The sequence below is a fragment of the Hypanus sabinus genome, chromosome 30 (assembly GCF_030144855.1).
Source record: "Hypanus sabinus isolate sHypSab1 chromosome 30, sHypSab1.hap1, whole genome shotgun sequence".
Classification (NCBI taxonomy): Eukaryota; Metazoa; Chordata; class Chondrichthyes; order Myliobatiformes; family Dasyatidae; genus Hypanus; species Hypanus sabinus.
This window is the reverse complement of record NC_082735.1, coordinates 38,656,156-38,944,513: the sequence shown is the minus strand read 5'-3', so window position 1 is coordinate 38,944,513 and position 288,358 is coordinate 38,656,156. Positions and strand designations below refer to the sequence as shown.

Genomic DNA, 288,358 nt, shown 5'->3' with positions numbered 1-288,358 from the left:
TTTTTTTATTTGCAAACCTGCCTAATTGATCAAGATTTGAATTATCCATTGTAATAGTTTTTTTAACAAAACAGAAAACACTCCGAAGGTCAATTATAATTGTGCATCTGTGGAAAGCAAAGTAGTCAATTTTCAAGATGAAAAAAACGCTCATTGTTTTAATATGTTAACTCTGTTTCTCTTTCCATATATACTGTCTGACTAACAGTTCCGGTTTTTGTTTCAAACACCCAACACTGCAGTTTGTTGAATTACAATGTGATTCAGAATCAATTTTTTTCTGGGGCTGTACTTTGGGATGTTTTGCAGTATTTGAAGGTTCTGTACAATTGTGCTTAGCACAGGAAGTCAGCAGCTTGTAGAATCTAAAATGCTGGAGGAACAATGCCAGTGATGGAAGCAAGGCAGGACATTATTGTTAACACAAGAGATTCTGCAGATGCTGGAAATCCAGAGCAACACACACACAAAATGCTGGAGGAACTCAGCAAGTCAGGCAGCTTCGATGGAAAAGCGTAAACAGTCGACGTTTCGGGCTGAGACCCGTCATCAGGACTGGAAAAGGAGTAAGGTGCCAGAATAAAAAGGTGAGGGGAGGAGAAGGAGGTACCTAGATCTCTGCTGCCCTCCAACTCTTCGACCATGTTCTCACCCAGACTTGCTACTGCAGTCATGATTACCTTTCCCACCCACCTGGCTTCACCTGTCACCTTCCAGCTATCCCCTTCCCCTGCCTCAACCTTTTTATTCTGGGGCCTTCCCCCCTCCTTTCCAGTCCTGAAGAAGTGTGTCAGCCGGAAACCTTATTTATTGTTTATTCATTTCCATAGATGCTGACTGACCTGCTGAGTTCCTCCAGCATTGTGTGTGAGATCCTCTGGACACATTTATCACACGGTGTCCATCATAAACTGACTCTGCAGTTCACAGTACATCATTTACTGAAGAATTTTAGTAACAGCTTTGACAAGCAAATCGCAGCAAAGCAATGTCTAAAGCCTCTGCCTATGCAGTCTTGGCAGCATCTCATAAACCCACTCTATGACAGGGTAAGGACAACTAGGGCATAGGAATGCCCTCACCTTGAGATTCACTTCTGGGCCACCCATCGTTCCGACTAGGACACACAGTGCAATTTCACCACCATTGCCATCAAAATCCTGGAAGATCAGCTTCTTCACAGGCAGTGCTTAGCCACCGTCTTGAATTGCTGCTCCCTGCAGAGAAAGTGATTCGTCAGAGACCTTCCAGGATTTTGACAGCAGCAGTAATGAAATTCCACCGTAGGTCCTAGTCAGAATGACCATAAGGGATTAGCGCTCAATGTCACCTCGTATGCTGGGAGTTAATTTTTTTTAAATATATTTTGTGCCTCTACTTCTCAAATAATTAATCGAATTACAGTACTGTGCAAAAATCTTAGGTACATATATACAGCCAGGGTGCCTAAGACTTTTGTACAGTGCTATGGTAATTTTATATATTGCACTCTACAGCTACCTTGGTGACCCACTTCCTAGCGCACTCGAACCGGCTCACAAATAGCCAGCGCGCCGGCTCAAAGGCCAGTCCCAAAAGGGCGCCAGGTCTGCTTCACCAACAAAGGGAAAAGCCTGCGGGGGATTGTGAGTACGTGCCCCCTACAGCATCCGCACTCGGGGAGGGCGGGATCAGGGAGGCTTTAAAGCGAGGCTGTGAAGTTCGAATAAAATCTTCTTTAACTGCAGTTTACCGATTCCGTGTCGTTATTTTAGCGTTGTGTGTAGCACACCGCTACACTACCATAAAAAAATTCATGACATATGGACGTATGTGAGCGATGATAAACCTGATTCTGATATCGGTCTGTATTATGGAATGAGAGTGGGAAGAGGGTAGATTTATAAACTTGCTCTCCACTCCACGCTGACAAACACAGTACTGTGCAAAAGTCTTAGGCACCCCCTAGCTGTACATACATGTCTAGGACTTTTGCATAGTATTGTCAATACACAGGAGGATATTTGTCTGTTTGCATCTGTACTGGAAGAGGAAACCAGTACTCCTTCTTTTCCTCTTCCTTGAACTCCCACAGTTGTTTCTTTCTCAAGTATTTATCTAATTCTCTATTAAATCAGCTCTACAGAGATTCTTCAAAAATACCAACTACATCCCTGATCTCCACGAGTTTACAGGGTGCACTCAAGGGCATTAGGGTTAAATCAAGAACCAACACCTAAAGCTCCTCCTTACACACCCCCGCCCACCACCATTACTCTGTGTTAATTCTCTGTCCTTGAATTAGCAAATCTCGTGCCAGCAGACACTGCTTCCCCATCCAATTAGCCAAAACTCATCTGGAGGAATGTTTGTATGGATTAATTAGTTTTTGTCACCTTCACTGAAATGCTCTAGATTATCAGTCAAGCAGAGCCACAGGAGGCTCATTTGTTTCATGCCTGTCTGAGCTAAATCCAGCTTTGTGCTGATGCTACAATGTAGTTAGAACTCTGGGCTGACTCTGGAATGGGAATTCATCGGGAACATCATATGGAATTGCATTACAATGGTCCCTCACTCCGGGTGCCTCTCCATTTGCTCTAGCTCAGGGGTTCCTGACCTGGGGTCCATGGACCCCTCGATTAATGGTAGGGGTCCATGGCATAAAAAAGGCAGGGAGGCCCTGCTGGCTGAAATAATGCCTACTGATGATACACAGTAATTATTCAGCCTCACATGATACTGAGGTGCAAACTGAGATGTATTTGTAGAAAACGGATCAAATATCGAAGAGTACAGCACAGCAACACACACAAAATGCTCCAGGAACTCAGCAAGTCAGGCAGCATCTGTGGAAAAGAGTAAGCAGTCAACATTTCAGGCTGTTGCAGGAAACCGGACAGAGTACCCAGTGAAAATGTTTGCATTCCACGGGGAGGATGTATAGACTCTACCACAGCACCATTCTGCCTATAGATGACCCATATCCCTCTAGTCCAAGAGTTCCCAACCTTTTTTATGCTATAGAGCATTACCATTAACTGAGCTGTCCCTGGACCCCAGGTTGGGAAGCCCTGCTCTGGTCCCTATGTATTCATGGTCTATCTAACAGCCTCTTAAAGACCACTGTTGTAACTGCTTCCACCAATCCCCTTGGCATTGTGTTCGGGCAACTACCAAAAAACTTCACCTACGCGTCTCCTTTGTACTTCCATCCTCTCACATTAAATGCATATTCTCTAATATTTGACATTCCTGCTGTTGGAAACAGATTCTCTATGACCTCCCTATCCATGCCTCTCATAACCTTTGAAACTTCGATGAGGCCGTAATTAATCTCTGCTGCCACGGGGCAAGGAAACACCAGTCATAGCTCTTAAACTTTAAAACACCCCCAACCCCTTTCAACATCCTTGTCTGTGATGATGCCCCTGGTCCCCAGGACAGGAATCTGTTCAGCTGCCCTCCAGAAAGAGCCAGTACTATCAACGATGAGGGACCCAGCAGATCAGGCAGCATCTATGGAGAGGCACAAACAGTTGATGTCTCAGGCCAATACCCTTCATCAGGACATCCTCTGGATTTCCAACATAGAGTCACATACAGCACAGAAACAGGCCTTTTGGCCCATCTAGTCTGTGCTGAGCCATTTGAACTGCCTGCTCCCATCGACCTGCATCAACATACCCCTACCAACCATATATCTATCCAAACTTCTCTTAAACATTGCAGTTGAGCACATGTGCACCACTTGCACTGGCAGCTTGTTCCATACTCTCACCACCCTCTAAGAGAAGAAGTTTGCCCTCATGTTCCCCTTAAACTTTTCTCCTTTTACCCTTAAACTGTGCCTCTGGTTGCAGTCCCACCCAACCTCGGTGGAAAGTGCCTGTTTGCATTTACCCTATCTACAGCCCTCATATTTTTGTATGCCTCTACTTCTGCGGAATTACTCTTGTCTAACGTCAATGAGAGGAAGAATTGAAAAGAAAAACAGAGTGGCAAATTTGCTGAGGACCTGTAAATGTCAGCATACTGCTTGTGGTCTGATACATTCATTATCCTGGAGAAAGAGTGGGTTGCTATCAGTACATTGGTACTAAGAGTCATTTGCTCTGTGCTTTCTCTTATCTATAAGGTAGAAAATGTTGTCCTGCCTTCTCCATTCCAGGCTATGGATTCTGAAGAAATACAGATGAGAAGACAGACATCACAGTCAGACAACAGCTCCCAGGCTTCTTCCCAGTGCAGGAGACGTCCCAATACTTGCTGTTTCTGCTGGTGCTGCTGCTGCTCCTGGTAGGTATATGAACGTGCATTGACGATATGTTATGTAAAGGTTCAGCAGATGTTCTCACAGATTCGACGTCCTAAAGGCATCCAAGAGCGCCAGAGATGCTGTCCATCTGTTAAGTGGTTTACCAGAACACTGGTGAATTGTTAAATCAGTTTGTTATTGTCACATGCACCAAAAAACCTTGTTTTGCATGCCATCTGTACAGATCATCTAATCACATCAGAATATCGAGGTAGGTCAAGGGGAAAGTGTTACAGAATGCACCCTCTGTCCTCCCAGGCAGATATGTATCTCAAGGCCACCATTTTGAAGAAGAACATGAGAGTTCTCCAAGACTTTGGCTACTATGTATCCCCTTAACCAACATCTATAGTCGTTTCCCAGACTATTTCTTTCAATCACACACGTACCTCACCGCCCATTCTCCTTTGCTCCAATGAATCAAGTCCCATTCTGTTCAAACAGGGGTTCCCAACCTTGTTTACGCCTTACCATTGCCCAAAGGGTCCGTGGGAATCCCTCCTCTAAGCTCAGTCGCTTGAATCCTGGCAATATCCATGTTAATATTTTCTGTACTCTTCCCAGCTGTAGTAGGCTGACAACAAACAAATATTCCAAATGAAGCCTCATCAACATCTTGTACAACTGCAATGTAACATCCCACTTTATGCTCAAAGCTCTAAATGACGAAGGCCAGCAGGCCAAAGGCGTTCTTCAGCACCCTGCCTACCTGATTTTAGGGGTCTGGAGGGAAATGGTCCTGTGTTGGTTGATGGGAGTAGGTAGTTTAAATGGTTCAGTTTGGACTAGATGGGCTGAAGAGCCTGTTTCTGTGCTGTATTTTTCTATGATTTCTATGTCTAGGAGCTAGTGCAACAGCTAACCAATTCAAACAATGAGTCGGACTGATATAAATACAAACATTCGGCAGAAACAGCACTCAACGTGCATTGACAATATCACCTCGACAGGTGACGAAACGTTTGTGACCTAACCCCCAGGCTCGCCGAACAACCCTACAAAGAAACAGCCAATCTGAACAACCAATCCCTTCTTTCATTTCAGACTATGATCTATTCCAGAGATACTTACTGTGCGTATAATTTAACTATCAGTTTATGGCTTTTTACTCGGTACTTCGTAATTGCAAATTGTTGTTTAATAAGGAAGGAACAAAACAATGAAGAAAGAAATACTGATCTATTAAGCTCTCTATAAGCTGAAAGAAATAACTCTCCATCTCTTTCCAGTTTAACAGTCAGGAACAAGGATATAGATGACCACAGTCAAAAATTTTCTATCATTTCCAAACAGGATAGTCTTCAGAAACAAGAAGAAAGGTGAATATCTCACTACTGAGACTTAAAATTCTTCTCCTTTTAAGTGCTACTTTTAAAAATGATTGCATAATTTATTGATTATAAGTTTGTCTGAGTTGGTGTTACTCATTGCTTCTAGATCAGTATCACATCATAATTCAGAGCTCCGGCACACATCCAGATGTTATTGTTGATGTTGCTAGGACAAGTAGATGCCCATGGGAAAAATGGGACATAAAACTCTACAAGTAGATGCTGCACATGATCTCAGTTTAAATAGTTAAGAGAAGTTTGAATTGAATTGAATTGACTTTATTACTTACATCCTTCATATACGTGAGGAGTAAAAATCTCTACGTCACTTCTCCATTCAAATGTGCAATTATAGTAATTTGTCATTGAAAAAGAAAAAAACAGAAGAAGAGAAAAAGAAAAGAATATACAACAGGATAGTCGATATAACAGTTGCATCAGCATGAATTAAGCAGCCTGATGGCCTGGTGGAAGAAGCCTGTTGGTCCTGGCTTTTATGCTGCGGTACTGTTTTCCAGATGGTAGCAGCTGGAACAGTCTGTGGTCGGGGTGACTCGGGTCCCCAATGACCCTTCGAGACTTTTTACATTCCTTTCTTTGTAAATGTCCTCAATAGTGGGAATTTCACATCTACAGATGTGCTGGGCTGTCCACACCACTCTCTGCAGAGTCCTGCGATTGATGGAAGTACAGTTCCCATATCAGGCAGTGATGCAGCCAGTCAGGATGCTCTCAATTGTGCCCCTGCAGAAAGTTCTTAGGATTTGAGGGCCCACACCAAACGTACTCAACAATATGAGGAGAAGGAGGTGCTTTTGTGCCTTTTTCCACCACAGAGCTGGTGTGTACAGACCACGTGAGATCCTCGGTGATGTTTATGCTGAGGAACTTAAGCTGTTTACCCTCTCAACCCCAGACCCATTGATATCAATAGGGGTGAGCCTGTCTCCATTCCCCCTGTAATCCACAACCAGCTCCTTTGTTTTCACAACATTGAGGGAGAGGTTGTTTTCTTGACATCACTGTGTCAGGGTGGTGACTTCTTGTCAGTAAACTGCCTCATTATTATTTGAGATTAGGCCAATCAGTGTGGTGTCGTCAGCAAATTGAATTAGCAGATTGGAGCTGTGGGTGGCAACACAGTCATGGGTATACAGAGAGTAAAGGAGGGGCTTAGCACTCAGCCCTAAGGGGCACCTGTGTTGAGGGTCAGAGGAACAGAGGAGAGGGAGCCCACTCTTACCACCTGCCGGCAATCTGACAGGAAGTCCAGGATCCAGCTACACAAGGCAGGGTGACGGCCGAGGTCAGTTATGGTGTTGAATACTGAACTGTAGTCCAAGAACAGCATCCCTGTTCCATTCTCATTCATTCTCACATAAGCATCCTTCTTCTCCAGGTGTGTGTTGAGCTGTGGCTATTGTGTCGTTGGTCGATCGGTCATGTTGGTAGCTGAATTGTACGAGGTCCAGTGTGGGTGGCAGCATGCTGCAGGTGTAGTCCTTGACCAGCCTCTCAAAGCAAGTTTGGATAGGTACAGGGGTAGTAGGGCTATGGTCCTGGTGCAGGTCAATGGGAAGAGGCAGTTTAAATGGTTCTGCATAGACTGGATGGACTGAAGTGTCTGTTTCTGTACTGTACGTTTCTACAACTGTATGACTCTAGATGGGGAAGATCCCATTGTGATACACATGGAAGAGTGAGAAAGTAATTATCATAGCATGTTAGGAACAATTCCATGCTCAATTATATTGAATAAAGGTATTGGCTGTTGGCAGACTCATATTGCTTAAGAAATTATTCTAATATTCATTTATATCTTCAATGATCATCAGGCAAACTTTGTAAAATGCAAGCCAACATATCTTTATAAATGACAGGACTTCGAAACACAACCCATTATCTAAGATATTTTTCCACTGGGCACAAAGCGGAGAAGACGGAAGCTGTAGAGGTTTATATTTTTCATATTTTTTGTTAAATTTGTTACAAGAGGCTCTAAATTCAGCATTAATACCAAAAAAAAGAGGAAATACTAAGATAGTGTAGAATAGAAATAGGCCTTTCAACAGGGTTTTTTTTTTCATAAGAGTATCCCTTCAGCAGAGTTTGAACCAACAAATCAACTCATCTTTCCGGGAAGAGAAACTCGATATCTCCAACTTCTGGCAATTGCTCTGTCCCCTCCCCACCTTCACCATTCCCATTTCCCTTGCAAACCTTATCTCCTGCCCATCACCTCTCTCTGGTGCTCCCCCCTTTCCCTTTCTTCCATGGTCTTCTCCCCTCTCCTATCAGATTCCCCCTTCTCCAGCCCTTTCTTTCTTTCTTTCACTAATCAACTTTCTGGCTCTTTACTTCACCCCCGCCCTTCTCCCGGTTTCACCTATCACCCACCACCTGTACTTCTTCCTCCCCTCCACCCTCACCACAACCTTCTTGGTCTAACTTCTCATCCTTTTTCCTAGACCTGATGAAGGGTCTCGGCCCGAAACATTAACTGTTTACTCTTCTATAGATGCTGCTGATTTCTTCCAGCATTTTGTGTGCATTGCCAGCACATTTTTCCATTGTGTGTCAGTCTGAGTTCCCCTAAGTACAACTGTCTTATTCACTTTAACATTTCTCTGTAGTTGTGAGTTTCTCATTATCTGGGCGAAGCATTTATTTCCTGAACATTAGTGTCTATCTTGTACTTCTGGCTTGCTACTGTCTACAAAATACTGCTTAATCAGAAAAATTGTTCTGGAGCTCATATATTGATAACATCAAGGAAGTAACTTTTAGAAACTGGAGCTAGATTTCGAAACACATACCCCATGACGCAATGAAAAACATTTGTCTAGAAAAAGATAATTCGATTAAAAAAGGGAAGGTATTTTTTTTTAATTTGTCCACAGCCAGTCAATCTTTCTCATGTCACAGTTGGTTGTGGCAGTGACTGAGGCCCTTTAGTGTGCTTTCAAGGCCCCTCCCTATTTACACCATTGTGTCTGTTCAACCTTTGTGAGTTACTCCCATCTTACAACCCTTTCCCCAGATCTTTTGTTTTAAATTTTTATTTTCAAATTGTTATCCATTTCCCTTTTAGAAGCTGCTATGAAATCTATATACACAGCCATTTATGGTGGTGCATGACTCAACAACTCTCTGTGTAAGAAATGTATTCTTCTCACCTGCCTATCATCTCCCCTTGGTGCCTCTCCTCCTTCCCTTTCTCCTACAATCCACTCTCCTCTCCTATCAGATTCCTTCTTCTTCATCCCTTTACCTTCCTCATCCACCCAGTTCAGCCATCACCTTCGAGCTACCCTCCATCCCCTCCCCACTATCTTTTTATTCTGGTGTCTTTCCCACACCTGCCCCCCACTTCTCTTCCAGTCCTGAAGGAAGCTCAGCCCAAGACATCGACTGCTTATTCATTTCCTAAGATGCTGCCTAACCTGCTGAGTTCCTCCAGCATTTTGTGTGTTGCTCTGGATTTCTGGCATGTGAAGACTTTCTCACATTTTTGATTTTCTAACTCATCTGTCCATTCTTCCACTTATAATCTAGATGTTTCCCCCAAAGAGACTTTACCAATTGATTTTTATTAAAATCCTTTTACTAAATTTGATGACTATTGATTCACTCAAAATCCTTTCCCAGGGTTGCAATGTCTAATACCAAAGGGTTTGCACTTAAACTGAGAGGGATTAGGTGTAAATGAAAAGGATTTGTACCACAAGGCACAAGGTTTTTTTTGCACAAAGTGTGGTAGTTACCTGGAATGCAAGTACAGTAGAGATTTTCAAGAAGATCTTCGAGGTGTGGTCTTTCATTGATTCTGTTAAATGGTTATTATTCTATAGCTTTATTGAGTATGCCAACAAGAAAATGAATCCCAGGGTTGTATATTGTGACATATATGTACGTTGAACTTTGATAAGTACATGAATATGCAGGAAATGGTTGGATATGGGCATTGTATAGGCAGAAGGGATTAGTTTCATTGGGCATTTAATTACTAATTTAATTATTTTTGGCATAATGTTGTAGTTTGAAAGGTCTGTTCCTGTGATGGACCATTCTTTGTTCTATAGAGCTCATCTAATTGACCCTCTGACCTGTCCTGGTGTCTGTCACAGAGGCTTCCCATATTACTTACGATCAACACCCTTCCAGCTCATGGGAGAGAAAGGTCGGCATTTTATGTTTCCCTTCTTACAGGGATTGCAAGCTCAACCCAGCAGATCAAAGGATATCTGCAGGCAGAGGGAGATAAGGTTGGCCTTTCACAAGGTTCTGATAAAAAGTTATCAACTGTAAATTAACTTGAACATTATTGCTTCTCAGATGCTGCCTGACCTGCTTAGTATCTCCACCATTTTCTATTGTTGCTACTGGACATACTATATTGTTCTGCCCAGAATTTGCCTCATGTTCCAGAATATTTGAACTCTTTTCCATCAAGTCCATGATTCACAGATAAACTTAACCACTGTTCTCTTACAAATTCAAAATTGTTTATTCTGATAGAAAACAAACTGAATGCATAAAGACAAAAGATTCTAGATTCTAGAAATCTAGAATAACACACACTCAAAATGCTAGAGGAACCCAGTAGGTCAGGCAGCATCTATGGAGAGGAATAAAGTGTCAACATTTCAGACAAGGACCTATCCTCAGTCCTGCGAAGGAAGGGGGGAAATCTTTAAGCTTCCAATGATTTCTTTCTCCATCTATACTCAACAGACTGAGTGTGAATCTGGATGAAGTCATATCTTGGTCCAAGTCCTTTGAACACCTCCTAAAGGATCCAAATGGGAGGAAATTCTTATCAAAGTTCTTACAAAGTGAGCACAGCGATGAAAACATTCTTTTCTGGCTTGCCTGTGAAGAATTCAAGCAGGAAGATCAGAAAACCTCAATCATGGAAAAGGCAACATCAATATATTTTGATTATATTTCAGTTCTGTCTCCAAAGGAGGTGAGTCATGGACACAAAATAAGGAAGAAAGAATTTGTATTCACACAGAGTCTTTAACAACTCAATACTTCGTAAATTTTCCTGCTGTTTTGAAGTATCAATGTGATACTTCCTCAGTGTTGGTCTATATTTTGTGATCAAAGTTTTTACAAGGAATTTGAGCACATACACAGCTCTATGACTCACTGGCCTGCAGCTGACATGCTTTTTCTTCCACTGTCATTCTTAATTGTTTTGTAAGTTTACTTCCCTTCTGAGTTCAAGAGTCTAGATTGCTTATTGTAACTCTTCAGTACACGAATGTAAAGGAGAACAAAATGGATCTGATGCAGCACAAAAGATACATGAAGCATAAAGAACACAATTATAAAAAGTACAATAAACCCCACAACACATAACAGATTTAAGCTTCCTATAGTTATGAAGAGACCACTTAGAGGCATGTTTTGTAGAGAGCCAATCATACTGTAAAGATCTCCCAGTGCAACCTTAGCATTAACGCTCGAGAGGTGAAAGGGGAATGTAGACAGCAGTGATGAACACATTGACAGACAGACAGACATACTTTATTGATCCCGAGGGAAATTGGGTTTCGTTACAGTCGCACCAACCAAGAATAGTGTAGAAATATAGCAATATAAAACCATAAATAATTAAGTAATAATAAGTAAATTATTCCAAGTGGACATAAGTCCAGGACCAGCCTATTGGCTCAGGGTGTCTGACACTCCGAGAGCGGAGTTGTAAGGTTTGACGGCCACAGGCAGGAATGACTTCCTATGACGCTCAGTGTTGCATCTTGATGGAATGAGTCTCTGGCTGAATGTACTCCTGTGCCGAACCAGTACATTATGGAGTGGATGGGAGTCATTGTCCAAGATGGCATGCAACCTGGACAGCATCCTCTTTTCAGACACCACCGTCAGAGAGTCCAGTTCCAACCCCACAACATCACTGGCCTTACGAATGAGTTCGTTGATTCTGTTGGTGTCTGCTACCCTCAGCCTGCTGCCCCAGCACACAACAGCAAACATGATAGCACTGGCCACCACAGACTTGTAGAACATCCTCAGCATCGTCCGGCAGATGTTAAAGGACCTCAGTCTCCTCAGGAAGTAGAGACGGCTCTGCCCCTTCTTGTAGACAGCCTCAGTGTTCTTTGACCTTGATAGCTTCTTTAGTGTTCTTTGATAGCTTGAACACCTTTAGTTCTTTTCAACATTCTTCGTGCTTGAGCCAAGACAGTAAGCACCAAGTGGCAAGAGATGCAACATCTGTCTTTTTACCTTCCCATCATCCAGATTTTCCAAATGCTATTGCCTCCTACCACTTGTGACCCGGTTTCAGTCCTGTCTTCCTCTCTGAATGGAGTTCATGTGTTCTCCCTGTGTCCCCATGAATATCCCCTGCCATTCTTGTGTCCTCTCACAACATGCCACTGGGTTGGTCACTGGCCACTGTATATTGCTCCTAATATACAGAACTGTGAAGAAATCTTAGGCACATATATATAGCTAGGGTGCCTAAGATTTTTGCACAAAAAAGTACTGTATTTGTCAACATGGAGCAGGGAGCAAGATTGTAAATCTGGTGGGAGCAAAGGATGTTGGGAATGGTGAGGGCAGAGTGCCACAGGAGGGGTGTGGGGCAGGTGGCAGAGAAGGAGCTCCAAGGGCAGACTCACCCAGCCTTATGACAACAGGCAAGGTCATTTGATTCCAAACAATTAGCTTATCAATCATTACAGATTGTCTCTCTGGTGTTTCCCACTCCCTTCTCCTTTTCCCAACTATGACTCTCCTCTCCCTGCCCCCTTCCCACTCCCAGACCACTATAGAGACCGATATCAGAATCAGGTTTATCATCACACACACGTTATGAAATCTGGTTTTTTTTTGCATCGGCAGTACAGTACAATACATAAAATTACTACAGTAACACACACAAAATGCCGGAGGAACTCAGCAGGCTAGGTAGCATCTATGGAAAAGGGTAAACAGTAGACATTTTGGGCTGAGACCCTTCATCAGGACTGGAAAGAAAGGGGAGAAGTCAGAATAAGAAGGAGGGGTTGGTGGAGGAAGAAGTACAGGTGGTGGGTGATGGGTGAAACCAGGAGAGGGGGAGGGGTGAAGTAAAGAGCTGGGAAGTTGATTAGAGAAAGAGATAAAGGGCTGGAGAAGGGGGAAGCTGAGAGGAGAGGGCAGAATTCCATTGAAGAAGGGGAAGGGGAGGAAGGTGATGGACAGGTAGGGAGATGAGAGAGGGTGATGGGAGAAGGTGATGAGAGAGGGAAGCAGGAATGGGGAATAGTAAAGGGGGGAGGCCAATTACTGGAAGTTTCAGAAATGAATGTTCATAACATCAGGGAGGAGGCTACCCAGTTGGAATATAAAGTGTTGCTCCTCCAATCTGAGCGTGGCCTCACCGTGTGAGCAGAGCAGGCTGTGGACTGAAATGTCAGAATGCGAAAGGGAAGTAGAATTGAAATGGGGGGCCACTTGGAAATCCTGAAGTATGAATAAAGGCTGAAAGGATAGATATGGGGAAGATTAGCTCAGATGATGCAGACTGTAAGATGAGTGGCTGAGAAAGAAATGCTCTTGGTATGGGAAAAAGGATCAGCAGTGTGAATCGGAAATTACTGCTACAGATGGTGCACTATGAAGAGGGCATAGTGCCTCGGGCATAGAGGGCACCCACATGGCCTCAGCTATCACCTTCTGTCTCAGGGGTGCCCAATCTTTTTTATTCCATGGACCTTGCCCATTAACCAAGGGGTCCTTGGACCCCAGGAAGGGAACCCTGTTCTAGCTAGACCTCTTTCTCCTCCTCCTCCCACCTTTTAATTCTGACATCTTCCCTCTTCCTTTCCAGTACCACAAAAAGGTCTTGGCCCAAAACATCAACAGTTTGTTCATTTGCATAGATGCTGCCTAACCTGCTGAGTTCCTCCAGCATTTCTTTGCTCATTGATGGATTTCTTTTCCAGATCAGCATTGATGCCAGCGTGCGAGAAGCAATCAACAAAAACATGGCAACACCAACAACAAACATCTTTGACGAGGCACAGATGCACGTGTATGCACTGATGCACAGGGACTCTTACCCCAGGTTCCTGAATTCACCACTGTACAAGTCACTTCTGAAAGAGCTATCTCCCTCAGACAATGGAATGGACTCCGATCTGTAATAATCACTTTAATAATGTGTCCAACACCAAGCAACTGAGCTAATTTCTGACCTGACCAAGGACTCTGGGGAAATCAAACCCTCAGGTCTCCTGCTGGGATCTGTCTCACTACTCCAGATGCAGAAACAGACCAGCACATTCATACCAAACTGCCAGCCATTCATCATCATCATGTGCCGTGTCGTATAATGCAGGTGATCATGGTCTTTGTTGGCAAGTTATTCTACAGGAGTTATTTGCCATTGTTTTCTTCTAGGCAGTGCCTTTACAAGACAGGTGACCCCAACCATTATCAATACTCTTCAGAGATTGACAGCCTGGTATCAGGGCATAACCAGGACTTGAACCAGATGTTCATCCGACCATCCATCACCTGCTGCCATGGTTTCACGTGACCCTATCAGGGGGTTACGCAGGTGTTACACCTTGCTGAAGGGTGACCCACAGGCTAGTGGAGGGAAGGAGCGCCTTAAACCTCCTTTGGTAGGGACGTATCGCCACTTTGTCACCCTTCACCCAGTATCTCACTGAATTATAACAGAGATTGCATATTTCATCTTTAATCAATAACAACTGAAAACCCATTCCAGAAAACCTGCTCATAGAATTTGTTTGTTTATCTTTACACTGAATACTGGATTGCCAACATAATTTATCAATCAACCCTGTATTTTGCTTCAAGAATATGGCTTTCAAAATGCAGATATTGTGTGCAGACTGCTGATTGGTTCCTTTTGTTTGCGGACACATAAAGGACATGAAATGGTACCACCCACAGGAGAGGAGAAAAGGCAGTTTCCTAAAAACCCTGGAACAATGAATGACTTTGAATGCTGAAGTATTATCTGTTATCAATAGCAACTGGAATGGGTAGTGTTTATTGATATAATAACATAGAACATTACAGCACAGTACAGGCCTGCAATGTGTCACCATGGTTCACCAACACAATCTTAGAATTTCCCCTTCAGTCCACGATGTTGTGCCAACATTTGAATCTATGCTTAGATCAATCTAACCCGTCCCTCCTACAAAACCTGCCACTTTTCTATCCAAGACTTTCTTAAATGTCCCTAATGCAACTGTCTCTACCACCATCCCTGGTGAGCACTCCATACAGTCTCTGTGTAAAGAAATTAACTCTAATATCCCCCCTATATTTTCCTCTGATCATCTTAATGTTTCTACCCTGGGAAAAAAGTCTCTGGCTATCCACTCTACCTATGCTTTCGACCACCTTGTGCTCCTTAAGTTCCCATATTCACAGATCCACAGCGGGGGAGGAGAGAGTGCTTGCATCTCTGGCTCTCCTCCAGCCAGAGATCTGAGCAGGTCCTCAGCCCAGCATCAAAGACAGGAGACGGGAACAGAAGAGATGAGATTAGGAGTTATCTTTATTCATCACACATAAATTGAAACATACACAATGAAATGTGTCACTTGCATCAGATCAAATCAGCGAGGGTTGTGCTGGGCAGCGATGGGAAACAAGCGCTGATCGGTGCTTACTGGCACTGTATAACATTACGCTAACCAATATGCTACCGTGCCACCCCAGAAGATGCATTCTCTGAGCCTGTAGCCTGGGCCTAGTGTTAGCTCTTTGAACACAACCTCATTTTTCCAGGCCTTCCTTCCCCTCTCCAGTCTCTGCTTCAATCTTCAGTAAAGAATGACGATTCTCACTGAAGCTACGACGGTGACTCCTTTACTGCAACATACAAGAAGACAACATGAATCATCCATAGACAATGATCCAGTGTCAACCTGCCTCACTCACACATACTTATCAATCCCCAATAAGAGTCTGGGAAAAATGAATCACTTTCAGTATCGTCGTGTATTTAATATTTCAGTTATATTTGAGTAATCTTGCATATGTATATTGGTTGATCAAGCAGTCTTTTTTGTTTGAATAATTGATTACAAGTTATATGTAAAAATACATTAAATGCATACGACATCATGTTACCACATGAAATGTGCGCACTTCGCTTAAACACGAGATTACACTTGCGTTTCGAACTCCTGATCTTCTTTTGAATTAATTTAATGTTTTGAATTTACAAAGCATAACATTGGTGATGAGGTATTTTTAAAACTAACCCAACACAACCACCAAGCAGTGAGACATTCAAAACAAAATACAGCACAGCGAGAAACAGCCAAGTTACAAGAAGGAGGTAGTTACACCGAAAAGACAGGAGGTAGACAAATGGGTGACAGTCAAGAGGGGCAGGGGGAGCAGACAGAGAGAGCAGAGCACCCCTGTGGCCGTTCCCATCAACAATAAGTATACCGTTTTAGATACTGTTGGTGGGGATGACCTACCAGGAACAAGCTGCAGTGGTCCTGTCTCTGGCACTGAGGTTGGACCCTCGACTAGGAAGGGAGGAGGGAAGAGAAGAGAGTGGTAGTGATAGGGGATTCTATAGTCAGGGGGGCGGATAGGAGATTTTGTGGGGAAGATCGTGAGTCTCGGATGGTATGTTGCCTCCCTGGTGCTGGAGTCCAGGACATCTCAGATCGGGTGCAGATTATTCTCGAGAGGGAGGGCAACAACCCAGATGTTGTGGTCCATGTGGGGACCAACGACGTGGGTAGAATGAGTGAGGGGGTCCTGCGTAGTGAGTTCAAGGAGTTAGGTACAAAGCTGAAGGGCAGGACCTCCAGGGTAACAATCTCAGGATTGCTACCTGTGCCATGTGCGAGTGAGGCAAGAAACAGAAGGATTATACAGATTAATACGCGGCTGAGAGGATGGTGCAGGAGGGAGGGCTTCAGGTTTTTAGATAATTGGGCTTTGTTCCAAGGAAGGTGGGATCTGTTCAGATGGGACGGTTTACACCTGAACTGGAGCAGTGCTAACATTCTTGCAGGAAAGTTTGCGAGTGCTGCTCGGGGGGGTTTAAACTAAACTTGCAGGGGGCAGGGATCCAGAATGTGAGAGAGGATAGTGAGATGAAGAATAAAGGACAGGTGGGGACTACATGGTTCCTGAATATTAAGTGTGTAGTAGAGAAAGGTGAGGTGGAACAAGTGATAAGGAGGACACATGTACAGAGGGATGGTCTGACAGAAAATGGAGTTAAATGTGCAGAAAGAATAAGTAAATTTAGGAAGGACAACAAAATTGTCGGGGCGTATAGCCCAATGGGAGTTCGGGGAGCTGGGTTAAGCACAATAGGCAGCGATTTAAACAGAGAGTGGAGAAATGGGCTAAAAATTCTATATCTGAATGCACAAAGTGTCAGAAATAAGGCGGATGAGCTTGAAGCCCAGGTGCGAATGGGTAACTATGATGTTGTTGGGATAACAGAGACATGGCTGGAGGGAGGTCAGACCTGGGAAATGAATGTACAAGGGTATATGTGCTATCGTAGGGACAGAAATGTGGGTAGAGGGGGTGGGGTGGCCCTGTGGTGAGGAATGAGATTCAGTCCTTTGCAAGGGGGGACATAGGATCAGGAGAAGTAGAGTCTGTGTGGATAAAACTGAGGAACAGTAAGGGCAAAAGGACCCAAATGGGTGTTGTCTACAGACTCCCAAACAGTAGCATGAATATTGGGTGCAAGTTGAATAGGGAGTTAACATTGGCATGTGGCAAAGGTAATGTTGCAGTAGTTATGGGGGATTTCAACATGCAGGTGAACTGGGAGAATCAGGTTGGTGCTGGACCACAGGATAGAGTGCAGAGTTCCTACGGGATGCATTCTTGGAACAGCTTGTACGAGAGCCGACCAGGGATAAGGCTATTCTGGATTTAGTCTTGTGTAATGAACAAGATTTGATAAGTGATCTTGAAGTAAAGGAGCCATTGGGAGGTAGTACCATAATATGATAAGTTTTTATCTGTAATTTGAGAAGGATAAGGGCAGTTCGGAGGTGTCAGTGTTGCAGTTGAACAGGAGAAACTATGGAGCCATGAGGGAGGAGCTGGCCAAAGTTAACTGGAACGATATCCTAGCAGAAAAGACAGTGGAACAGCAATGGCAGCTATTCATGGGAATAATGCACAAGGTGCAAAATCAGTTCATCCCCCGGAGAAGGAAGGATTCAAAGGGGGGAAAGGGGCCACAGTGGTTGACAAAGGAAGTCAGAGATTGCATAGCATTAAAAAAAAGGAAGTATGACAGAGCTAAGGTGAGTGGGATTGGGAAATTTTTAAGGAACAACAAAATTTAACTAAAAAAGCAATATGGGGAGAAAAAATGAGGTACGAACGCAAGCTAGCCAGGAATATAAAGAAGGATAGCAAAAGCCTTTTTAGGTATGTGAAGAGAAAGAAGATAGTTCAGAACAATGTCGGGCCCTTGAAGAATGAATTGGGTGAAATTGTTATGGGAAACAGAGAAATGGTAGAAGAATTTAATAAGTAATTTAGATCTGTCTTCACTAAGGAAGACATAAGCGATCTCCCAGATGTATGGATGGGCCAAGGACATAGGGTAACAGAGGAAATGAAACAGATTGACATTAGGAAGGAAACGGTGATGAGTAGACTGATGGGACTGAAGGCTGACAAATCCCTAGGTCCAGATGGTCTGCATCCTAGGGTACTAAAGGAGGTGGCCCTGGAAATTGCGGATGCATTGGTAATAATTTTCCAATGTTCCTTAGATTCAGGATCTGTTCCTGAGGATTGGAGAATGGCTAATGTTATCCCACTTTTTAAGAAAGGAGGGAGGGAGAAAACAGAGAACTATCGACCTGTCAGCCTAACATCAGTAGTGGGGAAGATGCTAGAGTCCATTATTAAAGATGAAATAGTGGCATATCTAGATAGCAGTGATAGGATTGGGCTGAGCCAGCATGGATTTACCAAGGGTAAATCATGCTTGACTAATCTATTGTAGTTTTTTGAGGATGTAACCAGTAAGTTAGACAAGGGAGATCCAGTGGATGTAGTGTACCTCAATTTTCAGAAGGCATTTGATAAGGTCCCAGATAGGAGATTGGTGGGTAAAATCAGAGCTCATGGCATTGGGGGGAAGATATTGACATGGATAGAAAACTGGTTGGCAGATAGAAAGCAAAGGGTAGCGGTGAATGGGTGTTTCTCGGAATGGCAGGTGGTGACTAGTGGGGTGCCACAGGGCTCGGTATTGGGACCACAGCTGTTTACGATTTACATCTACGATTTAGATGAAGGCATTGAGAATAACATCAGCAAGTTTGCTGATGATACTAATCTGGGTGGCAGTGTGACATGTGATGAGGATGTTAGGAGAATTCAGGGTGACTTGGATAGGCTGACTGAGTGGGCAGATACTTGGCAGATGACGTTTAATGTGAATAAGTGTGAGGTTATCCACTTTGGGAGTAAGAACAGGAAGGCAGATTATTATCTGAATGGTGTAGAGTTAGGTAAGGGAGAAATACAAAGAGATCTAGGAGTCCTTGTTCATCAGTCACTGAAGGTGAATGAGCAAGTGCAGCTGGCAGTGAAGAAGGCTAATGGAATGTTGGCCTTTATTACAATGGGAAGTGAGTACAAGAGCAAGGAAATCCTTTTGCATTTGTACAGGGCCCTGGTGAGACCACACCTGGAGTACTGTGTACAGTTTTGGTCTCCAGGGTTAAGGAAGGACAGCCTGGCTATAGAGGAAGTGCAGCATAGATTCACGAGGTTAATCCCTGGGATGTCCGGACTGTCTTACACAGAGAGGTTAGAGAGACTGGGCTTGTACACGCTGGAATTAAGGAGATTGAGAGGGGATCTGATTGCAACATATAAGATTATTAAGGGATTGGACAAGATAGAGGCAGGAAATATGTTCCAGATGCAGGGAGAGTCCAGTACCAGAGGGCATGGTTTGAGAATAAGGGGTAGGTCATTTAGGACAGAGTTAAGGAAAAACCTCTCCCAGAGAGTTGTGGGGGTCTGGAATGCACTGCCTCAGAAGGCAAAGGAGGCCAATTCTCTGGATGCTATCAAGAAGGAGCTAGATAGGTATCTTATGGATAGGGGAATCAAGGGATATGGGGACAAGGCAGGAACCGGGTATTGATAGTAGATGATCAGCCATGATCTCAGAATGGTGGTGCAGGCTCGAAGGGCCGAATGGTCTACTTCTGCACCTATTGTCTATTGTCTATAAAAAGCATACATTCTTCAGAGGGGAATATATGATTGAGTTTATAAAAAGTTAGAAAAAGGAAGAACTCAGGGTTCATAAAGAGTGAGTACTGGGTGATAACAATCTTTAAAAAAGCAGAAATAGCTAGCTGCATCGGAAAGATTGACGAGTTTTATTACACAATGGGTAATTGGCTCATGTATACTGAGCTATAGGAACGGTATTTTGAAGCAAGCTGTTACGTACCCTGTAACTGGGTCACTTACCAGCAAAGATAGAGAGGTCCGTTGAAGTCTGATGGTACTATTTCTAACAGTATTTATTGATAAAAATACATAAAAATAATATCAATGCAAACATATAGATAATATACGTCATCAATACTAAATCTAAAAGCGCTGGTATAATAATAAGCGATAAGGAATAGCTCTGTCGTTGTCTAGGGTATAATGTATTGTCCGATGGAAATATAAAAGTCACTTTAGTTCATTCAAGCTGTAGCTTTTTGGTTGGAGAGAAAGACGGGTTAAAACTAGCCCATTCCTTTTATGATGTCAATCCTTCGAGAGTCGTTGGGAGTTGATTTCCCCGTTGTTAGCTAAAAACCGTTCTTCTGTGGTCAAGGCACACCGATTCCGGGGCAAATGGAAACGGACTCACGTGGCCTTCCCACCAGCTTTCGCTATTACAGGATCGCTAGCGTTTCTTCTGGTGCGTCTGAGGGGCTGTTCCCACAGACCCTCTTTTATCCTGACTCACAGGGTCTCAGATGTCAATCAGGTTGGGGTGATGCAATCCCTCCACCAACCCCTGCCCTCGGTTCATCGCCTGGGGGCTTTGATGCATCGTACAGTATTCAAAACACAATCCGGTCTCCAAGAGACAATAGCCGTTATCAATGGTTCCACCTTTCGGAGGCCAGGACACATTCCAAACTCTTTGTGGATTCTGCATGTCTTTCTCTCATTTCCTGGGACTCCTGACTCAAATCAATAGTGATCCTGCGATTCTCAAAAAGGAGGGGGCCATGAGCATAACACAAGCAAAATAAGCAATGAGAAGAAGTGCCAATTTTGCTGAGTTCATTGCGTTTAAAGTCAAACAGTTCGCTTCGAAGTTTGATGCTCCATCAGAAATTAGCCTTGTAAAAGTAATGCAGGAACATTTGGAACCAAAGCCATTGTAGATTGCAGACTGCTTTAGATTTCATAAGTGGAATCAAAAGGAAGAGGGGTCCTTTTCAGTTTATGTGACTGAATTAAAAAGATTGTCTGAGCATTGTCAGTTCAGTCATGGTCTTAATGATACACTAAGAGATTGTTTTCTTTTAAGATTCCACAAACTCAACATTCAAAAATGGATCCCAACTGAAGCACAACTGACATTTAAAAGAGCAATTGGAATCCCTGTATCAATGGAAACAGCAGGCAGAGACAATTGAGTTGCTGTCAGGAATGAAAATGAGCATGAATAAAATTGCTGCATCTAAACAGAAACTGGCCTGGCAAAACAAATTGTGTTACCATTGTGGCAGGGGCCCACATACATGCAACTAATGCAGGTTTAAAAGTGAACCTTGCAGAAAATGCAACAAAGCAGGACACATACCAAAAGCATGTTGGGCAGACAAAAAGAAATGGACTGTACAGGGCAGAGAAAAAGCTAAAAAGTTTCTAAAAGAGCACCAAGGTTATACAAGATTATTAGGGGTACAGATAGTGTAAATGCAATCAGGTTTTTTCCACCGAGGTTGGGTGGGAGGACAACCAGAGGCCATGGGTTAAGGGTGAAAAATGAAATATTGAAGCATCTGCAGAGTTTCTCGTATGCCTTTAGATCAGGAGACAGGAATTGGAGCATGTGCAGAGGGAGCTTAAAGGAAAAGATCTAAGTTGCTAAAGAGGAATACAGGAGAAAGCTTGGGAAGAGTAGCACGAGAGGTGTGGATGCAGTGAAGAACATCACTGGCTGTAGAGCCTCGGAATGCAGCCGTGAATGGACTAGTAAGTTAAACCAATTCCTCAACAGGTTTGACAATTGCCCTCCTGTTCACAACTTCTCAGCACACCAGTCCAGATGCCAAGGCACCCAATGCTCCCTCAACACCAACACCTCCCTTCCTTCCCTCTCCCCTTTCCAGTTGAATATTTGGATGAACAACACAGGCTACCACTCCTTGCCCAGCACCTTCCACCCACAGCTCCACATATCAACTGCTATCATCCTGATCTTAACCTCCCCACCAGCCCCCACCACCTACCAACTCCCCAGTCATCATAGACCCACCTTCACTACCGAGCAGGTGAGAAGGGCTCTGGGACAAAGAATTGGGAATCCCAAGCTCCTGAAGGAGTGGTCTGTGCAGGTGAGGAGGGCTCTGGGACAAAGGATTGGGAACCCCAAGCTCCTGAAGGCGTGGGCTGTGCAGGTGAGAAGGGCTCTGGGACAAAGGATTGGGTTTGGCTGGTATGAACCCTGAGCAGCTGTGTGGAGTTCTCCAGCGCATTTTCAATCTGAGTCTCAGCATAGAAAGGGTCCTGACTGTGTGTAAAATAGCACGTGTGGTCCCAGTACCCAAGAAGGGCCAACTGAAAGTCTTGAATGACTACTGTCCGGTGGCCCGAACACACATCATGCAGAACCTTTAGAGGCTGGTCCTAAGTCACCTTTGACCCCTGGTCAGATCAGCCCTTGATCCCCTGCAGTTTTCCTACCAGGAGCACATTGCAGTTGATGATGTTGTCAACTATCGGCTGAACAGAGCCTGCTTCCATTTGGATAAGCAGGGCAGCACGGTGAGGATCAGATTTTCTGATTTTTCTAATGCCTTCAATACAGGAGGTGCTCGACAAAGAGGTCTCCCAATTTATGTAGATTCTCACCAGTGTAGAGGAGGCCACATCATGAGCAGCGGACACAATAGGCAATCCCAGCAGATTTGTCCATGAAGTGTTTTCTCAGCTGGAAGGACTGTTTGGAGCCCTGAATGGAGGTGAGAGAGGAGGTGAAAGGACAAGTGTGCTACTTCTCTCACTTACAGGGACACACACCAGGAGGATGATTAGTGGCGAGGGACGAACGGACAAGGGAATCATGAAGTGATCCCTGCAGAAAACAGAGTGTGGCCAGTGGTGGTAGCTGCTTTCAAATTCTTACTTGTCTCATTTATCATCATGACAGGTTTACGCAATACGTGATATAACCATATAACCATATAACAATCACAGCACGGAAACAGGCCATCTTGGCCCTCCTAGTCCGTGCCGAACCCTTAATCTCATCTAGTCCCACCTACCCGCACTCAGCCCATAACCTTCCACTCCTTTCCTGTCCATATACCTATCCAATTTTACCTTAAATGACACAACTGAACTGGCCTCTACTACTTCTACAGGAAGCTCATTCCACACAGCTATCACTCTGAGTAAAGAAATGCCCCCTCGTGTTTCCCTTAAACTTCTGCCCCCTAACTCTCAAATCATGTCCTCTAGTTTGAATCTCCCCTATTCTCAATGGAAACAGCCTGTTCACGTCAACTCTATCTATCCCTCTCAAAATTTTAAATACCTCAATCAAATCCCCCCTCAACCTTCTACACTCCAATGAATAGAGACCTAACTTGTTCAACCTTTCTCTGTAACTTAATTGCTGAAACCCAGGTAACATCCTAGTAAATCGTCTCTGCACTCTCTCTAATTTACTGATATCTTTCCTATAATTCGGTGACCAGAACTGCACACAATATTCCAAATTTGGCCTTACCAATGCCTTGTACAACTTTAGCATTACATCCCAACTTCTGTACTCAATGCTTTGATTTATAAAGGCCAGCGTTCCAAAAGCCCTCTTCACCACCCTATCTACATGAGACTCCACTTTCAGGGAACTATGCACAGTTATTCCTAGATCTCTCTGTTCCTCTGCATTCCTCAATGCCCTACCATTTACTCTGTATGTTCTATTTGGATTATTCCTGCCAAAATGTAGAACCTCACACTTCTCAGCATTAAACTCCATCTGCCAACGTTCAGCCCATTCTTCTAAACGGCATAAATCTCCCTGCAAGCTTTGAAAATCCACCTCATTATCCACAACACCTCCTACCTTAGTATCATCGGCATACTTACTAATCCAATTTACCACCCCATCATCCAGATCATTTATGTATATTACAAACAACATTGGGCCCAAAACAGTTCCCTGAGGCACCCCGCTAGTCACCGGCCTCCATCCCGATAAACAATTATCCACCACTACTCTCTGGCATCTCCCATCTAGCCACTGTTGAATCCATTTTATTACTCCAGCATTAATACCTAACGACTGAACCTTCTTAACTAACCTTCCATGTGGAACTTTGTCAAAGGCTTTGCTGAAGTCCATATAGACTACATCCACTGCCTTACCCTCGTCAACATTCCTCGTAACTTCTTCAAAAAATTCAATAAGGTTTGTCAAATATGACCTTCCACACACAAATCCATGCTGGCTACTTCTAATCAGATCCCGTCTATCCAGATAATTATAAATACTATCTCTAAGAATACTTTCCATTAATTTACCCACCACTGATGTCAAACTGACAGGTCTATAATTGTTAGGCTTCCTTCTAGAACCCTTTTTAAACAATGGAACCACATGAGCAATACGCCAATCCTCCGGCACAATCCCCGTTTCTAATGACATATTAAAGATCTCCGTCAGAGCTCCTGCTATTTCTACACAAACTTCCCTCAAGGTCCTGGGGAATATCCTGTCAGGACCCTGAGATTTATCCACTTTTAAATTTCTTAAAAGTGCCAGTACTTCCACCTCTTTAATTGTCATAGGTTCCATAACTTCCTTACTTGTTTCCCACACCTTAGACAATTCAATATCCTTCTCCTTAGTGAATACCGAAGAGAAGAAATCATTCAAAATCTCTCCCAATATATACGCAATATATACGCAAAATATACGCAATACAATTCCTCAAACCCTGTATTCTTTCAATCCTGGAGTCTTGCACATTTAAATGCCTCCAGGTTGTTAGCTGGCTGGACCCCAATCTAAAACATTTTCTTCTTAAATGTCTCTGTTCTTTATTTCCACATCCTTTATGAAGATTTTTTAAACCATAACAGTTTAGACATGGGCCCACAGAAGAAAGCACAGTACTCATTTCTGTTATAGGCTTTAACAAAGGTCTGAATGGATTGATGTTTGGGACAAGAATGATGACTATATTCCTTGAGTTGATTAGCTCATGGAATGTAGATTGCATGAATTTATCTTTCCAGTCAGCACATGGTGATATTTATATTCCATTATGCACAAAAGAACTGTGTGGAATTCTAATGAGGCTTGTTGATACCCTGAGGATGAAACGTCTGGAACCACGAGCACAAAATCAACACTTGACCATTCAGGAATGAATTTAAATGCTTCAATTTAATATCAGAGAATATATACAGTATGCAATCTGAAATTCTTACTCTTCGCAGACATCCACAAAATAGGAAAAAAAGAGAATGAGTAACAGAAATGTTAGAACCTCAAAGCTCCCTCCTCCTCTCATGCATAAGCAGCAGTGAAAATACCAACTCTTCCCCCCCCCACTTGCTCCAGCAAAGCACTGAACCCCCTCTACCCTCTATGCAAGCAATCACAAAGCCCCCAAAGAGATCATGATCTAGAGTCAAAACACTACTGTACATCCCAACACTCAAGACACCTCCAACAGGCTCTCTCCCTCTCACTAGCAAGGGAGTGAGAGTTATGAGAAGAAACCGGCAGCTTGCTATTTCAATGTTACAATCTGCCACGCTGCTTGTCCAAGTCTCCTGACTTGAGAATAAGGCAGTGAACTCTTACAAAGTGTTCACTCTCACATTATGGATGAGGGGTAATTCTGTTGACAAACCTTTTAAATGTGTTAAAATGGGAAATTAGGTAAGGGAGAAGAGAATGGAGGTTTATTCTGAAAGGTAAAATTAAGCAGAATTGTAAGAAACTCATGGAACATAAACACCAACATACATAAGACAGATCAAATGGCCACCCTTTGCTACTTATCAATACTTGACTATGGTGAGAACGTGTCAGAGTCACAGAACACAGAAACAGGCCCTTCAGCCCATCTTGTCCATGCAAATCACCAAACACCTACTCACACTAATCCCAGATTCTGCCATCTACTGGGGATAATTGACTGGCACCAACAACCGCTGCCAAACTGCCTGCCTTTACAATAAGGGAAACTGGAACATCTGAAAGAAACCGCAACCTGGAGGAAGCCACAGTTGTCACCAACTTCATCATGACCTGCTGGGTGAGTGTGTGCCTTCGAGAACATACGGGACTTACCCAGACCAAAAGCTGTGGATGAACCAGGAGCTACATCGTCTGCTGAGGGCCGAATCTGTGGCATTCAGGACCACTGATCCAGAACTATACTACGTCCAGCTAAGGACTATGGCAGTGATTTAAGGATGAAAATGCAATTCTGATTGAGGTTAAAGACTGAATCAGATGCGTATCAGCTTTGGCAGGGTTTGCAGGCCATTACATCTTATACAGTGAAACCTAACATGATGAAAGGCAGTGATGCTTCACTCCCAGATAAGCTCTTTGCCTTTTATGCTTGTTTTGAAAGGGAGGGTAAAACTACATTTATGCAAATTCCTGTAGCATCTTGTAATCAGGAGGGTGAACCCTCATAAGGTGTCAGGGCCTGATGAATAACCTGGTAGGGCTCTGAAAACATGTGCCAACCAACTAGCAGGAGAGTTCAAGAACATCTCTTACTGCTGCATTTGGAGGTTCCCACCTGCTTCAAAAGGGCAACAAATCGTACCAATGTCCAAAAAGATCAAGATGAGCTGCCTTAATGGCTATCGCCCAATTGCACTCACATCTATGGTCATGAAGTGCTTTGAGAGGTTGGTCATGTGTGGAATAAACTTATAGCTAAGCAAGGACCTAGACACAATGCAATTTGCCAATCACCACAATTGATCTAAAGTGAATGCAATCTCACTAACCCTCCATTCAGTCTTGGATCACCTGGACAACAGCTATACCAACATCAGGCTGCTGTTTGATTACGGCTCAGCGTTCAACACCACCACACCCTCAGTTCTGAACAACAATCTTCAAAATCTGGGACTCCGTACCTCCCTCTGCAAATGGATCTTTGACTTCCTCACAGTTTGTGCAAACTGGAAATATCACCTCCTCCTCACTGTCAGTTAACACTGGTGCACCTCAAATGTGCAATGCTTAAGCTCACTGCTCTACCCACTGCTCAAAGTCAATTCAATTCAATTCTACACCCACAATTGTTTGACTAGGCACAGCTCAAACACCATCTATAAATTTGCCAGTGACACAACTATTGTTGGCAGAGTTTCAGATGGTGACGAAGAGACACGCAGGAGCAAGGTAGATCAGCTGGTTGAGTAGAGTTGCAGTAACGACTTTGCACTCAACATCAGTAAGACCAAGGGATCACTGTGTACTAGCCTCCCCAGTATCGAAGATACCTTTAAAAAGCAATGCCTCAAAAAGGTGGCATCCATTATTAAGGATCCCCATTACCCAGGACATGCTCTATTCTCATTGTTACCATAATGGAAGAGGTACAAGAGACTGAAGACACACACTCAATGTTTCAGGAACTGTTTCCTCCCCTCCGCTGTCATATTTCTGAAGGGATAATGAACTCATGAACACTAACTCAGTATCTCAGTTTTCCTCTCTTTTTGGCTCGACTTAATTTTCTTTGTTTTATATATTCTTTTTGTAACTTATAGTTTCTTATTATGTATTGAAATGTACTGCTGCAAACAATTAATTTCATGAAATATTCCAGTAATATTAAACCTGATTGTTTAATCAGGAAAACGTGCCAACTCCACATAGACAGTAGCCAAGTCACAAGACCACGAGTAACTGTGCCACTGTACTATCCAGCCATTTAGTCAAACATCCTTAGAAACATGCACCAAATGTTAAAAAATCCATAACACCACCTTAAAAGAAAATGAATAGGATTTAAACTGGTTTATTTAATTTGTTGACACTCACATTTCTAAAACATGTACAATCACTTTAATTTTCTGAATACAAACATCTGAAGCTGGCCTGAAGAGGGAAAAATATACAATTAAAAACAAATCAAAGATTCAATCTTTTGCCAACTCAGCAACATTGCCTGCAAGTAGTTTTCAGACAACAAAATATAAACTTCATATCAAATATCTAAAGTATTTCAATGTCTTTTTACACAGTTAATTGCCTAATCTCAAGGATTGTCCAGAAGTCAAATGCAACTAAAAGGATAAACACCAGAGAATCTGCAGATGCTGGAAATCCATAACATACATAAAACATTGGAGGAACTCAGCAGGTCAGGTAGCACCTATGGAATGGAATTAGGACAGTTGAAAGGTGTCAAGCTCAAAGTATTGATTCTTTATTCCTTTCCGTAGGTGCTGCCTGCCCTGTAGAGTTCCTCCAGCATTTGGTATGTGTTACAACTATAATGAAGTGTCTTTGAGCAATGTTTGGGAGAGAGGGAAAAAAAAGTCAGAGAAGTACAAAATTGAGGGTGCATTTGTAACTTTCTTTGAAGAGTTTTGTTAGCAATGAAACTACAGGGAATTTCATGGGACTGGAGAGAATGGTGGTTAAACAACGAAAGCATTCAGCTAAACAATAAAGAACTCTTCAGTGTTGGAGTACCTAAAGGAAAAATAATTGCCACAGGGTATCTGATCTGTCTGACAAGCACTGGCTAAAGTGAAAATACAATGAAACCTTCAGGAATCCATCCAACCTAGATTTATAACTTCCTTCCCACCAACTTTAATTATATGACTGTCGAACAAGAACTAGTCTCATGAGTGATACCTTTATGACTTTATTGGAATTCACCTCTGAACACATTTTGCTCCTGTAAGATGATGGAGACCTGACACACTCTGTAAAGATAATGGAGATAGGAGATAATAAGGTCTAAGGTCTCAACGTCAGCAAGACCAAAGAACTGATTGTGGACTTCAGAAAGGGTAAGATGAGGGAACACACACCAGTTCTCATTGAGGGTTCAGAAGTGGAGAGAGTGAGCAAGTTCAAGTTCCTGGATGTCAATATATCTGAGGATCTAACCTGGATAGAACATATCGATGCAGCTACAAAGAAGCCACAACAGTGACTATATTGCATTAGGAGTTCGAGGAGATATATAATGTCATCAAAGACACTAGCAAATTTCTACAGATGTACTGAGGAGAATGTTTTAACTCGTTGCATCACCGTCTGGTATGGTCGGGGGAGTGAGTGGCTATGGCACAGGATTGAATTAAGCTGCAAAGTTGCAAACTTAAGTCAGATCCATCATGGGCACTAACCTCCATAATATCCAGGACATCTGATGGAGCAATGCCTCAGAAAGGCAGCATCCATCAGTAAGGACCCCCATTACACAGTACATACCCTCTTCTCATTGCTACCATCAGAAAGCAGGTACAGAAGCCTGAAGACACACACTCACCGATTCTAGAACAGATTTTTCCCCGTCATCTGATTTCTGAATGCATATCGAACCATGAAGACTACCTCACTACTTCTATAATTTCTATTTTTGTCCTACTTATTTAACTATTTGATATACATGTATCTAATGTAATTCACAGATCTGTTATATTATTATGTTTTGCATTGTACTGCTGTCGCTAAGACAGCAAATTTCATTTCATATTCCGATGATATTAAACCTGATTCAGATTCTGATAATGGAGATAACTGTAAGATAATGTAGATCTGTTACCCTCTTTTCACCTCTGAAGACCAATTGCTCCAAGAAGATAATGGAGGCTGTCCATAGTTCATGGAACAACTGGCCAACTGAAACTAACAGTTTAGAGGTGGAGAAGTTTGAGAGTGAGAGTATATTTGGAAGGTAAGGTAGCGACTTCTTTAAAAATGAACACAAATGAACAGTAATATACAAAAATAGTCCTTTCAGATTTGGTTTATAATGCATGTAGTACTCCCCTGGGAGGATGTAATTGATGCTTTATTATTAGTTATTCTAAAGAGACTTGGATTTTTTGAAACAAATGCAATTCAATTGAATCTCATATTTTTCATTCTGCAAACATAAAATACCTATGAAAAATAAGATGTTTCTCATTTAAAATTTTGGGATCCTTTAATAAAATTAATCTTCAAAGACCAGCTTAATATTCGTGCAATATAATCAAAACCATACAATGGGTTTAATGTTGAAAATGCCACAAAATTTGTCTCTGTACAATTTTGCAAATAATTTGATGTTCAGACGGTTGTGAAATCCAAATTGATAATAAAATCTGCATTTGCTGGAGATTTGAAACAAAGGCAAAAATGCTCAAACTGAAAAGAAAACAGTTCAGTCAGCACTGTAGTGAATATTTCAGGCCTGAATTACAATGCTAATGTTTCCTGTCTGAAGAGACAATTGCTTCTCTTTCCACAAATTCTGCCTGATCTATTGAGTATTCCCTCTAATTTCTTTTCCTCAAATCTACGCCTCATTACACAACAGAAAGCATGCAGTATGCTGAAGCTGCAGACTTTGTTCAGCTCTCAGTACATTTTTGATTAAGAGCCAAATTTACTCCTGTATCACTTGAAAACAAATTGAGATAAGCACCATAAGAATTTCTGACTTGGCTTGAATGCATTTTCTTCTCCTCCAAAAAAGATGAAGTTTAAATTGTAGTGAAGAATGTTTCAATAACGTCCAGTCAATCAGCAGAACTGAAATTACAAGTAGAAATACTTCAGGAATCTAACACTTTCTGAAACTTTATTATAGAGCTGGAGTTCCAAACATTTCTTATGCCATGGATCTGTAATATTAACCAAACATTCCATGGAGCCCAGGTTGGGAACCTCTCAGTTACAGAGCAATAATTCATGAGCAGAAGACCCATTTCATTGAAATCTACCGAGTATGATAAGGCCTAGACAGAGTGAACTTGGAGAGGATGCTTCCTGTAGTGTGGACGTCTGGGACCAGAGGGCAGACCCTCAGTACAGAAAGACATCTCTTTAGAACAGAGAAGAGAAGGAATTGCATGAGCTAAAGGGTAGGGAATCTATGGAATTCGTTGCCACAGAGGGTGGTGCAAGCCAAGTCATTGGGTATATTTAAAGAGGTGGTGGATAAATCCTTAATTAGTAAGGTAATCAAAGGTTATAGGGAGCAAGCAGGAGAATGGGTTGAGAGATAATATAAATCGACCATGATGGAATGATGGAGCAGATTCGAGATACCTATTTCTGCACCTGTCTTATGGTCTTATATGCAGAAAAAAAAACTACAGCAAGAGAGAGAATGGGATTGGTGGAGCAGTTGAAAGCCACCCTTGAGCAGATGGCTGAATGAACTCCTTCCATGCCGTGAGGAAACATTTCAAAAGAGAAAATAAAGCAGTAGTCTTTTGAGACAAAGAGAAATCCAGGGGTAATGGCAAGAGGTGAATTGCCAGTCACATTCACAATCTGGTGTTTATCTAGAGACACAGGGTAGAACACGGACCTGTACTTGCATGAGGTCTCAAAACCCACTCTCGATACAATCACCATCCACGAAGGATAAGCTCAGAGAGAACATGAGGAGGATTGGGTCAGAAATTTAAAAAATGAAATAAAGAAAATGTGTAAATGGAAAAATTAAATGAATGTGTGAATAGATAAAATAAACAAGGAGTGAATGGAAACAAATTATTCTACAACAAACCTTCCAGCGGTTTCCACATTCATTGCACAGAACAAATGTTGTCATCGGTTCATCGGCACTTCGGGTTTGAACCTATAGAGAATTGAAATGAAAATTTTCATTAAATCAGCCCATGCATAACTGCATTGCAATCTTAAATTGCACCGGACAACACATTTTTTTGTAGGTGTTGCTTCCTCAGAATTTTTTTGTGGTTATGATAGATCACTTGAAGCTGAACACAAATACAATTTCAGACTACTTGCCATCATGTAGGAATTTGGAGAAACAAGAAATTAATTTTTATTGAGTATAATGCCTTTAGTTGCATAACCCTTCGCAATAGTTCAACTAAGCTAAAAATGTTGTGTTTATGATGTTCATTTCTACTCAGTGTCTGAGGTTTCTCGTTGAAGTGTTCAACAATTATCAGCCAGCATTGATGGATTCCAGTTGTGCTGATACTGTTTCTCCATAACCGTAATGTCCTGGTGAAACCTTTAACCTTGACAGGGCCAAGATTTGCAGGGAAGAAGTCTAAATGGAAATGCAGAAAATTAATCTTTAGTGACACATTGCACTTCATGGTTTCAGCTTACATTATGGGCAACAACCGACTTCAGTTATGAATCAAAATTATTGAGGCAATTCTTTTTTTAAATAGTGTGTGATAGACAAATTCCAAGGTGATTTTCATGATCAGCAGACCAAAATCCATAAGATACACCCAAAAGTATTTTGTAAGTATTCAGTGTACTTCATCAGAAATTCAAGGGGAGCATGAACAAGAGAAGTGCTATCTGTTTATTAATAATTAATAATAATTTATGGGATAACTGGGAAGGGAAATAATTAAAGGCCATCTACATCTGACTTCAAGGCCAAGCACTTTTGGAATGCAGATCCTAAACTTATCAGCCTGTATCTGACTGTCCCGGTACATAGGTAGGACTTGCTCCACGATCACACATTGGATATTTGATGGTCTTTGTGTGTGAGGTTTTTCATGGACTCCAGGTCATGGTCTCTTTGGGGGCTTTGCAATTGCTTGTGTGGTGGAGTTGCTGATGCTTTCTGCTGGAACAGATGACAGGGAGGGTTTATGCTTTGCATGGGAGGAGGTAGGCTTTGGGGTTCTAATGTTTCTATGTCACTCATTCTCTAGGTTTTTTTCATCTGTTTCATGGATGCCAGCGAAGAGTAAGAATTTCAGGTTGTATACTGTATACACTCTCTGATATTAAATTGAACCACTGAAGTTGAACATCGTAAGTTGAACATGACATAGGTAGGAAAGGGGAAGAGGTCCTGAAACGAGAGTATAGGGATTTAGGAAGGCAGTTAAGAAGAAGGACCACAAAGGTAGTAATCTCGGGATTACTGCCTGTGCCACGCGACAGTGAGAATAGGAATAGAATTAGGTGGAGGATGAATGTGTGGCTGTGGGATTGGAGCAGGGGGCAGGGATTCAAGTTTCTGGATCATTGGGACCTCTTCTGGGGCAGGCGTGACCTGTTCAAGAAGGACGGGTTACACTTGAATCCTGGGGGGACCAATATCCTAGCGGGGAGGTTTGCTAGGGCTACAGGGCAGACTTTAAACTAGTAAGATGGGGGGGGGCGGGAATCAATTTGAGGAAACTATGGGAGAGGAGGTTAGTTCACCAGTAGAGCAAGTAAGTAGACAGTGTGTGAGGGAGGAAAGGCAGGTAATGGAGAAGGGATGCGCTCAACCCGAAGATGTAGGGGAGAAGAAAGAAAAGGATAATAAATTTGAATGCATTGTTAGGGATGAAAAGAGAGCAGGAGGTGGAGAGTATCTTAAATGTATCTATTTTAATGCTAGGATCATTGTAAGAAAGGTGGATGAGCTTAAAGCGTGGATTGATACCTGGAATTATGATGTTGGAGCTATTAGTGAAACATGGTTGCAGGAAGGGTGTGATTGGCAACTAAATATTCCTGGATTTAGTTGCTTCAGGTGTGATAGAGTAGGAGGGGCCAGAGGAGGAGGTGTTGCATTGCTTGTCTGAGAAAATCTTATGGTGGTGCTTTGGAAGGATAGATTAGAGAGCTCCTCTAGGGAGACTATTTGGGTGGAATTGAGGAATGGGAAAGGTGTAGTAACATTGATAGGTGTGTATTATAGGCCACCTAATGGGGAGTGTGAGTTGGAAGAGCAAATGTGTAAGGAGATAGCAGATATTTGTAGTAAACACAAGGTGGTGATTGTGGGAGATTTTTATTTTCCACACGTAGATTGGGAAGCTCATTCTGTAAAAGGGCTGGATGGTTTTGAGTTTGTGAAATGTGTGCAGGATAGTTTTTTGCAACAATACATAGAAGTACCGACTATAGATGGGGCAGTGTTGGATCTCCTGTTAGGGAATGTGATAGGTCAGCTGACAGATATATGTGTTGGGGAGCACTTCGGGTCCGGTGATCACAATAGCATTAGCTTCAATATAATTATGGAGAAGGACAGGACTGGACCTAGAGTTGAGATTTTTGATTGGAGAAAGGCTAACTTTGAGGAGATGCGAAGGGATTTAGAGAGAGTGGATTGGGTCAAGTTGTTTTATGGGAAGGATGTAATAGAGAAATGGAGATCATTTAAGGGTGAAATTATGAGGGTACAGAATCTTTATGTTCCTGTTAGGTTGAAAGGAAAGGTTAAAGATTTGAAAGCACCATGGTTTTCAAGGGATATTAGAAACTTGGTTCAGAAAAAGAGGGATGTCTACAATAGATATAGGCAGCATGGAGTAAAGGAATTGCTCGAGGAATATAAAGAATGTAAAAGGAATCTTAAGAAAGAGATTAGAAAAGCTAAAAGAAGATACAAGGTTGGTTTGGCAAATAAGGTGAAAGTAAATCCGAAAGGTTTCTACAGTTATATTAAAAGCAAGAGGATAGTGAGGGATAAAATTGGTCCCTTAGAGAATTAGGGTGGTCAGCTATGTGTGGAGCCGAGGGAGATGGGAGAGATTTTGAACGATTTCTTCTCTTCGGTATTCACTAAGGAGAAGGATATTGAATTGTGTAAGGTGTGGGAAACAAGTAAGGAAGTTATGGAACCTATGACAATTAAAGAGGTGGAAGTACTGGCGCTTTTAAGAAATTTAAAAGTGGATAAATCTCAGGGTCCTGACAGGATATTCCCTAGGACCTTGAGGGAAGTTTGTGTAGAGATAGCAGGAGCTCTGACGGAGGTCTTTCAGATGTTATTAGAAACGGGGATTGTGCCGGAGGATTGGCGTATTGCTCATGTGGTTCCATTGTTTAAAAAGGGTTCCAGAAGGAAGCCTAGCAATTATAGACCTGTCAGTTTGACATCAGTGGTGGGTAAATTAATGGAAAGTATTCTTAGAGATAGTATTTATAATTATCTGGATAGACAGGATCTGATTAGGAGTAGCCAGCATGGATTTGTGTGTGGAAGGTCATGTTTGACAAACCTTATTGAATTTTTTGAAGAAGATACGAGGAATGTTGACGAGGGTAAGGCAGTGGATTTAGTCTATATGGACTTCAGCAAGGCCTTTGACAAAGTTCCACATGGAAGGTTAGTTAAGAAGGTTCAGTCGTTAGGTATTAATGCTGGAGTAATAAAATGGATTCAACAGTGGCTAGATGGGAGATGCCAGAGAGTAGTGGTGGATAATTGTTTATCGGGATGGAGGCCGGTGACTAGCGGGGTGCCTCAGGGATCTGTTTTGGGCCCAATGTTGTTTGTAATATACATAAATGATCTGGATGATGGGGTGGTAAATTGGATTAGTAAGTATGCCGATGATACTAAGGTAGGAGGTGTTGTGGATAATGAGGTGGGTTTTCAAAGCTTGCAGGAAGAATGGGCTGAACGTTGGCAGATGGAGTTTAATGCTGAGAAGTGTGAGGTTCTACATTTTGGCAGGAATAATCCAAATAGAACATACAGAGTAAATGGTAGGGCATTGAGGAATGCAATGGAACAGAGAGATCTAGGAATAACAGTGCATAGTTCCCTGAAGGTGAATCTCATGTAGATAGGGTGGTGAAGAAGGCTTTTGGAACGCTGGCATTTATAAATCAGAGCATTGAGTACAGAAGTTGGGATGTAATGTTAAAATTGTACAAGGCATTGTATAAGGCCAAATATGGAATATTGTGTACAGTTCTGGTCACCGAATTATAGGAAAGATATCAATAAATTAGAGAGAGTGCAGAGACGATTTACTAGGATGTTACCTGGGTTTCAGCACTTAAGTTACAGAGAAAGGTTGAACAAGTTAGGTCTCTATTCATTGGAACATAGAAGGTTGAGGGGGGATTTGATCGAGGTATTTAAAATTTTGAGAGGGGTAGATAGAGTTGACGTGAATAGGCTGTTTCCATTGAGAGTAGGGGAGATTCAAACAAGAGGACATGATTTGAGAGTTAGGGGGCAGAAGTTTAAGGGAAACACTAGGGGGTATTTCTTTACTCAGAGAGTGATAGCTGTGTGGAATGAGATTCCTGTAGAAGTAGTAGAGGCCAGTTCAGTTGTGTCATTTAAGGTAAAATTGGATAGGTATATGGACAGGAAAGGAGTGGAGGGTTATGGGCTGAGTGCGGGTAGGTGGGACTAGGTGAGATTAAGAGTTCGGCATGGACTAGGAGGGCTGAGATGGCCTGTTTCCGTGCTGTGATTGTTATATGGTTATATCAGCAAGTAGCTTTATTACCTCATGTGTTATTTGAAAGCATTCTCAATTATACCTTCCTTCACTGTGCTGCCAATCGAGAGTAGACCAATGGGGAGAATTGCTTTATTTGTAGAATGAGTCTATCTGAACAGTTTGCCTTTCATTTGTTAGATGTTGATGTAATAGCTGCTCTGGAACCTCAGTTCATTTGAGAAGTGGGCACAAGTCTTTGACATTCTAGCTGATATTCTTCTATTGTATTTTTCTATTTTCCTGTAAATACCTGCAAGAAATTGTCCTCGAGGTAGTATGTGGTGTGTGTACATACTTTGATAATGTTTACTTTGATTTTCAATCTAATACGTTGCTAAAGCCAATTATCTTCTCCAGATCCAGAGCACTTGACTGCTTCTTGTGCCATGTGCCACGAATCAAAATGGCTGAATGGCAACTTCTGTGATTGTGCGGGACCCAAGCAGGAGGTTCAGATGGATTACCCATTTGAGCTTCTGGGTGAATGTAGTTGAAAATACTTCCAATTTAACTCAATCTTTTCCTTATACATAGTACAATGAGGCTCTGCAAAAATGGCTGCATACCTGATTGTAGGTACAGTTTTTCTTCTTGCATCTACCACATTGGAAAAGAGTAGAATCAGTACCACCTGTTTTGGCCATCTGATGCTCCCTAATGGCTTCCTTAGTTATCACATTCCGTAGCTCCTTCAACTCATCGCTGGCCATCTCCTGCAGAGATATGTGTTAATAGGAGTGGCAGTCTACCAATTAGAACATTACAGCTCAACAAGTTTCCAATATTGGGGAAAGTTACACTGGTTGAGGGCTTCACCTCAGTTTTGTTCTGAACAAAATCAGCACATTTATTTGAAAACATGGGCTCAGTCAAAGTCAACAACAAAATTAGAAATTTGAACTCAACTCCAACAGTTCGCAAGTAAAGTTCTGTGACAAAGCAAAATTATCCACTTGCAATGAAAAAGCACATCATAATGCCATTTGTTCTGAAATTTAGCACATGCCCATAAACCTGTGAAACAAGTCATTAGATTTGCTGTGTTCTAGAGAAACAAACAAAATGTTAGTGGAACGCAATGGATCGAGAAGCATCCATAGGTGAAAGAAGTGTCAATGTTTCAGAACTAAACTCTGCATCTTTGACCAATTAGTTTCATTGTCTACTCTCTGCAGTGTGCATTAGATCTTCAAAAAGAAAAGGTCCACATGGGGAATTGGCCATAATCTGCTTTATGCTATCCTTGGTACACTTTGCCCAAGGGTGAAGGTTGTTACTCTTAACCCAGCCCAACTGTTCCATTTACAGAGGACCCATAACAAAATACCCCTTGGACTGTTCACCAGGTAATAATAAGACTCTGCTGAGCTACATGAAATGCTGGGTTGGCTGACCAAGCCAGCAGTGAAAGAGGCAGTTTTCTTGTGCATCTAAAGAGAGGAAACACAACACAGAAGCACAGACCTACAGTATGGAAGGAAAAGCAGATTTGAAGGTATAGATGTCAATGGTGGGATTAGGAAAGTGCACATACATGAGTTGCTTTAATTGAAAGACTACAAAACAATGTACAGGTAGGATTGATTACAGATGCAGCCAGAGTCTGAAAGCAAGAAAAGATTAAGATCTAAAGTGTTTAAGTACCAAAAGCCAATGAGTTCACTGCATACATCTGCACATTTCATAGCCTGCCTCATTTTACTTTCCAGTGGCATAAATAGAACATAAAGATGTGATGTATAAATCTGTATCCTTGCTGTTTGTAAAACTGCATACGGATTACTGTGACTGATGGCTGACGTCAGCTTGGTGTTTCTAATCCGTGTGATTCTACAAAAAAATCTGGTCACAGACACCTCTGATTATCTATGAGATGCTCCATTGAAATCAATGGTTTTTGTTAAACACCACTGACCGAAGACATTCTTTTCTACTATTCTCTACCAAATGAGACCAACCACATTATCCAACATCAGCAAGTCTAACAAGTAACTGAAGTTTGTTTTATATGTGGGAATAAAAGCAACAGAGGTGGCTGCTGGGTTGGTTAGGATTAGAGTTATCAGGGGACTGTGTAACATTGGGAAATGACAGATTGGGGGCGGAGATGGCTTGGAGGCTGGGGATTGACAGGTGAGTAATTGACTTATCTGCTAGTGTTCTTGCCTGCCTTAATGCTGGCAACCTAAGATTAGCTCAGGAGTGCCCTATTATAAAGATTAGCTTTATTTGTCACATGTACATCAAAACATCGAAACAGACAGTGACATGCATTGTTTGTGTCAAATCCAATCAGTGAAGATTGTTCTGGGGGCAGCCTGCAAGTGTTATCATGCTTCCAGCACCAACAAAGCATGGCCACAACTTACCAACCTAAACCATCCATAGAAATCTGCATAGCAACCGGAGTACCCAGAGGAAACCCACATGGTCACAGGAAGAACGTATGACCTCCTTGTTGACAGCGGCTGGAATTGAACTCTGACTAATGACTGCCGGCATTGTTAAGTTGTTGCTCTGAGCACTATGCTACTGTGACACCCCAGAGAACTGTAACTTGCCCCACCTAGAATAGAGATTTCTCCTATGACAGCTTGGCTTAAGCTCTTCTAAAATGCTCCAAAAATAATCATGTTAGACATAGAATTAGTTCTTCTGCATACCCCAGTTCTGGAATTTACATCTTCTCTTGATAAAACAGGACACAACAGCTCTAATTCTTCTGTCTTCAGAATCAGAATCAGAATCAGGTTTAATATCATTGGCATATGTCATGCAATTTGTTGTCTTTGCCGCAGCAGTACATTGCAATACACAATAGAAAAAAGTGATTTACAGTAAGTATATATATTAAATATTTAACAAGTAAGTAGTGCAAAAATAGAAATTAAAAAATAGTGAGGTAGTGTTCATGGGTTCCCAGTCCATTCAGAGATCAAATGGCAGAGGGGAAGAAGCTGTTCCTCAATCATTGAGTGTGTGGCCTCAGGCTCCTGTCCCTCCTTCCTGATGGTAGCAATGAGTTCAAGGCATGCTCTGGGTGGTAGGGGTCCTTAATAATGGACACCACCTTTTTCAGACAGCGCTCCTTGAAGAAGATGCCCATAAAGTAGCACAAATCTTCACGCACTCATTCCTCCAAATGATCGTCTCCCATGTAGTTCACCATAACAGACCATCACTGGGATTATGATATTGATGTCCACATGGGCAACACTTCAGATAAATGAACTGACAGGGCTAAATGGTGATAAGCTAGTAAAGATGTTGCTGGCGTGGAAACCCAAAGAGCTGGACTAATAATTCAGACACAAGGGTTGAAATCCTATCACGGCAGCTGGGAAGTTTAAAGACCTGTTATCAACAATATTGTTATATATGAGTCAGGTTCTTGAAGAAATCTTCTGGTTTGCTGATGTCACTCCTTTCCATGCCTGGTCTTTATGTGAATACAACCCCAGAACAATGGGGGTAATGTATAACTGTCCTATAAGATGGTATATGTCTCCAATTTCTACAGATGTACCATGGAAAACATTCTAACTAGTTGCACCACCATCTGGTATGGAGCTGGGGCAGGGTGGGGCTACTGCACAGGATTGGAATAAGCTGCAGAAAGTTGAAAACTCAGCCAGCTCCATCATGGCCAAGAGCCTCTCCTTCCTCCAGGACACCTTCAAGAGGCAATGCCTCAAAGATGCAGTACCCATCATTAAGGAGCCCCATCACCCAGGACATGCTGTCTTGCCACCATCAGAGAGGAGGTACAGGAGGAGGTACAGGAGACACAATCACAGCTTCTTCCCCTCTACCATCAGATTTCTGAATGGACAATGAACCCATGAACACTACCCCAGTACTCTTCCCTCTGTTCTGCACTAATTATTCAATTTAAATTTATATACACTACATGTATATATACCTATTTTAATTTATGGCTTTTGTTATTATGTATGACAAGGTACTGCTGCTACAGAACAACAAATGTCATGATATATGCCAGTGATACTAAACCTGATTCTGATTCTAATTATAAGATGGCCACGCAACCCAGTCTGCTGTATCTATGACTATGAATTGCTATGGAAAAGCTTTATTATGAATAGTTGTGGGTAGGGTATCAACGTGGTGTGGCTCGTTGGGTTAGGAGGACATGATTTGTGCTGAATCTCTAAATAAATATAATTTAAGAAGAGCACAGTATGTCACTAAAAGATAAAGAGGCTAAAAGTGCCACCTTATCACAAAGCATACAAACATATTCTCTACAACATTCTTGCAAAATTAAATGCAACTTACAAGATAGACTACTGTGGTCCACAAAGAGAGCTGACCACTATCTTCCACTCTCTTTTCTAGGTCAATCATCCTTTAGTAATAATCAATATTATGCAATTAAATAGAAGCAAATCAGTCACGAAACTTTGATGTACTTTTGATTAATAAAAGCCTATATGTTGCATCTGAAATGTTAACATGACTCTTGATGCAATCTCACCTCTGCAGTCATCCTTGCCAGGTGCAGGAGGTCTATCGCGCCAGACAGTACGTTCTTTCTCAAGTTAGGATTCTTTGGGTCCTTCAGGTTACTTATTCTGCTTCGGACCCGGTTTTTGTACTTCAGGTCAGTTTTCTGAAACTCCTGGTAGATATGTGAAATGGTTAAGCAGCATAAAGTGGAATTAGAGGCAGATGGAAAGTGAAAAATAACTTTATAAAGAGGTATCTGATGATCTGCACCTCTGGCTATTTGCTGGATCTATTCCAGCTCAAAGGTGATTTAAATCATTTGAAAGGCCTCCAGTGCCTTGGGACTTTTTATTTGCAGCAGTCATTAATCACTATGGGGAGTTTATTTTAACAAGCCACACATCAATCTCTTGAATGGTAACCAAGAAGCTCATCTTTAATGTTATCACATCCTTATCCAAACCGTTTTTTGTGGATGAAAGCGTTTACAAGGAGGAATTGAAGGAAGTTGAATTGTGTTCACTAGACATTGACTAGTGTAATAAAGCTTCAGCATTCTGATGAAGAATTAGGGGAAGATGGTGGGGTGGTGGGGGAGCATTGTGGTTAGGGAATGATATACAAGGAACATCCCTTCAAATTACAGGCACAAGCATTAATATCCATGGCAGCTTGAGATGTACCATCATCTGTGCAAGATCAGCAAGGAAGTCACATCCCGTGTGGAAGGATCTCCAGTAATGATCTCTCTCTCTCTCTCTCTCTCTCTCACACACACATACACACACGCACATGCACACACGTCACTACTTTCTTGAAATCATCGCCTAAATGTATAACTTTAATTATATCATATCCTTTTTATGGTTCATAAAAACGAAAAGCATTGCTGAGTTTGATGGATGATGCATTGTGGATATTCATACCTCAGGCCAGGGATCTTCTGGGTTCACTGTGAGTGCATTGTTACACTGACCAATACGGAAGATAATGGAATGCGTTGGGGTATCTGGTCATTACTGCTTGTAGGAGCATTGTTGTACACGAACACATCTATAGATAATCACCTGGATATTTGTGGCACCATGGTAGTGTAATAGTTAGTGCGACACCATTACAGCTCAGAGCGTTAGGAGTTCAGAGTTCAATCCCGGAATCCTCTGTAAGGAATCTCAGGAATCTCTTCACGTCCTCTTTGTGACATACATGGGTTTTCTCCAGGCCCTCCGGTTTCCTCCCACAGTCCACAGGCATACTGGGTAGCTGAACTGGTCTTTGTAAACTGTCCCGTGAATAGGTTAGGGTTAAATGCATGGGTTATTGGGGGCAGCTGGGTGGTGTGGGTTGGACGTGCAGGAGGGCCTGATTCACACTCTTTCAGTAACAGGGAGTGTGACAGGGTAGACGTCAAGATATTTCCTCCAGAGCAGGGCTTCCCAAACAGGGGGTTTACAGACCCCTCACTTAATTATAGGGGTCCATGGCACAAAAAGGGTTGGGAACCCCCTGATTCAATGAAAGGATTATAAATCAGGGGACAGAGTTACAAAATGAGAATGTGGTCACTGGTCATACCGGCAGGAGTTGGAATATTCCACAGAGGTAGTGAATTATGGAATTCTCTGCCCCAGAATGTTGTTGGGATTTGATCACTGGGGATACTTAAAGCCTTCTCCTTTCAATGGTCTTATGGCTACAGTAGTAACTACATTTTCACTGACTGTGAGGCACGTCAAGGCATCCATATGGTGTGAAAAGCATAATGCAACAAAACGTTTTGATTTCTTTCAGAAATAGTATAATTGCTGATTAATACCAAAGGATATAATCTTCAATTTCTGCACCCATCTTGTCACAGTTGGCATCATAGTCCTTGTAATCATCTATGGAAACAGAATGCAATAAATTCAAGTCATTGATTGTCATTTAATTATATACACGTAAACCGTCAAATGAGACAACATTACTCCGGACCATTGTGAGAGTAAGCGTTCGGCACGGACTAGAAGGGCCGAGGTGGCCTGTTTCCATGCTGTAATTGTTACAAAGCACAGTGGTACACGTAACACACATATAACACCCAATAACTTTGGAAAGTAAAGATTGTTCCTCAGTTAGAAACTGAAATATCCATGTGACTGTACAACCCTGTAAGCACGGTACTGGGAATGCTGAGTTGCTCGATCACACCTACAATTCAGTTGGCAAGTCCAGAAATGATCATACCCATTATTGACAAAGGAACTCCGGAATATTTTACAACTGACCAGAATTCAGACTTAAATTTGTTTATGCATCACATCTACATCAAAATGCACAGTAAAATGCCTCATTTGCATTAACAGACAACACAACCTAAGGAGGTGCTGGGGAAAGTCTGCAGGTGTTGCCACATATTCTGGTACCAACAGAACATGCCCACAATATTCACAAAAAAAACTAACAACAAAAGGAAAACACGCCTCTTTTCTCCTTCCCACCCATACGGACAGTCCTCTAACCCCAGGATAGGCTGCCTCTGGGCCTCCAGCATGCTCATGGACTCCCAGACCTTGGTCACTATTGTATCACCATCTGGTATCTGGGGTATGCCACTGCACAGGATCGAAATAAGTCGCAGGAAGCTGTAAACTCGGCCAGTTCCATTGTGGGCACAAGCCTCCCAAGCATCTAGGACATCTTCAAGGAGTGATGCTTCAAAAAAACATCATTAAGGACCCCCTCCCCCCCATCACCCAGGGAATGCGCTCTTCTCACTGTTACCATCAGGAAGGAGTTACAGGAGCCTGAAGGCACACACGCAGCAATTCAGGATCAGCTTCTTCCCGTCTGCCATCCGAATTCTGAATGGACATTGAACCCTTGGAACACCATCCTACTACTTATTTATTTCTCTTTTTGCTGCAATTATTTAATTTTCAAATATGTATATACTTCTTACTTTAAGTTACAATAATAATGTTTTTATTATTATGTATCACAGTGTTCTGCTGCTGCATAACAACAAATTTCACAACACAGGTCAATGATACTAAATCCAATTCTGATTCTGACTTCATTCCAGCTGAACCAAACAAAATCAGAGCAAAAAAAAAACTAATATCTTCAATATATTGCATCATTACAGCATGGATTAACACAATGGTTTTCTTCTGATGACACAGGTTTGTTGCCCCACTAGCACTGGAAAATATAAACTTCAATCTAGTTTAAAAAAATTCTCTGTACACCCATCCTTGTTTCTCTGATGTTAAAAGCAAGCTGCTAAGAGTAAGGCAAGTATCAGATAGAGATCTTGCTATATGGACTTACGGGGATCTCAATGGCACTTATCAAACTTTGAAAGACCTTAATAGAGTAGATGTGGAGAGGACGTTCCCTATGGTGGGGGTGTCTGGTAGCAATGAGAACAAGACATGACTTGGATGATGGGGGTCCTTAATGATGGATGCCAAGTTTTTTATGCATTACTTCTCGAAGAATGGAGATGAGCAATTTCTTTAACCGGAGGGTGGTGAGTCTATGGAATTCATTACCTCAGGTGGCTGTGGAGGCAAAATCATTGGGCGTATCTAAAGCAAAGTTGATAGGTTCTTGATTAGTCTGGGCATGAAAGGTTGTGAGCAGATGGCAGGAGAATGGGGTTGAAAGGGAAGTGGATCATCCATGGTGAAATGGCAAGCAGACTTGATGAGCCGAATGGCCTAATTCTGCTCACATGTCTAAAGGTCTTAGGCTTTGCCCATTACCTAGGACATGCCCTCTTCTCATTGCTACCATCAGGAAGGGGGTACAAGAGCATGAAGGCACATACTTCATGTTTCAGGAACAGCTTCTTCCCATCTGCCATCACATTTCTGAATAGACATTAAACCATGAACACGACCTCACCACTTTTTTTATTTAATCATTTTATACATAAACACACACACTTTCTTACTGTAATTTACAATCTTTATTATGGATTATGATGTACTGCTGCTGCATAACAACAAATTTCATGACAGACGTCAGTGGTATTAAACCTAATTCTGATTATGATTAATTTCGTACATATAGTAGCTACACTTCAAAACTATTTCATTGGCTATTAGGTGCTTTGGGACATCCCAAGGTTGTGAACAACACTTTACAAACACAAGTTCATTATTTTATTCATTAAACAAACTATCTGTTTTTGTTGAACGTATTGTTATCATACTGGAAAATGGAACAACAAACAATCTGCTGGAGTAACTCAGTGGGTTGAGTTCTGATCCAAGGCTTTCCCCAAAATGTCAACAATGAAAATTTAATAAACATCTGTAGATGTGTGGTGGAGTGTATATTGACTGGTAACATCACAGCCAGCTATGGAAAACCCAATGCCCTTTAATGGAAAAGCCTACAGCCCAGTCTGTCACGGGTAAAGACCTCCCCACCACAGAGCACATCTACACAGAGAGTTGTCACAGGAAAACAGCATCCATCATCAGGACCTCCACCATTCAGAACACACTCTCTTCTAGTTGCTACCATCAGAAAGAAGGCACAGGAGCCTCAGGACCCACACCACCAGCTTCAGCTCTTGAACTTGAGGGGATAACTTCACTCACCCCATCACTGAACTGTTCCCACAACCTATGGACTCACTTTCAAGGACTCTTCATCTCATGTTCTCGATATTTATTATTCATTTTTTTTTCTTTTTGTATTTCCACAGTTTGTTATCTTTTGCACATTGAACGTCCACCCTAATGTGTGCAATCTTTCATTAATTCTATTGTGTTTCTAGGATTTATGTAAATGCCCCCTAGAAAATGAATCTTAGGGTTGTATATGGTGACATATATGTACCTTGATAATAAAGTTACTTTGATCTTTGACATTTGAATTCCTTCCTCCACAGAAGCTGCTTGACCTGCTGAGTTCCTCCAGCAACTCATTTGTTGATTGCAAGCACAATTTTCCTGGTTCAGTTTTTAATCTTGAGTAAAATGCTCTTTTCCATTTTCGGTCCCAACTCCCAACACACGGTCACCTACAGCTGCTCCTCAATTCACAACAAACCGGATCATGATATGACATGGAAACACCGCTTACCGTCAGTCTTCAGAGCTGCTATCAGCATCTCTATGCACTTATCACGGATGGTCTCACCAGTCGACAGGAAAGGAGGGAGAATAGTTGCCGAGAAGAAGGTAGGGCTGGTGGGGGAAGAAGGTGATTCCATCTTTCCTTTACTGACACCACTGTTAAAACAGGTAGCACATTTCAGAGGAGGAAACACTGACATTTCAACCTGCAGCAGGCACAGAAATCGAAAAGAACCCCAAAAATCCTTCACCGTCAAGTGGGTATGTGAAGGGAAATATACTGAGACAGTGTGGAAGAAAGACACAGGGGATGGGCCAGAGGGTCTGCTTCTGTGCTGTGTTGCTCCACAACTCTGAGTCAAAAGGCAAACCCAGCCACATCATGAGAATGTTTTTTAAATGGCCAAAAGGTTTGCAGAGTTTTTGTTTTTAAATCCTGCAACAGTTTGGAAGACCATTAGTTAGAAAAATGTGCTAACAAATTATTCATTTAGTTCAATTATTTAGAGATACAGCACAGTAACAGGTACTTCTGGCCCAACAAACCTGCACTGCCCAATTACACCCATGTGACTAATTAGCCTACCAACCCGTACGTCTTTGGATCGTGGGAGGAAACCAGAGCACCCAGAGGAAGCCCACACAGTCACAGGGAGAACTTACAAACTCCTTAGAGGCAGCGATGGGAATTGAACCCAGGACACTGGTGCTGTAAAACAATGCACTAACCACTACGCTACCATGCCGCCAAACTTTGGGGAGGAAATAAAAAAACACACAGTATTGTCATTACTATAGGGGTCAATCAGATATCGAGCTGCAAATGTATTTTAGCAATGCTAACTAAATCATGTCATTTTTGCATTTAAAAGTACATTGTCAAATACTTTTACCAACAGCACTCTGCCACCTTCATAAACAGCATCATACCTCTCCTCTTTGTCTGTGGAGTTCTTTCTTGATGCTGGTGAGAGGGCTACTGGTGACATAGAGCTTGAGCAATCTCTCCTGCAGAAAGAAGCGTCAGATTTGAAGTCACAAATGGAGTCTGTATAGATCAATACTTAATGGTCAACATGGACAGGGTGTGGTGATGCGCTGAATCACTCTGTAACAGAACCTGTGAGTGATAGGGTGGCGTAACAGTCAGTGCAATTGCTTTACAGTGTTAGTGATCCCAGTCAGGGCTCAATTCCCACCGCTGTCTATACAGAGTCTGCAGGCTCCCCCTGTGGCTGTCTAGATGCTCCTGTTCCTTCCCACATTCCAAATATGTATGGTTAGGCACAGGATTAGGATTAGTAATTTGTGGTCATACAACAATGTTGGCACCACAAGCATGGTGTCACTTGCAGGTTGCCCAGCACCATCCACACTGACTTGATTTGATGCAAACAACATGTTTCACTTTATGTTTTGATGTACGTGTGACAAATAAAGCTCATCTTTGAAATGTGTGATCATAAACAGTTTACTACCCATCTGACGTCATGGACAAGTTGCTCACTTTTTCCTGTACTGCTCCAAGATACCGTTAAGCAGTGGGAACTGAGCCCTGTGAGCAAATCAGCAGAGGCATGATGTTAGGAACCAGTTATTAATCTTTTCTGATGTACTTGCAATAGGTAGGGCTTAGATGGTAAATGGAGGATTGTTGCAAATGATCAATTGTATAACTGGAGGGAAAAATAACACTGAGCAAATAAACGGCTTGAACACAGCACACGAACATGCCCTTTTGCCCACAAAGTTGCTCCAAAATAATTAAACTAGTAACTAAACTAATCCCACCTGTCTACCAAATATCCCTGTAATTCCATTCTCTGCACATTCATAAGCTTATCTAACAGTCTCATAAATACCTCTATCATTACCAGTAACCTGGTAACACATTCCAGGCTCCACCACTCTCTATATTAAAAAACATGCTCCACACATCTTTTGAATTTATTTTCTCTCCACTTTAAATGCATGCTTCCTTGTAAATGATATCTCAACCCTGGGAACAAGATGCATCTGTCTATTCGATGCCATTTAGAATCTTACAAACTTCTCTCAACCTCCATCGGTCCAGAGAAAACAACCCAAGTTTGTCCAGCTTCTTATAACACATCCCCTAAACCAGACGGCATCCTGAGAAACCTCTTTGGCACCCTCTCCAAACCCTCCCCATCTTTGCTATAATGGGAAGACGAGAACTGAATTCAACACTCCAGATGCAGCCTAACTAGAGTTTTATAAAGCTTCAATATATTTTCCTGACTTTTGAATTCAATACCTCATCTAATAGAGGCGAGTATACGATATAGGCTTTCTTTATCACGGGGACAACTAGTGCAGCCACTTTCAGGGAGGCAGGAACTTGGGCCCCAAGATGTCTCTGAACATCAACTCTGCTAAGGGTCTGACTACTAACTGTGTAACTCATTTTTCATTTGAACTAGTGATGGGCAGCCGAATTATCTGCAATACGAGAAATAGTAGAAAAGTTATCCCACCTGTGCAGGTCCTGCTTTCCATCAGTGGAACTCCTCCTGGATGAGGGAGTACCTTCCGTTGAAGACTTGGAACTGATTGAATCTCTCCTAGAAACCAAAACCAGAATCAAAACTATTTTTTAGTTAGAGGTACAGGTTGTTCTGACCCACCGAGCCGTGTTGCCCAGCCACCCAATTTAACTTTAGCCTGATCACAGGACAATTTACAAGGACTAATTAACATACCAACCAGGGACTGTGGGAAGAAGACAGAGCACCTGGAGGAAACCCACACGCTCACGGAAAGAATGTACAAGCTTTCTTATGGAGGACAGTGGAACTGAATTCTATACTCCAACACTGTGACTATTGTAGTGTCACACTAATCGCTATTTGGTTCATTCCAAGTGAAGTGAGATAAATCTGAAACTCATAAAATAATTCAACAGGAACTTGAAGGGCAAACTTACCTTTTACACAAATGGTGGTATCTACATGGAATGAGCTGCCAGAGGGAATCATGGAGACAGGTATAATAACAATTCTTAAAAGGTAAATAGTTTTGAAGGTCAGAGGCTAAGTGTTATCAAATGGGCCTAGTTTTGACAGGCAAGTGGCAGTGAAGGGCCAACTCAGTAAAAGGGTCTGCTTCCATGTCATATGAGTCTATGATTCTAAATACAACAGAGTTAATATTGCAAATATGAATCCTTGTCTCTTGAAAGTATGCTTTTAAACATGGTTGCAGGAGGGGTGTGATTGGCAACTAAATATTCCTGGATTTCGTTGCTTCAGGTGTGATAGAATCGGAGGGACAAGAGGGGGAGGTGTTGCGTTGCTTGTCAGAGAAAATATTACAGTGGTGCTCTGGCAGGATAGATTAGAGGGCTTGTCTAGGGAGACTATTTGGGTGGAATTGAGGAATGGGAAAGGTGTAGTAACACTTATAGGGGTGTATTATAGACTACCTAATGGGGAGCGGGAATTGGAGGGGCAAATTTGCAAGGAGAAAGCAGATATTTATAGTAAACACAGGGCTGTGATTGTGGGAGATTTTAATTTTCTACACATAGACTGGGAAGCCCATGCTGTAAAAGGGGTGGATGGTTTGGTGTTTGTAAAATGTGTGCAGGATAGTTTTTTGCAGCAATAGATAGAACCAACTAGAGAAGGAGCAGTGTTGGATCTTCTGTTAGGGAATGAAATAGGTCAGGTGATGGAGATATGTGTTGGGGAGCACTTCGGGTCCAGTGATCACAATGCCATTAGTTTCAATATAATTATGGAGAAAGATAGGACTGGACCCAGGGTTGAGATTTTTGATTGGAGAAAGGCTAACTTTGAGGAGATGTGAAAGGATTTAGAAGGAGTGTATTGCGACAATTTGTTTTATGGGAAGGATGTAATAGAGAAATAGCAGTCATTTAACGGTGAAATTTTGAGGGTACTGAATCTTTATGTTCCTGTTAGGTTGAAAGGAAAGGTTAAAAGTTTGAGACAGCCATGGTTTTCAAGGGATATTAGAAACTTGGTTAGGAAAAAGAGAGAGATCTACAATAAATATAGGCAGCATGGTGTAAATGAAGTGCTCAAAGAATATAAAGAATGTAAGAAGAATCTTAAGAAAGAACTAAGAAAAGCTAAAAGAAGATACGAGGTTGCATTGGCAAGTAAGGTGAAAATAAATCCAAAGGGTTTCTACAGTTATATTAATAGCAAAAGGATAGTGAGGGATAAAATTGCTCCCTTAAAGAATCAGAGTGGACAGCTATGTGTGGTGCCAAAAGAGATAGGGGAGCTTTTGAACAATTTCTTTTCTTTAGTATTCACTAAGGAGAAGGATATTGAATTGTGTAAGGTAAGGGAAACAAGTAGGGAAGTTATGGAAACTATGACGATTAAAGAAGAGTAAGTACTAGCACTTTTAAGGAATATAAAAGTGGATAAATCACTGAGTCCTGACAGGATATTCCCTAGGATCTTAAGGGAGGTTAATGTAGAAATAGCAGGGGCTCTGACAGAAATATTTCAAATGTCATTAGAAACGGGGATGGTGCCAGAGGATTGGCGTATTACTCATGTGGTTCCATTGTTTAAAAAGGGTTCTAAGAGTAAATCTAACAATTATAGGACTGTCAGTTTGACGTCAGTGGTGGGTAATTTAATGAAAAGTATTCTTAGAGATGGTATATATAATTATCTGGATACACAGGGTCTGATTAGGAACAGTCAATATGGATTTGGGCGTGGAATGTCATGTTTGACAAATCTTATTGAATTTTTTGAAGAGGTTACGAGCAAAATTGACGAGGGTAAAGCAGTGGATGTTGTCTATATGGACTTCAGTAAGGCCTTTGACAAGGTTCCGCACGGAAGGTTAGTTAGGAAGGTTCTACCGTTAGGTATTAATATTGAAGTAATAAAATGGATTCAACAGTGGCTAGATGGGAGATGCCAGAGAGTAGTGGTGGATAATTGTTTATCGGGATGGAGGCCGGTGACTAGCGGGGTGCCTCAGGGATCTGTTTTGGGCCCAATGTTGTTTGTCATATACATTAATGATCTGGATGATGGGGTGGTAAATTGGATTACTAAGTATGCAGATGATACTAAAGCAGGTGGCGTTGTGGATAATGAAGTAGGTTTTCAAAGTTTGCAGAGAGATTTAGGCCAGTTAGAAGGGTGGGCTGAACGATGGCAGATGGAGTTTAATGCTGATAAGTGTAAGGTTCTACATTTTGGTAGGAATAATCCAAATAGGACATACATGGTAAATGGTAGGGGATTGAAGAATGCAGTAGAACAGAGTGATCTAGGAGTAATGGTGCATAGTTCCCTGAAGGTGGAATCTCATGTGGATAGGGTGGTGAAGAAAGCTTTTGGTATGTTGGCCTTTATAAATCAAAGCATTGAATATAGGAGTTGGGATGTAATGTTAAAATTGTACAAGGCATTGGTAAGGCCGAATTTGGAGTATTGTGGACAGTTCTGGTCACCAAATTATAGGAAAGATGTCAACAAAATTGAGAGAGTACAGAGAAGATTTACTAGAATGTTACCTGGGTTTCAGCACCTAAGTTACAGGGAAAGATTGAACAAGTTAGGTCTTTATTCTTTGGAACGCAGAAGGTTGAGGGGAGACTTGATAGAGGTATTTAAAATTATGAGGCGGATAGATAGAGTTGACATGGATAGGCTTTTTCCATTGAGAGTAGGGGAGATTCAAACAAGAGGACATGAGTTGAAAGTTTAGAGTGAACACAAGGGGGAATTTCTTTACTCAGAGAGTGGTAGCTGCGTGGAACGAGCTTCCAGTAGAAGTGGTAGAGGCAGGTTCAGTATTGTCATTTGAAGTAAAATTGGATAGATATATGGACAGGAAAGGAATGGAGGGTTATGGGCTGAGTGCGCGTCAGTGGGTCTAGGTGAGAGTAAGCATTCGGCACGGACTAAAAGCGCTAAAATGACCTGTGTCCGTGCTGTAATTGTTAGATGGTTATATGGTTATAAACCACAGATGCACACTATATAGGCTTTCCAACCATGTCAATTCCCAGTTGCCAAAACTGTGCACAGATGCACAGCCAGAAGAATAACTGAACAGTGTTGGCTTACAATACTCCATTCAGATGTCAGGCTCCAACTCCACCAGAAACAACACCATCTTGCCTTTATATCACACCTTCAGAAAACTGACTCAAGATGCACAAAGGCATCATTAACCTAAGCAGATGACGAATGCATTGTTAAAGCAATTAGCTTAACAACATCTTAAAGAAGGGAGACACAAACGCGAGAAGACCTGCGGATGCTGTAAGTCCAAGACAAAACACACAAAATGCTGGAGGAACATGGCAAGACAGGAAGCAACTGTGGAAATGAATGAACAATCACTGTTTTAGGCTGAGACTCCTCATCGTTTTGAGTTCCTCCAGCAATCTGTCTGTTTCGCCTTAAAGAAGGGAAAGATGGAGAGGTTTGGAGACAATTCTGTAACTTGAGAACTAAACTAAATTTGATTTTTTCCCCAATACTACCAGTATCAAGGAATAAGGGAAAGAACACAAGATAATCTTCTGCATGGTGATAGTGGATGGTGTACTGGACATTAGAGTCTGCACAATCTAACTTATCTGTGGTGTTACAGGATGGTGTACTGGGCATCAGGGTTTGTACAACCTATCTTAGCAACGATGATATTGGATGGTGTACTTGGTTTCAGAGTCTTCGCGATCTAATGTTGCCGCTACTCCATATATTAACAAGCAGATACAAAAGTAGCAACAGATTATACTAAAGGGCCTTACAGCTTTGCCGCCCAGCAACTTACCTATTTAACCCTAGGCTAATCAGTAAATAACCAACCAGCCAGTTTGTCTTTGGACTGTGAGAGGAAACTGGAGCACCGCACGAAACCATGGAGAACATACAAACTCCACACAAGCAGTGGCAGCAATTGAACCAGGGTCGCCTGTACTGTAAAGTGTTGTGCTAACCACTACTACCAAGCTGCAACAAGTTAAAGTGCACAACTTATTCAACTGCATTTGAAGCAAGAAAATATGAACACAAGATTTTCTGCACTTGCTCAGCATCCAAAGCAACAGATATAAAATTATGGAGGAACTCAGCAAATCAGGCAGCATCCATGGATGGGAATAACAGTCAAAATTTTGTTCTTTAAATATTCTTGCCTACATCTAGGACAACCTTCACCTGCCATCACCCTGAAGACACTACAGTCAGAATATTATGGGATTGAAGGCAACCATCTGGAACATTGTGTCTGTGCTGGCTCAATGACCAAGCTGAACATGGCACCTCCAGATGAGTTCAAATGCACGTCCAACTGTCTTTTGAAGATTCACATTGAATTCAATTTCATTCTCTCAAGTTTGTATTCCAGATTATAACAAGCTTTTTGTGGAAATAAAATTCATTTCCTCTCTAGTTTGGTAACTAACTGCTTTAATTTAATGATCTCTGATTACCAGCATTGGTAGATTTCTTCATGTTTGTGTATCTCTGGTTACATATTTACCTTCTAGTGTAATTTGCATTTGATCATCGTACAACTAGGAAATATTCCCTTACCGGTCCTTGCTCTTCTCCTTTGAATGTTTCAGGGTTTCTAACACCATTGCTGATGACTTGTCCTTCTCGCCCTCTTTTCGTGAAGGTTTCTGCACCTTATGCTCAACTGAAATTTCTGTAGCTGAAAAGGGGAAATTAAAGCATTTTCAGTATGTTTTTTTGTTCCTTCTTAGCACTCAGAATAAGTAATAGGACCAGTTACATTAAATAAATTAGACTATAGGCCTTCCCTAGCATCAGTTTGATATCTCTAACTTGCAACTATATAGTGACAGCCGGCAGGAGAGAGAGGCTCTCGGTTGGTCGGGGTCGACCACGGATATCGTGTCCTATGTGGTACGCAAGCCAGGGCAGTACAATACGGAGAGCAAGCTGTTGCTCCCCTCTCCACGCAGCTGATAAATCCAAAGGAATGGCAGAGACCAGTACAGTTTAGCACCAGCAGTAACCAAAACAGTGACAACAGGAAGTTTAAAAACCTCTGCAGACGAAACGCATGAGTGAAGTGTTTAACAAAAATAAAAGCAATGAAGAATCAAAGTAAACACGTCGCACTCGCAAAGGTCATTCTCTCCCTCAAGTATGCTCTGCCATTCAAATCCACAGCTGATGTGGCACCTTAACTTTGATCACCAACTTTACTTCTTAATTCCCTTGCCTAACAAAATAGTCAATACCTCTCAGTTTTGAGGTTTTAATTGGCTCTTAATTCAACATCTTTTCGGTGATAGTTCATTCTGCTTATGTGTTTTCCCCTTGTGTCTTAATTTCCTATTTTCATAATCTAACAGATAACAGGATCATTTATATGCAGATAATGTGAAGCTGCAATCGCTTTTTCTCTTGTCCAATGTATCAGTGATGTTTCCACTCAGCAATTCCATGCAAACAAAAGGGAAAGGAATAAACTGTGAATCTGCTTGGTGATGGTTAGCGGATAACGGGGCAAGAGACTGCCTTTATAGGAATAGTGCCATCTTTCTTACTTACTGCCCATGACATCATTCGCATTTCAGGCAGCATGAAGGTCCTCCATCTCCAACAATGTTCAGGGCTTCCTTCATCATGTCAGTAGATTCCTTTTGACTTTCACTACTGTCAGTTATGCAAGGCCCAGGAGGAGAATCGGGAATATCGTCACACTCAGATGTAGGATTCTTCATTGCTGTTTCCGTAACAGTTTTGTTTGACTAGTTGGGGTTGGTAGCTGAGCTGAATCCCCAAACCTGGAGGACCACCAGTGGACAACTCTTGGTCTGGTCTCTACCCTTTGAACTGTTTGGCATGGGTGACCCTAAAAGAGCCAAAGCATGAAGCCTTGACTCCAAGCAACACAGCTTTCCAGGTCATTGTGGCACACAAGCCTCCACCATGACAAGGTTTTGGTCTTCTTGGAGGACTGCCATCTTTCATCTCCATCTAAACACACCAGATGTAAGACTGGCTTAATTTTTTGTTATTGAACAATTCAACATTTCTATATACATTTCCAATAACACTAAAACCGGATGAATTATCTGACCACTCTCACTATATGCCCATGATCTTTCTGCATACACAACGGAGTGCTGCATTAATACCTACACCACTGGCTCTGAACGCTCTGGTGCACTGCAAGTCCACCACTGGAGAGTGCAAACTGTGGCAGACAGCACATACAAAGCAAGCTCCAAACAACTGCAATGTAATCATGAGCAGAGGACCCGTTCACAGGAGTTTTGGACAGGTAATGTCATTTCATTGTTCTCAACAGGTATGCAATGTTGAACAGATACCAATACAGTTCTGGTTAAATTCCCTGTTGACAGTCAAGGAAAAATCCTCTCTGGAAGTACAGAAATGCTTCCTGCTTTAGATGGGTTCCCATATTCTTTGATTACTCATTGAAATATAATGTTGCCAAAGCAGTCACAAAATTACCCAGTGTACAACACTATTGAGTTGATTAGACTCCAAACAAAGCTCAGAACGCCAGGTAAATCTATCCACGTCTTCAAAATTGAGGCATTGAATATTTTATATCCACCTGAAAAAAAAACCTGGTTTAAATTTTCACAAAAAAAAAGCTCACTCCAGTAGTACAGCATGAAAATATCAGCTCTGTTCTGCGTTCAAATCTACAAGTTGTGACTGGAACCCTTAATCTTCTAACCCAGAAAGCAGACTTTGACAATTAGTCAGCTGGAGAATTCTTCAGGATTCAAAATTCACCTACAATGCTTTAGTTTCTGCACTGAACAGCACTCTGTCTTACCCAGAAGTTTCTTCCATTTTTTGATGAGGATTTTAGCAAGTGTGATAACTTCCTCATCTGTGCAGTGCTTACGAATCGAGTTTACAGACATGCCGATTCTTGTGGTCTGGTCAAAGAAAAGGAAAGAGATGTACCTTAATGCAGAAAACAGAAACATTTCTCCTCTGTCCTATCTCAGAATGCTGTTTATTGACTATAGCTCAGCATTTAACACCATCATTCCCACAGTCCTGATCGATAAGCTACAGAGCCTAGGCCTCAGTTCTTCCCTCTGCAACTGGATCCTCAACTTCCAAGCTGGAAGACCACAATCTGTGTGGATTGGAAATAACATCTCCACCTTACTGGCAATCAACACTGGTGCACGACAGGGGTGTGTGCTTAGCCCACTGCTCTACTCTCTCTACACCCATGACTACATGGCTAGGCATAGCTCAAATGCCATCTATAAATTTGCGAATGATACATTTTGTTAGCAAAATTTCAGATGGTGATGAAAGGGTGTACAGGAGCCAATTAGTTGAGTGGTGGTGCAGCAACAGCACTGCACTAAACGTCAGCAAGACCAAAGAGCTGATTATGGACTTCAGGAAGGGTGAGATGAGGGAACACAAACCAATCCTCATAGAGAGATCAGAAATGGAGAGAGTGAGCAATTTCAATTTCCTGGGTATCAATTATCACTGAGGATCTAACCTAGAAGCAACATATTGATGCAGCTATAAAGAAGGCAAGACAATATTTCATTAGGAGTTTGAAGAGATTTAGTTTGTCAACTAAAACACTCAATACAAATGTACTATGACTGGTTTCTGACTGGCTGGTTGGCTGGATCACCACCTCGTATGGGTGAGCTACTGCACAAGATCAAATAAGTTGCGGAAACTTGGAAGTTTGATCAATTCTATCACGGGTACCAGCTTCTGTAGTATCCATGACATCTTCAAGGAGCAGTGCCTTAGGAAGGCAGTGCCCATCATTAAAGATCCCCACCACCCAGGACATGCCTTCTTCACACTGTTACCTTTGGGAAGGAGGTACAGAAGCCTGAATATATATACACACACATACACACACTTAATAAAACTCAGCTTTGTTCCTCAATATTTATCATAAATTTCATTGTAGTGCTGCCATAAAGTTAACCAATTTCATGGCATAAGCCGGTGATATTAAACCTGATTCTGATTCTCTGGTATGTAGGTTTTTTTTTAATAAAAGGGGCTGCTGCATTGCAATGAGTCAAATAAAAAGAAAATTTTATCAAGTTAAACATGACTGGATGTGGTCTTGTTTCTAGAGCATGCAAACAACACCGCATAATGGAAGATTACCAGCTCTGGCTGTAGATGCTCCTGCAGGCTTCACCTCGGGTACAACAATTTCAGCCTGTGAAATTATTTGTCCTCCCTCCCTCCATCCCAACCCTTACTGTTGCCTCTTAATATAATTAATTAAGTAAATTGTTAAGTAAATCGACAAGAGGAAGGGGGACAAGCTAGAAAGTGATAGGTGAAGCCAGTTGTGGGAAAGGGGAAGGGCTGGAGGAGAAGGAATCTGATAGAAGAGGAGAGTGGCCCATGGGAGAAAGGGAAGGGGGAGGGGCACCAGGGGGAGGTGATAGGCAGGTTAGAAGCGGTAAGAGGCCAGAGTGAATAGAAGAAGAGGGAAGGGGAAAGGGAACAAACTTAACCAGAAGGAGAAGTCAACATTCATGCCATCAGGTTGGAGGCTATCTAGATGGGAGACAAGGTATTTACTCCTCCAACCTGAGAGTGGCTTCATCATAACAAAATGAAGGCCATGGACCAACATGCCAGAATGGGAATGGGAATAGGAATTGAAAAGGTTGGTCACCAGGAAATTCCACTTTTGGTGGATGGAGTGAAGGTACTTGAAGAAGAGGTCACCCATTTTATGATGGGTTTCAATTAGAGGACACTGGATACAGTAGATAACCCCAGCAGATTCACGGGTGAAGTGTTGCCTCACCTGGAAGGACTGTTTGGGGCCCTGAATGGAGGTGAGGGAGGAGGTGAATGGACAGGTGTCGCACTTTGGCTGCCAGGAGGGAGATTAGCGGGGAGCAACAAATGCACAGGAGAATCACAAAGGGAGCAAGGATTAGCAAGGTACATGTTCAATATAAACAGAAAATGCTGAAGGAACACAGCACACTGGCACCATCTGTAGAGAAAAGTAGAGTTAATACCTCACGTTAAAACTCAACCATCTGAAATTTGGACAGCACTGTAAAGGAAACATCCAGTGATTATCACAATGATCGCAGTGTCACAGAAAGGTCAACAAGATATTAATGTACCTGTTGGGCTTTTACAGTGAATGTCTGCCTTTACGGTTCTTTTGATGCAAGCCCAGTTGTAAAAGATTCAGCTCCTCGGTAAAGATCATTAAGAGCACCAAATTTCTTGGTGTTCACCTGGTGGAGAATCTCACCTGGTCCCTCAATACCAGCTCCATAGCAAAGAAAGCCCAGCAGCATCTCTACTTTCTGCAAAGGCTGAGGAAAGCCCATTACCCACCCCCCTATCCTCATCACATTCTACAGGGGTTGTATTGAGAGCATCCTGAGCAGCTGCATCACTGCCTGGTTCGGATATTTCACCATCTCAGATCGCAAGACCCTGCAGCGGATAGTGAGGTCAGCTGAGAAGATCATCGGGGTCTCTCTTCCTGCCATTACAGACATTTACACCACACACTGCATCCGCAAAGTAAAGAACATTATGAAGGACCCCACGCACCCCCCATACAAACTCTTCTCCCTCCTGCCATCTGGGAAAAGGCACCAAAGCATTCAGGCTCTCATGACCAGACTATATAACAGTTTCTTCCCCCAAGCTATCAGACTCCTCAATACCCAGAGACTGGACTGACACCAACTTATTGCCCTCTACTGTGCCTATTGTCCTGTTTATTATTTATTGTAATGCCTGCACTGTTTTGTGCACTTTATGCAGTCCTGGGTAGGTCTGTAGTCTAGTGTAGTTTTTGCATTGTTTCCTGCAGCACCATGGTCCTGAAAAGCATTGTCTCATTTTTACTATGCACTGTACCAGCAGTTATGGTTGAAATGACAATAAAGAGTGACTTGACTTGATTTCACTGGAATTGGAACTCAAGACCTTTGGAGTGCTAGTTCAGTGTCCATAGCAATATATTATTGCCTCCATCGTACAGAGTATTTTAATAGACTGCATTGGCTACAAAAACAAGTGCTCAAATAGAAGTTGCCTTTAACTCAGTATTTAGTATATACGTTAGCACCAATGCCATCAGAACATGTGGAGCTCCTGTTAATTGCTTCCCATTCTGTGACAGCATCTATGTAACACTAGTCATTGTAACACTAACTATAAACTATTCAATTTGCTTAATTTCCCATCAGTTTCAGACAGGTGATGTCACTTCATTACTCTGAACAGGTATGAAATATTGAACAAATACCACTACAATTCTGGTCATACTCTCTGTTGACAGTCAAAGAAAAATCCCCTCTGGAAGTGAAGAAATGCTTCCTGTTTAAGATGGATTCCTATATTCTTTGACTGGTCATCAGAATAAAAAGCTTTGCCAAAGAATGCCAAAGGATTCCTGAAGCCCACTGGAATGACCCAAACCTGCTTGGTTGAAACCGAGACTCACTAATCTGCATCCACCTTTAATCTCAGCCTTCCCTGGGACCTTTAGAGAGCCTCTTTATCCTTCAATCTTCTTTGTAAGAGTACAAAATAAAGACTTGATCAACTGATGGCTAGCCTCATCGTTTCTGTCCGATTCCAGAAGACATTAATCAAACCTTCTATATTTGACCCGGATCTTAATCAGTGACCCCAGCGAGTAGGTCAAGATTGTTCATGGCTTTACAATTAATTAACTACATGATAGTGATCATGAAGCCACAGCAGGAAAAATGAGCACTAAACAGTGCTTCTGATGTTGGTGTAACTACATCCCAACCATCAATAAACCCCTTCTAGAAATACCCAGGAGTATGAAATATATTCATCATTGTGGTAGTACCAGTGCTATCCAATGTCCTGTAGAACAGAAGAGCTAGAGTAAGTTTACAGACATTGAGCTTGTCTTGATCCAACTCTTTCCTATATTCACATTTCCCAAAAACATTTAGCTTCCTTTTGTAATAAAGATTCATCATCCACTCTACTTAACAACTCATCTACTGTATATCATTCAAGGGTAAAAGGCACCAAAGAAATTTTCCCTCATCACAACTATAAAAACAAACCATACCAATAATATATTCCAACACCTGACTGAAGACTTCTAAACTTGGAGAAATGACCTCTTCTCTTCAGCCTCATCAAATCACCTTACTTCAATGATATCTGCTCCAAATCTTCTAATATCTTGAATTGGTGATCCTCTTTGACGCAAGCTCCCCCAGAGGACATTCCTATAACAAATCCTTTAAAAACCTTCCAATAGAAGAACAAAATGGTCTCAACAATAATCCATAAATTGTACAGACTTCCTTACCATTAGCACCAACTCACTTCAAAAAGGCTTCTCGCCAATGGGAACATTTTATGATGTAAATCAGAACCCAAGTAGACTTCCCCTCTGAACAAAAGAACATCTGCATATGCTGGAAGTCAAAGTAATACACCCAAAATGCTGGAAGAACTCAGCCAGGCAGCATCAATGGAAAAAAACAGTCAATAGGTTAAACATTCCATTTAGGTAGCCTCCCACCTGATGGCACGAATATCAATTCCGTCTTCTGTTTTTTTTTCTCTCTTATTTCTTTTCCTCTTCTTCTATTCCCCACTCTGCTCTCTTATCTTTTCTCAAATCATTTGCCTATCACCTCCACTTCCCTTTCTTCCATCTGATTCCTTCTTCTCCAGCCCTTTAGCCTTCCCATCCACCTGGATTTATCAATCACCTTCCAGCTTGCCTTCCCTCCCCTCCTCTCAACTTTTTATTCAAAATCAGAATCAGGTTTATTATCACTGGCATGTGACGTGAAATTTGTTAACTTGGCAGCAACAGTTCAATGCAATATATAATTTAGCAAAGAGAGAGAAAATAAATAAAACATAATAAAAAAACAAATAAATACATATATTCAATAGATTTTTTTAAAACGTGCAAAAACAGAAATACTGTATATTAAAAAAAAAGTGAGGTAGTGTCCAAAGCTTCAATGTCCATTTAGGAATCGAATGGCAGAGGGGAAGAAGCTGTTTCTGAATCACTGAGTCTGGGATCTTCCCTCTTTCTTTCCAGTCCTGATGAAGGATCTCAGCCCAAAACCTTGAATGTTTATTCATTTCCATTCGTGCTGCCTGACCTGCTGAGTTCCTCCAGCATTTTGTCTGTGTTGCTCTGGGTTACCAGCATCTGCAGAATCTTTTGTGTTTTTGAGACCAGAGAGACAAGATTAGCTATCCTCCTCTAAGGAAGAACAGCAAAGCAAATAAGAATTTAATAACTTCATGATGACCATTACAAAGATTGTTTGTGCTTTTTTAAAATAAAATTCCTGAAGGCAAACTGAATGAAAACTGCGCAGCTGCCGTGAGGAGACAGTGAATACGTACACAGCACTGGAAGAACTCAGCAGGTCAGGCAGCATCCGTGAGAAAAGAGTAGCCAACGTTTCGGGCCGAGACCCTTCATTCCTGCTGAGTTCTTCCAGCGTTGTGTACATATTCTTTGATCCACAGCATCTGCAGTTGTATTTTTGTGTTTTGAGGGGACAGAATTTGAAATTGGGATCTAAAGCAGATTCAGTAATTTAACTACTGCATCTCCACTATGCTCTTGAAACACAGAAGTCAAGGCAAGAGAAGACCAGAATAAATCACCTCCTTCACTCCGTATCCTAAGAGATGAAATCATGATCCCTGCTCATAAGCTTGAGAAGGGATTTCAGGACCTAATCAAACATGGAAAATACACTAAGTGGCCACTTTATTAGGTACCTTCTAGGTTCGACTTATCCTATATTCAGAGATGCTCTTCGGCACGCCACTGTTGTAACACATGATTATTTGAATTACTGTCACCTTCCTATCAGCTTGAACCAGTTTGGCCATTCTCTGACCTCTCTCATTAAAAAGGTGGTTTTAACCACAGAACCGCAGCTCATTCAATGGTTTTACGGTTTTGTTTGCGCCATTCTCTGTAAACTCTAGAGACTGTCTTGCGTGAAAATCCAGAAGATCAGCAGTTTCTGAGATACTCAAACCACCTCATCTGGCACCAGCAATTATTCAACAGTCAAAGTAACTAAGTAACTTACGTCACATTTCTTTCTCATTCTGATTGTTGGTCTGAAGAACAACTGAAGTTTGTGACCATGTCTGCATACTTTTATGCACTGAGTTCCTGATACATGATTTGCAGGATAGGTATTTGCACTGAGCAGTTGTACAGGCACACCTAATAAAGTGGACAGTGAGTGTAGATGTTCTTTCTCACTCACCCCTTCACCTTCCCCTGTCAATATCAAATCCAACAGATTTAATGATCTTTTGGAAACTCTCTGAAGAAAGATATTAAACAGGTTATGCAAGTGGGCAAGTTGTTAGATAGAGTATAATGTAGGAAAACGTGATGATATTTTTCTTTGGAAGGAAAATAAGAAAGCTGCAATCCACTACAGTAGAAAGGAACTTTCTTGGGATGAAAGATTAGCAGTAGAGTAAAACAAATGCATACTTATGGATGAGGAGGAATTTCTTTAGCCAGAACGTGATGAACGTGTGGACTTCGATGACACATGCAGCTGTGGGGATCATGTCATTGGGCATACTTATGGCAGAGGTTGATAAATTCTTGATTATCAAAGCATGGAGGTTATGGGGAGAAGGTATCAGACTGGGGCTGAGATGGAAAATGGATCAGCCATGATGAAATAGTGAAGCAGACTCGATGGGCCAAATGGCCTAATTGTGCTCCTATATCTTATGGTCTTATTGGACTTCAACAGCATTTTGTTCTTCTAAAGTTCAAAGGAATTCTGAAGTTTGTTGACAGCATGGACGCTGAAAGAATGTTTCTGCTAATTGTGTATCAAAATCTTGGGGGCACAATTTCAAAATAAGGGATAGAGATGGAGGCATTCTTCACTCAGAAGGCTATGAATCTTCACTATCCCAGACGGTAGTGGAGTAGTCATTGAACATATTCAAGGTGTAAACTGACAGAGGAGTTGGCAGTAGGAAGACTGAACAGATAAGTGGTAGGGATACCAAGATCAGATCAGTTATGAATTATTGTGTGGTGGAGCAAGCAAGGGACTGACTGATGCTTCTAATGCTGTCCTTTACTTAAAATGTTCTTGCATTGAAGTTAAGGATAAAGAAGTGGAAGATCTGAGTTATAGGGAAAGGTTGAACAGATATTGATTTCCAACTTCTGCAGACTTTCTCGTGTTCAGGACTTTATTACCTAGAGCACAAGAGACTGAGGAGAGATTTGATAAAAGTATACAAAATCATGAGGGGTATAGAGAGGGTAAATGCAAGGAGACGTTTTCCACTGTGGTTGGGTGGGACTACAATTAGCAGTCATAGGTTAAGGATGAAAAGTGAAATATTTAAGGGGAACACGGGGGGTGTGGGGGGAATTTCTTCACTTAGAGGGTGGTGAGAGTGTAGAACAAGCTGCCAGCAGAAGTGGGTGGATACAGGTTTAATTTCAAATTTAAGAGAAGTTTGGATAAGCACACAGATGCATGGGGTATGGAGGGCAATGATGCATGTAGATGTCAATGGGACTAAGCAGAGTAACAGCTCTTACGGACTAGATGGACTGAAGGGCCTGTATCTGTTCTGTAGTGCTCAATGACTCGATGAACAACCATTTTGTTGCTGGATGATAACCGCAGAATGAGGAACTAGAAGAACTGTATACAAAGGCAAACTTGTTATGCGAAGGGCCAGAGCAAAATTTAAAGCCATGAAAATGTTGGCATGCCATTGCGAGAGACTTCAGAGGACCCTGTACTTTGCTCTGGCTGCATTTCAACAGTGCATATTCTCTTGCTGATGGTAAGTGTGCAGACTTTACAGGAATTCATTTCAGTCAACTATGGAATGAAATCTTAGTCATGACTCCAAGCTTTGCCACAAACTAACAATTTGATATGTACTGGACATAACAATGTTTCATTCAATTCATTTGCATCATGCCCCCAAGCTTTACATTGCAATTACTTTGCTGCAGATTAAGGCGAAGAGAAAGATGGAGATGTAACTGCAACCCAAGACAGGAAAATTCTCCCTTCCCCTCAGTTCAGATCATTTCCACAGCCTGATGACATTCTTCTTGTTTCAGTCTCATAATACTTGCCCTAAGCAGCACATATTTAATACCCACAATAGTTAATCAATCTGTCTAAAAATGTGTCCCCTCTCATTATTTTCCCTCTCTACCCAACTGCCTCTCTCCCCTCCCATTTCTCACTCTTGTTCCTTTGGCCCCTTCTCTCATTCTGGCTCCTATATCGACCATTGCTACCTTAAAATTCTAACATTCTCTTCCAGCCTCTCGTGGTTAAATCTTTAGGATATACAAGTTTTAGGTTGTGTATATATGAGGGGTGATTGATAAGTTTGTGGCCTAAAGTAGAAATCAGTTTTAGAAAACCTAGAGCATTTATTTTTCAACCTAGTCCCCTCCTACATTTACACACTTAGTCCAGCGGTCATGGAGCATACAGATCTTGGACCTCCAGAAAACGTCCACAGCAGGGATGATTGATAAGTTTGAGGGTTAGGATAGAAGGAGTTATACAGCTCTCTTTACATGCACATGCAGTTCAACTCTGAGTGATTATGCAGAAAGTTTAAAGTTAATGACTCATCAGTTAATAACATGTGGGGGGTAATTGATAAGTTTGTGGCCCAAGATAGAAGGAGATGAGTTATTAACTTCAAACTTTCTGCATAACCACTCAAGGAGTTGACCTTCATGTGCATGTTACGAGAACTGTCTAACTCATCTCCTTCTACCTTAGGCCACAAACTTATCAATCACCTATCTGGGGACACTTTCTGGAGGTCCAAGATCCACATGCTCCACGAACGTTGGACTAACTGTGTAAATGTAGGAGGGGACTATATTGAAAAATAAATGTGCTAGGTTTTCTAAAATTGAATCCTTCTACCTTAGGCCACGAACATATCAATCACCCCTCGTATTTAATTTTGAGAGCACTGCAGCCAAAATAGTAAGTATTTATTACATGGTTTCTGGCAGAAATGGAAGCTCTTCAGCATCCAAATTGGGACCACAACATATGTTAGCAATATGAAGTTGAATTAGTTCCAAGAGACCAATTTAACTGTTTCCAAACTGGTAAAGTTCATGTTTATGAGCACTGCATACCTTAACATGCTTCTTCCCTTTACAAACTCCCTGTCAATATTTGGCCAGAAGATTAATGGATCTTAGTCATCGTGCTGCGGAAGTAAGAGTTTCAAAACTTTTTTTTTACTAGCTAGATTTTTTATAATAAATAAGCTTTTGGAGAAGACACAAAGCAGTGAAAATATGGTAATTTCAGTACCGTACTGCAGTGACTAAATTCAAAACTGACATAACTTCAGCAGATCCCACAGTTTTAGGAAGTGCCACATAATAATCACAATTCAAAAATGTTGTCCTGTCTAACTTGACATCTAGTGAACCTACACTGGGGGTGAAGAAGATTTCAACAGAAGCCCAGTCAGCATTTGAAGCTTTGTCCAAGTTGGCCCGTTGCTTTCTTCCCCTTTAAGCTTCCTTCCAATATCCTATCACCTTCAAAAATGAAGGAAGAATGAGAGAAAGAGGAAATAAAAAGATGTGTTCATCGACTGCCATTGAATCAACACAATAGATTATTGTGAAGCATGAAAATCAGTGCACACCAATTGGGTTGAAAAGGCGTCTGGATTTGATGCACAGATTCGGCATGCCATCTAAAACTTCGACAAACTTCTATCGATGCACAGGGGCTGTTGCATCATGGCCTATTATGGAAATACTATTGCACAAGAATGGGAAAACCCACAAAAAGGTCAAAGTTCAGAGTAAATTTATTATCAGAATTCATATTTGACACCATATATAACCCTGAGATTCATTTTCCTGTGGGAAAACACAGTAAATCCAAGACACATACTAGATGAGACATTGCACCCAACAGGACGGACAAATACAATATACAAAGGACAAATAACACTGCAAATACAAAAGAAGAAAAAATGAAATAATAATAATAAATAAATAAGCAATAAATATTGAGAACATGAGCTGAAGAGTCTTTGAAAGTGAGTCCATAGGTTGTGAGAACAGTTCAGTGATGGGCGAGTGAAGTTGAATGAAGTTATCCCTTCTGGTTCAAGAGCCGATTGAGGGGTAAAGTTGTGGATACCACCTAGTCCATCACAGGAAAAGCCCTCCCTGCCACGGAGCACATCCACAAGGAGCGCAGCCACAAGAAAGCAGCATCCATCATCAAGGACTTGCCTCATCCAGGCCATGCTCTCTTTTTGCTGCTGCCACTGGGAAGAAGGGACAGGACCCTTAAGTCTCACACCACCAAATTCATTAGCCTTCAACCGTCAGGCTCCTCGGCCAGCATAGATAACTTCCACTCACCTCAACATCAAACTGATCACTGAACACAACCTATGAACTCTACAACTCACGTTCTCAGTATTATTTATTAACTTAATTTATAATTATTGTTATTTTTTTTGCACTAGCAAAGTTTGTATTATTTTGTACATTGATTGTGTGCCTTTTTTGTGTGTAGTTTCTCAATGATTCTATTGTATTTCTTTGTTCTATTGTGAATGCCTGCAAGAAAATGAATCTCAGTGTAGTATATGGTGAAATATATGTACTTTGAAAAGAATTTACTTTGAACTCAAAAAATTCAAAATGTTAGCAGACAAAATTTCATCCTTCATAATATTAGGAAAGTGCCTGACATCCAAGTCTTGTTATTAAGAATTACTTTAAATGGAAAGCAGAGAGCTGATAGAGTTTGGGGGGGGGGGGGTGTGGAGGAGTTCCAGAGCTTTGCCAACAGCTATAATTGAGGGGCAATGAATATTGAGAATGTATGCTGGTTGCAAATTAAGTGAGGTACAGAAATCTTAGAGATCTTTATACATGTGAGAGGTCAATGAGATAGGGGGAGAACCAGCCCGGTGAAGCTTCTGTGAACAAAGGTGAGAACTTTGAATCCAAACATTGACAGATTCAGAGTAAAACACATGAGCAATCACTAGAATGAATGCTGAATGCTGAATGGGATGGGATGGTGCAAGTTAGCATATAGATAATGGCCTTGGTGAGCACGACGGCTGTACTTAAGGAAGCCAGCCAAGGCAGCAATAGGATAAACTTGTCTGGATGTAGTCACTATTTCAGCAGTGACTAAAGTGCAGTGGGCTGAAAACAAGTGAATGCAACAGAAATATCCCATCAACACATACAAAATGCTGGTGGAACACAGCAGGTCAGGCAGCATCTATAAGGAGAAGCACTGTCGACGTTTCGGGCCGAAACCCTTTGTCAGGACTAACGAAGGGTCTCGGCCCGAAACGTCGACAGTGCTTCTCTTTATAGATGCTGCCTGACCTGCTGTGTTCCACCTGCATTTTGTGTATGTTGTTTGAATTTCCAGCATCTGCAGATTTCCTTGTGTTTGCTCTTGAGAAATATCCCATGACATAATAAACAGAATTAAGAAATCTAGCACTGTTTAACTAGACATCTAATGCAGGAGACACCTATTACCACTCCCATCCACTTGGCTTCCTCTATCACCTTCCAGATAACCTCCTTCCCACCTTCCCTTTTCAGCCCTGAAAAAAGGTCTTAGCCTGAAATCTTGACTGTCTATTCGTTTCTATAGATGCTACCTGACCTGCTGAGTTCCTCCAGCATTTTGTGTGTGTTGCTACTGGGGGATAAAGAAGGTTTCATCAGAGGCCTGATTAACCTTTGAAGCCTCGCCCATGTGTGTGTCTGTCAGCTTCTTTCCCCACTCTTCAAATATCCATTTCGGGGAGAAGGTTCGACAGGTTCAAACAAAGGACCGTTACCTGCAGCAGCTTCAGGGTCATCTTCATTCTTTCCAGTTCCTGGAGCAGGTCCAGAGCACCGTCCTGTTTAAATGGAAAATCAGAACTCTGAGCTTCATTTGTAAAAAATATTTGTTCACTGTGTAACAGTCAAATTGGATGCAAATGAAAATCACATCTGAATATGAACCGACCAGTGCCAATTCAAACTCAAACTAATGCAGAGCAGAACTACAGTCTTTATTCAAGACTGACCCAGCACTCAGCAAGGTTGCATGTGGGCAACCAACATCACAATGATCATAAGTGACTGGTCACAGTTGAAAGAATGGGTTATTGCAGGTTGAACAAGGAAACGTAACTTTAAGGTGCTTGAATGTCAGAGGTAAGGCTTTTTATATAAAGAATTATGAGTGTATGGAACATGCTGCCAGGGGTAGTGGAACAGGCAGATATATTAGGAACCTTTAAGAGACTCTTAGGTACATGGTAAAAGAAAAAATAGATGGCTATGTAGGAGGGAAGGGTTGCATTAATCCTGGAATAGGTTAAAGGGTTGGGACAACATTGTGGGCTGAAAGGTCTCTACTGTGTTGTCCTGTTTTCTGATCTAAGAATATAAAGTTAGATATGTTTCCGGAAACAATGTCATAGCAAAGGGTTATTTTTCAGACTGCAGGGAAGTGTACAGTGGAATTCCCCGGGGGTGGGGGGTAGAACTAGACCAATGGTTTCCCTGAGAGAGACACGGTCTTGAGGGTAGAGGCTCGCAATTTCCTAACTTCTAGATGGTACAAAATTTTGAGCAGTAACACGAAGTGGATTCAACGTCCATACATCAGATACATGCACACATATATAAAGGACCTTCACGATATTAACAGCTGGTGAGCAAATGATATTTAACACTGAAAATGTGAAGTGTTACATTTTGGTAGGATGAGTGACAAGGGATAATAAAATAGATGACATTCATAAAGCAGATAGAAGTTGAGAGTATCTGGGGTTGAAGGTGTACAGTTCACTGAATGTGACAGAGCAAGCTGAGAAAGAGCTTATGAAAAAAACTATTGGATATTGGGCTTCACAATGAGAAGTATAGAATACAAGAGCAAGGAAGTTAGGATGAACATTTATAAAACACATTTGTGGTGTTCAGTTCTGGGATCCATGGGGAAGATAAAAGTCATTAGAGATACGATCAAAAAGGTTTCCTACGATTCACGAATGAGCGACAACAGATCTGTGGAGAATTTGGGGTTGTTTCCTTTGAACAGAAGATTTCAAGGGGATCTCACTAAACACATTTAAAATCATTAACTGTAGGACAGAGAAAGTTCCCATTGGTGAAATCAATAATGAAGGTAACAAACAAAAAAAAACAGGACTACCGGTAACAGAAGAATTCTCAGCAATACAAACAAAATGCAGGAAGACCTCAGCAGGTTAGGCAGCATCTGTGGAAGTGAATAATCTGTCAACATGTCAGGCCAAGACATTGATGCACCATCAATAACTCTCGGAGACGTGAGGCGAGATATAGGCTTTTATTGGCTGGAAGAAAGTACAGGCAACAATTGACCACCACACTACATCCTGGAGACTGAGGCCGGGGTTCAGGCTCCAATCGGCCGTGGGAGGCGCCACAGGAGCAGTCAGTGGGGGGGGGGGCGTGTCCAGACAGGTATATGTAGTTCACCACAGACATTTCATCAGAACTGGGGGGAGGAGGGTGGATGGTAAAAGGCTGGAGAGAAGAGTGAACTACAGAAGAATGGGAAGGAAGAGAGGACCCAGGGGTAAGTAATAGGCAAGCAAATGGAGGTAAGAGACTTGGAGTGGAGAATAGAAGCAGAGGGGAGGGGGAGGGATTTTTTTTTTAACTGGAAGGAGGAATCAGTATCTATACCATCGGGTTGGAGGCTAGACTGACCAAGTAGCAGGTGCAGCTCCTCCATCCTGAGGATTGCCTCATTGTGCCACAAGAGGTAGCCATGACAGACACATTAGAACGGGAATGGGTATCAGAATAGGAATTGACCCTATCCAGCCAACAATACACACAAGCAGAGTAAGGGATGTGGTTGGAAACTGGAATATCCCAGAGTTATTGACTGAGTCAATTATGTATTTAAAAGAAAGCTGCTTCATTATTTGGGATTTTTGGAGAAGACAGGAGGTTGGGGCTGAAGACACAAGGGATGACCGAGGCTGGAATTTAGAACAATAAACAATCTGCTGGAGGAACTTGCGGGCCGAGCAGCATCTGTGGCAGGAAAGGACATCTGTTTATTTTTTGCAGAGGTTTGAGATTGGTTGAATGGTTCTTAGTATCGAGGCAGTACAGAGTCAACAGGACGAGTGTCCCTTTCGCGTGTAGCAATCTTCTTGTGATTGGGAAGAATCCTTTAAAATCCCACCGCAAGAGAGTCTACCTGTCCCATCGTGCCCGCATCAGCTCTCTGCAAACTGCAATGGACGATTGCTGGTGGACATTCGACATGAAGGGAGGCGTGCAAGTCAACAGCACACGGTCAGATACTACCCACGCTCGGTCACAGGGAGGCGGAGAGACCGCACGAAATTCTCACTTTCGTTTTCAGTTCCTTTGGCAAGAAGTTCGGGGTGATCCCATTAATTTAGCCCGAGAGACTGGGGTTGAAGCCAGGCCACCTGCTCAACACATCAACACAGCCGGAGCAGTTCTTTCGCGGACTTCCAAAGTTTATGAAGTAACTTCACGACACTCGAATTAACTTTGAGATTCGGACAAATATGTTTATCGCGGACCGCCCCCAGCTTCACTTAAATCTCACAGTTTACTTTTACAATCTCACCATGTTTCTCCTGGATACCATTTTATCCAACTTTTTTGCAATCCGAACAAGGCTTTCTTCTCTCCCCATGGCGGTCAGTTACATAAATCCGTTAAGTGCACACAAGGACTGGACGGCAGTAAAATAAAGTGAAAAGTATTTTAAACAAACCAAAACATTAAAACGAAATCCCACAGCCGAGCAGAGGGCGAAGTCTGCAGAGGGGGGCGTGTCCCATCGAACGGCGCTGTCTGCACGAAGTTGCCTGGCGTTAAAAAAAACAGTTGCTCTCAACCTTCAGGGTGCAGACAGCGCCCAGAATAACCCGTCAAGGACTAAACTGGGACGCGGATTTAAAGTGAAGCACTCGGAGTTCATCGTTGAAAAAGAATCTTGAGTTGGGTGCCACAGGGAAAATAGTATTTTATCGACGGTTGAAGTGAACTAGGAGGTGGTACAGTATATTTAATTTGCAAAGAACAGTACAACTGGGAATGTGTGTGTGTGTGTGTGTGTGGGGGGGGGGGGGGTGGAATAGGTAGGACAACACGTCTTTAAAACGCCTTGAACTAGGTGTCAATAACTTGGAGAAATTGAAACAGTTCCATAAAGCAAGAGCAGATTAAAATAGAGGTCAAAAATTAGAGGTTAAAATGGCTTTTTAATACGGGAGGAGAATACATAACAGAGTTTGTTTGTTCTCGCAGCGAAAGAAGTGAGAATTGGTATGCCCTGGTAGGGCAAAGCCAGGGGAATCTCTGGGGGAGGGTCACAGCGTCCCTGACATACAGATCGGTCATCCAGCCCGGGTAAAGGTGCCAGAAAAGGGCTGGTAATGTCATGAAGGATCCCACCCACCCTGTTCATGGACTGATTGTCCCACCCCCATCGGGCAGGATCCACGCCAGGACCATCAGTCACTTTCCTCAAGCAGGAAGGCTGATCAACACCTGCACTCACTAACCCATTATTATTTATTATTTCCCATGTCACCTCGTTAACATGTGTACAGGAAATGACATTAAACCATCTTGAATCTTGAAAGACTAACTGAATAGCTGGTTCCCTCAGGATAGCTGGTGCTTGATCTGCACGTAATATTATCTACGCAAGTTGTTAGGGTGGTTAAGAGGGCATATTTTATTTACTTATTGGGATACAGTGTGGAATCGTCCCTTCAAGCCACGCTACCCAGCAATCCCCCAATTTAATCCAAGCCTAATCACAGGACAATTTACAAAGACCACTTAACTTGCCAATCAGTGCGTCTTTGGAACTGTGGAAAGAAACCATAGGGAGAACATACAAACTCCTTACTGGTAGCGGCGGGAGTTGAACCCATGTCATCTGTACATTGTGCTCAGCACCAGTCTACTGTGCTGCCCTTTTTAGTCAAGGCAGAGAGTTTGAAAGTCAGGAAGTTATGTTGCATTTATAAAACACTAGTTAGGCTACACCTGGAGAACTGCATTCAGTTCTGGTTGCCTCATTATAGGAAGGATGTTGAGACTCTGGAGAGCTTGCAGAAGAGGTTTACTAAGATGCTGCCTGGATTAGAGGGCATGTGCTACGATGAGAGCTTGGACAAACTTGGGTTGTTTTCTCTGGAGCGATGGAGGCTGAGAGAACTTGTTCCTCAATGTCGCAGACACAAAGGAGCTGGTTGTGGATTACAGGAGGAATGGAGACGGGCTAACCCCTATTGACATCAATGGATCTGAGGTTGAGAGGGTAAACAGCTTCAAGATCCTCGGCATCCACATCACCGAGGCACTCACATGGTCTGTACACACCAGCTGTGTGGAGAAAAAGGCACAACAGTGCCTCTTTCACCCCAGGTGGTTGAGTAAGTTTGGTGTGGGCCCCCAAATCCTAAGAACTTTCTACAGAGACACAATTGAGGGCATCCTGACTGGCTGCATCACTGCCTGGTATGAGAACTGTACCTCCCTCAATCGCAGGATTCTGCAGAGAGTGGTCTGGACAGCCCACCACATCTGTGGTTATGAACCTCCCATGATTCAGGACATTTACAAGGACAGGTGTGTAAAAAGGGTCCATAGAATCATTGGGGACCCAAACCATCCCAACCACAATCTATTCCAGCTGCTAGCATCTGGGAAGCGGTACCACAGCATAAAAGCCAGGACCAACAGGCCATCAGACTGATGAACTCACACTGACTTAAGTGTACTCTATATTACGTTGACTGTTCTATTTATTATAAATTACTATGATTGCACATGGCACATTTAGATGGCGATGTTACGTAAAGGTTTTTACTCCTTGTGTATGTGAGGGATGTAAGAAATAAAGTCAATTCAATTCAATTCAATTCAATTCAATAGAGGTATAAGATTTGGAGAGGCATCTCCAAGAAGAGTATACATGGAGTATCTTTTTCCCAGGGTTCAAGTACCTAATCCCAGAGGGCATGTATTTAAGGGGTAAATTCAAAGGAGATGAGAGAATTATTATTTTTTTTATGCACAAAGTGGTGATTGCCTGGGGTGGTGGTAGAGGCAGATAGGGACATTAAGAGACATTTAGGTAGTCACATGAATGTGAGGAAAATGGAAGGATATACACATCGTGTAGGCAGAAAGTATTAGTTTTAATTGGCCATTTATTCAATAATTTAGTTGGTTTGGCACAACACTGTGGGTCAAAAGGCTTGTTCCTGTGCTGCACTGTTCTATGTTCTCTGGTAAAGCGAATGACTGGAGGCCGAGGGGCTGAAATGATCCTTGCTGCCATGTGATTAGCACCCTCCCCCACCACCTCAGCCCCAGATGTGACAACTTCCCTCTGCCCCTCAAAGATATGCTGGATGGCACATTAATTAGCCAACTGAATTGATCCTTGTGAAGATTGGTGGTAAGTGAATCATTACCATCTGAGAGAATAGGTTACTGGGAAATAAACTGGGAGGGGGGGACTGCTGTGAGAGCAGGCATTGATCAGATGGGTGAAATGGCCTCCAATGGAGGAGAGAATGGGGAAGGGAGAGAGCAAACAATTCTTGAACCCATAAAGTTGACAAATCTTACTTGCAAAGCAAATTTGAATTACAGAAGGATGCTTAACACCTGTGGCATGGCTGTTAAATACTATCACCTCTTATAAAGTGAAATCAGGTGGCATAGACGACAACAGGGCTTTGCTTCCAGATGAGCTCAATGTGTGCTTTAATTGGCAAAGCATGGAGGGACCATCATGAACTCCCACAGCCGTCAATGATCCTATGATTTCGGTCTCTGAGGCTGACATATCAGCTGCCTCCAGGAGGGTGAACCCATGGAAAGCATCCAGCCCAGATGGGGCACTGGCCAAGTATGAAAGACCTGTGCTGGCTGGAGTGTTCACTGAGATCTTAACCTCTCACTTGAGGAACCCACCTGCCTCAGTTATACTGGTGCCTAAGGAGAATATGGCAACCTGCCTCAATGACTATAGTCCAGTAGCACTTACATTCACAGTGATGAAGCGTTTTGAGAGGTTGGTGATGAAACATCAACTCCAGCCCGAGAGGCGACTTGGATCTGCTGCATTTGCCTACCGGTACAACGGGTCCACAGCAGAAGCCATTTCATTGGCTCTTCACTCAACCCTGGAACATCTGGACAGCAAAGGTGCACACATCAGGATGCTCTTTATCAACTACAGCTCAGCATTCCATACTATCATCACCTCAAAACTAATCAATAAGCTTCAAGGCCTTGGCATCAATACCTCCTTGTACAATTGGATTCCCCCCTTTCCTCACTTGCAGACCCCAGTTGGTCTGAATTGGCAACAACATCTCCTCCATAATCTCCATCAGCACAGGTGCACCACAAGGCTGTGTGTTTGGCCCCCTGCTCTACTTGCCTTGTACTTATGACTGTGTGGCTAAGCACAGCTCCAGTGCCATATTTAAGACTGCTGATGACACCACTGTCATTTGCTGTATCAAAGGTGGTGATGAATCAGCATATAAGAGAGAGATTAAAAATCTGGCTAAATAGTTCCACCACAATATCCTCTTACCCAGTGTCAGCAAGACCAAGGAGTTGATTATTGACCAGGAGGAGGAAACCAGAGGTCCATGAGCCAGTCCTCAGCAGGAGATCAGAGCTGGAGAAGGTCAGCAGCTTTAAATTGGTCAAAGTATCGTTTCGGTGAATCCTGGGCCCGCACACACGTGCAACTATAAAGAGAGCACAGCTGGGCCTTGACTTCCTCAGGAGTTTGCGAAGATTCGGCATGACATCTAAAACTTTGACAAACTACTACTGATGTATAGTGGAGAGTATATTGACTGGTTGCATCACAGCCTGTTATGGAAACACCAATGACCAATGAATAGAAAAGCCTACAAAAAGTAGTGGATATGGCCCAGACCATTATGGTAAGGCCCTCCCACCATAGAACACATCTACATGAATTGTTGTTGCAGGAATGCAGCATCCATCATCAGTGACCCCCACCACCCAGTACATGCTCTATTCTTGCTGCTGCCATCAAGAAGAAGGTACAGGAGCCTCAGGACTCTCACCACCAGGTTTAGGAACAGTTATTATCCCTCAACCATCAGGCTCTTGAACTGAAGGGAATAACATAACTTCACTTGCCCCATCACTGAAATATTCCCACAAACAATGGACATTTTCAAGAACTTTTCATCTCATGCTCTTGATATTTATTGTTTTATTTATTTATTATTATTTCTTTTGTTTATCTTACTGTATTTGCATATGCACAATTTGTTGCCTTTTGCACGATGATTGTCCACTTTGTTGGTGCAGTCCTTCATTGCTAATTGGATATGCTGAGTATGCCCGCAAGAAAATGAATCTCAGGGTTGCATATGGTGGCATATACTATATGTACTTTGGTTATAAATTTACTTTGAACTTTGAATCTCACTCACAACCACGGGACATCCCAAACTGCTTTCCAGCCATTGGGGTATTTTTGAATCATCGTCATTGCTGAAGGATTGGAAACAGTCCCGTTGTTCAGAGAGTGAACACAAACAATAAATCCCCAACACAGCATCGGGCATGAGACGTCAGAGCACAACAACACAATGCAGCTTTATATCTGTGCTGTATGATTGAAAGTACATGACCACATCCAGTACTGAACTGTGGCCTCTCATTTCAGACAGCTGAGTAGACACTTCTGCATAAGCATTGGACACATCTGACTTGCTTTCCAAGACGGACCCCACATCATTTCACAAGCAATATTTCTTTTAATATTTTCTAAGCACTGCCAGGGAAATTGGTCCAGGTTTTTCTAAAGAGCATTCACTTTGTCATCCTTCTCTGGTGGGGAATCTCGGAGAACAAGTCCAAAGCTGCAAGCACCAATCACAGCTGCAACTTACTCTTATGCACAATGTGCCAGAGCATGCGGATCCCAAATCAGCCTTTACAGCCACCCGAGGACCCGGCAGTAGACAACACTAAACGCCCTGTGTGCTCTGCTGTCCACACCTTTGTTTGTTTCTATAAGCAAGACTTAAAAGAGAGTGATGGGACTATTTGACTGTTGGAGGCTGACAGAGACAGGTTCCATCACTGTTTTGGTCAATTCATCAAAGTTATTGTATGTTGTGATCCATGGATGGGACAGAAATGCCCCTCCCTTTTCCAGGGCCACTGGAACTTGTTAATGTCCTGATTTACAGTATCCACCCTGGGTGGGTCAGGGAGAAGGTTTACATAACTCAGTCCCAGTGTCCACTCTGGGTGGGTCAGAGAGAATGTTTACATAACTCAGTCCCAGTGTGCACTCTGGGTGGGTCAGGGAGAAGGTTTACATAACTCAGTCCCAGTGTCCACTCTGGGTGGGTCAGGGAGAAGGTTTACATTACTCAGTCCCAGTGTCCACTCTGGGTCGGTCAGGGAGAAGGTTTACATAACTCAGTCCCAGTGTCCACTCTGGGTGGGTCAGGGAGAAGCTTTACATAACTCAGTCCCAGTGTCCACTCTGGGTGAATCGGGGAGAAGCTTTACGTAACTCAGTCCCAGTGTCCACTCTGGGTGGGTCAGGGAGAAGGTTTACATAACTCAGTCCCAGTGTCCACTCTGGGTGGGTCAGAGAGAATGTTTACATAACTCAGTCCCAGTGTGCACTCTGGGTGGGTCAGGGAGAAGGTTTACATAACTCAGTCCCAGTGTCCACTCTGGGTGGGTCAGGGAGAAGCTTTACGTAACTCAGTCCCAGTGTCCACTCTGGGTGAATTAGGGAGAAGCTTTACGTAACTCAGTCCCAGTGTCCACTCTGGGTGGGTCAGGGAGAAGGTTTACATAACTCAGTCCCAGTGTCCACTCTGGGTGTGTCAGAGAGAAGGTTTACATAACTCAGTCCCAGTGTCCACTCTGGGTGGGTCAGGGAGAAGGTTTACATAACTCAGTCCCAGTGTCCACTCTGGGTGGGTCAGAGAGAAGGTTTACATAACTCAGTCCCAGTGTCCACTCTGGGTGGGTCAGGGAGAAGGTTTACATAACTCAGTCCCAGTGTCCACTCTGGGTGGGTCAGGGAGAAGGTTTACATAACTCAGTCCCAGTGTCCACTCTGGGTGGATCAGGGAGAAGGTTTACATAACTCAGTCCCAGTGTCCACTCTGGGTGGGTCAGGGAGAAGGTTTACATAACTCAGTCCCAGTGTCCACTCTGGGTGGATCAGGGAGAAGGTTTACATAACTCAGTCCCAGTGTCCACTCTGGGTGGGTCAGGGAGAAGGTTTACGTAACTCAGTCCCAGTGTCCACTCTGGGTGGATCAGGGAGAAGCTTTACATAACTCAGTCCCAGTGTCCACTCTGGGTGGGTCAGGGAGAAGCTTTACGTAACTCAGTCCCAGTGTCCACTCTGGGTGGGTCAGAGAGAATGTTTACATAACTCAGTCCCATTGTCCACTCTGGGTGGGTCAGGGAGAAGGTTTACATAACTCAGTCCCAGTGTCCACTCTGGGTGGGTCAGGGAGAAGGTTTACATAACTCAGACCCAGTGTCCACTCTGGGTGGGTCAGGGAGAAGGTTTACATAACTCAGTCCCAGTGTCCACTCTGGGTGGGTCAGAGAGAATGTTTACATAACTCAGTCCCATTGTCCACTCTGGGTGGGTCAGGGAGAAGGTTTACATAACTCAGTCCCAGTGTCCACTCTGGGTGGGTCAGGGAGAAGGTTTACATAACTCAGACCCAGTGTCCACTCTGGGTGGGTCAGGGAGAAGGTTTACATAACTCAGTCCCAGTGTCCACTCTGGGTGGGTCAGAGAGAAGGTTTACATAACTCAGTCCCAGTGTCCACTCTGGGTGGGTCAGGGAGAAGGTTTACATAACTCAGTCCCAGTGTCCACTCTGGGTGGATCAGGGAGAAGGTTTACATAACTCAGTCCCAGTGTCCACTCTGGGTGGGTCAGGGAGAAGGTTTACATAACTCAGTCCCAGTGTCCACTCTGGGTGGATCAGGGAGAAGGTTTACATAACTCAGTCCCAGTGTCCACTCTGGGTGGGTCAGAGAGAAGGTTTACATAACTCAGTCCCAGTGTCCACTCTGGGTGGGTCAGAGAGAATGTTTATGTAACTCAGTCCCAGTGTCCACTCTGGGTGGATCAGGGAGAAGGTTTACATAACTCAGTCCCAGTGTCCACTCTGGGTAGGTCAGAGGGAATGTTTTCAAAAGCAATGACAGGGTACTCATTAATAAAGATGCATCTCATTCCCATATGTTGTGAGGTGTGTTAGTTATTTAGCTGTTGGACAAGTAGTGCCGAGGGCCTGTTTGAATGTTGTATAACCCTATGATTCTATGTGATAACCAGCCTTCAATTGATGTTAACTTACTTGCTTAATAAGCTCATCACCACCACTGGTGCATGGGCCACCCAGAACAGCTCGACAGGTTGCTCACTCCTGGGCCAGTCTTCCAGGTTGTCTCAGGTGTAGCCCATCTTCTTGGTGCATCCTTTATCTCCTAGGAATTAGGTCTTTGGAGCCTCTGTAGCACTGGGTTTTTACAGGATGGGGTTGCAAGCCCCATGCGCAATCCTCCTCCTTTCACGTCCGGGCTTGGGACCTCCACGTCAAAATTAATCCATGTGAACATGCTTCCTCTAATCCCATCAATCTTCTGCATCAGCATTTTAAACTTTGTAAACTACAAGTCTGTGGTGCAGTCTGAAGCTGTGTTTATTTAACAACTACTGAGACAGCATGCCAATAGGGAAGCCAGCAGTAATACCATGCTGAATTCTGACATTTTATTGCCCTCTAAGAGAGATAACCATCAAGGTTGGCAAAATATTTAATATTTCGAGTTTCTTATTGCTTGCCTTCATTAATGATTGACCTATTCTCCAGGCAGGTGGAGAACATTTATTTTCCTGATATTAAGTGTTAGCCCGAGGATATTGCACATTTCAGAGCAGTGGATCAGGGCTGTGTGTACGTCATCCCCTTTTGTGTGCAGTTACAACACAGATCAGCCTTCTGACATCTGATTCTAGCCATGCCTCTTTGCACAGAAGTGTGAGCCACTGAAAGATGGTGCTGTCACTCTACTAACGGACGCATGCCCTGTGGCAGACGGTCTTAGATTAATATCTTCATAGCTAGATTATTGACGAGGTTGGATGCCAGGACTGATTTATGCCAGTTCAGATGATTTAGAGCTCAAATGTGCAGCTGCAGCACTGGATCAAGCCATCAGTCATGAAGGGATTCTACATCGCTGGTGAATATGTTTAGAACCAAACTTTGACATGAATGCATCCATCAAAATTAACCAAAAAAAAAACAGAAGAATGTGGGTATGTTAGGCCACAAGTTTAGCAGCAGAATTAGACCATTTGGCCCATCAAGTCTGCTCTGCCATTTCACCATGGCTGATGTACTTTCCTTCTCACCCCCAGTCTCCTGCCTTCTCCCCATAAACCTTCATGCCCCAACTAATCAAGAATCTATGAACCTCTGCCTTAAATATGCCCAATGACTTGGCCTCACAGCTGCCCGCAGCAACAAATTCCACATATTCACTGTTCTCTGGTTAAAGAAATGCCTCCTATTATTGAAACACAGTAAGAAGCTATAGGGAATAACACAAGGTACATAATCAATGAATCTTACTTTAACATCAGTTTATATTAAATGCTGCCAGATGCTACCCAGGTAGGATCTTAGTGGCTCATCCCACATGAACTTCGGTGCACTTCAGGCTGGAGATGTCTTTAACGTGGTCATCACTTTCCTGAAAATCCTTGGCAAGTTCTCAAACAAAATTTAGTACTGAGTCACATGAGAGATTAGAGACACAAGGAAGTCTGCAGACAACACACACAAAATGCCAGAGGAACTCAGCAGGTCTGGCAGCATCTATGGAAATGAAGAAATCATCGACATTTCGAGTCGAGACCCTTCTTCAGGTCTGGAAGTGGGGGGGGGGGGAAGAAGATGCTAAAATTAAAAGATGGGGGGAGGAGAAAGAGGCAAGCTGGAAGGTGACTTGTGAGTCTGTTGGGGTCATCTATTGCATCCGGTGCTCCCAGTGCAGCCTCCTCTACATTGGGAGACCCGACGCAGATTGGGGGACCGCTTCGTCGAGCACCTCCGCTCCGTCTGTCACAACAAACAGGATCTCCCACTTGCCACCCACTTCAATTCTGCTTCACAGTCCCATTCGGATATGTCCATACCTGGCCTCCTCTACTGGCCAAACTCAGGATGGAAGAGCAACACCTCATCTACCGTCTGGGCAGTCTCCAGCCCCTTGGCATGAACATCGAATTCTCCAACTTCCGGTAATTCCCTCCCTCTCCCTTCCCCATCCCACTCTCACTCTGTCTCCTCTTCTAGCTGCCTATCACCTCTCTCATGATTCTGCCTTCTACTACTACCCATAGTGCTTTCCCCTTTCATTCCTTCTTCACCTCTCCGGCCTATCCCCTCCCTGCTTCCCCTCCCCCACCCCTTGATCTTTCCTCTGATTTGTTTTTCACCCTCCCCCCACCTTCTTTATGGGGCCCCTGCCCCCTCCTTCTCCAGTCCTAACGAAGGGTCTCAGCCCGAAACATTGACTGCTCATTTCAACGGATGCTGCCCGACCTGCTGAGTTCATCCAGCTTGTTTGTACCTGTTGATTTGACCACAGCATCTGCAGTGCACTTTGTGTGAAGTCAGGTGGGTAGGAAAGAATCTGTTAGGAGAGGAAAGTAGACCAAAGAGAAGGTGACCCAGGGGGAAGTTATAGGCAGATGAGAAGTAAAAGATGAAAGTAGGGAATCGAGGGAGGGAAAGGGGATATTCGTTCATCAGAAGGAGAAAGCAATGTTCATGCTATCAGGTTGGAGGCTACCCAGACGGAATGTGAGGTGTTGCTCCTCCACCTTGAGGGTGGCCTCATCTTGGCACAAGAGGAGGCCATGGACTGGCATATTGGAATGGGAATAAGACCACAAGATGTAGGAACAGAATTAGGCCATTTGGCCCATCGAGTCTGCTCTGCCATTTCACCATGGCTGATGTACTTTCCTTCTCACCCCCAGTCTCCTGCCTTCTCCCCATAAACCTTCATGCCCCAACTAATCAAGAATCTATGAACCTCTGCCTTAAATATGCCCAATGACTTGGCCTCACAGCTGCCCGCAGCAACAAATTCCACATATTCACTGTTCTCTGGTTAAAGAAATGCCTCCTATTATTGAAACACAGTAAGAAGCTATAGGGAATAACACAAGGTACATAATCAATGAATCTTACTTTAACATCAGTTTATATTAAATGCTGCCAGATGCTACCCAGGTAGGATCTTAGTGGCTCATCCCACATGAACTTCGGTGCACTTCAGGCTGGAGATGTCTTTAACGTGGTCATCACTTTCCTGAAAATCCTTGGCAAGTTCTCAAACAAAATTTAGTACTGAGTCACATGAGAGATTAGAGACACAAGGAAGTCTGCAGACAACACACACAAAATGCCAGAGGAACTCAGCAGGTCTGGCAGCATCTATGGAAATGAAGAAATCATCGACATTTCGAGTCGAGACCCTTCTTCAGGTCTGGAAGTGGGGGGGGGGGGGAAGAAGATGCTAAAATTAAAAGATGGGGGGAGGAGAAAGAGGCAAGCTGGAAGGTGACTTGTGAGTCTGTTGGGGTCATCTATTGCATCCGGTGCTCCCAGTGCAGCCTCCTCTACATTGGGAGACCCGACGCAGATTGGGGGACCGCTTCGTCGAGCACCTCCGCTCCGTCTGTCACAACAAACAGGATCTCCCACTTGCCACCCACTTCAATTCTGCTTCACAGTCCCATTCGGATATGTCCATACCTGGCCTCCTCTACTGGCCAAACTCAGGATGGAAGAGCAACACCTCATCTACCGTCTGGGCAGTCTCCAGCCCCTTGGCATGAACATCGAATTCTCCAACTTCCGGTAATTCCCTCCCTCTCCCTTCCCCATCCCACTCTCACTCTGTCTCCTCTTCTAGCTGCCTATCACCTCTCTCATGATTCTGCCTTCTACTACTACCCATAGTGCTTTCCCCTTTCATTCCTTCTTCACCTCTCCGGCCTATCCCCTCCCTGCTTCCCCTCCCCCACCCCTTGATCTTTCCTCTGATTTGTTTTTCACCCTCCCCCCACCTTCTTTATGGGGCCCCTGCCCCCTCCTTCTCCAGTCCTAACGAAGGGTCTCAGCCCGAAACATTGACTGCTCATTTCAACGGATGCTGCCCGACCTGCTGAGTTCATCCAGCTTGTTTGTACCTGTTGATTTGACCACAGCATCTGCAGTGCACTTTGTGTGAAGTCAGGTGGGTAGGAAAGAATCTGTTAGGAGAGGAAAGTAGACCAAAGAGAAGGTGACCCAGGGGGAAGTTATAGGCAGATGAGAAGTAAAAGATGAAAGTAGGGAATCGAGGGAGGGAAAGGGGATATTCGTTCATCAGAAGGAGAAAGCAATGTTCATGCTATCAGGTTGGAGGCTACCCAGACGGAATGTGAGGTGTTGCTCCTCCACCTTGAGGGTGGCCTCATCTTGGCACAAGAGGAGGCCATGGACTGGCATATTGGAATGGGAATAAGACCACAAGATGTAGGAACAGAATTAGGCCATTTGGCCCATCGAGTCTGCTCTGCCATTTCACCATGGCTGATGTACTTTCCTTCTCACCCCCAGTCTCCTGCCTTCTCCCCATAAACCTTCATGCCCCAACTAATCAAGAATCTATGAACCTCTGCCTTAAATATGCCCAATGACTTGGCCTCACAGCTGCCCGCAGCAACAAATTCCACATATTCACTGTTCTCTGGTTAAAGAAATGCCTCCTATTATTGAAACACAGTAAGAAGCTATAGGGAATAACACAAGGTACATAATCAATGAATCTTACTTTAACATCAGTTTATATTAAATGCTGCCAGATGCTACCCAGGTAGGATCTTAGTGGCTCATCCCACATGAACTTCGGTGCACTTCAGGCTGGAGATGTCTTTAACGTGGTCATCACTTTCCTGAAAATCCTTGGCAAGTTCTCAAACAAAATTTAGTACTGAGTCACATGAGAGATTAGAGACACAAGGAAGTCTGCAGACAACACACACAAAATGCCAGAGGAACTCAGCAGGTCTGGCAGCATCTATGGAAATGAAGAAATCATCGACATTTCGAGTCGAGACCCTTCTTCAGGTCTGGAAGTGGGGGGGGGGGGGAAGAAGATGCTAAAATTAAAAGATGGGGGGAGGAGAAAGAGGCAAGCTGGAAGGTGACTTGTGAGTCTGTTGGGGTCATCTATTGCATCCGGTGCTCCCAGTGCAGCCTCCTCTACATTGGGAGACCCGACGCAGATTGGGGGACCGCTTCGTCGAGCACCTCCGCTCCGTCTGTCACAACAAACAGGATCTCCCACTTGCCACCCACTTCAATTCTGCTTCACAGTCCCATTCGGATATGTCCATACCTGGCCTCCTCTACTGGCCAAACTCAGGATGGAAGAGCAACACCTCATCTACCGTCTGGGCAGTCTCCAGCCCCTTGGCATGAACATCGAATTCTCCAACTTCCGGTAATTCCCTCCCTCTCCCTTCCCCATCCCACTCTCACTCTGTCTCCTCTTCTAGCTGCCTATCACCTCTCTCATGATTCTGCCTTCTACTACTACCCATAGTGCTTTCCCCTTTCATTCCTTCTTCACCTCTCCGGCCTATCCCCTCCCTGCTTCCCCTCCCCCACCCCTTGATCTTTCCTCTGATTTGTTTTTCACCCTCCCCCCACCTTCTTTATGGGGCCCCTGCCCCCTCCTTCTCCAGTCCTAACGAAGGGTCTCAGCCCGAAACATTGACTGCTCATTTCAACGGATGCTGCCCGACCTGCTGAGTTCATCCAGCTTGTTTGTACCTGTTGATTTGACCACAGCATCTGCAGTGCACTTTGTGTGAAGTCAGGTGGGTAGGAAAGAATCTGTTAGGAGAGGAAAGTAGACCAAAGAGAAGGTGACCCAGGGGGAAGTTATAGGCAGATGAGAAGTAAAAGATGAAAGTAGGGAATCGAGGGAGGGAAAGGGGATATTCGTTCATCAGAAGGAGAAAGCAATGTTCATGCTATCAGGTTGGAGGCTACCCAGACGGAATGTGAGGTGTTGCTCCTCCACCTTGAGGGTGGCCTCATCTTGGCACAAGAGGAGGCCATGGACTGGCATATTGGAATGGGAATAAGACCACAAGATGTAGGAACAGAATTAGGCCATTTGGCCCATCGAGTCTGCTCCCCCATTTCATCATCACTGATCCAATTTTCCTCTCAGCCCCAATGGGAAAAAGAATTAACATGTTTGGCCACAGAAAGTCCCGGCTTGTGGAAGATACATTAGAAAAGATTGTTCAAATATTTCAACAAAGGAGCTAGATTTTGAGAGGCTTAAAGAATAGAAAAAGTTTGAGGAGTGAAAGTTTGGGGAGAGAATTCCAAAGCTTTTGGCAAAGACATAGCCACCAGAGGTGGGACAAAGGACATGTGTGATGTACCACAGGCCAGAATTACAGACAAAAATAGCAAGCTAGCAATAAATTACTCAAAGCAAATATCAACTGTTAATTTTAATAAATAGGGAATTATATTACAATGTGATAACAATACAAAAGGTTTTCTTCAGTCTTTATACTTGCAAGTGCCAATTCTCTCTCTTTGATACTGGATTTAATACACTCTCTGCAGTCAGACACATAAGGGCACACTTTTTCTTGTATTTCTTGGCCCCTTTCACATCCATCAAAGACATTCAATTACTCACCGTTTTCCCCACAAACTCTCTTTAGTGATAATAAAAACATCGTTCATCCTTGCAAGCAGTTTTGTGAACCTCACAGCTGGAGTTGGGTTTTGCAAGAAAATTTGTCAAAATCCAAACCACCAGTAAGGAAAGAAAATGGAGAATCAATTTGGAGTGAAGGGATGGAGAGATGTTAAACAAATATTTCCCCTGCTAAACACCTTGGGCAAAATCAAAACTACATACAAATTTCACTACAAAATGAAAAGTTCTACCGCAGACATAAGTATAATAATTTTCTTGACTTGTACACAAGGCCAACACACTCAGTCATTGCCTAAGCTAACATTTACAATAATAATAATTGTAGCTAGGTAATTCTCACTTAGATACAATAATTTTGTATATTTTTCTGAAACAACCGGGGTAGGTAAGTTGGTCCAAGGCTCACACAGCAGTACCCAGTGTTCTTATAATAGTTTATCGTACTTGTAAGTACATTTCAACCCCTAGTTATACCCTGTAACTATAGACACACACATGTGCAGTCTTCTTTAAATGCAGTTGATTTTGAATGCAATTCACCCCATTTACCACTTGGAAGAGTCTGTTTCCATGAGTACAGGTGACCAGTCCAGTCTAAAGTTCTCTAAGTTTCTTCCAAATCTTCACTGAACTGTTCCATTGTCTTCAATGGAATGCCATCTATTTTGACCACCATCAAGAAAAAGGAGATTTTTTTTGTGATAGGAAAAGTTCTGGGTTGATCAACATTTTGAACAGTTGATAGATGGATTTCCTTCAAAAGGTGATTCTAATATCAATACTTTCTAAGGATGTTGAGAATGAGTCCAGACTTGGTGGAACCGAGGCAGTTATGTATGTACTGACATATAAATCTTGATGACAAACAGATCACAGGGCTTAGTGATAAAATCAAGAGTGTGAAATTCCAGCAAATATGTCTTTCTGCCAACCAATTACTCTCTTCCTTACGTTAATGGAAAACCACATCTGTTGGTATCACTGTAAATACCATCAGCTCACAGATGGTTTAAAATTAACATTAAAAGTCAATTGGTTCCTCACATCTCTAAAGCTTGGTCAATGAGACCTTCTTTGCAGTACAACAAAGACCTCAATTTCAAGGATTCTACAACTCACTATTTATTTATTTATTTATTTATTTATTTATTTATTTATTTCCTTTTTGCATTTGCAGAATTAGTTGTCTTTTGCACATTGGTCATTTGTCTGTCTTTGTTGTGTGGAGTTTTTCATTGATTCTATTGAGTTTCTTTGTATTTATTGTCAATGTCCACAAGAAAGTGACTCTCAGGGTTGTCCGAGATGCAATACTAAAGGTCATAGGAAGTCATTCCTGCTTGTGGCCATCAAACTTTACAACTCCTCCCTCGGAGTGTCAGACACCCTGAGCTAATAGGCTGGTCCTGGACTTATTTCCACTTGGCATAATTTAATTATTATTATCTAATTATTTATGGTTTTACATTGCTATATTTCTACACTATTCTTGGTTGGTGCGACTGTAATGAAACCCAATTTCCCTCAGGATCAATAAAGCATGTCTGTCTGTCTATACATGTACTTTCATAATAAGTTTCCTTTGAACTTATTGAACCACCTGACCCATTTAATAGAGACAAAAGATGCTGAAAATCCAGATCATCACACACAAAATGCTGGAGGAACTCAGCAGGCCAAGAGTCGACGTTTCATGCTGACACCTTTCATCAGGACTGGAAAGGAAGGAGGAAAAAGCCAGAATAAGAAAGTGGGGGGGGGGAAAGGGAAGGGAAGGAGTTCAATAAATGATCCATTTAATGTTTGAGTTAAATGTGAGCTTGTTGAAGGTCTAGTTACAAATTGAAAACAGCTGAGGACTCACTCATCTCTCATCAAACCACCTACTCTATTCTACCCATTAAGAACTTCCCCCTTCCCACATTACTGTAAACTCCTTACAGTAATATGCATTGTACATGTCCTTCAAGTTCACATTTAATAAAAGCTCTGTAGATATAAAAACTGTAAAAACCCAGAGCTACAGAAACGCCAATAGAAGCTCCCAAGGCCTTATCCCTGGGAGGGGAAGGATCTTCAATAGACTACATCTTTAAAGACTGGTTGAAGACTCTAGCGAGCGGCAGTCAGCAGCCTATGCCCCATTGGGGGTGATGGGTTTAAGAAAAAAAAAATAAAGTTGGTATAGAAATCCTCTCGGAATAACATAGTCCATCCTTCAATTGATGAGGAATCATGGTGGTAAGTAAGGCTTTGCAATATACACTTGTGTGGGCATTTTCTATCACACAGCTTCTCATCCACCATGAAACCCACCCCCCAGTTACTTGTTACTAATATGTGCTTCCCAGTCAACACCAGTCAATATCAGAGTGTGGTTCAGACAGTTGAAATTCATCAGAAATTGTTAACATTTCATTTCATTTCGTCTCACGTTTATAAATTTTCTATTCCTCCTTTAATTGTACAAAATATCATGTCTAGATGGTGCACCACAACCTGTGCATCACACCGTCTAGCTCACACGTCTCAATCTAACTTGTGTCAAGTGCTATCACCTTAACAATGCCAATTCACCCATGCAATGTATCACCATGCTCATATAGTCCAACTCAAGCAGTACAAGTCCACATTAAATCGTTTAACCTTAATAAAATGTACTCCTGATCAAGAGTCCATTCATTTCATATATGCAATTCAGGTCACGCAAGGAGCATTTGGTCCATATTTTGTGGGAGGGGATCTCATTGAAACCTATTGAATATTGAAAGGCCTAGATAGACAGGATGTACAGAGGATGTTTCCTATAGTGAGGGAGCCTAGGAACAGAGGACACAGACTCAGAACAGAAGGACGTCCCTTTAGAACAGAGATGAGGAGGAATTTCTTTAGCCAGAAGATGATGAATCTGTGGAAATTATTGTTGCAGATGGAAGTCATTGGGTATATTTAAAACAGAGGTTGATAGCTTCTTGATTACTAAGGGTGTCAGAGATTACCAGCAGAAGGTAGGAGAATGAGGTTGAGAGAAATAATAAAATCAGCCATAATAGAATGGTGGAACAGACTTGATGGGCTGAATGGCTTAATTCTGCTCCTACGTCTTATATTTATCAGTTAAACCTGTTCCATTCAGGACATACACTCTGAATCCCACCACCCAGGCCATGCTCTTTTCTCACTGCTGCCAGCAGGTAGAAGGTACAATAGCCACAGGACTCACCTCACCAGGTCCAAAAACAGTTACTACCCCTCAACTATCAGGCCGTCAAGCAAAAGGGGACAACTTTACTCATTTCCCCATCCATTGAAATGTTCCCACAACTACTGATCTTACTTTATGAACTCGTTATCCCATTATCTCACGTACTTGTTATTTACTGCTATTTATTTGTATTTGCATTTGCACAGTTTGTTGTCTTCTGCACTCTGGTTGATCTTTCATTGATGCTGTTATAGTTACTATTCTATAGATTCGCTGAGTATGCCCGCAGGAAAATGAACCTCAGGATTGCATATGCTGACATATATGTACTTTGATAATACATTTACTTTGAAATTTGAATATCAATCTGTGCAGTACACCATTGTGTTTATACTCCAGCTCAATTCATGAAAGAAACTATTGTGCATATACCCCACTGCTATCCGTGCAATACTCCTCTCAGTCCCATATCCCAGTTCAGTTTGGGAATGCTTGATTCAGACAGTAAAGCCCAGTTGAAGCTGGTAGGACCTTCATACTTCTTTCACCTAGCATCCATGCTGCACATAGCCTAAGCCCACCTTGAAATGAAACAACCACTGACCCAACAAAATAGTACTTGCCTAATACAAAACAACTTCTCAGCCACACGTCAACAAAGGCCTAGAAGACTCTTCAGTGAAGCACCACGTGTTCCTTCAAGACTCTCACACTGTAACACACCTCCAAGCATTACCTGTCATAATCCTTAGAGCTCTGTCTACCTTTGTTGGCACAGATTGGTCAGATGAGGCAGTGTAATACAAATCCAAAACAGAAATAAAGATAAATATTAGAACAAAATGTTCTCTGTATATTAAGGTCCAGCCTTCACATAAAGCAGTTTCAACTTCTGATCCATGTTTGGTCGGGACAACCGTGATTCTCCAATGATTACAAAAACAATCAACAAAGAGCGTCTTGATGAAAGCTGAAACCCAAATGCCAGGTTGGCATCCCACTGAAGGGCCACCATAGAACTAAGCCTGCTGAGAGAAACCCAACCTTTCAGAAGGGCTTCTGCAAGTTCAAGAAGTCGCAAGTCTTTTTCCACGGGAGATTGCGAGGATCTGGTCATTCCGACAGGAGATGAACATAGTCCACTGGAAAGGCTCCTGACCTTGACTTGTCTCCTTCAATGTGGCCAATCTGTGCAAGGAGCAAATTCAGGCACTCAAAATTAGTTACATGTCCAGAAAGCAATTAATGAAAGCTGAAAGTGTGGTGTTGACGCATGACAGGTCAAGGGCTGGAGAGGAAATTTGATAGGAGAGAAGAGTGGACCATAGGAAAAAGGGAAGGAGGGAGATCCATAGGACTGGGTCACAGCAGCAGGAAAAAGAATCTCAGGGTTGTATGTGGTGGCGTACATGTATTCGGATCATAAATTTTACTTTGAACTTTTGAACTTTGAGGAAGGTTCAGTCCTGACCATTGGTTCTATCTGCATGGAATTTGCAAGTTCGCCCTGTGTGAAAGCTTAAATAACAACAGAAAGAAGTTCCAAGGACCAATGTGAGCAGATACTCACCCACCAAAATAAATCTTCCTCTCCGGTCACAACAATGACCTCTCCTTTGGTGAAGGTCAGCTCATCGGAATTGTCAGCCGTACAGTCCAAGATCGCCTTAACCCTCTTCTGTTTCTGCTTGACCTGTGGAGCAAACAGAGTGAAACAATCTGCCATTTCCTCAACAGTTTGTTGCAAAAGATCACAAGGTGTTTCTCTCATTATGTTTATAACTCAGCACCTGGATATTACTGACTAGGCCAGTATTTACCGTCAGTGCCTCATGAAAGTGGAGGGTCACATTCTGAATTTCTGCATATCTGATATAACCTGTGAAACAATATGAGCAAAGATATAAAGAACTTGGTGAAATTAAAGTCACTGATAAACTCAATAGCATAAAATCTGCAGGTATTCTTTCCCAAAGGATAAGTGGACCTGTGGTGCGTGGAAAGGCTGAATAGATTAGGACTTTATTCCCTGGAACCCCAGAAGACTGATGGGAGATATAAACTTATGAGGGGTAAATGCAAGCAGGCTTTTTCCACTGAGGTCAGGGAGACTAGAACCAGAGGTCATAGGTTCAGGGTGTAAACTGAAATATTTAGGGGGAATCTGGGGGCAGAGGGGGAAACTTCTTCCACAGATAGGAATATGGACAGGAAAGGAGTGGAGGGTTATGGGCTGAGTGCGGGTAGGTGGGACTAGGTGAGATTAAGAGTTCGGCACGGACTAGAAGGGCCGAGATGGCCTGTTTCCGTGCTGTGATTGTTATATGGTTATATGGTTAAAAAGGTGGTGGAATGAGCTGTCAGCAGAAGTGGTATTGGTTTATTGTTGTCACGTGTACTGGGATACAGTGAAAAGCTTGTCTTGCACACTGTTCATGCAGGCCACATAATTACACAGTGCATTGAGCTAGAATAAGGTTAAATAATGACAATACAAATGAAGTGCAAACACTACCAAAGTTCAGTGCAGGTTGACAATAAAGTGTAAGATCATAATGAGGTAGATTGTGAGGCCGAGAGTCTGTCTTATCATAAAGAGGGCAATTCAAAAGTCCGATAATAGTAAGGCAGAAGCTGTCCCTGAGCCTGGTGAATCGTGCTTTCCATCTTTTGTGGCTCCTGCCCGATGGGAGAGTGAGTAAAGAGAATGTCAGAGGCCAAGCTGTCCACAACTATGCAGCTTCTTACAGTCATACAAAGTAGTTGCCACACCAAAACATTATGCATCCAGGTAAAAGGCGTTCTATGGTGTGGGTTCAACCATAACATTTAAGAGAAGTTTGGATAAGTACACAGATGAGAAGGGTTAAGAGGTACCTGGTCCAGGTACAGGTCGGTGGGATTGGGTACATGGATGGGAGGGGTTGGGAGGTACCTGGTCCAGGTGCAGGTCAATGGGATTGGGTACATGGATGGGAGGGGTTGGGAGGTACCTGGTCCAGGTGCAGGTCAATGGGATTGGGTACATGGATGGGAGGGGTTGGGAGGTACCAGGTTTAGGTGCAGGTCAATGGGATTGGGTACATGGATGGGAGGGGTTAGGACACACCTGGTCCAGGTGCAGGTCAATGGGATTGGGTACATGGATGGGAGGGGTTGGGAGGTACCTGGTCCAGGTACAGGTCGGTGGGATTGGGTACATGGATGGGAGGGGTTGGGAGGTACCTGGTCCAGGTGCAGGTCAATGGGATTGGGTACATGGATGGGAGGGGTTGGGAGGTACCTGGTCCAGGTGCAGGTCAATGGGATTGGGTACATGGATGGGAGGGGTTGGGAGGTACCAGGTTCAGGTGCAGGTCAATGGGATTGGGTACATGGATGGGAGGGGTTGGGAGGTACCAGGTTCAGGTGCAGGTCAATGGGATTGGGTACATGGATGGGAGGGGTTGGGAGGTACCTGGTCCAGGTGCAGGTCGATGGGATTGGGTACATGGATGGGAGGGGTTGGGAGGTACCAGGTTCAGGTGCAGGTCAATGGGATTGGGTACATGGATGGGAGGGTTAGGAGGTACATTGTCTGGATGCAAGTCAATGAGACTAGTTACTTGAATGCGAAGGGTTAAGAGGTACCTGGTCCAGGTGCAGGTCAATGGGATTGGGTACATGGATGGGAGGGGTTAGGAGGTACCTGGTCCAGGTGCAGGTCGATGGGATTGGGTACATGGATGGGAGGGGTTAGGAGGTACCTGGTCCAGGTGCAGGTCAATGGGATTGGGTACATGGATGGGAGGGGTTAGGAGGTACCTGGTCCAGGTGCAGGTCGATGGGATTGGGTACATGGATGGGAGGGGTTAGGAGGTACCTGGTCCAGGTGCAGGTCGATGGGATTGGGTACATGGATGGGAGGGGTTAGGAGGTACCTGGTCCAGGTGCAGGTCGATGGGATTGGGTACATGGATGGGAGGGGTTAGGAGGTACCTGGTCCAGGTGCAGGTCGATGGGATTGGGTACATGGATGGGAGGGGTTAGGAGGTACCTGGTCCAGGTGCAGGTCGATGGGATTGGGTACATGGATGGGAGGGGTTAGGAGGTACCTGGTCCAGGTGCAGGTCGATGGGATTGGGTACATGGATGGGAGGGGTTAGGAGGTATATGGTCCAGATGCAGGTCAATGGGATAGGAAGAAGGAGGTCAGCTACTCTTTCTGTGCTGTTCTTCTCTATGACTCTACTCTATAAAGGTATATTTATGAACCCAGTTTATTTTTACTATAATCCAGCAGTTCAACTTCCATGTACATTCATCTTCTGTACAACTCAAATCTAACTCACCATCTACAAATTCCTTCTTCTCCAGTCCTTTACCTATCTCACCCATCACCTTCCAGCTAATCCTTCTTCCCCTCCCCTCATCTTGCTATTCATCTCCCTTTTTTTCCAGTCCTCAGCTACTTATTAATTTCTATAGATGCTGCCTGACCTGCTGAGTTCCTCCAGTGTTTTGTGTGCGTTACTCCGGATTTCCAGCGCCTGCAGAATCTCTTGTGTTCACAATCTACAAATGGTTGTATTTGCCTTCTCAGCCTTTCACCAAATGCATGCCTTCATAAGCTTAAACACTACGCCATCAGATAGTTACCCAACCTCACTTAGGCAGAGAGTGCCAGATCCCCAGAAGGGCGCTTTGTAGAAACCTGCTGCCAGGAAAAAGCTGAACCACGTGGAGAGATATGAGCAGGTCAGAGTGTAGAAAAAGTGGCAGATGCTGGAAATCTGAAATAAAGAGAAAATTCTGGAAACTCTCAGGTATTGGACAGCATCTGCTTCATGATCAACAGACCAAATCATTCAAGCAACACACATAAAATGCTGGTGGAACGCAGCAGGCCAGGCAGCATCTGTAGGAAGAAGTACAGTCATGTTTTGGGCCGAGACCCTTCATCAGGGCTAAATGAAAGAAAAGATAGTAGGAGATTTAAAAGTAGGACGGGGAGGGGGAAATCTGAAATGATAAGAGAAGGCCGGAGGGGGTGGGGTGAAGCTAAGAGCTGGAAAGGTGATTGGCAAAAGGGATACAGAGCTGGAGAAGGGAAAGGATCATGGGATGGGAGGCCTAGGGAGAAAGAAAGGGGGAGGGAGCACCAGAGGGAGATGGAGAACAGGCAAAGAGTGATGGGCAGAGAGAGAAAAAAAAGGGGAAGGGGGGAAATAAATAAATCAGGGATGAGGTAAGAAGGGGAGGAGGGGCTTTAATGGAAGTTAGAGAAGTCAATGTTCGTGCCATCGGGTTGGAGGCTACCCAGACGGTATATAAGATGTTGTTCCTCCAACCTGAGTGTGGCTTCATTTTGACAGTAGAGGAGGCCATGGAGAGATCTATCAGAATAGGAATGGGACATGGAATTAAGATATCAGAATGGGAATGGGTCGTGGAATTGACATATCAGAATGGGTTCCACCAGCATTTTGTGTGTGTTGCTTGAATTTCCAGCATCTGCAGATTTCCTTATGCTTGCTGACCAAATCATTCATTTTGTTTCTCTCTCCATGAATGACTTAAAATATTCACAGCCATTTTAGAATTTATTTCTGTAACTGACTATGAGGCTGATAGAAAGATAAGAACAGTTATGAGTTTGGTCTTTACAGTATTGCATGCAATGGTTTCTGATTTCCCAATGGCAGAAGAATTACTAAAGAAGCAACAATGCAGAAAGAGATTTCACCAGCTCACCCCAACGGACTTCCTTGGCAATGGAACAGGTACTGGCTTAGAGGTCACAGGAACAATATAGACGTCATCGTGATTTCTTGAATTTGGCTCTGTTGGTGAAATAACTTTGTTGAGAAACAAGATTCAAACCATTATTCACTGCCCCTTCCCTAAACTCACATGTAATAAAATGTGATCATTCTGCTCACTGTGTGTAACTACCCCTTTCAACAATCATACAATTAAACTCACTCCTTCCCCTTTGCAATTCTGTAACACTCTCTTGACACCTGGTTTTCCTGATTATTATTAGCTTTTCAGTTCCTTGAGGTTGTTACAACCAGGGGAGGTAATGGAGACAAGCTCCCAATATTAAATGCTCCCAATGACTTGCATCTCAAATAGCCTTTGACAACCACGTTCAGCTCCTGGCCTTCTCGTGTGGTTTGGCTACTAAGACTGGTGGAACTGTTTCAGGAGAAGGGGCAAACTGGCGCCTTAAAGTCTGTCGCTTGGGCAGATGGGGCTCGTCAGCTATGGTTGGCAATTCATCTAGGAGAAGGAAAACTCTGATCTCAAAGCTCTGCTGGTTGTATAACTACTCATGGGGAAAGCTTTGGAAGTAAATCCCAAGGAAAACATCTGGAGATGTGGTATCTAACACCGTCATACTTTTAATTCAATGCTAACTGGCAACTCTTGCAACACTGCTGGTGTCAAACTGCTTCGGTCTCTGCCTTTCCTTTGGATCCATCAGCTGTGTGGAGAGGGGGAGGCTGCTGCATGGCAACAGCTTGCTCTCCATATCGTCCTGCCCGGACTTGTGATTGGTGTCCAGGACACAACAGCCATGGTCGACCTGATCAATGGAGAGACTAGCGGCTTTTCACTGCATAACTCTTAGCTGATCCTGAAAGAAAAATCATTCATTATTGTCCCAAAGGAGGATGCCCAAACAAGTTCCGTAATTTTAAAGATGGGTTTAAATTTAAATTTAAAAAACAATTTAACTTGGTAACCTAGTCTGATGCACTGTATGAAATTAATTGAAGGTATCCAGTTACAATCTTTAGGGTTTAATCTAAAAGAGCCTGAAGGCAGATTGCTTTTACGTAGTTTCTTCTCGAATACATCAGCAACCATGCCCAGATGATTTATAAGGGCCAGCGTGATCTAAAGGGGAAATCATTTTAAGTTGCTTGGAGGAAAGTATGGGGAGGGGGGATGGCAGAGGGAAGATTTTTTTTAAAAAGGAATCACAGAGAGTGGTGGGTGCATGGTATGCCTTGCCGGGGTGGTGGTAGAGGCAGATACATCAGGAACGTTTAAGAAATATTCAGACAGAAATACGGATGATAGAAAAATGAAGGGCAATGTAGGAGGGAAGGCTTAGAATTGGTTAACTAGTTGGCACAACATCGTGAGCCAAGGGACCTGTACTGTGTTGTCATGTTCTATTTTCTATATTCTGTTACTTTAAGGAAAAGAATGGTTCTACTGATTTTTGTAATTGGTCCTTTATACCTTGCTTAGCCCTGAATAAATCCAAAATGCTGTTCTGTATCCTGGTTCACACCAAACCCCATTCATACATACTATACTGTCTCCTTGTCAAGCACCAGATCCCAGCTCCACACCTCCTGCTATAAAATCACCATCCATGTTTCCAAATTTTTCCATGGGTAACCGGTTCTTCATACCTCTCATCATCTTCCTGTCTTACAACCCTCATATTCTGTACGCCTCCAGATTTGCCTCCTTACAGTACCCCTGAATTTTCCACCCGGCCTATCTCCAAGTCTCAAAGACATTTGAGATTATCAACTGATACATGTATGGTTAGTCTGCGTTGATTCACAATGAATAGGGCTGTAGTCTCCGCAATGTAGAATTTTGACCATGAGACGTTGGAGCAGAATTAGGCCATTTAGCTCAATGATTCTGCTCAGCCATTCCATCATGGCTGATTTATTTTCCCTCTCAATCCCATTCTCCTACCTTCTCTCTGTAACCCTTAATGCACTGACTAATCAGGAACCTACAGTATCAATCTCCGCTCTAAATATACTCAATGACTTGGCCTCCACAGCCATCTGTGTCAATGAATTCCAAAGATTCACCACCCTCTGGCTGCCAAATCTATTTGCTGTTGAGTAAACCATAAATCAGACAATTAAATTGAATTTCCTGCTTAATAACAGTTACTGCAGCCTGAAATGCAGATTAAAGCAGTCCAAGTGAAGAGACTCAACCCAAAAAATCAACTGCCCATTTCCCTCCACAGGTGCTGCTCGACACCCCCCACGACATCCTCGAGTGACTCAAATCTCCCTCCAGATTCCAACATCCACAATCTCTTGTACCTCTGCCTCCAGAATGTAGAACTATTGATTTCAGTGAGACCAAGAGCAGATGTATGAATTCAGGAGACATTTCTCAATCATAAGCCCTACCTGGCAGCACAGTTAACACACACCACTTTGATTCCCAGGTCTGTGCCGAGACCTACCTCTAGGCTTCTTCACTGATTTGTCTCCACTGGGTTTCCTGGTGAATGTTGTATGACTCGGGCTGCAAAATATTCCATTGTTGTTTAAAATTAAATGGTGATTTTCCAGCTCAGAGTGCACATTACAAAACCCCACATCCCCTTCTCCCCTGACACCCCAGAGCTCATAGATTTACTGCCCGGCAATGTTGTCATCCTCGCAATCAAACCCCTCAGCTTTCACCTCTTTCAGGTCTGAAACCTTCCAAGCTCCTCAATGCTCCTTAAAGTTTGGCCATTTGTAAATAGCCGACTGAAATTAGTTGCCCTCAGGTGAGTCCTGACGAAGGGTCTCGGCCTGAAACAGCGCTTCTCCCTATAGATGCTGCCTGGCCTGCTGTGTTCCACCAGCATTTTGTGTATGTTGTTGACTGAAATTAGTAATCAGTTCTGTACTACAAAGAGCCAAACAGGGAATTCCCTCCCTAAAGTGCAGCTTCTGCCTTCCTGAAGATACTCTTTAGAACCAGTCACCTAGACTAGGAATTTGGACAACTGTTCTTGGACTCTTTATGTGGGTCAATGCCTTCTACACGGCAGTGTCTTTACAAGACAGGTGACCCCAGCCATTATCAATACCCTTCAGAGATTGTCTGCCTGGCATCAGTGGTCACATAACCAGGACTTGTGATGTGCACCAGCTGCTCATACAACCATCCACCTCCTGCTCCCATGGCTACACGTGTCCCTACTCCGGGGTGGGGGTAGGGGGAGGCTATGCCAGTGCTACACCTTGGCCAAGGGTGACCTGCAGACTAACGGAGAGAAGGAGCACCTTACACCTCCTTTGGTAGGTGCGTATTTCTACCCCACCACCTGAGTAGGACTGCAAGGGCCTTCAACACTTCAAGTGTTGCCCAGGTCACAACCTGGACAATCAGAAGCTCAACAAAGCCCTGCAAAGAAATCAGGTCTTCAGCTCCCAGACAATGAAATGGCATACCCCCAGGAGCAGGAGCACTCTGCCCACCTGCAGTAGGGACCACGTGCACCACGGTCACTTGATGTGGACTGTAATCCATTATTCTGCCTAATAATGTTCTCACCAGTTGCTGAATACCACATACAAAATGCTGGAGGACAAAATGCCCAGGTTATCACACAACAATCAAAAACTCAGACACCGTTACTGCCACGTTTTCCACTGAATTTCCCATGTCTGTGCACAACCCCGAATCTTCAGACACACAGTTCTGCTCAGAGTAACCTTATGATCAAGAGCCCTCAGTGAAACTGTGATGTCAAGTTACTTAGAGCATTTCTTCCTCCTCATGTCGATAGTTTATGAAGCAAAAAACAACAATAAAACTTCCACAGCTTACAAGGAAAAGCACAACACCACAAGACCAAAGAACATGGGAGCAGAATTAGGCTATTCGGGCCAGAGCTGACTCCACCATTCCATAATGTCCGAATCCAAAGTTCAAAGTACTTTTTATTATCGAAGTATGCATTTTTATGCATCCTGAGATTTGTCTCCTGACAGGCAGCCACAAAACAAAGAACGCCAACAGAATCCAGTAAAACGAAAGAGCATCGAACATGCAGAGAGATAAAACACACACCGTGCAAACAATTAAACAAGCAAACAGCATTCAGAACTGAAGTTCACAATGCCAGGCATCACTACGGCCGATTTATTTTCCCTCTCAACTCCATTCTCCAGCCTTCTCCCTGTAATCTTTGACGCCCTTACTAATCAAAAAACTATCAAAACTCTGCCAATGGCTTGGCCTCCACTGCCGTTAGTTCCACGGGCTCACCACCCTCTGGCTAAAGATTTGCCTCCTCACCTCCATTCTAAATGGGTGTCCCTCTATTCTGAGTGTGTGCCCTCTGGTCCTAGACTTCCCCACTATATCGACATCCAGGCCTTTCCATATTTGATAGGTTTCAATTGATACCCCCTTGTTCATCTAAATTCCAGACAGTACAGGCCCAAAGCCATCAAATTCTCATTATATGTTAACCCTTCCATTGCTGGAATCATTCTCGTGAACCTCCTCTGGGCTCTCTTCAATGCCAGCACATCCTTTCTTAGATACAGGGCCTAAAGCTGCTCACAGTACTCCTCGTGCAGTCTGCCCAATGCCTTATAAAGCCTCAGCATTACATCCTTGCTTTTATATTCTAGTGCACTAGGAACACAACCTCCATTATAGGAACTAAAACAAATATTTTCAACTCTATTTCCCATCAGCGTCAAATGTACAGCTATGATGTCACAGTTGACCAGCCAGGGCAGAAGTCAGGCGGCAAAGCCTCAGTGATTAGTCTGGTGAAAGGGGAGCTTCCTACCTCACTGCTACTTGCGACTCATGCAGGGATGTTGGGGGCATTGGAGGGGGCTGCTGCTCTGAGTTCTGAAGAGATGTTTCACCCGGCAACTCATGTCTCTTGCAATCTGGCAGATCCACTGATGTCTGGGAAACCCAGTGATGAGAGAATCTTTTCTGAGAACTCGACTTGGTCAGAGAGCTCAACGCCTCAGTGGACCCATCAACAGAATGTCTCCAAGGCAAGTCAGGACGACCTAATGGAAAACAAAGATAAATCAAAACTGGTGTCATTCACTGACGCAGATTTCCATGTGACAGGAATCTTAGATTTTCAGTAACATAAGACATCTAACACCTATAAAACAGGCCCTTCAGCCCCTCATCTATGTTGTCCCACTAACGTTCAATCTATTTATCTCACCTTAACTCCATTTACCTGTCTTTGTTCCATAACCCCTACCCCCAACACACTCAACCTCAAGTCTTGAAGGCTCCAATTGACAAATAGAAACTCACAGACTTCTTCTAGAGAGAAAAAAAATCATCAGATGTTTCCACCTAAGTTCCCTCTGTTGGATTTTGAGTTGATACCCTCATCTAATAAATGTCTAGTTGCTCTCAATCTTGGAAAATCTATGGGATTTACAGCAGGCCTGGGTCAATAATCCTCAATGCATTTCTCAATCCACCTTACGTGAGGGGAATACAAAAGCCGGCATTAAACCGTGGGTGACTTTATCTCCGGCCGGTCATCCAGACAGCAGCTTGAGCCCTCACACGATCAGCACAAAGAGCAGGGTCAGAGGTCACAATGTTAAACTCGCAATGCAAATTCACTTAAATAATGGGATAGTGTGGATAGAGCATCAGCACCTGTACTTTGGGCCCACTGAATAGCCAGCCTGTGGTTTAAATGTTGCTCCGTTTTAACATGTTGGTTGAGGCCAGAGACAACCAGGAAATATCAGAAAGAAAGCTGCAGATCTGGCCATCCCACTACAGGAAGGATGTGAAGGCTTTGGAATGGGTGCAGAAGAGGTTTACCAGCATGCTGCCCAGGGTGCTATATAACGAGGGGTCAGACAAACTTGTGTTGTTTTCTCTGAGACTGAAAGAAAGCTTGTTAGTTTGTAAGATATGAGCACACAGTCAATATATCCTTCTCACTGTCAGAATGTCTAATACTACAGGGCAGGTATTTAAGGTAAGAGGGCACAAGTTCAAAGGAGATGTGTGGAGCAAGTTTTTGCTTACACACAGAAGGTGGTGGATGTTAAAATGCACTGCCAGGGATAGTGGAGGTAATAATGGAGGTAAGTATAATGGAGGCATTTCTTAGATGGGTACACAAGTGTGCAAACAATGAAGGTATAAGGGCAGAGTGTAGGCAGAATGTTTAGTAAGGCATTTAATTATGGTTTAATATAGATCAGAACAATATTGTGAGTCAAAGGGTCTGTCCTGTTCAATTTCTAATTCCATTTTTTTTAAACACTATGTTCTCTTTTGTTTCATCTCAGTGTCTGAAATGTTCCACTGCTCCATATCCTGGTTAGAAACAGAAGAATATCTGGAGTGAAAGGATCGATTACCCAGAGCTTTTGCAGGTGGAGTCAGGAGATGCACAGGACTATTCCCGGGAGACGAGGAGCCACGTCTGTTCTGACCATCTGTGGATCCAGCTGAAAGAGGAACGCAATGCTTTGAATCCTCTATATCTAATCTTCAGCAGAGCAAGCTTGAAGGTTGTCTTGAACAAGCAAAGATAGTACATTCAGAGCCTCAAAAAGCAAGTGCAGCTGGGGCACAGATGGAGGCAAGGTGCTGGCTAGATTAGAGGACATGCGTTATAAGGAGTTGTTGGACAAACTTGCATTGTCTTCTCCAAGGCTGAGAAAAGACTTGATAAAACTAAGATTATGAGAAGCATAGATAGAATAGACAAGCAATATATTTAAAGATGAGAAAATCTGCAGATGCTGGAAATCCAAGCCACACACACAAAATGCTGGAGGAACTCAGCAGGCCAGGCAGCAACTAAGGAAAAGAGTAAACAGTCGACTTTTCAGCCCAAGACCCTTGAATACGTTTCTTAGTTTCAAATCATCTAATACCAGAGGGTTGCATTTAAGGTGAGGGGGCTAGTTCAGAGGAGATGCGAGCCAGATCAAGCAGGATCTAACCTACTATAGTAATCACCAATCAATCCATTAGAAAATTCAGAGGCAAGTTCCTGGAGAGTAAATGTGCTGCCACACAGAGGAGTTGGGGGGAGGGGGCATTTAGAATAGAAATTGTCAGGGGAAAGCAAACCATCATGGAAGGCAGAACAGAGCATGATGATGGGGAGAGCCCAAGGAAAGACAGGTGAGAATGGACCAAATGTTACAAATGAGACCAGGACCAGCTGAATGACCATCACCAGAGACACATTCATACTCAGATTCCCAAGATGGCGTTTACAGCCCAGGTTGTCCATTCATTCCACAATGCTGGGCACTCACCCCTGGTGAAAGTCTTGACCGGCAGTGGTGGTGGAGTGGTGTCAGACGATGGAGACTGAGCTGCCGTTTTAGGAGGAAGGACCAGTGCCCCATACGTCTCATTCACGATATTAGAGCCGGCAAAACTCCATCTTTCCTTCTTAGAGCCAGACGAGCTGGGACTGATAAACGGTGAAGAAGATACTGAAGTGCTTGAAGAGCTTGGCGAGAGTTGGTTGAGGCCACTGGATTTGAAAGATCTTTGCGAAGGACTAACCTGAGGTAAAGAGCGGGATGACAGGGGTTGTGAAAGTCGGGAGCAAAACGGCAAGTAGCATAAACTGAAACAGTTCCATGTCTCAGGCTTTCTCTATCATTTCATTTCACTTCATTTATTATTAACGAATGTATAAATGACAAAACCTTGAGAATTGCTTGCTCATGGGTAGTCACAAAGCAAGAAACCCAAAAGAACCCAATTAAAGAAAAAAAAATAAAAATGAAAGACCAACACTCGAAGCACAAGAGAAAGAAAAAAATTTAAATCATGCAAACAATTGCAGCAAACAACATTTGGAAAGATCATAGCTAATTCTCTACCTCAGTTTCAATTTTTCCCATATTGCTGTATTCAAAAACCTCAGTACCTAACAACTGAGCAGGCACAGCCCCCTAGGCCTAAAGATTCACCACAGTTGCCATGGTAGTGTAATGTGTAGCACGATGCTATTCCAGCTGGACTGTCAGAGTTCAATCCCGGTGTCCTCTATAAGGAGTCTCTGTATGTCTTCCACATGGAAGGTGTGGGTTTTCTCTGGGTCCTCCAGTTTCCTCCCACAGAAAGACATACCAAGTTAGGTAATTGGTCATTGTAAGTTGTCCCGTGATTAGATTAGGGTTAAATCGGGGTTTTCGGGGTTTGCTGGGGTACGTGGCTCGAAGGACCAGAAATTACATGTTCCACGTGGTAGCGATATTTTGCTCTCATTTTGCACAACTTGTATTTATATAGTTCTTACTGTAATTTATAGTTTTTTAATGCACTGTACTTCTGCTGCAAAACAAATTTCATGACATAGAGTATGTGTGATAACTTGATCAGATTCAACATTACAACATTACAAGGTTTATTGAGAGTTACTGTGTGAACGTTGAGTTTTGGAACATTAAGAAAATTACATTCAATAGGTTAGAAAATTGGCAAGTGCATCAGCAAGGAATATTCCTGATCTACAGTTCCACAGAGAGCACAGCGTTCCGAGTTCTTCATTCATAAACAGGTCTGCACTGGATAGCATATTACCACCAGAGGGCAGCACTTGTTCACCTACCGCAAGGAACAGAAAATCTGTGCTGGTCCTGTGGTTTTCCATTTAAGGTTAAAACAGTAACAAAAGAACAATTTGATTACGTAGAGCATCTTTACCTTGTAAAACAGTCCAGAGTGCTTTATAGAAGCATTATCAAAACCTAGCACCAGCACACAACAGGAAATACGATGCCAAAAACCTCGTTTTGGAGGTGTACAGGAGTGAGATGGATTAACTGATTGAGTAGTATCACAGCAACAGACATGCACTCAATGTCGGTAAGAACAAGGAAGTGATTGTGGACTTAAGGGAGAGGAGGTCGAGGGAACACACACCAGTCCTCATCGAGGGATCAGAAGTGGAAAGGGTGAGCAGTTTCAAGCTCCTGGGGGTCAACATCTCTGAGGATCTGTTCTGGGTTCACTGTACTGATGCAATTAAACAGAAAGCATGACAATCACTAGTTTGAGTAGAATTGGTCTGTCACCAAAGACTCTTGCAAGATGTACTGTGGATAGCATTCTAACTGGTTGTGTAACTGTCTGGTATGAAGGGACCACTGCACAGGATTGGAAAAAGCTGCAGAAGGTTGTAAACTCAGCCAGTTCCAACATGGGCACTAACCTCCCCAGCATCCAGGCACTGCTGCAACAAATCAACAAATTTCATGACCTACACCAGCAGTATTAAATCTGATCCTGATTCTCATTCAGAGGCAAAGGCTCGTAAGAAAATCTTAAAGCTGGAAGTGGAGGTTTCAGGAACGGATTCCCAGAGCTGATGCCTTCATTGTTGAAGACACAACTGGTAACAGCAGGTGCACTGGAGTAGGGCTGATATCTGTGTCATCTCCTCTGGTCTTACAACTCTCAAAAAGCAGGATGGAGTGAGGCCAGTAAACATCATACAGAAGGATTTTTAAAGATTGTGGCACTGATTAATCAGAAGCAAATTTAGGCCAGTGAGCATGGGAGTGATGGATAAATGGGAATAGAAGCAAGTTAGGAAACTGCAAAGGTGTGTAAGAGGATACAAGGACAATCTTGTACCCAAGAATCATAGCCCATCATCAATGGAATGCCTTGATTTTTTTTACTTAGAGATACAGCTCGTTAACAGTGAGCCTAGTGAGCCGGTTCTACCCAAATACACCCATGTGACCAACTGACCTACTAGCAGTACACCTTACGAATGTGGGGGTAACAGGAGGACAATCACACCATTGCGGGGGAAATCCTACAGACAGGGCCAGAATTAAACCAGGGAAGCTGGTGTCGTAATAGCGTTGCCCTAACTGCTACCCTACCGCGCTATCCTAGGATACCCCAGATTTCAGGCAGTTCACAAGATCCCACAGGGAGACATTTTGCTGGGACTCCAGGGCAAATTCTTTCACCCTGAACAAAATAATTCCCAAATTTTTTAAATTCCTCTCTAAGACATCTAAAACTTAGCACCTTCAGCAGTGCAGCTTTCTGGAACACTACATAGATTGGGCAGGGGGGCATCAACCTATTGGCCAAGTTAAAATTCTGTTTCCAGTTCTTTCTATGTCCTGCTGAAAAAAAATCAATAAGGGGTGTATTAATCATCTAAAAAAAGGATGCATTTTTTTTATTAGGGCCAGTTCATTTAAAGAGATACTGATTTAGTAGCTTTATAATAGTCTGTTTTGACAGTCTGGTCTACTGCAAATGAACTTTGAACTTTGGATAAGAGTAATTCAAACTTGGGGCCTTTCTAGGATGCCGTGTTTTGTTTTAAGACATTAAAAAAGGAAGCCTCATCCTTCCATATGATACTCATAGAATCAGGCAGCAGAGAAGGGGAGCAAATATCCTGTCATAAACAGTATATGCCAGTGTTTTTTAATAGAGCTGTTTAATTCATTCTCCCTCCACTGCAAGGACATTATCAGAAAATCTTCCTCTCCACATATCCAAGGTTGCCAATGAACCTGCTTCCACCAACCTTTCTAGAATTTTATTTATTTTATATATTTATTGAGATACCTCATGGAATAAGCCCTTCTGGCCTTCGAGCCATGCCACCCAGCACCCCCCCCCCCCCCCGATTTAACCCTAGCCTAATCATGGAAGAATTTACAATGACCAATTAACCTCCCAACTGGTACATCTTTGGATGATGGGAGGAAACCAGAGCACCCGGAGGAAACCCACAAACCCCTTACATGCAGCAGCGGGAATTGAACCCAGGTCACCTGCACTGTAAAGCATAGTGCTAACCACCATACTACTATGCTGCCCAGGAGAGTACTTGTCACATCACTCCATTTTGAGAAACCAACATCCTACAGCAACAGGCCAGTGGAAATGCAAGGAATCTATCAATTCCACTGATAACTTTCATGATTTCGATATGTTCTCCTAATATTCACCAAATGTTCTCTGAACTGTCTGTTCTCCAAGAGGAAAATCTTCACACACTTTACGCCTCACATCCCACTATAGAGAATCTCCTCCAGGAGATTCACCTTCAGAAAGCCTTCATATCCTTCACCAAGGTGGCTGTCCATTACAAATGCAGAATTGCAGCAGAGGTACGGACACTGGGTCAAAGGACAGTTGGTAAAGACAGAAACAGAACCAGGATACGTTACCCTTTCATCCATGTCCTCCTCACTGTCATAAACATAATCTTGATGCATAACCCACTCATACTCCACGTGAACAAAAGGACTGAACTTCCCTGCCAGCACTTGATCAATCTGCAAGCAAGAGGCACACAACAGTTCAACGTCTGCTTCAAGCCCGCTATGCTGTGCTTAAAAAGGATCATTACTTTTCCTCTAAAACCATACCAGTTCCTCACAACCAGTATGGTTGAACTTCTTCGCAACGTCCAAGGCAGTTTCTCCAACCAGATTACCTACAAGCAGGAAAAAAACCAAGAGGCATTAGTCAAGTCACACAATCCCAGACCATAATCCAACATTGATAGTTTCCTACATGGGGCATACACACAATAAGGGAGATAGCTATGTGTGTTCTGTTCTCAACAAGAGTTTCACAAACTCTTCTCACCCTGTCTCTTTACTGGGGTTAATTAGCTTCAACAAATCCCAGCATCCCACTGCCTCTCCCTTCCCATAACTCCCTGCTTCATAATCACTTCATGGCAATCTTAGTTTTTGCCTGAACTTCCCCTGTTGATAGGTGTTGGACAAGAGGGTAAAGGGAAACAGGAAAGAGCCAGGAAGATGGATTTGTCATCCATAATCCAAGCGAACAGTGGACAGGCTGGAAAGCTGAATGGCTGTATCTAATTCTATCTTAGATTCTTTTGGCATGATTTTCAGCTCTGGAAACAGAAATGGCCGTTTATATTGGAGACCATCTGTCACAGCTTTGATTGGTTGTGCTGTTTGTTTGCTTTAGGTACAAGTTTAACGACAGTGAACAATGGGCCTGCCAGTGTTCTAAACACAGGTCCCTCAGAGCGTTCTTCCATTCGTACACGACGCTGGAAGAACTCAGCAGGTCAGGCAGCATCCGTGAGAAAAGAGTAGCCAACGTTTCGGGCCGAGACCCCCCATTCCTGATGAAGGGTCTTGGCCCGAAACGTTGGCTACTCTTTTCTCACGGATGCTGCCTGACCTGCTGAGTTCTTCCAGCCTTGTGTACGTATTCTTTGATCCACAGCATCTGCAGTTGTATTTTTGTGTTTTTATTCTTCCATTCAATCTGTGCCACGTTGTATAACGTGGGTGATCATGGTCTTTCCAAGACCGTGAATGCTCTTGGCAACTTTTTCTACAGAAGTGGTTTACCATTGCCTTCTTCTGGGCAGTGTCTTTACAAGATGGGTGACCCCCAACCATTATCACTACTCTTCAGAGATAGTCTGCCTGGCGTCAGTAGTCACATAATAGGGTTTGTGATATGCACCAGCTGCTCACACAGCCATCCACCACCAGCTCCCGTGGTTTCACATAACCCTGATTGTGTGTGGGGGGGGGGGGTGATAAGCAAGCACTACACCTTGCCCAAAGATGACTTGTAGGCTAGCAGAGGGAAAGAGTGCTTTACACATCCTTTCATAGAGACGCATCACCACCCCACCACTCTGAACAGTAAGTACCAGAGCTAAAACGATCAATAAACAGCAAGGATGCGTTGTACAAAACCACGCTCATATGCTGACAGGTACCTTGACTGAGTTGTTTCAGATGATTAAAAGACTCAATTGGAAGAGACAGGCACACACTCACTCACAGATGGAGAAGAAGAATTTCAAGTCGTATACTTTGATAATAAGTGAACTTTTGAAAATAAACACTTCTCTAGTGACAAGAATGCAAAACAAGGAGGAATGGGAAAATTAAGGATAGACTGGTCAGAACAAGGAGGAATGGGAAAATTAAGGATAGACTGGTCAGAACAAGGAGGAATGGGAAAATTAGGGATAGTCTAGTCAGGGAACCTGAAGATTAGTAGAAATCTTCTCCCCACAAAAACAAGGTGTGCACAGAGTAATTGAAAATTTCAAAGAGTGATTTTTTTTTTAACTCGGGGAAGAAACCAAACCCAGCAAAATCTGATAAAAGGCTTATAACAAGGAAATCAGAATGAAGTGGGGACAAGAGAAGAGGTGAGCTGGAAAGCTTTACAGAAGAATATGATCTTTACTTCAGATCTCATTTTTGTGAGATACATACATACTATTAAGCTGGAAGGGGGCCCAAATTCATTTTGGTGTATAAAGGCAACTCTTTGGTCCAATTTGGTTCTGACAACAGGATGTTTATCACACTTACACAAGAAAGTGTGCAGGTGCTGGAAATCCAAAGCAACACACACACACACACACACACACACACACACACACAACGCTGGAGGAACTCGGCAGGTCAGGCAAAATCTAAGGAAATTAAGAAGTAACTCGACATTTCGGGCCAAGACCCTTCAAAGTCCTGATGAAGGGTCTCAGTCTGAAGCATCGACTGTTTACTCTTTTCCATACACGCTGCCTGGTGATCACAATGAGGATGGTCCAACTCCTTGTCCCGATTTGGCTCTGACAACAAGATGTTATTACGATGTAGCTGGACCTGAAAAAGCCACGTGAACTATCGAAAAGAAAGATGGAAGGAGGAAGTCCAGGGTCTTTGAGGCAAAGCTCCACAGCAGAAAAGAGTCTATCGTTCATACAGGAATTTTATCATTGCAGAACAGCTGAAAATACTTCACAGGAAATATAACATTGCATTTAAACACTCAAAGAGATTAGCTTATCAGAGGTGGCTTTTAAAGCCTAAAAGGAGATGAGAGAAGTGAAAAGGAATAGCCTTAGGTGAAGTCAGTGAAATTACACTTCAATCAGCCTCCTTTCGGGCCTTACCGATCTGCGTGCTAGCTTTTCCCTTCAGTAACAGCTTCAGGCTTTCGGTTTTATTGTACAGGCAGCAGTAATGGAGGGCAGTGTTACCCTCGGCCGTCTTCACATCGAGGCCACCCCTGAGGGAATGTTACAAAACTACTTCAGACAGGCAGAGCTGAGGCATCTGAGTCAAATCTCTAGGCTGCGTTTTACTAGAACCTCACACCCTCGAGGTTGGCCAAGCCAACATCCATTGCTTATTGCAATGAATGTAATCAGTATTTAGACTGAATACAATAGGGGGATGTTACGAATAAAGTACATGTTTTTGATTAGATGCAGAAAGCATGCATGAACATCATGGTTCAGCATCTGGTCCTGATGGCAACAATCAGAGCTCAGGGGAGGTCCTCTAACTTGGAACAGCTTCCAACAAAAATCTAAATAAAACAACACAATAACTCTGGTGTCTACCCCTCAAACTCACATAAAACCTTAGAAACTAAATCCACCTAATTCAAGATTGTTTATTGTCATTACAGCATACGACATCCGAGAGGACCACAACCTTGCCATAAGGCTTGGAGGCTTCTGTGCCTTGGAGGGCGATGTTGGCTGGAGTCAGGGCATTATGCTTTGGCTCTTGGTAGGGTCACCCCTGCCAAACAGGTCAAAGGGTAGAGGGCAGACTGAGTGGTCCACTGGTCTTCCAGGTTTGGGGCTCACCTCAGGGCCAACAACCCTGATTGGTAAACCAAATCTGTTGCAGAAACAGCAATGAAGCTTCCTTCAATGTGGCCAAGGACAGTCAGAGATGGAGGACCCTCATTTCTGCCCAGCGGCTTCACACTCAATTACTTAGTACCAGTACACGAGTGGAAAAGAGAATGGAATGATTGTTCCTCCAGATCTGACGCGGCATGAAAAAAAACACAATAAGCAAAAAACAATAGATAGTAATATAAAAGCAATCGTATTAAACACAATGTACAAGTAACTGTTATGACTGGTTGTATGTAGATAAAGTGAGGTGAGGTAATGTGTATAAAGTGCTGGTGGGGTGGGTTAGTAGGTGGAGGTGACGGCTTGGGGGGAATTAACTGGTTTTGAGTCTGGTAGTCCTGGTGTGGATGTAGCCTCTTCCCTGAGCAGGGTGTGTGGGATCCTTCATGATGTTACTGGCCCTTTACCTGCCACCGTTCTATATATATGCCCTTGACGGTGGGTAGGCTGGTGCCGGTGACGTGTTGGGCAGTTTTAACGACCCGTTGCGGGGCCCTCCCGTCTGCTGCAGTGCAGTTTCTGTCTGACACAGTGATGCAGCTCGTCGAGATGCTCTCAACAGCTCATCTGTACGGGATCGTGAGTATCGATCTGCATAGATCAGCTCGCTTCAGTTCAGACTCCTCAAAAAGTATAGACATCGCCGAGCTTTCCTGACTGTGAGGATGTGTTTAATTCAGACCAGAAACAGTACCCACCCGTTCTGTATCAGAAAGTCAACCAAAGCCAACGACAATCTGTCTGCCAACCGCACAGCAAGGTGCAACGGTATTTCTCCAAGGTCCTAAAGTTTAAAAACAGAAGATGAAACTGCTTTACACTCCAATACATCTTTCAGTTTAAAACCATTAAACAAGACTTACGACACACAAAATGTTCTTACTCATGATGAGAATTAGTTTTAACATCAGTGACATCCAATATGTTGTGAAATTTGTTGCTTTGCAGCAGCAGTACGGTACAATGGGAGAAGGCTGTTTAAATGGTGCAGCATGGACTAGATGGGCCAAAGGACCTCTTTCTGTGCTGTACTTTTCTATGTTTTAAAAACTATAAATTACAATAAGAAATAAATTTTAAAAATTAAATTAATTAAGTAGTACAAAAAGAACAAAATAATGAGGTAATCTTCATGGGTTGCTTCATCGTCTATTCAGTAATCTGGAGGGGAAGAAGCTGTTCTTCATTGAGTCCGTGCCTTCATGCTCTGATAGCTCCTCCCTGATGGTAGCCATGAGAAAAGGGCATGTCCTGAGTAACGGGGATCCATAATGATGGATGTTGCCTTTGTGAGACACTTGTTCTCTCAAATCAAATTATCTGTTTCTTTCATTTAGGCTTCAGAATCTGCCACGCTGAACAAACTGAGGGAGAGGTGACAACTTGTAATGGACAAAGTTCTGGGTTTCGTGGCTGCAAACATCAAGTTCAAGAGATAGATGGACGGGCAAAGATTTCTTTTAAGAAATGAATTTGAGAAATATCCTCCATCAGGAAAATCTCACTCCTTAGCTTGATTGTAGACTTCAGGAGAAGGAAATCAGATGTCCATGAGCCAATACTCATCGGAAGGTCAAAGGTGGAGAGTAACTTTAAATACCTGGGTGTCACTATCTCAGAGGACCTGTATTGGACCCACCAGATAAATATAATTGCAAAGAAAGCAAGGCAGTGCCTCCACTTCCTCAGGAGTTTGTGGAGATTTGGCATGTCATCGAAAACCTTGGCAAACTTCTATAGATGTGTTCTGACTGGCTACATAACAGCCCAGTGTGGAAATACCAAAGCCTTTGAGCATAAAATCCTACACAAGGTAGTAGATTCGGCCCAGTACACCACAGATAAAACCCTCCCAACTATTGAGCACGTCTGTATGAAACACTACAATGGAAAAGCAGTATCTATCATCAAAGTTCCTCAGCACCCAGGCCGTGCTCTTTTCTCACTGCTGCCATCAGGTAGAAGGTACAAGACCCTCAGGATTCACACCACCAGGTCCCAGAACAGTTACTACCCCTTAACCATCAGGCCCTTGAATAAAAGGAGATAACTGCACTCATCTGAGATGTTCCCACAACCATTGATCTCATTTTAAGGACTCTTTATCTTGTAATTTTATGCTCTTGTTATTTATTGCTATCTGTTTATATTTGTATTTGCACAGTTCATTGTTCATTGATCCTGTTCAGCGCTACTCTTCTATAGATCTGCTACGTATGCCCACAGGAAGAAGAATCTCAGGCTTCTATGTGGTGACGTGTGTAACAAGATTTTACTTTGCACTGTGAACTGTTCTCCAGAAAGTAAGGTCAGGAAATGGTGAGCCACTACAAGAATTACCTGTCCGTCTGGTAAAGTGAGAGGTGCAGTGAAATCCACACCTTCAGCGTACATCTGCAGCAAAGCCAGGACATCCTTGTTCCGAATTGCTTCAAATAATTTAAATCCTCCTTTGTAAACGCCTTTCTTTGTATACTTGTGTTCCACATACTTTGCAGTGATATATTCTTTCCGGGCGTTCCTATGGGAGTAGGAAACAGAGATTAGCATTGTTTAGTGCCGTTCAGAAAACTGCAAGATCCAAGGACTGATCTTCAGTGACAGGTAATTCACACAACAGGCTCACAAACCATCGACTTGATGATGATGTGATGTACTGAAGGGTACCTGCTGAGAATCTAGAAATGAGTCCATCACTTTTCTACATAGTTCCATAGAACCGCTATAATCTCCATTGAAGATCCTAATGAAGACTTTCTTTATTCATCTGCCTAAAAGCCATCTCCTTCAATAGTGCAATACTCCAAGCACTGTCTACTTACCTCTCTGGGGTAGGACTTGAACCCTGACTTCATGACACAGAGAAAGGTATTACTAATATGTCGAGGGTCACTGTGAGCAGTCTTGCTCCTCCTGGGTGATACAGATTACAAGCATTGGCTCAACCTTTACTTACCAACAAGTCACTACTTTCTTCTCACTTCTCCCTGGTGCTCCTCCTCCTTCCCTTTCTCCTCTAGACCACTCTCCTCTCCTATCAGATTCCTTTTTTTCCAGCCCTTTCCCTTTCCTACCCACTTGGATCACCCATCACCTTCTAGCTAGTCCTCCTTCCCCAACCCACCGCCCAGCTTTTTATTCTGGCACCTCCCCGCTTCCATTCCAGCCCTGAAGAAGGGTCTTGGCCTGAAATGTCGACTGTTTAGCCATTTCCATAGATGCCGCCAGCCCTGATGAGTTCTCCAGCATTTTGTCTGCATTACTGAAGACCTACAGCTTCTGCAGACTTCGTCATGCTTATCCCTACCAAGCCTGCTTTTCGAAATGCAAACAATTCCCATCTGTCGGAATCTTGTTCAATCATTTTCCTAACACTGACTTCAAATTCACTGGTCTGCAGTTGCCTGGATTGTCCCTGTTGTCCTTCTTAGACAAAAGAAAGACATCGCTTATTCTCCTGCCTTCTGGGACTTGCTAGTGGCTAACGGAGGAGGAGACAGGGCAAGAAAGATAAAGCAGCCACGATTATGCTGCAGAACGCCAGTTTCTTTGTAACTGTCTGCATTCATTAGGCAATCAAGGGTACATACTTATTATTTTATCACTTAGAGATACAGCATGAACAGGTTTTTCAAGGCACACTGCCCAGCAACCCCTAACACCCTAATTTAATCACAGGACAATTAACCTACCTGGATTGTGGGAGGAAACCGGAGCACCCAGAGGGAACCCACACATTCCAAGGGGAGAACATACAGAGACTCCTTACAGAGTGCGCCGGGAATGAACTGCGAACTCCACCGCCCCGAGATGTAATAATGTCACGCTAACCGCTACGCTACCCTGGTGCCTATACTGCACAATGGTGAAAGACTGGGCAACAATCAAAGACAGCTTTGTACATTAGGTTTAATATCGCATTACACCCTTCCTGCTCCTGAAACTCCAGTCAGCATTTAGGAACAGCCCTTTGGCTCTACATTTAAACTTTCAACTGGTTTCGACTCACCTGTCACCTATTCACAATTGGGATGAACCCATGTAGAATTCATAAGCATGAAGACTGCCAAGTTAACCATGCTGCCCAGAATGGAGAGTGGCTGATTTCCACTTCTCCCTCCCAACTCAAATTAATCCTTCCCATCGGGAGAAATAAAGAAATCCAACATTCATTCTCAACATGTGCACAAAAATCACTTAATCTCCTCTTGCGTGAAAAAATCTCAGGAATTCAACTAATACCTTTTCTAAAATTCCAGTGGTTATTTCCTCTACCCAAGTGACATCAAAACACACAGTGAGTGAAGCAGAGGCCCAGAAGCAGGCTGTGAAAACACACAACAGCTTCGGGAAAATCCATAAAAACAAACGTTTCTATACCAGCAACTGCCAAAGGACGGGTAACAGACTTGATTCCTTGTTGAGCGACCATGAATATTGTGGAAAGGGAAAGCAAAGTAGTAAAAACAAGCAGACTTTAGGTGCAATAAAGAGGAGACTCACAAGACCGCTTGCAAAGAATGGGAGATTACACATATACTCACTGTCCACTTGGTTAGTCACCTCTACCTAATAGAGTGGACACTGAGTGGACATCCATGGTCTTCTGCTGCTGTAGCCCATCAGCTTCAATCATCAACCTGTTGTGCTTTCAGAAATGCTCTTCTGCACGCCGCTGTTGTAGCGCATGGTTACTGTTGCCTTCCTATCAGCTTGAACCGGTCTGGCCATTCTCTTCTGACCTCTCTCATTAATGAAGTGTTTTCGCCCACTGAACTGCTGCTCACTGGATGCTTTTTCCTCACTATTCTCTGTAAACTCTAGAGCCTATTGTGCATGAAAATCCTAGATGAGCAGTTTCTGAGATTCTCAAACCACCCTGCCTGGCACCAACAAACATTCCACAGTCAAAGTCACTGACGTCACATTTCTTCCCCACTCTGATATTTGTTCTGAGCAACAACTGAACTTCTTGACTATGTTTGCATGCATTGAGTTGCTGCCATATGATTGGCTGATTAGTTATTTGCATTAATGAGCAGGTGTACAGATGTACCTAATAAAGTGGCTACTGAGTGTATACGGGGAGGCTGAAGCTTTCCTTCTTGGAGCACGGAAGGCCAAGAGAAATGGTAGAGGCATTCAGAGTATTGGTTTGGTACTCACATGTCACTGGTTGGACTGGGTTTAACACCACACTGAGTTGGCAAGGTTGCCTCAAAGATTTCATTCAATCTTGTGTTTCCAATATTGACAGCAAGCTGCATGAAACAAAACAACACTGGGTCAACGGCACATGGAGAGGACACTGCAAGACAGCAATTAACCTTTGAGATACATTATGTGGACCCTCCAACACAACTTACAAAGTGCCTCAACCCACCCATCTGCTTCCTTGCTGAGATAGGTACACCTAAAAGGTGGCAATTCATTTCCCAGACTAACTCACACCATGCCAACCCAAGTCCTCTCCAAAGTTGCACACACACAAAATGCTGAAGGATTTCAGCAGGTCAAGCAGCGTCTATAGAGAGGAATAAACAGTCATTTTTTTGGACCAAGACCTTTCATTTGGAGCTCTCCAAGGTGACTAACCTTGTCTAAATTCTGCTACACCCAATCTCGAATTGAGAACATCTTCACATACAAAATGCTGGAGGAACTCAGCTGGTCAGTTAACGTCTAAAAAGAGGAATAAACAGCCAAAACTTTTGTACAAGACCTTTCATCAGAGTTCATCAGGAAGGTCTCTGCTCAAATGTCCTTTGCTTATTCCCCTCCATAGATGCTTCCTGAGCCACTGAGTTCCTCTAGCAATTTGTGTGTGTTGCTCTAGATTTCCAGCATCTGCAGAATCTCTTATGCCTAGTACAGCTTGGTAGATGGATATTCTAAACCAATTCTCTGATGCTCCATTCATGCTATAATTTTTGAAAATTTGTAATTGTTTAGGAATTATGATAAAGTTTTAAATAAAACAGGCAACTAGGAACACACACAAAATGCTGGTGGAACACAGCAGGCCAGGCAGCATCTATAGGAAGAAGTACAGTCAATGTTTCGGGCCGAGACCCTTTGTCAGGACTCCACCAGCATTTTGTGTGTGTTGCTTGAATTTCCAGCATCTGCAGATTTCCTCGGGTTTGCAAGGCAACTAGGATCAAGCTTTCAGACGATGCACCCAGAGTCCAGTAATCTGCTGACATCCTGCATCAGCCAAGGTTTAGTTGGAAGCACTTTTCCATTTGAGCTCAAAAGGTGGTAGGTAATACTATTCCAGTTTCCAACACACGCTGAAGGACCCAATATATTATTGAAATAGAGTTACACCATGAGGGGTACCATTGTTTGGTTGTATCACAAAATTCGGGGACCGTCTCCCTCTCCCCCAACTCTGTTCAACACAAAAGATGTTGATAGACTGCTTTGAAGACCAGATGTGTTTTCCCTAGTGTTAAAGCCAATACCTTTCCCTCTATATTAGCACTCATTATTGCTCTGCCATTTGTGCAAACTTTGCTCTTAAAAATTGTTCTGACGTGGTCTACATTTGACAGGAGTTGCGACTCTAAAATGCTTTCAGCCACCCCTAGGCCAGGAGCAGTGTTGAAAAGCAGCAACTTTCTTGACATCTGGCCTCAGTGATGAGTGACAACTAACAGAAAACTGAAAACAGAGAGAAGACCCTGGGTGTTTTTGATGGTGGGGGAAGTGGAGAAAATATTCAACTTACCAAGAGTTCAGAAGTGCTGAGTACATCGAGATTGAGAGATTGTATCCTGGAATAGTGTACGCCCAACTCCCGATGAATCCCAGAGCATTCAATGCAGGTTAAAATACCCAGGTTGGTGGAGAGCCACGTGGGGTCTGGAACATAAACCAGCAGGATTACATACATTCATTTGCAACACTAAAGTAATAATGAAAAGATCAACATCCTTGAAGAAGTTGAATGCGTCTCATCGATCATGCCCTTGCTGCCCCGGTTTGCCATTTGCCATTGTCCTATGCAAATGATATAGAGTCATTGAAAAGTTCAGCACGGAAACCGGCCCTTCGGTCCACCTGGTCTGTGCTGAACCATTTAAGCTTCTTATGCCCATCGACCTGCACTAGGACCATTGCCCTCCATTCCCCAACCATCCATGTATTCTATCCAAACTTCTCTTAAATGTTAAAATCGAGCTCACATGCACCACTTGCACTGGCAGCTCAACCCACACTCTCACCACCCTCTGACTGATATGCTTTAATCCATCCAAGTTCAGAGGCAGTGGGATCAGGACCATCTTGTTGACGTTAAATCCATACCGCTCATCTCCTCTTCAATGCAGCTATGCCAACTGACTCCCACCACCCCTACATGATCTCCATTCGGTCCAGGTCCTTCACCTGCATCAGCTTCTGACCTCCAGGGCCTCTTTGTCCCTCCAACTCTGGATTCTTACCATCCCCAGTTTCTGTCACTCCTCCAATGGCAGACATGCCTTAGTGATGGCACCCTCTGGAATGCCTCCCAATGTTTTCATGCTCAGTAAATCTAACTTTTCACTACTTTTCCAAAGACTCCTGATATATAGCTCAGCAGTAATTGGTATTTAGTTACATTGTAGTTTCAAATATACATTGGCCATTTACAGTACCAGATTAATTCCCATTCTCCCAACATCAAGAGTCACTGCATGAAAGATCAAGTTGCTTTAGTCCTCAAACTCTCTCTCTATCATATCATCCATAAGAACAGTTATCCTTCAGTCATCTAGCTCCTGAACTAATGTGGATAACTTCACCCATCTCAACACTGAACTGATTCCACAACCTATGGACTCACTTTCAAAGACTTCACAACTCATGTTCTCAATATTTAATTATTGACTTTTGTAATTGCGCAGTTTGCCTTTTGCATATTGGTTGCTTGTCAGTCTCTGTTTTCATTGGTTCTATAGTATTTCTTTGTTCTACTGTAAATACCTGCAAAAAAATGAATGTCACAGTCGTATATAGTGACATACACGGATTTGATAATTTTACTTTGAACTGAGACCTGTAGCAATGCACGTGTGGATGAGAATCCTCTACAAGACACATTAAGGATCACGTGGTTGTTCAGCCAAGCATGGGACCCAGCTGTAGCTCTGAATCTGCAAAGATAGTGTCAAAGGCTTTAGCCTTGGCCATGTCTCACAGAAATTGATTCAGACTAATGATTTTCATGATTCATCTAAAGTGGCTGGAAAAGGCAAAGCTGTCTAAACTAACAGCTGGAATTAACAGCAAAGCAATGATCTCAAATGCAGCCAATCATCTGCCCAATATCCAAAGCCAGATCCTCCACAACAACTGGAAGACAGCCAACAAGAATAGCTTACGTTTATATAGCATCTTTAATTGTCCCAAGGCATCTGAAACAGATGTGCACAAAATAGAGAGGGAGTTCCAGAGTGTGGGATCCAGGAAGATCTGTCAAATAGGATTAAAATCAGGTACGGATAACTAGACTGCTAGAGGTTATAGAAGTATAGAAGGGGTGAGATGGGGGAGGGGACAAAATAAACAACATTTGTTCTTAAATGAGGCACAGTTGAACCAGAAGCCAAGGTGTACAATGGGATGTGGCAGCAGTGTTGATAGCCAGCCCAAAGCAGAAATGTTCAGCTTTATATGAAGAGCAATGTCACCATCTTTACAGAGCCCAAAATGCCTTTCAAACTCCCGCCAATCCATGGCGCTTATTTCTGTGAATTGTCCAGGGCCTTATCATTTAAGGAAATGGTAAGTACAGCAAAACCATGGGTACCATGGTTACGCAACACTACTTTAGCTCAGAGCCTTGGAGTTCGGAGTTCAATCCCAGCATCCTCCGTAAGACGAATCTGTACGTCCTCCCTATGGAATGTGCGGGTTTTTCCAGGCGCCCCAGTTCCCTCCCACAGTACAAAGATTTACCACTTAGATTCCAAATAGTCCCATGATTAGATTAGTGTTAAATGGGGGGGGGGGTTGTCAGGTGTTGTTGGGGTGGTGTGGCTCAAAGGACCAGAGGCCTATTCTGACCTGTATCCCTAAATAGACAAATGAATCAATCAATAATAAATAACAGCTGATATTTGCAATAACAAAAACATGTGGGGAGAATAATAAATTTTAAAAGCGGGATTAGTTCTGGATTTGAGTAGTTGGTACTGATTGCTAACACAGAGCCAGTGGGCTGAAGAGCCTGTTTAATGCAGACTCCACACAGATCAGCTCCACCTGCAAAAATTGAATCATTAACGGTTAGTCACAGACTAACTGGTGCAAACCTCCAGGCTTTGCGATGAAGTAACTTGCAACATTTGCTCATCTTCTGTGTCATGCACTAGTGTGACTGAGTATGCTTGTCAGGCTGGTTCAGTGACTAATAATTATCACCAGACCAGCACTGAACCAAGATGGAGTTCTAAGCAGTTTGAGGCAACCTGTGTCCTCACCAGTCCGAGGACAGGACCGATATCTCAGAGAGCACCGTGCCACATTCACTGATGTGTTGCATTGAGGACAGCAACTTCCAGTAGCCCCTCACCCTTTAATCCACTGCGACACATTTCAACCCATTCCACCACTTGAATTCCCTCTACAGCTTCTTTATTATTACATAACCAGCATTCACAAGAAAAACTTAAATTAAAAGTTCAAAGAAAATGTATTACCGATGTACATATATGTTACCATTTTCTTGCAAGCATTCACAGTAAATACAAGAAACACAATAGAATCAGTGAAAGACCACACCCAACAGGACAAACAATTAATATGCGAAAGATACAGTGCGTAATGGTCCCACAACGCTTTACAGTACCAGTGACTCAGGTTCACTCCCCACCTCTGCCAGTGAGGAGTTTGTATGTTCTCCCTGTGACCTCGTGGGTTTCTTCCGGGGGCTCCGGTTTCCTCCAAAGTGGTCCAATGACGTACCACTTGGTAGGTTAATTGGTCATTATAAATTGTCCCTTGACTAGGCTAGGATTAAATCGGGATTGTTGGGCGCCATGGCATGGAGGACCTATTCCACATTATTTCACATCAAAAAATAATTAAATAAAGACAACGAACAGTGCAAATACTATAAAGTAGTAATATAAAATAGATAAGTGATAAATATCAATGAGATGAAAAACCCTTGAGAGTGAGTTCATACTTTGTGGGAACAGTTCAGTGTTGGGGTGAGTGAATTATCCCCTCTGCTTCAACAGCCTGATGGTTGAGGGGTAATGACTGTTCCTGAGTAGAGTGGTGTGGGACTTGAGGCTCCTATACCTTCCTGACAGCAGCACATATTTGTTACAAGAAAGGACACAATTAGAACAGCCAATTTTAGTGCAGAATTGTCAAAGTGGCCATAACAGGCTGACAAACTGGTTCCCAATGAGAGACACTCACCCGGTGTTCCACAGTCGCAGCAGACCTCATTTCCTGCCATCCCTCGGACTTCAGCAATGACTGCTTTGGTCAGCTCTTGTACCGTGTCATTGGTGCCTTGGCTAGCATCTCCTTTAAAGGCATTGTTGAGCGCCTCCTCTTTGCTGTTCTGCAACACGGACACCCATCTGAAACATACATGCACATCATCAACACACGATTCCTGCACACCATACCCCTGTGGACACACAGACTCACTGGATGTGGTCAACGCAATCAAACCATTAAAGAATGTTACCAAGCAGCACCTCTGAGATACAAGGCAGAAAAAGAAAAAAATACCTTCAGTGTGACTACAGTGATTCCTTGATTTACACAAGAATTACATAAATATATTGCATAGGCAATGATTTCTTGTCAAGTATTAACATAATAATTAAGGGCACATGGTAACTCATTGACTATAAGTACCCATATTTCTAGGCTGAGGTAAAATGATTCAAGAATGGTTATTATAAGCCAACTGTTCCCAACCTTCTTTATGCCATGGAACCTGATCGTTAACCGAGGTGTCTGTAGACTCCAAGTTTCGAACCCCTGTTATAGGCTTTCATTCTGGGGGGTGGGGGGGGGGTACTGGTTTGCAATTGCTTAATACCTTAGAGAGCAATAAAGTAATTGTACGTCTAGATCAAGGGTTCCCTACCTGGGGTCTCCATGGACCCCTTGATTAGTGGTAGGGGTCCATTGCACAAAAAAAGGTTGTGAACCCTGATCTAGGTGATCTTCCATGCAATACGCCACAGCAAACAAATAAAAGCCAGCATTTCACTCACACTTGACACTCTTGCTCATCTTCAGCATGGAAGTGGTAGGTTCGATTATCTGCAGAAATTAAGAGGTGTCAGGAGTCAGTCAGCTTCAACTGAAATTCTAAAAATCAGAACACCAGTGAAGTGTTGCATTGCCAGAGATATCAACCTTCAGCTGAGTTGTTAAACTGAGGTCACGCTAACTCTCATGGAAAATACAAAATATCAACACATGCTGATCTTCAAATGTAATGCACACAAAAAGCTGGAGGAGCTCAGCCGGCCAGGCAGCATCTACAGAAAAGAATAAACAGTTGACTTTGCGGGTCGAGACCCTTCATCGGGACTGGAAAGGAAGGGGAAAACTCTGAACAAGAAGGTGGAGGGAGAGGAGGAAGAAATACAAGATGGTAGGTGATGGTTAAAAATGGGAGAGGGGGAGGGGATGAAGCAAAGAGCTGGGAAATTAACTGTTGGCAGAGGTAAAGAGCTGGAGAAGGAGGAATCTAATAGGAGCGGACAGAAAAAAGGGAGGTGGGAGGAGCACCAGAGGGAGGCGAGGGACGGGTAAAGAGATAAGGTGAGAGAGGGAAAGGGGAATGGGGAATTTTGGGAGGGGTAATTATCAGAAGTTCAAGAAAGCAGTTGTTCATGCCAGAAATAATAGTAATAATAATAATAATAGTTGAAAGGAATAGAAGTTCTCCATGATGAACAGGGCCCATTAATATTTCTTTTTAAAAAAAAGGCTATTTATTGATTATTTGGAAGTGAATAAACAGTTGATGTTTTGGGCCAAGTGTGGTGTGCGTATGGGGTAGGGTGGGAACTAGCACCATGTGATCTTGAGATTGGGAGTTGGCAGAATTTAGGCAAGGTTAGCCACCTTGGAGTGGTCCCGATGAAGAGTCTCAGCCCAAAATGTTGACTGTTTATTCATTTCCTACCTGACCTGCAGAGTTTTCCAGCATTTTGTGTGTGTTACTCTGGATTTTCAGCTCCAGCAGAATCTCCTGGATTATTGATTATTGATTCATTTTCACAGATCTGGGAATTGATGGGAAGGCCAGCGTTTATGGCCCAATCCAAAATGTCCCCAAGAGTTGCTGTCAGTGAGCTGATGCTTGGAACACGGCAGTCTAGAGTACAGAATTATGAAAGGAAAAGATATGGAAGCAGGCTTTTCCCCACTTTTGGGAAGAATGATGGGAGATCTTAGAGCTATAAAAATTATGGAAGGTACAGGGAGAATGGATCTTTGCAGGCTTACCCCACCCACTGATCAGAAATATGGTTGCAAAATATTTTAGGAAATGCCCATGGCTGTGCAAAGCCCAAACTAAATGAAATATCGCCGTTACAGCAACTCGACTTACGTGCTATTAGATCAAAGCACTTCCCGTCTTCAAGGTTTGGCCTCACCTGGCAGGTCAGCAGGTTGAGTTTAGCCGGAGGTCTGTTGATCTGAGAGAGATTCGCAAAACAAAATGTGAAAAACCAAACCAGGAACAAACAACAAGAGCAACAACACTGAACCAAACAAGCAAAATCATCTCCAACCGTTTCTCCCTTTAGAACAGAGATGAGGAACGTGCTTAGCCAGAGGTTGGTGAATCTGCGGAATCCATTGCCAGAGATGGCTGTGGAGCCCAAGTCATTTGGTATATTTAAAGTGGAGGTATGAGGGTGAGTTGGGGTGGGGGGTACTGCACAGGGTTGAAATATGCTGCAGAGAGTTGTTAACTTAGTCAGCTGCATCATGGGAACTAGCCCCCATAGTATCCAGGACATCTTCAATGAGTAATGCCTCAAAATGAAGGCATCCATCATCAAGGGCCCTCATTATCCAGGACGTGCCCGGTTCTCATTGCTACCATCAGGAAGGAGTTACAGAAGCCTGAAGGCACACACTCAACAGTTCAGGAACAGCTCATCCCCTCTGCCATCCAATCCCTAAATTACAGTTGGTGTAATTCATGTTTTCTTTCTATAATTATGTATTGCGTTGTACTGCTGCCACAAAGACAAATTTTGCAACATATGATGATGCTATTAAACCTGATTCTGATTGGTTCTCGATTAGTAAGGATGTCAAGGGTTATGGGGAGAAGACAAGAGAATGGGTTTGAGAGGGAACATTAATCAGCCACGATAGAATGGCAGAGAAGACTTGTTGAGCCAAATAGCTTACATCTGCTCCTATATCTTATGGTCTTTTGGAGCTGAAGCCAGTGTTTTAACCCAGGCTGAACAAACTTCTAAAAGTATAGAAACATCAATGTTTCAAACCCAATGCCTTTAGGCTGAAGGGCAATGTGACAGAAGTTGGATTATCCATTTGTTTACCTACTGCTGTTTTGGGAGAACATGTTCAATGGTTCAATTTAATATAAGAGAATGTATATAGCATATAAAACAACCTGAAATTCTTACTCATCACAGACTTCACGAAACAGAGTGTGGTGCACAAACTGGTTGCAGCATGTAGAATGTTCAAAAGTATGGGCAACGAAGTGGCAGGCGGAATACAGTGTCAGGAAGTGTATGGAATACAGTGTCGGGAAGTGTATGGAATACAGCGTTGGGAAGTGTATGGAATACAGTGTCGGGAAGTGCATGGAATACAGATTTGGGAAGTGTATGGAATACAGTGTCGGAAAGTGCATGGAATACAGTGTCGGGAAGTGCATGGAATACAGTGTCGGGAAGCGTATGGAATACAGTGTCGGGAAGCGTATGGAATACAGGGTGGGGAAGTGTATGGAATACAGCATCGGGAAGCATATGGAATACAGTGTCGGGAAGCGTATGGAATACAGCGTCGGGAAGCGTATGGAACACAGCGTCGGGAAGCGTATGGAACACAGCGTCGGGAAGCGTATGGAATACAGAGTGGGGAAGTGTATGGAATACAGTGTCGGGAAGCGTATGGAATACAGAGTGGGGAAGTGTATGGAATACAGAGTGGGGAAGTGTATGGAATACAGTGTCGGGAAGCGTATGGAATACAGTGTGGGGAAGTGTATGGAATACAGAGTCAGGAAGCCTATGGAATACAGTGTCGGGAAGCGTATGGAATACAGAGTGGGGAAGCGTATGGAATACAGTGTCGGGAAGTGTATGGAATACAGAGTGGGGAAGCGTATGGAATACAGTGTTGGGAAGCGTATGGAATACAGAGTGGGGAAGCGTATGGAATACAGTGTCGGGAAGCGTATGGAATATAGAGTGGGGAAGTGTATGGAATACAGTGTCGGGAAGCGTATGGAATACAGAGTGGGGAAGTGTATGGAATACAGAGTCGGGAAGTGTATGGAATACAGTGTCGGGAAGCGTATGGAATACAGTGCCGGGAAGTGTATGGAATACAGACTGGGGAAGCGTATGGAATACAGAGTGGGGAAGCGTATGGAATACAGAGTGGGGAAGTGTATGGAATACAGTGTCGGGAAGCGTATGGAATACAGAGTGGGGAAGTGTATGGAATACAGTGTCAGGAAGTGTATGGAATACAGAGTGGGGAAGTGTATGGAATACAGTGTCAGGAAGCGTATGGAATACAGAGTGGGGAAGCGTATGGAATACAGAGTGGGGAAGCGTATGGAATACAGAGTGGGGAAGTGTATGGAATACAGAGTCGGGAAGTGTATGGAATACAGTGTGGGGAAGCGTATGGAATACAGAGTGGGGAAGTGTATGGAATACAGAGTCGGGAAGTGTATGGAATACAGTGTCGGGAAGCGTATGGAATACAGAGTGGGGAAGCGTATGGAATACAGAGTCGGGAAGCGTATGGAATACAGAGTCGGGAAGTGTATGGAATACAGAGTCGGGAAGTGTATGGAATACAGAGTGGGGAAGTGTATGGAATACAGAGTCGGGAAGTGTATGGAATACAGTGTCGGGAAGCGTATGGAATACAGACTGGGGAAGCGTATGGAATACAGAGTGGGGAAGCGTATGGAATACAGAGTGGGGAAGTGTATGGAATACAGTGTCAGGAAGTGTATGGAATACAGAGTGGGGAAGTGTATGGAATACAGTGTCGGGAAGTGTATGGAATACAGTGTCGGGAAGCGTATGGAATACAGAGTGGGGAAGCGTATGGAATACAGAGTGGGGAAGTGTATGGAATACAGAGTCGGGAAGTGTATGGAATACAGTGTGGGGAAGCGTATGGAATACAGAGTGGGGAAGCGTATGGAATACAGAGTGGGGAAGTGTATGGAATACAGTGTCGGGAAGTGTATGGAATACAGAGTCGGGAAGTGTATGGAATACAGAGTCGGGAAGTGTATGGAATACAGTGTCGGGAAGCGTATGGAATACAGAGTCGGGAAGCGTATGGAATACAGAGTCGGGAAGTGTATGGAATACAGAGTGGGGAAGCGTATGGAATACAGAGTCGGGAAGCGTATGGAATACAGAGTCGGGAAGCGTATGGAATACAGAGTCGGGAAGTGTATGGAATACAGAGTGGGGAAGCGTATGGAATACAGAGTCGGGAAGCGTATGGAATACAGAGTGGGGAAGCGTATGGAATACAGAGTCGGGAAGCGTATGGAATACAGAGTGGGGAAGCGTATGGAATACAGAGTCGGGAAGTGTATGGAATACAGAGTGGGGAAGCGTATGGAATACAGAGTCGGGAAGCGTATGGAATACAGAGTGGGGAAGCGTATGGAATACAGAGTCGGGAAGCGTATGGAATACAGAGTCGGGAAGCGTATGGAATACAGTGTCGGGAAGTGTATGGAATACAGAGTCGGGAAGTGTATGGAATACAGTGTCGGGAAGTGTATGGAATACAGAGTCGGGAAGCGTATGGAATACAGAGTGGGGAAGCGTATGGAATACAGAGTCGGGAAGCGTATGGAATACAGAGTCGGGAAGCGTATGGAATACAGAGTCGGGAAGCGTATGGAATACAGTGTGGGGAAGCGTATGGAATACAGAGTGGGGAAGTGTATGGAATACAGTGTCGGGAAGCGTATGGAATACAGAGTCGGGAAGCGTATGGAATACAGAGTCGGGAAGCGTATGGAATACAGAGTCGGGAAGTGTATGGAATACAGAGTGGGGAAGCGTATGGAATACAGAGTCGGGAAGTGTATGGAATACAGAGTCGGGAAGCGTATGGAATACAGAGTCGGGAAGTGTATGGAATACAGAGTGGGGAAGCGTATGGAATACAGAGTCGGGAAGTGTATGGAATACAGAGTGGGGAAGCGTATGGAATACAGAGTCGGGAAGCGTATGGAATACAGAGTCGGGAAGCGTATGGAATACAGAGTGGGGAAGCGTATGGAATACAGAGTCGGGAAGCGTATGGAATACAGAGTCGGGAAGTGTATGGAATACAGAGTGGGGAAGCGTATGGAATACAGAGTCGGGAAGCGTATGGAATACAGAGTGGGGAAGCGTATGGAATACAGAGTCGGGAAGTGTATGGAATACAGAGTGGGGAAGCGTATGGAATACAGAGTGGGGAAGCGTATGGAATACAGAGTCGGGAAGCGTATGGAATACAGAGTCGGGAAGCGTATGGAATACAGAGTCGGGAAGCGTATGGAATACAGCGTCGGGAAGCGTATGGAATACAGAGTCGGGAAGCGTATGGAATACAGAGTCGGGAAGCGTATGGAATACAGCGTCGGGAAGCGTATGGAATACAGAGTCGGGAAGCGTATGGAATACAGAGTGGGGAAGCGTATGGAATACAGAGTGGGGAAGTGTATGGAATACAGAGTGGGGAAGCGTATGGAATACAGCGTCGGGAAACGTATGGAATACAGAGTCGGGAAGCGTATGGAATACAGAGTTCGGAAGCGTATGGAATACAGAGTGGGGAAGCGTATGGAATACAGAGTCGGGAAGCGTATGGAATACAGAGTCGGGAAGCGTATGGAATACAGCGTCGGGAAGCGTATGGAATACAGAGTCGGGAAGCGTATGGAATACAGAGTGGGGAAGCGTATGGAATACAGAGTCGGGAAGCGTATGGAATACAGAGTCGGGAAGCGTATGGAATACAGAGTGGGGAAGCGTATGGAATACAGAGTCGGGAAGCGTATGGAATACAGAGTGGGGAAGCGTATGGAATACAGCGTCGGGAAGCGTATGGAATACAGCGTCGGGAAGCGTATGGAATACAGAGTCGGGAAGCGTATGGAATACAGAGTCGGGAAGTGTATGGAATACAGAGTGGGGAAGTGTATGGAATACAGAGTCGGGAAGCGTATGGAATACAGAGTCGGGAAGCGTATGGAATACAGAGTCGGGAAGTGTATAGCCGTGCACTCTGGTAGAAGGAACAAGAGTGTAGACCGTTTTCTAAACAGCAGAAAATTCAAAACTCTGAGGTGCAACGGGACTTAGGAATCCTCATGCAAGATTCCCTAAAGGTTAATTTGCACATTAAATTGGTGTGAGGAAGGCAAATTCAGTGTTAGCATTCATTTCGAGAGGATTAGAATATAAAAGCAAGGATGTCATGCTAAGGCTTTATAAGGCATTGTTAACAACTCACTTGAAGTATTGTGAGCAATTTTGGGCCCCTTTTCTAAGAATTGATGTGCTTACATTGGACAGAGTTCACAGGAGGTTCACAAGAATGAACCGGTTATCATATGAGGACAGCTTGATGGCTCTGGGCTGTACTCACTGAAATTTAGACGAATGAGGGGGAGATCTTATTGAAACTTATCAAATGTTGAAAAACCTTGATAGAGTGGACATTGGAGAGAATGTTTCCAGTGGTGTGGGCTTCTAAGATGAGAGGACACAGCCTCAGAATAGTGATGTTCATTTAGAACTGAGATGAAAAAGAATTTCTTAAGCCAAATGGTGGTGAATTTGTGGAATTCGTTGTTACAGACAGCTGTGGAGGCCAAGTAATTGAGTATATTTAAAGTGGAGCTTCATAGGTTCTTGATTAGTGTGGGCATGAAAGGTCAGGGGAGAAGGCAGGAGATTGGGGTTGAGAAGGAAATGGATCAGCCAAGATGAAATGGTGGAGCAGACTCGATGGGCCAAATGGTCGAATTCTGTTCCTTTCTCTTATGGTCTTACATCACTGGCTGAATTTGTGAAAGATGCTGTAGTGGATTGCATCAAGCCTACTGGAGTTACAGTCAGTCCCCCCGATCGGTACATTCCTCACCACACCAATGGGATGTCTTAAAACCAGGACCACTCCCCATATGAGGACACTTTAAAGCCCAACTTTCTCACTACCCACTGTTTGCCAAAGTAGCCCCTTTCCACCAGTCAGATCATCAAATGATCAGATTGGGCAAAGATGCCACTTGGCAGATATTTAATTTCTGTTTTTGGGGATACCTTGTCAAGGGCAAAAGAATGTCTAGATCTTGGCCAAATGGCCCTCCTTTAGATCTGAACAGTAATTGAACTACTTAATACATTACAACCATGCACCTCCATTTCACATGGCCAGAAATGGTGAACTGCTGGATTAACATTTTGATATGGGAAGCAAAGGAACCAGAACTTTCTCCAAAACATAATGATCAACGACCAACACAGCCCAAGACTTGCTGGGGTAAGCTCACAATTGTCACGCTTTTGGTGCCAGCACAGTATGCCCACAACCCACAAACCCTAACCCTACGCCTTTGGAATGTGGGAGGAAACTAAAGCAAAAACTGGAGGAATTGAACTCCAATCTGAGATCATTGATGCTACGATACCATGTTCGGGGCATCGGAGTTTGGAGTTCAACTCCAACATCACCTGTACAGAGTCTGTACATCTTCCCGTTGGAGTGCAGGGATTTTCCCAAGTGCTCCGGTTTCCTCCCACAGCCTAAAGTCACACCAGTTGGTAGGATAACTGCCGATTGTAAATTGTCTTGTGATTAGTGTAGGGTTGAATTGGGCCTTGCTGGGCAGCAGGGCTCGAAGGGCCAGAAGGGCCTATTCTGCGCTGTATTGCGATAAATAAATAAACACAACACTCATGTAAAGAGGCATACAACACCAACTAGCAACATTGGTTTTACTCACAGTACTGTGCGATATAGTAAGGTAGCCATACTTAACGCCACACTTTCTCTTCTGCCACACTCTTCGGATCCTGACAGTTGAAAAAAGACGGAAACAAAATTCGTACCAGACACTAGAGAGGTTCAAGCCAGCTGAGAACAGACCATTTATTATTGGATGGTAGTTTTAGAGGAAGGTTGTAATTATATCAGCATCATGATTGACCATGACTGTTTTTGGCAAATTTTTCTACAGAAGTGGCTTGCCATTGCCTTCTTCTGGGCAGTGTCTTTACAAGATGTAATACCCCAGCCATTATCAATACTCTTCAGAGGTTGCCTGCCAGGCATCTGTGCTTGCATAACCAGGACTTGTGAAATCAGCTACTGCATCACCTCAGGTAACCATGTCCATGCCCGTAGAGCAAGCTAATTAATTCAGTCCACTGCCTTCTTCATTTTATATCCATTTCCAAATATTTTTCCAAATTCTTATTGAAATTTATTTTTCTATCCTCTGACACTGGATTTTCACAGTGTATTCCAGACCAGAACTAATGTCTCTTCCTTCTTGCTTCCTCTGTCACAGATGACAGAAGTTTCCTTTGGGTTACAGACCTTCCTGCTGGTGCAAAATAGTTTCACCTTACTTACTCTACCAAATCTATTGTGTATTTAATATTTCAGTAACATTGGAGCCATCTTGTAAATATGTTGCTGATTAAGCATTCTTGTTTTTTTAAATAGTTCATTCCAGGTTAAAAGTAAGAATATATAAATTGCACAGGTCATCCTCCTAGTACATGCCTCACTTAAAGCAAACACAGAGTCAGAGCCACATTTCGGACTCCCGGGTCTTGATTTGAATTAGTTTAAAGTTTTGAAGTTACAAAACGTATCAAAATCTCTTCATGAAGTTAAGTAATATTTTAATCAATTTCCCCCTTAAACTTCTCTATTCTGACAAGTAAACTGATTGAATAATGAAGAGTACAGGATGTGTTTTGTTTCCTGGAAATTAATGGAACTGTTTGAGTCTCACAAAATGGAATCTTCTTAAACTCTTCCCAATTCTCACCCATCACTCTTCTTGTACAGGAAGCCGGACTTTTCTGTTCCATACATACGGTTTCCTGGAAGAGGGTGTATGCTGTAGCCAGAATTTTTCCGATTCAAACATTCCTTAAAACAAAAATACAGAAACCACATGTTTTTCAAGGAATCTTGGAAACCAAACTGAGCATCAATCCAACTGATCACTAGCTCACTAATGGAATGATAAAGAAGCTTGTGGAACTTTAATAAGAATTAAATGGATATGCACAAATATTCTCAACTTTATATAACTGTAAAAAAGTTGGAGACGACAAAACCTCTCATAAGTAAAAGGCTCTAGATAAATGTCAAAGTCTCTTCTGATTAATCACAAGATGACTCAGGCTACTGAGCTCAGTTACACCTTCCATCCAAAAATTACAGATTTTCTATCTTTCTCTGCCACCAACATCATATCTGAACACTCCACTACAGTTACAATTTCCTCCAAAGGAACATGCTGGAGAGAGGGTACATGATACATTAGATAAATCAAATCCTATACAGGTGGGGTTGGATACTTTCTCCAATATCTAACTACCTGAAATTACAGAATCACTCCCTTCCATATCCATCAGAAAAACAATACACTTACTGTTGACTCCAGTCTCCTATCCCTCACCATCATGGGCCAGATCAGCACTACAAGAGGTTCAGTTATAAAGACTGTTTCACTCACCTCTACCTCCAACTGATAGCACCTCAACCCACAGCACCCAACTCACTCCACCATGCCAGGCTCTTCCTTAATGCTCTTTTGAACAGCACCATTTTCTACACTCCTTAGGCATCATCTATCCCATTCAGACTTTCAATTGCCAGCACCATTTGCTTGTTGGCCTTGCTTGACTACAGGTACCTTAATGTTCCATGTGTTCTTGTTATCCTGATGGCATGAGCATTAACCTTGCCTTCCAGTATCTTTTGACTTTTCCTTCCCCACCCCTCTTCCTCCTTCTTCTATTCAACACTCTGGCCTCTTCTCCTCACCTGTATATCACCTTCCTTCGGCCCTCCTCCTTCCCTTTCTCCTATGGTCCACTCTCCTCTATTAGATTCCGTTTTCTCCAGCCCTTTACCTTTCCCACCCACATGGCTTCACCTATCACCCTTCTACCTTGATGTCTTACCCCACTCCCCACCTTTTTATTCTGGCATCTTCTCCCTTTTGCAGTCCTGAAGAAGTATCTTGGCTTGAAACGTTGACTGTTTATTCATTTCCATAGATGCTGAGTTCCTCCCGTATCTTGTGTGTTGCCCTTGTTTTAAATGTTGTAATCTCTGAATACTAGTTCCTTTATGAACTCCTCCCTCCACACCCAATAAACCACCTCCAGCCAGTCAAGTATCGCATGAAGGAGTTAAACAAAAATCTGGAGATGCTCAGGTCAGGGATCTTCTGTGCTTACAGAACCGAAGTTGATATTTGAGCTCAGCAAGCTTCCCAATTCAGATGGTTTGTTCAGCCTACTCTGAATGTATCCCCCAATGCCACCTCCCACTGGCCTGAACTCTTCCAGATTTGGTTTCAGATTGCAAGCATCTGCAGCATTGAAACAGCACCCAGAGGCTTCCTTGGTGTCTTGAACATCCACTCCCCACCTTCCCCACCACCTCCTTTTGCTTCTTTGGCCAAACTGTTGGACAATGCCTCCAAATCCCCAACTATCTGTTCTTGCCTCTTCTCTACAGCCTTTGGAACTCTCTATCACTCTTCCTCTTCATCCATTAACACCCCTACCTTCCCCCCGCCCACCAATGACGTTCTCCCCTCCCATTACACATCCAGTGCTAGATTTTCCACAAGACACTTTCACATGAAGAGCAACCATGCCACCCACCTCTCTGTGATCCACCTGAAGTACTGATCTCAAGGAATCCCTGATCTGCGCCAGTTGTCTCATTTCCTCGTCCTGTGTTTGTTTCAGCTTCAACCCAGCAGGAAGAAAATATTGATTAGAGTTGGAAGGAACCCACCCATTGAGGATTTCTAATATGCAGCAGGTCCACATTAAGTATTTATTCAAGGAAAAACTAGAGATGGTGCCTTGAATAATCCATTCAAAAAGTAGACTAACTGCTACTACAGCATTATCAGGGAATGTGTACACCATAACAGGTGAAAATATTTACATTGTTCAGGGCAGAACATGGGCGCCACAGCAGCATAGCGGTTACTGTGCACTATTACACCTCAGGGCATCAGAGTTCAGAATTCTACTCTGACGTCATCAATAAGGAGTTAGTATGTCCTCCACATGAACTCATGGGTTTCCTCCAGGTGCTCCAGTTTCCTCCCACAGTCCAAATATATACTAGGTAGATTAACTGGATGTTGTAAATTGTCCTGTGAGGAGGTTACTTACTGTTCAATCAGGGTTGACAGGGGTTACCAGAGGTGCAGTTCAAAGAGCCAGAAGGCCCTACTCTTTGCTGTATCGCAAAATAACATAGGATTGGAGTCTTCAGCAACACACACAAAATGCTGGGGAAGCATCTACAGAAAAAGAGTACAGGTGCAGTTTCAGGCTGAGACCCTTCGAAGGGTCTCGTCCCGAAATGTCAACTGTACGTTTTCCATAGATGCTGCCTGGCCTGCTGAGTTCCTCCAGCTTTTTGTGTGTGTTGCTTGGATTTCCAGCATCTACAGTTTTTCTCTTGTTTGTGATAAGATTGGAGGGGTTTTTTTGCCTTTGGTATACAAGCCAGGATTGCTTTGAAATATTTCCATCATTCTACAACTCACCGAGTGTACACTCACTGCCAATTTTTCCACAAAGGGAGTCAAGCTCTCAGCTGCCTTGAGGCCATCCTGGAAAAAACTTTCAAACAAAACAGCAAAATGAACAATCTTGCATGGCCCACACACTACAGATGGAGTGGTCAAGTCAAATTAATACATAGGAAACTTCTTGTCATTCTTGTTTTCCGCACTCACACTCAATTATTTTAATAAATCCAATGAATGGAAGAATACATGCCACACCACAGAATGAAACAAAATGAATATCCCCTCTTAGAGCTTCTCCACACAGTAAGACCTTGGTTAGATGTCCCAGAACGTGCTTGCATTCAGGGCTCCAGACCCTGACTATTTAGTTCATTGGGTATCTGCTTGACATGTACTCCCCATACATAGGTCTCACCTAAATCTGTATTGAAGAAGCTGACACTACAATGATACCAGGCCTTTGCTCAATTGAGGCAGTTCTTGTGATGGCATTGACTGTAATTTGAAAGAGCTTCTTTAAAGCAATATTAATGACGTACTCCATGGTCCAGTCTCCCTCCCAGATTTTAGTCAAGTTAAAGTTATTATCAAAGTCTATATATGTCACCACATAAAACCATGAAATTCATTTTCTTTCGGCCATTTAAAGTATAGAAATACAACAGAATTTATAAAAAAGTATACATAAACAAAGATTGACAAACAACCAATGTGCAAAAGACAAACCATGCAAATAAAAACTTAGAACTTATAACTTGATTTTAACCGACATATGGCTGTTGTGTTTTACTATTTATTGTTGTGTTTACTATTTATTGTTGGACTTTCGGTAAGATGGCGATTGCTTAGCTGCTTCGAACTTTTGCTCTGTTATTTTCCCTATCTTTGCACTAAATGTCTACATTTTTAAACCTTAGTTAGGTATTTTATTAGATCTCTTTAGCTTGCCTGCGAACACATCTATCTTACAATGTCTACCAAAAGTACTAAAACTGGGAAAAAGGAAACTTCTGTGGCTTTGCCGGCTGACATTCTAGCTGCTTTGGAACAGCATCAAGAAGATATTTTAAAGGAATTTAGAACTTCTTTCAACCAGCTGGATGTCAAATTATATCAGATCAACGCTAGAGTGAACGAACATGCTGAACATTTATCTCGCATTGACTCGACTTCTGAAGATTTAAAACACCGTGTTCAATACCTTGAAACTCTCTGCCCATATGTCTAAATCTAAACTATCTCGATTCTACCCTAACATCAGTCCGCTTTGTGATAAATGCAAAAGGGGCGAGGCCTCTCTCATTCATATGTACTGGTTTTGTCCTAGCTTGGAGAAATTTTGGAAAGATGTCTTTATAACGTTATCGTATATTCTGAATCACCACCTAGAATCAAACCCTTTAATTGCTTTGTTCGGTTTCTGGGGTGAGACAGATTTACATCTGAGTTCGGCTAAGTGTCGAATATTATCATTTGCCTCTCTCCTGGCTAGACGTTTAATCCTTCTTAGATGGAGAGATGTTGCCCCACCTATGCATGCTCAATGGCTTAATGATATTATGGCCTGCTTGGACCTTGAAAAAATTCATTATTCAATTCTTAATTCGGACTTAAAGTTCCATAAAGTCTGGGGACCTTTTATTGAGTACTTTCATAACCTTCCTCCTAACTAAGGTTTTTTTTTTTCGGTCCCTTGCTCCTTTTTCTTTTGGTAGTAGGCATTAATATCTTCTGTTGCTAAGTGTATTCACAGTTTGGGGGTTTGATTGTCCTGATTTATATTCTCTATATTGTGTTGTGGGTGGTCTGGAGTTTCCTTTTTTTGTTTTGTGTTGTGGGGCTTGGGAAGGACACTAATTTTACTTGTCTTCAATTTGGGTGCTTTTTCAATTATCTTTCTCTGTATCAGATTGTTATTGTATGCTTGTTTTTGCTCTGTATCAATGTCCTTCATTTTGATCTGGGGTTTTTTTTTATCTGTAGTTATGTAGAAAATGTATAAAAAAAACTAATTTAAAAAAATACTATTTATTGTTGCGTTTGTTATGTTATGATTGCACTTGCCCCGGGAAATGCTGTCTCATTCTGCCCTCCAGAGCTGATGTACGGTTGGCGTGACAATAAAGTTTTTGAATCTTGAATCAAAATAATACAGCGAGCACAAGTTGTAGAGTTTTTGAAAGTTTATTCTTACTAGAAACAAAAAAAGTGCACTGGAAGGATTCTAGACAAATAAGGGTAGAAAGGGAAAGAAAGCCCAGTTTCCCAGTTTAGTTTGTTTAGCAGGAACAGTGTGATCAATAAAGTAGTCAGTAGTTCTGTTTACTGCGAACAATAAGCCGCTGTGTTTCATCAGCACCATCGTCAGATGTCTGTAAATGCTGGAAATCATTCAAAGCTGGTGCTTAAAGTTATTAACTTTATTTGGACTTATTCCTGGTCACTTCGTCATATGACCTGCTATCACCAACAGCCCTGTATTACTGAACTGTGTTTACTCATTGCAATTGTGTACAGTATATTCACTGGTGTAATCTTCCTTTATTTTCTGGAACTGATTCCCTTGGTAGGCTGGTTGACCACTGGAAAATCCACTGCCTCTTTATGCTCTTTCCCCACAAATATTTGGAACAAAATCTAAAACATTTCACTAAAGTATTGTGTCAAATTCCTTGCAGTCAGCAACTGTGGGGTCAATGGATTGTTCCAGAAGCTAAACAACCCTTTGAGATGGAGGTGTTAAGAAAACAAAAGCAAGCGTTGAGAGAGGGAGATGCTCAGCCCTAGAAAGCACATTAGGCCAGCTGGGTTAATATGCTGAGACACAAGAGACTCCAGATGCTCGGATCTGGAATGAAAACAAAACTGCTAAGGGGTCCAGCAGGTCAGTCAGCAACAATGGAGGGAGAGGTGTTCTGGGTTGGGACTCTGCATCAGGACTATGTGTGGAGAGAAAAGATAGCCAGTACAAAGAGGTGAGGGGGAGTGGTGATTCAAGAGCTGGTAAGTGATTTGTGGATCTACGTGAGGAGGGCTGATGGGGTAGATATTGGAGCAGTTTCCTTTGAATGATTGGAAGGGCTGGACCTCTTTTCCTTCTCTTGTTGACCTGACCTGTTGGATTTCCCCAGCATCTTTTGTTTCATGTCTCCAACAGGAGCAGTATATTTCTATCTGTTCCCTTGTTATTGAGTTGAAATTAGTTTTTCGTAGCTAGCATGAAACTGTCCTCTGGTATTGGACTCTTCCCTCAATATTTGGATTTGTTCATTCATTGGAACAAAATATTGGACGAGGAGTACACTAAGTGATTCCAGAATCGTGTGGTTTTTTCCCCTAGAAGTTGTAAAAGTGGGCTTCGATTTGTGTGGAAATTTTAGTCAGTGGAATGTGCTGAAGCTCTAGGAAGCTTTACGCTGATGTGGGCTTGAATGTAACTGAGGGAAATGGCATGATTTTCCTTGTGTTCCAACAACAAGGGACAGATCATGGATGGGTCTACAACAAGTCCCACTGTGTAACAGAAGACCCATGGAGGTTTAGTAGGCCTCCTGTACCATGGGCATCGTATGTAATTACTGTATATTAAATGTATGAAAGAAGATAAAGAAAATGTGACATTGAGTCTTCCAATTACTTCTGTAATTTGGCCATTGAACCATACAGGCAAAACTTCCCTACATCTGAAAGGAAGACACACAGTACTGTGCAAAAAATCTTAGGCACATATAAAGAACTAGAGTGCTTAACAGTATTGTAGTAATTTTATGCATTGCACTATACTGTTGCCACAAGAAAAAATTCATGATATATTTGAATAATGATAAATTTGATTCTGATATGGGTCTCTGTTGTGGACTGAGAGGGGCAAGGGGCACAGACAAGAGAATCGTGTTTGGGAAGCGGGGAAGGGAGAGGGGAGGGAGTGGGAATTGCCAGAGAGACATCCTGCAAAGATCAGTAAACCAATTGTTTGAAATAAAATGACCTTGTTTGGTGTCTCAGGGCTGGGAGCATCTGCACCCGCGCCACCCTCCTGCATCCGGCACTCTTTCTCTGTCACCTGTCCCACGGTGCTCCACCCTCACCATTCATAACATTCTTTGCTTCCACCAGATTTACAAACTCTCTCTCCGCTCCATGTTAAAAAATATAGTACTGTACAAAAGTCTTTTAGGCACCCTAGCTATATGTATGTGCCTGCCTTTTGCAAGGTACTGTATCAGCAAAATATTTCCAAAAGTTTCCAAAAACAGGCTGTTCATAATTTACTCCAGGGGCAAACATTTCCCACTCAACTAAACTCAGGAACTGGGCTCTCTTTCTCTTTCTATCCTTGTTTGTCTAGAATCCATCCAGGTCATGCTCTCTTCTCGCTGCTGCCAACAAGAAGGAGGTACAGGAGCCTGAGGTCCCACACTATGTTCAGGAACAGTTATTACCCCTCAATCATCAGCTCCTGAACTAGAGTGGAGAACTTCACTCACTTCAACACTTCAAGACTCACTTTCAAGGACTCTGCAACTCTTGTTCTCAATGTTATTTTTTATTTATCTATTATTATTTTGTTTTTCTTTTTGTATTTTCACAATCTGTTGCCTTTTGTACATTGGTCGTTTATCTTTGTGTGTAGATTTTCATTAGTTCTATTGTGTTTCTTTGCACGTATTATGAATGCCCACAAGAAAATGAATCTCAGGGTTGTATGTGGCGCCATATATGTACTTTGATAATAAATCTACTTTGAACTTTGAGTGGGCAAAGATATGGTTGATGTCATACAGTGAGGGCAATTCTGACATCATAAAGAAAAGGCAGAGTATTAATCAAGTGATGACTGATTTGGAAATTCTGATGTACTAAAGGATCTGTGCTATCCTGAACACCAGTCACCAAAAGCAATCCGCAAATGCAGCGAGTAATTAAGGGGGCAAATGGTACGTTGTCCTTCATTTCAAGAGGTTTTGAGACCAGGAGCTGGGAAGTCATGCAACAATTATAAAAACGATCTGGCGTTTTCAAGACCATTTTGGTCCCTCTACCACACCAGGCAGACCATAAAGGTTCACTAGACTGATTCCCAATCCCTACAATGGCAGGACAGTCACACAAAGAGTGTTTAGGTCAATTAAACCTGCAATCACTATCGTTTTGAAGAACATGAAGGGACCTCATTGAAATATACATAATTCTGTCAGGATAAGACACGGAAGATATTTCCCATGGCTGAGCGGGAGTGGAGGGTGGGCTGGGGACATGTTCTAGAATGAAGGGTCAGTGTCTCAGAACACAGGTAAAACATTTGGACTGAGGTGAAAAATGTCTTCAAGATGAAGTCAAATAGAAATCCACCCCATATCTATTGTTCAGACTGGGAGTTCAAATAAAGACCAAGATAGAGATCAAGTATCTTGCTAGAAAAGGACATGGATAGTGTAGAAGTAAGGAAGAAAGACAGAATTAAACTACAGGTTAGCATGATCTCCAAGAATGGAGGAAGGTACTCTGGGAACTGAATGGCCAACTCCAACTAGAAAATCAACTGAAAATGTCTTACTTCTGTTGAGCGTGGAAGTACTTGATGAGGCTTTGGATTAGGTCAGGACCTTCTCGAATCTTTATTTCGCTCACCTTGAGAAGATACTGTATAACAAAGAACGTACAGTCAGTTCACATTCTCAGGAATGGCATGCACTCTCTTTCTCTCTCGTGTCTAATTAAGGGAGCTTTTGAATTAAGACTAGACAGATAACATGAAGTTACAAATGACAGTATTTGCAATTTTGCAGGGTACAAAAGATGATTTCCGCCAATCCACTAATAGATAGATCGTAAATGCCTCAGTATTAGAGACATTGGTCTAGAAAGGGACAGTCAACATTGATTTCCTTATCATTCCATTAGATTGGAAATATTTTGCAGACATATTATTGGTACCATTTTCAGTGCCTGGAAATATCTGCCATGGATAGTCTAGTTCTCCGACACATGTAGGAGGGCAGGGATCTCTCCTACCCAACAAACTACAAGTCTGTCTTGTGCAGAGCACATCTTTTACATGCCCGGCACCAGAATCTTAAAAAATACAGTATTCTGAGTTCTCACAGAAAGAAATCAGTGGGTGGACAAAGGAAATAATTGAAAGGACATACTCTAAGCTATCTTCAAAAACATTTCAACCATCCTTACTGACTCCTAGAAATCTCTGGCCCATGACCACTCAGAGTTAAAAAGCATTTGAGAATATTGACAGAGTGCATGGCAAATGCACCAAAGCTTTGGGCAAGTGGTCCTAGAGGCACAAACTATCCATCCACCCTGCCATCAGGCACACCTCCTGCTCCATTTGTGGAAAAATCTCACTGGCAAAATCATCCACCTCAGAACCAACAAAACCAGAATGGAAGTCATGCTCAAGCCCAAGGAACGGCCCAAGAAGAAGTTGCTGAGTGGAAAGGGAAATTGACAACTCATCTGGTACCTAATAATATACAAAAAGATCTAAGAAATTCAGCAATCAATGAATTAATTTCTAGTGCACAACTTCTCTGTTCTGTAGGCAAATGATGCAGTCACTCAATGCTGTAGATTTTGAGAGGTTTTCCACAATCTCACAGTGTCTCAAAAGTACTGTGCTGCCAATTGAGTGCCTTTGAAAATGTAGTCACGACTGGATTGTAGCAAGTATCAATCAGAAGATCTCCAGATTATTTCCTTAGGTACTGCTAACTATAGGCAAACATTGGCCAAGAAAATGATCAGCTGTTCATCAGGAAAACCTCCAAAAGGCCACAAACCTATTGTAGGGTTTGGAGGCTTGCATACTTCAATGACCCAGAGGACTATGTTGGCTAATGTCAGTGCTTTATGCTTTGGCTGTTGGTAGGATCACCCTTGCCAAAAAGATTAAAGGGTAGAGGCCTGATTAAGACTGGTCCACCAGTTTCCTATGTTCAGGGGTTGAGCTCGGGGCCAACAACATAAAAAAATTGTTATAGAAACAGCAATGCAGAATCCTCCAAATCTGTCTGCATAGGTATTTGGCCAAGGTCAGAGAGAGATGGAGGATCTTCATTTCTGCCCTGAACACCATTGGCATAACGGGAAGGCTAGCACTGAAAGAGTTACCTTTTGGGGAAGATAAACCAAGGTTAGAAGAAGCACTGCAAAAAAAAAAAAATGCTGTGATAAATCTCTTGGGCCAAACAGCCCATTTCTGTCTCTATTTTATGCAATGAGAGCCAAAATAGAGAAAATATATGCGCTCTTTTCCTCAGTTATTTGTAATTTGCTAATGTTTAATAAATGCTTAAATCCGATGCAACTGAGAGAGAGTTTGAAAATGTAATGCTTTCTATTAGGGTTACCTAATAGAAAGTTAGCTATTAAGGTAATAGCATGTATGGGCATTAGTAACAACACAGTAAATATGGTGTGCAGGAGGCTTACATCTGGAGAATTAAACATACAAGAACTAACATAACATTCCCAGTGCAGTACTGTGGGAGTGCTGTTTCATTAATAATAAAGCAGTTAAGGATGTACTTTAGTGACGGAGGTGCTCATCATCTTTGGAGTTAAATATACTGTGAAGCAGGGATGTATGGATATTATAAGTATACAATGTGGAGATATTTTAATCTTGCCCCCACCCCACCCCCTTACAAGTTCAGAGACACAATTTTTAAGTGAAATATGCTGCAACTTGCCTCGCACATCTGGAGTTGGAACATCTTTCTCTCTTTCTCCAACTCCTCAGCAATTTCTGCAGGACTTATTTCTGAACGGTTTAGTCCAAACTGCTTGGCGCGGTCTTTCTTCTCCTTTTCAATCTTGTTCCTAATAGTCAAAGGCAACACAAGGAGTTCATCCAGTTGCTTGAACAGATTTTGAAGACAAGTGCACACACACAGCTGGTCTTGCCTTTACAGTCATTGCAAGACCACCAGGGTTTCTGCTGTGACCTCAATATGAACAAGACCAAAGAGGTGATCGTGGACTTTAGGAATGTGCGGGCAGACAATTCGTCACTGCACATTCGAAGCTCCTCCATGTAGAGAGATAGGAGCACTAAGTTTCTGGAAGTGCACATAATGGCCAGTCTCATCTGGTCCCTCAACGCCACCTCATTGGTCAAGAAAGCCAGCATTGTCTCCACTTCCTAAGGAGATTGAGGGCCTCTCCCCCATTTTAAACATTTTTTACAGGAGCACCATCAGAGAGTCCTGAGCATCTGCATCACCACTGGGATTGCAAGGCATCTGACCACAGGTCCCTACAACTGCTGAGAGAATCATCAGGGTCTCTCTCTTCCACCCATCAGAGGTATTTTTCAAGAGAGCTATGTACTCAGTGCCCTTAGCATTGTCAAGGTTATCTCCCATCCGTCCAACTATCTTCTTGACCCCCTACCATTAGGCAGGAGGTCCCATAGCATTAGAACAGGATGACAAAGAGCTTCTTCCCCCAGTCTACTGAACTCCCCGTTACCAAGAGCTTTGCCCACCCCCCCCCCACCCCCAGTCTACTGAACTCACTGTTACCACCAAGGTCTCATTATGCATAAAGCACCAATTGCATTATACTGGTTTCTTTTAAACTTGTGTCATAAATGCACCTGATTATTTGTGGTAATATTACTTTATGTGCTATGTGTGTGAGTTATATGTACTCTGGCGTGAACCTTGGTTCAGGGGAACGTTGTTTCATTTGGTGTTATACATGTAGATGGCTGAATGTCAATATATTGAACTTGAACTTGATGTTATGGCCCTCAACTACAAACAGCTCCTGACAAAGATCAAACTGAGCACAAATCAGCCTCCAAACTAAAGAGGAGAGATCTACACAAAAACATCTCTTCACTTTCAGATACACTTCAACTGAGTGATTTTAATAATCTGGAATGATCCAGAAATGGGAAGGCTAAAGGATGACCAGATGCTGAGAAGGAATTCAATATTGTGGACATGGGGAAGATGGTTACAGGTAAACACAACCAGGATTTGGGGCCACAAATGAGAGTCACAAATAAATCCAGTAAGGATTCAGGAATGTAGAACTCCAAACCAATGCTTTTAAGAGAATTCCCAATAAACATGAGTGAAACAAGTTCACAAGGTATTAAACCAAGATGAAGTGACGAAGGTGAGAAGATGCCTAAATTCCAGGAGAGTCCGCCCAGACTTAATTTTTTATTTATTAAGAGATGCATCGCTGTACAGGCCCTTTGAGCCACAACGTCCAGCAACTCACGGATTTAACCCCAAGCCAATCACAGGACAATTTACAATCACCAATTAACCTATTAACTGGTGTGTCTTTGGACTGTGGGAGGGAACTGGAGCCCGGAGAAAACCCATACATTTCATGGGGAGGACGTACAGACTCTTCATACTGGGGTTGAACCCTAAACTCTGACGTCCCCGAGCTGTGATAGCATCGCACTGACCACCACTCTACTGTGATGCCCACCTATTTCAATAATAAACAAAGAATCTGAGAAAACTATATCAATTTTCTGTACTTTATCAACCCCTCTCTTTGCTCTCACTCTGCCAGAGAATGAGACCGGCTCTTCAGCTCCAGTGATACTGACAGGGAAAGTACATGCAGGTAAAATGGAGGAAGGTGAACACAAAGACAAAGAATTTAAAAAGAAAATCAGAAGAATTGTTAGCAGAACTAGTTAGTGTGTTTGAAGGTCATGAGCGAATGGAGCTTTTCTTTGGCTGAGCAATAACTTAGATGATTCAATTTTATAGGAAGAGCAAGTTTTCTCCTAAAACATACCAATCAAGCTTAGAGATGATGCAAGCAAGAGCTGGCTGTCGAATTAAGAATTAGTCATCTGTTTATGTTGACATCAAAGGACAAGAATCTCCCACACTTTTAGACAAACGTATCCCATTCTTGTGAACCTTATAAGGAAAAACTCAAAAAATGAAGAGCAGGAACTAGAAAGAGTGAAATGTTTGCTTTAACCAAACATAGCACAGAAGTGAGAAATCTCAGAGAACTATGACAGAGTTGGATGCAGGAAGAATGTGGAAACTTTTAATGCTAATGACTGGATGACTTGGGGGTGGGGGAGCGCTGTGGGGTGGATAGCACAATGGCTTAGGGAGGAAAGAGGAGTGATAAAGAAATGTGTAACAGTCAGCTAAGTACTAAGATACTCTTTTTTCCTTCCTTTACTTATTTCTCAGAATTCTAATTTTCAATACACACCAATTTAAAGATTTTGCTATGCCTAAAATGTGGGTCAGAAGGTTTGGGATTAAAATCCCTCCCCATACTGTTGAGTACATGGTCCAGGATGCACTACAAGTGAGATAGAGACAGAACTGCATAATCTGTTACAGCTTGTCACTTCAACCTCCCTCCCCTTACCTCTCTCAGTTATTACCTGCCAGCTTGTACTCCTCACCCTCCCCACAATGTTTTAATCTGGCTTCTGCCCCCTTCCTCTCCACTCTCAATGAACGATCTTGGCCCAAGATGTCAACTGTTTATTACCCTCCATAGATGCTGCCTGACCCGCTGAGTTCCTCCAGTGTGTGTTGCTCTGGATTTCCAGCATCTGATGAGTCTCTTGTGTTTATAATTTATTGCTGTATAGGTGTTACTTTATTCCAGTTCAATACTGAGAATAGGAGCTCTTCGCTGCCTCCATTGGTCAGGATGTTGCATCCTAAACTGTCTAGACTCGCAGGCCTTTGCAGTACAATATGGAGAGCAAACAGTTGCTCATGTACTAAGACCCCACCCTCCATGCATCAGATAAACCCAAAGGAACAACAGAAACTGACACCAGAGAGGTTGCAGGAATTGCCACTCAGCATTGAACTCAATGTAGGACTGCCTTAGGATCAACTCAGGGATTCCCCCCCCCCTCGGGTTTACTCCCGATGCCTTCCCTATGAGTGGGTATAACTGCAAGGCAGCGGAGGTTTGAGATCAGAGTTTTCCTTCTCCTAGTTGAGCTGCCAACCACGGCTAATGAGCCCCATCTGCCCAAAGTGACTGGTTTTAAGGCGCAGTAACCTGCCTTTATCCCCTCTCCTGCCAGTAGAAACGGTTCTGCCAGGCTTAGCAGTAAAGCCATACATGAAGGCCACAGCAGCTGAACTTGGTTGTCAGAGATTATTTGAGACACATGTCATTGGGAGCATTTAATTGGTAGTGGGAGCTTGTCCCCACTACCAACCCCAGCTATAACAACCTTAAGGTGAACATAGATCCCATGCTAATTATTATTCTTGCTCTTTGTCTCACTATTTTGCTCTCTTACCTCTCCACTATGCTCGCTATATAAATCACTATTTTCCTCTCTTTTTGCACTTCTTATTTTTCTATTTCTTATTGTAATTTATAGCATTTCTTTATGTATGTGTTGCACTATACTGCTGCCACAAAATCCTGGACTTCCGGACAGATCGCCAACAGGTGGTAAGAGTGGGCTCCCTCACCTCCACCCCTCTGACTCTCAATACAGGAGCTCCTCAAGGCTGCGTACTAAGTCCTTTCCTTAACGCGCTGCATATCCATGACTGTGTCACCACCCACAGCACTAATCTGCTATATAAATTTGCCGACAACACTACATAGATTGGCCTAATCTCAAACAATAATGTGGTGGCATACAGGGAAGAAGTCTTCTCTCTGACACAGTGGTTTAGAGAAAACAACCTCTCCCTCAATGCGGCAAAAACAAAGGAGCTGGTTGTGGATTACAGGAGGAATGGAGACGAGCTAACCCTTATTGACATCAGTGGATCTGGGGTCAAGAGGGTAAACAGCTTCAAGTTCCTCGGCATCCACATCACCGAGGACCTCACGAGGTCTGTACCAGCTGTGTGGAGAAAGAGGTATAACAGTGTCTCTTTCACCTCAGACAGTTGAGGAAGTTTGGTATGGGCTCCCAAATCCTAAGAACTTTCTCCAGGGGCACTGACTGGCTGCATCACTACCTGGTATGGGCACTGTACCTCCCTTAATTGCAGGACTCTGCAGAGAGTGGTGCAGACAGCCCAGCGCATCTGTAGTTGTGAACTTCCCATGATTCAGGACATTTACAAGGACAGGTGTGTAAAAAGGGCCTGTAGGATCATTGGGGACCCAAACCATCCCAACCACAATCTATTCCAGCTGCTAACATCTGGGAAGCGGTACCACAGCATAAAAGCCAGGACCAACAGGCTCCGGGACAGCTTCTTCCACCAGCCCATCAGACTGATTAACTCACACTGATTTGAGTGTATTTCTATGCTACAATGAATGTTCTATTTATTATTAGTTATTATGAAGTATTTTGATTGCAAGTAACATAAAGATTTTTACTCCTCATGTATGTGAAGGATGTAAAAAAAATAAAGTCAATTCAATTCACAACATGGGGACAAACCAAGATAGGTCTTACACAGTGGATGACAGGGCACTGAGGAGTGTGGTAGAACAAAGGGATCTGGGAATTACAAGTCAATAATTCATTGAAAGTGGCATCATAGATAGAAAGGGTCATTGAGAAAGCTTCTGGCATATTGAAGCAACACACACAATGCTGGTGGAACACAGCAGGCCAGGCAGCATCTATAAGGAGAAGCACTGTCGACGTTTCGGGCCGAGATCCTTCGTCAGGACTAGCTGAAAGGAAAGATACTAAGAGATTTGAAAGTGGGGGGGGGGGGAGGGGGAAATGCAAAACGATAGGAGAAGACCGGAGGGGGTGGGGTGAAGCTAAGAGCTGGAGAAGGGAAAGGATCATGGGACAGGAGGCCTAGAGAGAAAGAAAGGGGGAGGGGAGCACCAGAGGGAGATAGAGAACAGGCAGAGTGATGGGCAGAGAGAGGAAAAAAAAAAGAGGAGGGGGGAGAAAAACTAAATATATCAGGGATGGGGTAAGAAGGGGAGGAGGAGTATAAACGGAAGCTAGAGAAGTTAAAGTTCATGCCATCAGGTTGGAGGCTACCCAGCCATTATATAAGGTGTTGTTCCTCCAACCTGAGTGCGGCTTCATCTTGACAGTAAAGGAGGCCATGGATAGACATATCAGAATGGGAATGGGATGAGGAATTAAAATGTGTGGACACTGGGAGATCCTACTTTTTCTGGCGGACAGAGCGTAGGTGTTCACCTTTCCAGCTCTCAGCTTCACCCCACCTCCTCCAGCCTTCTCCTATCGTTTCGCATTTCCCCTTCCCCATCCTACTTTCAAATCTCTTACTATTTTTCCTTTCAGTTAGTCCTGCCGAAGGGTCTCAGCCTGAAACGTTGACAGTGCTTCTCCCTATACATGCCACCTGGCCTGCTGTGTTCCACCAGCATTTTGTGTGTGTTGCTTGAATTTCTAGCATTGCAGATTTCCTCGTTCTGGCACATTGGCCTTCATACATCAAAGTACTGATTACAGGAGATAGGATGTTATGTTGAAGTTGTATACGACATTGGCAAGCCCTAATTTAGAGTAAGGTTGAAAGAGTTTGGAGAAAATTTATAAGGATGTTCTCCGGTCTGGAAGACCTGAGTTACAATGAAAAATTAAATAGATTAGGACTTTATTCCTTGGAACATAGAAGAGTGAAAGGAGATTTGATAAAGGTATACTAAATTATGAGGGATATAGATAAGGTAAATGCAAGCAGATTTTTTCCACTGAGGTTAGGTGGGCCTATAACTAGAGGTCAATGGTTAAGGGTGAATGGTGAAAAGTTTAAGGGGAACATGAAGAGAATCTTCTTCACTGAGAGGGTGGTGAGAGGGTGGAATGAGCTGCCAGCACAAGTGGTGCATACAAGCTCAATTTCAATGTTGAGGAGAAGTTTGGCTAGGTACATGGATGGCAGGGGTACGAAGGGCTATGTTCCTGGTACAAGTCAATGGGAAGAGGCAGTTGAAATGGTCCAGTACAGACTAGACGGACTGAAGGGCCTGTTTCTCTGCTGTACTTTTCTATGACTCTATACATCAGTGATAATAAACCTGAGTCTATTAGGAGAGGTAGGGTATTCTAGTCACTATTTATTCCTCAATTAACATCACTGAAGTAAATAGATTATCTAGTTATTGTAATCCAACTTTTCTTGTAACATTTTAGATGCTGTTATTATAGCAGTTATAGTTGACTGAAAAGCCCTCATGGTCTCTGGGAAGTTATACTGGCTTTGCCTGTTTGCCAGATTATGCTGCTCCTGTATAATAGATTGGCTTGTTTCCATGTTGGGAATTTGTACAATATCAAAATCAAGGAATTTGTACAATAAACAAAAGAAATACCAGAAAAACTGAAATATCAAACCAGCTTTCTTCTTTGCTTTTTCTGAAATAAATATGCTGAACAGACTCTTTTAAATCAGTTTGAGATATTTAATAACAGTTTTTCAATGGTTCTCAGTTCAATTAATGTGGCTCTTCATGAGGGGCAGAAAGTTAAAATGGAAAAAGAAGGTATTGAATGATCCCAGCTTAAACTGGCAGATTAATTTACGGCATGCAGTACAATAACATTTAACATAGAACATATCCTAAAGATGTGAAGTGAGGATGAGGTGCACTAACATCATCTCACAAGCCCAGAACAAAAAGGTGACTCCCCCAGAAAATACCAACAGAAACCAACAATGGAAATTATTCCCAATGGAATATCCTCAGAAAATGAAGGAAAGCTTTATGCTGAAGTATGGAAGGTAGACTTTCTTGCCAGTAACTGAGGTTATACAAATTGGACATTCCAGTGAAAGAACAGATGAAACTTTGAATCATTCAGGATGGTGTTTGCTACATGCGGCTGCTTCATGTCCCAATTTCAACCCAAGCTCCCTAAAGTTTCCCAAAAAAATTACCATGAGCATCACAGTAGTGTAGCATTTAGCACTAAGCTATTACAGCGCAGGGCATTCCAGAGTTTGGTGTTCAATTCCGGCACTGTCCTGTAAAGAGTCTCTGTACATCCTCCCTGTGAATGTGCAGGATTTCCACGGGTGCTTTGGTTTTCTCCCACAGTCCAAAGATGTACTGGGTAGGTTCATTAGTCATTGTAACTTGTCCTGTGGTTAGGTTAGGGTTAATCAGGATCCTTGGGGCAGCACAGTTGGAGAGGCTAATTCTCTACAGATAGATGGATAGATAAACAGATAGACAATTATGTGAACTTATTATTAAAGTCTCAAGTTTTCTAATTATATTTCCTTTACAAAACCAACTGATACACAAACTAGCAATTCCACCTCAGGAGAAACTAGTCCTATCACAGACAAATACCTGCTTGGCATTTTTTCAAACCACTCCAAATCACACAGTTCACACAGAAAACTCTTAAAGTAATTTAAGTGAAGTTGTCCACATGAGAGTCAGCTTGCTATTTGACATTGCTGAGAATGAATAACCAGCTGAAACTAATGTCAACAGAACTCCCAGAGAGTGCAGAGGAAGTTTATTACAATACTAAATAGGAATGATTTTTTAGTTATATGGAAAGACAACATCAGCCACAATCCCTCTCGCTAGACAAACTTTAAAAGAGATCATTACATGGAGGTTTTCAAAATCTGGAAGGGTTTTGACAAGCAAAACAGGAAGATACTTGTAGATGAAACGTCAGTGACCCAGTGGCATGGATTTAGCATGAAGCAATCAAATGTGGTTGGTCCTAGCTCATGCTTCTGTGTTTCGGGCCCAACCACATTCAGCTGATCATCAGAAATGGGATGTTCACTGTTCCATTTAATGCAATGAAGCAAGTTGTGCTAACACACAGCAAGGCATGGACAATATTCAATTTTAGGTTGGTTAATTGGCAAAAAAAAAACACATGGTAAGTAATGACCATCTCCAAAAGGAGTTATACTATTCACAATTAACCAGGGTTAATTGAAGGGCTAAAGTGTGTGTACTTCAATGCAAGAAGCATCAGGAACAAAGGTGATGAACTGAGAGCTTGGGATACATACATGGAATTACGATGTAGTGGCCATTACGGAGACTTGGCTGACACCAGGGCAGGAATGGATTCTCAGTATTCCTGAATTTCAGTGCCTTAAGAGGGATTGAGGGGGGAGGGGAGGAGGAGTGGCATTACTGGTCAGGGATACTATTACAGCTACAGAAAGGGTGGGCAATGTAGCAGGATCCTCTTTTGAGTCAGTATGGGTGGAAGTTAGGAACAGGAAGGGAGCAGTTACTCTACTGGGGGTATTCTATAGGCCTTCTGGTAGCAGCAGAGGTACCGAGGAGCAGATTGGGAGGCAGATTTTAGAAAGGTGCAAAAATAACAGGGTTGTTATCATAGGTGACTTTATCTTCCCTAATATTGATTGGCACTTGATTAGTTCCAAGGGTTTAGATGGGGCAGAGTTTGTTAAGTGTGTCCAGGACGGATTCCTGTCACAGTATGTAGACAGGCCGACTAGGGGGAATGCCATACTAGATCTAGTATTAGGTAGCAAACCGGGTCAGGTCACAGATCTGTCAGTGGGTGAGCATCTGGGGGACAGTGATCACTGCTCCCTGACCTTTAAAATTATCATGGAAAAGGATAGAATCAGAGAGTACAGGAAAATTTTTAATTGGGGAAGGCCAAATTATGAGGCTATAAGGCTAGAACTTGCAGGTGTGAATTGGGATGATGTTTTTGCAGGGAAATGTACTATGGACAAGTGGTCGATGTTTAAGGATCTCTTGCAGGATGTTAGGGATAAATTTGTCCTGGTGAGGAAGATAAAGAATGGTAGGGTGGAGGAACCATGGGTGACAAGTGAAGTGGAAAATCTAGTCAGGTGGAAGAAGGCAGCATACATGAAGTTTAGGAAGCAGGGATCAGATGGGTCTATTGAGGAATATAGGGTAGAAAGAAAGGAGCTTAAGAAGGGGCTGAGAAGAGCAAGAAGGGGGCATGAGAAGGCCTTGGCGAGTAGGGTAAAGGAAAACCCCAAGGCATTCTTCAATTATGTGAAAAAAAATGGATGACAGGAGTGAAGGTAGGACCGATTAGAGATAAAAGTAGGAAGATGTGCCTGGAGGCTGTGGAAGTGAGCGAGGTCCTCAATGAATACTTCTCTTCGGTATTCACCACTGAGAGGGAACTTGATGACGGTGAGGACAATATGAGTGAGGTTGATGTTCTGGAGCATGTTGTTATTAAGGGAGAGGAGGTGTTGGAGTTGTTAAAATACATTAGGACAGATAATTCCCCGGGGCCTGATGGAATATTCCCCAGGCTGCTCCACGAGGTGAGGGAACAGATTGCTGAACCCCTGGCTAGGATCTTTATGTCCTCGTTGTCCACGGGAATGGTACTGGAAGATTGGAGGGAGGCGAATGTTGTCCCTTGTTCAAAAAAGGTAGTAGGGATAGTCCAGGTAATTATAGACCAATGACCCTTACGTCTGTGATGGGAAAGCTGTTGGAAAGATTCTTAGAGATAGGATCTATGGGCATATAGAAAATCATGGTTTGATCAGGGACAGTCAGCATGGCTTTGTGAAGGGCAGATCGTGTCTAACAAGCCTGATAGAGTTCTTTGAGGAGGTGACCAGGCATATAGATGAGGGTAGTGCAGTGGATGTGATCTACATGGACTTTAGTAAGGCACTCGACAAGGTTCCAGAAAGTCAGAAGGCATGGGATCCAGGGAAGTTTGGCCAGATGGATTCAGAAATGGCTTGCTTGCAGAAGGCAGAGGGTTGTGGTGGAGGGAATACATTCAGATTGGAGGGTTGTGACTAGTGGTGTCCCACAAGGATCTGTTCTGGGACCTCTACTTTTTGTGATTTTTATTAACGACCTGGATGTGGGTGTAGTAGGGTGGTTTGGCAAGTTTGCAGACGACACAAAGGTTTGTGGTGTTGTAGATAGTGTAGAGGATTGTCGAAGATTGCAGAGAGACATTGATAGGATGCAGAAGTGGGCTGAGAAGTGGCAGATGGAGTTCAACCCAGAGAAGTGTGAGGTGGTACACTTTGGAAAGACAAACTCAAGGCAGAGTACAAAGTAAATGGCAGGAAACTTGGTAGTGTGGAGGAGCAGAGGGATCTGGGGGTACATGTCCACAGATCCCTGAAAGTTGCCTCACATGTAGATAGGGTAGTTAAGAAAGCTTATGGGGTGTTAGCTTTCATAAGTCAAGGGACAGAGTTTGAGAGACACGATGTAATGATGCAGCTCTATAAAACTCTAGTTAGGCCACACTTGGAGTACTGTGTCCAGTTCTGGTTGCCTCACTATAGGAAGGATGTGGAAGCATTGGAAAGGGTACAGAGGAGATTTACCAGGATGCTGCCTGGTTTAGAGAGTATGCATTATGATCAGAGATTAAGGGAGCGAGGGCTTTACCCTTTGGAGAGAAGGAGGATGAGAGGAGACATGATAGAGGTATACAAGATATTAAGAGGAATAGACAGAGTGGACAGCCAGCGCCTCTTCCCCAGGGCACCACTGCTCAGTACAAGAGGACATGGCTTTAAGGTAAGGGGAGGGAAGTTCAAGGGAGATATTAGAGGAAGGTTTTTTATTCAGAGAGTGGTTTGTGTGTGGTATGCACTGCCTGAGTCAGTGGTGGAGGCAGATACACTAGTGAAGTTTAAGGGACCACTAGACAGGTATATGGAGGAATTTAAGGTGGGGGGTTATATGGGAGACAGGGTTTGAGGGTCGGCACAACATTGTGGGCCAAAGGGCCTGTAAAGTGCTGTACTATTCTATGTTCTATGTTCTACAAACATACATCATCACCAAAGTTTCAGCTGTGGAGGGAGGTCCTGCAAGGAAAAGGAACCAGAAACTTCTCCCAATTTAAGCCTGAAATGCTTATTCCTTTCCACAGATGCTGCCTGACCTGCTGAGTTCCTCCAGCATTTTGTGTTTGTTATTCTCAACCCAAAAATTAAAATGACATAAAATGACAGGGCATGGGGACTGGGTATTTACGCCAGCCATTCACCTCCTGATTCTATTGTCAAACAATGAACAAGGTGTGTATTTGAAGGAAACTGAGTACTCTCTTCTTATCAGGATGAATTTCTCCAAAAACAAAAAAAAATCATGGTAATAAGTCCACACAGCCAAATATTCACCCTAGACTTCTGCAAAATCATGGCTACAGAGCCGACCTTCAACAAGAAGCACTTCAACAACACATTAATGTTTCTTCAACATCATTTCCCCAAACCACAATGACCACTGCTCAAAGCAGGTGTTTCCAATCTAGAGGGCATGGATCCCTTTACTAATGACTGGGGTCCATGGCATAAAAAACATTGGGAACTGGCTTAGAGAAAATGCACTGGGAAGCACAACCTTGTGAAAATTCTCCTCTGAATTATACACCAACCTAGAATGTGGGCACTGTTTCCTCTAAGCAGCACTGGTATGCGGCTGCACGGTAACTGAAATACCCCCGCATACATAGCCTTTGTTGCCACGCATCTGGAATTTTCTCTTATATGACGTTCTATTAAAGTGCCACACAGTTTACAGACTATGTAAAAAATTTCCTGCTCAGAGCAATGGTTGGTTCATACAGCTGGAACTTTGAACATTGAATGTGGTTGCTCCATTTCCAGTCACTGACTCCAATTTCAACCCATTCTAACCACTCCATTGGAATGCCTTCACATTATCGTTTTTCTTACCAATGGGAGTAAATAAAAAGGTACTTACTAAAGAAAGAGTGAAGGTAAGTAGGGCTTCGTTGTAAAGTAAAGAGTTACTATAATCTAGAATGCTTTGTCTAAGAGGACAGGAAGCTGATTCCGTAAACTGGGGTTCAGCACAGACCCCTTGCTGAATGGTATTGGTCCTGGGCATGGAAAAGGTTGGGACCCCAGTCACACTGAGAATGACAATATGTCTCATACAGAGATATTGCACAAGCAAAGTGACTTTAATGACAAACAACCGTGTTCCTTAATCCAAAAGTATGTAAATATCTTGAGCAGCAGCAGTAAATGGCCATGTTTTGCAGAATTAGTTGTAGAAGCATCCAATGACATTTGACCTTTAATCATAAGATATGACTCAGGTTCAATCTCGTCTGCAGAATGAGGATGCAAGGAAGCAATATCAAATATTTTACGAGCATTTGCTTGTCCTACAGAGGTGGCACTTACACTTTGTTCTCGTAATCCTTCCAAGCTTTCTCAATGAGCTTCTTTGGGTCCTGTAGACAGAGAACAAAGAGCAGTTGAACTTCCCTCATCCCTGAAGGTAGATATCCAATTCCTATTTCGTTAGGTCACTGGAGCAGGCTATTTGGCCCACTGAGTCAGACTGGCTCTCAGATTCTCACACTTACTTCTCAGCAAGTTATTCTCACTCACACTACCCCCAGCCCCTCATTCTCCTAGTGTACACCAGGGGTAGGTAACAATAGCCAATATTCTCACTCACATTTCCCCCAGCCCCTCATTCTCCTAGTGTACACCAGGGGTAGGTAACAACAGCCAATATTCTCACTCACACTACCCCCAGCCCCTCATTCTCCTAGTGTACACCAGGGGTAGGTAACAATAGCCAATATTCTCACTCACATTTCCCCCAGCCCCTCATTCTCCTAGTGTACACCAGGGGTAGGTAACAACAGCCAATATTCTCACTCACACTTCCCCCAGCCCCTCATTCTCCTCGTGTACATCGGGGTAAGTTACAACAGCCGATATTCTCACTCACACTAATACTCAAGGAATCATACTCACACAATTTAGACACAATGTTCACCAAGTGGCAAAAAATCCTTTAGCCACATTGCATTAATGAAAAATCTTGTTTTAGACAAACAAAAAAAAATGATGAACATCTGATGAAAATGTTTTTGCTTAAATTGGTCCGATCTGCAGTGAGTGTGTAGGGCTGGTGGCTCAGTGGGTGCAGTCTGTATCCCAATCATAGAACAGTGTGTATAACTATGGAAATGAATAAACAGACAATGTTTTGGGCCAAGACCATTCTTCAGGACAGAAGAGGAAAGGGGAAGACGCCAAAATGAAACGGTGGGGGGAGGGAGACCCGGTGCTCCCAATGCAGTCTCCTCTACATCGGTCAGACCCATCACAAATTGGGGGACCACTTTGTCGAGTACCTCGGCTCCATCCTCCAAAAGTGGAACTTCTAGGTGGCTGAACATTTTAATTCCAATTCCCATTTCGACATGTCAGTCCACCTTATATCCCATCTCGGTAGCCTCCAACCTGATGGCATGAATATCGATTTCTCCTTCTGGTAAAAAAAATATTTACCCTCCTCCCCCTGCCCTCCCACCTCTTTTTCCATTCCCCTGTCTGACCTCTAACTTCTTCTCACCTGTCTCCTACCCTTTCCTCCATGGTCCACTCTCATCTCCTATCAGTTTCCCTTTTTCATCAGCCCTTTCCTTTTCCAACACACCTAGCTTCACCTATTATCTTCTAACTATCGTCCTTCCACTCCTCCCACCTTTTTATTCTGGCATCTTCCACCTTCCTTCTCAATCCTGAAGAAGGGTCTCGGCCGAAAACGTTGACTGTTGATTTCATTTTTATCAATGCTGCCTGGCCTGCTGAGTTCCTCCAGTGTTTTGTGTGCGTTGCTCTGGATTCCCAGCATCTGCAGACTTCATGTTTGTATAGCAATTGGCTCAGGGCAGATTTTAGACATCAAAAATTTGATTCAATTACTGGCATAAAATTTCATCTCAGACAGTGACTCAAACGGATGTGACTGTCCCATTTTGTAATTTAGCCCTAGTACAAAACTTTGTGTTGCTGTAGTGGAAAGGAGGTGGTGCCCAGTTTCTCGAAAGCCCACAGTATAAATAACAGCATCAGAGCTGGAATGATTCCAGGTGAGAGACTGGGCACCACCCAATGGCTGGCAGCATTTCCACCGCACCTCTGCAATAGATCCAGCCAATAAACTGTGGCTAGGTGAATGAACAAAGAAGGAACTTGCAGTAGGTCAATGGCTGTCTCCAGTGAAAACGAACGTTAACGTAGATGGTACATGAATATGGATTGGTACTCTCGGCTGAGTGTGGACGCAGTGACAACATGGATACAACAGTTTCAATGTTGTATGACTCCACATGCCTTCCTTACAATCACCCCCGCCAAGAACCCCAAGAGCCTCAGAACTCACACCACCAGTTTCAGGAACAGTTATTACCCTTCAACCATCAGGCTCTTGAACTGAAGAGGATAACTTCACTCACCCTACCACTGAACTGTTCACACAATCCATGGACTCACTTTCAAGGACTCTTCATCCCAAGTTCTCAATGTTTATTGCTCATTTATTTATTACAATTATTTCTTTCTCCCCAACTTTATTTTTGTATTTGCATAGTTTGTTTGTCCATCCTGTTGGGTGAGGTCTTTCATTGATCCTATTGTGCTTCAGATTTACTCTGAATGCCTGCATGAAAATGAATCTCCGGGTTGTAAAGAGTGGCATATATGTACTTTGAACCCCCTTGTCTGTGGCAAGTTATACAGGAATAGAGTTGGGTTGTGTTCATAATTAAATGTGGGAACACAATGCCACAATACCCAGACAGTGCCATTCAATAAAAAAAAACCCACCAAATTAACAGGGTGAATCTCTGCATCCATCTTTCCACTAGTACCACAGTTTATTGCAGAACACTACAGGCCTTCCCTCCTTGGATCTCTCAGTTACAATCACTGAAGCCACAGTCAGGAGCTGAAATTTCCAAAGTCAAAAATGCCTGCAAGTTTCAGTTGAACCATAGCCCGGAGCAGAAATTTAACTTGGGACTCCCATTCCCTGCTCGGTTTTAGGATTTTCATATAACCATACAACAATTACAGCACGGAAACAGGCCATCTCGGCCCTTCTAGTCCATGCCAACGCTTACACTCACCTAGTCCCACCGACCTGCACTCAGCCCATAACCCTCCATTCCTTTCCTGTCCATATACCTATCCAATTTTGCTTTAAATGATAATACCGAACCTGCCTCTACCACTTCTACTGGAAGCTCATTCCACACAGCTACCACTCTCTGAGTAAAGAAATTCCCCCTCGTGCTACCCTTAAACTTTTGCCCCCTAACTCTCAAATCATGTCCTCTTGTTTGAATCTCCCCTATTCTCAATGGAAAAAGCCTAGCCACAACTCGATCTATCCTCCTCATTATTTTAAATACCTCTATCGTCCCCCCTCAACCTTCAACACTCCAAAGATCTACGCTCAAAAAAATTTCACCTGCCAATCAGATGAACCTTCTTATTCTGACTCCTTCCCTTCCTTTTCAGTCCCAATTAAGGGTCTCACCCCAAAATGTTAACTGTTTATTCCCATTCATAGTTGCTGTCTGACCTGCTGAGCTCCTCCAGCACATTGTGTGTTTTGCTCTGATCTTCCAGCATTTGCAGTACTGCTTTGTGTCTACATTTTATGTGTGACTACATTCTCTACAGCAGGAGTTCCCCACCGCACCCCCACAGACCCCTCCATTAATGATAGAAGTCCATGCCATAAAAAAGGTTGGGAACTCCTGATCTACAGAAAGATTTCTATTCTGTATGGCCTTTGGCAACTAGTAACAGGGACAATCACGGGAATGAACAATTACTTAAACAATGCTTGCGTTATTCCAGAAAATCAGGGCTCACACATTGGGAAAAGACTTGACTTTAGAATCTCTCATCCCATTGTATGAGCCCTGATCTTCTAGAATAATGCAGGCATTGTTCTCCTGCACCATAGCAACATAGATTTATACTTCTGAACTGAAAAGTATAACATTACAGTTCCTCAAAGACATAAAAAGAGAAGCAACTTCACCCCTTTTCCTTCCTTCAAATCGCCCTTTAGCAGGTTGTCCAACGGAAAGGAGAGGATATTGTTCATGTTTTGAGTCTGTAAGCAGATAATCAACACCATCAACATCAGAAAGAAACATTTTTAAACAGAGAGAAAAATGAATGCAAGTGTATTAAGACTTATACAACTCCATTTGATCCCAAGGAGTTTCAGATCACTTAGTTAACAAGTTCTTGCAATACTCAGAAACACATGACACAATGCACACTCAGACTGGTGCAGTCCCTCTTTGATCTGCCCAAGGCCTTCCAGGAGGCGACTAGTGGATGCTGACATTGAGTTTATTGAAGACTATGATTTGCATACCTCTGGCACTGGGGAATTGAGAAGTGAGATGATTGAGAAATAGAAAGAAATAGATTTGAGAAGAGAGATCAGCAACAATGTATTGAAACAGTCAATGTATATGAGCTTTTACTGATCCTCCTGCCAGCAATCTTATAAACAACAAAAAAATCTTACATTTATAGGGATAGTAAAATACACTGTATTCTACTTAATTGGAACATACTCAGACCAGTACATTTTGGCCCAAATAAGCGGCTGCCCCAATTAGCCAAAGTTTCATGGATATAATTATAAAAGGTATAAAAAGCACAAGCTTTTGTTTAATTGAGTAACAAATTATGTATTTAAATGAAATACAGGACAAATCAGAATACTACTAATACCACTAGAGTACTAAAAAACTGTATTAGTTTCTAATAATTATTGACAGAGGAATTCATCCAATGCGTGTGCTCTTTTGATTGAATCACGCAAGCACCTAGTGCACCTAAAGGACTGCCTTCATATAATGGTCATTCTAATCTTCATTTTCATTGTAACTTTCAAGATGATTGTTGATACCTTCCAATTCCTCATGATGCTTAACTTGTTGAAGTAGTGTAATTGTTTAATTTTTCACTCCTAGCCATTTCTGGCATCTCCAAGCCTGAATGCTTGAAACCACCATGAGTAAAACTGTTCTAAATTGTCTTACTGCTCTTTTTTAACAACTATCAATGACAAAAATCCCTGCTTTTTGAACACAAGTGTATCCAACTGATGCTATTTAAAATCTGTTCACTCTAAGCACAGTGTAGTTTGCAATAGCCATGGAAATGCACATGTCTGATGCTGGTTAGAAACTGCTTGGCAACAGTCTCCTGCCCCAATTAAGAGGCATGCTGTCCCAAATAAAAGAAGGGAATTCTGGCTATTCTGTCAATTAGTTTTTTTATTCTTTAAGAGCTGTCCCAAATATGCTGCTGCCCTGAATAACTAATGGCCCAATTAACTGGAACCCACTGTATAGTCATAGAGAACTACAGCACAGAAAAAAGCCCTTCAGCCCATCTAATCCATGCCAAAACCATTTAAATTGCCTACTCCCATTGACCTGCACCTGGATGATAGCCCTTCATACCCCTACCATCCACGTACCTATCCCAGCTCCTCTTAAAAGTTGAATCAAGCTCGCATGCGCCCTTTGTGCTGGCTGCTCATGACCCTGAAATCCTGAAATAATACAAAGAGAATTTGACAGCAAGCTGGGAATGGAAATGTTAGGGAAGATATCCAGATCTTGGCTTCAAGTGACAGATTTAAGAAACATCTTAAAAGAAAATAAAGATTTGGGATTAAAAAGCCAACTCCAGAAAATTGGTGGATTGCCAAGCAAAAGCATGGTCCCCTGTAGTGGGCTGTCCACAGTGTGTGGATGCTCACTATTTCATTGTTCTGCAGTCTTGGAAAGAAAAGAACTTTTAAAGCTTTGAGATAATAGGAAGAGAATGGCACATGCTAAAATGAAAGGGCTATTTTACAATAAAGATAGTTCATATTTGCTCTTTCAGTATAGTACAGCTGCTATGTAGTAGTGTCTAGACCAGGCATTCCCAACCTTTTTTATGCCATGGATCCCTACCATTAACCAACGGGTTCGTGGACCCCAGGGTCTAAATCACATTGTGCTGTGTTTTTAGTTTTCCTGTGACGCAGTGAAAAATGAACATCCATTCCTAAACAGTTCCCTCCAGCACTTACTCCGAAGTAAACTGCAGTCAATGAAATACATAAAACTGTGGATATTATTTTTTTATTGAGCGATTCAATGTGGAGTAGGCTCTTTGAGCCACCCCCATCAACTCTAATCTAATCATGAGACAATTTACAGTGACCAATTAACCTATACAGTTCATCTTTGGACTGTGGGAGGAAACTGGAATTTGTAATACGGGACACAGGTGAAATCTAGCCAGTAGTTTTATGTAAATAAGTAGGTTATTTTAGTTAATAATAAACTATTATAGAGATGAAAACTCAAATCTACAAATAGATGCTAATGCTAGCTGGCATATTCCATTTAGTAGATTTGCTCCTCCAGCTTGGGGCCCAAGTGGTTATGTAACAGTACCATCTGAAGATAGTCATTGCAGTGAAGGGATGTGGTTATGCACTAACACACAAAAACTGAAGGTAGTCAGCAGGTCAGGCAGCATCCACAGTGAGAAATAAACAGTTGACAATTTGGGCATTGTTCTGGAAAGGATGAGTAAAAGCCAGAGTAGAAAGGTGGGTAAATATTCTGTTACTTTACATATTTTAACATTTTTTAAATAATGGAAAACAGGGGCCAGCTGGCCAATTATTGTCAACTGATTGCTGTAAACAATAGCTCTTCCACAGAAGACATAGGAGCAGAGTCAAGCCTTTCGGCCCATCTAGTCCACTCCGCCATTTTGTCATGACTGATTCAACTCCACTCTCCTGCCTTGTCCTTGTAACCTTTCATGCCCTGACTAAGCAAAAACCTATCAACTTTCTCTTTAAATTATACCCAATGACTTGGCCTCCACAGCTGCCTGTGGCAATGAATTCCACAGATTCACCGCCATCTGGCTGAAGAAGTTCCTCCTTGTTTCCATTCTAAATGGAAATCCATCTGCTTGGAGGCTGTGTGCTCTGGTTCTAGGGTCCCCCATGACAGGAAACATTCTCTCATCATCCACTCTATCCATGAAATCCCCTCCTCATTCTTCTAAACTCTAGAGTACAGGCTCAGAGCTATCAAATGCTCCTAATATGTTAACCCTTTCTTTCCTGGGATCATTCTCGTAACCCTCCTCTGGACCCTCTCCAATGTCAACACATCCTTTCTCAGATAAGGGGCCCAAAATTGATGACAACGATACATGGCGGCACTGTTGTGAGAATCACTTCAGGTGAGCTTAGCGTCTATATCCTTTCTCATTGGTGAGATTAGTCATTTCTATCTCCTGAACTAGCAACTTTCTTCCCTGCTCTGTCAACTGCAGAAAGAGAACCCAGGATGATGTGTTGCCTCCAAGGTGCTGGGGTCCAGAATGTCTCAGAGCTGCTGCAGAAGCTTCTCAAGAGGGAGGGTGAGCAGCCAGACGTTGTGGTACACATTGGCACCAATGACATAGGTAGAAAGGAGGAAGAGGTCCTGTGCGGTGTGTATAGGGAGTTAGGGAAAGGTTTAAAGAACAGGACCTCCAAGGTAATAATCTCTGGATTACTTTCAGTCCCACATGCTAGTCAGGGCAAGAATAGGATGCTAGAAGAGATGAATGGGTGACTGAGAGAATGGTGCAGAGCAGCAGGGTTTCAGATTTCTGGATCATTGGGATCTCTTCTGGGGAAGGCATGATCTATACGAAAAGGACAGATTACACCTGAACCCGAGGGGGCAATCAATATCTTTGGGGGCAGGTTTGCTAAAGTTGATGGAGAGGGTATAAACTAAGTTGGCAGGGGAATGGGAACCGGAGTGGTTGGGCTGAGGAAGGGGTAGTTGGTTTACAAACAGAGGCAGTGTGTAGTGAGACTGTGAGGATGGACAGACAGGTGAAAGGGCAAAATTGCAGTCAGTGGGATGAAGTGAAGTATAGCAAGGGGACAAAACCAAAGAGGTTGATGAATACAGAACTGAGAGTATTATACTTGAATGCATGCAGTAATATGGAATAAGGTAGGTGATCTTGTAGTCCATTTGGAGATTGACAGGTATGATATGGGCATCAGAGTCCTGGCTGAGGGAAGGTCATATTTGAAAGCCTAATATCCAAGGATACACCTTGTAGTACAAGGGCAGGCAGTTAGGCAGAGGCTGTGAGAGGGATCTGTCGGTATAAATGAAATCAAATCCTTAGGAGGTGGTGACATAGGATTGGAAGATGGTGAACCTTTATGGATAGAATTAGGAAACTGCTAGGGTAAAAAGACCCTGGTGGGTGTTATAGATAGGCCTCTGAACAGTAGCCAGGATGTAGACTAAAACTGCAATGGAAGATAGAAAATGTATGTAATCAGAACAATATTACAATCCTCATGGGTAATTTCAATATGCGGGTAGGTTGGGAAAATGAGGTTGGTTCTCAATCCCAGAAGAGGAAATTTGTAGAATTCCTGAGATGGCTCCTTAAAGCAGTTTGTGGTTGAGCCCGTTAGGGGAAAGGCAATTCTGGATTGGGAGTTCTGTCATGAATGAGATTTCATTAGGCAGCTTAGGTAATGGAACCTTTGGGAGGCATTGATTATAATATGATACAATTCACCCTGTAGTTTGAGTGGGAGAAGACACAGTCAGATGTATCAGTATTACAGCGGAGTGAAGGGAATTACAGAGGCATGAGAGATGAGCTGGCCACGGCTGACTGGCGGGGGACACTGGCAAAACAGCATTGGCTGGAGTTTCTGGGGACAATCTGGAAGACGCAGGATAGATACATCCCAAAGATGAAGAAGTATTCTACAGAGAAGTTGAGGCAACTGTGGCTGACCAGGGAAGTAAAAGACAGCAGGAAAACCAAACAGAGAGCATATAATACAGCTAAATTTAGTGGGAAGTTAGACATTTGGGAAGCTTTTTAAAGAAACAGCAACAAAAGGCAACTTTTAAAAAAGCCATTAGGAGAGAAAAGATGAAATGTGAAGTCCAAGATATCAAAGAATACCAAAAGTATTTTCAGTAAAAGAGAGGCAAAAATGAATATTGGACCGCTGGAATATGATGCTAGAGAGGTTGTAATGGGGAAATGAAATGGCAGAAGAGCTTAATAAGTATTTTGCATCAGTCTTCACTGTGGAACACACCAGTAGTACAGCAGAAACTAGACAGTAACAGGGTGCAGAGTTGAGTGTAGTTGCTATTACGAAAAGATGCTTGGGAATCAGAAAGGTCTGAAGGTAGTTAAGTCAACTGGACCAGATGGACTATACTCTGTGTTCTGAAGGAGGTGGCTAAAGAGATTGTGGAGGCATTAGTAGCGATCTTACAAAAATCACTAGATTCTGAAATGGTTCCAGAGGACTGGAAAATTGGAAATGTCATTCCACTCTAAGAAGGGAGCGAGACAGAGGAAAGGAAATTATAGGCCAGTTAGCCTGACCTTGGAGGTTGGGAAGATGTTGGAATCCATTATCAAGGATGAAGTTTTGGGGTACCTGGAATCTCATGATAAAGTAGGCCAAAGTCAGCATGGTTTCCTTAAGGGGAAATCTTCATAGGTAACTCTCTTCGAATTCTTTGAGGAAATAACAGGCAGGATAGACAAAGGAGCCTCAATGGCTGTTGTGTACTTGGATTTTCAGGAGGCTTTTAACAAGGGTCGCATATGAGGTTGCTTAACAAGGTAAGAGCCCATAGCATTACAAGAAATATTTAGCATGGATACAGCATTAGCTGAATGACAGGAGGCAAAGAATCGGAATAAAGGGGGTCTTTTCCGTTTGTCTGCTGGTGACAAGTGGTGTACCGCAGGGGTCGGTATTGGGACAATTTCTTTTCACATTATATGTCAATAATTTGGATAACGGAATTGATGGTTTTGTAGTCAAGTTTGCAGACAAATACAAAGATAGGTGGAAAGACAACTAGTTTTGAAGAAATCGAGAGCCTACAGAAGGACTTAAATAGATTAGGAGAATGGATTATGGTGTAGGGAAGTGCATGGTCCTGCACTTAGGTAGAAGGATTAAAGCTGCAGCCTATTTTCTAAACTGGGAGAAAATTCAAAAATCAGAGCTGCCTAAGGACTTGAGAATTCTTATGCAGGATTTCCTTGAAGGCTAACTTGCAGGTTGAGTCAGAGGTAATGAAGGCAAATGCAATATTAGCATTCATTTTGCAAGAGCTAGAATATAGGAGCAAGGATGTGATGCTGAGTCTTCATAATGCATTGGTCAGACTGCACTTAGAGTATTGTGAGCAGCTTTGCACTCCCTATTCTACGAAAAATTGTGTTGTCATTGGAGAGTGTCCCAAGAACATTCATGAGAGTAATTCTGGGAATGAATGGGTTAATGTACGAGAAGTATTTGATACCTCTGGGCCTGTGCTCATTCGAGTTTAGAAGAATGAGGGGAGATCTCATTAAAACCTGTTGAATATTGGAAGGCCTAGACAGAGTGGATGTGGAGAGGATGGTTTCTATAATGGGTGAGTCTAGGACCAGAGGTACAGCATCAGAATAGGGGGACGCCCACTTAGAACAGAGATGAGAAGAAATTTCTTCAGCCAGAGGGTGGTGAATATGTGGAATTAATTGCCACAGATGACTCTGGAGGTGAAGTTTTGGGTATATTTAAAGCAGATGTTGATAGGTTCTTGGTTATTCAGTGTGCCAAAAGTTATGGGGAGAAGGCAGGAGAATACGGCTGAGAGGGATAATAAATTCGCCATGAAGGAATGCCAGAGCAGATTTGATGGGCTGAGTGAACGATTTGGTACGAGACACTTCAGGTAAATGGGATGGGGAGTTGCGGTTCAAGTCAGAGCAACCACAATCTTATTGAATAATGAAGTATGCCTGCGGGCTCCTTATTTATATGTTTATCCTGAATGATTTCCTATCTTCTACATTGGTAACAAGCTCATCCAAAACTTCACAACCAAGACTTGTTCACTTGCGCCTGCTGTGCTACACTAGCTCCCGATGAAGAAACAGATCTGCTTAACAATTCTCAGCGTTGATTCCAAATCCCTCCATGCCCACAATCTCCCGTCCTGACTCTTGAACTTTTGTCAATCATGGACATTTGCATCCTGGCATTATCTATTTATTGGGATACAGCACCGAGGAGGCCCTTCTGCCCCTTCGAGCCACAATGCCCAGCAATCCCACAATTTAGCCCTAGCCCAATCAGGGGACAATTTACATTGAACAACCAGTAGGTCTTTGGACTGCGGTAGGAAACTCACACTGTCACAAGAAGGATGTACAAACTTCTGACAGGCAGCGGCAGGAATTGAACCCTGGTTGCCTGTACTGCAAGGAGTTGTGCTAACCACTAAGCTACTGTGCTCCCTATATAACACCAATGAGCAGGGTGATAGTTGTCCAATCGTGCCACTCTATGCATAATGGGAAAGTGCTTTCTTTCGGTTGTGGGTCTCTTTCCCAACTCTAATTCCTATTATTTTAAACAACAGAAGGTTACAGAATATCCTGTAACTACATCCCATCACTGCAATATCAAATGGTGTGGTGAAGCAATCACTCACGTGTAGGCTGATGGAGCAAGTTCAGCAAGAGAAAATAAACAAGCTGCTAAGCTTTCAAATTCCCCTGCTTACTTACTTCCCAGCTCTCATCTCTGCTGGATATTTGCTTTCCTACTACAGCGGGCTTGCTTAGTCCAAAGCTATTAAATTTCCTCTTTGATTCAATCTGGATCTTTCCCTTGGTCTCTCTCCTCATTTTATCTTTCGCCTTGTTTTTGACCCCAGACTAATGTGCCTTTATGTTTCTAATGATTCTCCCGTGAAACAGCTGAGCTGCTTGGATTTACGTACACTGTTTATATACACAATCAGACTTCTCACTGCTGCCTGTACATTCTCTGTGTGTATCCTCCAGGTGCTCCTGTTTCCTGTCCAAAGACTGTATCCAGTCCAAAGATGTACCAATTGGTGGGTTAATTGGCCATTGTCAATTGTCCCATAATTAGGCTAGGGTTAAATTGGGGGATTGCTGGGTAGCCCGACTCAAAGGACTGGGATGGTCTATTCTGTGATGTACCTCAGTAAATAAATAGAAATAAAATTTGTAATAATTCATCCATGTGCTGTTTGCAAGCTTCCCCATTCTTCAACCCTGGCTAAATTCATTTTATCAGATTGACCTTGCCAGATTGATCAGGAAAGAGTTGAAAGGGGGTTTCCAAAGTTTGTGTTTACTGGATAGAGCTTGACGTGGTTATTCCCCTTGGAGATCGGCTGCAGAGAGTTCCTAGCAAGGTCTGCATGGAGGTTGCTATCTGAGCTGGGCCTTGATGAAATGAGCAAGAACAGAGCAGCTCGCAGGGTGGAGGAGGAAGCAGCAAGAGCCTCTTGCTGGATATGGAGCAGGCGAAAGGAGGTGAGCTGGAATTCAGGAGCAGATGGGCAGTGACTCAACCACTACTGCTGACTTGCTAGCTGGAGAGTGCAATGGTTAAGGGTTGAATCATTCCCGACGGCATCTCACTGGCCAAAGGACACAGTTACTTCATCGGGTAACTGAAGAGATCGCTTTGGTGTATGATGCAAGTGACATTTTGTTGTCCAAGTGAACACAATCTTCAAACTCCCTATAGTCCTGTCAGATGGAAGCATTTAGTTTTCAAAAGGAAAACTCAACTTAATTTACATCTGCAGTCCCAATTTTGTCTGAGGTGCCCTTCTCAGATGACTCCAGAGACTTTGTCACATTCTCTCCATTTCATACACTGGCAAACTGATTTATTGATGGTCTTGCATACCATCCACACACACCATTTCATCACATCAATAGATTGAGGTAGAATGAGGCAAAACAATAAGAGAATGCAGAATAGTGTTACAGTTACAGAAACTACAATGCAGTCACACAGTATGATGCAAGGGCTAAAATGTGAGCTCGAATCCATCTTTATTTTTTATTATGATTTATTTTATTTTAGTGATACAGTGTGGAATAGCCCATTCCAGCCCTTCGAGCCAGCAACCTCAACAAACCAAATTAACCCTAACCTAATCATGGGGCAATATACAATGAGTGATGAACCTACCCTGTACACCTTTGGAATCTGGAGCAACCCCACTGGAAGGACACACAGAGGAGGCGCTGGAATTGAACTCTGAACTCAGGAACACCCCAAGCTGTACGGCGTCATGCTAACCACTACACTGCCATGGTTCCCATACAAGGGGTCCATTTCATAGTCTTATTACAACGGGATAGAAGCTGGTGGTATGTTCTTTCAGGCTTCTGCCTGATGAGAAGTATTGGTATTTATGTAGATAAGATGGACAGCTATGCTATGGCAGAGGGCTCCCAGGGTCAGTGTTTCATTATCAAACAGCATTAATGAAACTAATTGTCTGTTCGTCATGATCCATCTCTACAGGAATCAATTTAAAAAGAAAATTCTTTTACTTCTGCTAAACAAAAACATACTAAAAGCCTAAAGTATGCATAATATTCTAAAGACTATCTCTAAAACTCTGTATGATTGCAATAAAACTATCTTTGCTGTTATTCGCCAACTCCTTTCCAGCTAAAGATTAAAGATTAGCTTTATTTGTCACGTGTACACGAAAGCATGCAGTGAAACGCTTCACTTGCATCAACGATCAACAATCACAGTCCAAGTATGTGCTGGAGGCAGTCTAAGTATTGCCATGCTTCTGATGCCAACATACTGTGGCGACCCATTTCCTGGCACATCCAAACCGGCTCACAATTAGATAGCCTACGGGGGTTTGCGAGCACAGAGCTTTGGAGCCTCTGCGCCACGGGGGGCAGGTTGAGGGAGGCTTAAAAGTGAGGCTGAGGATTTCGAATAAAGTTTTTTCTTTCGACTGCAGTTACCGACTCCGTGTCGTAATTTTAGCGCTGCATGTAGCACACCGCTACAATTGGTGACCCCGACGGTCCAAAAGATTTTTGGACCAGAAATGACCGACGCCGCCTCTGTTCATGCGGTTTCGTTGAAACTGCCGGGTTTCTGGACACAGCGACCGAACCTATAGTTCCAGCAAGCCGAAGCCCAATTCCACATTCACCAGATCACCTCAGAAGACACCCGCTACTACTACGTGGTGAGCTCCCTCGACCAGGACACAATGGCCCAGGTCGCAGAGTTCGTACAGTCGCCCCCGGCAGACGGCAAGTACACAGAATTCAAAGCCCTGCTCCTCAGGACTTTCGGACTCTCACGGCGCGAGCGGGCTGCCCGTTTACTGCACCTGGATGGCTTGGGTGACAGACCTCCTTCGGCTTTAATGAATGAGATGTTGTCTCTGGCTGACGGACACACACCCTGCCTCATGTTTGAGCAGGCATTCCTGGAGCAGCTGCCCGAGGACATACACCTGCTGCTGTCCGACGCAGATTTCAGTGACCCCCGGAAGGTGGCAGCCCGGGCGGACTTGCTGTGGAACGCCAAAAAGGTGAGCGGGGCGTCCATCGCACAGATCTCCCAGCCACGCTCCCAGCAGCAAACCAGTCCAGGCCCGGCCGCAGAGCCCGCCAACCCCCGGCCCAATGAACACTGGTGCTTCTACCACCAGCGATGGGGCGCAGAAGCCCGCCGTTGTCGCCCGCCCTGCAAGTTCCCGGGAAACGCCAGGGCCAGCCGCCGCTGATGGCTACGGCGGCTGGCCATCGGGATAGCCTCCTGTATGTGTGGGATAGAAGGTCGGGACGCCGGTTTTTGGTCGACACTGGTGCCGAGATCAGCATTTTACCTCCGACGAGTTACAACACCCGCAGCAGGGCACCGGGGCCCCCCCTGAGGGCCATGAATGGCAGCACAGTAAGGACCTATGGCACCCGTCAGGTGCAGCTACAGTTCGGCTCCAGCCAGTTCACGTGGGACTTTACACTGGCCGCCGTAGCCCAACCGCTTCTGGGTGCGGATTTTTTGCGGGCTCACAGCCTACTGGTCGACCTGCCCAGGAAGAGACTGGTACACGCCGAGACCTTTCAGACGTTCTCCCTGGGTGCAGCCCAGTTGCCAGCTCCTCACCTCGGCTCCATCACGCTGTCCGACAACGACTTCACCAGGGTCCTGGCGGATTTCCCATCGGTTCTGGCACCGCAGTTCACAGCGGCCATGCCCCGACATGGCGTACAGCACCACACCCCGACCCAGGGACCACCCCTCCACGCCCGCGCTCGGCGGCTTCCCCCGGACAAGCTTCGACTGGTGAAGGAGGAGTTCCAGAGGATGGAGGAATTGGGGATCATCCGGCGGTCCGACAGCCCATGGGCCTCCCCCCTGCACATGGTGCCCAAAGCAACGGGAGGCTGGAGACCGTGCGGCAACTACCGCAGGCTGAACGAGGCTACCACACCGGACCGCTACCCTGTGCTGCACATTCAGGACTTTGCAGCAAACCTGCACGGCGCACGGATCTTCTCCAAGGTAGACCTCGTCTGAGGGTACCATCAAATCCCGATGCATCCTGACGACGTCCCCAAAACGGCTCTCATCACCCCGTTTGGCCTTTTCGAGTTCCTCTGCATGCCGTTCAGCCTGAAGAATGCCACACAGATGTTCCAGCGGTTAATGGACGCGGTGGGACGGGACCTGGACTTCGCGTTCATCTATTTGGACGACATCCTCATAGCCAGCAGCAATTGTCAAGTGCATCTGTCCCACCTCCGTCAACTCTGCACCCGACTGAGTGAGTACGGTCTTACAATCAACCCCGCCAAATGCCAGTTCGGACTCGATACCATTGACTTCCTGGGCCACAGGATTACTAAAGACGGGGCAACCCCTCTGCCCGCTAAGGTAGATGCGGTCCGCCACTTCCCCCGACCCACCACGATCAAAGGCCTTCAGGAATTCGTAGGTATGGTCAATTTCTACCACCGCTTCCTCCCTTCAGCTGCCCGGATCATGCGCCCCCTGTTCGCCCTGATGTCTGGTCTGAGCAAGGACATTACCTGGGACGAGGAGTCCGCCGCCGCTTTCGTTCAAACGAAGGAAGCTTTGGCTGACGCCGCAATGCTAGTACATCCCAGAATGGATGCCCCTACCGCCCTCACAGTGGACGCATCTAACACGGCAGTCGGTGGGGTGCTGGAGCAACTCATCGCAGGTCGCTGGCAACCCCTGACGTTTTTCAGCAAACACCTGCGGCCACCCGAGCTCAAGTACAGTGCTTTCGACCGGGAACTGTTGGCGCTCTACCTGGCAATCCGGCATTTCAGATACTTCCTAGAAGGTCGGCCCTTCACCGCGTTCACGGACCACAAACCGCTTGCCTTTGCGTTTACGAAAGCGTCCGACCCTTGGTCGTCCCGCCAGCAATGCCACCTGTCCTACATCACTGAATACACGACGGATGTCCGGCACGTCTCGGGTAAGGACAATGTCGTGGCGGATGCGCTCTCTCGCCCTACCGTCCATGCCCTTTCCCAAGGGGTAGACTTTGAGGCACTGGCAGAGGCACAGCAGGCAGATGAGGAGATTCCGAGTTACAGAACCGCAGTCTCCGGTTTGCAGCTCCAGGACCTCCCCGTCGGCCCGGGTGAGAGGACCCTACTCTGTGACGTCACCACCAGCCAGCCCCGTCCCATCGTCCTGACAGCCTGGCGGCGCCGTGTTTTCGACTCCATTCATAACTTGGCGCATTCCTCCAGCAGGTTCATTTGGCACGGACTCCGCAAACAGGTCAGTGAATGGGCCAAAACGTGCATGCACTGCCAGACGGCCAAGGTGCAGCGGCACACCAAAGCCCCACCGCAGCAGTTCCATCCCGCCCACTGGCGCTTCGACCACATTCATGTGGATATCGTGGGCCCCCTGCCAGTGTCACGCGGAGCGCAGCACCTCCTGACTATCGTGGACCAGTTCACAAGATGGCCAGAGGCGGTCCCACTCACCGACACCACCTCTGAATCTTGCGCCCGAGCCCTGATCACCACCTGGATATCTCGCTTTGGTGTACCGGCCCACATTACCACCGACAGAGGCGCCCAGTTCACCTCCAGCCTGTGGTCAGCTACGGCCAGCCTTTTGGGGACTCAGCTGCACCACACAACTGCCTACCACCCACAGTCGAACGGGCTAGTGGAGCGTTTCCACCGTCACCTTAAGTCGGCCCTCATGGCCCACCTGCGAGGAGCCAACTGGGCGGATGAGCTTCCCTGGGTCCAACTCGGCATCCGCACAGCTCCCAAGGATGACCTGCACGCCTCGTCGGCCGAGTTGGTATACGGCACGCCCCTGGTCGTCCCCGGGGAGTTCCTACCAGCCCCACGGGGGCAAGAGGAAGATCCCGCAGCAGTCCTGGGCAGACTACGCGAGAAGCTCGGTAACCTGGCCCCCATACCCACTTCACAGCACGGGCGGCACCCGACCTGCGTACCCAAAGACCTGCAGAACTGTAAGTTTGTGTTTGTACGAAGGGGCGGGCATCAGCCACCGCTACAGCAGCCATACGAGGGGCCATTTATGGTGCTCCGGAACAACGAGGTTTTCACGGTGGACCGACTGAAACCGGCCCAGGTGGACCTGGCGCAACCGGCCAAGTTTCCAGCACCTCGGCACAGAGGCCGACCTCCCAAGCTGGTTCCGGCCCAGACTGTGGACATTGGGGGGTGTATCGCCGGTTCTGGGGGGGGAGTTATGTGGCGACCCATTTCCTGGCACATCCGAACCGGCTCACAATTAGCCAGCTTTCCGGCTAAGGGAGATAGCCTACGGGGGTTTGCGAGCACAGAGCTTTGGAGCCTCTGCGCCACGGGGGGGGCAGGTTGAGGGAGGCTTAAAAGTGAGGCTGAGGATTTTGAATAAAGTTTTTTTCTTTCGACTGCAGTTACCATCTCCGTGTCGTAATTTTAGCGCTGCATGTAGCACACCGCTACAATACCATGCCCACAACTTACTAACCCTTACCACCCTGCATGTGGGTGGAATCCTGAGCACCGAGCGGAATCTCACGCAATCATCCCCTTGACCACGTCACAGTGCCATGTTTTTGTTTTGAAGTAAGAAAAAATTCTTTGATAATTGATTCCTGGAGTGACGGGAACATGACGTGAGCAGATTATTTGTTGCACAAATGCTGTTTGAGAATGTAACACTGACTGTGGGAGCCCCCACCACAGGACAGTTGTCCATCGTACCCGAGTCTCGATCCCTGTCTCTGTAATGCATTACGCTAGCCGCTATGAGCAGGCGAGCTTTCCACTCACTTGGAAAAACCTTCACTAATGAGTCTCTCATGTAAAAATATGCTTTCGCATTCTTCCATGATGTTACCATTAAACCCCACAAAATAATCCATCCTCTCATCACCATCACATCCCTTTGAAACCTCTCAGCTCAATACATACCACCTACCGAAGAAATAAGTAAGTATGGAGATATTATCAAGCTTACCAGATTCTTGAAGAGCGCAGTCACTTCACGAGTAAAAACACCCAGGTTTAGGAAGCCCGTAGACAATTCATTCTTATTTTGAGATAGGTGGTGGTTTCCAAAGCTCTCCAGAACCTCAATGTATTGTTCTTTATTTTCCACGTGGGCTGGACAACAACATGCAAGACAAAGATGACCATATTCGATGTGTCTGATGTGATAATCGGTACAGTCAGATAGCACAACAAACAGCAGATTCACAGGGCCTCCAAATCGGGTTTAATATCACTGACACGTCGTGAAATTTGTTAACTTAGTGGCAGCAGTACAATGCAATGCATAATATAGAAAAAAATAAGTAAACAATTACAGTAAATATAGATATGCATATAAAATGGTTAAATTAACAATAATGCAAGCACAGAAATAATAAAAAATAATGAAGTCGTATTCATGGTTTCAATGCCAGTTTAGCAATCAGATGGCAGAGGGGAAGAAGCTGTTCCTGAATCACTGTTGTAACTTGAAAATGCTTTCACTACACCTCCAAAATATCCAATCTACACCATCCAGGTAGGCAACAGCAGCTGGTAAATGGAACTCCAATACCTGCATGCTCCAGCCCACGTCACACATCATCCTAGTTTGGAAATGTATTGCTGTTTTCTCATTGGCAACAGTTCCAAATTCTGAAACCCCTGCCAAAAATTACTGTGAGAAGCTTCACCGCATGAACTGAAGATTCTCAAGGGCAGCTGAAGTTGGACAATAAATCGCGCTCTTGACAATGACACCCCAGTGCTGTAACACTCAGTGGCCACTTTATTATTTACCTCCTGTACTGAATAAATTGGCCACAGAACGCATGTTTGTGGTTTTCTGCTACTGCAGCCCATCCACTTGAAGGGTGATGCGTTGTGCACACCACTGGCGTTTGGCCTGAATAGCTGAGCCTCTTGACCATGTCTGCATGCTTTTATGCATTGAGTTGCTGCCACATGATTGGCTGGTTAACCATTAGCATTAATGAGCAAATGTACCTAATAAAGTGGCCACTGAGAGTATAAGTAAATTCCCTGGTGTTGGAAGAGGAAGTCAAACCACACTCTTAGCTTCTGAGGTTCTGGAATAAACAAGGCAAACTCACTGGTACAGCACAAACAGAGTTGTAGGAAATGTTATTCGTTTAAAGAAAGGTCAAAATGAGCTGTTTCCTGCTCATGGTTGAAACAAATCCAAAAGGCCTGTCATTGGTACCAATGGATAAAGAAAAGAGCAACTTCAGAATCAGAATCAGCTTTAATATCACCGGCAATATGCTGTGAAATTTGTTGTTATTCAGGAGCAGTACATTGTAATACGTAAGAAAAACTGTAAATCGCAGTAAGTATATATATTAAAAACTTAAATAAATAGTGCAAAGAGAGAAAAAAGAAGCAGTGAGGTAGTGTTCATGAGTTCAATATCCAGTCAGAAATCTGGTGGCAGAGGGGAAGAAGCTGTTCCTGAGTCATTGAGTCTTTGTCTTCAGGCTCTAATAACTCTCCCTGACAGTACCATTGAGAAGAGAGTGTGTCCTTGGTAATGAAGGTCCTTAATGATGGATGCCGCCTTTTTGAAGCTGGATGCTGGGGCCTGGTGCCCATGATGGAGCTGACCGAGTTTACAACTTTCTGCAGCTTACTTTGATCCTGTGCAGTAGTCCACACTCCCACAGTCATACAATTGAAATTTCAACTTAATATTATTATTCAACCTCAAATACATTGCTGCCTTCTAAATTAATTCATTGTACAGCAGTACTATGAATTGTATGGCATTCCTAATCAAGGCAGTTAGTAAATGCATAACGAAAATCAAAAATGCAGATTCTGGAAGCCTAAAATAAAAGCAGAAAAAGCTGGGAACACACAGCAAGTCAGGCAGCATTTGTGGAAAGAGAAAATGAATCACGTTTCAGGTCAAAGACCCTTTTAAAGAAAGTTTTCCAACATTTCCTGTTAATAAATAAGCTTATCTAAAGTAAACTTTTTTTTAAACATTTCATTACGTCTTCAAGTCATTTTTTTATGTCATTCAACAGAGTCATTTTGCATTTCAACTACATTTACCAGTTCCACATTCATAACCAGTATTACTTAACATTATTTTTAATTCTTTATAATTGTCTATTTTGTGCATGTTGCACTAACACACCATAAAATATTCCTAAAACATGGAGATGTATATGGTAAATAAAGTTGACTCTTGATCTCTGATTCAAGAGACTCTTTGATAGGAAGGATCAGGGAGACTGTTAAATTTTCGTAACTTCTAAATGGAAATTAGTTCTTAACATCATTCGTGAACAGCCTAGCTCTACTTTTAATCACCTAGGTTTCTCTATGCATGCTTTCAAATCGTTCCTTCCCTTCAGACATCTCAGTTTGTGGATCCCACAGACCTGGGGTTTGATCTCAGACTCGGGTGAGGCCTGAGTGAAGGTTGCAAGTTCTCACTCTGATGGCGTAGAATCCCTAGCACTCTCCAGTGTGTCCCCACTACCCAAAGTTCGGCTGGCAGACTAGAGCAACTGGAGAAGCTGGCTGGTAGGAGAATCTGGGAAAGCTGATGGCCATGCAGGAAAATTGGAAAATGGAACTGATAGGAATACTCTGAGAATGGCCATGCAACAGGTAGACTAAATAGTTAATATCTATAAATAAACATGAAATATTGAGAATTCTGGTACAATTCTGGAAAATCTCTATTGAACTTTAAGGTCTTTCAGCTTCCCAACATCTTCACAGACTAACCCGATCCTCAGAAACGTACATGGCAATATAACGTAACAGTTCCATTTTCATTTTTCTCCCAACAAAAACTAACCAAATTAATTTTAGCGTTTAGATGTTCCATTAGATTGCAGAAAGTAATGGATACTGCCCATTCCATCATGGGAAAAGCCCACTCCCACCCTGCCACTGAGCACAGAGCGCTGACACAGAAACCAGCATGCCATCATTAAGAACACCCACCACCCAGATCTGGCTCTCTTCTCACTGCTGCCATCAGGAAGAAGGTACAGGAGCCTCAGGACTCACACCACCAGGTTCAGGAACAGTTAATACCCTTCAATCATCAGGCCCCTGAACAAGTGAGATAACTTCACCTGCCTCATCACTGCCCACAACCTATGGACTCACTTTCAGGGACTTTTCATCTTCTGTGCTTGTGTCATTTATGTATTTAATTCAGTGATTCTCTTTCTTTTTGGATTTGCACAGTGGTTGTTGTTTGTCTTGTTGGAGGTGGTCGTTCAATGATTCTGTTGTGTTTCTTGTATTTACTGTGATTGCCCACGAGAAAAAGAACCCCAGGGTTGTATATAGTGACATATTTTGATAATAAATTTACCTTGAACTTTGAGCAAAGATCATAACTGAATTTTGTCAGACATTGCAATGGCATTCAGAACACACAGGAAGATCTTTACTTGCTTCCTTCCCACAGTTCTGCTCCTGACAGCAATTGGTACTGATCCCCAACATTGAGCTCATGATCCCTCCTATCATTCTGATGAAAATGGAGAATTACGATGCTTGGCATCTGTAGCTATCACCAAGCAGGAGACCTATCACGGGCTGAGAAGCAGGCAGGGTGGGGGAGGGGTGGACTGAGTGAAAATTAGTTATATTTCCTTCACGTTGACTCCTTCAAGGTCAGCCAGCAGTAGGAAATGTGTCTAACCTCTTTAGGCAGCTAGAACAAATCTGACTCCCTAATTATCTGCCCTTCGGCAAGAATTATAGTTACACTGCTTTCCCAATGTAGGATGTTTTCATGTAATTTTTGCATTTTTCCAATACCACCCCACCCCTTCCCCTTTGGCGGTCCAACCTTGGCTCCTTATCAACCTCCGGAAATTTCCTTGGCCCTTTTCCTTAAAATTCTGAATAACTAGGAGGCACTTTGCTTTAATAGCACCTTAGAATTCCACATTTTTAGAATCTCCACTTTTTTCCTCCAATCCATGTATCATCTCCAAGTACAGTATATGAGGCATAAAAGGTTAGAGGCTTAGGGTGAGAGGTGAAAGATTTAAAAGAGTCTGAGGAACAACACACTGTAGCATTGTGGTTATCACAAGTTTACAGTACCAGTGACCAGGGCTCAATTCCCGCCACTGCCTGTAAGGAGCTTGTACACTCTCCCCGTGACCATGTGGGTTTCCTCCGGGTGCTCCGGTTTCTTCCCACGGTCCAAAGACGAACCAGGTAGGTTAATTAGTCAATGTAGATTGTCACATGATTAGACTAGGGTTAAATCGAGGGGTTTCTGGGTGGCACAGCTCGGAGAGCCAGAAGGGCCTACGCCACACTGCATCTCAATAAATAGAAAAGTCTCCAGAAGTTGTTGAGTGATGTGACGTGTGACGTGGGGTCAGGAGATGAACCAGACACTGAAGGTTGGTTCACATTTGTGAGGCCACAGATGATGCCATCATCAGGGATGCCTTTAGTCCCACAGAACATTCTCTCTTCTCCTCTCTCCCATCGGGCAGAAGACACAAAAGCCTGAGAGATCAAGCTCAGCTTCTAAACCAGTTTTAAAACTATATGTTATAAACACAAGCAATTCAGCAGAAATCCAGAGCAAGAGCCCTGATGGAGAGTCTCTGCCCAAAACGTCGACGGTTTATTCCTCTCCATAGGTGCTGCCTGACCTGCTGAGTTCCTCCAGCATTTTGTGTGTGTGTTGCTATTAAATAGTTCCTTAGTATGTTAAATTGGAATTTTAGCCACACAGTCTACCTCGTTATGATCTTGCACCTTATTGTCTACTTGCCCCGCACCTTCTCTGTAACTGTAACACTTTATTCTCATTCTGTTATTGTTCTGCCCTGTTCTACCTCAGCCAGCCAAGCTGTATGGGTCCTAATGCCCTTCCCTTGGATAACTTCGGTGGCGTGGAAAGGGGAGACTTGCAGCTTGGGCAACTGCCAGTCTTCCATTAAAAAAAAGCTTGCCCAGGCTTGCGCCCTGGAAACTTTCCAAGGTGCAAATCCATGGTCTATCGAGACTAACGGAGGCTTACACTACACCTCACTGCACTGTATAATGATCTGATCTGGATGAACACTACACAAGACAAGCTGTTCACTTTAACACAGTAACAAACCAATGTATTTTGTACAAGACATAAATAAAATACATCTTCCCCATATATATTACATGCCCAGGATGTAATGTTGAGGCTTTATAAGATGCTGGTGAGGTCTCACTTGGGCCATTGTGAGTAGTTTTGGGCCCCATATCTAAGAAAGGATGTGCTGATATTGCAGAGGGTTCAAAGGAATTTCACAAAAATGATTTCAGGATTAAATGACTTAGCAAATGAAGGGAGTTTGATGACTCTGGGCCTGTGCTCACTGGAATTCAGATGAATGCTTTGTGAACTCATTGAAACCTATCAACTGTTGAAAGATCTCAATTGAGTGGATGTGAAGAGGATGTTTCCTATAGTGGGGGAGTCTAAGACCAGAGGACACAGCCTCAGAACGGAGGAACATCCATTTGGAACAGAGATAAGAAGGAGTTTCTTTAGCCATAGAGTGGTGAAACTGTGTAAATTACTAGCACAGGCAGCTGTGGAGGCCAAGTCATTGGGTATATTTAAGGCAGAGATTGCTAGATTCTTGATTAGTTAGGGTATGAAGGGTTACGGTGAGAAGGCAGGTGATTGGGGCTGAGAGGGAAATAGATCAGCATGATGAAATGGCAGAACAGACTTGATGGGCCAAATGGCCTAATTCTGCTACTAAATCATATGGTCTTATGATGCTGATATAGAATGCCAACTTCCACACAAAACCATGCATTGGGCAAGTCTGGAAATGTCCAACATTACTTAAAAGAGTGCCATCAGTGGACCAATTTACCCTAATGACCTGCAGGTTGCAGCTGATGGCTCAAGGCAAGGACTACTCTCGGGGCCCAACTGCTGAGCGTGGACACAAGCTGGACCAGAGTAGCACCTCGTTGGCACTGTAGCAACTTTTGTATAAAAATTGCTGTTGCAGGCACAGGCTGCAAAATTCTCTAAATGACCATCACCGCCCTCTCCTACATACAGCAATATGATCATAACTGGATAATTTATTTTATTCATTGAAATAATATATATTGGTCAGAATCAGTGATAATTCCTCTGTTCTTCAAGGAGCATCATAAGCTCTTAAAAATTTACTGAGAAGGATAGTCAGTTTTAAATCCCATCCAAACAATGGCTCTTCCAACTATGCAGCACTCTGCACTTCTCTGGTAACACCTCACATCTGGGCTTCAAACTACAAAAACTGGCAAAAGGACTTGTAGTAAACCATGAAAACAAGCAATAATGCCCAGTAATACACACAACGTGCTGGAGGAGCTCAGCAGGTCAGGCAGCATCTACGGATGACATCGTTTTAGGCCAAGAATTCAATTGACTTTATTTCTTACATCCTTCACATACATGAGGAGTAAAATCTTTATGTTTTGTCTCCATCTAAATGTGCAATCATAGCAATTTATAATAAATATAATAGTCAATGTAATATAGAGTACACTCAAATCAGCATGAGTTCATCAGTCTGATGGCCTGGTGGAAGAAGCTGTCCTGGAGCCTGTTGGTCCTGGCTTTTATGCTGTGGTACCGCTTCCCAGATGATAGCAGCTGGAATAGATCGTGGCTGGGGGAGACTCGGTTCCCAATGATCCTTCAGGTCCTTTTCTCACATCTGTTTTGTAAGTGTCCTGAATCATGGGAAGTTCACAACTACAGATCTGCTGGGCTGTCCACACCACTCTCTACAAAGTCCTGCAATTAAGGGTGGTACAGTTCCCATACCATGCAGTGATGCAGCCAGTCATCACTGGCTGAGAAAGCAACTCAGGTTTGTCCATCACCTGCCTCTAAACCAGGGAGCATCCTGGTAAACATCAGCACCCTCCTCAAAGCCTAGTTGGGCATCCAGAAATATATGCAATGCTCCAGGTATGGTTTTGTGAAACTCCAACATAACCTACTGACTTTTGAACTCAAAGTGCTCTATAAATACAGGTGTTTTTAATTATTATTATTGTATTTTTATCTTTTTTCTCAGCTCACACTGGTAAAACCAGGAGGTACAGGCATAGCCGACACACTCATTTTTCAATTGCCGGGAACTTTCAGACTATTCTAGAGGTGTTTAGCATTCTGGAGATTTATATAAATATTGCCGTGTAGGCCTAATTGTTTTAATGCTCCCAATGGCATGCATCTCAGTTAGTCTCAGACAACCAAGTTCAGCTCCAGCTTTCACTTGTGGCTTAGCTACTAGGCCTGGCAGAACCGCTTCTATTGACAGGAGAAGGGATAAAGGTGGGTTACTGACACCTTGAAACTAGTCACTTTGGGCAAATGGGGCTCGACCGCCGTGGTTGGTAGCTCATCTAGAAGGATATCTCTGATCTCAAACCTCCACTGCCTTGTGGCTACACCCACTCGTGAGGAAGGCTTTAAACCTAGACTATAAATCCGGAGCTGGAGTCCCTAAGACAGTCTAACATTGAGTTCAGCACGACTGACAACTCCTGCAAAGCTGCTGGTGCCAGACTCTGTTGGTGTCAGCTGTTCCTTTGGAGTGCTGCATGGCCAACAGCTTGCTCTCTATATCATCCTGCCCTGGCTTGCATACTTAGACAGCTACAACATAGTATCTATTATCAACCCTGACCAATGGAGGGCCTCTCTTCATTTTGCAAGCTGGACAGGTTGACAAGAGTGAATGGTATGCAATCTGCAGACATTGTCAAACATATTCACAATTCAAAACAGCTGGCCTTACTCAATATAATAGTGAATCCAGCCAGAAGGAATGCAATTAATTTACAATCTCCTCTTCCTTTGGGATATGTTTTATTAAAATATACAAGAAGCTCTTTCACAGACAATTTTCTATTCCTCCTTTTCCAGGAAAGGGAAACTCTCCCTTTCATAAAACAGCTTTCTCAATCACTATCTCAATAAACAATGTGTGGATTGTGATTTTGTCATTATACTAACTTGGGACTTACCGAGTCCAGAGGAGTGAATGGCCTTAACCAACTTCTTCATCTTCAGTAAGATGGACTGATCTGCCTCCAGTGACTACAAAGGAAATAAGAACATTAAGAAGTGCTAAAATTTTGCAATCAAACAACAGAAATGAAAGAAATGGAATGAGCTCCAAAAGGTTGCAGGAGGGAAAACCTCAAATAAGTAGCGGAAAAAAAAGTGAATTAGCGTACATGGGTTCATTCATTGCTTCTGGTGGAGGGGAAGAAGCCTTTCCTGAAATACTGAGGAGCTGCAGAAGTCAGACACCAAAAGGAAGAAGGAGCTGACAATTAGTGCCAAGAACGTTCACCAGGACTGGAAAAATTAAATTCTAGAAACAACCAGTGGTCTGGGCAGTATCTGTGGAAAGAAAAAGTGTTAATGTTTCAGGCTGAAGCTCCATTGTCTGTCATCACACCTGAAATGTTAACTCTGCATCTGTTAAATGTATTCAGATTTTACTCCCAGCAAATTATCCTCAATTTAACCCTTCTAGTCAATCTCTATTGTTCTGACAATGCCAATATACCCTGAGGCAAGGTGGCAAAAAGTGAATGCCATTCCACACTTGAGAACTGAAACATTGAGAGTGTGTCTTCAGGCTCCTGTACCTCCTCCTTGATGGTAGCAATGAGAAAAGGGCATGTCCTGGATAGTGGGGGAAAGAGCTTCTCAAACAGCATTCATTATTATCTGAAGAGGCAGGATGTCTTGCTGGTGTTTCACTGATATGAAATTTCCTCAAAAAGTCATATCTTCCTACTTGACTATTTCCTGTGACTTTTTCTTTCACTTACCAGTCCCACACCAAACTTACTTTCTTTAGATTCAAATTGAACCTCACGTTAGCAGTGTTAATTAATTCACTGGTCTTTTATCCAGGAATTATAAATATTGGCTCTGACTTTGCAGTTGGGATTGCTGGGTAGAGTCCACACTTGCTACCATTCCTCCATGGCAGTGTGAAGAATTCCGTGTAAGAATATCTCGTCGCATAAACCCAAAAGTTGTTGTGAAAGATGCAAAACAACCACAGACTGCTGTCTCACAACCTTCTCCAGCTCAATGCTGAGAAAAAAGAGAACTGAAAAATGTTCAGATATTCACAAACCACTCTGCCAATAACACACTCTAAAATGGTGGCAAAAAGCCAGGAGTTTTCTTTGGCAGATAAATAGCAAGTACTGTTCAACAACCCTGCTGACATTGTTGTTCAAGTGCATGTGCTTTGCGTTCTTCTCAGATAAATACTGTAAACTATCACAGAATTTTATGTTGAATTTGCTATTTTTGCCCCATCTTGTACAACGGTCCAATCCATATTTTGAAGTGTAAAATGTTCAAGAAGTCAGTTCAAAATTGTCCTTTTGAGTTCATGTCTCAGTCTGCTCTGAGAGTTCTTCAAAGTTACTGGTTGCTTAATCATTTTCCTGGATGCTTAGTCATTATGGCCTGATGTCATTACAATTAACGTCCCAAAATTGATCTTCAACAGCAACAAATGTCATTATATTGAAAGCTCATTCCTTATGAAGGAGTAAATCTTGCTGGAAACACAGAGTCCACACAGTCCAGATGAAAGATTCCGACCCAAGGTGTCAACTGCCCATTCTCTCCATAGATGCTGCCTGACCCACCAAGTTCCTCCAGCAACTCAAGTGTTGTAGTAAATCTCAGAGAGCAGCTCTCTTGAAAGTCGGTGACAACTCATTTCTGTTGGATTATTCTTATGGGCTGTGGGTGGAATTGGCAAGGTGAGGACTTGTTGCCCATGAGCAGGTTGTGGACATCCATCTTCTTGAGTTACTGCGATCTTTGGATGCAGACACCCACCATACTTCCACGAAGGGATTTCCAGAATTGAAGCCATAGAAAGGGGAACAATATTTCTCAGAGCAAAGACAGCGATCAACTTGGAGGGCTATTGCGAGCAATAATACCTCAATGCAGCTGATGCTCACAGGTTTAGAGGGCAAAGTAACACTAGCCCTTTCACCATCAAAATATGCAGGAACCATCAGGTTCTTGAATCAAAGGAGATAACTTCACTCAACTTTGCTTGCCCCATTATTGAATTGTTCCAACAACCTGAAAACTCACTATCAAGAAATCTTTACCTCATGTTCTTAATATTTATTGCTTATTTATTTATAATTTCTTTCCTTCATATTTACACAGTTTGTTGTCTTCTGCACTCCGGTTGAAAATCCAAGTTGGTGCAGTCTTTCATTGATTTGGTTATGGTTATTATTCTACAGATTTATTGAGTATGCCCACAAAAAATAAATATCAGGGTTGTATGTGATGATATACGTGTAAAAAAAATTACTTTGGACTTTCCTGCAAAGCATTTTGTGGATGGCATGCACCCTATCCATCGCACAGTAATCACAGAAGGGAGTTAATGGAGAAGGAAGTTCTTCGGCATTTCAATACTGTACAATTTCAACGTACAGTACATGGAACAAATAAAGTTAATCTTTGAATATTTAGGGTGATGGATGGAAATTGAAACTTGCAGATCACTTTGTTCTGGGCATCCCTTCAGCTGCAATCAATCAAGATGGGAGTAATTCATCATACTGGTAACATATCTTGTAGATGAAAGCAGGAATAAAGTTTGATTCACCAGGCTCTGATCTTGCCTCTTATCAATCTGTGTCCAAATGTAGGCCACGTCCTGCTAATGGACTGTTTGATTACTTGAAGAGTTGCATCTGAAATTGAACCTGCTTTAGTCATGGGAGAACAAAATGATTCCAGGTTTGGAAGGCTTGTCATATGAGGAGCATACGATGGCTCTGTGCCTCTACTCACTGGAATTGAGTATTCCAGTGCTCAATGAGTGGCGACCTCATTGACACTTATCAGATGTTGAAAGGCCTCCATAAAATGGATGTGGAGAGGATGTTTCCTTTGGAAGACCAGAGAACACGGCCTCAAAATAGAGGGGCATCTATTTAGAATGGAGATGAGGAGGAATTTCTAGACATAGAGTGGTGAATCTGTGGAATTTGTCACCACAGGCAGCCGTGGAGCCCAAGTCATTCGGTACATTTAAGGCAGAGGTTGATAGATTCTTGATTAGTCAGAGCATGAAGGGATACAGGGAGAAGACAGGATATCTGGGTTCAGAAAGAAAATGGATCAGCCATGATGAAATGGTGGAGCATACTTAATGGGCTGAATGGCCTGTTTCTGCTCCTATATCCTATGTTCTTATGGTTTTTGTTTCAAACTGTTAATGGAACAAATATTATTGAAGAAGTAATTGGAAGTGGACAAGACCAGAACATTGCAGTGTGGAACAGTACTGTAGTAATATCCTGGCTAATGACTCATCTCAAATTACAACCATCAATTATCCCAGGTACATCTTCATCCCATGATGCTTTATACCTGCAATTCTCACTGACCCAGGGGTGATTGAAGCTCCATCCACCTTTCCTTGAAGTCAAGAGCAATTCTCATGAAGTGAATCGGATGAGCTGAAGATTAATCTTCGGGACAATTGAGGACCAGAAGTATTTTGCCCAGTCACATAAAATGTTAAGTCACAAATATTCAGCCGTGAAAGGCCTAGTTCCAACTTTAACATTTTCAGGGCGTTTTTTTCCTGCACTACAGTTGCTCATATATTTTAGCATTCTCAATATTAACTCAACTTTGCAACCAGCCTGTTTGTAGCAGAAGGCAGCGGTTTCAATGAAGGATCTAAACTACACCTGCTCCCTAATCAGTTTCCCCAACCAATTCAAGTTCAAGTTTAATTATCATTCAATCACACATGAATATTCATGGATACAGCCAAACTACTTCAGGGCCAAGGTGCAAAACCCAGAACCAACAGTCAGATAAAGTTGAGAGTACATTTATCAAAGTATGCATACTTTATAGAACCTTGAAATCTGTCTCCTTACAGACAGCCACAAAACAAAGAACCCCAATAGAATCCATTAAAAAAAGACCATCTAGTACCCACAAGGCATACATAGTACATATAAGATAAAGTTGAAAGTACATTTATCGAAGTATGCATACTTTATAGAACCTTGAAATCACTATCCTTACAGGCAGCCTCAAAACAAAGAACCCCAATAGAATCCATTAAAACAGTACTGCAGCCACTTCAGAAGTCCACAGACTCTGATTCACACAGCCTTATTCTAGCATGGAGTCGAGCGAAGCAGTGAGCTGAACTAGACAGTCTCTTGCCTCTGACCCCGACACCCCAACCACTTCAATCTGACCTGGCGCTTAAATCACCCAAACCTCAGGAACCTTGCCCTCAGGTTCCACCGCCTCGATAAGGCTGGTACCCGACCTTTTCAATTCGGCTCAGCGGGTAAGCATACAGTCACACAATATATACATACAGCCCAAGTCTCTGAGTTACCGGTCCCATAAATTGATGTGCATCTCGCCGAGAGCTGACCCAAAGCTTACTCAAGCCTTGGCAAAAAGCCAGTAAACCACCTGGCCTTGTTTGCCCTTGTCAGTCAACAAGAAGAAGCTGTGCTAAATGCACAGTTCTCCAAATATAAACAACCTGTGCCTTAACTTTCATCACCACCACCTCTGTGACCAGGTTTCCCCAAAAAGCTTCCAAGTTGACCATTTCCTACAAAATCGGTTTTGTAAAACTTGAAATTTAGATGGCTTCCAAGTTTAAAGTTCCTTTAGTTCTCTCTTCTTTTCATCTGTGAAAGCTAAACCAGAAATTCAATCCTCTGCAAAAGGGGAACAGTGGTAACAGTCAGAGAAGGTGCCACACAATGGGTAACAGACAACAGCCCTGAAACATCTCACCCTGCTCCATCCTAGCTTCTGCTCTCACAACAGGGAGAACAGACAGCTGCTGACAAATGAACAAAGTTCAAAGTACACTTATTATCAAAGTAGGTGTACATTATACTTCCTTGAGATTCGTCTCCTTACAGACAGCCACAAAACAAAGAAATTCAAAAGAACCCATTAAAAAAAGACTGCTGAACACCCAATGTGCAGAAAAAAAACAATTCATGCAAACAATAATCGCAAGTAAATAATATTCTGAACTGAAGTTCACAAAGAGGGTCTGTCCACAAAATATTTAGTTGCTTTCTTTGTTTCATTAGTCACCAGCCAGAAGTCACAGACATTCACCAGCAACATCTTAAACTGGAAGGAACACTGTTCACTGGCAACACGAGTGAATCTGCAGATGCTGGAGATAAATAAAAACACAAAATGTTGGCAGAACTCAGCAGGCCAGGCAGCATCTATGGGAGGAGGTAGTGAAGACATTTCGGGCCAAAACCCTTCATCTCCTGAAGTTTCGGCCCGAAACGGCGTCACTACCTCCTCCCATAGATGCTGTCTGGCCTGCTGAGTTCTGCCAGCATTTTGTATTTTCATGAACACTGTTCACTGTTCAGTTTCATTTGCAGCTCCTCTCTGCAGGTAACAAGAGTTGATCTAGGTCACATTTGGATACCTTCCACGTTAACATTTGTGAACTGATCATTTTTTACTCATGGTAGCTGGCATTACGAGGGGTCACAGTTGAAAGATAAAGGGGAAGCCTTTTAGGACCGAGATGAGGAAAAACTTCTTCACACAGAGAGTGGTGAATCTGTGGAATTCTCTGCCACAGGAAACAGTTGAGGCTGGTTCATTGGTTACATTTAAGAGGAAGTTAGATATGGCCCTTGTGGCTAAAGGGATCGGGGGTATGGAGAGAAAGCAGGTACAGGGTTCTGAGTTGGATGATCAGCCATGATCATACTGAATGGCAGTGCAGGCTCGAAGGGCCAAATGGCCTACTCCTGCACCTATTTTCTATGTTTCTATTACCTCAACTGACTCTTTCCCCTCCCCTCACCTTTTTCTTCCCTCTTCAGTCCTGAAGAAGAGTCTCAGCTCGCAACATCAACTGTTTATTCATGTCCATAGATGCTGTCTGACCTGCTGAGTTCCTCCAGCATTTTGTGTGAGTTACTCTGGATTTCCAGCATCTGCAGAATCTCGGTGTTTATGATTTGCTCCTCCACTGCAAAGTCTCTTCAAGGTAGGCCTACCCTGAAAAACCTTAAATCGCCCCTTCAACCGAAGTTCATTAAACCATCTCTCATTGCTCCCCCTGCACGATCTGTACTACCTCCTACTGTTTGTCAGCTAGCCTCTTTCCCCACCCCCCTTTTCATTCTGACATCTTCCCCCTTCCTTCTCAGTCCTGATGGAAGGTCTCAGCCGAAACAATGACTGTTCCATGGATTGTGTGTGTGGTGGGGTGTGTGCGTGTGTGGGGTGGGTGTGTGTGTGGGGGGGTATATGTGTGGAGGGTGTGTGTATGTGGGGTGTGTTTGTGTGTGTGTCTGTGTGTGGAGGGTGTGTGGGGGTGTGTGTGTGTCTGTGTGTGTGTGTGTGGTGGGGTGTGTTCGTGTGTGTGTGTGCGTGTGCGTGTGCGTGTGCGTGTGTCTGTGTCTGTGTCTGTGTGTGTGTGGTGGGGTGTGTTCGTGTGTGTGTGTGCGTGTGCGTGTGCGTGTGCGTGTGTCTGTGTCTGTGTCTGTGTGTGTGTGTGTGTGTGTGTGTGTGTGTGTGTGTGTGTGTGTGTGTGGTGGGGTGTGTTCGTGTGTGTGTGTGCGTGTGTGCGTGTGTGTGTGTGTGTGTGTGTGTGTGTGTGTGTGTGTGTGTGTGTGTGTGTGTGTGTGTGTGTGTGTTGCTTGCTTTCCATATTTGTTTTTAAACATTACTACCAGAATCTAAGGCTAGTATTGAGTCAACCAGTGCATTCAGCAGCAAAAGAAAAGGGAAGAAAACTGAAATAATAAGCAGGCAAACCAACATTTCCCTATTGTTTACAGCGTGTAGATAAAGAATTGCTGGCAACAGCTTATTGCATCAACTTGGAATGTGTCCAGACTTGTCCGGCAACAATACAGAGTCTGCTTTGTCACACAGACACTCTGATTAAAAAAGGCACTTGTTCGTAAGCATTAGCTACGACCAATTTAAGTTCCACACCCGACCCCCGACTCCCCCCCCCCCCCCCCACAGCACTTCATGACATGGTTGGGTGCAGTTTAAGAACAGCAACCACGCTCTCTTCTTGCTGCTGCCATCAGGAAGTTGTTACTGGAGCCTCGGGACTCACAGCACCGGGCTCAGGAACAGTAATTACCTCTCAGCCATCCGGCTCTTGAACCAGAGGGAATAACTTCATTCACCCCAACACTGAACTGTTCCCACAACCGATCAAGGACTCTTCATCTCATTTTCTCGATATTTATTGATTATTTATTACTATTTCTGTTTTCTTCCTGTGTCTGCGGTTTGTTGTGTTTTGCATACCGGTTGTTTGTCTGTCTCGTCGTGTTCAGTTTATCACTGATTCTATTGTGCCTCTTTGTCTGTCTGTCTGTAACGAGACGCAGGCGGAATAGGCCCTTCCCGTCCTTCAAGCCAGGCCACCCAGCAACCCGACGATTTCATCCGAGCCTAATCACGGGACAATTTCCAAGATCAATTAACCTACCAGCCAGTAGGCCTTTGGAATGTGGGCAGAAACTGGAACACCCAGAGCAAACCCACACAGTGAAGGGGAGAACATGCAGACTCCTTACAGGCAGTGACAGGACTTGAACCTGTGTCTCTGGTCCTGTAAGGCATTGTGCTAACCACTACACTACTGTGCTGCATTTAACATGAATGTCTGCTAGAAAACAAATCTCAGGGTTGTATATGGTGATAAATATCTACTTTGATAATAAATTTACATTGAACTTTTGAAGTTTGAGGTAGTTGGGTTATGAAACTACACTTATCTAAGCCAGGGTCCACCATCACACAATCAACTTGTGCATCAGACGGTGGAAAGTTTTGGAGTGTCAGGTGGCAAGTCGTCACCAAAGAGTACCCACCCTCGAACCTGCTCCGACACGGTCCTCATACAGCTCGCCAGATCACGTTTCCAAACAATCTCCCTCTCCGTCCCAAAGCTCAATGTTGAAGATATGATCGACTCTGAGGATCTGTCCCAGGTCCGGCACGTAACTGCCATTAAGAATGCCTCCAATCTCTTACAAGTTTGCGAAGATTTGTCGAAGTTTTAGATGGCATGTCAAACTTCTATAGATGTGTGGTGAGAGTATATTGACAGTCTGGTATGGAAACACCAATGCCCTTGAACAAAAAATCCTACAAGAAGTAGTGGGTACGGCCCAGCCCATCACAGAAAAAGCCCTCCCCATCACTGAGCACATCTACGCGAGCGTTGTCACAGGAAAGCAACATCCATCATAAGGGACCCTAAACACCCTGGACATGCTCTCCTCTCACTGCTACCATCAGGAAGTAGCCTGAGGACCCACACTGCCAGGTTTAGAAACAGCTATTACCCCCCACCTCCCGGTAACTTCTTCCTGATGGTATATAAGTATTTGCAGACCTGAGTGGTGATTAGGGTGGGTAAAGTTTTGTGGAGGTTGTGCTCACATTGCCACATCTGGCAACTACTTCATAGAGTGGAGTAGTTACATCTGGAAGAGCTTTGGCTGCATTCCATCTGCTCTCTCTTGAGGCACACACAAACCTATTTAAATGGGCAATTACATCCCCAAAGTAGCACTCACTGGGGCGACAGCTCAGTAGCTTTTCAAATATTGAAATCATTCAGCCACATGATGCCACAGAACGAAGGTAGAAGATCAGTAATATTACCGAACAGCAATCTGGAGCACTGGACCAAAGGTCAAGGGACTGTGCAAATTCCACACAGCAAGCTGAGCAGTTAAATCTAGTTAATCAAACAATCCCTTAATGGAAAACTAGTACCAGAAGACCAAACAAATGGATTATTTCAAGTATCTCTCTGGCTTCCGAGCATCCTTCAGGGAAAGAAATAGGGCATCCTCACACAATCTCCACGGCCGACATGGCCGACTCTTGTAACAAATAAAATCACCCAGATTGGACCAGGTCCTTGCAATCTTCATGATCTGAGTAACCTTTCGCAGCACAGCCCTATAGACTGAAAGCAGCCACTCCAGTCCTGAGTAACAGAACAGTTCAGTGCCCCAACAAGGCCTCCATAAGCTGGATCCTAAGGCCTTGTCCTGGGCCATCTGGTGACTGCCAAGGCCTTGACAACTCTAATTATCCGAGACATTTTCAAAACAATTGAAATAGCTGAAATAAAATTTAGCAGTTTTTAATTTAAGAATCTAATCTTCTCATCCAGATTAGCAAACCCATTCAAATCATTGGAGCATAGAGTCTTACAATTGAGGGAGCTTTGTCGATTGAGATTGAGGATACTTGCTGCCATTCTAGTTCTGGCTTATCAGGCAACTGAAGACCTTAAGATTTAGGAGCAGAATTAGGCGATTCAGCCTATAGAGTCAGCTCCACAATGACTATGTTTCTTACTCCCTGCCTATTCTCCTGCCTTCTCCCTTTACTAATCAAGAATCTATCAATCTCTGCCTGAAATACTCCCAATAACTTGGCCTCCATAGCCCTCTATGGCAACAGATTCCACACCTACTGGCTAAAGAAATTCCTCCTCAACTCAGTTTCTCTTCATTCTGAGGATGTGCCCTCAGATCCTAGAGTCACCTACTAGTGAGCATCTCGTCTGCACATCCAGGCCTTTCAGTATTCAAAGAAGCCAATGTGGGTACTAGGAGCTCTGATAACAGCTGAGTAGCTCGTGAGGCATTTCTCTCCTTTCACACTCTACACTGGGTTTCTCTGTGCCCCTGTTGCATGGACTCCAGGTTCTGACTGCCTTCCTGAATTGTCCTTCTCCTCTTCAATCAGTTATTGGCCAGAGATTCCCAAAAACACATCTTTCAACTTCCCCTCATTTCCCTGATATTCTCTTTTATTCCAGGTTTGGAATAAAGTCAAAAAGCCTTTGGCCAGCAACAGATCCAGCAGGAGACTGGGAGGTGATTTGTTTGCCAATGCTTAGGCACATTAGTCAGGAACAGACTTGTGAAGGCCAACTCATCAGATTGTCTCTCTGTGCTGATGGCCAAAAGCTTCAGGCCAACACCTCCTGCTCAAGAACACTGTAGTCACCGTTCAACTCTCAAAACCAAATAACCTGAATCCAGTTCCCTTGCCAGCTTCAGCTGTTTTAAATTTCCACAACAGGACCTCAGTGATGTACTGATTAGCGTAACATTATTACAGCTTGGTGCGTCAGAGTTCGGAGTTCAATCCTGGTGTCCTCTGTAAGGAGTCTCCGTACCTTGCCCTGGTAGAATGGGTGGGTTTCCTCTAGATGCTCTGGTTTCCTCCCACGGTCCATAGGCACACCAGTAAGTAGGTTAATTGGTCATTGTAAACTGCCCTGTGATTAGGCTAGGGTTAAATCTGGGTTGCTGGGCAGTGTGATTCAAAGGGTCACAAGGGCCCATTCTGTGCTCTATCTCAACAAATAAATAGAAGTAATGCTCTCTCAGCATCCAAACCGAGAAAGCTACAATAAAATTTCATTTCAACAGCACAGTAAAATAGGAACGTTTCAGGAAGCGTTGCCAATGTGAGCAGGAAGTTAGATATTACCACACTTGTGAGTTCAAAGATTACATATCAAAGGTGAATGAGTTGCCAATAAACAGTTCCCAATGAACAACATGCTGACCTTCTCTGTGTTTGACTGTGAATTTGCTGATTTCAGGGGCAAGGCCAGTAGACCCATTATGACATGCTGGAAATAAAATACTAATTGGAATGGGAGTGATAAGCCACTGAAGCACGTTGGTGCCGCAGATGCCTAACAATTCCAGTCCTGCTTTCCTGAATGGGGCCCATAGGAGCATGACAACACCCACTCAACATTCAAGGAACAGTTTCTTCCCCTCCACCATCAGATTTCTCAACACACAATGAACCAACCCTGAACACCACCTCACTATTTTTGTTCTCTTTTTGCACTACTGATTTAATTCTTTATAATTTATTATTGTAATTTATAGTATTTTTAATGTATTGCACTGCACATGAAGATGGCACCAATGAGCAATGCCACCAAAGGTCCTTCAGACAGTTTACAAAACTACTTCTTTCACTTTCAAATATCACTCACAAGGTATTTTAACATTGAAACCTTCCACCTCGATCCTTACATGGAAAAAATACACAATCCTTCCTTATTTCTGTTACCATTATATCTATGCCACTTATTTCCACAGAGGGAAGCCAATTATACCTAAGCATGCACTCTAGGTCTCTTATAATTGTATACACTTCGGTTAAGTCTTCTCTTGGTCTCCTTTGTACAACAGAAAATAACCTTTACCTTGCCAAACTTCCTTCAAGGTTAAACTTCACCAACCTTGGCAACATCCTAAATCTCTGCCACAACTTTACCATATCGGTCTCTCTTTCCTCTTTAGAACATACCTTATGACCAATCCTTAACCAAATTTTTGGTCACCTATCTCAATATTTCATTGTGATTTATTGACAAATTTTATATGCTATCACCATTAAGTTGGTGTTCAAAGATCAAAGTAAATTTATTATCAAAGTGCATATACAACCCTGAGATTAATTTTCTTGCAGGCATACTCAATAAATCCATAATAGTAACCATAATACAATCAGTAAAGACTGCACCAACTTGGTCATTCAAACAGGGTGCAAAAGTAACAAACTGTGTAAATACAAAAATAAAGAAATATTAATGATAAATAAATAAGCAATAAATATTGAGAACATGAGATGAAGAGTCCTTGAAAGTGAGTCCATAGGTTGTGGGAACAGTTCAGTGAGGAGCAAGTGAAGTTGAGTGAAGTATACCCTCTGATTCAAGAGCCTGATGGTTGAGGGATTACTACTTCTGAACTTACTGGTGAGAGTCCTGAGGCTCCTGTACCTCCTTCCTGATGGCAGCAGTGAGAAGAGAGCATGTCCTGGGTGGTGGGGATCCCTGATGATGGATGCTGCTTTCCTCCAACAATGTTTCATGCAGATGTGCCCAATGGTGGATTTACCTGGGATGGATTAGGCCGCATCCACTATTTTTTGTTGGGAGGGGTTTCCATGATAGAAGGAACATGATCCAATCCAATCTGAACAAGATCTATCTAAACTCAAATTAAACACTTAGAAACACACACAAAATGCTGGAGGAACTCAGCAAGTCAGGCGGCATCTATGGAGGGGAGTAAACAGTCAATGTTCTGGGCCAAGACTTTTCAGTGGGACTCCCTTAGCCTCACTTCCACTTGAAGTAATTCATCAGGAAGCATTTGGAATACTTTTTATGCCCAACTCAAAATCAGGACAATAATTCAGTTGAATAATCAAGCTCTAATGCAAGGGTCCCAACCTTGGGTCCACGGAACCTTTGGTTAATGATAAGGCTCCAAGGCATAAAAAAGGTTGGGAACCCTTTGTCTAACTGGTTGTTGGTGGGTGATGAGAAAACCTGGTTTTCCTTTATCATCCAAACTCTGCCCTCTATCATCAAAACAACCCCATACACAGTTCCTCAAACTGGGAAATGAATGGATGCTAGTTTGCCCAGCTGGTTAGCTCTAACATGAGTCACTTCCTTTTCCCAGGTACAAGCGTTAAGAAAGAGTGGATGGCAGAGCCCCGTAGAGTCAACAACCTGAGTACAGCGGGTCTGGTCAGTTCATAGGTGGGTTACCCTGAATCAAGATATCCCAATAGAAAGAAACGTCCACCCGAAGTGTTAGGAAACAAGGGAGTTCCAAAATATGCACCGGGTGCAACTCTACCTTTCAGCTAATTATTCATACTGGTACAAATCCTGAATAACCGAAATCATCAAGCCCACTTTATTATCATATGGACAAATATAGCAAGGTACAAGTGCAGTGAAAGACATTCTTGCTGCAACATCACACAGATGATATGGGATAGAAGAGGAGGTGAAATTTAAAAACCCTATTAGTTCAAAGATCATTTATTGATTCACTAATTCAAGGCCAACATATGCAGTTCATTGCTAAATCCCCTTGAACATGCAGACTTTCAGATGAAGGTATTTCCCGGTGCTATTGGCTAGGACGTGCCAGCACTCTGAACCAGTGATACCAATGGACTTGCCGTAAATTTTCCAAATCAGGATCATATGTGACTCTTTAAAATGCAAAATATTTCACTTCATTATTATTTATTGAGATACAGCACTGGATTTTCTCCCACAGTCCAAAGATGTACAAGTTGGTTGGTTAATTGATCATTGTAAATTTTCCAATGATTTGGCTAGCATTAAATTGGAGGACTATGGGATGGCATGGCTTGAAGGGCCTACTCCAGCCTGTATATCAATAAATAAATAAAACAGCCCTCTGTGCTACTCTGTCCAACAATCCCCCAATCCTAGCCTAATCATGGGACAATTTACAATGACCAATGAACTTACCAAATGGTACATCTTTGGACTGTGGGAGGAAACGGGAACATCCAGAGGTCACGGGGAGAATGTACAAACTCTTCATAGGCAGCAACGGGAATTGTCTGTGATACTGTAAAGCATTGTGCTAATCTCTTTACTACTGTGCTGCCCACTTCTGTCTCTATCTTGCAGAGATCAAACACCAAGCCAGAACATACAAACCAGCATTGAGATTCTCAATGGAAACCAGTTAACTTCAAATCGACATCTTCTGGTCGCCAACGTTCACCGAGAACTGGATTGCTCCACCATAAAAAAGCTCTTTTTTACCATGGAAATTGGGCCTAAACTCTAAGACATGGTCATGAGTGGGGAAAAAAAACTTTCAGAAGACCAGCAAACAATCGCTCCTGCTGCATGTAATAATGATCTTACGAAATTCTTGGGCCAATAACAAGATGATAAATAAATTTTACAAGTTTACATAGCCACTTAGTTTGATTTTATTTTGCCATCCACCATCCCTTTAAGAAAGGAGATGACTCAACCAGAGTCATGTATGGTGATTGTGGAGAGAACACATGGGGAGCCAGGCTGTGAAACGTGAGCACCTTCAAATTTTGTGTTTGTGGTTAGGTCTGCCAAAACGTCAGTCTACGAGTGGATTCGGAGTTGGTGTGTGGTCAACTTGAAGACAAGTAATGCAAGTCAACTTCAGTGGAAAATATTAAGTAGTAACTCAATACACAAAATTGACTGGGAGTGCAAATAACAGAAATCAAGCATTGATTAACATTTCTATTTCTAGCTGCACTTAACCAAACTTTCAATGGAATAGACTGTTCCATACGGAACCATTTAAAAATAAAGTTACTCAGAAAGCCTGGAGAAGTTGGGATTATTTTACTTAGAGTCAAAAGGGTTAAGTGGAAAAGTTAAATAGGGATGTTCAAAACCCAGTAAAGGATTAGATAGAATAAAGAATGAAAAATTCTTTCCACTCTGCCAGGAAGGTCAATTACTCGGGTATATAGGCTGCAGAATTCCGGGAGATCTTTTCCGCCCTCCCATCTTCTCTTGAAAATAGTCTTGCCTACAGTCAATTGCACTGATGCCAAGATCCCACTCAAATGCTATCAGGAAGCTTGCTCTTTGACCATGGAAAGGTCACAGTTGAGTACAATCCTATGTTATGCAATGTTTACATTGTCCATGAAAATAACAGGGTTTGACCTGCTTATCCCTTCCCTAAAGGTCAAGGCTGACTGGTGTGTACCGCTGTACCATTTTAAGTAGCACATGACCTAGAAAGGTCAGCCACCAACCTGCTGAGTCATGGGGAATTTGAAGTATTGGGATCTATCTTGTTTGGTTAATTGTATGAAACAGAACTTGGGGAGTATCATTCTCAGTATATTTTGCAATCCCCCCCCCCCATACTCCAGTGTGCATTGCCCAATGACTTGCTGAAAATGCAAGCTAATGAATAGTCTGTGAAGGCAAAAGGCAGGTAATGTCTGCAGAACAAGACCCACTGCAAACAGATTTGGCATGTCACCTAAATCTTTGACAGACTTCTCTCGATGCACAATGGAGAGTATCCTGTTCCATCACGGCCTGGTATGGAAGCACCAGTACCTAGGAACAACACAATCTCCAAAAAGTTCTGGATACAGCCTAGCCCATCACTGACTACATTTACAAGGAGCGATGCCACAAGAAAACAGCATTCATCATCAAGGACCTGTCATCCAGACCATGCTCCGTTCTCGCCTCTTCCGTCAGACAGGGAATACAGGAGCTTTAGGTCTCACACCACCAGGTGCAAGATCAGTTATTACCCTACAACTGTCAGGCTCCTGAACCACTACAGATAACTTCACTCACCTCAATAACGAATGCATTTCACAACCAATGAGCTTACTTTCAAGATCTCTACAACTCACTATTAACTATTTACTTTTTTAAAAAAATTATTTGGGGAATTTGCCTTCTTTTGCAAATTGGTTGTTTGTTGGTCTTCAGTATGTATAGTTTTTCATAAATTCTACTGGATTTCTTTATTTTCCAGTAAATGCCTGCAAGAAAATGAATCTCAAGGTAGACAAACTGTATGCATACTTTGATAATAAACTTACTTTGAACCCAACAAACTTGTCAGCCCATCAGAGCTTTAGCCTGGAGTTTTGTCCCAAAAATTTCCAACTGGTATCATTTGAAACAGGTTAGAATTACATTAATTCAACTGTGCCCGTCAAGGATTAACTGGTAGCACTCTCAAGGCAGTAGACTGAGTGAAATGATACTGTACTGGCTCATTACCAAAAGCAGTTGGAAAAGTCTACTTCTTTCTGAAAAGCCAGCTTTTGCATCAAATGTCAAGCATATATCATGGGAAGGAAAATAAATTTCCCTCAACAATATCAATCCTCATCCAACAACCAGAGACAGATTACAATAATAATTTCACTGGCCAAAGCATATGAAGGAACCTCCTCCAAATGTTGGCGTACAAATGCTAGTCAGATACTTTTTAAAAAGACTTTACTCATTTTGGAATGCTGCCATATTCTGCTTGTTTATCACGTTACCCCGACAAAAGAAATGAAGCATTATAAAGCATTTGATAGGCTCGAAGATCATAAATGATTCATCGCAATGGAAATTCCTTTTGAGACTTATCTACAAATGATAACTGTGTATTCTTTCCTAAATATGTTGAAACAGTGTATCACTTTTGTATCACAGAGTACTCCTCCAACCTATCCTCATGCTCTGCTGTAAGTATTTTACATATTGGTAAAGTCTGCTTTTAAATACCCGAATCTTGTTACTTAGGGCCTTTCATTCAAAAATTGGACCAAGAAACCAAATATTTGGAAATCAAACAGCTATACTCTGTTCAAATGCACCAGACAGGTGTGTCTGAGGTTTATTCCACTGTTTATGTGGAAAGTAAATACAGCCCAAAATGAAGGAGTTATATGATGTTTAAATTTGTATTACATAAGGGACTTCTTTCAAGCTTTCCATCTCAGGCACACTTATGACTCATATCTCCCCTGTCCAAACCATCCTTTGTCAACAGGCTCTGCGGAGATCACTGCTTGACTGGCTAAGCAAGAGGCAGTAAAATGTTCAGGGCAAGGAAATATAAAATTGTAAAGCAGCCTACTATAAAGGGAAAATGAAAAGGCAATCGAAGGAGAGAAATACTTTGTTCAAATGATAAAGTCAAACTAAACTTATTATCAAAATACATATATGTCACCATATACTGAGATTTATCTCTGTGCAGGCATTTACAGGAATGTAAAAGAAATAGAGTAGAATTTATGAAAACTGTACATAAAGAAAGACTGACAAACAACCGATGTACAAAAGAAGACAGATTGTGTGAATGTAAATTTTTTAAAAATCATACTGAGTACTTAGGTTGTAGAGTCTTCGAAAGAAAGTCTGTAGATTTTGTAATCAGTTCAAAATTGAAGTGAGTGAAGTCATCCACAATGGTTTAGGAATAAAATAGAATAGAACTTTATTTTCATTGCTCAAGATAACAAGAAAACAGCATTCATCATCAAGGACCCGTCATCCGGACCATGCTCCGTTCTCGCCTCTTCCGTCAGACAGGAGATACAGGAGCTTTAGGTCTCACACCACCAGATGCAAGATCAGTTATTATTGTGGTGCTAATCCGGTCTGTGCAAAACAGATATTTACAATGCTACAATGCATGAGGTACAGCTTAATATTTTTTTTTAATTCTCATATTTACATACAAGTGACTTTGATAGTCCATAACACTCAAAGGCCATTGGCAGACTGGGGTGTAGCATTATTTGGGAATGATAGTTATAGGGAAATAACTCTGAACCACTCAAAAGATCGAATCCCTCAGAAGATTCAATACAAGTGATTTCAAGACCTCAGCTTCAGTCCTGAAGGGATTGCAACTCTGATGATCAGACATTCTCACAGAATTACCAAGAGACACAGCTTTGTAAACACCCTTCAGCCAACTGCACTCGCACCAATCAGGAACTATCCGCTTACTTTAACCTAAAGTTTAGTCTCCCCATATTCTTATCATTTCTCCCCCTATTCTAATCAATTCTCCCCCAGACCACAGGTTCTATCACTCACCTACACACCAGGCTCAATTAACCTAATTAAGAGATGCTCTTTTTTCACTACTGCCATTAGGAAGGAGGTACAGGAGCCTCAGGACCCTCGCCACCAGGTTCAGGAACAGTTATCACCCCTCAACCATCAGGGTCGTGAACCAGTGGGGATAACCTCACTCAATTTCACTCATCCCATCACTGAACTGTTCCCACAACTTATGGACTCACTTTCAAGGACTCTTCATCTCTTGTTCTCAATATTTATTGATTTTTTATTCTCTTTCTTTTTGCATTTGCAAAGTTTGTTGTTTTTTGTATATTGGTTGTTTGTCCATCTGTTTGGGTGTGCTCTTTCATTGATTCTATTGTGTTTCTTGTATTTACTGTGATTTCCCACAAGAGAACAAATCTCTTGTAGATGGTGACATATATGGACTTTGATAATAAATTTACTTTGGACTTTAAATCTGTACATCTTTGGGAGGTGGGCAGAAACCAGAACACCTGAAAGAATCCAACATTGGAAGAAAATGTGAATGCCACACAGGTGGGGTCAGAAGGCAGAGTCAGGATTGAAGCTGGATTACTGGCAGTGAAAGACAGCAACTCTACCAACTGCACCTGTACTCTCATCATAAACTGTAAAGTGTTACAGGATGTCCAGAGTCACATAAGACATTTTGTTTATGCAAATCTTTTTCCCAATACCTCAGTATTTTGGCATGTTTGGGAAACGGAGTGGGGCAGTAGAGTTGTAGGGAAGTTGAACCACAGGCAAACACAATGTTCTCATCACCTCAGTCAACAGATATTATTTCCAAATGGAGAACTTCATCTACTTCTACCTCTGTGGGACCAACACCATTACAATTCTATAAGTCAGCGACAAACCCAAGCTTGCCACATTAAATTAAACATCTTCCAACAAGTTTTATCAAATGACCTCCCACACACCAATTATATTGAAGTGAGAGGATGGGCTTGGAGTCTTTCCAGGGCCAAAAGGAAAAGAAAAGTGGCCAAGTGGATTATTCCAACTTTCTAGATGTCAGTCTACATTCCAAAGTTAGCTACAAATAATATATCAAAGTGCTCAATGAAAATGCAGCTCTCCTAGATTTGCTTGTAGAAGTGTTCTGGGGAAATTACTCTTCAGCTACAACTTCTAGTAGTCCAGGAGGGTTTGCAACTGTGGTGATCAGCCAACTCAACACACACCAGAAATGGACCTTAAGCCTTCCACGATGTAAACTAAACTCATCAACCAGTCAGATTTCTTCTTTAAATTCAAATGTAATCGCTCCTTTTCCTTACTCCTTTCCCGAACATAGGTCAGGGAGTACACTGTTAAGGGCAAGACTTAACAGCGTTGATGAGCAGAGGGATCTTGGCATCCAAGTTCATAGCTTCCTAAAAGGGCTACACAGGTTGATAGGGTTGTCAAGAAGATATACAGCATGTTTGCCTATATTAGTTGAGGTACTGAGTTCAAAAGTAAGGGTTTATAAAACTTTAGTTAGGTCACATCTGAAGTATTGCATACAGTCCTGGTCACCACATTGTAGGAAGGATGTCACGGCATTGGAGAGAGTACAGGAGAGGCTTACCAGGAAGCTGTCTGGATTAGAGGGCATATTCTATAATGAGAGGCTGGGTTGTTTACTGTGCAGTTTCGGATGCTGAGGGGAGATCTGATAAAGGTTTAAAAGATTATGAGAGGCAGAGATAGAGTAGACAGACTGTATATTTTCCCCAGGGTTAAAATGCCTAATACTAGATGACATGCATTTAAGGTGGGGGTGGGGGGGGGTATCTTCGAAGGATATGTGAGGAGCATGTTGTTGTTTGGTTGGTTGGTTGTTGATTTTTTTAAACACAGAGCGATGGGCGCCTGGAATGCGCTGCCTAGGGACTTGCTAGGGACCTTTTCAAGAGATGTTTTGATAGGCACATGAATATGAGGAAATTAGAAGGGTATGGACATTGTGTATGCAGTAGGAATTAGGTTAGTTGGCAAGTTAATTACTAATTCTATTGGTTGAGCACAATATTGTGGGCTGACGGCCAGTTCCTGTGCTGTACTGTTCTATGTTCAAAGTCACTGTGCTCTGTGCAATAACAAACAAATAATTGGTAACTTCTCTGAGCCCAGCAGGTGAGTAGGATTAGAAGGCAGCAGGAACTAACAGAAGTAGTTAAATAACTTTCAAAATTCAGGAACACTGGCATGCAGGTGTATATGCTTCTACGTACATTGAATAAATAAATCTGAATTTGGACCCTAATTTGACACCCCTAATGCAATCCCGTCACACTCCATTGTCACAATCCGACTGTGAACAGCACTGCAGCAGTTTTGTAAAAGAAATGCAATTACAGTGTGACAAAATCCAAGGAGAACACACAGTATAAATACAGATACAGGATCTACGGAAGTAGTAACGACTGCTAAATATATACCATTTCTCAGTTTCTAGACACTCACATTTATTTATTGAGACACAAGAATAGACACCTCTGCATTTTCAAGCCAAGCCACCCTTGAACAACCCCACCTGATTTAATCTAGTCATGGGACAATTTACAATAAGCAATTAACTTCCTGACCGGCGGGTCCTGCGACTGTGGGAGGAAGCCGGAGCGCCTGAAGAAAACCCATGCATTCCACCAGGAGGATGTAGAGACACTTTACTGATGATGTCGGAATTGAACTCTCATAGTGGTTAACTCTTAAACGTCTCACGATGCATACGCAGAAACACGAACATGGGACCTCAACACATGCATAATGCTTTCACTGCAGTGAGTATCAGATGGCAATTCAGCTAAAGGTGGCTTAATCTTCATCTCCTCCAACAGGTGTTCATGCCCAGCAGAAATCATTTCTGAGTTCATTAAAATCTGAGATTTTTCTCCCCTTTCATTGGTGAATTCTTGGATAATCAGTTGGGCCCATATCTAAAGAGGACTTCGCTGACATTGGAGAGGGTTCAGGGGAGGTTTACGGGAATGACACCATCGAAGCATGGTGGCTAGCGCGATGCTATTACAGCTCAGGCCATTCCGGAGGTCAGGGTTCAATTCCAGCGCCATTCTGCAGGAGTCTCAGTACATTCTCCCCCTGCAATGTGTGGGTTTCCCCCGAGTACTCCAGTTTCCTCCCACAGTCCAAAGACATAGCAGGTAAATTGTCCCATGATTAGGTTAGGGTTAATCAGGGTTGTGGGGTTGCTGGGGTGGCATAGCTTGAAGGGCTGGTATGGTCTACTCTGTGCTGTATTGCTAAATAAACAGATGCATTAATTAATAAGGGAAAATTCCACAAACAATTCATTAGGACACCTGGACATTTCAATTACAGTCCTGGCAAAATTCAGCACCAACTGACCAGGAAGAAACACTGGGATCTGACTGACTTGCACACCAAGTATGGCTGATAACACTTTGGTTAGGCTGCATGTGGAGTACCGTGGGGAATTCTGGTCACCTCATTACAGGAAGAAAATAGGAATTTTGGAGAGGGTTCAGAAGAAGTTTACCAAAGTATTGCACTGCCTGGATTGGACGGTACGAGTTAACAAGAGAGTTCAGACGAAGTTGGTTTGTTTTCTCCAGAGCACTGGGGATTGAGTGGGGACCTGATGATTTAAAATTCTGAGGCATTGATAGGGTGAACAGTCAGAATCCTGTCTCCAGGGTCGAAATGTCAATTACTAGAAGACATGCATTTAATGGAAGAATAGAAAGATTTAAACATGTGCAGAATAAGTTTTTTTTACTTGGAGTTCTCCAGCCGTACCACAGAAAGTTCCCCAAAAGTTACCAGGGGAAAGCACACACAAGAAACAACTTCATGTTTATCACAATTTTCATGACCTCGGGTCATATCAGAACAGTCACAACTAAGTAAGAACTTCCACAAAATGTGGTGAAAGCGTCAGTGATGACAGGTGGGTCTGCCAGGTGTAGCTAACAATCAGGTGCCAACATAAAGTGACACTGGATTGCTTGCATAACATTGGGGCACTCTGCCACAGAGAGAACTTAGAAACCCACAACCAATCAGTCAGCAAGAACGCCTCCAGGTCTCAAACAATTACAAAGAACACATAACAGCACAGCACAGGAAAAGACGCTTTGATGTCTGTGCTGGATATAGTGCCAAATTAAACTAAATTTGTTCTGCCTCCACATAATCCATATCACTTCAGATCCTGCATAATCACGTGTCTCTCTTAATGCCTTATAGACTGTGCTGGTGTATCTATCGTTGTGTGGCAGGGTGCAGATACGTCTCTACCAAAAGAGGAGTAAAGAGCTTCGTCCCTCTGCTAGCCTGCAGGTCACCCTTGGGCAAAGTATAGCACCTGCTTTGCCCCTCAATCAGGGTCACATGAAGCCATGGGAGCAGCTGGTGCAGATCACAAGTCCTGGTTATGTGACCGCTGACAGCAGACAATCTTCGAAGAGTATTTATAATGGCTGGGGTCACCCATCTCGTAAAGACACTGCCCAGAAGAGGTCAATGGCAAACTACTTCTGTAGAAAAAGTTGCCAAGAACAATCACCGTCATGGAAAGACCATGTTCGCCAACATCATATGAAACAGCACATCAATGATGACAATTGTATCTGCCCCTGGCAGCCAGTCCAGAGCACCAACCACTCTCCAAGTAAAAAACTTATCCCTCACATCTCCTTTCAACTTTATTATTCTCACCTTAAATACATGCCCTCTCGGGTTTGACATTTCTACCCTGGGGAAAAGATTCTGACTATCTACCCTCTCAGAATTTTATACCATCAGGATCCCATTCAATCCCCAATACTCTTGGAGAAAACAACCCAAGGTTGTCAGAACTCCTTTGATAACTCGTACTGTCTAATCCAGGCAGTGCAATACACTGGTAAACAATTTCTGAACCCTCTCCAAAGTTTCCATTTTCTTCCTGTAATGAGGTGACCAGAATTCCCCACAGTACTCCATACACAGCTGAATCAGAGAGGTATACAACGGGAAAATGACTTCCCTATTATTCGTACTGTCCTGACCAATGAAGACAAGTGTGCCAATGGCTCTCTTTGTCATCTGAATAGCTAACTTGACCACTTTCAGGTAGTGTTGCCTTTGGAATCCACAGCATTGTTAAGGGCCTGCTATTAACTTCATTTTCACTGACATTATGTGCCGTGTCACATGATGTCGGGCCTCCATCTTGCCGTGTCACATGACGTCAGGACTATACCATGCCGTGTCACATGACGTCAGGACTATACCATGCCGTGTCACATGACGTCAGGACTATACCATGCCGTGTCACATGATGTCAGGCCTATACTATGCCGTGTCACATGATGTCAGGCCTATACTATGCCGTGTCACATGATGTCAGGACTATACCATGCCGTGTCACATGATGTCAGGACTATACCATGCCGTGTCACATGATGTCAGGACTATACCATGCCGTGTCACATGATGTCAGGCCTATACTATGCCGTGTCACATGATGTCAGGACTATACCATGCCGTGTCACATGATGTCAGGACTATACCATGCCGTGTCACATGATGTCAGGACTATACCATGCCGTGTCACATGATGTCAGGACTATACCATGCCGTGTCACATGATGTCAGGACTATACCATGCCGTGTCACATGATGTCAGGACTATACCATGCCGTGTCACATGATGTCAGGACTATACCATGCCGTGTCACATGATGTCAGGACTATACCATGCCGTGTCACATGATGTCAGGACTATACCATGCCGTGTCACATGATGTCAGGCCTATACTATGCCGTGTCACATGATGTCAGGACTATACCATGCCGTGTCACATGATGTCAGGACTATACCATGCCGTGTCACATGATGTCAGGACTATACCATGCCGTGTCACATGACGTCAGGACTATACCATGCCGTGTCACATGATGTCAGGACTATACCATGCCGTGTCACATGACGTCAGGACTATACCATGCCGTGTCACATGATGTCAGGACTATACCATGCTGTGTCACATGATGTTAGGCCTATACTATGCCGTGTCACATGATGTCAGGCCTATACCATGCCATGTCACATGATGTCAGGCCTATACCATGCCATGTCACATGATGTCAGGCCTATGCCATGCCATGTCACATGATGTCAGGCCTATGCCATGCCGTGTCACTTGATGTTGGGCCTCCACCGTGCAACACTGCACATAATGATGATGAAGGCAAAGGAAAACCACTTCTGTAGAACAATCATGATCAATCAAGATCAATCATGGGCAGTGTCTTTACAAGATGGGTGACCCTAGGCATTATCAGTACTTTTCAGAGATTATCAGTCTGACATCAGTGATCACATAACCAGGACTTGTGATATGCCCCAGCAGCTCATACAACCATCCACCACAACTCCCTGGCTTCACGTGGCCCTGATTGGGATAGGTTAAGCAGCTGCTACATCTTTCCCAAGCATGCCCCGCAGTATACCGGAGGGGAGGAGCACATTATATCTCCTTTGTAGAGATGTCTCTCCACCCTGCCACCTCACACTACTCAGTTTAGTCCACCCACATATTAACTGATCTCTCGCGACCATGTGGGCTTCGTTTGGGGACTCCTATTTCCTCCCACATTCCAAAGGTCAGTAACTTGTCAGCATGCTACGTCAGCACCAGAAGCATGGTGACACACGCAGATGCCCACCCCAACCCCCCCAGCATTTCTTCATTGATTCCACCCTGTCTTTCCATGTACATGTGACAAATAAAGCAGATCTTTAACCTTTAACCTCTTCACTGTCCAACACTCCACCAGTCTTAGTGTTGTCTGCAAACTGAAACAGCTCACAGGAGATGATTCCAGACAGGGGTTCCCAACCTGGAGTCCACAGCCTCCTCAGTTAATAGTAAAGGCCCATGCATAAAAAAGTTTGGGAACCGCTGGAGAGGTGGAAACACGTAATCCATCATGAGCGAGAGGTGCCACATGAAGGACCTAATTCAGTCTATAACCAAGTACCTCGCAGGAGTAGGCACTAGTTGAACAACCGGGAACATTTGCTGCCACTAACCTAGTGAGGTTAAGGGTCAATGTGCAAATCATAAACGTGAAGGATGTGAGCATGTGGCTTATCAAAAACAAACAAAAGGTAGTCTAGCATGCTATTGGATTGGTGGGGGGAGAGGGTAGAATCATTGATTTGTTTGTAGTTTAACTTTACTATGCTTGCTTGTAATTTTATATATTCGTGTAATTGTTCAGCAAATTTTCCAGTAATTATAGGGCAGTTGCTTCCTGGATTTTTCTAGAAATTTCTTAGTTTTCAGTAGCAATTGTCACATTCTCTCTGTGACCATGTGGGTTTCCTCCCACATTCGAAAAAGGTATGGGTTAGTAGGTCACATGGGTGAAACTGTTATTGTGCTGTAACTCCCAATTAAAACTAACATTGTAAGTGGGATGCTCATGGATAACTTGCAGTTCCTCAGATAACAAAGCAGATCGTGCCCTCGCACAGAGCCAATCATTCAGATTCAGGCTAGTAACTAGGAAAGCAAGTTCTAAGTACGCATACAGAATGCATCTCTGAGATTCATCCTACCACTGGTAGCCACAAATCAAGGAAATGCCACGGAACACGTTCAAGAAAACATCAAACACCCAACGTGTGAAAGAAGAACAAATTCTGCAAATGGCAAAAAGTGAGAGAACCACACAGAGAATATCAACATCAAACCAGAAGTCCAGGAGTATCAAGGGTAGTTCAGTTCGGTTTGGTACTTCCAGACTACTGCAGGCCATACAGCCAGTCTTGACCAAGCCGCTGAAAGGCAACAACAAAAAAAGGAACCAGAATTCAGAAACACATGCAACATGAACCTCAAAGTCCCCCAATACAAGTCCACAGGCACACAGATCAATCCTTGAGTTTGGAACACAAGATTCCTGCACTTTCCTCTGACAGCGAGGAAGACTGGCCAAACGCAGGTAGGAAGCACCAATCACCCATCCCGTCTTCTGCTCTCATTCTCGTCGACTTCCACCTTGCTCGACACCTCAATCGGAGAGGAGCAATGGGCTCATACCCCCTCTCCAGGCTGCTCTAATCCATAAAAAAACTCCCTCAGAGACAGCAGAGCACCAGATCGTTCATCTTGCCCCAAAAACACACCAACAAAATGTAAATCACAGCTTCAATCACATGCAGCTTAGTCGTTGAATCGTCTTTGAAAGGAGAAGTAAAAGAAATAGTTTCATAAACTGTCAGCAGGACGTCAACATTGGTCACTGGTGCCATCACATGTAATGTGCTAGTTGCTTTCTGAGAACAAGTCTGGACAATGATTATTTCTAACAAAATCCTCTAACCACCTGTCATGAAACATACAACTGTACAGCAATGGAAATGGAGAGGTCATTTAGCCCAGGATGTTGTGCTGACCCTGATAGTTTTATCCTAAATGTCTGTGAACTGTGTATCATCCACATCCCTCTAGGTTCTTAGTATTCATGTGACGATCTAAAGCAGGTTCCCACCCTGGGCTCCATGGACCCCTTGCTTAACGGTATTGGTCCATGACATAAAAATGGATGGGACCCCCTGATCTAAATTCCACCAGACTGGCTGCTTCAGACACTACTCCTGATAACCCATTCCACAGCTACCACTCACCACTCTCTAGAAAGAACTTGTTCCTCGTGTTGCCCTTACTAACCTTAAAAACATGTCCTCTAGAGTTTGATATTTCTACCCATACACCACCGAAATGGGCCATTCAGAGACCATAAAGTCCATGCTACGCATCAGAATCAGGTTTAATATCACAGGTATATGTTGGGAAATTCGTCGTTTTGCAGCAGCAGTACATTACAATACATAATAACAGTGGGTGTGGGGGTGGAGATAGGTCTCTCCCAAAGGAGCTGTAAGGTACTCCTTCCCTCTGCTAGCCTGCAGGTCACCCTTGGGCAACCTACAACATCTGCTTAGCCCAACCACCCCCCATCATGCCCATGTGAAGCCATATGAGCAGCTGGTGCACATCACAAGTCAGCGCTGAAACATCGACTGTTCACTCCTCTCCATAGATGCTGCCTGACCTGCTGAGTTCTTCCAGCATTTTGTGAGTTATTCAAATTGGCAATTCTCCCTCCCTCAAAAAAGAATCTGCCTTTCCCGAGATTCAACCTGAAACATGTCTCTAGGACCAAACTCCCGGCCATCTTTCTTCACACCCTTCACATCTTGCCCTCTTATTAAAAAAAAAGTTTTGTGTTGTTTTTGACATGTAGCCGACTGCCTCGTAAGCGGCCCCGGGCACTTGACGATGTGAGGCACTCGATCTCCGCACGATCGCCACCAAGCGCAATACATTCAATTTCACAACTCGAAATGGTGGGACCTGACCTCAATTTCTGGGTCTTTGGCCCAGAACCAGAACCATTTAGCAATCACGCCCTCTGGGGTTTATTCCCGAAATGAATGAATGCAAAAGACGCTGCAGGTTTGGGTACTACTTATCGAATGTCTGGTGATGCATGGGGAGAGGCAGAGAGAATTGACAGGAGAGAACACAATTACAATCAGGCCGTTCCAGAAGAAAGGGTGGCGGTGGAAACCTGGGTCTCTTTCCCCTTACAGCAAACCAAACTGGAGGCTGGGCGCTGGGAGCGGGGAAATCAATCAAACTCTTCAGGACTGAAACTGCAATTCCTCCTGGATAGAAAACAAAAGATATCAACCAGGTTGACTTCAGCTCTGCCACCTCTTTATCAACAAGGTGAGGTCACCATGGCACTAACCCAGGGCAGCCCCTTCGAAAAGGGTGTGCAGTGTTGAAGGCGCGTTCGATTCCCGCTCCGCCTCTCTTTCTGCCATTATTCCCGACTGCAGCTAAACAAAGTTTCCCGAGCGGGCACCTGCTCGAGAAAAATGCTTCTACTTTTTAACACAGCAACTTTGTTCCTCATTCGCGTGGTATGAAGCGTACCGGGGGGGAAGGCGGGGGGGGGGGGGAAATAGTCCAAAACAGCTCATCTAAAACACAGTCCCAAGTACAACAAGGATTCGTCAGTGCGAGTAGCATTTGGAATACATTGAAACGCAATAATATCCTGCTTTACAAAAGACCAGCTTTCCTCCTTTCTCCTCTCGCACGAAACAGTGCTCACCTCCTCCAGAGCAACCACCGTGTTCCTGCAGTTTGACATCTTCGAGGTGAAGTTCGAGGTGATCGGCGAGTTGATGTCTTCTAACGTCTCGCTTACAAACTCCGAGATGCTGATCTGTTCCGGCATCCTAACTTTTTTTTTTAATAAAGAAAGAAGCAACTAATATGTAATTGCGCTGCCGCCTGTACAAGTGAAAACAAACACAGCGAGACCAGCCGCGAACTCAGACCAGGGTTACTTTGTATCAAAGGAGTCACGTGGAATCACGTCGGATACAATTTAAAGCGACACCGAGCTGTTCAGGAAGACGTCGGAGAGAGAGAGGGGGTGGGATTTGTGCAGAGTGCATTTCGCGGTTTTCCTTTGTTTAGCTGTTGTGTGTGTTTGCTTCTCTCTCTCTCTCTCTCTCTCTCTCTCTCTCTCTCTCTCTCTCTCTCTCTCTCTCTCTCTCTCTCTCTCCCTCCCTCCCTCCCTCCCTCCCTCTTTCCCACTTGCTCTCTTTTTCTCTTTATCCCTTATATAAAACGTATTACACACAAAATCCTGGGTCTCGGTCCAAAACGTCGGGACAATGTATAGTATTCATTTTCATAGATGCTGCTTGACCTGCTAAGTTCCTCCAGCATTTTGTGTGTACTGCTCTGGGTTTCCTGCCTATGCAGACTCTTGTGTTTATGGCATGTAAAATGACCGTTTTATGACTATGGAAAATGCAGAACACACAGCAAGCCACGCAGCAAAAGAGAAACAATTTAACATTTTTAGGGAATACATCTGAGTATCCCATGTATCTTTATTTTTTTCAGATCTCCAGCATTATTTATCTCTATAAATATTCGCTTTCCAGTGTTTTCTTTATTCTATCCTCATTTCCTGAAGACGTTCCGTTTGGGATGCGGTTCTTTTCAAGCGGGTTGCAATATACTCGGGCCAGCTCTTTGTTACCGAGATTGGCGCTGGTTCTTCACAGCGAGGCCGAAATTTGCACTTTTGACTGGGCCAGGAGCAGTTACGAGAATCCGAGTCAGCAGCAGCAGAAAGCTCTGGCTGTCAGCCCCGATGGATGACCCCCCTGTCCTTCGGCAGCGCTTTAACGTAACAGCTATAATTCACTTAATGGTAATAAACTCAGCTGAGGTCTGCTAACTCAGCACAATAGAACTGCAAAGTGAGGACCTACAGATTTTTACAACTTTGCACCACACAGGACGGTGTCATTACACAACCGCCCACCAGGAGACTGAACGGGGATTGAACACAGGGAGGCAGCGCGTCACACCGGCAAAGTCTGTTGACAATCGCGCCCCCAGGATAAGCACTCGGGATCTTGTAGGAACGTGTGAGAGTTCAGTCCGAATCTGTTGCTTTAACACGCTGTTAATCGTTATATCTTCATTAACAAGCATTCTTTTTGTTGTTCGATCTCTTCTGTTCAGTTATCAGAAAACAAATAAAACTGCGGGTGCTGGAATCTGATAGGAATCGCTGAAAGATCTCAGCCAGTCAAACAGCATCTGTGGAAGGAGAAACCAGGCAATGTTTCCAGTCGGGGCCCCACCTCGGGGCTTGGGGGCGGGGGCGGGGGCAGGGTTGGGAGAGATTGGAAAGGTGTCCGTAGTGAAAGAAAAACTGGGGGAAAGTGAATTGTAGTGAAAAGAATACAGTACTTGGAATTTGGTAACGAAGGTATTTTAAAGAAATTGTCGAGAAGTATGAAAATAGAAGCTTCAGCCATCAGATTCCTGAACCAGGGTGGATACGATAACTTCTCTCACCTCAACTAGGAACTACCAACTCACTTACCACTCATGTTCTCAGATAGTTAGTTATGTACACACTGTGTGCTTGAGATTCTGCAGATGCTAGGTATCTAGCGGAACTTACGCCGAGTGCTGGAGGAACTCGGCAGGTCAGTCCAGGACAGTCCTGCCGAAACATCATTAATTTCCGGAGATGCTATGAGGAACATATTGAGCTCCTCCAGGGCCTATGTGTGTCACCTATGTAGAGTATGTATTTGTCTATCTAGTTATTTATTTGCTCAGTTTGTCTTCTTTTGCACACTTTGTCAGTGTTTGTGTATAGTTTGTCGTTGATTTGTCGTTTATTTGTCGTTTGCATTTCTTTGTTCCACGAGTGATGTATGTACTGTACATTGAAAATACGTTCACTTTGAATCGTTGAACCATTGATGATAGAGCCGTTTGTTCAGTGAAGGTGGAAAACTCATTGTTCCTTCCTTGCCCAGAGTTAAGATAAGATTTTGCTCTTCTCGTTGACGTTGGATCTCTCGGTGGCCGTGGAGGAGGCCGCATTCAGATAGGAACAGGATTGAGGATTAAAGCCAGGGCTGCCGGTTTCTCCGGTAGAGAGGAGGCCACACTGAACAGTAAGATCTGTTGGAAGAACCACTGCTTCATCGTTCGGGTTCCTGGATGGAAGGGGAAAAAACGAGGTGATTGGACAAGACTTACATCTCTTCTATTTGCATGGGAAATGTTAAAATGATGGTTTTTTTTGCTGTAACGTTCCCTTTGCTGTTAATAATTGAAATTATGGATCAATTAAATACTATCTCATATCACATTTCCAGGAAATATCTCAGTACGTTATCTTAGAAAAAAATCCAAACATATGTAACTCGTGCCACACTCCAGTGCACTACAGGCATTTAGATGTGTAATCACTGTCATAATAAGACGAATTTGGCAGGAATTCTCCGCATCAATTGATAAGATGCTCGACACTTGATAAATTTCCCTCGTCTTCCCCCACAAATCTACCAGATCCTTTACGTCCAGAGGAGATCCGTTCATCATTCCGTCTACAAGACTGCAGCTCCTCAAATACTCACTCAGAGATTCACTGCAATTATCATCCTAGATTAGTGGGTTTAAATCTGAGGAAGGGGCCTTGAATTTACAGGTTTCTGACCCAGGTTCTGTACTTGGAGATAAACGAAATCTAAGTGTGCAAGGCATGTTCCCACAGGAAGCAATCCACTTTGAAAGATAACTGGTAATGAAGGACCCAGAATGAGGAAGTCTTCTTACTGTTTTTAAATAGTGCCATGGATTCCATTCGACCCGACCAAGTTAAAACCGCAAACTTGTTTAACGTGTAATCCCATTGGACAGAGGAACAACTCGTGTGTCGTGGTGTCAGCCTTGGTCATGTGCTCATGGCGTAAACCAAGGAGAGCTCAATCAGCTCACTCCTGCTTATAGGAAAAATAAATTTGGCATTGCATAAAATGCAGTCGATTTCTGCAATCAGCTCACACTGTGCAAGATAGTCTTAACCCATTCAACCCCTTGGATCTACTTTACCAGTCAACAAAAGGATGGCCAAACTTCTACCTCAAACATCATTCCCTCCTCTATCCCCATATCCTTGAATTCCTTTCAGTTGCAGAAATCTATAAATTGATCTTTTGATTGTAATTCACTACTGAAGCTGCATGAAGAGTGTCCTGGCCAGCTGTATCACCATCTATGGGAACCTCAAGGCATCTGACCATAGGTCCCTACAAAGGATTGTGAGGACAGCTGGCAGGATCATCAGGGTCTCTCTTCCACCCATTAGAGATATTTATCAGGAGCGCTGTGTATGCAGGGTCCTTAGCATTGTCAATGATCCCTCCCATTGGCCCTACAATCTCTTTGGCCCTCTGCCATCAGGGAGGAGGTGCAGTAGCATTGGGACAAGGGCTGTTAGGATAGGAAACAGCTTCTTCACCCTCCACTTCTCCACTTCTCCCGGCCGTGAGACTACTGAACTCCCTGCCACTTCCTAGGTCTCATCATGTATGGCATGCCAGTAGTGTCATATTGTTTACTTTTAAACTTCTGTCCTAAATGCACTTTATTATTTGTTAATTTATTGGTGATAGTATTACTTTATGTGTATCTGTGTGAGTTATATGTACTGTGTTGTCCACCTTGGATCACAGGAACATTGTTTTGTTTGCTGGTATACATGTGTACAGTTTAATAACAATAAACTGAACTTCAACTTGAATTCCAAGCTAAAGTATTCAAAGTTTCCCGAGTTAAAAAAAAACCTTTTTTCTGTCTTATCCTTTATTTTGATGGAGTTACCCCTAGTTCTAGCCAAAAGAGACATCCTCTCTGCATCCACCTATCGAGTTGGTTAAGAATTGTATTTGTGTCAGTTTGAATGCTTCATTGTTCTAACCTGCATGGAGGCCTGGCCTACTTTATTTCTTACTATCTACTATCAGGTTTACGATCCCAAGAAAAAGTCTGGTGAAATTTTGTTGTGTTCTCTGTGCCAAGTATATTCTTTATTGGGCAAGATGATCAAGACTGTACACAAGACTCCCTATGTGGTTTCTACCAAGCCTTATACAGTTGTAATAAGATAGCTTAATCAGTCCTTTTGCAATGAAGGCCAACATACCAGTCATGTTCCTAACTGCCAACACATTCATATGTATGGCTGCAGAGACCTGTTTCCTGATCAATACACTGGGTTCACTGTAGATCTCTGAGTAGATACATTTGGAATTAATTGTTTTGTACATGCTTACTGCAAACATGGTCATAAAAGAAAGAATTAAGTCAGGCAATTCAGGCTTCTGCAACCTATTTCCACTACAACCCTAGCCTCAGTCTGTTACATATTATCCCTTTGTCCTGTACCCTGCTTCTTCAAACTAACTTGTCCTCTCTCTTTTTCAGTTCTGACAAAGAGCCAATAACCATCATTATTAACTTAGTTTCTGCCAGATATAACCACCTGGACAACACAAACACCTACATCAGGATGCTGTTCAACAACTACAGTATAGCTCAGCACTTAATACTATCATTCCCACAATCCTATTGAGAAGTTGCAGAACCTAGGCCTCTGTACCTCCCTCTGCAATTGGATCCTTGACTTCCTAATCGTTAGACCACAATCTGTGTGGATTGGTGAAAACATATCTTCATGGCTGACGATCAACTCACCTCAAGGGTGTGTGCTTAGCCCACTGCTCTACTCTATATATACCCATGACTGTGTGGCTATACGTAGCTTAAATACCACCTAAACATTTTTTGAAGACACAACCATTGTTGGTAGAATCTCAGGTGGTGACGAGAGGGCATACTGGAGTGAGATATGCCAACCAGTGGAGTGGTGTCGCAGCAGCAACTTGGAACTCAACGTCAGTAAGATGAAAGAGCTGATTGTGGACTTCAGGTAGGGTAAGACGAAGGAACACATACCAATCCTCATAGAGGGATCAGAAGTGGAGACAGTGAGCAGTTTCAAGTTCCTGGGTGTCAAGATCTCTGAGGATCTCATCTGGTCCCAACATATTGCTGCAGTCATAAAGAAGGTAAGACAGTGGCTATACTTTATTAGGAGTTTGAAGAAATTTGGCATGTCAACAAATACACTCAAAAACTTCTATAGTTGTACCGTGGAGAGAATTCTGACAGGCTGTATCACTGTCTGGTATGGGGTGGTTACTGCACAGGACCGAAGGAAGCTGCAGAACTATAGAACCATAGAATATTACAGCACAGAAACAGGCCTTTTGGCCCTTCTTGGCTGTGCAGAACCATTTTTCTGCCTAGTCTCACTGACCTGCACCTGGGCCATATCCCTCCAAACCCCTCCCATCCATATACCTGTCCAAGTTTTTCTTAAATGTCAAAAGTGAGCGTGCATTCACCACTTCATCTGGCAGCTCATCCCACATTCCCACCACTCTCTGTTTGAAGAAGCCCCCCCCCCCATGTTCCCTTTAAACTTTCCCCCCTTCGCCCTTAACCCATGACCTCTGTTTTTTTTTCTCCCCTGGCGTCAGTGGAAAAAGCCTGCTTGCATTCACTCTATCAATACATAGAACATAGAACACAGAATATTACAGCACATTACAGGCCCTTCGGCCCACAAAGTTGTACCGACCCTCAAACCCTGTCTCCCATATACCTTAAATTCCTCCATATACCTGTCTGGTAGTCTCTTAAACTTCACTAGTGTATCTGCCTCCACCACTGACTCAGGCAGTGCATTCCACGCACCAACCACTCTCTGAGTGAAAAACCTTCCTCTAATATCCCCCTTGAACATCCCTCCCCTTACCTTAAAGCCATGTCCTCTTGTACTGAGCAGTGGTGCCCTGGGGAAGAGGCGCTAGCTGTCCACTCTGTCTATTCCTCTTAATATCTTGTACACCCCTATCATGTCTCCTCTCATCCTCCTTCCAAAGAGTAAAGCCCTAGCTCCCTTAATCTCTGATCATAATCCATACTCTCTAAACCAGGCAGATAAATCTCCTCTGGTAAATCTCCTCTGTACCTTTTCCAATGCTTCCACATCTTTCCTATACTGAGGCGACCAGAACTGGACACAGTACTCCAAGTGTGGCCTAACTAGAGTTTTATAGAGCTGCATCATTACATCGCGTCTCTTAAACTCTGTCCCTTGACTTATGAAAGCTGACAACCCATAAGCTTTCTTAACTACCCAACCTACCTGTGAGGCAACTTTCAAGGATCTGTGGACATGTACCCCCAGATCCCTCTGCTCCCCCACACTGCCCAGTATCCTGCTAAGTATACCCATCATGATTTTATACACATCTATCAAATCACCCCTCAATCTCCTATGCTCCAGGGAATAAAGTCCTAACCTATTCAACCTTTCTCTGTAACTCAGTTTCTTAAGTCCGGACAACATCCTTGTAAACCTTCTCTGCACTCTTTCAACCTTATTAATATCCTTCCTGTAACTAGGTGACCAAAACTGTACACAATACTCCAAATTCGGTCTCACCAACGTCTTATACAACCTCACCATTACATTCCAACTCTTATACTTAATACTTTGATTTTTAAAGGCAAATGTACCAAAAGCTCTCTTTCCAACCCTATCTACTTATGATACCACTTTTAGGGAATTATGTATCTGTACTCCCAGATCCCTGTGTTCTACTGCTCTCCTCAGTGTCCTACCATTTACCTTGTATGTTCTACCTTGGTTTGACCTTCCGAAGTGCAACACCTCACACTTGACCGCAATATACTCCATCTTTCAGAAGGTTGTAAATCTAGTCAGCTCCATTTTGGATACTAGTCTACCAAGTACCCAAGACATCTTTAGGGAGCAGTGTCTTGGCAAGGCAGCGTCCATTATAAAGGACGTCAAGCACCCAGGGCATGCCCTTTTCTCACTGCTACCATCAGGTAGGAGGTGCAGAGGCCTGAAAGCACACACTCAGCGATTCAGGAACAGTTTCTTCCCCTCTGCCATCTGATTCCTAAATGGACATTGAACACTACTTCACTTTTTTTGATATACAGTATTTCTTTTTTTTGCACATTTTAATCTATTCAATATATGTAAACTGTAATTGATTTACTTATTATTATTTTTTCTCTTCTATGTTATGTATGACATTGAACCGCTGCTGCTAAGTTAACAGATTTCATATCACATGCCAGTGATAATAAACCTGATTCTGATTGTGAAGGCATAGCTGCTATGGCAGGGTAGGTTCTACAACAGGGTAGATTCTACAGCAGGGTAGGTTCTACGACAGGGTAGATTCTACAGCAGGATAGGTTCTACAGCAGGGTAGGTTCTACAACAGGGTAGGTTCTACGACAGGGTAGGTTCTACGACAGGGTAGGTTCTACGACAGGGTAGATTCTATAGCAGGGTAGGTTCTACGACAGGGTAGGTTCTACGACAGGGTAGATTCTACAGCAGGGTAGGTTCTACAGCAGGGTAGGTTCTACGACAGGGTAGGTTCTACGGCAGGGTAGGTTCTACGACAGGGTAGATTCTACAGCAGGGTAGGTTCTACGACAGGGTAGGTTCTACAGCAGGGTAGATTCTTCAGCAGAGTAGGTTCTACAGCAGGGTAGGTTCTACGGCAGGGTAGGTTCTACGACAGGGTAGGTTCTACGGCAGGGTATATTCTACAGCAGGGTAGATTCTACAGCAGGGTAGCTGCTATGGCAGGGTAAGTTCTACGGCAGGGTAGGTTCTACGGCAGGGTAGATTCTACAGCAGGGTAGGTTCTATGGCAGGGTTGGTTCTACGACAGGGTAGGTTCTACGGCAGGGTAGGTTCTACGGCAGGGTTGGTTCTACGACAGGGTAGGTTCTACGGCAGGGTAGGTTCTACGGCAGGGTAGATTCTACGACAGGGTAGGTTCTACGGCAGGGTAGGTTCTACAGCAGGGTAGGTTCTACCACAGGGTAGGTTCTACGGCAGGGTAGATTCTACGGCAGGGTAGATTCTACGACAGGGTAGCTGCGATGGCAAGTTAGGTTCTACGACAGGGTAGGTTCTATGGCTGGGTAGGTTCTACGGCAGGGTAGGTTCTACAACAGGGTAGGTTCTATGGCTGGGTAGGTTCTACGACAGGGTAGGTTCTACGGCTGGGTAGGTGCTACCTCAGTGCTATTACAGCTCATTGGGACGATACAACTATATGAAACACAAATTAAATATCAATAAGCTAATGAGATAAGAAAATGGCAGACTTGAGGAAAGAACTTATTCTAGGAAAGCAATACCTCTACATCGTTAAGGTGTGGTAAATAAGCTGACTGTAAGGAATTTGTACGTTCTTCCAGTGACCACGTGGGTTTTGTCTGCATGCTCCAGTGTCCTCCCATAGTCTAAAGACGTAACATTAGGAGGTTAGTTAGTCTCTGTAAATAGTCCCATGATTAGGCTAGGGTTAAATTGGGGTTGTTGGGCAGTGCAGCTCAAAAGGAGATATTCCACACTGTGTCTCAATCAATCCATAAATAAATAGATCAATAAACAGATAGATAGATAAACAATCAAACAGATCAATAGATAGATAGAAGTTTGGTATGATGCTGTTTTCACACTGATATAATAAAGCAGAAAGAAGTGAATTGCCATGCAGTAGTTTGAAAGAAAAGTAGAACACTGACAAATGCTAACAAGCCTTTGACCATGAAGGCTCGGGACACCAAGCTCCAAAGTGTAATACTCCAATCAACTACTTAGTGGTAATAATTCAGTCAGATCAAAAGAGCTGGTGGAGCCTTGGTTTAATAACCTAATTAAAGATTTGATACCCAACAGAGCAACATCCAGCACCACACTGGAATATTGGACTAGGTAACATGTACCAGCATCAGAACCGATGACCTTCAAAGCCAAGTCAACCTACTGAGGTTGAACTCATTTGATAGTCTATTTGAAATCCAATGATCTCATACAAGGAAGAAATTTGTTACGCTTCACATTGCTACAGATTCAAAACTGTTTCTTGTCGCTCTTCAGTATGCAAGTAAAAAGGAGAAAATGAGTGTAACTCCAAATCCAGTGCAGTATAAAAAAACACAATAAGCATAAAGAATGCAATAAAAAACAAAAAAGCACAATAAATATAAAGGCAATCCTATGAAACACAGTGTAAAGTAATTGTTATATACAGTACATAGACATTGTATGTACATAGAGTGCTACTAGGTGATGGAGATGTACTGGTTGTGGGAGGGGGTGGGTGGGGTGGGTCAGCCTGACTGCTTGGAGGAAGTAACTCTTTTTGAGTCTGATGGCCCTGATAGGGATGCTACATAGCTTCTTCCTGATGGGAGTGGGATGAACGGTCCATAAGCAGGGTCATAGAGTCATAGAAAACCACAGCATAGAAACAGGCCTTTCAGTCCATATGGAACCATTAATCTGCACATGGACCATAGCCCCCTATACCCCTCCCATCTGCGTACCTATCCAAATTTCTCTTAAACCTTGCAATCAAACCTGCATCCACCACTTGCATTGGCTGCTAGTTCCACACTTTCACCACTCTCTGAGTGAAGAAGTTTCCGCTCATATTCCCCAGAAACATTTCATCTTTCACCCTTAACCCATGATCTGTAGTTCTAGTCTCACCCAACCTCAGTGGAAAAAGCCTGCTTGCACTTACCCTATCTATACCCCTTTTTAATTTTGTATACCTCTATCCTCTCAATCTTCTACATTCTCGGGAATAAAGTCCTTACCTATTCAATCTTCCCTACAACTCAGGTACTCAAATTTCAGCAACATCCTCATAATTTTTGTCTGTGCTCTTATCATTTTTACATCTTTCCTGCAGATAGATGACCAAAACTGCACACAATACTCCAATATAGGCCTCACCTAGAGTGTCAGAGCCCAAGGTGAGGTGGGAGCCAATTCGGATCGATGCTTCACAACATTTACTCGGCTCTGCACTGAACTATGGGACTCTCTCCACGTCAGAAACGCTATTTACTTACGGTTACTGTTTGCATGATTTTTTTTCCCATTGTATATTGGGGGTTCATCGGTCTTCTTTGTGAATTATTTTATTCCTTTATTTTTTATGCATTTTTGTGTGTATATATATATATATATAGTTTGTTTTTGTGTTTCTTTGTTTTATAGCTGTCTGTAACTCAAATCTCAAGTTTGTATAATGCGTACATACTTTGATAATAAATGTACTATGAACCTTGAACCAATGTCTTATACAATTTCAACATAACATCCCAACTCTTGTACTCAATAATGAAGGTCAATGTGCCAAAAGCTTTCGTTACACTGTCTGCCTGTGGCACGACTTTCAAGGAATGATGGATCATTCCCACGTCTCTCTGTTCTACCACATTCCTCAGTGGCCGACCATCACTGTGTAAGACCTACCCCGCTTGGTCCTACTGAAGTGCAAAACCTCACACTTGTCCACATTAAGTTAAATAAGGATCCACAGTTGAAGGGATTCTTTATGATTTTTCCAGCACCTTTCTGTATATGTGTCCTTGATAGTAACCCTAATTCAGAAAATGAATTTAACAAGTAGTTTGCATTTATGACCTATGAAGACATAAACTTCAGGTGAGGGGAAAGAGTTTTAAAGACCATAAGATATATGAGCAGAATTAGGCCATTTGGCGTGTTGAGTCTGTTCTGCCATTTCAGCATGGCTGATCCAATTTCCCTCTCAGCCACAATCTCCTGCCTTCTCCACATATCCCTTCAAGCCTTGACTAATCTATCAATCTCTGCCTTAAATATACCCAATGACTTGGCCTCCACAGCTGCCTGTGGTAATGAATTCCACAGGTTCCTGTGGCAACAGATTCCACAGATTCACCACTATGTAGCTAAGAAATTCATCCTCATCTCCATTTGAAATGGATGTCCCTCTATTCTGAGGCCATGTCCTCAGGTCATAAACTCCCTTACCATAGGAAGCATCCTCTCCACATCCACTCTGTCAAGGCTATTCAACATCAATAGGTTTCAATGAGATCCCCTCTCATTCTTCCAAATTCCAGCGAGTACAGGCCCAGAACCATATGATAAGCCTTTCATTCCAGGAATCATTTTCATAAACCTCTTTTGTATCACCTCCCAATATCAAAACATCCTTTCTAAGAGGCCCAAACCTGCTCACAATACTCTAAATGAAGTTTCACCAGTGCCTTATAAAGCCTCAACATTGCATCCTTATATTCTAGTCCTTGTGAAATGAATGCTAATATTGCATTTGCCTTCTTCAATATCGACTCAACATGCAAATTAACTCCCGAGTCCCTTTGCACATCAGATGTTTGAATTTTCTCTCCATTTAGAAAATAGTCTTCTCTTTTATTTCTTCTACCAAAGTACATGACCATACACTTCCTTCTGTCACCTCTCTGCTTCTTCAGAACTACGTGCCTCTCCACCTAGCTTTGTATCAGCTGCAAACTTGGCCACAAAGCCATCAATTCCATCATCAAAATATACAACATAAAAAGAAGCGGTCCCAACATAGACCACTGTGGAACACCACTAGTCACAGGCAGCCAGCCAGAAAAGGCTCCCTTTATTCCCACTCTGTGCCTCCTGCCAATCAGCCACTGCTCTATCCATGCAAGTATCTTTCTGTAATAAAATGGGCTCTTAGCTTGTTAAGAAGCCTTGTGTGCACGTTGTCAAAGGCCTTCTGAAAATCCAAGTACACAATATCTACCAATTTTCCTTTGTCTATACTGCTTATTATCTCTTCATAGAATTCCAACAGATTTGTCAGGCAAGCTTTCCCTTAAGGAAACTATCATGTGTCTCCAAGTACCCTGAGACACCATCCTTAACAATCAGATCCAACATCTTCCTCAACATTGAGGTCAGACTAACTGGGATTTCTCTGGGTGCTCCACTTTCCTTCCACAGACCGAAGACTTATTGGATAGGTTAACTGGTCATTGTAATTGTACCGTGACTAGGTTAGGGTTCAAATCAGGGTTTGTAAGGGCTCAAAGGGCCAGAAGGGCCTAATCCTCACTGTATCTCTAATGAGAATGAAGGAAAAAAGGGAAGGAAGGAAGAAACAAAGAAAGCAAGCAGGAAGGAAGGAAGGCCAACCTGCCCATCAGTGGGCCAAAGGGCCTGTTTCTGTTCTCTGCACCTCCATGACACTCATAATTCTTTCACATGATGTAATAAGGCAATGCCAGCATTCACTACCTGTTCTGTTTTGACCCTCAGAGGAAAAGAATCAACAACATAGGTGGTCTGGAGCCACAGAAAAGCCAAACTCGGTAACTACAAATTAGTTGGTCATTGTAAATTGACTTGTGATTAGGCTAGTGCTAAATCGGTGGGTTGCTGGATGTGCAGCTCGTTGATCCAGAGGGCCCGTTCTGCACTGTATCTCTAAAATTTAAAAAAGCAGACCATTTGTCCCTGGTAACGTGCTAACTGAGCTCAGCTGGGACTGCAAACACACCTGGGAAGGGGAAGTGTACGACAAAGCCCCTGTTAATATCTAAAAGCAAGTGTTTATGTGTCTGGAGATACCATGCGAGGGAGCATTGGGCAGTGATGCAGACAGTATTGGAATAGACTACCAAATGCTGCTATCATTTGATTAAACTCAGAATATTTCAATCAAAAAATCAAACTGTTCACGCACCCAGCTAAGATGTGCAATGTTAATATGTCACTTCAAATCTTTCTTCATCTCATTCTATCAGTAGAATCTTTTATACCATTCTGCTCATTGTACCTTTGCAAGTATACTTGTTGTGGTGAATTACATAGACCTGTCTGGACATGCCCCCTGCTGACTGCTCCTGTGGCTCCTCCCACAGACCCCGGTATAAAGGCGATTGAGGCCTGAGCCCAGCTCTCAGTCTCCAGGATGTTGTGTGGTGGTCAACTGCTGCTTGTTCTTTCTTCCAGTCAATAAAAGCCGGCATCTCGACCTCACGTCTCAGAGAGAGTTATTGATGGTGCATCACTTGTGCAAACATTGTATTCAAGTTGGTTGCTCTGTTTCCAAAATTACTATATAAACATAGTTTAAAAAACAAGTAGTGGCTGAAATGTTCTTTTTGATGTCCTGGGTTTGTATAATGTGCTATATCATAAAAGTCCTTTCCCACTTTAATTTAGATTCAGCTCCAGAAGAGATCAGTAATGAAAGAGTTAAATCCCTGTGTAATGTAACTCCCCTCTTGTCTTTCCAACTCAGTATGTGTGGTCTGGAGCTCAGAAGATGCTCCTTATGTTGCCACAATTATTACATTTCGGAGCTGTAGGAGCAACTATTAATATCAGAATTGCCCAAGAGTAGATCAAAAGGTTCTGTCTGACCTCCTCAGCCCTCAGTACTACCCTCCCACTCCTGGTTCTCCTCCCTTCAATTCCTGGCAACTCAACTAGGTCACGGCAATTGAAATAAAATATTTCAGCAGTCAACAGCACAGGTGGTGCATTGTCACAAAATAAATAAATCGCAAATGAATAAAAATAGCTCAGTTGACTTATTTGAACATCCTTGTGTTTTTTACTTTCCTTCTGCACGCTATGAGAATTGTATCGATGTTAGAAAATTTGCAGCTTGAGTCACTTTTGGCCACTGGTTTGGTTCCAGCAGCCAGTTAGACTCTTCTCACAATGGGTAGTGGGCAGGCAGTATAACACACGACATACACTTCAGGTACACCTGTACACCTGCTCGTCAATGCAAACATCCAATCAGCCAATCATGTGGCAGCAACTCAATGCATAAAAGCATACAGACGTAGTCGAGAGGTTCAGATGCTGTTCAGACCAATGGGAAAGAAATGTGAACTAAGTGACCTTGAAGATGGGATGGTTCTTGGTGACAGACGGTGTGGCTTGAGTATCTCAGAAACTGCTGATCTCCTGGGATTTTCACGCACAACAGTCTCCAGAGAGAACGGTGGGAAAATCGAAAAAACATCCAGGGAGCCGCAGTTCTAAGGTCAAAGAGCCTTGATCATGAGAGAGGTCAGATGAGAATGGCCAGACTGGTTCAAACTGACAGGAAGGCGACAGTAACTCAAATAACCACACATTACAACAGTGGTGTGCAGAAAGGCATCTCTCAACACACAACACATTGAACCTTAGAGTGGATGGGCCACAGCAGCAGCAGAAGACCACAAGCATACACTCAGTGGCCACTTTATTAGCAACAGGAGATACTTCATAAAGAGGCACTGAATGTAGAACGTTACAGCACACACAGGCCTTTCAGCCCACAATGTGGAGCCAAACCTTCAATCCAATAGACGATCAAGCTAACCCTTCCCTCTTTCTCGGTACGTTTCCCTTTGGTGGATAACCACTTTAATAAGAAATACAATTCAATTTGCACATGTTCCTACAGACTGAAAGAAGTGACCATTGGATCTGATTTGCTAATGTCTGCTGAGTTCCACAGTCCAGGAGGCAAGCACAACGACCATGTCCTCCTTCAAATGGGTACATCTCGGTTTAATGCCCACCTGCAAGGTAATGTATCTGAAATGCAGCACTCCTTCAGCACCACACAGGTGAGACAGCTTAGAAGATCTGCTCTCCTCGTGAGCTAACTGCATCCTAATAACACACACAAAATGCTGGAGGAGTTCAGCAGGTCAGGAAAGGAAGGGGGAAGATGAGAGAATATAAAGATGGGGAGAAGGGGAAGGAGGACTAGGAAAGATGAATTCCCCTCGCACCACCTTTTAATTCTGATGTTTCCTCCAACATTTTGAATGTGCTGCTCTAGATCTCCAGCGTCTGCAGAATCTCTGGTGTTTATGGTTTGCTGCTTAATAAGACGCAATGGGTAGTCAGTGCTGACGCAGCTGATTCTGCCTCTGGGAACGATTAAACACCCTGAAGCAGCTGACAACAAACGCAGCAAGCATTGACTGAGAACTATGATCACTTTATAATGCCACAGTGCAAGGTGGAGCTTTGGCTCAGTGGATAGTTCTCTTGTTAGCTGAGTCAGTCAGTTGTGAATTGCCCTCTACTGCTTTGATGTGGCAGCTGACACTCCCAGTTAGTTCAGTACTGAACTAACCTTGGAATGTATCAGCTTGTAAGTCCTCATCTGCCTTCTCAGCAGGATGCAAAATATCCAAAAACACTGCACTAACGAAATGTACAAAGAGGAGAAGGAGTCCTTCCAAAATTAGAGGGTATGATATTAGAAAGGTGGGGAGAGATTTAAAAGAGACTTGAGAGACACAGAGGATGGTGAGCATCAGGAATGAGCTGCCAGAGGAAGTGCTGGAAGTGGGTACAAAGAGAAAGTTAGACAGGCACATGCAAGGGAAGTGCTTGGAGGGTTATGGGCTGAACACACAACTAGGACGAGCAGGGCGTATGCTGTGGTTAGCACAGATCAGATGGGCCGAACAGCCTGTTTCTGTGCTGCATTGCTCTATGACTCTACGTACCTGATCTTTATCTCATTTATGGTATCTGGCCATACACAGACTGTGCTCATGTTTGTTGTAGTAGAGTCACTCATGGGTCCAGAATTCAGAACACAGACAATCGAGAAAGCTCACCTCCACTTTCTGAGGAGGCTGGACTATGCCCATCAATATTTAGAGCCTTCTATAGGTGTGCAATACAGAACACCCTAACATGCTGACGACTGCTTTTGGTACATAAACTGCACTGCCGTAGAGGGCAGTTAAAACAGCCTGACGTAATACTGACACTAACCTACTCACCATCAAGGACATACGGTGTATTGTTCAAAAGTCCCAGGCACACATATATAGCTGGAGTGCTTAATACTTTTGCACAGTACTGTATTTGTCAATGTGGAGTGGAGAGTGAGTTTGTAAATCTGGCAGGAGAAATGGATGTTGGGAATGGTGAGGGTAGAGTCCCATGGGAGGGGTGTGGGGCAGGTGGCAGAGAAGGTGTGTCAGAAGTAGTGGGTGGTGTTGGTGCAGACACACCCTGCCCTGAGACACCTGACAAAGTAATTTGATTCCAAACAACCGGTTTGTTGATCATTACTGTATGTCTCTCTGGTGCTTCCCTCTCCCCTCTTCCCTCCCTTCCCCTTTACCCAATCATAATTCCCCTCTGCCTGCCCCCTATCCTACCCTATCCCCCTAACAGAGACCCATATCCAAATCAGGTTTATCATCACTCAGATATGACATGAAAGCAGTAATAGTGACCAATACCTCCAGCACTAACCCAAACCTCACACACCCCACCATCACCACGTTATCATTTCCTGTCAGTCACCTTATGTACAGGCACCCCTGTGCCGAGCATCACTTTATGGACATATGATCAATCTATCTATATAAGGTATCTTATGTATTTATATTTATTTTGTTTTTAATTACTGTGTTCTTTATCTTATAGTGTTTTTTATATCCTACATCAGATCCAGAGTAACAATTATTTTGTTCTCTGTTACACATGTGTATTAGAAATGACATTAAACAACCTTGAATCTTGAACGTTAACATGTGTCTAATGGTGCTTTGGCATCTTTCAGAAATGAAAAATGAGACTCAGATCACCTTTTCTTTTCCATTTGTGTGTGGGGAATCTTGTGAGGACAAATCTGACTCATCTCTGGTGCTCCTGACAGGACGTCTCTCTCCTTTGTGTAATAACTTACTGGCACATATTGAGTGGGCTTGCAGATGAGAAGTGGCCTCCCCAGTTGGGGAGTGTAACTGTATGATCATAAGCGGCCACCCAGTGGAATAGGTTACATGAAAACAGCTGTATAATGGGACTACACACAACAGATTCTGGTACTTCAGCAAACCAGCTGCAGTTAATATGCTGATTACAAAAGGGTGGGGACATTCCCAGTGTCCCAAATTACCCACAGGGGAACATCCTCTGGGAAGGAATTGGTGGAGATGATTCACAACTCTCAGCCCTGAACCACAACGAGTTAACAAATATACTCAAGTTCACTCGATGAATCAAAATAAGCACCCAGCCTGCAGCAAGTTCAAAGAAACAGGGGAAGACGAACACACAAAATCTTGTGCCTGGTTACCAGAAAGAGTAAAATAAGCAGAAGACTATGATTAGTTGTCATGGGCCGATTAATCTAGAAAAAAACAAAAAACCTTGGGTAAAAATATTTAAATTAGCAATGTCTGAGGATGCCAAGAAAGATCAGCAGGATCCCAGTGGATCATGGGTAAAAAGCTTTAAGTGGTAATAAGCATTAACAGCTTACATTTATATAGTGTCAATTTTGCTCAGAGTCTTATAGGAGCATCGTAAAACAAAACAAAAGCAACTATCCAGACTGTTGGTTAAAGATTTCAGGAATATTTTAGAGAAGGTGACAGGGAGCAATGGAGGGAGCTCCACAGCTTAGGGAGTTAAAGGCATCACTGCAATTGATGGGATTATGGAAATCAGGACACACAGAAGACCCAATGATCGAGTGCAGCGATCTTGTGGGGTTAGAGGAGATTATAAAAATAGGAAGAATGCTACCATCAACAGATGTGAAAAACATGGTTAAATTGAGCTTTACCAGATCTGGACCTAGTCATCACCAAGTGTAGAGGTGGGTCTAGGCATATGGTAGGATCACAGTGCAGTTTGGAGAAGGGTAGGAAGCTGGCTGACAACATTGTATTGAAACATCCAAGACAGGCAGTACGTTCCCACCACTAGTCAAACCTGACCTTTCCCCTCTCATCTGCTTTCTTCTCAAACTGCTCCCTTTGTAACTTCCTGGTCTGATCAACCTTCCCCACCCATTGATTGATTCCTACGCCTGACATATTCCCCTGCAAATGAAGGAGGTGCAATTCTATGTCTCTAAAAAAATGGGATTAATATATTAGTGCAGAAGGGTGGTTAATGGACAGTGTGGATGGAGAATGTTGAACACTACAGCACAAAAACAGGCCTTTTACATAAAGGTTCTAGAATAGATCATCCAATACGACAACACCAGGAAGTTAAAGCTACTGACCAGCCTCACCTCCAATCTTCTAATGAGGTTTGGCTCATGAACTTTCAGCTTCTTCTTCCTGTAGATGATTATTGGCATTTTATACCATCATCCCCCCCCCCAAACTAACTAAACTTCCAAACTGCAACTGGATCCTGGATTTCCTCACTTGTGGGTCCCAGTCAGTTTGGATTGGCAAAGGCACCTGCTCCACAATCTCTATCAGCACAGGAACACCACAGTGAGGTGTATGTAGCCCCCTGCTCTACTCGCTTTACACCTAAGAATGTGTGGCTAAGTACAGTTCCAACACCATATACAGGTTGGCTGATGACGCCACTGTGGTGGGCAATACTATAGGGGGTGATGAATCAGCATACAGGAGGGAGATTGAAAATTTGGCTGAGTGGTGTAATAACAACAACCTCTCACTCAATGTCAATGCAACCCTCGGTTTGGCTAGCAGTTTATTGAAAGGGACGATAGCCCCCGGCCCAGCCAAACTTAAGGAATCTTGTTTAGGTGGATGCTGTGCGATGTGTCCCCTGTTACAAATCAGTACCCCGAAATAACAAACAGTACCCAATATGCGATTAAATGATTGAGCTTTATAATTCTTAATTTGACAATATGGTTAGTAAAGAAACAAAAAACAGAAAAAGGGCCCATTCTCATGAAACAGTCGAATGCGCAACGTTGGAGCTCACAGTGTCATCCATTTGCTCCTGTTGACATCCTCCAAGCATAGCCGACCCTCGCTCTTCTGTCTACCAGCTCTCTCCATTCGTGTCCTCTCTCTTCATTGCTCCCCGACAAAAGACCGTGAAATCCCTGCCCCCAGACACACAAGAAAGAACAACATCCCACTCATTGGCTAACATGCCCCATTATCCCTAGTCATAACCCAAACATTGCTGCTACAGAGAAACTACTACCTTAGCAGTGGAACATTACAGCGTGTTGTTACGAATGGGCCACAACTCTGAGGGGCCGAAGGGTACAAAGTAGCCCCCTCCTTTTTGAGAATCGCAAGATCGCTATTAATTCGGGTCTGGGATCCAGGAAATGAGAGAGAGAGACGCAGGATCCTCAAGGTTTTGAATGTGTCCTGGGCCTCCGAAAGGCAAAGCCATGGATAACGGCCATTGTCTCTGGGAGACGGAATTGTGTATTGAGTACTGTACTGTTCATTGAAGCCCTCAGGGGACAACCAGAGTGGTCTGGTTGAGGGATGGCATCACCCCAACCTGATTGACATCTGAGACCCCGTGAGTAAGGATAAAAGAGGATCTGGGGAACAACCCCTTTAGACAAACCAGGAGAAACGTTAGAAATCCTGTGACAGCGTATAATAGCGACAGCCGTTGGGGCCCGCGTGCATCCTTTCCCGTTGCCTGGGATTGGCGGGACTGACCACGGAAGAACGGCTTAGCTAAAAGGAAAAGGACACCAACGACATTTGGAAGGATCGACATCATAAAAAAGGAAACTCTGGCAAGTTCCAAAATCTCTCTCTCTTGACTCCAACCAAAGGCTGCAGCCTGAATGAACTAAAGTGACTTTTATATTTCCATCAGACAATACATTATCCCCCAGACAATGATAGAGCTATTCCTTATTGATTATTGTTATACCCGCACCTTTTGATCTAGTATTGACGATGTATAGTATCTGTATGTTTGCATTGATATTATTTTTGTGTATTTTTACCAATAAATACTGTTAAAATAGTACCATCAGACTTCAACAGGCTTCTCTATCTTTGCTGGTAAGTTACCCAGTTACGGGGTACGTAACAGTGTTACATCGATAAGACCAAAAAAACTGATAGTAGGCTTCAGGAGAGGGAAACCAGATGTCCACGTACCAGTAATCATCGGAGGATCAGAGTTAGGGGGGATCAATAAATTTAAATTCTTGGGTGTCACTATCTCAGAGGACCTGTACTGGACCCATCATATAAATATAATTGCAAATAAAGCATGACAGCACCTCTACTTCCGCAGGAGTCTGCGGAGATTCGGCACGTCATCAGAAACCTTGCTGAACTTCTATAGATGTGAGGTGGAGAGTGTGCTGACTGGCTGCATTACGGCCTGGTATGGGAACACCAATGCCCTCGTGTGGAAACTCCCACAAAAGATAGTGGATGTGGCCCAGTACATCGTGAGAAAACCTCCCTCCTCCCCACCACCCACATCTACACGAAATGTTGCCATCGTCAAAAGATCCTCACCACCCAGGCCATACTCTTTTCTCACTGCTGCTGTCAGGTAGAAGGCACAGGAGCCTCAAGACTGGCATCACCGGCTCCAGGAACAGTTACTACCCTTCAACCGTCAGGCTCTTGAACAAAAGGGGATAACTACACTCATTCAAGGGCTCTTTTATCTTATTTCATGCTCATTATTTATTGCTATTTATTTAATGTCTGCGTTTGCACAGTTTGTTTACAGTTCCTGATGTTTATAGTTTACAGATCCTGTTTATAGATACTGCACTAAGGATTTGTTAAGTACGCCTGCGGAAAAAAAGATTCTCAGGGTGACATGTGGTGACATGTATTACTCTGAAAATAAATTTTACTTTGAACTTTGAACTTTGATTATCAGTTCTTTGGTTTTGCTGACATTGAGTGAGAGGTTGTTGTGGCACCACTCAGCCAGATTTTCAATCTCCCTCCATATAGGAGGGAGATTGTCACCAGCTTTGATTGTCACTCACTTGTCACCAGCTCTGATACAGCCCACAACAGTGGTGTCATCAGCAAAACGAAATACAGCATTCGCACTGGAGCCTTATGTCCCACACCACCAGGTTCAGGAACTGTTATTGCCCCACAACCATCAGGCTCCTGAACCAGTGTGGATAACTTCACTCACCACTATGAGCCTCAGGTCCCACACCACCAGGTTCAGGAACTGTTATTGCCCCACAACCATCAGGCTCCTGAACCAGTGTGGATAACTTCACTCACCACTATGAGCCTCAGGTCCCACACCACCAGGTTCAGAAACTGTTATTACCCCACAACCATCAGGCTCCTGAACCAGTGTGGATAACTTCACTCACCACAATGAGCCTCAGGTCCCACACCACCAGGTTCAGGAACTGTTATTGCCCCACAACCATCAGGCTCCTGAACCAGTGTGGATAACTTCACTCACCACAATGAGCCTCAGGTCCCACACCACCAGGTTCAGGAACAGTTATTGCCCCATAACCATCAGGCTCCTGAACCAGTGTGGATAACTTCACTCACCACAATGAGCCTCAGGTCCCACATCACCAGGTTCAGGAACTGTTATTGCCCCACAACCATCAGGCTCCTGAACCAGTGTGGATAACTTCACTCACCACAATGAGCCTCAGGTCCCACACCACCACAAGAACAGTTATTACCCCACAACCCTCAGGCTCCTAATTTTGGTGTGGATAACTTCACTCACCATAACCCTGAACTGATTCTCCAATCTACTGACTCACCTTTAAGGACTCTTTACAACTCATGTCTTTATCTGCAGAATTTGTCTTCTTTTGCATATGAGTTGTATGTCCGTCTTTGGTTATGTATAGTTTTTTACAGGTGTTATTATATTTATTTTTCTGCAAGAAAACGAATCTCTAGGTAATATATGGTAACATATACATACTTTGATAATAAGTTTTAATTAGAATTTTGCAATTCCCAATTAATAATAACCCGTGTCACGGATCAGGAATCAAACCCCTCCATGCCCTATAAGCTCACATGCCTTTCTCTAAATGTGACGGAAATATCAGATGGTGGGTCCGATGGCCTGACTTCTCTATACTGTAACTCTACGTTGACAAGACTGTCCTCAAGATGGCAAGTGGGATGGTCAAGCTTTATTGAAGATGATAGAATGAGCAAACATGTTATTGCTTGCTTTAAGATAGCAGACCAAATATACTTTTTGAGGATGATGATGAAAATATTGTAGAGAGACAGAGTAACAAATAAGGAAGTATTGCAAAATGCTAGGAAAAGAAGAAAGAGCTGATATCATCAATTAGGAAATGATAGTTGGAACTTCCAGGACATGTTCTAGGGAAAGAGAAGCTCAAACATCTTGCAGTGGCGGGAAAACTGATGGAAAAATAAGTTGTGGTAGACAGCACATGACATTCATGAGTTAGATCAAGGGATGGACAGGCAAAAGTTTTGAAAAGCTTATTAGAACTCAGATTAAAGACAGATTGAAGACCATGATCGTCTACATCGTGCAACACAGCACATACGGTCGATGATGACACTCTGAGCCCAGTAAGTATGAAACATGAAATGTTTTGTAGTTTAATGTATAGAATTTGTGTCAACAAACTGGTCATGATTCTCACTTTTATTCTCGGCCCCTTATCTCCAGCTCTATACTTAGTGGCCACTTTATTAGTTACTTCCTGCCCACTGAGTACACGTTCATGACTTTCTGCGGCTGAAGTCCATCCACTTCAAGGTTTGATGTGTTGTGTGTTGAGAGATGCCTTTCTGCACACCACCGTTGTAACTCATCGTCATTTGAGTTACTGTCGCCTTCCTGTCAGCTTGAACCAGTCTGGCCATTCTCCTTTGACCTCTCTCAATAACATGATGTTTTCACCCACAGAACTGCTGCTCACTGGATGCATATTTTTGTTTATCCCACACACCATCGGTGTGCGCAAAAATCCCAGTAAATCAGCAGTTTCTGATAGACTCAAACAATTATTCCACGATCAAAGACACTTAGGTCACATTTCTTCACCATCCTGATGTTTGGTCTGCTGAACAACAGAACCTCTTGACCATGTCTGCATGCTTCTATGCATGGAGTTGCTGCTGCATGTTTGACTGATTAGATATTAGCATTAACGAGCAGGTGTACAGGTGTACCTAATAAAGTGGCCATTCAGTATATATTGCATGAAATTCAGACACCCTTTCAACGCTGTAGTCTGGTACTGTGTATCACAGTTTTCATTGATCCATCAATAATTCCCTCAGCTACCTAAGTTCCAAGCTCCAGAATTCTTATCCTAAATCTGGCTGTCTCAGTATCTCTTTTTCCTTTAAAACCAACTGCTTTTGGTTAGATTCATCAGTTGTAGTCACACCACGATCAGAATCAGAACCAGGTTTGTGATCACTGGCGTACCTTGTGAAATGCATTGTTTTGTGTCAGCCAAACAGTGCGGTACATTACTTATGCTATAATTATAATAAGAAGGATATATAAAAATGGAAATAAGTAGTTAAAAAAGAGCAGAAGTTGTGAGGCCATGTTCATGGTTCAATGTCCATTCAGAAATCTGATGGCGGAGGGGAAGAAGCTGTTCCTACAATGCTGTGTGTGTCTTCAGGCTCCTGTACCTCCACTCTGATGGTAGTAACGAGAAGAGGGCATGCCCTAGGTGGTGAGGTTCCTTAATAATAGATGCTGCCTTTCTGGGGCATCGCCTTTTGAAGCTGTCCTTGATGCGGGGAGGCCAGTGCCCATGATGGAGCCCTTGGCAGATGTTTTGCAATCCTGGGACCCCTCCATAATACTTTTCATACATCCTGAGGCAGATTGTAATGTTAAAACCAATGCACAAATGTAAGCTTTTGTTCGACACGCACTGTTCTCTCCTTTAGTAAACTGGGTATTAACGCTGCAAAGTTGGTATTGAGAATGGGTAAACTTTGCTCCCTCAAGAAGCTGCTTTTTTTCAAATGTCAGTCCCAGCTGCCCAGATCTTAGTCAATTTGCTTTGGTGGTGAACTCATTGTCAGCTGTTCTCTAACAGAGTAATTCAACAGCTACACCCTTCCCTTCACTTTAAGCACTGTGCTAGATAAGAGCCCATGCATTGAGGTTCACACAACTGGTGTCAAGGAGTTGGTGATCTGATTGCTCAAATGGACCAAATCATGTCTGTTTCTGTTTTTATTCAACTTTTTCCCCAATTTTGTAAAGGGTTAGACTGGGATCCAGATACCAGGTAGAGCTGCCAACTCTGGTTGGACAACTTACTGGAGATTTCATCTCAAGACCTCCGCCAACTATGCCTCCATCCACACCAATCTCACATTGGTCAACCAACACATTCATTCTTCTACTGGACTACCTTTCAGGTAAATGTTAAACAAATCGATCCTTTGTTATCTTGTAGAACATAGAACGGGACATTAGAGTACAGGCCCTTCAGCCCACGATGTGTCAACCTTCTCCAATAGCTGAAACCCTTCCTTCCCACATAGTGCTCTGTTGTTCTTTCATCTATGTACCCATCTCCTAAACGTCCCTAAAGTATCTGCTTCTATCACCATTGACAGTTCAATGCACGTGCCACTTACAGTGTAAAAAAAAATCTGACATCCCCCCTATACTTTCCTTTAATTACCATAAAACCGTGTCCTCTTGTATTAGCTATTGCTGCGCTGGGAAAAAGGTTCTTGCTGTCCACTTTATCTGTGCTTCTGATCATCTTATACACCTCTATCAAGTCACCTCTCATCGTCCTTTGCTCCCAAGGGAAAAGCTCTAGCTTGTTCACCCTTTCCACATAGGGCATTTTACTAATCCAGGCAGCATCCTGGCAAATTGCTGGGGCACCCTCTCTAAAGCTTTCACATCCTTCCTGTAGTGAGGTGATCAAAACTGAAAAAAAACTCCGAGTGTGGCCAAAGCAAAATTTTATAGATCTGAACTGAACTGAGGGTGAGGCAGTGGCCTGCTCCGTCTGCACTGGGCTTCGTCTCTGACAACTCACGTTTGCTCTGAATGCTATTTGCTTATGCTTATCCTTTGCACGATTTGTTTTTTTTTCACTTGGGTGTTTGATGGTCATCACTGAAATGGGTTCTTTTGGGTTGCTTTGTTTTGTGGCTGCCTGTAAGGAGATGAATCTCAAGGGTGTATAATGTATACATATTTTTATAATAAATTTACTTTGAACTTTGAATTTCCCGGCTCTGTCTAAGGTGAATCTCAAACAAAGCCAAGGTTTTCAAGTTCATTTAAAAGATCTCATGGCATTTTTCTGAAGAAAATTAGGATACTTTTTCTCAATTACCTGGCCAGCACTCAAGCAACATAACTAAGAGATGACCTGACTATTAACATCAGGCATTTTTCATATATATATAACCATATAACAATTACAGCACGGAAACAGGCCATCTCGGCCCTTCTAGTCCGTGCTGAACACTTACTCTCACCTAGTCCCACCGACCTGAACTCAGCCCATAACCCTCCACTCCTTTCCTGTCCATATACCTATCCAATTTTTTTTTTATTGACAATATCAAACCTGCCTCTACCACTAAAGCTGCTGGGTCTCCTTTGTTATAACTACATCAACATTTGACATGTAATTTATTGGAAAGCATTTTTGAGATTGTAAAAGGCACAATATAAAAGACACTTTCTGGATGAACACAAGGATAGAAACTTAAAATCAGAAGTTTTGCCATTGTAGGTCAGTGAACTCTGTGGAGATCATTATAAATCAGAGTCAGAGTTCAAGCTGTGAGTCATGTTATTGAGACATCAGGCGAGTTGAATTCATTAAACGTGACACTGCACTAAAACTCCCAAACTGCCTGGATTGCCACCTGGTTACGTCCAGCTTGAAATGAATCAATGAACTTATTTGCCCTTGAAAGTATTTTGGAGGTTGCAAAATATTTGGAGTTTGAGGAGGCACGCTGGCATAGTGTGACACTATTACAGTGCCAGTGATCCATGTTCACTAATCCATCACTGCTTGTAAGGTGGCATGGACGTTCCCTACGAGACCGCGTGTGTTTCCTCCCACTTTCCAAGATATATGGGTTAGTTGCTTAACTGGTCACATTCAGTTGCAAGAAAAAGTTTGTGAACCCTTTGCAATTACCTGATCTTCTGCATTAATTACTCATAATCTGATCTTCAACTAAATCACAATAATAGACAAACACAATCTGCCTAAATTAATCGCACACAAACAACTGAACTTTTCATGTCTTTATTGAACACATTGCTTAATCATTCACAGTCTAGGTTCAAAAAAGTGTGTGAACCCCTGGGATAATACATTCTTCAAAAGCTATTTGGAGATGGGTGTTCTAACCAATGAATGCTGAAGGAGGTGAAAAAGATCCCAAGGGTAAAAGCAAAGGACCTGCATTAATCTCTAGAACTTACTATAGTCTCTGTTCATGCGTCCACTAACACTGAACAAGAAGGACACCACAGAGGAAATCACTGGTCTTCAAAACAAAACACTGATGCCCATTTTAACTTGCAAAAGACCACCTGGGTGTTCCACAAGCCTCTGGGATAATGATGAGACAGGAGTTGAAGTTTTGGCAGAAATGCATACTACAATGATTGGAGGAGAAAGGGCACTACACACCAATACCAAAACCTCATCCCAACAGTGAAGCATGGTGAAAGGAGCATCATGGTTTGGGGCTGCCTTACTTCCTTGGGCCTTGGACAGCTTGCAATCACCGAGGGAACAATGAATTCAAAATTGCATCAGGACATTTTACAGGGGAATTTCAGGGAAGTGGTCTGTAGCCTGAAGCTTAATAGAAGTTGGATGATGCAGCAAGACAATGATTTGAAACACAACAGAATGGTTTAAAAAGACAATTTGTGTTTTGGAATGGCCAAGTCAGAAACCAAACCTTAACCCAATTGAAATACTGTGGCATGACCTGAAGATTTCCCAAAAATATTGATGAACTGAAACAGTTCTGTATGAAGGAATGATCTAAAATTCCTCCTCGTCATTGTGCAAGTCTGATCAGCAACTACAGGTGGAGGTTATTGCTGCTAAGGGAGGTTCTACCATTTATTAAACACAAGGGTTCACATACTTTTTCTAGTCTGGATTCTGAATGATTAAACAATGTGTTCAATAGTGACATGAAAAGTACAATTGTTTGTGTGTTATTAGTTTAGGCAAATTGTTTTTGTCTATTATTGTGACTTAGATGACGATCAGACCACATTTTAAGAGTAATTAATGCAGAAAATCAGGTAATTGCAAAGAGTTCACAAACTTTTTCTTGTAACTTTAGGTGTAATTGGGCTCATTGGGATTAAAGGACTTTTATCATGCTGTATCTCTAAATTTTAAAAAGCAGCTTTCATAAATTTTTAACATTACATTTATTAATTTTGGTGTAGCTACTACTGCAATACAAAAAGCACAATAGCCAATTTGCTTAGCCACTTCTCACACACAGCAATGTTTGTTCTGACCTTGCACTTCCCCACATGGAATCCTACTTAACACACACACAAAATGCTGGAGGAACTTGGCAGATCGGGCAGCATCTACGGAAATGAATAAAACCGGTGTTTCAGGCCAAGACCCTTTCATCAGGAACTCCACTTATTAGCTTTTCCAGATCAGTCTATTAAAAGTCAAAGGTGTAAAGTGACATTAAAAGTAACTTTGCACCTGGTGCTGGGAATGTTTGTAATGGAAGCCTGCCTTGGGCAGAACTTTAATGAAACAAGGGTTGTCTAGGAGTTTTGCAGTTTTAAACAATATTCAATTCAGTTAAATGCAAGATGGTGCTTTTTAGCAGATTTAATTAGGAGGTCATGTGGACACTGGAAAATATGCAAATGTTATAGAGAAGCAAAGTTCCTAACGTAGAAACATTTGAGATTTTTTCCCACCGTGTAGGGCTATTTTTATTAGCACGTGCTTTCTGTTGAATTGTATCCTTGGTGGCTATTCAGTGTGTCCAACGATGACGGGAAACTCTTTAAAGAGGAAAAGCCTTTGCACTGAGGCAGTTCCACTCTCTCAACCTCAGAAGTCCGGATCCAGTGCTACGAACAATCATCACAAACTGGGGTTTCCCTTGTTGCAGTGGGTGACCATGATGTCGCCTGTGCTTTGTCGTGCTCCTCGTCCTCCAGGAGTGTTGCAATACCACCTTCCTGGCCATTGCATCTCCCTGTCGATCTGTTACACACATGTACAACCGTGTAATCCTTCTGTGCCAACTCTTACCTGTCTGTACGACCAAGTAGCTCTCTAATGCCAACCGGGAGCACCGGACACAGTATACGACCCCAGCAGACTCACAGGTGAAGTGTCACCTCACCTGGAAGGATTGTTTGGGGTCCTGAACGGTAGTGAGGGAGGAGATGTAGGGGCACTTATTCTGCTTACAAACGCCAGAAGGGAGATCAGTGGGGAGGGATGAATGGACAAGGGGATTGTGTAGGGATCGATCCCTGCAGAAAGCATAAAGTGGGGTGGAGGGAAAGATGTACTTAGTGGTGGGATCTCGTTGGCGGAAGTTCCAGTGAATTATGTGCTGGATGTGGAGGCTGGTGGGGTGGTAGGGAGGACAAGAGGAATCTTATACCTGATAAGATGGCAGGATGACGGGGTAAGAGCAGATGTGCTCGAAATGGAAGAGATGCGGTTGAGTGCATCGTTGATGGGGGAAGAAAGGAAGACCCTTCCTTTCAAAAAGGAGGACATCTTCATCATTTTAGAATGAAAAGCCTAATCCTGAGGGCAGATGTGGTGCAGATGGAGGAGTTGAGAGAAGGGGATGCTGGTTTTACAAGTGTAAAGGGGGTTTCTTCTTTTTTCTTTGTTACTGTTGGGAAAGGGTTTCTTTTTGTTAACTAGCAGGAATGCTAATTTACTGATAACAAGAATGGTATTCCTTTGTAAACCAAATGGGGATTAATGTTCTTTCTTCTGAGTCTGTAAGCTTTCGTTGACGGGCTTTTGGGCAGATCGGCGCGAGGGGGTCGAGAGAGAGGACGCAATGCTCTAAGCTGGGCAAGGATCGGACCCCAAAGAGGGGTCCGAGGCCGGGAGATTCTCCGAGGGGGGGGGGGGGAATGAAGCTAGATGTGCTTGGTTGACCACTCGGAGGGTCCTGAGCTGTTTGGAGAGTCGAGGAGTTCGGAGGGTCCTGAGCTGCGAGTCGAGGAGTTCGGAGGGGATCGAATGGTGGCCAGAAGACTTCAGTAATTGAGCTCCAACGGCTGTGCACGAAGTGGTTTGGACTTTGATAAGTTTGGCGCCTTTTCTTTAATTTTCTCTTCATATATACTGTATCGTTATTAATCACTTAGTTATAGTAACCTTTATAAATTGTACTCATTTAATCGCATATGGTGTACTGTCTGTTTTTGGGCGAGGCGGGGACATCACACAGCATCCACACCAGCTGATTACCCAGTTTGGCAGGGCCGAAGGCTGCTCCCCCTAGACGAGAATGAGCTGAGCGAGCCTGAGGCGATCCAGGGGGTTACACAAGTAACAGGGTGGAAAGAGGTATAGTCCAAGCAGCTGTGAGAGAATGAACTTCGGTTGTTGTTTGTGAAACGATAGAAAACTGAGCATGGCATTGCAGTGAGTTGTGTGAATCTCCTTATATACTTCTGTGTTTATTACATTCTGGCATCTATTTCCAGTCAGCCCCACTGGTTTTTCTGGTACCTTGCCTGGGCCTGTGCTGTGTGCAGTGTAAATATGACATAACATGTGTCAACATCTGCTGAACAGTAAAAGGAAACGTGCTTGCTGTTTCTCCCTTCCCCCGCCTGATCTATCAAGCCTTTTAAACTAATGTTTATCCCAAAACCAATATGTTGAGGAACTGTAATACCATTGCTGCTGGTGAGCTCCTGCTGTACGTTTCACTAACAATGACGAGGGCTACAAAGCAAGTGGGCCATGAGACTGAGGTACATAAAAAGCATGAGAACAGAGCTACATTAAGATGATGTCTCTACGCTGGCAAAGAACGTTGGCCTGTTTCAGTTACTTATTAAATAACAAAGCTGGTAGAATTCAAAGCGACAATGAAGTGATGCCACAGTGCAGTATGGTAGATTCTGGTTAACTGGGCCAGCAGTTAATTGGGGCACCCACTTAAATGGGATAAAATAAAAGAATAAAAACTAATAGGGTAAAAACTCTGAAAGAATAAGAACTAGTAGACAAAATAGCCAGGATCCCCTTCGTTTATTTAGGATACTATGCTACTTACTTTGGTTGGGGGGCTGTCGCCAAACAGCGTCAGTCACATTCACTTTGGCTAGTTAGACGTTACACCGTGCTCAGACCAATCAGTTTTTAAATAGATTAGTCGTGTGAGCCAGTATTCAAAAGCAGTTTGTTTATATCTGATATGTGACCAGAAATAAGCAGTAAGGCAGCTCAGAACTGTTTTGCTCACTGTGGTTTTGGGCAGTCTGGCTTTGGCAATGCCAGAAGTGGTCTGAGTGAGAAAGGAACGATTTCACTACTTCAACTAGTTGGGAGCTGTGAAAGTATCAACAATCATCTTAAGTGTTACAATGAAAGTGAAGATTTGAAAGATGCAATTGCCTGTATGAAGGCAGTCCATTATCTGCACTAGGTGGCAATCAAAAGGACACAGCAGATTAATTCATTTATTCATAACTATTAGGAACTAATACGCAGCTTTATAGAACTGTGGTAGTATTGGTAGTGTTCTAATTTATTCTGTGTTTCATTTAAATACATAAATTGTTACTCACTAAAACAGAAGTTTGTCTTTTTTTTATACCTTTTAACCATTTCCCTGAAACTTCAGCTAATTGGGGCATCCACTTAATTGGGTTAAAATGCACTGGGCTGATGTGTCCCAATTAACCGGAGTCCAATGTTTGATATACAGTAGCTAAGTTCCTGCTCACCTTAAACACTCTCAGGAATAGGACATGGCAACAGCAATGGCCATTACTACTGGCATGAAAAAAAACATTAACCTCAAGAGGTAACCACTACAAATACAGGGTTCCGTTGATAAAAAGGCAACTGAGCTTGTGTACCAGGGCAGATGTCAGTCACCTATGCAGAAGTTCTCCTTCAGAAGTGGAGAGAGTGAGCAATTTCATGTCCCTGGGTATCAACATCTCTGTGGAGCTGTCCTGGGCCCAACGTAGTGTTTAAGTTACAAAGAAAGCATGACAGCAGCTATCTAGGAGTTTGAGGAGATCTGGTACGTCACCTAAAACATTTGCCAATTTCTACTGATGTAGCATGGAGAGCATTCTAACTGGCTGCATCACTGTCTGGGATGGTGGGGGGGGGGGGGGTTGGTGGGGGTTGCTTCTGCACAGGATTGAAATAAACTGTCTTGTAAACTTTTTCAGCTCCATCATGGGCACAATTCTCCAAAGTATCCAGGACATCTTCAAGGAGCGATGCCTCAAGAAGCTGACATTCATCATTAAGAACCCCCATCATCCAAGACATGCCCTCTTTTCATTGCTACCACCAGGAAGGAGGTACAGAGGCCTGAAGGCACACACTCAATGATTCAGAAACAGCTTCTTCCCCTCTGCCATCTGATTTCTGAATGGACACTGAACCCATGTACACCACCTCAAGATTTTTTTCCTCTTTTTGCACTACTTACTTAATTTAACTTCTTTAAAACCTTTACTTTTTTTGAAATATGTTTATTGTAGTTTATAGCATTTATTATGTTGCATTGCAATGTACGGCTGCTGCATAAACACAGATTTCACAACATCTGCCAGCAATATTAAACCTGATTCTGATCCCACGGATCCCCTCAGCATTCCGACTCAATGTGGCTCATTGCATGGGTGGTGGGGGGCGTGAGGCAATCGAGCATCTTGTGTCAGGGAAAGTCAATGCAAACAATGGGAATGCAGGAAGCTGAATTGAACTGAGGAGTTTACTACAGTAAAGAGTTGCAAAGTCAGTAACCAAAGGAAGAAATACAAAGCATTCAGCAAAGGAAGGTGAGGTAATGAGAAAAATGAGGTAATGAGAAAATTAGTTTAGTGCAGCAGATTGCTAACACATACATTTCCTGCCAGAAACAGCAGCAGAATCCTTTAAGGTGTTTTAAATAAATCAGCAAAGGAAAAGCTTTAGAGTGTGGAGATGTCAGTCTGATCGTTCTTTCAGAAAGATTTGAAGTATAATAGGCTGTAAACTCTGCTATTGATTTCTACGTGAAAAATATCAGGGATGACCAAACTGCTTATAGCGCAGTGAGCTTGCCATTTCCCTGGGATCCTCAACCAGTTTTAGATTGTTTATAGTGAAGAAACAGACCAAGGTTCATCGGGTACAGATTAATGTTTATACTCCACACAAGTCCCTTCCCATGTCCATTCAATATCACCTTACAGACACATCGTTCCATTCCTTTCTTCACAGGTACTGAGCTTTCCCTTCAGTCCACTCTGCTCTCCACCTCAGCTGCTGTACCTATCAGTAACTGCTGTATGGTTTGCAGGATGTATTAATGGTTATATTTATGCACTGAGCTTTGAATTCCCCTATGAGTGCCAACATTTTTTAAATATATTTTTTATTTATTGAGCTACAACGTGGAATAGGCCCCTCCCATCCTTTGAATCACACCACCCAGCAACCCCTGATTTAACTAGCCCAATCGCGGGACAGTTTACAATAACCAATTAACCTACCAACTGTGGGAGGAACCTGGAGCACCCAGAGGAAACCCACGCAGTCATGGGGAGAATGTACAGGCAGTGGCAGGAATTGAACCCAGGTCGCTGGTACTTTAAAGTGTTGTGCTAACCACTATATCACTGTGCTGCCCTTACCCTTTAACTCCTTTAATTCTATGGTTTAAAAATTCTCCATTGTGTATTTTCTGGAGAACAGAGCTCCAGCTTTGTCTTTCAGTCTCATGACGGGTGTAATCTGTTATTGGAACAAAGAGCAGTACAGCACAGGAACAGGCCCTTCTGCCCACTATGTTTGTGCTAACACATTACCCATTTTTTTCATATAGTTCATATTCCTCCATTCATCTGTCTGTCTAAAAATCTCTGAAGTGTTATTATTTTACCTGTTTCTACCACCTTCCCTGATTGCACATTCCAGGCTACTTTATGTACAAAAACTTATCTGTCACTTTAAATATACCTTGTCTGGTATTTGACCTTTCCAGTCTGGGGAGAAGGGAGAATGGCTTATCCCATCCATGGCTCTCTTTAATTTTATATATTTCTATCAAATTGTCCATCAGCCACCAAAGAAAACGATCCAAGACGTTCACCCTTTCCTTACAGCTAATTCACTCTTAATCTGGGTGGCATTCAAGTTAACCTTCCCTGCACCTTGCTCCAAGCTTCTACATTCTTCCTGTACAGCAGCAGCCAGGATTTCACGCATTAAGTACATGGATAGACTATCCACTGCTTGTTTGGCAACAGACAGTATGGAACAAATGGGCCAAAGGGCCTGTTTCTATGCTTTAAGACTGTTTCTGTAGTCTAACCATTACATGGTACCTCTGCGCTTTTACTTTAGGCGCTGTGAATCCATGTTTGATGTCATATTATGTACATTTAACAACTTACTACTTTAATGATCTGCCAGTCAGTATTCCCTGAGCTCTCAGGTACTCATTTTCCAGTGCCACATAACTTCCTAATTGAAGGCCCATGGGGAGATGCTGTCAATGTCCAGTCAATTTGAGTTTAATGTAATGTATAAAGGTATGGTCAAGGACTCCTGTTGGGCAGGGTTGACCATGGATGTTGCATCCCAGCTATCCACGTCATATACAAACCAGGGCAGTACAATATGGACAGCAAGCTGTTGCCTGTGCAGCAGATTCCCCCACTCCATGCAATTGATGAATACAAAGAACGACAGAGACCAATACAGTTTGGCACCAGCGGTGTCGCAGGAGATGTCAATCAGCGTGGAATTCAATGTAGGACTGCCTTAGGGACCCCAGCTCTGGGCTTTTCTCTCCATGGTTTGCACCCAAGCCTCTTCCCCATTAGTGGGTAGAGCTACAAGGCAGCGAGTGTTTGAGATCAGAGTTGTTCTTCTCCTTGATGAGCTGCCGGCCACGGCTAATGAGCCACATCTGCCCAGAGCAACTGGTTTTAAGGCACTAGTAATCCACCTTTGTCCTCCTTTCAGTAGAAAGGGTTCTGCTGGGCTTAGTAGTTAAACCACGTGTGAAGGCCAGCAGATGGACTTGGTCATCAGAGGCGCCATTGAAAGCTTAGCCCCAATACCACCCCGGTATAACAACCTTAAGAAACCTCCCAATTACTTCTGCAAAATGCACAATTTCACATATATCTGAATGATGAGGTAATTGTATCAATTGTCTGAATTCTGAAACAGAATTTTAAATGGTCTGATCTGGAAAAATTAACAAATGGAAATCCATGCAGCTAAGTGCAAGGTCGGAACTGTCGTATGACTTTTCCTTGATGGTTGTGAAGCTCAGAATAATGGGGGAGGAAGACAGATTTAGGGGTCAGGGGATTAAGTATATGAATCAACAAAAACTAGTGGATGGGAACAAAAATGATTTAAAAAGGACAATGTTGTGCTAACTTTCATCTGGTATATTGCAAATGGTTGGAATTTAGTTGTAGGAAACTCATTCAAATCTCAAATGGGCAATGGCATTCACTTTTTACCTCTTTGCCTCAGTACCGCACCATTGGCATTGTTGGAACAATAGAGATTGATCAGAAGGGCTAAACTACGATGATAATTTGCAGGGAGTAAAATCTGAATACACTTAGCAGATGCAGAGTTAATACTTCAGGTGTGATGAAAACGGAGGTTGAACCTGATACATTAACACTGTTTCTCTTTCCACAGATACTGTCCAAACCTTCGTTCATTTCTAGAATTTTTCTTTTCTAGTCCTGGTGAAAATTCTCAGCCCAAAATGTCAGCTCTATATTCCTTTTCATAGATGGTTTCTGACTTGCTAAGTTCCTCAATGTTTCAGGAGCAACTTCTTCACCTCCATCATCAGAGTTTTGAATGAACAATGAACCCATTAACACTACCTCAATACTTGTCCAATCACAAACAAGAGAAATTCTGCAGATGCCAGAAGGCATGTAAAAAGGGCAACGTCTTGGAAATTTCAATATACAGGTAGATTATGAGAATCATGCTGGTGTTGGATCCCAAGAGAGGGAATTTTAGAATGCCTACAAGATGGCTTTCCAGAGCAATTTGTGGTTGAGCCCATGGGAGAAAAGGCAGTTCTGGTTTGGATGTTCTGTAATAAACCAGGTTTGATAATGGAGCTTAAGGTAAAGGAACTCTCAGGAGATAGTGATCATATGATAAAACTAACCTTGCCATTTGAGGGAGAAGCTAAAATCGGATGTATCAGTATTACAGTGCAATAAAGGGAATTGAAGATGCATGAGAGAGGAACTGGCCAATGTTCATTGGAAAGGTCCACTACCAGGGATGACAGCAGTACGGCAGTGGCTGGAGTTCTGGGAGCAGGGGTTGGTCTTGGGCCTGCTTTTTCTCACATCAGTCATTTGGATGACAGAATTGATGTCTTTGTGGCCAGGTTTGTAGATGATATGAAGATAGGTGGAGGGGCAGGTAGTGTTGAAGAAACAGGTTGCCTGCAGAAGGACGTAGAAACATTAGGAGAGTAGGCAAAGAAGTGGTAGATGGACTATAGTGTCATGTGCTTTGGTAGAAGGAATAAAGGTGCAGATTGTTTTCTAAACAGGGAGAAAATTCAGAAATTGGAGGTGCAAAGGGACTTCGGAGTCCTCGTGCAGGATTCCCTAAAGTTTAATGTGCAGGTTGAGTCGGTGGTAAGGAAGGCATATGCAATGTTAGCATTCATTTTGAGAGGACAAGAATATAAGATGTAATGCTGGGGCTTTAAAAGGCACTGGTCACTGCACTCAGAGTATTGTGGGCCCCTTATCTAAAACGTGCACTGTGATTGGAGTGTCCAGAGGTGGACCACAAGTTATACTGGGAATAAAGGGTTAACACATGAGTGTTTGATCGCACTATGCCTGTACACACCAGAGTTTTGAAGAATGGGGGATGGGGGGGGAGGGAGATCTCATTGAAACCTATTGAGTAGAGTAAATGTGGAGAGGATGTTTCCTATAGTGGGGGGAATCTAGGATCAGAAGGCACAGCCTCAGAATAGATGGGTGTCCTTTTAATACACAGATAAGGAAGTTTCTTTAGCCAGAGGGAGGAGAATCTGTGGAATTGATTGCAACTGTCAGCTGTGGAGGCCAAGTAATCAGGCATATTTAAAGCAGAGGCGGATGGGCTCTTGATTATTAAGGGCGTCAAAAGTTACTTTGAGAAAACAGGAGAATGGGGTTGAGAGGCCCAATAAATCAGCCATGATGGACTGGTGGAGCAGACTCAATGGGTTGAATGTCCTAATTCTGCTCATTTGTGTAACACATACACTGGAGGAACTCAGCAGGTCAGGCAGCATCTATGGACAGAAATATAGTCAATATTTCAGGTTGAGACCTTTCATCAGGACCTCTTGAGTCCCTCCAGCATGTTAGAAACATAGAAAACCTACAGCACAATACAGGCCTTCGGCCCACGATGCTGTGCCGAACATGTACTTTAGAAGTTACCTAGGGTTAGCCATAGCCCTCTATTTTTCTAAGCTCCATGTACCTATCCAGGAGTCCCTTAAAAGACACTATCATATCCGCTTTCACCACTGTCACTGGCAGCCCATTCCACACACTCACAACCTTCTGCATAAAAAACTTGCCCCTGACATTTCCTCTGTACCTAATTCCAAGCACCTTAAAACTGTGCTCTCCGTGCTAGCCATTTCAGCCCTGGGGAAAAAGCCTCTGACTATCCACACGATCAATGCCTCTCATCATCTTATACCTCTATCATGTCACCTCTCATCCTCTGTCGCTCCAAGGAGAAAAGGCTGAGTTCACTCATAAGGCATGCTCCCCAATCCAGGCAACATCCTTGTAAATCTCCTCTGCACCATTTCTATAGTTTCCACATCCTTCCAATAGTGAGGCGACCAGAACTGAGCATAATACGCCAAGTGGGGTCTGACCAGGGTCCTATAAAGCTGTAACATTACCTCTCAGCTCTTAAACTCAATCCCACAGTTGATGAAGACCAATGCACCGTATGCTCTCTTAACCACAGAGTCAACCTGCACAGCAGCTTTGAGTGTCCTATGGACTTGGACCCCAAGAGCCCTCTGATCCTCCACACTGCCAAGAGTCTTACATTAATACTATATTCTACCATTATATTTGACCTACTTATCTAGGTTGAACTCCATCTGCCACTTCTCAGCCCAGTTTTACATTGTATCGATATCTCGCTTTAACCTCTGATAGCCCTTCACACCACCCACAACACCACTAACCTTCGTGCAATCAGCAAATCTACTAACCCATCCTGGCAGGTCTTCATCCAGGTCATTTATAAAAATCACAAAGAGAAGGGGTCCCAGAACAGGTCCCTGAGGCATACCACTGGTCACTGACATCCATGCAGAATATGACCCACCTACAACCACTCTTTGCCTTCTGTGGGCAAACCAATTCTGGATCTACAAAGCTAGGACCTCTTGGATCCCATGCCTCCTTACTTTCTCAATAAGCCTTGCATCGGGTACCTTATCAAATGCCTTGCTGAAATCCATATACACTACATCTACAGCTCTTCCTTCATCAATGTGTTTAGTCACATCCTCAAAAAATTCAATCAGGCTCGTAAGGCATGACCTGCCTTTGACAAAGCCATGTTGAATATTCCTAATCATATTTTGCCTCTCCAAATGTTCATAAATCCTGCCTCTCAGGATCTTCATCAAATCACCAACCACTGAAGTAAGACTCACTGGTCTATATCTACTTCCTTTCTTGAATAAGGGAACAACATCTGCAACCCTCCAATCCTCTGGACCCTCTCCCGTCCCCATTGATAATGCAAAGATCATTGCCAGAGGATCAGAAATTTACTTCCTTGCATCCCACAGTAGCCTGGGGTATATCTTGTCCGGTCGCCCGCAACTTATCCAACTTGATGTTTTCCAAAAGCTCCAGCAAATCTTCTTTCTTAATGTCTATATGCTCAACCTTTTCGGTCCACTGTAAGTCATCCCTACAATCTCCAAGGTCCGCTTCCATAGTGAATACTGAAGCAGTGTTCCATACTCACTTTCCCCTGTCACTTTTGGTCCCATTCTCTCACGTCTTATCCTCTTGCTCCTCACATACTTTAGAAAGCCTTGGGGTTTTCCTAATTCTGTTCTCCAAGGCCTTCTCATGGCCTCTTCTGGATCTCCTAATTTCATTCTTAAGCTCCTTCCTGCTAGCCTTATAATCTTCCAGATCTCGATCATTACCTATTTTTTTTTTAACCTTTTGTAAGTTTTTCTTTTTTCTTGACTATATCTTGAACAGCCTTTGTACACCACGGTTCCTGTACCCTACCATCCTTTCCATGTCTCATTGGAATATAGCCATGTAGAACATCACGCAAATATCCCCTGAACATTTGCCCATTTCTGCAGTGCATTTCCCTGAGAACATCCATTTATGCTTCCAAGTTCCTACCTGATAGCTTCATATTTCCCCTTACTCCAATTTCCTAACTTACGAAGTTAGAACTTCGTAAAACTGTCAGAACTTTGTCCTGACAAAGGGTCTCGGCCAGAAACGTCAACAGTGCCTTTGCCTGGCCTGCTGCATTACACCAGCATTTTGTGTGTGTTGCTTGAATTTCCAGCATCTGCAGATTTTCTCGTGTTTACTTTCCTAACTTGTCAGTTCCTATCCCTCTCCAATGCCATGGTAAAGGAGATAGATCACTATCTCCAAAATACTCTCCCACTGAGAGACCTGACACCTGACCAGGTTCATTTCCCAATACCAGATCAAGTACAGCCTCTCCTCTTGTTGGCTTACACACATAGTGTGTCAAGAAACCTTCCTGAACACAGCTTAACAAACTCCACCTCAGCTAAACCTCATCTAAACCCCCTCGCTCTAGGAAGATGCCAATCAATATTTGGGAAATTAAAATCTCCCACCACGATGACCCTGTTATTATTATACCTTTTGGAATGTTGGGTAAGCATTCCTTAAAATTAATTCTAGATGCTCCAAGAGTGGTGTCAAATTGTAGCAGATGTCTGGAATGAAGATCCTAGTTTGTGATCAGATCATCTCACCCTGATTACAGAAAGTGTAAGTAGTATAGAAGCGACAGATCTGCCATATTCAGCAAGACACTGGTGGGACAGGCTTGACTCTGTCCTGATTAAAGATCTTGGTCTTTATGTCTTTTCTCGTTGCTGCCTTACCTGCTGAGTTCCTCCAGCATTTTGTGTGCATTACTGGGGACCAGGCTTGACAAGCTGATTGGCCCAATCTTATTTCCCCCAATGTTCCAAACACAAAAATTCTATCAGTTGGATAAAATGGTCTTACCCAAGAGTGAGTGAGTCAAAGCAATGTCAGAGAGCAAGCAACAGTGGTAACGCTGAGATATGAACGCAGACATATATCTCTATACTTAAGTGTATTTCATTTCCAGTTCTCAGTGAATTATGGCCTTACCTCAATTTCAAAGTAAGTTTATCATCAAAGTACATATACATCACCATATACAACCCTGAGATTCACTTTCTTGTGGCATATTCAGAAAACTATTGAATAATAAAGATTGCCCAACTTGGGTGTTCAACTAGAGTACAGGAGAGAACAAGCTGTACAAATACAAAAGAAATAATAAATAAATAAATAGATATTGAGAACACAGGGTAAAGTCAAAGAGAGTGAGTCCACAGGTTTTGAGAACAGCTCGGTGTTGGGGTATGAAGCTTTTTCCCCTCTGGTTCAAGAGCCTGATGGTTGAGGAGTAATAGCTGTTCCTGAACCTGGTGGTGTGAGTCCTGAGGTTCCGGACGGCAGCAGCAAGAGAGCATGGCCTGGATGGTGGGGGTCCTTGATGATGGATGTGACAGCGTTTCATGTAGATGTGCTCAATGGTGGGGAGGACTGCAGGTGTGTTTGAGAAAATGAGGAAGGATGTTACTAATTATCAAATGAAAAACAGAAGTTGCCGAGAAAGTTCAGCAGGCCAGGCTGCATCGGTAGAAAGAGAAACGGAGTTAACTGCTCAGACTGAAGACACGTCATAACTGGGAAAAGGAATAAGGAAATTTGGAAATCTTCAGGGAGGGGAAGAGATCAACGACTGTTGGTAATTTTGCTAGTTGACTCCCATCTAAATCTAGAACCAAAATCAAACTGTTTCTGTACCATGAGTCAATCTTATTGTTCGTGTTTGACTTAATTGCTTTGGATGACTGGTTTGTTTCCTGTATTTCTGCTTCGTCTTTTTACTATTCCGCACAATTTGTTCAGGGCACCTTGGCACGGACTGGCTCCATGGCCTGCAGTCAACCAACGACAGTGCCAAACTGAATACTCCTTTATCGCTTGATATTCTGTGTGTTACTCACTCGCTTTTTGCTATTTGCACCATCTGTTCTTTTCTTCGCACGTTGGGTTTTTCCCAGTGGGTTCCATGGAGTTTCTTTGCTGCCGATGGGAAGACAAATCTTCGAGTTGTATACCGTATACTTACTTTGACAATAAATGCACCTTGAACTTTCTCACAGTCTGTGTGCTGGAGTGAGTTGTTCTCACCCAGTCACAGACAAGGGTGACACAAAGTGTGGCAGCAAGTCAAATATTGCACAACCGCTGCGGTAGGAAGGGAAGATAGTCAGTGCAACTTGGGTTGTCAGAGTCAATCCCGACATTCTCCGTACGGAATTTGTATATCCTCCCCATGGAATGCATGGCTTTTCTCCAGGTGCTCTGGTTCCACACCACCCCCCCCCCCCCACCAAACTGTCCAAGGATGCACTGGGTAGGTTAATCGGTCATTGTAAATGGTCCCATGATTAGGCTAGGGTTAATTCGGGGTTGTCAAGGGTTGCTGGGTGGTGCAGCTTAAAGAGCCAGGAGGGCTGACTCTCTGACGTATCTCTAAATAAATCACTCACACAGTGTCGTCCTTGCAGTTCAGATTAAAGAGGGAACCTCCCAGTCTGTAATTGTTTCAACAGGTCCAACTGAATATCAAGGAAATGTTGGCTGCTGGCCTGCGACTGGTGTTCTAAGTCCAAAAAGCTAATGACCAGGTATTTTTTTTTAAATGGAGGGAGGAGACAGACTGAGCTTAAGAGAGAAAACCATTTCAGTTCACTCTGAGGAAATTCACCACCTACTGGAAATGTAGGCCACTGGCAACGTTAGTAAACAAAAGGAAGCGGATGCGGCCCATTCCATCACAGGTAAAGTCCTCCCTGCCATCGAGCACACCTACAAGGAATGCTGTCGCAGGAAAGCACTGTCCATTATCAGGGACCTCCAGTTCCCAGTCCATGCTCTCTTCTCATTGCTGCCAGCAGCATGGAGGTACAGGGACCTCAAGATTCACACCACCAAGTTCAGATAGTTATTACCCCTCAACCATCAGGCTCTTGAACCACAACACTGAACTGTTCCCACAACCCATGAACTCACTTTCAATGACTCTTCATCTCATGTTCTCAACATTTTTATTGATTATTTAAAAAATCTTTGTGTTCGCGGTTTGTTGTTTTTTTGCACACTGGCTGTTTGTTCGTCCTGTTGGGTGAGGTTTATCATTGATTCTCTTATTTACTGGAAATGCCCACAAGAAAATGAATCTCAGGGTTGAATATGGTGGCATATGTGTACTTTGATAATAAATTTACTTTGAAGATTGACTTTAAAAATGCCACTGTGCAAGATGTAGGATAAAACACAGAGATAGTATTGAGCACAAGTCTGTGTAATCTGATCCCCTTCAATCAGAGGTTTCCCACTGTGGACCCCTACCGCTAACTGAGGGGTCGGACCCAGGCTGGGGACTGCTGTCCGACCGTGGACCCCTACCGCTAACTGAGGGGTCGGACCCCAGGCTGGGGACTGCTGTCCGACCGTGGACCCCTACCGCTAACTGAGGGGTCGGACCCAGGCTGGGGACTGCTGTCCGACCGTGGACCCCTACCGCTAACTGAGGGGTCGGACCCAGGCTGGGGACTGCTGTCCGACCGTGGACCCCTACCGCTAACTGAGGGGTCGGACCCCAGGCTGGGGACTGCTGTCCGACCGTGGAGCCCTACCGCTAACTGAGGGGTCCGACCCCAGGCTGGGGACTGCTGTCCGACCGTGGAGCCCTACCGCTAACTGAGGGGTCGGACCCCAGGCTGGGGACTGCTGTCCGACCGTGGACCCCTACCGCTAACTGAGGGGTCGGACCCAGGCTGGGGACTGCTGTCCGACCGTGGACCCCTACCGCTAACTGAGGGGTCGGACCCCAGGCTGGGGACTGCTGTCCGACCGTGGAGCCCTACCGCTAACTGAGGGGTCGGACCCCAGGCTGGGGACTGCTGTCCGACCGTAGACCCCTACTGCTAACTGAGGGGTCGGACCCCAGGCTGGGGACTGCTGTCCGACCGTGGACCCCTACCGCTAACTGACGGGTCGGACCCCAGGCTGGGGACTGCTGTCCGACCGTAGACCCCTACCGCTAACTGAGGGGTCGGACCCCAGGCTGGGGACTGCTGTCCGACCGTGGACCCCTACCGCTAACTGAGGGGTCGGACCCCAGGCTGGGGACTGCTGTCCGACCGTGGACCCCTACCGCTAACTGAGGGGTCGGACCCCAGGCTGGGGACTGCTGTCCGACCGTAGACCCCTACCGCTAACTGAGGGGTCGGACCCCAGGCTGGGGACTGCTGTCCGACCGTGGAGCCCTACCGCTGACCCCAGGCTGGGGACTCCTACCTTAAATAAAAGCTCAAAGACTCGAGAGAATTAAGTCATTTATTTTCTTTTTTTTTGTACCAATGCAAGTGCCACACTTGTTTTATTCTGCATTTAAAAACACACACACAACTTTTTCACATTTAATATCCTAGCACACCCCTTTCAGCTAAAAAAAAACTATTTAAATACAATAGTGGGAACTAGGGCAACAGCTCAGACTTGAGTAAATATACAGATTCCTTATGTACAATTTTACACTTACAGGCACCTCCTGAGACAGGGAGAGAATCCCTTCTCATTTCCAGAAAGTATGTCAAAACACTTAATGCTTGCTCAAACCTGTTCCTCGTTTCCCCAGTTTTTTTATTGTATGGGTTCAATGTGTTCAGAAGAAGAGTACAGGAGTTAACGTGTTCAGAACAATATCTGGCTCTTGTCGTTGAACAGGGGATTTATACGAGGGTGCGAAAGCTGGCGATACGGCTCAAGTTTCCAGTCGCTTCCAGATACAGCGCAGCAAAGTCTCGCGCCTGGTACCTGAGCCACTCGTGCACCAGCCCAAGCCTCCAACTTGGGCAGGTCAGCTGACCTCAGTGAGTGTGTTCATGTGTGTACGGAGGGGTTAGTAGGGAGGCAGCATGGAGGCTGCAGCAAGGCAAGGGGTTAAGTCGATGAGCTGACAGAGGCAATGTCCAAGCATTGTAGTCACCCAATCTGAACCAGGCCCTTGAGAACCTGTCTCCTATTTACACAGCTTCTCCGTTCAAACACGTGAACCAAGGTCTCCAGGAGTACCAAGCCCAGATAGTGATGCAAATACAGGATTGTAGGGCACACGCTGGCCAGTGGACAGTTCATTTTTCTAAATTTAAGTTATTATTGTATATTACACATTTCATTGGTTATAACACCCGTAAATGTACTGTAGATATGCACCAAGGGAGTGTACAGAATTTCGACTGGATCAATACTTGTATAAAAATTGTCAGTTCTGAGCTGACATTTCAGGACAATGTGATAAGGGCAACTGAACCGTTCTCCCTGTGCACATAAATAACTGAAGTGTGATCGGGAATTAAGGGCGAGCAGTCAGTCATCAGGAGATTAGAGGCCAGAGGAAATCACTGCCGATTCTACCCTGTCTGATAGTTGAGGCTCAGCAAACAGTGAAAGGTCTTTAATTTGATAGAGAGAGAGTAAGCATTGGGCCGGTTTCCTACAGGTCAGATCACCCAACATCATTCTGCAGGTCCGGTACATGTGGCAATCATGGGAAATCATCCCCGGGATTACAAAATAAAGAACCCTAGATCAGTCATTTCCTGTAATTTATAGTGTATTTTATGCATCATACTGTACTACTGCTGCTACAAAAGAGCAAAATTCACAAGTATCATACCTAGTGGCCACTTTATTGGGTACACCCATCATTAATGCAAATATCCAATCGGCCAATCGTGTGGCTGTAACTCACATACACAGAAGCATGCAGACATGGTCAAGAGGTTCAGTTGCGGTTCAAATCAAACATCAGAATGAGGAAGGAATGTGATCTAAGTGACTCTGAACATGATTGTTGGCGCCAGATGGGGTGGTTTGAGTATCTCAGAAACTGCTGATCTCCTGCGATTTTCACACACAACCATCTCTAGAATTTACAGAGAACGGTGCGAAAAACAAGAAATACATCCAGTGAGCAGCAGTTCTGGGGGTGAAAGCGCCTTGTTAGAGAAGGAGGCCAGAAGAGAATGGTCAGACTGGGTCAGGCCGACAGAAGGCTACAGTAACTAAGTTAAACATGCATTTTAACAGAGATGTGCAGAAGAGCATCTCCGAACACATAACACATCGAACCCTGAAGAAGTTGAGCTACAACAGAGGAAGACCTCACCGTGTTCCTCCTCGGTACCATAATGGAGTGGCCACTGAATGTATGTCAGTGATAATAGGCCTGATTCTGATAGATACTGTGCAATATTTGTTAAGCCTTTGGACAGTTCCCAATCCATGGCCAAATCTTTACACTGAACAGAGAAGCAGTTTCAAGCTTCCTAACCAAACAATGCTTCCTGCACACATTCTTACAAACAAAAGACAATACAGCACTACATCTTTTTAGGTAGGCCTTCAGTGACAGCTTAAAAAATTACATTTCAATTGAGCTCAAAGTACTTTGACTTTGAAAACAGCTTTGTTAAATCTCTCCTTTCCAGGACTTGAGATCAGAATTTAAGAAAAAGGGTAAACAAAAGTTTTGAGTGTTTCAGAAAGGGGAAGATAAAACAGTAAGGGGCGGAGTAGAAGATGAGGGAAAGCGGAAAAACAGGACTAAAAGAAAACTGGCCACTCAAACTGAAGCGTGCAAGCAAACTCATTTACAATGTAAACAAGAAATCCCACAGACGCAGGAAAACCAAAGCAACACACAAAATGCTGGAGGAACTCAGGTCAGGTAGCAATGAATAAACAGTTGTCATTTTGGGCCGAGACCCTTCTACAGGACTGACAAGGAAGAGGGAAGATGCTAGAATAAAAAGGTGGGGGAAGGGGAAGGAGGTTAGCGAGAAGGTGATAGGTGAAGCCAGGTGGATGAGAAAGGTCAAGGGCTGGAGAAGGAGGAATCTGATAGGAGAGGAGAATGGACCACGGGAGAAAGGGAAGGGGAGGGGACCCAGGGGGAGGTGATAGGTAGGAGAGAAAAGGTAGAGTAGGGAATAGAGGAAGGGGGTTTTTGAGTTAATTTGTTTACCAGATGGAGAAGTCGATATTCATGTCATCATTTTGGAGGCTACCCAATTTATGATGTAGAATTGCCTAGGAATTTACAATTATCACTAGACATTCCACAAAACAAAGTAATGCTTCAATCTTCAGCTGTTTGGGTGCCACTATGCAGGTCCGATGAGAGCCTGGAAACTCCCGAGTGGACAGACAAAGCTTTCAGTTGCTGGATCTCAGAGTGATGCTCTGGCCCATGGCCAGAGGTGTAACCACAGGGACAATACAAACCTCAGCACAGTTCTGAGGTTGTCTAGTGACCTGAGCTGTTGCTGGGACAGAGCAGAGTCAGGACTGAAGCCTGAAAGGGAACTGCTGGAGTCTGTGATAGGATGCTGAGAAGCCAGTTTGGGACCAGCCTGCATGCTGATCAGGATATCAGCCCGATTAGGATTCCATTCTGCCATACACTTGGAATGCCGGGATTTTCTACACGCTGCCTTGTGATGCCTTTCTATTTATCAATTGTTGATTTGTTTATTTTTCGAGCCACAGTGCCCAGCAACCCCCAATCTAATCCTGGTATAGCCAAGGGACAATTTACAATGACCAATTAACCTACTAACCAGTACATCTTTGGGAGGAAACCAGAGCACCCGGAGGAAACCCACTCGGTTACGGGGAGAGCATACAAACTCCTTACAGGCAGTGGTGGGAATTGAACCCAGGTCGCCAGTATTGTGAAGCGTACCACCATGCTGCCCTGAAGGAGATCACCCTGCACAAGCAAAATGCAAATCACAAAGTTCAGAAGACGTTGCGTTGAGTTTCCCCGAGTTATACAAAACAGTCATCAGCTGGTCATTACTGAGATTCAAAAACAAAATCTATTTTTAATCACAAACACTGAAACAGCAACAGTATACAATTTAATTTCTAGGCATAAATCTGCAGAGAATGGTTACAAACACCAGTATATTGGCAATGGGGCAAGTACCCTTCACCTTTGCCCTCTTGAATCCAATTCTGGCCTCCACACGGAGTCCACATTCTCTCCATCACTGAATAATATTGACGAGACCAGAGTTAGAACCATTGAACAAAAGTGCAAGGGAAATGACCCATGTGTCGGAACCTGAAGTATTCTGAGGTAACATCTTTGGAATGGAAGCAAATGGAATTTTATTTCAAACTATGTCCATATTTGTATTCTGTACTTCTTGCAAATGTTCTTTGCAATAGACCGATTATACTTAACAAGTAAATTTTAAATTTGATATTAAGACATGGAATGTGCTTAACCCGACACTGACAAAAATGTACCCTTTAACGAATTAACGATAAAACCAATATATTCCTGGAAAATATTTAACTCCATGGAAGTGCATTACAGTATTCTTTTAGAGAGCTAGTATTGAACAAGATGGCTCAAAAGGCCTGGCCAAAATCTTACTCTAAGCTACGCCACACCATAGACTGAAACTGAGTTGGAGGAGGTTCACACAAGGTTTACTCATTGTCCAACCAGCTGCACCCTTAATGGAATTACTGCAAGTTACTATAAGTCTAGTAAAACTGGAATTAACCTCCGAAAGTTACACAAACTCCCAGTATTCTTGAAACCTGGTGCACAAATATTACACATCAGACACAAATTGGGCTTCTTTTGGTCAACCTGACAAATTATTTAACATTTCACAAACAAAAAATAACATGAACATAATTTTACAGACAAATTTGGCCTAGTCAACTGTTCAAACAGAGAACAATAGACGGAAAGCGATCTCAACAGATCAAATTGACAGTTATGTTTGGATTATATCCAAGAATGAATCATATAGGAGGGAACTAAGATACGTCAAACACACGCACAGACAATATTCACTCAGACTTCAGTGGGTAAATTCATTTGGAGTTATGGACTCGTATCAATATCTGTCATCATTGAATGAAACAAAACACAGAAATATACACTCATTCACTATCCATGTCAAATTAAGAATACTCTATTTGGTCAGTGCTATTAAGACAAGGAAGCTTTTTAATGATAAAACACAAGGCCAGGATAACTACAGGCAAAACTGTGAGAATCCCATGGAGCTCAACCCAAAAAGGTGAACTGCCAGGAAATTCTCAGGGACAAGAGTTGATGATTAAGAAAGGGATAAGGAGATGTGGTTGGGTTTCATATTGAGAAGACGTCAGGAGAAGGGAAGTTACACGGACAGATTACTGGATAGTGTGGGATGGGCGAGGGAGAGACTTGAGCTCTGGTTGCCATGATCACTATGAGATGTATCGGAAGATGCATTTTCTTTTTCTCATTAGCGGAGATCTTTGCAATGAACCTACCCATGTCAGACTGTGTCCATTCTCTGCCATTGCTACTGTGCCTTGTGAGACCTCATTGTCACAGGCCAAACACCTGATTTATTAAATGTTAACATTGTACCCACCTCATCATTCACCCCATTATCAGCTGGGGTGACCTGAATCCAGAAGTTAATTAATTTAGCGATACAGCACAGTGTAGGCTGTTCATGCCACACAGTTTCAACAACCCACAACAACCCCAATTTAACCCTAATCTAATCACTGGACCATTTACAATGACCAGTTAACCTGCTCAGTACGTCTTCAGACTGTGGGAGCACCCGGAGAAAACCCACGCATTCCACAGGGAGGACCCCAACTCTGGTATACCCCCACCCCCAAGGTGTAGTAATAGTTTCATGCTAAAAACAACGCTACTGTACATAGCAATGATCTGTTGGGGTCTTAACATGACAGAAGAGCAAACCAGTCTCCATCAAATAAAACTGGAAATATGGAATGACCCAGTGAATGGCTGTCGATCTACACTTCAGGTTGGTGGCCTTTCGTCAGATGGCATGCTGCATATTCCTAGTCTGTTCTGTTCTCAATCCCGTCATTCAGGACAGAGACACAAACAGGTTCAAAAAGCCAGAGAGCACTTGGCTAAAATGACTGTAAAAAAAACGCCTCTTCCCCAGGGCACCACTGCTCAGTACAAGAGGGCATGGCTTTAAGGTAAGGGGAGGGAAGTTCAAGGGGGATATTAGAGGGAGTTTTTTTACTCAGAGAGTGGTTGGTGCATGGAATGCACTGCCTGAATCAGTGGTGGAGGCAGATACACTAGTGAAATTTAAGAGACTACTAGACAGGAATTTATGGAAGAATTTAAGGTGGGGGGTTATATGGGAGGCAGGGTTTGAGGGTCGGCACAACATTGTGGGCTGAAGGGCCTGTAATGTGCTGTATTATTCTATGTTCTAAAACAACTTTCCTCTCACACCTAAAAAAAATTCTGATTACCAGCAACACCCGGACATCTTGCTGATAGGGACCAACCCCTACAATATGGCTGCCAACGAAGTCACAAGGTATTACAAAGAAAATGGTGCTTCCCAGATGATGGGTTAATTGATTTTAGGAATTGGTGTGTGTCTATATTTGTCTTTGGCAAGTCTGGACAATTAAATAATGCGAACCTACTTGGCTTTTGATTGGCTGTGGGAAGGCAAGCATCTCAAAGGTTGGCCAGAGAACGGCCAATGGTTCTGTTGTTAGAGAGACAATGATGAGGTGACTGGAGTGACATTCACAGGCCTGAAACTTGGCTCGGTGACCAGGACATCCACAGTCCAGGCTCCTGCTCCACACTCGAAGGCTGGTGATCATGAGTTGTATGCGCAGGAAGCACAAGAGCCAGACAGACCTGGGCAGGTCAGGAGTTTGTGGTACTGCCATCAACTAGTTTGGAAATCAGAGTCTAAATGTTGCTCAGTAGTCTGGATGCCAAAGCCTGAAGCCTGGAGGTCTGTCCTGGAGTCGGACTGTCCATATGAGTGGGTGGGAGGGGAGGGGGAGGAAAGGGGCCTGTTTTGCAGTTGCTTTGTTCTGTTTTTATTCTGTCAAGCATTGTGGGCTTGCCATATTGGTGCTGGAATGTGTGCCAACACTTGCAAGCTGCCTCCAGCACATCCTCAGCTTGTGTTGGTTAACACAAGCAACGCACTTCACATGATAAATTAACAAATTTGAATAACGATTCCTCCAGGAAAATCTACCAGAGTTGGCACAGGAGGACGGAGACCACACAGAAATGTGCCTGGACTGACACCTCACTGCTCTATTGTCCTGTTTATTATTTATTGTAATGCCTGCACTGTTTTGAGCACTTTATACAGTCCTGGGTAGGTCTGTAGTCTAGTGTAGTTGTGAGTTTTTTTTTTCTGTGTTCTTTATTTGAAACGTAGTTCAGTCTAGTTTTTGTACTGTGTCATGTAACACCATGGTCCTGTAAAACATTGTCTCATTTTTACTATGTACTGTACCAGCAGTTATGGTCAAAATGGGAATAAAAGTGACTGGACTTGAAAAGAGAAATGAGGAACTAACAATCAACAATGTTACAAAGACAATTTTATCCACAAGAGGCATTAATATGCTCCATTACTACAGAAAGCATCTATCCATCAATGTCTGAATCTAATCTCTTAGCCTTCTTACACCTCAATTCTTAGCCTGCTGAACGAAGGAGATGCCACTGCTCCCTCTAGTGGCGAGCAGAAACTCTGCCGGCCGAACCACACTTGTGCAAGTCTAACGAATCAGATACGGAAAATGTCTGAAGACCAGTAACCCCAATCTACATTTGTCAGACTACGGTAATTCCCTATAGTATCACTAAATCCAAGCACACAGAGCTGTTCAGCACATCAAGTTTGTGCTGTCCTTGGATAGGTTGTCCAGCTTAGATCGTCATCCAGTTATTTTTCCTATAACCCCGCCAACATGAAAATCGTTGGGATGTCTGGCTGGTCCAGAGGTACCCAACACCCACCATCACCTCTCCTGAGAGTCACAGTTATTGTTGGGGTTGCCCATTCAACAGCCCGGCCTCACCCAACCACTCTCCCTCCTCAAGGGTGAAGGGTGCAGTTGGATAACAAGCTGTTCTACCACAGCACTTGGTCACATCGCACCTCAACACACTTGAACCGGCTGGCAAGTGGCAAGGTTGGGAGCTCAGAACCCCATGTTTATGCCATTTTGAAACCCATGGAGGCAGCGTGCCCACAGATAGCCAAGGTCAATAATCCGCTCTTCAGAGTTCCTCCCTCTTCCTTACCATGACTCTGGCAATTTGACAGAAACAAATTCTCGTATGAGCACCTCCCGATCTCCCTGCACTGAATTCTGCTGGTCTCCCAGAAAGCAATCCTGGCTGAAACACTACTGTTAGAAACACACGCACGCACACACAACACACTCCTATACACAATTTATATAAAGGCCTCAACTAAAATTTACTCTATGTACACAATTTTGTTAGTTTAAAGAAAATATATATATATATATATATATATATACACATACACATACATATACACACAGTCTAACCTATTATTTTTGGCAATTTGCCAGGTGCTGCTCAAAATTTCAAAATAGGACCTTTCAAACTTTGATTTAGGTGAATAGTGTGTTTGAGGAATTCCCCCTCCCCTGCCCCATAATCTGATGCTACCACACACACAACACACACACACCTCTTCCCTCAGGCACATACACAAGCATGAGGCAAACAGAGCAAAGGGCATCAATATTCTTGCCACAGGAACAATAAAACTAACAATTTGCTCCAAATTCATTACATACTAAAATCACGCGTGCTTGGGTTACAAAATTCTAAGATACAACAGTAGGAACGGTCCCTTTCTGGGATCCACCCAGTAGCCAGGGTCGATTTGAGAAATGAAGAGCCAATAGAGTACCCAAATAGGGACACAATTTGAAGTCCACAGTTTTAACAACAGACAAGTTTACAATAGATGAACAGCGTTTTTTTTTAAAGAGCAAATCAAAAAGAAAATGTTAAAGGATACAAAATCATTGCCAACAGTTTGGATACTCCCAGTGTGAAGTTCCAGACAATTAAATTGTCGATAGAACATGTGGGAATCTTCCTCTGTTTTATGTGCTAAACACATCTCATTGCATTATATGCACATTGAAGACCTATTCAAAAATTTCAGTGTCTACGTACACGTGACGCTGCATCACTCGGTCAGCACGTACCACAGAGGATGAATCTTGGAAGTGGTCCTTACTCCACAGGAAGTGACCAGCATCCACCCAAACCCCTTCCCTGAGAAACACCGATTTCACTAGATTACATTTGTTAAACATTAGCTTAGTTTTAAAACCCATATTTAAAATAATTTTCTTTTACAAAAAAAAAAGAGAGCACCATTTGAATCCAATTCAGTTCAGTAAACACGTTACAGAAGGAAGATCTGGCAAACACACTGTGCAAAAGTAGAGGAAGTCTCACCATCACTAAGCCACTTTCCCCAATGGTACCTTCCTCCTGGACGTGCCGATGAAACACTGCGCTCAAACGGTCACCAGGCGACAATTACCTATCCGCCGTTCGACTGCAAAAAGGCATCAAAAGTGGAGAGCGGCCTACAATTCCAACCCAGTAATGGTACTGAGTGCATCGTTCAAACAGTATCTTCAACTGAATTCAACCAGAGCTTATGAAATGAAATTAAATAGTAAGCAAAGACTGTTTTAACAGTCTCCATAGTGAAATATGGATAATTCCAATTGAGGATTCGATCACTGAACCAGTAATCCCCCAGTTTACAGAATTTAGCCATGGTTTAATATAAACACAAGAGATTCTGCAGATTCTGGAAATCTTGAGCACCACACACAAAATGCTGGAGGGACTCAGCATGTCAGGCAGGATCTATGGAGAGGATTAAACAGTTCACAGTTCGGGCAGAGACCCTTCATCAAAACTCACAATGAAGGGTCTCGGGCCAAAATGGCAACTGTTTATTCCTCCCCATAGATGCTGCCTGACATGCTGAGTTCCTCCAGCATTTTGTGTGTGTTGCTCTAGTACAGGGGTTCCCAAACTTTTTTTTTTAATGCCATGGACCAACACCATTAATCAAGGAGTCTGTAGATCCCAGGCTGGGAACCCCCGATCTACCATAGTTTGTCAGGCATCAGCTAATGGGGGGGGGGGGGGGGGGGGTTAGAGCTGGTCTATGAATTATGCACTCCAAAACGAAAATTCAGGTTGAATAGCAGAGGAGACAATCACAAGGCCTGCCACCCAGGTGGCAAAATCTCTCGACTACACTTGAAGAAAAACCTTGCAGATCCCAGGCGCACTTCACCCAACTGCGCCGCAATTCTAGGGAGCAAAAGACTGATTGGCAGAGTGACCCTCTCAATGACAGGACAGCAGACATGTCAGAAGCAATCGGCCGCAAAGCCCTGCAAGATAATCTGATCAAGAACGTAGCTGCAGGTGTGGATGGGGCTGAACGTTAGTAGAAGAGACATCCAACCTAGCCTGCCTGCTGGCCTACTCTCACAGGGTATCGAAGCTTCACGTGTGGCTACCACTGGATCATTCCAGTGAAACCCTGAACACCACTTCAGTATTTTTTTCCTTTTGTTTTTGTACTACTTATTTATTTTTTTTTAATATTGTTCTTAATGTAATTTATACTTTTTTTTATTATTATTATGTATTGCGTTGTACCACTGCTGCAAATCAACAAATTTCACAGTGCCAGTGATACTAAACCTGATTCTGATGGTGAGAAAGGGTCTACTAAACAGCTCCAGATCTGAAGGTGTATCAGGGTTACACACACAGACCCCAAGATATGGTTTACCAGCTCTCTCAGCATGTCCCCACCACAACAGAACCCCACGGACTCCAGCGCCTGATCAAAATGTCAAGTTATCAACGTCGTCTCCCAAGAGACTGCCGCAGCCTTGGCTACGGGTCTGCAGGTTGTTCCTTTAAGCAACTAAGAGTTAACTATCAGGGAAAGCATCTTCCTCTACAGTCACTCTGATCCTGTTTAACATCCCCTACAAGAGGAAACACCCTTTAGGACGCGGGGCTGGTGCCCACTCCGGAGAAGGTGGGGACGTGGGCTGTGCTAGTTGGGCAGCAAATCATCAAGGTCGTAGGAGTCGAAGAGGTCACTGACGCCTTCGCTGTCCTCCAGGCTCCACAGGTAGTCTCCATGGTCGAGGGGCGGCGAGAAGCTGACGAAAGGAGCGTCGCCATAGGAGGTGGAGGGAAGCTGATCCTCTGTCTGCTGGAGGAGGTGGTGAGGGAGCCCAAGGTCACCATCTTCACCGTCCAGCAGGGAGATCGGCAGCACCGGCTTCAGGTCATCTGCAACTACTCAGGAAGAGGAGCGAGAGTGAGACGAGAAATTAACTCAGCTTCAGTACAAACAGTCCTCCACAAGCTCTGCTTGGTAAACCTGCTACCATTAAATTGTCAAATCTTCAAGCCTTTGTTTAACCAGGGCTGATCAACACAATACCAATGGCACCTCTGATTGTGTCTTCTGTTCTCCCCACTATCTGAAATCATTAACCTCAGTACAGTCTGTCTGCTACCTGTGGGTCTTCCATTACAGTAGCACTTCGCCATACCTCGGGCAGACGGAGCTGTGGTTGGCAGTTCATCTATGAGAAGGGCAGCTCTGACCTCAAACTTCCACCGATACCCACTCACGGGGAAGGCTTTGGGAGCAAACCTCGAGGAAAAAGCTGGAGCTGGAGTCCCTAAGACCGTCCTTCGTTGAGTTCTGCACTGACTATCAACTCATGCAATGCCGCTGCTGCCAAACTTAATCAGTCTGTCATCCCTTTGGGTTTATCAGCTGTGTGGAGAAGGGGAGACAATTACATGGGCAAGAGCTCGCTCTCTATACCCTACCGCCTGGCTTATGCATCACATAGACAGCTGGGGCATCCATGGCCGACTCCAACTAACAGAGGGCCTCTACTGTACTTGCATATATTACAACAGACTCAATTTGCCTGGACATTAGCAGCGTCTCTGCATGCGATCACTGATATACCACAGGAGACAGTGCACAATGGTTCTGTCTCACTTCTGCGGGCATTGTCCTTCCTGAACAAAATGACAGCAGAGTTCCTGAATGTTATTTAGGCCAAGGCAACCTGTTAATGATGACATTTTTAGATAGTGAATGCTATTGAAAGCAATTGATTACCTAGTCAGGAAGCAGTACAGCTGTAATGTAATGACTTATCACCTTTCTCATTTTTCACCAGCTAAATGTTATAATTGCATAGCCTTCCGAATGAATTCTGTTATCTAAGGAATTTCTATTATCTCAAGTATAAAGGTGGTAGATTATTGTAAAGCGCCATATTGAATCTCGTTAATCTCTGCCTAGCTTCTCAGTCTCTCACTTAGCTTCAAGTGCACTGTATCTTTGTTTAAACTTTAAAATAAACTACCCTGAATTCTTGCTCATTCCCAAACTCCTAAAAGAACCACATCTCTGATTGTTCACCATCACTAAGCCACTTTCCCCATTGGTACCTTCCTCCTGGACGTGCCGATGAAGCCATCCCATTAACACTGCGCTCAAACAGTCACCAGACAGCAATTACCTATCGGCTGTTCGACTGCAAAAAGGCATCTAAAGTGGGGTGCGGCCTACAATTCCAACCCAGTAATGGTACTGAATACATCGTTCAAACAGTATCTTCAACTGAATTCAACCAGATCAAGACTGACCGAGATCTGAAAGCATCTCCTCCGAACAGCCTGGTATCACCTGCCAGCTTGTACTCCTGCCCCTCCCTATTCTGGCTTTTGCCCCCTTCCTTTCCAGTCCTGATGAAGGATCTGGGTTCAAAATGTCAACCGTTTATTCTTCTCAATAAATGCTGCCTGCGTGGCGGGGTGGACCTATGTCTCTAGCAAAGGGGGTGTCAGGCACTCCTTCCCTCCACTCACCTGCAGGTCACATTTTGGGCAAAGTGTAGCACTTACTTAGCCAACACCAGGCCTCCCCCACAATCAGGGTTACGTGAAGCCAAGGGAATGTGTGGTGGACAGTTGTAATAGCAGCTGGTCCTGGTTATGTGACCACCCACACCAGGCAGACAATCTCTGAAGAGTACTGATAATGGCCAGGCTCACTTGTCTTGTAAAGACACTCACTGCCCAGAAGGCCACAGCAAACCACTTCTGGAGAAAAATGTGCCAAGAACAGTCATGGTCATGGAAGGACCACAATCGCCCACGTTATATGACACGGCACAAAATGGCGATGATAGATGCTGCCTGACCTGCTGAATTCTTCCAGCATCTTGTGTGTGCTACTATGCTGGAACCAATGTTCTATAAAGGTTCTTCGGGAACTTATTCACCTTTTAGATCTGTTCTCTTGTGCTGCAAATAAAGCCTAATTGTACTCAATAACTTTTCGTTCTAAATCTCTATTCATCCCCAGTTTGAGCTTCATCCTCCCTCCCCAGTTCCTCCCCACACTTTGCCACTCACCTTCTTCTTTGATCTCACGGTTGCAGGTGATTTTCGGACAGTCGGGCTCATGCTGGGATGGGGCTGCAGGGCCAGGATTAGTCGCTGGCAAGGAAGCCGCACTCCCGCTCTCCTCCTTCTTGGGGGTGGAGTGCTTCACGGGACTATTTTCCTCCACCATCTCCTCTGGGCATAGGTACACCTCGATCGGCCCATTGGTGCTCTTGAGGTAAATCTGGAGGTTCTCCTGTTGGAGCAGCACAGGGAGTTGGTCAGAGCCCACAACCTCAGGAAGAAGAAGACACAGAACATAACAATATCCACCAAACCACTGAAGGTGCGGCTGCTAAGAACAATAAGATAGTGAAGCGTGCACGGGGCAGAGCCGCAGGAGCCGGGGATCTCAGAGGGACATTAGGTCAAGATGCAGGAGGGAATAGGGATATGAAACTATTTAAAACAATCAATATAGAGAAGATTAAAAGATATGGTTATGCATTTCCGATGGTGGGGGAGTCCAAGACCAGAGGATTTAGAATGGAAATTAGGAGGAATTTCTCGAGAAGCTGAATCTGGAGAATTTGTTGCCGTGGGTGGCTGTAGAGGCCAAGTCATTGGGCAGATTTAAGGCAGAGGTTGATAGAATCCTTAATTAGTCAGGGTTTGAAGGGATATGGGGAGAAGGCAGGAAATTGGGGCTGAGAGGAAAATAGATCAGCCAGGATGAAAAGGCAGAGCAGACTCAATGGGCTAAATGGCCTTATTCTGCTCCTATATCTTATGGTCTTATAGTTATGAGCAACACAGACAGAACGCTGAAGGATTTCAGCAAATCAGGGAAGACTTATAGGGGAGAATAAACAGTCGATGCTCTCCGTCCTGAACCTTCATCACTGAAAAGGAAGGAGGCAGATGTGGCAGCATCTACAGAGAGGAAAAAACAGCATTGACATTTCCATCAAGAAGCCACTGGCTTTTGCCCCCTTCCTTTCCAGTCCTGAGGAAGGGTCTCAGCCTGAAACGTCAACTACTCATTCCTCTCCACGGATGCTGCCTGACCTGCTGAGATCCTCCAGCACTGTGTGTGTGTTCGTGCGTGTGCATGTGCGCAAAGCTCAATATTTGCAGCATCTGTAGAATCTCTTGTATTGATGGTTACAGATTAGATTTCCCTCAATGTACACAAATATGAATTTCCATTTTTTGTTGTGCACGTTAATTTCTGCGGTTTATATTTGTGATGTGCGGTGCTGTTGCTGCAGAAGGATAATGCGCACGGCATGTATACGCTGGGTATGTACACTTATGAAAATACCCCTGGTTATGACATCCCCACCCATGCCTGTAAGGCGATTGTACATTCTCTCCATGACCCTGTGGGTTTCCTCCCACAGTTCATTGATGTACTGGCTGGTAGGTTAATTGGTCATTGTAAATTGTCCTATGATTAGGAAGGGATTAAATCGGGGGTTGGTGGGCAGCTCGGCTCAAAGGGCCAGAAGGGCCTGTTCATCAATAAATTAGGGTTTATAAATCAGTCAGCATTAACATTGCAATTCCATCTGCAGCCACCAGATGGCACTGCAGCACCCAATGGATTACATTACATTTGGCCCGTGTGCGTTGGAGACGAACCGCACATCCCACCAGACTTTTCTGCCAGACACCGTACAATTGTGCTAATCCAGATGCTTGTTAAAAGTGTGAGGGTTCCATCACTTTTTCAAGTACCGTTTCAGTACATCAGTGCTTTTGGGCAAGCTATATTTCTCAACTTCACTCAAACCTTGGAGATCTGACTTCTTCCACAGGGCAATAATTTTTCCCTTTTTTTAAAAAACATTGATTAGTGTTTGCATATGGTTATAATCGTGATAAATAACCCAGACATCTCCCCCCTCCGCAAAGAAACTACTCCAGCATTGTCAGTCTCATAACAACCAAAATTCTCTGTCTTTGGTAATTGGCCACAGTCTCAAATCACTCAGTGTCCCCTCTCGTGTTACCAAAGTTTCCAACGTGTCACGACCAGGATGTGGGACGCTGCAGTCAGCACAACATGACTACAGTTCAGAGTTCAATCCCCGCATGCTCTGCACCCTGTGGAACGTGTGGGTTTTCTCTGGGTGCTCCGGTTTTCCCACCCATGGGCCAAGGACGTGGGTTCATTAATCATTGTAAATTAGCTCAAGGTTAATCCGAGGTCTGAAAAGGCCTGTTCCATGCTGTGTCTCTAAATAAATAATAAACAGGGGTGTAGCAGCCATTGCCGATCTGATCATTCATACAATGCCCTCATGATCTTCAGTGCCTCAGCCAACAAAATCAGGCATGTGATAATGGCTGTTTAACTGCCTTGTTCAAAAATCTGTGAAGATAATATGTACCCCCAGATCCTTCTGCTCCTATACCCTTCACAACACCTTGTCGTAGAATCATACAGCCAGAAACTGGCCCTTTGGCCCATCACGTTCGTTACAACCATCATCCAATCTGCCTTCTCTCATCTTGCTTGCTCGCGTTGGAAGAATTTGCATCCAGAATCAAATGATCCTGTCCATTTTGGAAGAACTGGAAGGGCACAGCAGCATAGCGGTTGGCTTAATGCTATGACAGTGCTGGTGAAATTCCACCACTGTCTGTGAGGGAGATTTGTCCATTCTCCAGGTAACCGCATGAGTTTCCTCCGGGTGCTCAGGTTTCCTCCCACAGTCCAAAGATGCATCGGTTGGTAGGTTAAATCACCACATGGGTTTAATTGGGCATCACAGGGTCTGTCACTGCACTGTATCTCTAAACAATTAGGGACAATGACAGTCCATTTGGCCTCAAGTCCATCCCAGAATTTCATGAGATTATGGCCAATTTCAGCTACTATCTATGCATCTTCCATTCCCAACTGATATCGATCATGTTGTAACCGCTGTTCGTAAGGAGCTCCCCCCATGACCTCGTAGGTTTCCTTCCACAGTCCAAAGTCCTATCAGTTAGTAGGTTAATTGGTCATTGTACAACGTCCTGTGATTATGGTTATGGATCCTGCAACCATCGGTCACGGGGCACTGTACAGATGATCGCTACGTCGGTACTGTAGGAGCGTGGAGTTGCCTGATGGGTTTGGATCAGCTTCTGGCCCAGGTACCATCTCTTCATTGTGGCCCAGAATGCATCACGCCACACCCTATCGAAAGCCCTTTGAAGCCTATGGACACGTGGAGGATGTCCTGTATGTTGGCTCTATTTCTCACACAGTACTCGAAGGCAGAATTATCTGTTCTGTTGTACTTCTTCCACTTTTGAATCCGGCCGGCTCTGTTGTGATCATTTCTTCTGCCCGTGGTTTCAGTCTGTTCAAGATGACTTTCCACACTTGCTTTCATGGCTGATAAGACTTACGGTTCTATAATCCTGGCACCACTGTAAGTTGCCTTCTTGGGGAAAGTGATGAGTGATTTTGTCCAGCGCGTTGGCTGTTGCCCAGACTGAGGATGTCTGTCACCATCTCTCCACCAGCTCAGCCAGGATGTTGTCCATTCCTGCAGCTTTCCCATTCTTCAGCAATCTTATGGCTGCTTCCACTTCTTCCCGAAGAATCGGAGAGTCATCGACGTTTGACGAGTCCTGGCTTGCAAGCATGCTGGGGTCTCCTTGGATCTGAGCAATACTCAGTCCATCAGCTGAGAGTTTTTTTTTGTGTGTGTGTGCCATTCTCCGCCAGAGCCTCAGCGACCACTTATTTTTTTCAAGTGATTGTCTTGGAGGAAAGATTCTGTGAGTGATGCCCCACATCCTTCTCACAGCGCAGTGTTTTTTTTTTCTTATGTGGTCGAGTTACGAACTCGACCCTCAACCCAGCACGGATGGAAAGCATGTCTGGGAGCTGCCCGACTGGATTCGAACTCAGGAACCTTCGCTCCGGAGACACCAGCCGGAGAATAATTAGTCTAGGGTTAAATCAGGGGGTTGGGAGACGTGACTCGAAAGGTCAGAATGGCCCGTTCCACACTGTATCTCAATAAAATAAACTTCACTGTCCACTGCACCACCAGCTCTGGGTCTCATCTACAAACCTATTATGTATTTGCACAAATGGTCTTCTTTTGCACATTAGCTATTTGTCAGTCTCTGTGTGTAGTTTTTCATCGATTCTATTGTATTTCCACTGTGAATGCCTGCACAAAAATGAATCTCAGGGAAATAAACAGCAACTTACATATACTTTTTAATAATTTTCTTTGAATCATGCCATCTACATGCTCACCCATAACATTATTGTGGTTAGCAAATTCCAAGAGAAGCCCCCATCTCCACCAGCACCACTGAAGCCTGTACCAGGCCCCCCATCTCCACCAGCACTACTGAAGCCTGTATCAGGCCCCCATCTCCACCAGCACCACTGAAGCCTGTACCAGGCCCCCCATCTCCACCAGCACTACTGAAGCCTGTATCAGGCCCCCATCTCCACCAGCACCACTGAAGCCTGTACCAGGCCCCCATCTCCACCAGCACCACTGAAGCCTGTACCAGGCCCCCATCTCCACCAGCACCACTGAAGCCTGTACCAGGCCCCCATCTCCACCAGCACCACTGAAACCTGTACCAGGCCCCCATCTCCACCACTGGCAGCCTGTATCAGGCCCCCATCTCCACCAGCACCACTGAAGCCTGTACCAGGCCCCCATCTCCACCAGCACCACTGAAGCCTGTACCAGGCCCCCATCTCCACCAGCACTACTGAAGCCTGTACCAGGCCCCCATCTCCACCAGCACTACTGAAGCCTGTACCAGGCCCCCATCTCCACCAGCACCACTGAAGCCTGTACCAGGCCCCCATCTCCACCAGCACCACTGAAGCCTGTACCAGGCCCCCATCTCCACTAGCACTATTGAAGCCTGTACCAGGCCCCCATCTCCACCAGCACTACTGAAGCCTGTACCAGGCCCCCCATCTCCACTAGCACTATTGAAGCCTGTACCAGGCCCCCATCTCCACCAGCACTATTGAAGCCTGTACCAGGCCCCCATCTCCACCAGCACTACTGAAGCCTGTACCAGGCCCCCATCTCCACCACTGACAGCCTTACCATACCTCACGGACATTGGGCACCTCCAGTCTCGTCTCCGGCGGAGCCTTCACCGCAATCACCGTTTGGTCCTGGAAACTGCCGATGGAGCGAATGTCGTGGTACGTCACGTACGCCAGCGTGAGCAGGGTTAAGGCAGAAAAAGGGACAGATTCTAAACAGAACCACTGCCAGCAATCGAAAGCTCCTCCCACCATCAGCCTGTAACTACCCACTGCTCAGGCAGGTATGACCCCCGCTCGCACCATTATCACACCCTCCCTGGACGGTCTGTCAGTAATCAAGGTCCCAGCATGGAACAAAGGCATGAGGCAGGCTCCCAGCTTTCCCAAAGTCAGAGTCACACAATCCGGTCTTTCGCTTAATGACAGCCATCACGTACACATTCTGCTCCCAATTCGTAGCACTTAACCCGCGACCTCCTAAGCCTCGTGCTAATCTCAGTATTGAGTGAGTATTCACCTCCACAGTGACCGATTTCAGCCACCCTGCTCAAAATAATTCTTCCCAGATCAACCATAAATCTCCTGTCTTCACAATACATTGGTCAGACCAAATATGTGAGCAGTTTTGGGCTCCTGATCTGAGAAAGGATGTGTTGGCTTTGGAGAGGGTTCAGAGGACGTTTATCCCGGGAATGAAAGGGTTAACACACGAGGAGTGCCTGATCGCCCTGGGACTGAACTCACTGGAGTTTAGAAGGATGAGGGTAGATCTCACTGAGATGTTTCCTATCGTGGGAGAGTCTAGGACCAGAGGACACAGCCTCAGAATAGAGGGATGCCCATGTAGAACAGAGAAGAGAAGGAATTTCTTCAGCCAGAGAGTGGAGAATCTGTGGATTTCATTACCACAAATGATGGTCGAGGCCAAGTTATTGGGCCTATTTAGAATAGAGGTTGGTGGGTTCTTGATTAGACAGGGCATCAAAGGTTAGGGAGAAGTCAGGAGAAAGGAGTTGCATGGCAGAGCAGTCGATGGGCCAAATAACCTAATTCTGTTCCTAAGTCTTATTTGTGGCCTCTGGTTATAGATGCCTCTGCTAAGTTTTTCCACTGTCTACCCTATCCATACCCCTCATAACTCTGTTTTCCATCAGAACCATACCTCGAGTATCCAGTTTTCTTTCACATAAGAGGAGCTGCCTCCCAGGTAACACCCTGATGAATGTCCCCCACACCCATTCAGTGTCCAGCATCACCTCCCCAAAGGGTGGTGACCAGAACTACACTCTTTGGCTTACTTCGAACCATTCCCAGCCTTAGAACTTCCCGAAGCACTTGTACCAAAGCCAAGGGACAAAGTGAGAAAAACGGCCTCACATCACAACGTGACAGCAAGCCAGATACCTGCTGCCTTTGGGATAAGCTTGGGAGAGCAGACGTGACACAAGGATGCGGGAGGTGAAGAACAACAGGACGTGGGTAACGATGTCTGAGAGACGGTGGGAAATGGTGGAGTGAGGAAAGGGGAGAGGGCAGACACACAGGTAAGCAGCATGTGGTATCTCTCAAACATGCACATGCAAGGATATCGTTGATTCTCTTCATCATCTGTCAACATCTTCAGCTGTGTACTGCAGCTCTGGATCAGGTCATCGAGGGACCTCTCCTTCCACACGAGGTCAGACAGGTCCTGCCGGAGGCACTGCTGCTTCTCCACGACCGATGTGTCCTCAAACAGGCTGCGGCCCCTGCCAGCGGGGGGAAAGATATACAAATGATCAATGAGAGACCCTGTCCCTTCCTCACTCTCCAACACTGGACGTCCAGGAAGTCCAGAATTACACTCATAAACTCAAGATGAACCACAGGGCGTGAGGGAATATGGGGGATACCAGTACCGGGCTCCAAACCCTCCCTTGCAGGCCAGGAACCATGAGGAATTAAAGAACTACCACAGTAGTGAATCTGAGAACCGAGAGAGCAGGTGCTGGAACATGAGGTGACAAAGTGCCTGCTGGAGGAGTGGAGGGAAATGGCTCAGGTCGAGACCTGTCGTCACCACCAAAAGGGAGAAGAGGGGTGGCCTGTGTGGGGCAGGCGAGTGATAGGTGTACCCAGCTGATTGACAGGTGAACGAGGGAAGTCTGGGAACAACAACAAGGGACGCGAGATGACCAAGGGCAGCAACTGATGGGGTGGAAGGTGGAGAGATGGCCCAGTGGGAGGAGTGTGTGGGTGTTGGGGAGATGACTGGGTAGGGGAGGGGAAAGAAAGTTGGGAATGCGCAGGAGTAGAGAAATGCAGACAGTGGGGGGGAGGGGCAGATTACCTAAAGCTGGAAGAAACTCACTATTTTTTAAATATTTCCAATTTTCTATAGACTTAAGAAAATTGGAAGTATTTTAAAAATAATAAAATATATATACATTTTATAAAGTTTTAAATTTAAATTTAATAAAAATTTTATTAAGGCTACGAAGTTTGCAAAATAAATTATAGAAAGGGCTGTTTGACCATGATCAGGTGATGAGGTGTTTAACTGTCTATAAGGAGAGGCAAGACCACATCCTCCCTGACATTCCCTTCCCTCAGCCCTCCTCCTTCCACATCTCTCCTCATTGCTGGGACTACAAGGTCCCACAGCATTCCGAGCTGCCTACGAGAGGTAATGTTGCAGCTATATAGGACCCTGGTCAGACCCCACTTGGAGTACTGCACTCAGTTCTGGTCACCTCACTACAGGAAGGATGTGGAAACCATAGAAAGGGTGCAGAGGAGGTTTATAAGAATGTTCAAACACAAGGAAATCTGCAGATGCTGGAAATTCAAACAACACACACAAAATGCTGCCTGGCCTGCTGTGTTCCACCAGCATTTTGTGTGTGTTGTTTATAAGAATATTGCCTGGATTGGGGAGCATGCCGTATGAGAATAGGTTGAGTGAACTCGGCCTTTTTTCCTTGGAACAACGGAGGATGAGAGGTGACCTGATAGAGGTGTATAAGATGAAGAGAGGCATTGATCATGTGGATAGTCAGAGGCTTTTTCCCCAGGACTGAAATGGCTAGCAAAAGAGGGCAAAGGTTTAAGGCTATGGAGTAGGTACAGAGGAGATGTCAGGGGTACGTTTTTTACTCAGAGAGTGGTGAGTATGAGCAATGGGCTGTCGGCGACGGTGGAGGAGGTGGACATGATAGGGTCTTTTAAGAGACTCCTGGACAGGTACATGGAGCTCAGAAAAATAGAGGGCTATGGGTAACCCTAGGTAATTTCTAAGTTAAGGACATGTTCGACGCAGCTTTGTGGGCCAAGGAGCCTGTATCATGCTGTAGGTTTTCTATGTTTCTATCTGAGACAACTGAACCACCGCCCTCCCAACACCACGGATTTTCACTCTTTTACTGGCAACTGGTACAAGAAACTTTAACCCAACAACCCCTCCCATACCCATTCCCCCTCTAACACTACCCCCAACTCTGTGCAAAGATCAGGACTGTCAACCTAATGATGGACAACAAGCTCCAGTAATTAAATTGTAGGATTTTCTTTCAAGGAACATCATGAGAAAAATGAATACTTTTATCTCTTTATTTGCTAATTGCCTTTAAAAGAGAGGGTAAACAGCTCCCAGCAGACTAGAAATCCATCTGCTTTGTGGCTGGTTAAGGGTTGCGAGTTTGCTCGTGCTGGGGATGAATAACAAGGGCTTGAACACAAGAGCTGAAGGGACGTGACTCCAGGATCACAACCATCCAGACCCAACAATCCAAATGGTATGGAGGGGCCCTGCACAGGATCAGAAAAAGCTACAGAAAGTTGTGAACTGAGTCAGCTCCATCACGGGCACAAGCCTCCCCAGCATCCAGAACATCTTCACGGAGTGATACCTCAAAAAGGCAGCATCCATCACTAAAGACCCCCATCACCCAGGAGATGCCCTCTTCTCTTTCCTACCATCAGGAGGTGGTACAGGAGTCTGAAGACACACACTCAACAATTCTTCCCCTCCGCCACCACATTTCTGAATGGATATTGAACCCATGTACACTACCTCAGCATGTTTCCCTCTCTTTTTGCACTAATTTATTTTACATATACAGTATTTATTACTGTAAATTATAGTTTTATTATTACACATTACAATGTACTGCTGCCACAAAGCAGATTTCACAACATGGCCAGTGATATTAAACCTGATACAGATTCAATACCCCAAGGCCAATTTGACCCAAAGCCGGGAGCTACTCAGAAAGCTTTACCCGCTGGGAGGGCAGAGTCTCCACTTACATCCACTGGATGTTGTTTTTGGACTTCTTCCTGATAAGCTGAATGCCTTCCAAAACATTGGTGATGTCATAAATCCGTCTCTTTTGAACCTCGAGGACTTCTGCTGCTCGATTTAGATCCAGGACGCCATCGGGAGACTCGCTCAGCAGGTGGACAAACTTCTTGGTCAAGAGCCCAAGCGAAGTGTCGTACCTTGTCTTCTCTCCGGGAGACTTGGGGGCTGCGAAAGGAGGAGAAAATAACAGATGGGTCCTGGCTTCGAGAGAGAAAAAGAATAGCCAAAGAAATCCTGACACACTGCAATAACAAAGGGGAGCCAGGACTCGTCAAGATTCAAGACTGTTTGATGCCATTCCCGTAAACAAGTGTAAAGGAGAAAGAAATAACTGTTACCATGGAGCTGATGCACTACAAAAAACACAATGAACAAAGCACACAGTAATAAAAATTAACAACAACTATAAATACAGGAGATAGCTCACATACATAAATTGATTGTATGTCCATAATGTGACACTGGGCCCAGGAGTGTCTGCACATCAGGAAATGATAAAGTAGTGGTGGGGTGGGTTAGTGATGGAGGTGGCCTTACTGCGTGGAGAAAGTCACTGTTTTTGAACAGTCTGGTGGTCCTGATGTGGATGCCGTGTAGCCTCCTCCCTGATGGGAGTGGACAAACGGTTGGTGTGCAGGGTGTGTGGGATTGTCCATGGTGTCTCCGGCCTTGTCAGGCACCTCTCTGTATAAAGCTAGAACCGCTGATGAGTTGTGCAGCTTTAACCACCTGTTGTGGAACACTCCCGTCCACTGCAGCACAGTTTTTGTACCTCGCAGTTACACAGGATGCTCTCTACCGCACAGCCATGGGCTACTGGTCAAACGTGAGTTTACAGTAGTACCAGTACAGTGGAGTAGCGGTTAGCGCATCAGTGATCACCAATCTGGGTTCAATTCTTGAGGAGTTTGTACGTTCTTGCTGGGACAGCGTGAGTTTTCTCCAGGTGCTCCAGTGCCCTCCCACATCTGTGGAATTCATTGCCACAAGCGGCTATGGAGCCATTTCACCGGGTGCATTTAGAGGAGGTTGATAGGTTCTTGATAAGTAAGGGTGACAAAGTTTACAGGCAGACAGTGTGAGAATGGGGGTGAAAAGGATAATAAACCAGCCATGATGAAATGGCGGACAGGACGCGATGGGCTGAATGGCGTGTGTTAGTGAGTTGTGGGTAAGCTACGTCAGCACCAGGACTGTGGTAACACTTGCGGGCTGCCCAACTGGAATGTTATCCAGGAGTTCACAGCTTGTCACAGTTTTTGCTGGTGCAGTTTGACTGGCTTCAGCCCACAAGGGCCCTTTTAGCACCTGGATGTCTTTGGCTCAGACTGATGGGGGTGGGGGGGGGGGGGGGGGCAGATCCTGGGCCATTTCTAGTCATCATCAAAAGTACGGACTGAGTTGTGGGTGGGACTGACAAGGTACAGTGCCAACCCTTTCCCATGCTAGTCACACATTACCCTGGGGGAACTTGCTTTTGCTCTCGGGTTCATAATCCCCTCAGTCTGGTGAGACACCCACAATCCCAGTGGTCAGCACCTTAAAAATTCCATACTTACTCCAAAGTGACACCCACCCTAACCCTTCCAAGTCTCCGATACCCATTGCAAAACTGGAAACACCATGGCTATTTCCTCTAGCTGAAATCCTATGGTCAACTGTACATCCCTGAAACACCAGACAGGGAACAGCACAGAAACTGTCAAGACAATAGCACGCAGGGCTTTGAGGAAGAGCAGGGTATTGAACCTGACTTGAGCTGGGAGACTTGATGGACTGAGTGGCCCGATTCTGCTCTTATGCCTTCTGGTTACGTTCCAATGATGTAACCACATAACAATTACAGCACGGAAACAGGCCATCTGGGCCCATCTAGTCCATGCCGAACGCTTACTCTCACCTAGTCCCACCGACCTGCACTCAGCCCACAACCCTCCATTCCTTTCCTGTCCATATACCTATCCAATTTTACTTTAAATGACAATATCAAAGTTGCCTCTACCACTTCTACTGGAAGCTCGTTCCACACAGCTACCACACTCTGAGTAAAGAAATTCCCCCTCCTGTTACCCCTAAACTTTTGCCCCCAACTCTCAACTCATGTATCATTATGGCGAGTGAGTTGAGGGCAAGCTATGTCGGCCACAGACCCACGGCTATACAAGCAGACTGCCCAAGGCAAGCGGCTCATTGCACTGTACGCGTGACAAATAAAGATAATCTTAGTCTTCAGTCAGATTCTTCCATTCAGGTACCGGCTGAATTCCATAACAACTCCACCATAAGTAAGGTCTGGATTGACCAAGCTTTACAGAACGTGCTAGAAAGAGACAGTAGGAAAACCTCCGGAATGATTTTGAAGTGATTGTTTATCACTGTCTTCAGTCCACGCGATAACCAATTCTTACTTTTTGGGCTGGGAACCCTGGCCGGCATTTTGCCCTTCCCTTTGGGAGTTCGAAATTCCAGTAAATTATGGTGCTCACTGCCTTCAAGGTCCAACTTCCGTTTTGCCTGAGAGAGGAAAATGAAAATGAACAGTGGTCAGAAATTAGTTTATTATTGCCCTTCGTGTGTAGAAGAGAGGCAGATGTTGCTGGGAGTGAGCAGACAATACAATGATCAGATACAGTTCATTCCGGTTAACTGGGGCACATCGGACCTGTACAGTTTGGCTCAATTAGCCAAAGTTTCATGGAAATAGTCAAAAAGGTATAAAAAAGATAAAACTATTGTTCAACTGAGTGACAAATCACACGCAATACAGAATTAGAACACTACCAGTACTACTACAGTACTACAAAACTGCATCAGTTCCTAATAGTTATTGACAGAGGTATTCATCCAGTGAGCACTGCCGTGGTCTTTTGATTGACTGTACATGAACAAAATCAGCACAGACACAGACAGAAATGCTCTTGACGATTACATCCCCCAAATCTTCATTATAACATTCAAGATGATTGTTGATACCTTTGAAGTTTTCATCGTCCACAACTTGTTGAAGTGGTGAAATTGTTTCATTTTCACTCCGGCTGTTTCTGGCATTTCCAAGTCAGAAAGATTGCAATGCAATCATCCAATCCAATCGTGATCAGGTTACCATTTGCCAGATTGCACCGTGTGCTAAGTTGGCAGTCAAGTTCCCGACAGTGCCAGCATGTCAAAGGCCATAAAGCAGTCTGGTGTAAGTGCAAGTTATGGAAAGGATCACAGATGTCTGTGGCCTACCGAGTGATCTGTGTACACATTACTCCTTTAACAGCAAGGAACTTATTAACAATAATGTTCCAAAGCAATTAAGTGTACCGTAGCGGTTAGCGTGACACTATTACAGCTCGGGGCATGGGAGTTCAGAGTTCAATCCCAGCAACCTCTGTGAGGATTTTATACGTTCTTCCCATGGAACATGTGGATTTTCCCCAGCTCCTCCGGATTCCTCCCACAGTCCACACGTACCCGGTGGGTTAATTGGCCATTGTAAATTGCCCCATGATTAGGTTAGGGTTAAATCAGTGGGCTGCTGGGTGAGGCAGTTAGACCAGAGCGAGTGGAGAAAACCCAGGCATTCCACAGGAGGGATGTAAACTCCTTACAGGTGACATTGGAATTGAACTTCGACCCCCTACACCACAATGGCGCGGTGCTTACTGCTACCCTACCTTACACAGAGTCAGTGAAAGTAGGTGTCTGGATGAGGAACCAGAAGGAACTTTGAGAAGCAGAAGGAAGAATGACTGATCAGTTGATATCGCTGCAAGGAAACAGACAGCGGATGTTTCAGGCCGAGGCAGGGGTTTCCTTCCTGGGACCCATACCCCCCTCAGATAATGGAGGTCCGTGGTATATAAACAGAGAGGCTGGCAACTCCTGATTTAGAGTCTCAGACACAAGAGATTCTGCAGATTCTGGGCTTCCTGAACAACACACACCAAAATGCTGGGGTAGCCCAGTGTGTCGGGCAGCCTGCATGGAGGCAAACAGCCAATGTTTCAGGCCGAGACCCTTCATCAGGACTGGGTGGGGGGGGGGGGGTCGAAGGAGGAGATTCTTGGGTGGATGGAGGGGGCAAGGGTGGCTCTGTGGGAGGACTAATCAATCCCCTTTACAGGACATTCCCGAGCACAGGGTTAATTCAAATGCTGAGCTGGAGCTCAGCAGGACCTGGCTGTCGCAGTCAACCGTGCAGAGAGCCCCCACCCCCATCCCCAGCATGTAGCCTCATAAACCACAGGCTCAAGAGACTCTGCTGCACCCTCGGAAGGGTTTAAAACCACAACAAGCACAAAGGAAAACCATTTACTGCAATCACTCATCATGAGGAGCGATGTCCTTCTCAGGAGAAACCTCAAGCCACTTGTGCAGCTTCCAGACCTCAGCCTCCTTGATAACACAGGTGCGGCAACCGGAGCACGCTCGGAGACCATCAGCCACTGACACCTTCCCGTCCCACCCCACTGCCCCTTAACCACAGCCCTGTAATCATGACCCACTTCTGACAAAGAGGGTGCAGATCACTGCTTTAGTACAACTTGAGCAGCAACAGGAATGACCCTGGGCAGGAGACAACTGCAGTGAGGGCAACACACACAACAGGATCTCAACAGGTCAGGCAGGGAAGCGGGTAGGAAAGTTCGAAGTAAATTTATTATCAAAGTACATATGTGTCACCATATACAATCCCAAGATTCACTTTCTTGTGAACATTCACTGCAAGTACAAGAAACACAATAGAATCAACAACAATCATCAACAGAATGCACAAGTACAAATAAATGCAAACTGGGAACATGTGATTGATCACTTCCCTACAGGAAAGCTATGAATAGGATTGAAAGAGGGCAGAGAAAACTTACGAGGATTTTGCCAGGACTGGAGGTCCTGAGTTATCGGGAAAGATTGAACAGGTTAGGACTTTATTCCTTGGAACGTAGAAGATTAAGAGGAGATTTGATAGAGGTATGCAAAATTATGAGGGTATAAATAGGGTAAATGCAAGCGGGCTTTCTCCAGCAGTTTGGTGGGACTACAACCAGAGGTCATGGGTTAAGGGTGAAAATTGAAATGTGAAGTATTTAAGGGGAATCTTCATTCAGAGGGCAGTGAGCACATGGAATGAGCTGCCAACGCAAACAGTAGATGTTTAGTTTCAACAGTTGAGAAATTTGCACGGTACAAGGATGGGAGGGGTTTGGAGGGCAATGGTCCGGGTGTAGGTGGATGGGACTAGGTAGATTAATGGGTCAGCAAAGACTAGATGGGCCAAAGAGCCTGTTTGCATGACTCTATGAAGAATCCTTCAGAGTGAGTCCATAGGTTGTGGTAACAGTTCAGTGATGGGGTGAGTGAAATTATCCCCTCTAGTTCGAGAGCCTGATGGTTGAGTAATATCTATTCCTGAAGCTGGTGATGTGAGTTCTGAGGCTCCTGTACCTTCTTCCTGATGGCAGCAGTGAGAAGAGAGCGTGTCCTGGTGTGCTGGGGGTTCCTGATAATGGATGCTGTTTTCCTACGACAGTGCTCCATGTGGACGTGCTTACTGGTGGGGAGGGCTTTGTAGAATCTTCCATTCAAGGGCATTGATGTTTCCACCACCCCATACTGGGTTTGACCCCTTCATTTTCAGTCCTGATGAGATTGCCGAGGCCTTGACCAATATCTTTGTATCCTCTCTAGCCACAGGCAAGGTCCCAGAGGACTGGCAGGTAGCTAAAGTTATTCCATTATTCGAGAAGGGAACTAGAGATACTCCTAGAAAGGATAGAACTGGTGAGTCTGGCATCAGTGGTGGGGAAGTTACTCAGAAAGAATTCTTAGGGACAGGATTTGAGTATTAATCAGGGAGAACCAGCGCAGCGTTGTGCAGGGCAAGTCAAGTCATACTTGAATTTCATGACTGGAATGTGTTGTGAAATTTGTTAACTTAGCAGCCGCAGTTCAATGCAATACATGGTAATGTAGAAAGAAAAAAAAATCAGTGGCGTATATTAAATAGTTAAATTAGAAGTTAATAGTATATTAAATAGTTAAATTAGAAGTGCAAAACAAATAAAATAATAAGAGTGAGGTGGAGTTCATGGGTTCAATGGCCATTTAGGAATCGGATGGCAGAGGGGAAGAAGCTGTTCCTGAATCACTGAGTGTGTGCCTCCTTCCTGACGGTTACAATGAGAAGAGTGATAGGGGGTCTTTAATAATGGACCCTAATTGGCCACCATAAGGGGTGTGTGTGTGTCTGTCTGTCTGTCTCGTGCCCCTGTGCGCACGCGTGTCTGTCCGAATGAGTGAAGAGAATGCCGGGAGAATAAAGACCAGGCCAACCAAGTGCTTGATGGGCCGAATGGCCTGTTTCTATGGTGTGGTACTTGGGCTTTACATCACTGCACATTTTGCTTAGTGACCCACACAAAATGCTGGAAGAACTCAACAAGCCAGGCAGCATCTAGAGGGGATAAATGGTCAACATTTCTGAGCAAGACCCTTCATCACGACCATCCCATAAAAACTGCCCGACTTGCTGAGTTCCTCAAGCATTTTGCATGTGCTATACAGGTGACAGTGAGGGAGGAGAAACGTCTCTACCAAAGGAGGTGTAAGGCACTCCTTCCCTCCACTAGCCTGCAGGTCACTCTTGGGCAAGGTGTAGCATCTACGAAGCCCCACCCCCCCACCGATTAGGGTCACATGAAGCCATGGGAGCAGGTAATGGATGGTCAAATGAGCAGCTGATGCATATCACAAGTCCTGGTTATGTGACCACTGACACCAGGCAGTATTGATACTGGCTGGAGTCTTGTAAAGGAACTGCCCAGAAGGCAATGCCCAAAAGGCAATCATGGCCATAGACCAAGATCACCCATGTTATACGACACAGCACATAGTGATGATGTCATAATGACATGGCATAGTGATGATGTCATAATAACATGGCACATAATGATGACGACTCGTGTCTTCCAGCATCCAGATTGATTCGGCGTGTTGTGGACACAAAACCCTTAGCATTGTCAATGATCCCACCCAATTGTCCAACATTCACTTTAATCCCCTACCGCCAGGTAGGAGGCACTGTCTCATTTGGATGGGAAATAACTTCTACCCCCAGGCCATAACACTCCCTGCCACCATGCAGGTCTCATCATACAAGTGCCAGCAGTGTTATACTGTTTACTTTTTAAACTTGTGTCATAAATGCACATTATTTATTAAAGTAATATTACCACCAGTAAACTGTGTTATATGAACAGCACTGTGCACCGTGACCCGGTCAGGCATTGTTTTGTTTGCTGGTATGCACACATACCACAAACTCGACAGAATTTTGTGTCTCCAATTCTTTGCTCTTGTTCTCCAATCGCAGTTTCTGTTGCTGCCATATGGTGGCGATGGAGTGCCAGGGCAGCAATGGCGCGCTCCTAAACTGGCTCAGCCCACACCATTTGTTTTATTTAGCAACACAGCATGCAGTAGTCCTTTCCTTCAAGCCACACTGCCCCAGCACCCCACAACCACCGAGTAGGTCTTTCTGGCCCTTTGGACCACCCCATCCCAGCAACCCCACAACCCAATTAATTCTAACCTAATCATGCAACATCATTTCGATCAGGATGGCCTGCACATAATGGACTGAGCTGAGCTGAATATTCCTGCACTCGTTCAATTTTGTGCTTTATATTCTGTGTATCACACTCATCTTTTTGCCATTTGCGAGATTTATGTTTCAGGAGGTTGGGGGGTTAATGATTTTCTTTGAATGGGTTCCATGGCTTTCTTTGATTCATGCCTGTCTGTGGGAAGGCAAATCTCAGGGTTGTGTACTGCATACATACTTAGATAATAAATGTACTTTGAATTGACAATGATCAATAACCGGTTTCTCTTTGGGCTGAGGGAGGAAACCAAAGCACACAGAGAAAACAAACACATTCCATGGGGAGGACGTAAAGATTCTTTACAGAACGGCGCCAGAATTGAACTCTGAACTCCAAATCGCCCCCAAACTGTAACAGCACTGCACCAACCACTCACTACCGTGGTGCCCAGCCAGTCTCACCGTGTTAGCTTTCTGAAGCCCCACTGTCCAGCTTCCCAGCTACATAATAACTCTCATCTGTGTCCTCATGAATTACGTTCACATTGAATAGTGTCACAGCCACACGACTTTTCAGAGGCACCAAGCAGCTCCAGAACTTTAATATCCAGGCACAGTTTAAGAGCAGGACATCAGTTGTTGCAACAAATAGCTTCATGGGGTACTCTCAGGTCCCCTCAACATGGAGTTGAAGAAGTGTGAAGCCCTGCACAAGGCTCCAGCAAGCCTCACTGGAAGCCATTTTGTCCCCATCAGAAGGGGCAGTGGCCACCATCACTGAGACAAGGAAAAACGGACTGTGCTATTTAGATCAGAAAATTAGATTAGCTTGATTTATCACACATACACTGAAACATACAGCGAAATGCAGCATCATCTCGCATGAACAACTGAGAATCCAAGGATTGCTCTGGCACAGCCTGCAAATGTAGTCACACTTCTGGCGCCAAGTGATGGGGGGGTGGGGTCAATGCTTCGGCTGCTGCTTGTGTGGGGGGGCAGAAAGGGGGTCCTTTGGGGTCCTGGTCTTTCTTGTTTCGTGGATATCGGTGAAGAGTACGAACTTCAGGTTGTCTACTGTATACATTCTCGGTTACCAAATTGAATCATTTCAACACAGCATGCCTGCAGCTCTCTAACCCGAACAATAAACCTTTGGACTGTGAGAGGAAACCAGAGCACCCAGAGAAAACCCATGCGGTCACAGGGAGATCGTACAAACTCGTTACAGGCCGCGGCAGGAATCGAACTCTACTTGGTGATCACTGGCACGTTAATATACCGAGCACGTAGGTTTGAGGCACATTAAACCCAGTGGCCTTATGTCAACAAGTTATTACTACAGAGAATTACTTATCCTTTGTAAACTAGAGGAACTCAAAACTTCTTGCAAGGTTGAATACAGTTGGAACTTTAAACCGGAGGAGAGGGACCAACACAGTCTGCTGGTAGGAAAGATGGTTAAATTAACAGGTGAGTAGTCCGGTGTCCTGGATGAGGAAAAATCAGGGACAGATTCAAATGGCGAATGGGCATAACCAGGATTTAATTACAGTCCGCAGAAAGTGGGCTCCATCGGCAACAGATCCCAATCCCAGGGGTTCATACCCACTCAGGAAATTTCTGAACTCTTATCTGACACTGCACTGTACCGAAGACTCAGTAGACCATTTCCATGCTGTGGACCGTTTCTGTGACGTGGGACTCTCCCTCCCCATCCCACCGACGGCCTTCCTTCCACCACAGTTCTGAGAGTTGCAGAGGTCGATACCGGGAGCCGCCAGTCCCTACCCTATGGGGTAGGAACCAGCCAGGGCAGGAGGCAAGAGGTTCAGAGTTATACCTGCCCTTTCCTCTGTTTGTCAACATCCCCATCAAGATCGCTTTCCCCAGGAAAACCTGAACCCTTGCAGACCAGGGATTTGGATGAAGTCACCATGTTCCTCCCAGGAGGCCTATCTGCATTCTTGAAGATCTCCTGGTTGCGGTGGAGTTCCCACTGAGGGAGCTTCCCTGTCAGGGTACGGGAGACCTACACTTCCCTTGCCCAGAAGCTGCTGAATTTCAGAAGGAGGAGGGCAAACACACACCATGTTGATGTTAGGGTGGCATGGCAGCACAGCAGTCAGCATAACGCTGTTACAAAGCCAGATTCCCACCGCTGTCTGTGAGGAGGTCTTACATTCTCCCCGTGACTGCAAGCGTTTCCTCCCAGTCCAAAGCTGCTCCATTAGGGTTAGTGATTGTGGACATGCTTTGTCAGCTCCAGAAGCATGCCACAGACAACCTTTGCCAATTTAATCTGAGGCAAATGACACATTTCACCATAGGTTTCAATGTACATGTGACAAGATTTTTAATTTCTCTTTACATCACACTTGGGCACCTCGGTAGTGATTATCATGATGCTAATACAGCTGAGGGTGAAGTTCAGAGTTCAATCCCAATGTCCTTGCCAAAAAGTCTCTGTTGATCTTCCCCATGGAATGCATGGTCCTCCGGTTTCTAAAGATATACTGGGTACATTAATTAGCCATTGCAAATTGTCTTACAATTAAGTTAGGCTCGGAATATCTTTAGGGTGGTGAATCTGTGAAATCCACAGGTGGCTGTGGAGACCAAGTCATTGGATATATTTAAGGCAAAAGATGGTAGATTTTAAGGGATATAGGGAGAAGCAGGAGATTAGGGCTGAGAGGGAAATGGATCAAGCACAATGAAATGGTGGAGCAGACTCAATGGGCCATTTGCCTACTTCTGCCTCTATATCCTATGGTCTAAATTGGGGTTGATGGTCTGGAAGGGCCTATTCCAGACTGTATCTATAAATAAAAATTAAATAAGAAGCTGATCACCAGAGGTACTGTGGCTTTAAATTGCTGGGCATTAACACGTGGATAACCTGTACTAGGCCCAGCACATACTCCATCCTCTGAGTAGGTAATGGAGATTCAGCATGTCAGTGTATTGTATATAGTTTTGACTTCTCTGTTATAGGAGAAATGTTACTAAAATAGAAAGCACACAGAAAAGCTTTACCAGGAAGCCCTGAGTTACAAGGAGAGATTACACAGACTAGGACTTTACTTCTGAGAACGCACAAGACTGAGACCTGATCGAGGTACCGTGTAAAAGATCTCAAGGGCTGAAAGCCCCAGGTTTTTCCCTGAAGAGATAGTGCTGAAAACTGGAAGGCCTAAGTTTACGATCAGAGTTGAGAGTTTAAAAGGGACGTCAGTGACAATTTCATGCACCAGTGGTGCCTGTTTAGAGTAACTTTATTTTTTCATTTATTTGGAGATACAGTGGTAAGCAGGCCTTTCCAGCCCGTTGAGACACACCACCCCAGTAACCCCCAATCTGACACTAGCCTAATCGTGGAACAAGTTACAACCACCACTTAACCTACCCGGTACGTCTTTGTCCAGAAATAGCAATTGAAGTGGGCGCATTAGCAATATTTAAACATCATCTAGCCGTGAACATGGATAGGACGCATTACAGAGCTATGGGGGTATACGTGGATGGACTGGACAACACGAAGTTGGGCGCAAGGGCCTGTCTACGACTTGACGCTTCCACCATCAGGAATCCCCCACCACTGAGGTCATGTTCTCTTCTCACTACTGCCTTCAGGATGGAGGAACAGGAGCCTCAGGACTCACACCACCAGGTTCAGCAACAGTTATTACCCCTCAACCATCAGGCTCTTGAACCAGTGGGGAGAACTTCACTCACCCCAACACTGAACTGTCCCCATTCACTTCAAGGACTCTCCATCTCATGTTCTTGATATTTATTTATTATTATTTCTTTTGTATTTAGTTTGTCTTCTGCACTGGTAGTTTATCTGTGCTGTTGAGTATTTCATTGATGCCATTGTGTTCCTTGTATTTATTGCAAATGCCCACAGGAAAATGAATCTCAGTGACATATGGATGTTGAATAATTTTACCTTGAACCCCTGCTGCCATCCGGTGGCGATAGACTGTCAAAGCAACAACGGCTGCAGGCTTCACTCACCCAGGCTGCTTCAGGCTGCACCATCCCCTGCCTGTCAGCCTGCTTGCTTTCTGACGCCCCACCATACAGCTTCCCAGATGCACAATAGCCCAACCAAGGGAACACTGGATGACTGATGGCGATGATGTCTTTCAGAGAGAAGTTAAACCAGGTTAAACACAACTATCAATGCCACCATTTTAAAGACTAGGGAAATTTTCCTCGTGTCCTCAATGATTATTGTACTATTTCTGGGAGATTACGTGCTCAATAACCATAACTCAAATGCACTTCATTCTACAAAATACATCTCAGGACTTGCTCCTAATGTGTTTGCCATGTTTGAAAAAGGCTCATCATCACTGACATAAAGATGAAATATTTTCTTTTGTGTCACCAGGAAACGGTTGATGCTTCAGGCCAAGACCTTCACCAGGACAGGCCTGATGAAGAGTCTTGACCCAATATGCGTATTGTTTATTCCTTCAGACACCTTTGGAGTTTCTCCAGCATTTTTTGTGTGTTGCATCTGCAGAGTCCTGTGTGCAAACTTTCCACGGCCTCACCCTCTGCCATCTTCTACCCCTACAATCCCATTTTCACCTCAAGGTCCACCCACTGCTCAAGCCCCTAACCCTCTTTCCCAGTAATACACCCGTGAACAGCCATCTCTACAACACAGGTCACCTTCACCAATATCTCTGCCTCTCACTCCACTCATCACTGAAGAAACTGCTGCGAATTCGCTGGGCACATTTTACTGCATTGGGAGGGACTATATAAATGTAGGTGATTGTTGTAGACTCGCTTGTGCCTTGTACCCCTGTGATCCCAGCTGTGGTGGGTTCCTGCCCTTAGCTCACCAGAAGTTACAACCGGCAACAGCAGATACCTATCACACAAGGAGGAGCTTGGGCCTTTAGTTTAAACAGGGCAGCGACAGGGCTGTTCTTTGGGGCTTGGAGCAGTGCCAAAGCAATGCTGCAATGTGACAGGGCCCCACCTGTTCATGGCAATCGCCTGACAGCTGCCTGCCTCACACAGAGGGTGGGGCTGTGGGCAGCGAAGCTGAGGAACCAGTTCCTCAACAGATGGGAACTTTCCAGGGGCAGCAGAGCTTCCAAACATTTACCCAAGGGTGATTTTTTTTCCTGGAGTTTGACTGTTCTCTCCCCTCCCCCTCCCAACTCTGAAACCTCATCAACTACCCTCTCCTCCTACCCCAATGTCCCCTTCCTTCCCTCATCCCTCTGCCTCAATGCACCTTTCCCCACCCTCCCCCCACTCCAAAGCCTCCCCTCCCACGCCACTACTCCTTGCCTCCCCCTCCACCCCAATGCCCTCTTTACTACACTGACTGAATGCCCCCTCCTTCCCCTGTCACAATACTCCCTCTCCTCTTCGCTCCCCGCGCTCCACCAACTTCACGAAGTTCCCACACAGATGCAAACCCCCGAGAGCGTGGGGGTGAAGACCGAACTTTGGAGGCAGCCGGTGGAGGAGTTTCCAGACTCCGAGGACAGACCTCCCCGATCACAACAGCAACTGCACAGGTTCGTCTCTGCAGTAAATGGCATTCCTCGCACATCTGAAACGCCAACAAATTGTTACCAGATTTTCAACACTAGTATTTTTAATGTTTTAAATATAAAAAGGCTGGTTACTCCGGAGTGGTGTCTGACACCCAGATGGGAGAGGGGATGGTAACCAACAGTACTTTATTTATTTAGAGATACTGCGAGGAATAGGCCTTTCTGATCTGCACTATCCAGCAACCCTCGACAACCCCATCTAACCCCAGTCTCACCTCGGGACAACTTATAATGACCAATTACCTTGCTAACCAGTACGTCTTTGGACAGTGAGAGGAAACCGCAGGTCCCAGAGAAAACCCACGCATTCCACAGGGAGGGTCGTACTAACTCCTTACTCTGAACTCTGAACTGCGAAGTCCCGAGCAGGGGAATTTACCCAGGACAATGCTTCTCGAACCAGGAGACTGACAGAAACACCAAACACCTGTAGAGTCTTGGTGTGGAGACGGTTAACTACACAGTGGAAGATTTCCCCTCAGCTGCCAGTGTGTGAGAAATTAACAGATGGCCAAATAATCCTCACTCCACACACACTCCTCAGAGTATATAATCGATCCTCCGCCACCCGATCCACGTTCTGATGTGAAAGACAAGGCATAGCGGTTAGCATAATGCTATTACAGCTCGGGACATTAGAGTTTAATTCCTGCACTGTCTGTATGTTTAAACTGAGACCACGTGGGGCCAAAGTTAGCAGGTCAATTGGTCATTGTAAATCATCACATGATTAGGCTGCAACCCCTCTCTAAACCTGGGGTTTCCAACCTTTTGTGTCATGGACCCCCCCCCCCCACCATTAACAAGGGGTGCATGGACTCCAGGTTGGAAACCCCTCAATAAAATATAATAAAGCCTGTGGAGATTGTAAATCCCAGGATATCTACCTGCCAGTCACCCTTTCTCCTCTTCCATCACCCCCTCAGATGCCATCGTAATTGATGGCCTTTTCAAGGAATTGGTAGATAACCAAAGGTTTCTCAACCACCGTCTTCTCATCGTCCAGGACCAGAAAACCCTCCAGAGATGACCCTGCCCAAGACTAGAAGGCCATATTTGGAGTCGGCAATGACCCCGATACAATGCCTGTCAGCTGCTCCCGTCTCCTCCCAAACATATGGGTTAGTGGATTAATTGGTCACATAGGTATGACTGGACAGTGGGGGCTCGTTGGGCTGAAAGGGCCTGTTACTGTGCTGTAGCTCCAAAAATAAAAAATATAAATATTCATAATATACAGGTATACACCCCTCCTACCACACTAGGTCAATACCCTCAGTTCTCCAGACCCAGAACACAGAACAGTACAGGCCATTCTCCCACGATACTGTCTAGACTACAGACACAGAACAGTACAGGCCATTCACCCACGATACTGTCCAGACCTAACTTAACCGACTGTTACCTCTACTTCTCATTCTGTCCTTTCTAAACCCACGGTTATCCAAAATTTCAACAGCTGCCCTGAGCACCAATTAAGTGCCAAACCCGTCAACCTACACCAGCTCAAATTTAAAAATTTCATCCTCACCTTCAGGCCCTTTCAGAACTCTGCTTTTCTCCCCCTCTCCTTTTGTATGCTCCCCAAACCTCCACTGCACCAATTTATTCATTCATATCGAGACAGAGTGGAACAGCCCCTTCCAGCCCTTTAGCTGTGCAGGTCACCAGCCCCCAGTTTAACCCTAACCTAATCACTGGACAACTTACAATGACCAATTAACCTAGCCGGTGCGTCTTTAGATCATGGGAGGAAACCGGAGCTCCCGGAGAAAATCCACGCTTCCACGGAGGATGCACAGAGAGACTCCTTGCGGAGAATGCCAGGATTGAACTCTGAACTTCAAAGCCCCAAACTGTGATAGCACCACATTACTGGAGTGCCTGGAGTGCCCTGAGTAACCCCACTCAAAGCAGGCAAGGCCCCAAAATCCAATCCCATTCTCCAAATCGACCCGGCACTCTTTCAAAGAAACTCTGTGACGAGACGCATCATCTGCCCATATTTCTCACGAAGCTTGGTGTAGTGATTCTTTCTGTGCTGCTGTGAATATCTTTTGCAAGTTACAAATAAACTCCAATTTCTCCCCAGCTTTTCAAAGCAGCATTGCTTCATTCAGACTGGAGAGGAGAAAACCACAAGACTTAATTCCAACAAGCTGTTGAACCACAAGCAAGGCTGCGAGGTTAATGCATTGCCAGTTCCAGCTATGGCTGAGTGGAAGCAGTCTCCAGAGTCAGTCATACTCACCGGTATGGCATCCGTTAGTCTCGTGAGACCGTGGACCTGCGTCTGGAAAGGCTTCTTCAGGGCACAGGCCTGGGCAAGGTTGTATGGAAGACCGGCAGTTGCCCATGCAGCGTCTCCCCTCTCCACGCCACCGACGTTGTCCAAGGGAAGGGCAAAGGCCGATACAGCTTGGCACCAGTGTCGTCGCAGGAGTTGTGAGAACGAGGTTGAAGATAACGTCTGACTGCCTTAAGGACTCCAGCTCCAGATTTGTCCTCAGGGTTTACTCCTGAAGCCTTTCCCGTGAGTGGGCAGTGGAGGTTTGAAATCAGTTTTCCCCCTCTAAGATGGACTGCCTTCCCAGGCTGACAAGCTCTATCAGCCGGAACTGTACACTACGGGCAATTTACCAATTCTACCATGCAGCATGGTGGCCTCACGGTCAGCGTATGGTGGCGTCATGATTAGCGTAAAGCTTTACAGCACCAGCCAGCAGGTTTCAACTCCCACCGCCATCCGTAAGGAGTTTGTACGCTCTCCCCGTGACCATGAGGGTTTCCTCCAGGTGCTCCGGTTTCCTCCCATGGTCCAAAGGCGTGTGGTCAGGGTTGGAGGGTTGTGACTGTGCTGCTTTGCTGCCACTTGCAGGCAGCCTCCACCCCTCCATCACAACACCTGTGACCGTGGGGGGGTCTCCACTATCCAACAGTTATACAGCATGAAACAAGCCCTTCAGCCCAGCTTGCCTGTGCTGTCCAAGGGGCAAACCTGAGCTACTACTGTCTGCCTGATTGGCCTATATCTCTTTAAACCTTTCCTACCCACATTCCTATCTAAATATTCAATAAATGCTGTAATTCTACTCGAGGAGCAAGTGTTCCACACAGAAGGTGGTGGTTCTACTTAACGAGTTGCCAGAGGAAGTGTTAGAGGCAGGTACAGTTATATTTATTGGTACCTTGCACGTGGCGGGCTAGAGATTCGTCTCTGCCAAAGGAAAGCTCCTTCCCTCTGCTAGTCTGCGGGTCACCCTCGGGCAAGTCTTGTGAAGACACTGCCCAGCAACAGCAAGCTACTTCTGTAGAAAAATTTGCCAAGAACAGTCATGGTCATAGAAAGACCATGATCGCCACATCGTATGACATCGCACGATGAAGATGAAGATGGGCACCTTGGTCAAAATGCTGCGTAAATGATGCCAATACTGGACTAGACAAAGGCAAAGGCACAAAGCAGGCGCTAGGACCCACTGAAAGCCCATCATCCTTTCCTGCGCCCTCCACTCTTTCTACACCCATTAACTCATCCCTACCCAAGACATTCCAACAGTCAAACTGAGCCATGAACAGAGGTTGGACTCTGTTAAATTTGAAAGGAGGCCACCACACAAACTGTGGCAGCAGGAAAGATTATGACACAAAACACCAACCACTTCTCAAACACATATTGCCCTCCCCCCGCGTCACCAACCCTTAATCCCAAGAGTGGCCATTTGAGCAGAGTCGAAAATCAGGTTTAATATCACCGGCATATGTTGTGAAACTTGTCATTTTTGCAAAAAAAAAGTAGTGAGGTAGCGTACACGGGTTCAATGACCATTCAGAATCAAGTTTATTAGAAATTTGTTTTGCGGCACCAGTACACAAACTAGAGACAGACACACAAATACACACACACATTATAAGGTTCAAGGTGCTGTAACTCCTTCTTGATCGGAACAATGACAGAAGGCCATGTCCTGGGTGGCGAGGGTCCTCAATGACGGATGTTCCATTTTTTGTGGATTCACCTTTCAGCTCTGGAAGTTAGGGCATCAAAAGACAATCACTTTCTAAGTGTCTCTTGACCTTACAGCCTACCTCGTCACGGTCTTGCACCTCACTATCTGTCTTTGCCGCAATATATTCTGCATGGTTACTACCTCGATGTATTAAAGTGCTGAAATGATCTGCAGGAACGGAATGCAAAACAAGCTGCTTCACTCTATCCCCGCCAATCAGCAATCTCTCAAGTGAAGAACTCCAGAATTCCACAGAAATCCAACATTAAATTGTCCTGTAGTTGCTGTGCAATAAAAAATGTAGATAAATCCAAAAT

The 288,358-nt window shown here is 43.8% G+C and overlaps 4 protein-coding genes across 11 annotated transcripts in view; 1 reads left to right on the top strand and 3 right to left on the bottom strand.

The window, feature by feature from the left end:
- The window catches only part of LOC132383596 (regulator of G-protein signaling 17-like), a 16,302-nt gene extending 500 nt beyond the window's left edge, over positions 1-15,802 (top strand). Inside the window, exons 1-5 of one of the 3 annotated variants that reach the window (XM_059954766.1) lie at positions 1-1,629; positions 4,151-4,278; positions 5,527-5,616; positions 10,363-10,597; positions 13,590-15,802. The exon at positions 1-1,629 is cut by the window's left edge and continues 500 nt beyond it. In XM_059954766.1, coding sequence (XP_059810749.1) covers positions 4,154-4,278; positions 5,527-5,616; positions 10,363-10,597; positions 13,590-13,790 — 651 coding nt within the window. In that variant the 5' untranslated portion in view covers positions 1-1,629; positions 4,151-4,153 and the 3' untranslated portion in view covers positions 13,791-15,802. Of the gene's footprint in view, positions 1,630-3,316; positions 4,279-5,526; positions 5,617-10,362; positions 10,598-13,589 lie in introns of those variants that run through there. The other 2 variants (XM_059954765.1, XM_059954764.1) reach the window with 2 other exon arrangements.
- A 12,096-nt stretch (positions 15,803-27,898) lies between these two features.
- Positions 27,899-71,068, bottom strand: tcea3 (transcription elongation factor A (SII), 3). 5 transcript variants are annotated; one of them, XM_059954759.1, is made up of 12 exons: positions 70,603-71,068; positions 67,787-67,849; positions 55,689-55,794; positions 53,435-53,555; positions 48,362-48,448; positions 47,371-47,418; positions 45,871-46,019; positions 42,615-42,671; positions 40,817-40,971; positions 36,885-37,031; positions 31,641-31,712; positions 27,899-30,655 (listed from the first exon to the last, which is right to left on the bottom strand). In XM_059954759.1, exons 1-12 carry the CDS (start codon positions 70,669-70,671, stop codon positions 30,647-30,649), a joined length of 1,083 nt encoding a protein of 360 aa, XP_059810742.1. In that variant the 5' UTR covers positions 70,672-71,068; the 3' UTR covers positions 27,899-30,646. The 5 variants fall into 5 exon arrangements, with proteins under 5 accessions (XP_059810742.1, XP_059810743.1, XP_059810741.1 ...); XM_059954760.1 differs by lacking the exon at positions 47,371-47,418 and adding an exon at positions 46,794-46,871 and having other exon boundaries at positions 70,201-71,064; XM_059954758.1 differs by lacking the exon at positions 47,371-47,418 and adding an exon at positions 46,794-46,871 and having other exon boundaries at positions 70,603-71,064.
- A 13,579-nt stretch (positions 71,069-84,647) lies between these two features.
- LOC132383594 (arf-GAP with SH3 domain, ANK repeat and PH domain-containing protein 2-like) lies at positions 84,648-205,788 on the bottom strand. Of its 2 annotated transcripts, XM_059954756.1 has the most exons (28): positions 205,513-205,784; positions 177,818-177,890; positions 169,758-169,903; positions 155,352-155,426; positions 151,679-151,728; positions 139,286-139,415; positions 137,134-137,219; positions 131,592-131,667; positions 130,687-130,773; positions 128,829-128,932; positions 127,773-127,842; positions 121,125-121,212; positions 119,773-119,821; positions 118,958-119,124; positions 115,272-115,405; positions 113,705-113,799; positions 110,879-111,059; positions 109,237-109,322; positions 107,777-107,892; positions 105,237-105,304; positions 105,036-105,143; positions 101,127-101,382; positions 100,215-100,304; positions 98,642-98,876; positions 96,305-96,366; positions 93,817-93,905; positions 89,654-89,776; positions 84,648-89,271 (listed from the first exon to the last, which is right to left on the bottom strand). In XM_059954756.1, the coding sequence occupies exons 1-28, from the start codon at positions 205,636-205,638 to the stop codon at positions 89,197-89,199; spliced, it is 3,045 nt and encodes a 1,014-aa protein (XP_059810739.1). In that variant the 5' UTR covers positions 205,639-205,784; the 3' UTR covers positions 84,648-89,196. The 2 variants fall into 2 exon arrangements, with proteins under 2 accessions (XP_059810739.1, XP_059810740.1); XM_059954757.1 differs by lacking the exons at positions 84,648-89,271; positions 89,654-89,776 and adding an exon at positions 89,786-92,855 and having other exon boundaries at positions 205,513-205,788.
- A 52,388-nt stretch (positions 205,789-258,176) lies between these two features.
- Positions 258,177-273,834, bottom strand: e2f2 (E2F transcription factor 2). Its single transcript, XM_059954257.1, has 7 exons — positions 273,820-273,834; positions 273,255-273,360; positions 270,792-271,011; positions 268,094-268,252; positions 266,565-266,679; positions 261,497-261,722; positions 258,177-259,345 (listed from the first exon to the last, which is right to left on the bottom strand). The coding sequence occupies exons 1-7, from the start codon at positions 273,832-273,834 to the stop codon at positions 259,098-259,100; spliced, it is 1,089 nt and encodes a 362-aa protein (XP_059810240.1). The 3' UTR covers positions 258,177-259,097.
- Between the last annotated feature and the right edge of the window lie 14,524 nt (positions 273,835-288,358).

Coding starts and splice junctions, on each gene's coding strand:
- LOC132383594 (XM_059954756.1), bottom strand. CDS start 205,638: ATGCCGGAACAGATCAGCATCTCGGAGTTTGTAAGCGAGACGTTAGAA. Junction 139,416..151,678: donor AAGGATTACGAGAACAAAGT/GTAAGTGCCACC, acceptor TTTGACTATTAG/GAACAAGATTGAAAAGGAGA. Junction 111,060..113,704: donor CCCAGTCCAACCAGTGACAT/GTGAGTACCAAA, acceptor CTACTCCCATAG/GAACGCCCGGAAAGAATATA.
- tcea3 (XM_059954758.1), bottom strand. CDS start 70,671: ATGGGGAGAGAAGAAAGCCTTGTTCGGATTGCAAAAAAGTTGGATAAA. Junction 46,872..48,361: donor GGAAAGCAGGACCTGCACAG/GTGGGATAACTT, acceptor TTCTTTCTGCAG/GAGAGATTGCTCAAGCTCTA. Junction 37,032..40,816: donor TGGCAAGGATGACTGCAGAG/GTGAGATTGCAT, acceptor ATATCTCTGCAG/GAGATGGCCAGCGATGAGTT.
- e2f2 (XM_059954257.1), bottom strand. Junction 268,253..270,791: donor AAAAACAACATCCAGTGGAT/GTAAGTGGAGAC, acceptor CCCCGCTGGCAG/GGGCCGCAGCCTGTTTGAGG. Junction 261,723..266,564: donor AGGTGCCCAATGTCCGTGAG/GTATGGTAAGGC, acceptor CTGCTCCAACAG/GAGAACCTCCAGATTTACCT.